This window comes from Rhineura floridana, chromosome 5 (assembly GCF_030035675.1).
Source record: "Rhineura floridana isolate rRhiFlo1 chromosome 5, rRhiFlo1.hap2, whole genome shotgun sequence".
In the NCBI taxonomy this organism is placed as follows: Eukaryota; Metazoa; Chordata; class Lepidosauria; order Squamata; family Rhineuridae; genus Rhineura; species Rhineura floridana.
In genome coordinates this window covers 42,692,859-42,942,629 of record NC_084484.1, presented here as the reverse complement: position 1 = coordinate 42,942,629, position 249,771 = coordinate 42,692,859, and the positions used below count along the sequence as shown (strand labels likewise).

At 40.9% G+C, this 249,771-nt stretch overlaps 1 protein-coding gene across 7 annotated transcripts; it reads left to right on the top strand.

Annotated features, from left to right (window-relative positions):
• Positions 1 to 52,537: 52,537 nt before the first annotated feature.
• Positions 52,538 to 248,734, top strand: DOCK9 (dedicator of cytokinesis 9). Of its 7 annotated transcripts, XM_061626572.1 has the most exons (54): positions 102,726 to 103,006; positions 114,235 to 114,271; positions 117,090 to 117,206; positions 129,624 to 129,713; positions 131,710 to 131,792; positions 135,917 to 135,986; positions 139,479 to 139,574; positions 139,934 to 140,068; positions 144,221 to 144,395; positions 145,266 to 145,333; positions 149,472 to 149,546; positions 149,643 to 149,783; positions 150,385 to 150,588; positions 150,682 to 150,804; positions 151,359 to 151,441; positions 151,966 to 152,088; positions 154,295 to 154,374; positions 154,451 to 154,638; positions 154,780 to 154,845; positions 157,447 to 157,539; positions 158,745 to 158,868; positions 159,253 to 159,374; positions 166,472 to 166,558; positions 167,646 to 167,735; positions 171,681 to 171,796; positions 171,940 to 172,009; positions 172,112 to 172,237; positions 173,136 to 173,207; positions 174,942 to 175,088; positions 178,340 to 178,423; positions 179,986 to 180,097; positions 182,977 to 183,155; positions 184,264 to 184,380; positions 184,510 to 184,630; positions 186,004 to 186,137; positions 188,439 to 188,553; positions 192,699 to 192,765; positions 195,324 to 195,371; positions 199,755 to 199,891; positions 205,678 to 205,793; positions 207,428 to 207,565; positions 208,493 to 208,675; positions 211,765 to 211,878; positions 212,344 to 212,559; positions 220,212 to 220,269; positions 222,827 to 222,933; positions 238,960 to 239,082; positions 239,913 to 240,026; positions 241,432 to 241,578; positions 241,884 to 242,094; positions 243,979 to 244,169; positions 244,650 to 244,750; positions 244,843 to 244,981; positions 247,544 to 248,734. In XM_061626572.1, exons 1-54 carry the CDS (start codon positions 102,960 to 102,962, stop codon positions 247,664 to 247,666), a joined length of 6,243 nt encoding a protein of 2,080 aa, XP_061482556.1. In that variant the 5' UTR covers positions 102,726 to 102,959; the 3' UTR covers positions 247,667 to 248,734. The 7 variants fall into 7 exon arrangements, with proteins under 7 accessions (XP_061482557.1, XP_061482553.1, XP_061482560.1 ...); XM_061626573.1 differs by lacking the exons at positions 102,726 to 103,006; positions 114,235 to 114,271; positions 199,755 to 199,891 and adding exons at positions 52,538 to 53,105; positions 200,385 to 200,428; XM_061626569.1 differs by lacking the exons at positions 102,726 to 103,006; positions 114,235 to 114,271 and adding an exon at positions 52,538 to 53,105.
• Positions 248,735 to 249,771: the final 1,037 nt, after the last annotated feature.

Here is a 249,771-nt window from a genome sequence, read left to right as displayed (position 1 = left end):
CTCAGATGGTCAGGTTTGTGGCTGCTGGATCATCAACTGAAAAACACAACCAAGTTCTTGATACTGAACCTGAGACTCTGGCTGTGGGCACACTAGTCACTTCAAAAGCAACCAGAATGGTTTCTCTGGCTGCATTTTGAAGTGACTCTGCCATCTGCTGGCCACACCTCCCTTCCCCACTGCTGACTTCAGACTTTTCAGGACCACCCAAAGCACAGCGTTGGGCCAGTCACTGTCTCTGCCTCAGCCTGCAGCAAAGTGTTTCTACTGGCCACACCTGAAAAACAAATGGGTTATCTACCAATCAGTTGCAAAATCTGCCTGAAGTTGAATTTTTTTAATAAGGCACTCAATCTGATCTGACCAGAGTTTTAGAGTAAAATGGGCAGAGTTTGACTAGCATTGTGTGCTCCCATTTTCAGAAAAGAGAGGTGGAGATGCACTGGAACCAGCACAGCAGTAAGTGTGTCTCTATCCTAACTGTCATGGGTCTGTGGTATCCTAAGACAGAAGGCTCATGGACACACACACCCCAAATCTAATTCACCCAAAAAGACAAGCATCCTCTGCTCCACAATGCCTGTCCAGCAACATAGGGAGCCTACTAGACAAGATGCCAGTGAGACTAAGCAGTGCACTTCTCCAAGCCAGGGAGCTGTCCCTTTAAGAAACCACAATCTTCAGGAGGAGCCTAGGAGGAGTTATATGGACTGAAGGAATTATGAAGCATCAGGCAACTTCCACCTTTGCTGGAGCTATGTGTGGTTAGATTCCAGCAGCCCTGTTTTCCTTGAAGTGCTACTATCTTACCCCATGGGTTCCTGCTCAGGACAGGACAGCTTGCTCCACCCAGCTGGTGCAGGATGGTGGATCTCCAGTAGTTCACCAGCAAGCAACGAAGAAAGCCTAACTGCAAGCGTGTCTGAAAGCCACTACCACACTGGGCAGAGCCACACCCTGCTGCTTCTATGGGGGAGGTGTCTGATAGATCAGCTGGACCAATTTGCTGGGGATCCAATACTTACCAGGGCTGTGGAGTTGGAGTCGGAAGCAATTTTGGGTGGAGTCAGAGTCGGTAGAAATGTACCGACTCCGGCTTCAAAATCAGTTTTGATTGACAATTTTAAAAAAATATAAATTCAAAATGTCAAAGAAGCTTCCCATGAAGTCAGTTGTAGTTGAGCATTTCAACATAACTCAAGATGGAAAACATTTTGTGTCAGTGTACGACACAGGACCCAGATGAAGACAAATGCTGTGATGCCAAGATCAGCACATATTCAGGCAGCGATAAAAATGCTCCTATGAGAGCTTCCAATTTAAAAAGACGTTTACAGCCCTTTCCAGGGCTGTGGAGCTGGAAGCAATTTTGGGTGGAGTCAGAGTTGGAGTCGGGCAGTAGAAAAATAGAGGAGTCGGAGTCAAAGGTTTGGCGTACCGACTCCACAGCCCTGCTACTTACTAGCTTCTTGGCCCAGTGCCAGATATCAGGGAGCTGCAGCCTGAGGGTTTCCCAATTATTGGGTGGAGGTGTGTTTTGTACTCAACAGCCAAAAGAAAAGGGACAGTGGAGAAGGAAGCTACTAACATTCATCAGCTGGAGAAGGGCCTGGAGTCAACACACCAGCTGCTACTGCTTTCTGAACTGGACTGAGCCTGCTCTAGCAGATTATGTTTGCCTTCTGTCCCAGGAAATGGTCCACTGGAGCAGGCTGTTTCCAGTGCTTCAGGATATCTGGAACACTTCTGTGTCTCAATGGCTTTTTGGCCTTTGTTACTGGGAAGGTATTGTAGAGCAGAAGGTTCATGGCTCCTCAGGCAAACTGAGCTTGGGAGTTGTGTGTATCCATGATAGTTCTGGCTCAGGGTCTATCTGTTCACAGCAGTCGGCCTCATGTTTGGTATAAACAGTCTGGTTCTGTTTTGCAGCTGGTAGTATAGCCTTGACTGACTCACCCCAGCCATCTCTGAGCCTTGGCTACTGCCTGAAGGAAGATTTAGCCAAAAGTCTACCTTTTTAATACTTTAGTTTTAGCTTATGCATATCTTGAATAGTGCGTTTCCAAATCTTGCAAGGAGACATTCTGAACAAGCTGATCTGGGTCAAGAACCCTGCACGTACTTATCAAATCAAGCTTTCAGATCAAGGGCAGAGCTTGGAAAAGTTACTTTTTTGAACTACAACTCCCATCAGCCCAATCCAGTGCCCATGCTGGCTGGGGCTGATGGGAATTGTAGTTCAAAAAAATAACTTTTCCAAGCTCTGATCAAGCGGTACCTGGAGTCACACTGTTTTGGGCACCCACAGAAGCCAGAACACCTTCACCTCTGTTTCAGCAATACTGGTTGCAGCCCCTCTAGTGGCAGCTGGGCCAGAGCCCATAGAAGCCTGGCCCCAACTGACAAATAAGGAAAAGAAATCACACTGGCCACAAGGACTATGCTTCTTCTTTACCAGTGCCTGCCCTGATAAAAGAGCAACCATGGGAACACTGACAAATACCTTGCCCTCACTTGCAGGACCCACAGTTGAGAGACCAGATGAAAAGGAAGCCCAAAAGCCCTCACTGGGGCTAGTCATGCTATTCCTTGTACCATCTTTTGGCAGGCATCAAGAACTTGAATAACAGCTGACATTCAACAAGGTAAAATCCCCATCTTTTCTTCTTGTACTGCTGGATCCCTAGAGTACAACCAATGATCCCAGTATCTCCTTAAAAGCCTGCTCCCTGGATTTATGGTCCAAACCCCTGTCACCAGGTCTGCCTGCAGAAGATCATTGACATGCGTGCAACTCCCCACATACCCCTGAAGGATGTACTTCCTAAATAAATAACAGGACTTTCATGAGTCTAGGGTTGCCAGGTTTAGGGCCTGAGACTGATCCTGTATCTTTAGGAGAAGAGAAAGTCAGCCAAGTGCAGGGGGAAGGGAGAATTCCACCTTGTGGTTTTTCCCATTACAGTGTTGCAAGAACACGTGCACTTGGCTGACTTTCTCTTCTCCTAAAGATACAGGATCAGTCTCAGGCCCTGAGCCTGGCAACCCTATTCATGACATATTTAGTCCTGTGGAAGCTAATACTTTGTCCCCAGAGCAGCAGGAGGATTATGCCACTGACCTGATTCCAGGGGGCAGCTAGGCATCTATAGTCAGTGTCAGAACCCAAACTGAATTTATAAATTAAAATCGTACAGCACAGTTTCATCTGCTCCTCCACATTGCCCGTTGGCCACAAATTGCTTTGTGAAGAAGTAATCAAGAGAACTTTGAATCTGTAGTCACTGTTGTGCCTTGAATGTAATTGCCTACAAGAACCCTTAACTACTGCTCCTGAGATCCATCACTTTCTACAACAAGCTGTGTCTGCAATGGTCTTATAATCTTGTTTCACCGGAGGAGGAGATTGTGATGTTCCTGTATTAATGTAAATATGGTAAGTGCTATTTGTATAGAAGATACATGGTAAGTGGAATGAAAGAGGAGGGGGGAGTAGATGAGCAGTAGAATGCTGGATGATTGGCTGAGCGTTTGAATGGCTGAGAGTATAAATGGAAGAATGACAGTTGAATCTGGGTGGGTTGTTTGAGAGGTGTTTGGTGGGTGTTAAGTGGTGGATGTCAGGAGAGTGTGGAGAAAGAGAGAGTGGGAGTTCTAGTTAATGATAAGTCAAGTGTCACAGGATTAGATGAAACCATATGCTTAAGTACCATTAGAAAAGTAATCTTGTTATTTCTGTTATTTAATAAATACTATTTTGGTTTACCGAAGGCCTGATCCTTGGCTGGGGTTTCACAGACCAGAAGGGAGGGTAAGGTAATTACCAAGGCTGAAGGGTAACAGTAACAAACAGTGGCAGCGGTGAAGAGGAGAATAATAACATTACAAGTATCCAGAGCAACCCCGAGTTACATGAGTTATCTACATTGATACAAGGGGGTTGGGAACAGCATAAGCACGCAGTCACAAAAGTAACCGGATAGAGACTCAGGCAAGGTCTCTGGGAACATTGGTTATAGAACGTGACTGGTGGTGCTGCCTAGCAGGGGGATCTAGTGAGATCTGTGCTAGAGCGGAGAGAGAAACCATAAAAAAGGACAGTCCGGACTGGTGGAGTCCCTGGTGGTGCCTAGTGAAAGGCAGTAGCCACAAGCAGGTAGGAACCTGACAGGGAGAGCCAGGGAAGGGCGTCACAGAGATGAATAAAAGACTGCCTTGAGAAAGCACTATGGCCATTCTGAGCATACTGTCATGCCCTCTGGCCTGTGCAATATCTCAGAGGCATTTCAATACTTGATGATGTGCCATGACATTCTGGGACAGTTCATAGTGGTCTGTTTAGATTATTTATTTACATGATTTATATTAACTAACTCTGTAGCCCTGCTGCAGCATATAAACCATGTCAAGGCAATCTTTCAACATTTCTGGAACCATTGCCTACATGCGAAGCTGGAGAAGTGCTAGTCTGAAAATCCCCTGCATTTGTCAGAGTTTGGTGCACAGACCTAATCCTTGCCTGCCATCCCTCAGGTGTCCAGCTTCAGGATCTGTGGCAGGCCTAAGAACTGTAGCACTTTTGATACCTTGACATCGCCACATCCTACTAACTTTTAACTAATTTAATTTTAACACTTAGTATCATGTACTTGGTTTTTAGTTATTTTATGTTTAATTATGTTTTGATTTTTTTTTTTGGTATAATGAACTCATTTTAAGTGTTTAACATATGGTTTTAATTGTATATTGATTGTTTGTCTGTTGTGAACCACCCAGAGAGTTTCGGCTATGGGGCGGTATATAAATTTAATTAATAAAATAAATAAATAAATAAGAACTTACAGCTGCTAAAAAAGGAGGAAAAGTCTGCTCAAACAGATTTGTCTCTGTAACTATTTGGTTTTATTTTTTAATTTTATCACATAGTCTCAGTGCATAGTGACTGCTAGCACCAACAGATGAGCATCTTGCTATGCAAAACTAATCAATGTTTTTTAATGAACAGCCAGAATCTCTGGCTGGAAAGGTAATGACCCAACCATGACAAGTGTTGTCTATACATACCTTATCAATAGAGCACCACTTCAAAGCCAAGGTGAAATATCAAATTCAAAGGGTGTTCCTGCAGATTGTACTCAAAACTATTTACAGAAAAAGAAAGTGAAAATAAAATAATCAGAAAGGGAAACCAAATTTAGTTACAATACAAATGACATTAAAGGCACTTACTTTTAAACTTGAACTGCTTAATGATAGCATGTTTTAGGGCCTGAGCCAGATGCTCACTTGATTTTAAGTCACATAGCTTTGAAATTAGAGGAATGCTAATTTAAACCAGCTGAAAAATCTGGGCTAGCTTCCACATTTAAACCTATAAATACTTGCCCCCTTTTTATAATAGTTCATTTAATTTCATAATATGTGTGAGTTTGCTGCTGTTGCGTTGAACTATATTTATCCTTCTTGGTTTGCAGAATAAATAATATGTACACATATAACCTATGTTAATAATTACACCTTACATTATGGCTATATTTCAAATTATTTCTCCATTGTCCATTGCACCAAGCATGCTGCTATTAATGTCACTCAATTTTTCTGCTGTTTTAGTTTGGCGGAATGAATGAGAGTCTTTCATGGAGCAATCTTTCAGGAATCCATGGACAGAAAGCTCCCCTGTGGACTCAGTTGTAAAACATAGCTAGTATATTATTAAAGTGACAAGACAAAACAGGCTGCAGAAAAAGATTTCTTGAAGAACTACATAACACTTTGACTACATTCCTGGGCCAGCTTAGCCTGTTGAATTCTACTTCTGAATAAACATACATGCATGCAACCACATGGGTTATATATTAACAATTATAGTATGGAAAAAAGCCACAAATCTTCTAAAAACCTGTAAGGTACACTTTTTAATATGAGTTATCAAATACTTGTTTAGCTAATATTTACTTAATAATTCTCAGAACAAAAATAAATGATCCAACAAACATAGGAAACTGCCTTATACCAACTCAAAGCATTGGTCCATCTAACTCAGATGGGGGTCTTTCCCAGCCCTACCCTGAAAAACTAGGAATTGGAGCTGGGACCTTTTGCATGCAAAGCATGTGCTCTGCTGCATGTGCTTCTGTCTGCCCCACCAAACCTAACATAAAAATGTAAAGGTCACTTTTTGGTCTCATGCGCCCGCCCCAGCTGCATACAATAAAATAAGATACAAGCTTAAAAACAACAATATGTTAAGCACTGTTAACAGCAGAAGGAAAAATACACAGTCAATCACAGAGCCAAATTTACCTGTGCTGCAGCCTGAAATCACAACTCTATTAAAGTTTATTTATTATTTATTTATTATTTGATTTATATCCCGCCCTTCCTCCCAGCAGGAGCCCAGGGCGGCAAACAAAAGCATCAACAACACTTTAAAACATCACAAAAGCAGACCTTAAAATACATTAAAACATTTCTTTAAAAAGCTTTAAAAACATCTTAAATAAGAAGGGTTAAAAACAACATACTGTTTAGGGGGGGAAAGTTTAAAAAACTATTAAAAAGCAATTCCAACACAGATGCAGACTGATATAGGAAAGAGGAAAGTCTTCAATAGGTGCCGAAAAGATAACAGAGATAGTGTCTGCCTAATATTTAAGAGGAGGGAATTCCACAAGGTAGGTGCTGCCACGCTAAAGGTCCGTTTCCTATATTGTGCAGAACGAACCTCCTGATAAGATGGTAACTGCAGGAGGCCCAGAAGGATATAATGGTCAGTGGTATCAAAAGCCACTGAGAGATTAAGTAAGAATAACAGGGTCGCACTCCCCCTGTCCTTCTCCCGATAAAGGTCATCCATCAGGGCGACCAAGGCCGATTCAGTCCCATAACCAGGCCTGAATCTAGACTGGAATGGGTCAAGATAATCTGTTTCATCTGAGTACTTGCAATAGCTGCACCTCAACCCTCTCAATCACCTTCCCTAAAAAGGGGGTATTTGCAACTGGTCAGTAGTTGTCACAAACCAATGGGTCCAGGGTGGGCTTTTTCAGGAGTGGTCGGATCACCGCCTCTTTCAAGGCAGTGGGAACCACTCCCTCCCGCAATAATGCGTTGACCACACCCTGGATCCACTCGATCAAACCCCCTCAGCAAGCTTTAATAAGCCAAGAAGGGCAAGGGTCGAGAGGACACATTGCTGGCCACATCATCGCAAGCACCTTGTCTACGTCATCAGGCTGCATCACCTGAAACCGTTCCCAAGAAGTTGCAGTAGACATTGCATTGAACACCTCATTGGGGACTACAGCGGTGTGGATGGGGCATCAAGACGGCTATGGAGGTGAGCAACTTTACTTTCAAAGTGCCTTGCAAACAATTCACAGTGGGCCTCCGAAGGGCCTAAAACTCCATTTCCTGGAGTTGATGTCAACAGACTCCTGACAATACGGAAAAGCTCCGTTTGAAGTTAACTTAATGCTATGCATTTGAAGTTAGTACTATGCATTTGAAGTTAACTTAATGCTATGCATGTTCCCCATTCCTCCTGGGTAGTGTCAGCCAATGCTGTGGACTAGGGGCATGGAAATGTATGTGACATAAGAAATAGGTATATTATATTTGATGCTACATAGGGAGATCTATATATGTGGCTAGTGGCAGCTGCATGGGGATCATATCATCTGTTTTCAGCCTAATATTTCTCTTCATTTACAAACCAATAGAAGGAAGAATAAAAATGCTGGGAAAATGTTTATAGGAGAACTAACTGAGCTTTATTATTGATGCTTTATTCCTTAGTATGACAGTTATAACCATAATTCCTTTTCCTTTTTTTGGTTTAAAGTACGAAATACAACATTAAGCAGTGCGATAAATCCCACATTCACCCACCTTTTATTTAAATTTATTGATTATGTTTATATCTCACCTTTGTGGTGTAGTGGTTAAGGTGTTGGACTATGACCAGGGTACGAATCCCCACATAGCCATGAAGCTCACTGGGTGACCTTGGGCCAGTCACTGCCTCTCAGCTTCATGAAAACCCTATTCATAGGGTCACCATAAGTCGGAATCGACTTGAAGGCAGTACATTTACATTTTCTTCCAAGAAGCTCAAAGTGCTCTAGATGGGTTCTACCACACACACACACCCATGTTATCCTCACAACAACCTTTTGAGTCAGATTAGGCCAAGAGAGAGTGAATGGCCCAGGGCACTCTCTGAGCTTTATGACTGATTGGGGGTTTGAACCCTAGTCTCCCAGGTATATGCCCTGACCAATGGGCATTCAGGTTTCCAAGGTACCAGAGAGATGGATAAGGCAGACTCAGCCGCAGGTTTACTTAAAAGGAGAAAGTTTATTGGGTAACTTTCAGCCCTCAGGTGCACCCAACGTGGAACAGACTGCACATCTTGCACACAGCGTGACCAGTTCTGAACTGAACTGGGCATCAGAGAACCCTTTTATAGGATACATGCTTACAGTACAGTAATGAGGTTACAGAAGCATTGATTATGAAGCATTAAATCATTGCATCTATTCTATTAATCTTTGGATTAACAAGGCAACTTCATTAATTGCTAGAAAAGGCTACATAATGCTACTAATTACTACAAAGGATTAGGTCACCACTTAGCCATCCAGTGATGGGGCACTTTCCCAGGATCATACAGCATAACAATAGCTGATAAGCTGTATGCCCCTAATTGCCTGGCAGGGAGTTAACTGCTCCAAGGCCTACACTAAGGGAATGCGGGGGCCCTTGGGCATTATCCTGCCCCGGGCCCCTTTGCTTCCCTTTCGCGATCTCGTGGATCGCAAGACGAGCTTCCGAACCATCAACCAAGATGGCGGCAGAGGCTTCAGTCCCTTACGGAAACCTCAGCCGTCATCTTTATTGATGGCAACCCTGCACGAACAGCAGAGAAAGGTAGGTGAAGCACGGGGGATGGTGGGCAGCTCGGAAGCTCATCTTGCAATCCACGGGATCGCGGAAGGGAGGGGCTCCTAGAGCTGCGGGGCCCTTGGGCCAGTGCCCACCCTGGCCGCCCTTTGGAACCGGCCCTGCCTACACTATCTGGTTAACAAGGCACCTTCCTAGCATCACACAGACACTCTTGGCAGAGCATCACACCACATGCTTGTTAGGAACCCCAGATTAGACTCCAGGTGGCTCTGAGCTCATTGACCATCCTTTGACCCATCTCCCTGCGTGCTTAGATGCTGAATGCTAAACTCTAAAGAGAACTAAGGCTGGGGGGGGATACAAGCCCCCCTTGCCTACAGGCAGCTATTCTGCTGATATAGCTGCTGAGCTTGCCCACGGGCTGATACACCAGGTCTTTAGAAATGGGTTTTAGGATGACTAAAAGGACAGCTGTTGTTTCAAGCTTAAATCAGGTAGCTCAGAAAAGATAAAAACAAAGGTGAGTGGATATAGGCTTGTAATGGGAGGGAGACTATATAGGCTGCACACAATAAACATGAGGTTCTGACTAACACAGGTTTGGACTAATGCAGAATTTGTATTCATTGAGAGATCTTGAAGCATCTGGTGCCACAACATTGCTGAAGCTTCGCAGAAGTGTATATGTTCAAAACTCTGGACAGGAGACTGCTGGGAGCCCCAAGATATAGCCTGGACACTGTGACACAAATGAAAAGAAATATATGTCTCCTGGTACCTACTTAGAAACAGTGGATGCTTTGAATGGAGAAAGAAGATAAAGACACCATAAGCAGTTCAGCTTTTCTTTTTCTTAAGGGCCTTGGCATTAGGCAACTACTTTGTATGAGCAATGCCCTATTGAAGTTCTGGCCCTGCCCCAGCCGTGCCTTGCAAAGCTCCAATTTATTTCCTGTGTTCATTTTCTGAAATGAATATGGATAATGCAATTTACTGGTGTAAGATCGCTGATATAGCCACTATAATTATTGAGGTGTGACTACATATAGTTGTGCAATTAGGAGGATGCCTGATCTGGAAGAATGTGCACAGAGCTGGGGAATCAGGAAATCCTGTGACACAAGCAAGGTTTTGCCAAATAGTCCTGTAACTCTATCCATAAATATAAATTGGTACACCTGAGCTTCAGTTTCCATCCTTGCACAAATAGGACTGCAATACTTCCCTTCTTTAAACAGGATGGTTGCTTTCTTAAATGTATGTACATGTAGTAACTAATACTTGCAACTTATTTTTCCAGTTTAACTCAAAATAAAAATATATTTACATACTGTTGACTATAGAAACTTACCAACTTTTATGAGTGTGTGATCCCATTGAGAAAACCAGGATTCTTCTGTTTGCATCAGGGTCTTGTGATTTTACAGTCTGGGGTGAGCCAGTTACAAAGTTAATCCAATGGGGCTTGAAGTAAGCAATGCAATCCAGTTCCTTAAGCACCATTTAACATAAGGATTTATACTGAGTGACTATTAACAATATATGGCCCAAACATTTTGAATTATAAGCTAGAAAGGTCATATTATTTCCATAGAATTCAAACCTTCTCATATAAAGGCTATGTGTTTTGCTTAATTTATTATGTGAATGATCAGCTAAAATTCCCAGATGCATTAAACTATCTCAGTAATTCAGCTAGTGGAATGAGGGTGATTTATGAGAAAGATACATTATTCCTTAGAGCCTGATGGGGTTGAGCTGCTGAAAAAGTTATTAACATTCCTGTGAATTTCACAATGGCATGTAATTTGATCTAGTTCATGTAACATTTGTCCTTGAAAGACTGAAGATTAAGGCTGCAATCCAATACATGTCTACTCAAAAGCAAGCTCCATTGGTTTCAGTGGAGTTTATTCCCAGGTAAGTGTGTACAGTATTCAGGATTGCAGCCTTAGTCTGAAATTTTATTTTTGTTGTTATGTGCCTCCAAGTCGACTACGACTTATGGCGACCCTAGGAATCAGTGACCTCCCAGAGCATCTGTCATGAACCACCCTGTTCAGATCTTGTAAGTTCAGGTCTGTGGAAGTTTATGGAATCAATCCGTCTCTTGTTTGGCCTTCCTCTTTTTCTACTCCCTTCTGTTTTCCCCAGCATTATTGTCTTTTCTAGTGAATCATGTCTTCTCATGATGTGTCCAAAGTATGATAACCTCGGTTTCATCATTTTAGCTTCTAGTGACAGCTCTGGTTTAATTTGTTCTAACACCCAATTATTGGTCTTTTTCGCAGTCCATGGTATGTGCAAAGCTCTCCTCCAGCACCACATTTCAAATGAGTTGATTTTTCTCTTATCTGCCTTTTTCACTGTCCAACTTTCACATCCATACACTGAGATCGGGAATACCATGGTCAAATGATCCTGACTTTGGTGTTCAGTGATACATCATTGCATTTGAAGTCTGAAATTACACCCCCCCCCCAAGAACAAAACATGTATACTTTTTTTCAATATGATACATTTAGGCTGCACAATACATATGCACTACATACTGTGCAGTACATAATTACAGGGGCATGGAATCTGTTTATCCACATGGACCAGAAGAAATTGAGGATACACACTCATGCAATGGAGGAATGTGACACGACAGAAGTATGTGGACCAGTAAAGTATGTTCCTTTTTCAATTTCCACTTTTATGTTATTTGCACTAGGTAAAAATAAGTGGAACACACCTAGCCATGAAGCCCACTGGGTGACCTTGGGCCAGTCACTGCCTCTCAGCCTCAGAGGAAGGCAATGGTAAACCTCCTCTGAATACCACTTACCATAAACACCCTATTCATAGGGTCGCCATAAGTCGGGATGGACTTGAAGGCAGTCCATTTCCATTTCAGTTGTGATATAATGGGACCTCTGCCCTGTCATGATGGAGTAAATATTTTATATAGTTGTGTATAAAACAGAATAGATGCTAATTTGTTTAAGCTGGCTGTAAAATATATCATTAGGAAGCTAGAAGGGAGGGTCCTGCATATTAGTTAGGCCTGCAACCCAACTGTAAGGGAGCTTAACCCAATGAAAGTAAGTTAAAATCTTTCCTTATGTTTGAGCTGTGGTAGATATAAGATTGGTCAGGCAGTCTTATGATTGGCCAAGGCCAATGATGGAAATCTCTAAAATGCAGGATGCTTCAGTAAACTATTAATTCTAATCACATCAGGATGCTCTAATGAACTATTAACCGTACCCTTATCACATGTTGACAGATATTTACTATAGCACGTAGGAGGGTGGAAGCAAAGAGCAGATGACACTGATATGACAAGGGGAAATCTTAAGAAAGATGAGTTATGAAACTCATAAAAGTCAATAGGAAGAAGGAATGCATAAATATGAAACCCCGGCTTTGTTTCGGGGCTGCTCACTCAAATAACCCCTTGTGTTGTTGGTGTATATGCCGCTATTGTAATAGCTAATAAAGAAGTTGTGGTTCAACCTTGTTGCTGAGTTTGGCTCCAGTTTTGACAGTCTCACCCGAGAGACGGACAGCGGGTTCGGGTAGTTTTCCCGTAACAGCCAAGTAGCCCTAATTACAGAGTTTGTAGTAAGAGGAGGAACAGGGAAGGTTTTAAGCCTTTTCCTGTCTTGGAAAGAACTCTAGACCCACCAGGAAAAGGTTTTGGTAGTGAATAAGGGAATGCCACTTAAGATATCCAGGCAACTACTACAAGGAAAGGTGTAGGAGTGGTGTGAATCAGCCCTTAAGGGGGGAATCATTCCTGGGTAGATGGTGGAGAACACAAGCAACAGCAGGCCACAACCAGAAGACCTGTGAGACTGAGCCCCAGGAAACAGAAATAACCTCTACCAGAAGGACTGGGCTCCTGCTGGGAGGAAGGGCAGGATATAAATCAAATAACAAATAAATAAATATATAATAAGGACTTTGGAATGTGGAGGAGGTACTCAGGAGAAGCACAACCTGATCCCTTTCCCCTTATCCCCATGTAAGAAAAAATGAAGCACATCTATCATTCTTCTTGATCCTAGGTAGGGTTGCCAGGTCTCTGGTTTGTGCCTGGACACTCTGGATTTTTGAAGTCCTCTTCAGGTCTCTGGGTGAGTCACCCCAATCTCTGGACTCTCAGCTTTCAGTTTTAAAAAAGTAAGTTTCTAGGTGGTCTGGTTCAAGAGATATACACTAAAATATCAGCTCCCACCCCCTCAACTTCTGTTAAATGAGCTCATAGCCCCACCTTTTAAGGTTTGTAGCCAATGAGTGAGGTCAGGATTGTGATTGACAAGGGATTTGTTGTCCTCCAGGCAATAGTTAGAACCCATTGCAAGTCCAGAAAACTGTTGTCTTTTCCTGCTTGTCTGAAAGTCTCATAAACTGAATAAGTTTATAGCTTTCAGTAGTAGTAAAAATCCCTTTCTCTGTGTGTGCAGGAGATGTGGAGCAAAAAAACACAACAGGATCTTGGTAAGCAATGGTTTACTGTAAATAATTTCACTTACAGTTATAATAAAAATGTAAATGCAGGGTGTTTTAAATCACTTGCAAAATAGCATATTATGCATTTTAATTTTTGAAATAATGTTTGAACAGAAATTTAAAAGAAGTGTACATGCAGCTTACGATGCCATTACAGTGTGTTATACTTTTTTAATTATGAGGAGTCAAACAAGTTTAGATTTTCCTGGGCTGTTGAAGAGGGCAGTTTATTTTTCTAATTCATAGCCTGTTTTGAAAACCTTCCCAATATGAAGCAACCTTATACTCACTTTTCTGGGAGTAAAGCTGTAATGCTAATCCCACACTGAATTCAATAGGACTTACTTTTGAGTAGACATGGTTAGGATTCTGCTGTAAATTAATGGGACTTTTGAGTGAACATAGCAAAGGATAGCATTTGTGTTGTAAATCTTTATCTCCCCCTCCAATCCTATGTTTTAAAGCAGTTAGGCAGGGCTTACTTAGGTGTCACTGCTTTTATTTTGTAGGAAACTAATACTGATTTTATTATTATTATTAAAAATGTTCTACAATGACCTACTGGTTTTGACTATAAACTATTATATGGGGTGTATGTATTTTATATCTCCAGTGTGTTTGTGTATATATGGAATCTTTCCAACAACCCTGTGAGGTAGGGTTGCTGATTGGAAACCAAGGCAGCTCACAAAAAATAATTCCATTTAAAATCCAATAACCATAAAACAAGTATAAAACAGTTGCAAACAGCTTAAAGTGGCATGATTCTGAATTTTGCATTAGGTGTGATGTTCCTTATCACTTGAGGTGGCAGTTCTTTGCATGCTTCCCTGTTTGAATAAGCCCCATTTAATACATTGGTTCTTGCTTCTGAGTGAACATACATAGGACTGCACTATAAATATGGGTTGTGTAAATAATAAACATCTTTGACAGTCATGCTCATATAAATATTTCTTCATACTATGTCCTGATGAGCCAGTGTGGTGTAGTGGTTAAGGTATTGGACTACAGGGTTCAAATCCCCACATAGCCATGAAGCTCACTGGGTGACCTTGGGCCAGTCACTGCCTCTCAGCCTCATAAAAACCCTATTCATAGGGTCGCCATTTTTATGTCCTGATAAGTATCTGATTTCACACTATGGTTTTACATTATTACTACCCTCTTCATTTTGTGTGCCCTTCTTCCTTGGGGTGGTCATGGTCCCCTCTGTTGTTTTCACTCTGAGGGGCAGATTAGGCTGAGAAATGGTGAGTAGCTCCTGATCACTCAGTAAACTTTGTAGCTGATTTCCATTTTAAAAAAAACTAATTGAAATGATTTACATGCAGGCAAAGTTTATGAAGTAGATCCACACAATACATTTAAAATACATCCAACTCACATTTAAAGCACATGACTTCCTCCAGAGAATCCTGGGAAGTGTAGCTTCCATTTCACAGTTATCGTTCCCACCACCCTTAACAAACTGCAGTTCCTATGATTCTGTGGTGGGATTCATGTGCTTCAAATGTATGTTGAATGTGCTTTAAATGAATGATGTGGCTCTGCCCCAGGTATGGTGTGCATTCTTTAGTGAATTGAAAAGAACAAATTTAAAAGATGCTTTTTTAAACAGGGGAAGGGCTGTAGCTCAGTGGTAGGGCACATGTTTTGTATGCAAAGGTCCAAAATCCAATCTCTGGAAAAGACTATTGCCTGGAATCCTGGAGAAGCAATGCTAGTCCATGTCATCAGTACTAGATCGTACCAGCTAGATGGTAGCAAATGGCTTGTGTTGGTATAAGGCAGATTCCTTTGTTCCTAAAAAAGGAAAGAGACCTAATGGCCACAGTGCCTCCAAAATTTATTTATGTATTTTAGTCTCTAATCTCCCCTTTCTGGGCAAGGTGATTGAGAGGGTAGTGGTTGCTCAGCTCCAAGTTTTCCTGGATGAATCAAACTATCTAGACTCTTTTCAATCAGGCTTCAGGCCTGGTTATGGGATAGATACTGCCTTGGTCACCCTGCTTGATGACCGATGCTGGGCATCAGACAGGGGGAGTGCATCCCTGTTGGTACTGCTGGACTTCTCGGCAGCCTTCGATATGATTGACCATGGTATCCTCCTGGGCCGTCTAGCTGGGATGGGATTGTGAGGCACTGTTTTACGGTGGCTCTGGTCCTACCTGACGGACAGGACCCAGAAAGTGGTGCTGGGAGACTACTGCTCGAGTCGATCCCCTGGCTGTTGGTCTGTGGGGTACCGCAAGGTTCCATTCTGTCTCCCATGCTCTTTAACATTTATATGAAACTGCTGGGAGAGGTCATCAGGAGATTTGGAGTACAATGTCATCAATATGCTGATGACACTCAGCTCTATCTCTCCCTACCACCTGATTGCAGGGAGGGAGTGCTCATCCTAAATTGGTGCCTGGAGGCTGTGAAGAGCTGGATGTGGGCTAACAAACTGAAACTTAATCCACACACTGCTGGTCAAGGGAAAAACTGCACCAGAGACGGGGTTGCAACCTGTTCTGGATGGGATTGCATTCCCCTTGAATGAGCAGGTGAGCAGTTTGGGAGTCCTCCTGGATCCTGCCCTGGTGATTGAATATCAGGTGGCTGCGGTAGCCAGGAGCGCTTTTGGCCAACTCAAACTGGTCTACCAGCTGCGTCCGTTCCTGGAGGCAGTTGACTTGGCCACAGTCACACATGCTTTGGTGACATCAAGGCTTGATTACTGTAATGCACTCTATGTGGGGCTGCCTTTGAAAACAGTTCGGAAATTGCAGTTGGTTCAAAATGCAGCAGACAGAATGTTAACTGGAGCACAGCGCAGGGAGCATATCACCCCTGTGCTTTATCGACTCCACTGGCTCCCAATTTGTTTCTGGGCCCAATTCAAAGTGCTGGTTCTGACCTTTAAAGCCCTAAATGGCCTTGGACGAATATATCTGAGGGACCACTTATGCCCATATGTACCTGCCCGGGATTTAAGATTATCTGTCTCTGGTCTCCTCTGCCTGGAATAAAAGATGTTGGACTGACAGGCACGCGGGAGAGAGCTTTTTCAGCTGTGGCCCCCAAGCTTTGGAATACCCTACCCCAAGAAGTCCGCTCTGCTCCCTCCCTGTTGGTTTTCCGGAGACATCTAAAAACGATCTTGTTCCGTAGAGCCTTTGATAGGGACTGAAGGTAGAGCCTGACACTGATTTTATGCCATCTATGTTAAATTTTACCTTTATAGTCCCTTTAATACCACACCTTGCAGTGGTGAGTGGGCTTGCGTGTTCCAGTGAACCCTGTGAGCGATGCTGTCGAGAGTCATGTACTCCCAGCAGGCTCACCCATGGCGGTAAGGTCAAGGGAGAGGAACCAGACAAAGAACGATCCAAGAAAGTCCTCAATGGCAGAACAGGTGGAGGATAACAATGTGTATGTTACAACAGCTGTGAAGGCGGATGAAGGCTGCAGCAGATAAAAGACTTCCAATTGTTGTGGTATCCATGCCATTGGATAATAATAATAATAATAATAATAATAATAAATTTAATTTTTGTGTCGTCTATCTGGCCGAAGCCACTCTAGGCGACGTACATATTAAAATTTACAGTACAATATAAATACATAATAAAATACAGTGCAGTCAACAATAATCATTTTAAAAAGCAGCAATACAGAACAATTTAGGGCCATCAATAGACAATTTTAAAACAATCATAGAGAAATTAGCCTGATCCCAAAGGCCTGTCCAAAGAGCCATGTTTTTAAGGCTCGGCGAAATGTATCCAGGGAGGGGGCATGGCGAAGATCGAACGGGAGGGAGTTCCAGAGAGTGGGGGCCGCCACTGAAAATGCCCTCTCAAAGCCTTTTTCTGTCAAGATTGTGTGTTGATCGTCGTGCACCGTTCTCCCCACATAAACAAATTCATGCACAGGCATCTTCCAACCAAACCAAACCAAACCAAACCATATATATGTATATATATGTGTGTATGTATATATATATTGTATGTTATGCATTTTAATTGTATTTTATGTATTTTAATTTATTTTAATTTTTTTGTGATTTTACTGTTTACAATTTTATTATGTACGTGTTTGATTTTATTTTTGTAAGCCGCCCTGAGTGCCCTATTATAGGGTAGAAGGGCGGGATAGAAATATTTTAAAATAAAAAAACATATTTACATTTATATACTCAAAGCGGTTTACAGAAGGAATTAAAACAATAAAAATATTGGCAAAAAGAGTTAGAGAAGTATTTAAAAACATTCAAAATGATAAAACCAACAATGAGCTTAAAACTAGATAAAAAATTTAATAGCTTCTACATGCCTAGGTAGTCTTGCCTAAACAAACATGTTTTTAGCAGGTGCCATGAAGGCGCCTGCCTAATGTCAGTAAGCGGGGAGTTCCAAAGTGTAGGTGCTGCCACACTAAATGATCGATTTCTTACAAGAACAGAACGAGTACCATGTGGCACCTGTAACATGGAAAGCACATCTTGAACTTGGCTTGGTAACAAATTGGCAACCAGTATAGATTTCAGAGCAGAGGTATTATGTGCTTATAGGGTCTCACTCATGTCAGCAATTGTGCCACAGCATTCTGCACTAACTGCAGCCACTGGGTCAGGTTACACTGGGTGGCATCCAAAGCAGTGCTTTTCACAAGGAGCATTATCCTCAGTTCTTTCTGCACCGTGAAACATCTCTCATGCATGTAACTTGCCTCCACTGATTTTCCCTGATTCCCTTCTCCAGTTGCTGCTCCTGCCCTGCAATTTAGGTATATATCCCGAGGGTCCCCCAACTCTTAGGAGAGTCGTCAGGGGACTGCAGTGGGGTAAAGCCGGAGAATTCCCCCTTGTGAATGCTTTGGATGTAGGAGTCCTGTTCTTTGCAGGCCCCCTACCCAGAGAACAACCTGGATGCTGAGTTGTGTGTGTCGGAATTCTATTGAGTTGCATAGCAGAGTCACGTAGTGCTGCGGAACAGAGAGTATTGAGCGAGCTTAGTGTGTGTGTGTTTGAATCTTTGCTAAGATTCTACCTTCCCTGCAAATTAGTCAGAGACTTTAAGCTTTAAAATAAGAAAGAACTACTTTATTCTGGAAGTACATGCTTGATAGGAAAGAGTTTTATATCTAGCTAACTAGCTACGTTGGAGCAGTCTGCACTGGTCCCAGTGCAGCTCTCATGCTGGTTGAGAGGGAGAGACAAAGGAAAGATGTCTGCTCCCCTCTCGAGAGAGAAGAAGAAGGAACTTGGGAAGGCAGGAAGGAACTGGGATCAACTTCCTTTGCATATGGGGAGAGACGGCAAGGATCAAAGGACAGGTATAGCCTGGCAACAAGGAGGTCTCCTCCCTAGCTACCCTTTTTAACACCATGCAGCCTCAACCCACTAAGTTGGAGTTGAACCTCATACATTCCAACAGTGTGGGCCTTGCTTCCCTCTGTATCTCCTGTTCCAAACCATGAAGGAACAAATGGATTTGAACCTCTGGGCCAAGCATGCATAGGATTCAGTGGTGTAACTCTGCCTCCAATGTAAGAAAGAGGAGTATAGGATTGCTCTACTTAACTCTGATCTCAGCACAAATATGTAAGTGAGGGGATGACTAACTGGTGGCCCTCCAGATGAACTTGGACTCTTTTAACTCGTATCAGCCCCAGCCAGTATGGCCTGTGATAAGAAATTATGGGAGGTGGAATCCAACAACATCTGGAATAGTACAAGTTCTCTAATTATACTATAAGTAGTCAAAGTAGGCTTGTAAATAGCAGGTTCTATGCAGAGTTCCTCTTCCCTCTGATGCAGCTTCTTTCTTCCTGGGGGCTGCTGAATAACATGAGTGCAACCATTGATCCTATACCATAAATATGGGCATGATATTTTATACTGTGAAAATGGAGATGCCTGCTTATCATGCACCCTTTCCTATATACAGGAAAACTGATTCTGTATTTTTCCCTAAAGGGCTACTTTTGTTATGAAAGAAAATGCCACAGTTTGTGCTGTCAGGCCCTTCTAGGCCTGCTGCTTTTTTTCTAGATAGCGATGTTATTGGGCATGCATGAAAAGCAGACTCTTCCCCTATGTAATATAATTTTATCCTTCATTGGTTTTAAATTGTTACCACATGCTGTGTATTTCCATTTCTCATGCCCTATTGGCCTTGGAAACAAGTTTAAATTGAATGCATTTTTTTCTTCTGAAATTGACAGCTTGTGCTATTTACCCATTATCCCAATAGATTTCTATTTTTGTATGACTGCATTCCTAATGATTTCCTCAGATAAATATTTCTAATTAGCATTCTATCCTCTGGAGGTAAGACAATGAATGTTGAGTCTTGAAGATTGTTAGGAGAGTAATTGTTTGCAAACAACAACAAATTATTATTAGTTTATTATTATTTTAAAATGCAAGAGAGAACATTTAGAAACTAGCATAGCCACAATACAATAAGAATAAAATAAATTAAGAAATAAGATACTGTATTTAAAATCCATGGTTCCCAAACACAATTGCACAGGCAATAATCTTTACATTTCTAATGGATCTTTATCTTCCTTGGCACTTAATATGAATTAAAACATTATTTGGGCTGGGATGAGTGGTACTTAAAGGCTTAAGTAGTATCTCATGATTTTCAGCACCTGCACTGATTGCCAGTTCAGTTGTGGTCCCACATTTAAAGGGCTGATTCATACAGTTAATGCAATAAAAGATTGGATCCTGAATTTCTCAGGAAATGCCTTATGTCTATGAACCCCCACGACACTTAAGATCGTCTGATGAGGCCCTGCTCTGAATTTTATCTTATGAGGTGACCAAGACTTCACTAGGAGCAGGGCCTTCTCTGTAGAAGCCCCAATGTTCTGGAACACTCTACCAAATGAGATCCACAGCAGTCCTCCCTTTTAACCTTATGAAAATTAGCCAAAATCTTTTCTTTTCCGTTATAACTGGTTTCTTTTCTGGCTCTTACACAGATTATGTTGCTGTTTCTTTCTGGGTTTTATTGTTTGGTTTACTTAGATATTTTTTAGTTTGTGAACTTTTTTATAATTAAAACGAAAAAGTTGTATATAAGCAGTTGTAATTAATTAAAAAAGCAGTAAACAACAGACACCTAGGAAGGAATGGAAACCAAACATACATTTTTCCAAGGATAATCCAGTTACCCTGGAGTAATACAATACATAAATATTAGGGTTGCAGGATATCTGGTTTTTGCCCAGACACTCTGGATTTTTAGGGTCCTTTCTGGGTCTCCGAGTCAGCTTAATTTCCAGACTCTCAGCTTTCATGTTTTTTTAAAAAAATGAAGTTTCTAGGTGGTCTGGTTCTCAAGATATATACTTAAATGTCAGCTCCCCCCACAACATCCATGAAATGATCTCTTAGCTGGCTGCTGTAACCCCGCCCTTTCAGGTTTGCAGCCAATAAGTGAAGTCAGGGTTGTGATTGATAAGGGATTTCTGCGCCTCCAGGCAGTACCTAGACTCCATTGCAAAGGTAGACAACTATTGTTTTTTCCTGTTTATCTGAAAATCTCATAAACTGAGTAAATATATAGCTTTCAGCAGTTCCAAAAGTTTATCTCTGTCTCTTGTGTTCACAAGTCAAACAAGGTTAAATTTCCTGCGCTTTTGAAGATGGCAGTGTTTTGAAAACCTTCCCGATATGAAACTTTAATCCAATACTTGCTTTTCTGGGAATAAAGCTGCAATGCTAATCCCACATACCCAGAGTAATCCCCATTGAATTCAATATGATTTACTTTTGAGTAGAGATGGTTAGGATTGTGCTGTAAATTAATGGGATTTTTGAGTGAACATGGCAAAGGATTGTGTTTGTGTTGTAAATCTTTCTGCTCTTCTCCAATCCTATTTTTAAAGCAATTAGTCAAGGGTTACACAGATATCACTGCTTTTAAACTGATACTGATTTTATTTTTTATTTTTTAAATGTTCTGCAATGACCAACTCATTTTGACAATAAACTATTATATGGGGTGTATGTGTTTTTACATCTCCAGTGTGTGTGTATATGGAGTCTTCCCAAGAAACCTGTTCGGTAGGATTGCTGATTGGAAACTAAGGTAGCTCACAAGAAGAAATAAATCCATTTAAAATTCAATACATAAAAAGTATAAACAGTTGCAAAACAGCTTAAAGTGGCATGATTTTGAATTTTGGGTTGAGTTCTGTGCAAGCATCCCTGTTTGAGTAAGCCCCACTGAATACATTGGGACTTGCTCCTGAGTAAACAATCATAGGAATGTACTACAAATATCTTTACAGGTTGTGTAAATAATAAACATCATTGACAGTCATGCTTATATGAATATTTCTTCATAGCAGGTCCCGATAAGTATTTGATTTCACACTATGCTTGTACATTATTACTTCATCTACATTTTAAGTGTACCCTTCTTCCTTGGAGTTGTCATGGTTCCCCTCTGTTGTTTTCATCCTGAGGAGCAGATTAGGCTGAGAGATGGTGAATAGCCCATGGTCACCTAGTAAACTTTATAGCTCATTTCCATTTTAAAAAATGAATTAAAATGATTTACATGCAAGCAAAGTTTATTAAGTAGATCCACACAATACATTTGAAGCAAGTCCAACTTGCATGACTTCCCCTAAAGAATCCTGCAAAGTGTTGTTTCCCCCTCAGTTATAGTTTCCACCACCTTTAACCAACTACAGTACCCATGATTCGATGGTGCTTCAAATGTGTGTTTAATGTGCTTTAAATGAATGATGTGGATCTGCCCTAGGTATGCTGCCCTGGGTATTTGTTAGTGAATTGAAAAGAACAATTTTAAAAGATACCTTTTCAAACATGTTAAGGGCTGTAGCTCAAGGGCAGGGCATATGCTTTGCATGCAAAGGTCCAAAATTCAATTTCTGGAAAAGACCATTGCCAGGAATCCTGGAGAGCCAATGCTAATCCATGTCATCAGTACTGAGCTAGATGGTACCAAATTGCCTGAGTCAATATAAGGTAGATTCCTTTGTTCCTAAAAGTGGAAAGAGACCCAAGGGCCACAGTGACTCCAGAATTTATTTATGTATTTTATTTACAACATTTATATACTGCTTCATTGTAAAAAAACATAAAAGGTGTTTACAGAAGGAATTAAAACAATAAAATTATTGGCAAAAATAGTTAAACACAGGCATTTAAAAACATTCAAAATAACAAAATCAACAATGAGTTAAAAACAGATTAAAAAACACAATAGCTTCTACATGCTTTGGTAGGCTTGCCTAAACAAGAATGTTTTTAGCAGGTGCTGAAAAGAGTACATTGAAGGTGTCTGCCTAATGTCAATAGGCAGGGAGTTCCAAAGTGTAGGTGCTGCCGCACGAAAGGATTGATTTCTTACAAGAGCAGAACAAGTACTATGTGGCACCCATAACATGGAAAGCACATCTTAAACTTGGCCTGGTAGCAAATTGGCAACCAGTGCAGATTTCAGAGCAGAGGTATGATGTGCTGATAGGATCTCACTCTTGTCAACATTCATGCCACAGCATTCTGCACTAACTGCAGCCCCTGGGTCAGGTTGTGTTGCATGGGGATTTCTGTGATCTTGACTGACTGACTGCCAGGATTTTTTTAGTTTTGGTTAGGAATCCTGACTGGCTATAGGATGCTGAGTTTTCTGCTTTACTCATAGGAATTTTGTTGTTGGTATAGTATTGCATTTAGGAAATCTTCAGTCTTTTTCTTTTTCTGATTGCATTTCATTTACCTTTAACCTCACTCCCTTGCATCCATAAAAGCCACAACAGTGGTTCCATGCACTCAGTTCATCCCCCTCCTATGCACCTTGTTGGTTGAATAACGGTTGCCCAATAGTGTTAAAACAAAATTCACATACTGGGAAGTGTGGCTGCAATTGTTGTTGTTCCCAAGCTGCTGTCTGTGAAGGTAGGTCAAACCATGTGTGTTTTCTCTCTGTCAGTTATTAGTCTGGAATTGGATTGGCTGTCTGAGTTTATAGCAGCCCACAAGGTAGACAGAAAGGGTAGAGAATCTTCTTACTCTGACTCATTTCTCAGACCTCTTTCAGAAGTGAAGGGTCAAAACTGTAAAGCAGTTTTGGAGCAGCCATGTTGAAAAGTAGGGGCAGGGCATTTCAGGTAGGGGGTTGCCAACCCTGTTTGGATATGGATATCTTTGCACAGGATCCCTAGCTTTATCAATGACACAATCCAAACCATATCTACTGAGAAGTAAGTCCTATTGAGTTCTATGGGGCTTAGTCCCTTAGTAAGTGTGTTTAAAATTGTAGCCTTCAGGGACATCCATCTTTACTCTTGAGTGCTCCTGTCTAACATCTCTACAAGACTAGGCTCCTTTCTTCCTACAATGGCCTTCTGGTGACTGGCCTGGCCTGAGGGCAGTTAGATCCTTCTTGCCAGAATCAAGTAGGCTAGAATAAATGTTCCCTACCCAGGCTTTAACTTTTAGTTAAGATTTCTATCTTAATTTCCAATCAGAGAAATGTTTTTGTTTGAATTGTATGCTCCAGTCAACTGTGGCTGATGCTTATGGGCCCGCCCCTGTGACTTCACTATGGCCCATCCCCATGACATCACTACAGCCTGGCCCGATTACATCACTAGGGCCTGCCCTTGAAATCTCAGGCTTTGAGATGCTTCTGACCTGGCAAGCCTAGTCAAAGCTATCTGAATGATATTTTGGTAACATTTTAGATAATAGAAATAAGTGAATCATAACATTAAAGCACAAAATTGCAGAAAGTGGCTCTCCCAAGTTACAACCCTCCTGATAAAATCAGAGGAACTGAAAAGTGAGGTAAACATAGCCTGTAGTTTTTGAAAAAAAATTGGCAATTGATTGCAAGTTCTCTGTCTTCATTTCATAGAACAGTAGAGTTGGAAGGGCCCTATAAGGCCATCAAGTCCAACCCCCTGCTCAATACAGGAATCCAAATAAAAGCATTCCCAACAGATGGCTGTCCAGCTGCCTCTTGAATGCCTCAAGTGTTGGAGAGCCCACTACCTCTCTAGGTAATTTATTCCATTGTCATATGGCTCTAACAGTTAGGAAGTTTTTCCTGATGTCCAGTCGAAATCTGGCTTCCTGCAACTTGAGCCCATTATTCCGTGTCCTGCACTCTAGGAAGACCAAGAAGAGATCCCATCCCTTCTCTATGTGACAACCTTTCATGTACTTGAAGAGTGCTATCATAACTCCCCTCAGTCTTCTCTTCTCCAGGCTAAACATGCCCAGTTCTTTCAGTCTCTCTTCATAGGGCTTGGTTTCCAGTCCCCTGATCATCCTTGGTGCCCTCCTCTGAACCTGTTCCAGTTTGTCTGCATCCTTCTTGAAGTGCGGAGACCAGAACTGGACACAGTATTCAAGATGAGGCCTAACCAGTGCTGAATAGAAGGGAACTAATACTTCACGCAATTTGGAAACTATACTTCTGTTAATGCAGCCTAATATAGCATTTGCCTTTTTTGTAGCCACATCACATTGTTGGCTCATATTCAGCCTGTGATCAACGACAATTCCAAGATCCTTCTCACACGCCATATTGCTGAGCCAAGTATCCCCCATCTTATAATTGTGGTAAGCGGCGGTAACGCAGCTGAAGCTCTGCTCACAACGGAAGGAGGAAGTCGAATCTCCGGTAAAAGGGGTCGAGGTCCACTCAGCCTTCCATCCATCCGTGGTCGGTAAAATGAGTACCCGGCATATGCTGGGGGGTAAAGAAAGGCCGGGGAAGGAACTGGCAATCCCACCCCATATATACGGTCTGCCTAGTAAACGTCGCAAGATGTCACCCTAAGAGTCGGAAACGACTCGCACTATAAGTGTAGGGACACCTTCACCTTTACCTTTAGAACTTTGTATTTATCCCTGTTGAATTTCATTCTGTTGTTTTCAGCCCAATGCTCCAGCCTATCAAGGTCCCTTTGAATTTTGTTTCTGTCTTCCATGGTATTAGCTATGCCCCCCAACTTTGTATCATCTGCAAATTTGATAAGCAGCTCTGTACCTCCTCATCCAAGTCGTTAATAAAAATATGGAAGCACTGGGCCCTGGACCGAGCCCTGTGGTACCCCGCTCGTTACTTCTGTGTGGTGTGAGAAGGAACCATTGATAAGCACTCTTTGAGTACAATTCTGGAGCCAACTGTGGATGCACCTGATAGTTGTTCCATCCAGCCCACATTTAGCTAGCTTGCTAATCAGAATATCATGGGGCACTTTGTCAAAAGCTTTGCTGAGGTCGAGGTATATTATGTCCACAACATTCCCACAGTCTACAAGGGAAGGTAACCGATCGAAAAATGAGATAAGATTGGTTTGGCAGGATTTGTTCTTCACAAGTCCATGTTGGCTCCTATTATTATTATTATTATTATCTTTATTTATACCCTGCCCTTTTTCCAAACTGGAACTCAAGGCAGCTTCCAGATAAAAACAAGTACACATCATTAAGAACCTATAAAAATATAAAACATATAAACATATAAAATCAGCATTAAAACAGGATTAAACTATTAAGATGTTAAAAGCAATTACTCTTAAAATACTGCAACCCAGTTTAGGAGCATACAGGCAAAACAATAACATACAGCATCCTCTTCAGTCACTACCCTTAAAACCCTCAGTTCCAAAGGCCTGCCGGAAGAAAAAAGTCTTTAGCTGTCAGTGGAAAGACTGCACAGAGGAGGCCATTCTTGCCTCCCTAGGGAGGGAGTTCCAGAGCCTAGGGGCAGCCACCGAAAAGGCCCTATCTCGTGTCCCCACCAGTCGCACTTGTGAAGGTGTTGGGATCGTGAGAAGGGTCTCTCCTGAAGATCTCAGGGCCCGGGCAGGTTCACTGCATTGTTTTCAAGGTGCTTACAGATTGACTGCTTTATAATCTGCTCCAGAGTTTTTCCAGGGATTGATGTTAAGCTGACTGGTCTGTAGTTCCCCGGTTCCTCCTTTTTGCCTTTTTTGAAGATAGGGACAGCATTAGGTCTCCTCTAGTCATCCGGCACTTCACCAGTCCTCCATGATTTCGCAAAGATAATAGACAGTGGTTCTGAGAGTTCTTCAGCCAGTTCCTTCAATACTCTAGATGCAGTTTATCGGGCCCTGCCGATTTGAACTTGTTCAAAGTTATTAGGTATTCCTTGACCATTTGTTGATCAATCTCAAGCGCCAATCCTGCCCCTTCTACTTCATGTTTCCCGGGAGGGTCACAGATCCTTTTTTGGAAGAAGACTGAGCCAAAGTAGGAATTGAGGACTTCTGCCTTTTCTTTGTCATCTGTTATCATTTTGCCATCCTCATTGAGTAGCTGTGCCACCGTTTCTTTTCTCTGTCTTTTACTATGGACATACCTGAAGAAAACTTTTTTTGCTTTTAGCATTCTTCGCTAACCTCAGCTCATTCTCAGCTTTAGCCTTGCTGACACCATCCCGGCAATTCCGTGATACCTGCCTGTACTCTTCCTTTGTGGCCTGGCCTTCTATCCACTTCCTGTGTCCTTTTTTTGTTTTCAGGTCATCTCTAAGCTTTTTGTGAAGCCACATTGGCTTCTTCTGTTGTTTCCCCCCCTTTTTCCTTGTTGGAATTGCTTGCCATTGCGCTTTTAGAATTTTATTTTTTAGAAACTCCCACCCATCTTGGACTCCTTTTCTCATTAGGGTGGCTTGCCATGGAACTGTACTTACAATTGTTCTGAGTTTATTAAAATCAGCTTTCCTGAAGTCCAGGGTGCGCGTATGGCTACTCTCAGTTTTTGCTTCTGTTAAAATCAAGAATACAAGTATGGTGTGGTCACTTTCCCCGAGAGTTCCCTTAACTGCCACTTCATCCACCAAATCATCTCTGTTGGTTAGAATCAAGTCCAGGATAGCTGATCCTCTGGTTGCTTCCTCCACTTTCTGTAGGAGAAAGTTATCTGTAACACAAGTCAAAAATTTCTTGGAGAGGCTGTGTTTGGCAGAATTTGTCTCCCAACAGATATTGGGATAACTGAAATCCCCCATTACTACTACATCATGCCTCCTCGAAACATTGGCAATTTGCTTTTCAAAAGTTACATTCTCGTCTTCTCCTTGATTGGGTGGTTGGTAATAGTCTCCAAGCACCACATTCCTTTTATTACTTGCCCCATTAATTTTAATCCATATACTGTCAGTGGAACTACCAAGCTCATCTTCCTGTATTTCTGTTCAGGGATATATATTTTTAACATATAGCGCAACTCCACCTCCCTTTTTATTCCTTCTTTTTGAACAAGTTATATCCTTCACTTGCTGTAATTCCAGTCACGAGAGTCATCCCACCAAGTTTCAGTCATACCTATCAAGTTGTAATTGCCCTCCTGTATTAAGAGTTCAAGTTCGTCCTGCTTGTTTCCCATGCTCTGCACATTAGTATACAGGCATCAAAGACCATGTGATTTATGGCTTGGCTTCCTTACTACATTTTTCTGAGGACTGTCACTGGTTCGTATTACAGCCAATCTCTCTGCTCCCGTTACTGTGCACAAGCCTTCATCAGTCGTTACCACCAAGTTTACGTCTCCCTCCCCCTTAGGATTCAGTTTAAAGCCCTCCTGATGAACTTCTCCATGCTGAGGCCAAACACATTCTTCCCAGTCCTTGTGAGATGCAACCCATCACTTGCCAGCAATCCATCTTCCAGGAAGCAACGCCCGTGGTCCCAGAATCCAAATCTCTCATGTCGGCACCACCTTCGTAGCCATTCATTCACATGGAGTATTCTTCTTTCCTTTTTTTCTACTCCTCTTCTAAGTACTGGAAGGATGGATGAAAATATTATCTGGGCCCCAAAGTCCTTGAGTTTCCTTCCCAGAGCTTCAAAGTCTGATGTGATTTCTTCATAGCTCCGTTGGGCAGTATCATTTGTTCCTACTTGGATGAGGGGAAAGGGATACCTGTTGGTGGGTTTGATGAGTGATAGCAACCCTTCCGTCACATCTCTAATCCATCCTCTTGGTAGACAGCATACCTGGCGAGTCCACGGATCTTTTCTGCATAGTTGGGTTTCGATCCCATGCAGTAGGGAGTCTCCTGCTACTAGTACTCTTCTCTTCTTGTTGTTGTGGGGCGAGGTTTCATTGGCCCTGCTTGATTGAGCTTCAGCCTCTTGCTCGTTGTTGCACGGGGTCTCCTGTAATTCTTCCACCAGAGGCTGTCCTTCAGTCTCATCCTCAAGTGGTTGAAAGCTGTTCCATAGTTCCACTGGTGAAGGGTGTCTTCTAGCTCTTCTGCTCCTGTCACCCTTTCCCACGGAGTTTCCTCCACTTCATTGTTCCTCTCCAAAGCAGTCTCCTCTCCTGCTACCACATGCTGTTGCTTTTCCACCTCCACTTCTCTTTGCTGCTGTTGTTTCAGCGTTCTGTCTAAGAACTCTTCATCTTCTCTTATAGTTCTCAGTGTGGCCACCTGCTGTTCCAGGCCTCTCACTTTTTCTTCCAACAGTGCCACAAGCTTGCACTTGTGGCACGTGCATGCCATGTTGTTCTCAGGCAAGAAAACAAACATGGCACACACCTTGCAGGTCACAACCACTGGAGTATCCTTCCCATTCATACTCTCTTCTATGTTTTGTTTCTTCTAACTACTTGTTTTGGAGTGGTCTGTGCTTTGTCCTGTCCTACTACAGGGTAAACTTGAGAGTCCCACTGGTATGCGATGATTGATATGAACACTCCTTAACAATGTCTCAGCTGCTAAGGTCTTGAGGAATGTTTAATGGGCATTCCAGCTCCTCAGAAGCTAACAAAACAAAAAACTGTCAGAACACGAAGCCTAAAGGTATTAATATCTCACACACAAATATACACTTACACAGATCTTCACTTGTATTCTACTATTGCAAAGCCAGCAGAATATGAACCGAAACTTTATTAGATAAAAACATTACAGATGACTAGTAATGTGTGTATTTATTTAGTACACATAAGTGTGTATTTGGCTTCCTGAAGCTGAAATATTAATACATTATAATTATGGAATGGCAATTTACACAGGAGTAGAGTCCCTGTGAACTTTGTCTGTTCTCACTTCATTATCTCAACAAGCACAAAATTCTTTCAGATAATTTGTTGGGACATTGAACAAACATACATATAAAGGAGCAAATATGCCAAGGACAAGACCTGTAAACAGATTTGGGGCTGGGCTGTGGTTTGTAGTCTCCATTAACGCTGGACATACCCCCCTGATGACCCCCCCATTTAAAAATAAGTCCCATTTATTTCAATGGGAATCACTTCCAAGTAAGCATGAATAGGATTGCAGTTTTGTAATTTATTTCTATATTGTTGCACTCTCCCCATTTCCCTGAGTAGTGAAAATTTTCAGGGGCAGAGCTTACCTAGCCTTGGTTATCTTTAGAAGGATTGACCACTGGAGGCTTATGGCAATTTATAATTTAAGTATATTTTCAGATATACATTGAGCATAGGTGAACCAGACAGCAAAACTCTACTACCTTTCCTGAACTGGGAGCTAGCTCTCTTCCTGCTTTTGTCAAAACTGCAGCTTCTATAGCTCTTTTTCACACTGAAATCTTACTCAGCCCTTTCCTTTGCAGAGAGGGGTGAATGGGAAGATAAGGTAATGAATCATCTTCACCAAAATGGTTCTGATCTTCCAGAGCTATCTCCAGCTATTTCCTAGCCATTCTAGGTCATTTATTTATCTGTAATTTTTATAACAGTTCTGTGGTTGCCAGCTTACCTGCTGCCTATTAAGGAACTTTAAGCAGTCTTTCTGACTCCCATTAACCCTGTCCTATCAAAACCCTCAAACAAGGATGGGACTTAAAGCATCACCACAAAATAGGAAACAAATCACCAAAACCACATATTTGTATAAAATATTGCATAACATTTTATTTAGAGATGCAAATTCAGAAATAAAAAAATTAATAGAAAGACAGTATGTCTCTCCATAGTGAGGAAAACCAACCAGGTGACTTGTGTGTCTTGTTGTTGTTATGTGCCTTCAAGTTGATTACGAATTATGGTGACCCTATGAATCAGTAACCTCCAAGAGCATTTGTCATGAACCACCCTGTTCAGATCTTCCTTTATGGACTCAATCCATCTCTTGTTTGGCCTTCCTCGTTTTCTACTCCCTGCTGTTTTCCCCAGCGTTATTGTTTTTTCTAGTGAATCATGTCTTCTCATGATGTGTCCTCAGTTTCATCATTTTAGCTTCTAGCGATAGTTCTGGTTTAATTTATTCTGACACCCAATTATTTGTCTTTTTCGCTGTCCATGGTATCCGCAAAGCTCTCCTCCAACACTACATTTCAAATGACTTGATTTTTCTCTTATCTGCTTTTTTCACTGTCCAACTTTCACATCCATACATAGAGATTTGGAATACCATGGTCTGAATGATCCTGACTTTAGTGTTCAGTGATACATCTTTGCATTTGAGGACCTTTTCTAGTTTTCTCATAGCTGCCCTCCCCAGTCCTAGGCTTCTCATTTCTTGACTATTGTCTCCATTTTGGTTAATGACTGTGCCAAGGTATTGATAATCCTTGACAAGTTCAATGTCCTCATTATCACCTTTAAAGTTACATAAATCTTCTGTTGTCATTACTTTAGTCTTCTTGACATTCAGCTGTAGTCCTGCTTTTGTGCTTTCCTCTTTAACTTTCATCAGCATTTGTTTCAAATCATTACTGGTTTCTGCTAGTAGTATGGTATCATCTGCATATCTTAAATTATTGATATTTCTCCCTCCAATTTTCACACCTCCTTCATCTTGGTCCAATCCCGCTTTCCATATGATACATTCTGCGTACAGATTAAACAAATAAGGTGATAAAATACACCCCTGTCTCACACCCTTTCCGATGGGGAACCAGTTGGTTTCTCCATATTCTGTCCTTACAGTAGCCTCTTGTCGAGAGTATAGGTTGCGCATTAGGACAATCAGATGCTGTGGCACCCCCATTTCTTTTAAAGCATTCCATAGTTTTTCATGATCTACACAGTCAAAGGCTTTGCTGTAATCTATAAAGCACAGGGTGATTTTCTTCTGAAATTCTTTGATCAATTCCATTATCCAGCGTATGTTTGCGATATGATCTCTGGTGCCTCTCCCCTTTCTGAATCCAGCTTGGACGTCTGGCATTTCTCGCTCCATATATGGTAAGAGCTTTTGTTGTAGAATCTTGAGCATTCCTTTACTTGCATGGGATATTAAGGCAATAGTTCAATAATTACTGCATTCCCTGGGATCCCCTTTCTTTGGAATTGGGATATATATTGAACGGTTCCACTCTGTGGGCCATTGTTTAGTTTTCCATATTTCTTGACAACTTTTTATCAACATTTGGACAGATTCAGTCTCAGTAGCTTGTAGCAATTCTAATGGTATGCCATCTGTTCCTGGTGATTTGTTTCTTCCAAGTATTTTAAGACCTCACATTCTAAAATTTCTGGTTCTTCATCATATGGTTCCTCCATGAATGAATCTGTCATCCTGTCATCTCTTTTATAGAGCTCTTCAGTGTATTGCTTCCATCTTCCTTTTATTTCATCTCGGTCAGTCAGTGTGTTCCCCTGTTGATTATTCATCCCTAGTCGTGGTTTAAATTTGCCTTTCATTTCTCTAATCTTTTGGAATAGGGCTCTTGTTCTTCCCTTTTTGTTGTCCTCTTCTATTTCTATACATTAACTATTGTAATAGTTCTCTTTGTCCCTATGTACTAGTTGCTGTATTGTTACATTTAGGGTTCTGACCGTGTTTCTATCTCCTTTTGCTTTTGCCTTCCTTCTCTCTTTAACCATTTTAAGAGTTTCTTCAGTCATCCATTGAGGTTTTTCTCTCTTTTTAACTAGAGATATAGTCTTTTTGCATTCTTCCCTGATAATGTCTCTTGCTTCACTCCGTAGCTCTTCTGGTTCTCTGTCAAATAAGTTTAAAGCCTCAAATCTGTTCCTTATTTGATCTTTCTGTTCTTCTGGGATGTTATTTAAATTGTATTTTGGCATTATGATTGCTTTGTTGTTCTTTAGCTTTTCTCTGATTTTCGATACAACCAGTTCATGATCTGTACTGCAGTCTGCTCCTGGTGTTGTTTTTGCAGAAAGTATGGAACTTCTCCATCTTCTGTTACCAATTATATAATCAATTTGATTCCTATATTGACCATCTGGTGATGTCCACGTGTACAGTTGTCTTTTTGGTTGCTCAGAAAATGTGTTCGCAAGAAACAAATTATTGGCTTCCCAGAATTCAATGTCTTTCTCCTGCTTCATTTCTGTCTCTTAAGCCCCATTTTCCCACAATTCCTAGTTTTTCCTCTGTTCCCTCCTTTCGCATTCCAGTCCCCCATGATTATCAGCACATCTTGTTTTGGTGTGTGATCAATTTCCTCCTGTACGTCTGCTTAAAATCTCTCCAATTCTTCTTCTTCTGCATTTGCCATTGGAGCATAGACTTGGATGATGGCTATGTTAATAGGTTTCCCATTTAATCTCATTGATATCACTTGCTTAGGCATTGCATTGTAGCTCCTTGTCCCGTCCAGAGCCAAAAGAATGAGGCTGGAGTGTGTGTGCAAGTAAATCTCGTTTTATTGGATCAGAGTAATGGATGTAATGGAGTAATGGATACATCAAAGGCATTGCGCTTCATAGGAAATCCTACGCTAACTCACTAGAGTCCCTAACTATACTCTAGACATGCTCTGCAGCGTGTGAAGGAAGTTGACTCAACGACCCCCCACTGGGAGCGGCAGGCTTATATAGGAAATGTTTTCGAACGTAATCTCTGACTCCTTCGTAATTCCTGTCTTTGCCCTGTCCGTTTCTCGTGGCAACAGGAACGAGGAGACAGGGGACGCGCATCCAACAGCTCATCTGAAGACACCTGCTCCCGAGCAACGGGCTCGAGGTCAGGGGGCGGTGCCACACTGGAATCCTCCTGGGAACTGCTTGGTAAAGGAGGAGCTGGCACTGACTCTGAAGCTTCCCCCCACAAGTCCTCTGCATCAACTGGGGGCGGTGCGCTCGGCTCCTCGGAAAGGGCGTTACTCGTGGGAACTGGCTGGAGAGCAGGCTGCCCCCCTCCCACACAATCCTGCTCAGACACAACAATCCCCAACTCTGCTTCTTCTGGCTGCGGAGGTGCCTGAAACTCATGCCTCCCCCCTTCCTGTCCCTTCTGAGTTGGCTGCAGCGCAACACTCCTAATTGCTTTTGCTACATCACTTCTCACTATTAAAGCAACCCCATTTCTTCTTGATTTCTCATTTCCTGCATAAAATATTTTGCAGTTGCGTGATTGAAAATGTCCCATTCCAGTCCATTTTAATTCACTCACGCCAAATATTGTAATGTTGATAGGTTCCATTTCTTGCTTGACAATTTCTAACTTTCCCTGGTTCATGCTTCTCATATTCCACGTTCCTATTGTGTGCGTCGTACAACTCCGGACTCTCCTTTTGCATCTGTGCGCATCAACCTTTGGGCTTCCTTTCAGCTTTGACCCAGCTGCATCATTAGTGAGAGTGCTACTTGTCCTTGTCCTTTGTAGCTCGTTGAATGCCTTCTGACCTGGGGGTCTCATCTTCCAGCACTATCTTGTGTTGTATTTTGGATACTCTGTTCATAGGGTTTTTGTGGTAAGAGGTTTACCATTGCCTTCCTGGATGCATCTTAGTCTGGTGTTTCAGCTTTGACCATTCTGCCTTGGGTGCCCTTGCTAGGAGTCTATCCTCTTGGTCTAGACACCTGACGGCTTTGCTCTCAGCTTCTTCAACACTCTCAAACCCCCTCACCACATTAAAGTGTGCATCCTAAAGGGGGACTTGTGTGTCTACCCACTGTTAACTGCCCAGATGCTAACTGCTGGATGGGCTACTTCAAAGCCTTCTTATAGTTCTTTATCTTTCAGCTGGAATTAAACCAGACATCCCTTCAAATAGAGGACTCTTTCAAATAGAGGGAATAGAAGAAGATGGTGAAGAAAAGCAATTATTATAACATTTTAGCGAAAGAAGAAACAAGAGTGGATATTTCTTTCTTCAGAAGCTTGATTCCGCTCATCATACAGACACTAAATCTGTTATTGGCTGAGATATTTTATCAACCACACACATTCCACCCCTACACAACATCAGTGTGGTGTAGTTAGAGTGCTGGACTAGGACCTGGGGGCCAGGGTGCAAATCTTCACTTAGCCATGAAGCTCACTGGGTGACCTTGGGCCAATCACCATCTCTCAGCCTAACCTACCTCACAGGGTGGTTGTGAGGAAAAATGGGAAGGAATACCACCTTGTACACCACCTTGAATGCCATCTTATAGGGAAAATGGTGTAAATCGGCTGAACAGCAGCAACTTTAATAAAGAATATTGCAAGAAATTCTAATTGCATGATGAAGAGTGTTGAAAACACTTTAGTCAAAGCTGCTGAAGGATCAACTCTTGAGGCCATGGCATTACAGGCTTGGAAGCTAAGGGGAAGTGAGGCCTGCTTGAACTAATCATCTAATTCTTTGTTACAAACATCTTGTACGCTCCAGTTCCAATCATTTTTCATGGGTTGATTAGTTTGCTCTTTTTATAAGCCTCAGAAATAAGTCTGGTACACATTTATTTTGGTTCACTGCAACTCTGTCATCTTAAAATGAAGCACAAAGGGATTAAACCTAGACTTCAAGGTTTGTTTGGCTGCAAAGTCAAATGTTTAGCTTACTGTTCTTGGCAGGATTTGTTTCTGTATATTTAGGTTGCCAGGAAACAAACTGCCATTACAAGAATTTCCCAAAGCTGGTTGTACATAAGGATTTCCTTGTGTAGCCTGAACTACATGTAATTGTAATTGTCTTCAACCCCACTGAAATATCCAATGCATATCACGAACGGCTTAAGACAGATTATTGGCATTTTAGCAGAATGGAATATTATGCAAATAATTTGTTCACAACTTCTTGATACTGTAGTAATTTTGTTGCCAAACCTCTTGTACCAAGCCTTCTAGATTAATTATCATTATTGTTATTAAAGTCACTTATACCCTACCATTTAGGCAAAAAAGGCTTCCAGAGAAAAATGAAAACGGAACTTTTGAATTTTCTTCCTCATTCAGAGGGGGGACTTGATGGAGTTGCCCTCCTTCCATGTGGATATTAGTGGCAATTCTGGCTGTCTTGGCAAAGAGTAACCCCAGAAGTGCTCTCCCCTTCACTGGTCAAATCTGTGAACAGAGCAGATAAAAATGTCCAGGCCAGGAGGGCCTCAGACCGCTCATTAATGGTTATGGAACTCCCTTCCATAAAGCCATTAAAGATATACTTACTAAAAATGTATTAGACCTTTAACTCTTCTGCATTCCTTTCAGGAATTCCCTTGTTTCAATGGCTGTAAGTACCATGAAATCAAAAAGATATCAACAAGACAGTGAAAGAGTATGGTCCTGGAAATAAAAGAAAGTACTTGCTCAACAGATTTTAGATGCTAAGAAGGATGAAAATTAAAATAGATGGATGGATTAAATCAGATGAAGCAGCAAGGCTTAGGCCACGTTAAACTATGTGTAATTAGAGGATATTAAGATAATGATCATCCAGGTTTGCCTACAGCATAATAAAAACTCTGGAATTGTAATTAACCCTTGATGGGTGTAATGGATAAAGTTAGGAAGTAACAGCTATATGATTGCCTTGTTTTTATTCATCTGATCACTGAAACTATGATTTCTGCACTTTAAGAAACTTAGGCTGCAATCCAATGCACTCTTGCCTGGGAGTAAGTTCAACTGAACCCACTGGAGCTTACTTCTGAGTATGTATTGGATTTCAGCCTTAGTGTGGTACTGTTGAGGTCTTCTTAAGAGGAATGTTCTGCTTTTAAGAGTCTATTACTTTCTTGATGCCAGAGAGCACCAGATCATTTCCATTTTTGGTCTGCAGACAATCAACTTGGCTCAGAAGTGTCCGTTTTCTCTGGAAATGTTGGATGGCAACTTGTAGCAAGTGCATTTGCAGTTTCCCATCGATTCACCATATTGTAGGAGTGGACAACCTTTTTTGTCTCAAGAACCACATTCCCTCATTGGTAGGGTTGCCATATTGCCCGGTTAGCCGGGTTTTACCCGGATTCTATGCATGCCACCCGGCGCCCGGCTAGCCCCTTAGGTGGCCCGGATTCTCAGCTTTAATTTAAAAAAAAATACGTTTCTAGGTGGTCCAGTTCTTGAGATATGCATAAAAACATCAGCTGCCCCCCGACTGTTAAATCTTTCTTTAAACAGTACTACAGCACTTCCTAGCTTTAACTCCGCCCATTCAGGATTGCAGCCAATCAGGGATAGTGTTTCAGTTTCATTGATCTGAGGCAGTGTCTAGAAAACAAAATGGTGGTTTCACCCCTGTTTATCTGAAAATCTCATAAATTGGGTAAGTATATACATTTCAGTTTTTTTTCCTCTTGTGTGCAGGAGTCAGATCTTGCACAGTGTTTTGAAAACCTTCCCAGTGCTTGCTTTTTGTAAAAGCAATGCTAATCCCATATGCCCAGAGTAAATCCCATTGAATTCAATACGACTTACTTTTGAGTAGACATGGTTATGAATGTGCTGAAAATCAATGGGACTTTGGAGTGAATGTAAAAAAGAATTGTGTTTGTGTTCTAACTCTTTCTGTCCCCTTCTCCAGTCCTATTTTAAAGCAAGTAGGCAGGGCTTACTTAGGTATTACAGTTTTTATTCTGTAGGAAAGTAATACTGATTTTTTTAAAACTAATACTGATTTTTCTGCAATGACCAACTGGTTTGACAATAAACTATTATATGGGCTGTATGTATTTATACATCTGCAGTGTGTGCGTGTGTATGGAGTCTTTCCAACACCCCTGTGAGGTAGGGTTGGAAACCAAGGCAGCTCACAAGAAGAAATAAAGCCATTTAAAATCCAATAACCATAAAAACAAGTATAAACAGTTGCAAAACAGTGTAAAGTGGCATGATTCGGAATTTTGGGTTGTGTGAATGAAGTTGCTTATCACTTGAGGTTGCATTTCTGTCCTTGTTTGAGTAAGCCCCACTGAATACACTGGGACTTGCTTCTGAATAAATAAACCTAGGATTGCACTATAAATATCTTTACAGTTTGTGTAAATAATAAATATATTTGATAGTCATGCTTATATAAATATTTCTTTTATCATATTTTTGGTTTTTGGTTAGGAATCCTGACTGGTTGTGAGATGCTTAGTTTTTTGCCTTACTCATAGGAATCTTGTTGTGGTTGGTATGGTATTACATTTAGGAAAGTGTTACTGCCTTCTGTGTTTTTTTTTCCTATTTGCATTTCACTTATCTTTAACCTCACTCCATTACAGCCATAGTAGCAACAGCAGCATATGCAAGATAATTAACTCCCATTAGTGATAAGAACAAGAATTTATAATTATTATTTCAATTAAAACAAGAGGCTTATCAGTACTTTGAAGAGGACCAGGTATTTATTTTGTTTCTGAGCCCAGGACTGGGTCTTTCATGATGCCCGAGGGGGGGGGGAGCAGTACAGTAGTCGATAAGACAGACACCCTGGCATTGATAATCTAATTAGCAAGGTATGTGTGGGGTTGTTGCACACTTCCAGACCCAGTTTCATTTTGAGTATGGAGGTGGAACCTGTGTAGATGTGGTTGCTCAAAGGGAGAAGAAATTTTGAGTTAAGCAAAGCTCTGCTTTTATAAAACCTAAGAAACATACAGATACTTTGAATGTCTGAGTGCCTGCACCAGTGGAATACTGGAGGAACTTGTAAAACTTGCTGCAACAGTATTTAGAACTGAGCATGTGGTGTGAAAGACTCCTTTTCCTAACATTGTGGCTTCTTGTTTTTCTCCACCCACCACATCTTTGAAATATATCGTATATGGTTAACCGTACAGCTGCCCTGACTTACTTTGTTTGTTGCTATTTTGTGTTTTTATTATGTTTTTATATTGATTGTGTATTTTTATTGTTTTTATTATATTTGTAAGCTGTGCTGAGCTCTGTTTTTAACAGCAAAAGGGCAGGATATAAATTCTCTTAATCAATCAATAAATACTCCATAGTGTTGGAAACTAGAGTCTAGGCATTTAAGGCTGAAAATGTTGCTTTTAAAAAAAAGATTTCTCACATCTTTCCCCAGCTTTTGGTGGTAATTCCTAGGCACAAAAACAAAACAACTGGACAATCCAAATATTAATATGCAGATATTTGCATAATATGCAAAATAATATGCAGATATTTGCATAAATATGCAAATACTTTACATAATATGCAAATTAGCCTGCCCGGATTTGTGTAACTGGAATATGGCAACCCTACTCATCGGTGACCTTCCATGCAGCTGCATGCAAGTGGTGGGCTGGGGCAGATGGAAAAGTGGGTTTGACCAGAATGCAAAAGTAAGCAGAGCAACAGATGTGACTCTTACCTTTGTACAGTATGCTACATTTCAGCCATGCCACCCTGAGTGCCCTACTGTAGGGAAGAAGGAAGGGATAGAAATATATTAAATAAATAAATACAAATGTCAGGTATTTTTACACACCCATCTGCCCATACATATCTCCATCCAGGCAGGCAAAGAGAGATTATCACAGTTCAAGGATGCATTCCAGCCAAGAAAAGCCCTCAAGAAGGGCATGGTGTACGAGCAGAGAGGTGTGGCCTGGGGAGAGTTCTGGGGGCCTGATAGAGAGGCCTGGAGGGCCTCATTCAGCCCCATGGACCTGAGATCCCTTACTCCAGCTCTATTGCAATAGACAAGGGAGTGTGCTACCACCTCTATACTGGTTTTAGACCTCATAGCTAATATTTAATCTCTGTCTTCTAATTCACTGTAAAATCAACATGTGAGTGGAGACAAGACCATACCAAGTAGCCCTTTCTCCAATTTCTCAGGTTCCATATTGTTTGGAAACCTTTGCATGTATAGCTATACATGTGAAGGGCCTCTCTCTACAGACATTCACACTATATTAATGGATGGTAGGGGCTACCTGGCCCATGTGATGTCAGGGGAGGAGCTACTTGGCAGGACTTCACTTACACGTTTGTGTTACATGAGAATACAATGCCTGAATAGGGCTTTTATCACTTCTCAATTAGCTAGGAAGAACCCTGATTTTTGGACTTTCCTCACAAGCGGTACTGGTACGCAACTACCTACCTCCTCCTTTTGTTAAGCAGAAAATACAATAATCTGTCTTTTATTCACCTGGACATCACCATTCAATAATTGTCTTAGAGCCCTGAACCCAGTGTGGCTTTCAGGAGACAGTGTTACTGTGATAAACTCAATCTGGCTGGCACCTGAACTCTCAGATCTAGCTGCCCATTCTTGCACCTCTGAAACCTTGAATTTTAGGTAATTCCAAAGTAAGTCCTAATGGGATAAGTGTAGCCCAACTCTGAACTCAGCTTTGGGTGTCCCTTTCAGGCATTCTCACAGAGGGTGGTCTCTGCCTGGTAAAGCTTTGCCACGCTCTTTCTACCTTCTTTTTGAATTTAACCAGATGCTCTTCCTCCCTTCCTATCATACACACCATATGAAATCTCTCTCCCTCTCTCTTTCTAGCTTTCCAAATTCCACATCTGTTACCCCCTCCTTTCACCCCAAATGCTGTCACCACTTCACTTCTCATCCCATCTCTATTCCTCCCTTCTCTGGGACAGCCTTTAACAGTTAATTCATAAAGTGCCCTTTGTTAACTCCTTTTTGGAAATCTTGTCTCTGTTGCTCCTTCCTGAGTACTTTATGAAGGTACTCAGCTACCTACACTACTTTCCTAAAGTTATGGATGGTGTGCTCCAGTATATTTTAGAAAACATGCTAGTTTCTGGCCAGCTTTGCCAGACTGATACCTACTAGCTTGTCTTCTGGCAGAATAGACCTAGGGAAAGAAAGAAGACAGAGTTTTCCCCACAGTCAAGCTAAGTCACCCCAGTCATTCATGTTCTGGAAAGACTTATTCCCCAAACATGGAGAAATAGTTTGCAGATACACATATCCTAAACAGTTGGTAACAACTGGAAACACATATCCTAAACAGTTGGTAACATCCCAACCCTTCCTCCAGGAGCTCAAAAATAGTGTTTTAGTCTCACAGCAATCTCATGAAATAGATTGGACTGATAGCCCAGGGGAACAAGCTGCTTCCTTAAAATGTCTGTTCCACTTCTACCTGGCCTAAGTCCTGAGATTTTGGTGATACAAAACACCATGCTATAACTCCCGTAAACTCTAATGCAATGGGATTTATTTATTTGTTTAAGGAATTTATACTCTGCTTTCCACTATATATCTCAAAGTGGCCTACAGTAAAACTAAAACATACGTTATGAACAATTTTAAGCCATAGAAACATTTGAAATAGAAACAACATTCATAGTGCAAAGGTCTCCTGAAATAAAACAATTTTAACCTGGCATCTGAAACTCAGAAGGGATAGTGTCTGCCTGATTTCTAATGGGAGAGAGTTCTATAGATTTGAGCTCTCTGTACTGAAGATGTGATTCTCCATTGAGATGAGTTGTGCTTCTGATCCATGGAGGAGTCCATCTTGGTGGTGTCACAACCTACTGCAGTCCATCTGGTAGCAACCAGAAAGTGGGGATTCTCCATGGTGGTGCCTACATTATGAAACAGTTTTTCTTCATAGATCTGGCAAGCATTTTCAGTGATATGTTTCCACCAACAATTTTATTTATGAAAGTTTAATGTGGTTGATTTTATAGATGTACTGTACTTGATACTTACATTAAAAACAGTATATAGGTCTTTAAATAAATAGGGCTCCTTTGGGAGGAAGGGTGTACCTCCTTTGGCTTTTGGTATTACGAGGGAGAATAACATATCCCCTTCCACTTTCACCACACTGTACATAATTTAATAAATCTTTATCATATTTACTAAACTTTTTGTGTAAACTAAAAAGCCCCACCCCTTGCTTCAAGAGATGAATAAGAAACAGTTCTGCCTGGAGGAAAAGCACAGCCTCCAGAAGTTTAGTGGAATTGTACATAATAAGCTGGCACCATCTGGTCAAAAGGGAGGAAGCTTGTCTTCCTGTTTCTCTGTGACATGGATAACTGACATGTTGATACAGAGGGATGCTTTTTACAACCTTCTGCAATTACACCATTGTGCTAGTCAGATTATGATTTTGTCTCAGTTTAAAACAATGCCTGCATGCAGGCCAAGTCATTTAAGCCTAGGATATTGCCCAATTGCTTTTAAAGATCACTGGAGAGTTTGGCATGAGTTTGGTGGAGGATGTTGTGGCAAAAATTAATGAAAAGCACTGGGCCACTGGATAACTGCATTGTTTCAGTGCCTTTACTCAATCATATATATAAAAAATGGACATTAGTTAAATAAGCAAGGATTTGTTAAATTAGTGTAGTGAGTTGGGTCTGTAGATTGCCATCACTGGAGATTAGGTCACTGCAAAGCTAAACACACACAGAGAAACACACAATTGCCTTAAATGAACTGATAAACTCTTAATCCTGCAAATTATCTGAGCAAATCCTATTGTTTCTGCAAAGAGATTTATTTGAGGGGGGTCCATTTCCATCAGGTAAATAACAACCTTTCAAAATAATATTTCCAATCTTCTTTCATCTATCTACCTTGAATAAAATGTTAGAGACTGAGTTTTAAACACCAAACTGAATTATGCACATGATGGCAAATAAAGAAAACTAATATATGTTCATCATTATAGTTTGAAAGTCTGTTTTAGCAGTTATTTTATGCGAGAATGGGGTCAGAGTTTTTGTAGGTCAGCCAGCTAGTAAAATCGACAACCAGCTAAATATGAATCTGAATTTAATCTTTGATTTATATATTTTTTAAAAAGGCAAACATGTACCTACAAACCAATGTTAATACTTTTAATTAACATCTCCATTATTTCTGTAATAGGTTATGAGTCAGCTGTGCTAGTTACTGCCAAGTGTCAGGATAATGCATGACAGCATGTGCTACCGCCTTAAAAAAGAAACAGGGTTTGGATTGAGAAGGTGAAAGAAAAATCTGCTTGCTGGTAGGGATTCAAGCATAGTCAGCTCTTCTGCCATGAAACACTTTTATGGAGATATATTTATGCTATACAAACTGCCAGGTTTTTACAGCTGAATACCACCCTAACTTGTTCCATCTTGTTTTTCCCCTAAGTCAACGCCACTGGCACACACAGACAAAAACACAACTGAATAAGGACAGGCGTAATATCAAGGAAGATGTAGATTTTGGGTACTTTCAGAATCAATATCATCTGTTCAGTTTAACTTGCCCAGCATTAAGCACTGGACTTGTCTAAGGTTATTTGTGTTGTCTAGAAACATTTGGCCTTGAAAAATATGCTAGGGACAGTTGACTGCTCCTGGGCAATTGCCTGCATAAGTTCCATAGCCAACCTCAGCATCATATAGAGCAGGGATAGAGAACCTTTTTCAGACCAAGGCTTATCAGTGGTGCATGAGACCAAAGGCTAAAATGTGCAGAGCTAAGAGACACTGATGGATCACAAGGGCAGTTGTTGTTGTTGTTATGTGCCTCCATGTTGACAACGACTTATGGAGATCCTATGAATCAGCGACCTCCAAGAGCATCTGTCATGAACCACCCTGTTCAGATCTTGTAAGTTCAGGTCCGTGGCTTCCTTTATGGAATCAATCCATCTCGTGTTTGGCCTTCCTCTTTTTCTACTCCCCTTTTCCCACCCAGGATTATTGTCTTTTCTAGTGAATCATGCCTTCTCATTATGTGTCCAAAGTACGTTAACCTCAGTTTCATCATTTTAGCTTCTAGTAATAGTGTTACGACACGTGCTCTTGGGAACCTGAGTGTGTGAATTTGCCACCCACATGTCCCATGACATCTCCTTGAGAGGAGGGGAGTCTTTTGCTAGGGATAAAACAAGCGCTTTGCCCTGAAGTGTGCCTAAATGGTATAACCCATGAAATGCAGGTCCAAACCAAACTAAAGCAAAGCTTGATTTTATTGAGAGAAAGAGAAGAATAGCATTACAAAATTACTGGGTGTGTGGCAGCTTAAGCAGTAATATCCTAACCCATCTTTAAACTAAAGAGATCAAAGGACCCTATTACTATAAAGAGTGACAGATAGGAGAGATTACCTATCCTAGGCCCGGAGTGAGAAGTTGGATACAGCTGGAGTAATGTGTAAGAGCTCTGAACAAAAGACAGGAAGGAATCTCTTAGTCTCAAGGTTGGCACCGAGACCCAGACTCTCTCCCTGGTTCTGTCCCTGCTGTCCCTGCTGTCCCTTGATGCGTTTGGAGCTCAGATCACCATCCACTCCCCTTCTTCTCCTTTTCTAGATTCAAGCCTCAGTTTTAAAAAAACTTTTTCTCTCTCTCCCCCCTGCAAAGGAGTGGTCTGGGCATCTGGTGATTGTGTGTGTGTGCGTGCGTGCATGTTCTTGCTAACCCTGAGAAAACTTAGGCTACTTCTAATGAACAATGGGATTATTCTGCTAGATGGGAGGGAACTCTGCCAAGGAGAATATAACATGTATTCAGTAGCTTTTAGTTAATTTTGTGTCTTAACAGCTGCCCTTGTCCTTTGCACAATACCTCAGAAATGCATATCCAGCCATACAAAAAGGCTGGGGGTGTAGAGTGGGAGTTATAGTTCCGGGCTTTGCACCTCCTGGGTTCCACATGAACCAAATTGGGGTTAGTCGTAACAATAGTTCTGGTTTAATTTGTTCTAATACCCAATTATTTGTCTTTTTTGCTGTCCATGGTACGCGCAAAGCTCTCTGCCAACACCACATTTCAAATGAGTTGATTTTTCTCTTATCCGCCTTTTCCACTGTCCAACTTTCACATCCATACGTAGAGATCGGGAATACCATGGTCTGAATGATCCTGACTTTAGTGTTGCATTTGAGAACCTTTTCTAGTTCTCTCATAACTGCCCTCCCCAGTCCTAGCCTTCTTCTCATTTCTTTTTTTTTATCATTAATTTTTATTCAAAGTTTCAAAAAACAAAACAGAACAAAACAAAAAAACAAAAAACCAAATTAATAACTAATACAATAAAATAAAATGTTGACTTCCGATTTGTCGCAGATCAGTTATAGATCTATAATATATAACAAACCTGTCTCTTAATATATTACAAAATCACTTTCCTCCAGTAGTTATCTTAATTAATCATCAAATCTCATTAACATTACTTTATTCTTTCCGCAAAAAGTCAAAGAGAGGCTTCCACTCCTTGAGAAATATATCCATCAATTTTTCTCCAAATAAACATGTCAATTAATCCATCTCATCAAGTCTCCTAGGTCCAGTAGTTTCAATAGCCATTCTCAGTGTTAATTCCATCTTCCATCTCCATCCTTGCACCCATAATAATCTTGCTGTCATAGTCATAGTCATATAATAAAAGTCTGATAGGAATTTCTTTCGTCACAAATATTTCCTTGCCATCAATTCCGAATGTACCACTAAAATGTTGTTGTAAAGCTGCATCTCTGCTCCTCCTTTCCACAGAATGCACCATCACATCTCCCGAGAGTTTTTCCATTGTCACACATCTGGAATTAATTCTGTAAACTTTCTCCATTTCAAGTTCCATCAAATCCTTCCAATCCAGGAATTTTTTTGAACCGTTGATATCTTTATCTCTAATCTCTTCACCAATTCCTTCAAGGACAGCGCTGAATTCCAAACAGTGATATTTGTCTCCAGGATCCATCACAGCCATAAAATCCAAATCTTTTTCCAAGTCCATATTTGATATATCTATTCCAATCTCCAGGGCTTGAACCTTTCCTTTAATTTTTCTTTCATCTTCTTTTATTTGTCCAGCCATATCTTTGGTCTCATCCACCTCCCCTCTCACAGAATCCTGAATTTCCTTCAGCTCCTGTCTCATTTTGCCAAATTCACTTTTCATCTCTTGTCTGCTCTGTCTCAGCTCCTGTCTCACCAGCTTAATCTCATTCATTATTTTCTGAAACATATCTAGATAGAGAACCCCTTCCTGTACATCCAGGGTCTCAGCCACCTTCTTGATTGTCATTCTTAACTATTCCCAAGCAAAGAACAGTTTATTTCTTTTTCCAGTCACAAAGGAGTTAATCCTCCAAGCCTGCTGACATCACCCTCTAGACAGCACAAACCGCCTTATCTCTTATGTGTCCAAAAGTGCAAAACAAATTTAGTTCACAGCATCCAAAAAATTAGTGGCATAAAAAGTAAGCAGATTTGTCAAAAAAAAAAAAAAAAGTAGACCAGAACAAATAGTCTCAAATGTCATAAAATCAGATTTCCTCTTTAGATTAGTTGCCCCTCATTGTCAGCTCTACACTGCATCAGCAGTGTCAGGGGGGGCTGGAAATTCCTGGGTCTTTGGCAGGGAAGGAAAGTCCTTAGCCAGCAGTTGGGTTGTAAATCTGCCAGGCCTATCCGAAGCGTACTTGCCGAGTCAGAAGTCCAGAAGCGAGGTCAGTGGAGGTCCGGGATCAATTGCCAAGGAGGTCAGTCAAAGAGATGCTGCAGGGAAACTAGGCCTACACAAAGCCACACCTGACGTTGCAGTCAGCAACAAGCTGCAGCCAAGGTGTGCCTTATAAAGAGCAGGATGGACAGCAGGTGTGAGCCCTCAGCGTTTGGGACTTAAGGAGACAGGCCTGCCTCTCTTCTGCCTGACCTTCTGCTGTCTACGTTCTGCAGGTGAGGGGGGAGTATCCTGTTCACTGTCTGTGTCTGGCTGCAGGGCCTCTGCTGTCCCTGGGGTGCTCTGCAGCTGAGGGGCAGAAGGAGCTGGATTCTCCGGAGGCTCCTCCGTGTCTCCTGCTGCTCCTGGGTCTGCTGCTGTTACTCCCGAGTCGTCCTCATCTGAGGAGTCCTCTGACGGGGCCATGACACTCATCCATTTATATCTTTAAAATGCTCAATTCCATGCCAGCTTTTTGCAATAAAAAACAAAGATAGGCTATTTCGATTTTCTTCCTCCTTAATTCCGTGTATATGAGAGAAAGTTATAACTCACCCAGGGATTCTTTGTTGCTGATCCTTTAACAAATCTCTTTTACTGTAACGATAACAAAATGATAAGAGTAGATAGAAGAATAAAGAAAAAAAAACATCTTGCTTAATCAGTTTGAGCTTGCTTGAAATTCCCTGGCTCCGTCTGACGTTGCTGGCAGGTCCTTCGTTCCTAATGAATTCAAGTCCCCCAACAAACACAACGAAGCTTGTGGATAATCTCTTCGTTTCTCCCTTGCCTGGGAGAAAGTTTTTACCAGTCAAAAACAAAACCTTTTGACTGGTTTTAAAACTGAAAAAGGTTCCTCTGAGACGAGAGCTCGTCTCAGAGGCAGGCACAAGCTAAGCAATCCTTCCCGGAAGTCCCTTCTTCTCATTTCTTGACTATTGTCTCCAGTTTGGTTAATGACTGTGCCAAGGTATTGATAATCCTTGACAAGTTCAATGTCCTCGTTGTCAACTTTAAAGTTACATAACTCTTCTGCTGTCATTACTTTAGTCTTCTTGATGTTCAGCTGTAGTCCTGTTTTTGTGAGGAAGCATATTAAGCTCAGTTATATTTTCTTCTAGGTACATACAGAGGATTTGGCTGCATATATTTGCTGTAGTGGTAACCCTTGGACTTCGGTACAGACAAGTAGCATATTTTTAGAAGATCTGAAAAAGAAATGGTGCTTAGTAACCCCTATAAACATTTTCCATACGATTCCAATGTATTTCTGTTCCCACACATAAATACCATGGGTTGGATTAGAATACCTGGTTTATCATAACAGCAAGGATATACAAGAGGTAAAAGAGATTCTCTACAAAGAGAATTAGTTTCATGTACATAACAGGATGATTTAGCTTCATCCTAAAATGTGCTCTCAGCTGGGCCTGTATCCAGGCAGGATGGAGGCTGAATGCTATTGTTTCTCCCTCTGATGGCCTCAGCAGTGTTAGGCAAGCAGTTATCTCTCCAATGCATATAGAAAAGTAAAAGTAATTTTCTTGGTCTGCAACAGCTCTTCATCCAATGAGTAGGAAAGGTTTTTGCTCTTTGAATTGTAAATAGCACTTTTGTTGTGAGATAGAGCATACAATATTATAAACTGAATTATTGAGAACTGGGTACAGGTTGAGATGTAATACTTATTCTGCCCTTGTGGATCTAAATCTTGCTGTGGTCCAACTTCACACTGTTTTCAGCACTATTTCTTCAGGTGTGAGATGGTCCAAAGGAGGTACCATTGACAGCTAGGGAAAGAGCATGTTCTGGTGCTTCCTTTCTATACAGAAGTCTCTTTTACGCTGACTCTGGCCTAGGGAAACTGGCTAGAAAGACTTCAATCACTTCTTCAAACACTTCCCTTCTCCAAGCTCAAATGATTCACTCCCTAGAGTGAAAAAGTTGTAGAAAACATTCTAATTAGTGGCCATATATTACTTTTAAGAATGGGAAGGACTCCTACATTTTTTCTTTGGACTGCTCATTGGGACAAACCACTGATACAAATAAATTAGCGTCAAAACTTTGGGTTGTCACTAGTAGTTTGATAAATCTGGCTAATGGGTAAGCAGACAGAAAACCACTTATATATAGATATCTATACCTTACCTTGATATAATGCACACTTAAATAAATGTAGTTTCCAAGCAAAAATATTCTTGCAGTTTAAACAAAATGGTTCAACTTTTAATCAAAACTCCCATGAGTGAATAACGGAAGTCCCATAAAAATCAGATGAAGCTAACAAGGTTCTTTGTTTGAATGCCAGGAAAAGAGCATAACTACTAAGAGACCTAAGAATACATGACTGGTGAAGTGTGATCCAGAAGTGTGGAATTTTTCCAGGAATACTGTACATTTCTGAAAGAAAGCACATGATACTTTTATTAATTAATTAATGGGAGGACTAGGAAAAAGTACTACTCCAGTTATGGAAGAATGGAATTTAGTCAGAGTGCAAAGATAAATGCCTTTACTATTGTGAGCAAGGCCATGCTTGCTTGCTTTCATAAATATTCCTGCAACAACGCTCATGACCCCTCTAGTATAGTGAGGCTCTACAAGTGTATACTGGTATGCATGTTGAGCTTCTTAAGAACATAAGACGAACCCTGCTAGATCAGGCCAATGGCCCATCTAGTCCAACATCCTATTCTCACAGCCCAACCAGATGCCTATGGGAAGCCTGTAAGCAGGACCTGAATGCAAGAGCACTCTCCTATACTGCAGTTTCCAGCACCTGGCCATTTGGAAGCATACTGCCTCCAACTATGGAGGCAAAGCATAGCCATCATGACTACTAGCCATTGATATCCCTATCCTCTGTGAATTTGTTTAATCATCTTTTAAAGTCATCCAAGTTAGTGGCCATCACTGCATCCTGTGGGAGCAAATTCCATTGTTTACCTATATGGCATGTGAAGAAGTGCTTTCTTTTGTCTGTCCTGAATCTTCCAACACTCAGATTCATTGGATGTTCATGAACTCCCATCATCCTATATCTTAGCATATACACTGAAGTGTGATGATTGCGGGGGATGTGGCTGATGTGCATGTCAGCAACAAGAAGCATGGCAACTTGGAAGAACCAACTCCCCTTCTCAGAGTGTTTTTGTAAGTACCCCATACGCATTATGAAGGGGAGTTGCTTCTGTCTCTTTGTCTTTTGATGATGATGATGATGATGTATATCCCACCTTTTCAGAAGAACTGGGACTCAAGGAGGCTTACAAAGTTAAAACAAATACAGTTAAAGACATATAAATAAAACACACACAAGTTATTATTAAATGTAATTAAACCATTTACAACATAGCGATTAAAAAAAACACAAAATACAAATAAGTAAAAACAGCACCCTATTTAATAGACCTTGCAGTCAGTTCCCAAAAGCCAATGGAGTCAGGGACCAGGAATCTTCTTCAGGTGATGAAGTGAGGACTCTGAAACATAAGGGGAAGGGCCCACAGGACATGTTCCAGAAGTGTTGCCAACCAACGAGCCTGCAAGCTCAGGGTGCCTCCAGCCAGAAGATGTGGCACTGCCATCCTCAGACTCTGAGGAACCATGGAAGACTCCCCTTCTGCCATCGGTCAGCAGTGGAGGCTGGTGGCTCTGATGTCAGTGGGGCAATGAATCCCCTCCAGGTTTTAGTCTGAATTTCAAGGTGCTGTCCAAGGTGCTTAGATCATCGGAGCCTACAGCCCACTGGCTGTAAGAGATTAATAGAGAGGATAGATCCCCTTTAAGCAAAGTAGCACCTTTCAGTGTGGGGGGGGGGACGACGACTCACAATTAGAAGGCAACTGCACACCTGCTACATAGGACTGACACTCAGTTTCTTACCTGCTGAAGCAACATTGGAATTTTGTGTTCACAGGGCAGAGCCAAATCCTTTTCTACTTAGTCTTGACTCAATCTGCTTGGTACTTAGCCTGCATTCCACCTCAGCAAAGAGCATGACAAAAGATAATTATAACAAAACAAAAACATAGCTTGTTCCCCAATCTATGACTCATACTTTGTGCTAGTGATTTTCATTTTATGTCTCTTACTATGGTTTATGAGGTCATCCAGTTCATCCTGCACACCCTTCCCAATATTAAAAAAATGTGTCCTAACTTATTTCCCTCCGCAACATTACTTATGATAACATCTCAGAGGATCCCAATGTTACTCATCTGAAATTAGGCTTGAGGTGTGGTGTCTAGGATTGTTTTGGTACATTATGCAATGCATTTTTCTTTTGACATTTTCTTGTTCTTGTGAATATTTTTTTAAAAATTTTAGAATCTAAAATAGATACAAATTCAAATCATACTAACGCCATATATCTCAGATATCAGAGTAGAAGGCCGCTTTTGCCTCCACACAAAGTTGCACCCACATGAAACACTTTATCCCATATGAATGAATGTCAGGGCTGGCACAAAGCTATCTGCTTTTTCTCCACTGCTCCATTCTCTTCCAGCTAGGGATTGGGTGAAGAACACACTCAGGCAGAAGCAATGAATTTCACACAAAAAAGGCAGGAGGCTGTGCCATTTTTCTCCCTTTTGAGGGAGCCCAATGCAAAGTGATCTGGTGTGGGCAGACAGTGGCAACAAGATGAGAAAGAAAACGAGTCCCTTTCAGTGTTCCGGCCATCTGGGAAGGATAGAGTGCCCAGCACAGCTTGTGTTCTTCAGTGTAATTATATGATTTTGCCCTTCTTCCATTGATTTCAGTAGAGCAGAAAGGGCCTCGGTGAAACAACAGATTTGCCATGACAGACTAGATCACCTAAGTGGTGGATGCATGACAGGGGGGAGTACAAGTACTTTTTCAATTCCAATCTGCTGCCTGAGGTGGGGGTTTCATCCTGTCTCACAGTAGGGGCTAGGCCTGATGACTGGAGAAGCAGGCAGTCCCCACCTCCTTTCCAGATTTCCAGCGTGTTCACTTTGTCCCATACAATTCAACAGAGCCACTGAGAACCACGTGCCTAGCCCTGGGTTCTGTTTCTCGATTATGCTAGCCAGCCTTTCCCAACCAGTGTGCCTCCAGATGTTGTTGGACCACAATTCCCATCTTTCCTGACCATTGGCAATGCTGGCTGAGGCTGATGGGAGTTGTGGTCCAACAACATCTAGAGGCACACTGGTTGGGAAAGGCTGTGCTAGACAATATCAGCAACAGGCAAATTACCAGACATGGCTTTTTAAAGGCCTGAGCATCCCCTTGCTGTAACACTCCAGTGTAGGAGCACTCATATAGTGCAAAAGATAAAAAACATTAAGAGAGTTATCCTTTATCCTTCAATTGTTCTTTGCATCATTGTACCATATATCTGACTTGATAAATTTAAAAAAATTAAACAAAAGTAGATATAGCTATAGCTCCCGATCCCCATAGAAAGGATAACTCTTCTGCTTCCATAAATGGAGACAGGATTTTAACTGTAGTTCAAATATAATAAAAAGGGGGGATTAAATCTGAAAGAGTGCTTATGGACATTCAGTGGAACATCATAAGTGTTGGTACTTACCTATAAAGCCTTATACGGCGCGGGACCACGATATCTGTCGGAATGCCTCTCCCGATATGAACCGGCCCATACACTACGGTCTACTACGAAGGCCCTCCTCCGGGTTCCGACTCATAGGGAAGCCCGGAGAGTGGTGACAAGATCTAGGGCCTTCTCAGTGGTGGCCCCCGAACTATGGAATGGTCTCCCTGAGGAGGTGCGCCTGGCGCCGACACTATCATCTTTTCGGCGCCAGGTTAAAACCTTTCTCTTCTCTGAGGCATTTTAATTCTTGTTAATTCTAAATTATTATATTTTGATTTTAGACTGTACAGTTTTGTGTACAGTTTTGTGTTATTTTTATTGTATTTTTAATGTTCACCGCCCAGAGAGCTGTTGCTAGTTGGGCGGTATATAAGCTTAAATAAATAAATAAATAAATAAATCACGAGAAGATGGTCTTTAATGTAAGTAGGGCCTGAGCCATTATGGATTAAAAGCAGCACCTGGCCTCCTCCCTAGAGCATTTTAAGAAGCTGGTGCAGATGTTTAGAGCTCTCTAGCAAGCTGCATGCTCATGGGAACACACTTCTTGTGAATCAGTCCTTTAAAGTTACATGGGGAAAAGGTAGTGCAAAGGTGCATGATACCTGAATACTTGTCAAAAAATACCAATTGTTCTAAAAACAGTAAATCTAATTCATGTAACATGCAAATTGTATTTCCCCCCCATTGGTTGAAGTCATATGTATGATGCTCCGAGGGGCAGGAAAAAGATCGATAGGCACTGCTCGCTGCCAACATAGATACACCGCTTCCATCATCCACTGAATGACCTGGTCACACTCATCCTACCTAGAGAGAATGAGAGCAAACGCCAGTCTAAGACTGAATTTCCGCTCTCTGTTGGCCACTCCTCCTTGTATCTCTAGGCAGAACCAATAAGGGAGTGGTTCCCAGGGTGGTGTAGGAGAGTAGCCGGGCAGGTAACTCAAGGCCCAATCAGGTGCGTCGTAAAGGGGAAAGGTTGGGAGGCGCCTGGGTACTTCTACAGCTGTACCTACGAGCACAGAAGACGAGGCACGCCCCTTCCACATCGCTCGCGCCAATCAGCTTAGGGGAGACGTCTCTCTGTTTGCCCCCCCACACCTTTTCCCACCCGCGTGCCAGTGTTTGGGGGCAGGAGCGAGGCGCGCGGGCGCGGGAGAGAGAGAGCGAACGCATACAGTGTGTTGCTCAAGGGAGGGGCCACATGACAGGAGTAAAGGCAGCAGCAGCGAGCCGAGCGGAGACGGCGCCAAGACCAGCTGCGACACTGGAGTGATCGCCCGGCCGGTGCCTGTGCGTGTGGGGGTGGGGAGGAATGGGACGCCGGAGCCACCGCTAGGCAGCGCCCTGAAAGGCGGCCGGGCCAGGCTCAGTGTAGTCTGCCGGGAGGGCCGCCAGGAGGGGCGGTTTCGGTTTGGCGACGAGGGATCAGACTGAGGGCGATGGCAGCGATGCCTTTCCAGTCCGCGCTGCTCCCACCGGAGACTCGGAAGTTCACGCGGGCGCTGAGCAAGCCCGGCACGGCCGCCGAGTTGCGACAAAGCGTCTCTGAGGTGGTGCGGGGCTCAGTTCTTGTGGTGAGTGACGGGAAAGAAGGGAAGGCGAAGGGGGAAGCGCCTGGGATAGAGTTGGGGGAACACACCTGACTGGGATATTCTGGCTCTTTCTCTTCTTGCCTCGCCATTGCTTGTCAGGTGGGCGCCGTTGTCACATTGCCGAACTCCCCCCTCAGCCCCGCTCCCGTCTCCGCCCGCATCCTTCCCGTGGGTGGACTTGGTAGTATTTAAGTTGCTGGAAACCGCAGGAGGGGAGAGTGCTGTTTGCACTTGGGTTATGCTTGTGGGCTTCCCACGGGCATTTGGTTGGCCACTGTGAGAACAGGATCCTGGATTCGATGGGCCAGTGGCCTGATCCAGCAGGGCTCTTCTTATGTTCTTTCTGTGGTCGGGTGTGTGTGAGTGGACACACCTGGAGCAGAGGCGCCTTCTCTTCCTCTGCATCTATTTCGCCATCTGTTTCGTCATCTCTGTATCCCACTTGAAGAAGGCATGCGGCCTGATCCTAGTAGGCGTGTCTACTCGGAAGCAGCTTGCATTTATTGTAATTGAATTTGTTTCCAGGCCTCTAGTGTCGCACCCCAAACAGCCTGATGCTAGGCTTGTTTCCTCGAAAGGAAGTCCCGCCAAGTTGAGCGCTCAACTTGGTGAGGATCACTCCCAGGTAACCATGCGTAGGATCGCTGTCCGAGACAGCGGGTGAAGAGAATCAAAAGATGTGAGAGCACTTGTAGGTTTCTCTTTTCTCCCTTGTAGGTTTCTCTTTTGTAATCCGTATGTTGGAAGTCGCCTGTCGGAATTTACGTGGCTTAGTTTAGCCTAATCAGAGGGAAAAAGGAGCGCTTGGGCGGGGGGGGGGGAGAGAGAGCTTTTTCCGGCTGGGCTTCCCCCCTCCTTTGGTTTTCATTCTAACTTGCCTGTGTACAGACCTATTTCCCGTAGCTTAAATCCTTCCCGTTCTCTGCATTGGGATACTGACTGCACAGGAAGAGGAAGAAGGGGGTGGTCCTTTCCATCTGCAGCGGCTGTCTCCAGACGTGCTCTTTCCCCCCCTTATCTGTAAAAACTTCCGTCCATTCACATTGAGTCCCGCCCTTGCTTCCTTTCCGGTGATATCTATGAATGAGTGAGTGACTGGAAAACTTTGGAGGGGATTTCAGATTGTTACACATGGGTAAAGGTAAAGCAGTGCAGGAAAAAATCCCCTCTAATCTGCTTAAATGTTTAAAACCATCCACATTGAACTCTAAAACTCAACAATATCAGACCCCTGACCAATGCTCTCATATTACTGAATTACAAATGGTACATTGTAATTTTATCTGTATGATATTTTATTTTGAAACACTGAAACTCAAAATCAATTACTGTAAGATGACTTTGACAGCTGGTATAGCACAGTGGGGAGGAGAGCCTGGCTGGGAGTCCAGAGTCTGTGAGTTTAAATTCCCACTTGTGTCTCCTGGGTGTAAAGGGCCAGCTAAAGATAAACCCCCTCCCCGTGAGTGGCTCAGGGATTACGTGCTCTGCCACCTGTGCAGCCATGGGCAAGCTGCATAGTCCCAAGGAGTCCAGTTGCCCCCCCCCCCCCAGCTGGCAGTTGCGGACAAGGAAGGGGCTGGCTTGTGTAGCTGTGGCAAGCTGAGCAGGCCTAGCCAGCTGGGGAGGACTAGCCTCCGAGGGAGGCAATGGTAAACCCCCTCTGGATACCGCTTACCCTGAAAACTCTATTCAAAGGGTAGCCATAAGTCGGGATCGACTTGAAGGCAGTCCATTTCCATTTCAAGGTGACATTAGTTTTATGTTGGGAAATGTTTTAAGAAACATAAAAAACTGAAACATGTTGCTTGCATAAGTATTCAACCCCCCCATTAATATTTGATAGGGTCACCTTTTGCTGCAATAACAGCTTTAAGTCTTTTGGAGTAAGTATGTACCAGCTTTGCCCACAGTGTCGGAGGGATTTTGGCCCATTCTTCTTGGCAGGTTTGTTCCAGGTCGTTCAGGTTGGTTGGACATCACTTGTGGACTGCAATTTTCAGAGTGCCACAGATTCTTAATGGGATTGAGATCAGGACTTTGACTGGGCTACTGTCGGACATTCACCTTATTTATTTGTTTATTGTACTTATATACCGCCCCATAGCCAAAGCTCTCTGGGCGGTTTACAGTAACTAAAAACATTAAAACAAATATACAAATTTAAAAACACATCTTTTAAAAATAATTTAAAACACAATTTAAAACAATTTATTTTTTGTTGTTGAACCACTCCAATATTGCTTTGGTCTTGCACTTGGGATCATTGTCCTGCTGAAAAGTGAATTTCCTCCTAAGCATCAGTTTTTTAGTGGATTGAAGCAGGTTGTTTTGCAGTATTTCCCTGTATTTTGCTCCACCCATTGTTCCTTCAATTTTTAACAAGTTGCCCAGTCGCTGCTGATGAGAAGCATCCCCACAGCATATTGCTGCTACCACCATACTTCACTGTAGGGATGGGGAGTTTTGGCCCAAAAGCTCTATCTTGGTCATATCTGACTACAAAACCTTTTCCCACATCACAACTGGGGCACTCTCATGCTCTCTGGCAAACTCCAGACATGCTTTCAGATGGTACTTTTTGAGTAACAGCTTCTTTCTTGCTACCTTACCATACAGGTCAATGTTAGCAGAGCTCTTGATATGGTTGGCTGGTATACCGTTACTCCAGTCGCAGCCACTGAACTCTGTAGCTCTTTCAGAGAGCTTGTTGGCCTCTCTGTGGCTTCTCTCACAAGTTTCCTTCTTGTTTGAACACTGAGTTTTGAAGAACAGCCTTTTCTTGGCAGTGCCTGGGTGGTGTGATGCAGCTTCAACTTCCTGATTATTGATCGAACTGTGCTCACTGGGATATCCAAACACTTGGGTGTTATTTTGTATACTTTCCCTAATCTATGCATTTGTATTATATTATCTCTCCCTTCTGTAGAATGCTCTTTGGTCTTCATTTTCCTTCAGATCCACAGCCTGACCAATGACCCTTCAACAGTGGGGGTTTTATGCTGACAATGTGATAGCAACTTTAATGGTTCACAGGTGGAGGCCAATGGTTAAGGTAACTGTGTCCTCAATAGGGCAATTTCTTTCATCTGTGTAAACTGGGAGGTTCCACAACACAGGGGTTGAATACTTATGCAAGCAATAGGTTTCAGTGTTTTACGTTTCCTACAAACATTTCTCAACATAAAGCCAATGTCACCTTACAATAATTGATTTTGAGTTTCAGTGTTTCAAAATAAAATGCCATACAGACTGAAATTGCAACGTACCATTTGTAATTCAGTAGTATCAGCGCATTGGTCAGGTGTCTGATTACTTTTGCAAGGCACTGTACTGACAGTTTGAGCTCTGCCTGCACATGTTGATATTACGGTGAATGTTTGATTTAATTTTTAAATAGTTAAATAGTATCCCATCCCCAGTATTGTTTGAAAGCTTGGACTGCATTCTTGTCATTTCCACAGCAGTCGTTTTGATGATTTTCCGTGCCCTGTATGTTGGTTGGAATAGCAGATGGGGCAAATTCAAATTCATTGTATTTCTATTTGTATTTAGTTTGACAGCTTAATTGTTGCTGTCCTGTCTCCCTTCAGATTGTGAATAGTAGCTGTATAGTAACCTAAGCTGAATGCTCACAGCAAGAATTGATAGAATTTGTTTCAAGCAAAATATTTCCTATAAAACCTTACATAAAGTACGCAGAATAGAATGCTTATTTATATTATTTTGGCAGTCTATTATCATCTAGCTCTTTCCTACAACAAATGTGTGTTCTCAGAATTTCCCACAACCTAATTCATACTGCTGTCTGCTCATTTATTCAGCAGATAAGTTACCTTTGCATAAATATTCACCTTGAATCTATTGCAATGTTTTAGTGTGATATTGTTAGTATTCTAGGGCATTTGTTGTTAACAATAACTTGGTGCATGCATTCATAATCACACTTTCAGACTTTGAAACTGGGGTCTAAGAATCTTGACATCTGTTTCTACCTTCACATAGGGCTGACATTTGAAATATTTTCGTGTCTTGGAATTTTTCAGATCCTTCTTGGTCCTGTCAGTATTTAATAATTTATAAAAACAAAATCCTGCACAGTAATAAAAATTAGATAGTTTTGCCTGCACATAGGTAAAAAGAGGGGGGGAAGCTTTGAATTGCATCCAGTTTCTTTTGATATGCATTCACTTTGCTAAGGTTTACATTGTTAACATGATTTCCACACTTAAACAGTTCTTTTGGTTGTCACAAGCAGAAAATGAACCTTTTTCTGCCACTGTTCAACCCATATTGAGAAGATTTGTTATCATTGTGCTAAGGTCACCATCTCACATGTGCTAACTGATTAACAAGTTGCAGAATCTTGCGATCAAAACATGGTACAGGTTCTGAAATAACACACTATGGGTTGCTAACTTGCATGAGCTGACAAACAAGTGCTGGCATGAACCTATGGCTTGCATGCTCCTCCTTCCCCAAGATATGCAAGGGGAAGAAAGGAGGCTTAAAGCTTCTGTCCTACTTAAGAAAAAAGCAGCGATTTGTTGCTTCTTCCAAACTTATGAGCAAACAGTGGTTTGTTCATACTAGTTCCCTCCCCTTTCTTAACAAGCTGGAATATCAACAATAAACAATATATTAGTGAGGAAAAACTCTCTGCTTTCAGTTATGATTCAGTGTGGTCTTTTATCCACTCACTAAGACTGTTTTTAGGTGATCTTTCCTATTAATACTTTCCCTTCCTGGTTCTTTCCTCCAAAGTAACAGCAACAACAGCAACAACAACAATTATTATTAACATTTATTATCTATCCTTCACTGAGAGGTTCCAGGGTGGGTTACAACAATTTTATAACATGGCATTAAAAACAATGAAAAACAACTTAAAATCACAAAATATGGTGGGTCCTAAAAATAAACATCTCAGGTGTCGAAGGCCAGGGTAAAGAGGCACAAAAATAATAATTTTGTATCTTGCCCTTGCTCCTAAAGGAGCCCAGGGTTTCAGATAAAGTGGCAAAACAATATAATTAACATTAAAAGCATTAAGAAAATCTAGAAACATTTAAAAAGAGTTATAGCTATGGATGTGGCTCACACATGTTTGCTTTATCCAGCAGTGGGCAACCACTGGTCCATGGGCCTAATTATGATTATTTATATATATATTTGTTACTACATTTATATCCCATTTTTCCTGCAAGGAGCTTAAGGTGTAACATACGTCTCGTCCTACCCATTTTATCCTCACAGTAGCCCTGTAAGAAAGGTCAGGCAGAGAGACTGTAACTGGCCCAAGGTCACCAGTGAGCTTTGTAACTGAGAGGGATTTGAACCCTAGTCAACCAGTACCAGTCTGCCACTTTTTAGAACTGCTATAACTCAGCAATTTTTCATTGAATTTTCCCAGATTATACCCTTCATGGAGGTAAATTCTCCACGCCAAATGTCATATTGATAGGATAAATCATCTTGCTTTTACACCCAGTTCTAAAAAGTTTGCTTTGAAGTACAGGGATTTCAACTGTTGACAGGTGTTTTCCTGTCCACTCAAAACATGCATTCACTTTCTTCTGTTTGCCTTTTAGCATATATATTCAAAGCTATTGTGGGAGTCTGCCCTTCAGTGAAAATACATTGTGTATTTCCAAAACTATCAAATTTCTAAGACCCCGTTTTAAATGGGAAGCAATTCATGTCAGAAATGCTTTGTGCACAAAGAAGAGAGGGAAGTTCTGGCAAATGCAGCACATGCTTGATTTGGCAGATGGAGTTTCCAGGGTGAGGCTGCACACCAGTTGTTGCCAAACCATGTAGATTTGTAGACACACTTTGTGTGTGTTTGTGAGAGTGTTACATGTGAGGGAATCTGCATTTATCACATCACTCAAGTCAGTTTTATCTGTAAAATGTTTTGTACATGATTAATTACTTGACTGTATATTGTGACATAAGTTGTACTGCATGGTTTGGCTCACTTGCTTGACTGATTTGTGTTGTTTGTGCTTTAAAATCTCTGTTACTATTTTACTCAATCTGCATTTTAAGATATGTCAGTCTATCTTTACTTTAATCTCTTGTGTATTAATATACTACATGAACTATTGAGCATTTTGTGAAGATTACAGTGATAATAAAATTAGCATATCTTGTAGGATCGTTGTAAAGTTTGCTGAGACAATATACGTGAAGAGTGTTCAGCATCCCAAAAGTACATGCTTGTGCTAACTACTATAAAGCTACAATGAAGTGAATTTTTTCTCCCCTTCCTACAATGGCTATGAGGGCTGAATGTAGGCAATGCATGTGACACATATACAGACCATACCCACCTACCCACACTGAGCCAATGTTTCAGAGAGACAGGGACAGCTTCCTTCTGCCTTTCTCCATAGCAGCACTTTGATGTGGAGGAGCGGAAATGCTGTCTTAACAGATCATTCTGTGAAGAATAAAAGTCAGTTTTAGAACATAAAAATGAAGCTCAGAACAAAATGGGAGAATTGTCCACATACCTGTACACTGATCCCCTGATTTTCCTATATGCTTTCATTTGGAATAGAGAATGGCATCAGAGAATAGTCAAAAACAATAAATAAATGAAAGAGCATAAGGATGATAGATTAAGGATGCACAGGACTGGGGACAAACAGGCACTGGGGCAAGTGTCTATTATTCAATGATGCACATGCAAAAGAAGAGCTGGTGAACCCAAAACTTATCAATTAAAATGCACAGGGCTGGGCTTTGCCACAGGCTGGTTCCAACTTTGAGGCGGCCCTTGGCAGAGTGTCCTCTGGTGGGCCCTGTCCTTTGTCACTTAGCCCTGCAAACCCTTATAGTGCAGATCTGGGTGGCTGAGTCTGGTCACTTAATTTCCATAAAAGGGAGGCTACTGCTCAGAGTGGTGGGCCAGAAGTGGAAATAGGGGTCGGGGCAGACAGGTGCTCAGACCCTGATATCTGCCCAAGGATGCCAGGTGCTGGCACCAGCCCTGGTTGGAAGCAAAAGGTACTATGCCAGCTTGTATGCTAGCAAACAGTTTCTGCTTCTATACATTGGAGCAGGGATGGGGAACCTCTGGTCAGATGTCTCTTCAGGGGGCTCCATTTGGCCCCCAAGACTTTCCCTCCCAAACCCACCTGCCAATGTCACTAGCTGATGGGTGGAAGGACAATGTAATCCTGCCAGCAGGGAACAAGATCGTGCAGTGAAAGCAGAAGGATATAATCCCTACTCACCAGCTGAGTGGGGATTAAAGCCCTGTGCAAAAGCGCCTTTTGAAGCAATTCCCGTGTGCAAACTATTTCAAATAACAGTTTTGCAAGAGCTTTAAGACAGTTCCTGCACTCCCATTTGATCAAACTGGAGATTGAGGGCTGTCTTAAAGCCTTTGAGAAAGCCTCTCCCCTTTCTCCATTAATTCCCCAACACTGGGGAAGAAGGGGGAGCAGGAAGACTTCGAAAAGCTTTTGCAAATCTCCTTCCCTCCTTCAAGTCCCTGATGTTGGAAATTTAATGGGGAAAAGGAAAAGCCTTTCTGTCTCTCCCTTTGGGCAGTGCAGAAAGGGAGAGAAGGAAGACAGCAGTATTGCGAAGCACCAGTGGCAAGTGGTGGCTTCCTTCTTTCTCTTTCAGTGGTGGGAAAGGAAAAGTAGGAAGCCAGTGCTTGCTGATGGCACTTGGGAACCCTCCAACATGCAAGGGATTTTGACAGGTGGACAGTGTCGCTGCCTGTCAATCACATGCTGTCATAATGACATGATGTGCGTGACAGGTGGCAGTTATATCCTATCAAATTTGGCTCATGACGCCGATCCTGATAAGGATCTGGCCCATAGCTGCATTGGTTAATGATTTCTTAATGATTTCTTCTGCAGTGATTATGAGCATTGCAGCTACTATTTCGTTGTTGCTCAGTGCTTGGGGTCACATGTACACACTGAAGTAGCTTCTACTGCATGACCAGTAAGAATGCGAGAAGAGCCCTGCTGGATCAGACCAAAGGCATATTTAGCCTAACATCCTGTTTCACACAGTGACCAAGAAGATGCTTCTGAAGGGCCCATTGTTTGTTCCTCAACAACTGCTATTCAGAGATGTACTGCCTTCATATAACCTTCTGTATCATTGTTTTGTACTTTGCTGGTAAATCTGTACCAGATTTTATTGTTTGAAAATCCCACCAGAGCCATGCCTGTTCTTATAGTAACTGTAGGAGTGCTCTGCTTCAAGTTTTTTACCCATATATCCACCAAACATTTTTCATTGTATCTTGGTGCCCACTTCAATGCTAAAATTTAAAGAGGAGTTCTGCATTCCTTATTCCAGTAGAAACTTGTTGAACATTTTTTCAAAAGTCAGCCATTGTTGGTTTTACTTAAATGCCTTTCGGCAAGATCAGCAGCAGAAAAAATTGAGAGAGTATGTCTGTAAATTTGAATTCCACCCCATTGATCTAAACCAGTTACACATTATTTGTCATGCACTGTCTTGCCATTAGTTGAGGATTAGTTAGAGCTCATGAAAATTCACAGAAGAGTGGGTAGGAATTTGGGCTTGGAGGAAGTGCATTGCTTCCCCCCCCCCAATATTTTGGCAGTAAAACGGTACTCCCTTCACTGGCAGAAGAATGGAAAAAGGAGGCATTGTGTTCTCAGAGCCCAATTACCCACTTTGATCCCCCTCTCCCAATCCAAGACTCAAGGGAAGCAACTCACATTAAGCTACCCTTCTAGGCCTAGTGGGTTGAGGGCTAGTTCCTGTCCAGTATTCTTTGCTTCCAATAATTCCTAGCAACTTGGGAGCAGTGTGCAGGGACTTATAAACTGGATGTAGGGCAGTAAATTTTGAGTTAAATATATTCCCAGGTATTTCTATATTGCCATCAAACCCTAGAACACAGATTGGTTGCAATGACAAAAACACCTTGCTTCTTTCACCTGCGGATTACATTTTCCCAAGTCTCTGAAGTTGTTTTATATAAATTGAGAATATGCTGTATTTGAATAATGTACTTCACCAGAAGCTAAAATGATGCAACTGAGGTTATCATACTTTGGACACATAATGAGAAGACATAATTCATTAGAAAAGATAACAATGCTGGGAAAAACAGAAGGGAGTGTAGAAAAAGAGGAAGGCCAAACAACAGATGGATTGATTCCATAAAGAAAGCCACAGACCTGAACTTACAAGATCTGAACAGGGTGGTTCATGACAAATGCTCTTGGAGGTCGCTGTTTCATAAGGTCGCCATAAGTCGTAGTCGACTTGGAGGCACATAACAACAACAAACTTCTTTAGTATGGTGGTAACCTGAAGCACTGAATATCTGTTTTGTCTTAGAACCTGTCTGAATTCACATCCATTTACATGATCAATATAAAAAATATTGCATTCCTTTAACTTTGGCTTTGGCTATGGGGCGGTATACAAATGCAATAAATAAATAAATAAATGAGTGCTGAAAACATGCTCCGATGGACTAAGCTCCACTGGGTACAGTGTGACATTTCTAAGTAACATGCATAAGATTGTAATGCACTTAAACTGCATATACTCCAACCACTAGATGGAGTAATACTAAAGCATTTTAAACAAGAAACCTCTAGAAAAGCAATCTGTGAAGACTTAACATTTGTATTCTTCTGGATTTAACATGTATGATTTGTTTAATCTTAGTGATAAACACATTTTTCAAATCATACTGTAATAAATTTAAGCTTTAATAAACCAAATTGTTTTTAGTAGTACATGGTACACAAATCAAGCTTCTCATCTCTGCTTTAAAATAAACTTTGTAAAAACATAGCATGCACATTATAGGTAAATAATGTTTTGTTTTCATCTACGTGGGTAAAGTGCTACTTTGTATTCAAACAAATATATACAGTCAAATTAAGATCAATCAGGTGTAAGCAGTTTTCTGTAGTGCTTGTTATAATGGCTAGAAAAATATTTCACAATTGTAGTCTGTATTAAGGAGCTAAAGAAGAAGAAATGCCTGTTTGGAGTGGTTGTAATAATTAATAGGCAAAGAAGGAAATGCAAGCTGGTATTTTGGATGGGTTTGCCCCGCCTCTGAAAGAACAGGTTTGTGGTTTGGTGGTGCTCATGGATCCATCTGTGTTGCTGGAGGCTCAGGTAGCCTCAGTGGCTAGGAGTGCCTTTTACCAGCTATGACTGGTATGCCAACTATGGTTGGACATGTCCTGATCATGGTGATTCATGAACTGGTAACCTAAAGGCTTGAATTTTGCGGTGTGCTCTATGTGTTGGGTTGCCATATTCCAGTACCACAAATCTGGATGGGCTAATTTGCATATTATGCAACTTATTTGCTAAATTATGCAAATTAAGCATATTAATGGTGGCATTGTCTAGTTGTTTTGTTTTTGTGCCCAATAATTACCACCAAAAACTGGGTAGTATGTGAAGTATCTTTTTTTTAAAAAAAAGTTACATTTTCAGCCTTAAATGCCTAGACTCTAGTTTCCAACACTATGGAATATGTATTTGTTTTTTTATTAATATGATTTATATCCTGCCCTTCCACTGTGAAAAACAGAGCTCAAGGCATCTTACAAACATAATAAAAACAATAAAAATACACAATCAGTATAAAAATATAATAAAAACACAAAATAGAAACAAACATAAAACAAGGCAGGGAAGCAGTATAAAAATCAAGCATAAAACAAAAAGCCAGCAAAACATCAATTAAAAGCAATATTTTGACTAATATTGTCTGTACCAACAATTAGGAAATGTGAAATGAACACTCCACTACAATCTGTAATGCAGATAGAAAACAAGAATTCAGTACTGTATTAGCTACCGGGCCAAGTTCAAGGTTCTGGTTTTCATGTACAAAGGCCTCTACAGCTTAGGACCAGGATAGCTGAAAGATCATCTTACCACTTATTTACCCAGTCAGTCACTACACTCTGCATGTGAGGGTCTCCTGCTGATACCACCTTATCTGCAGAACATAGGATACAGGATCATGGCACATTTGGAATTCTCCCTACTTAAATATTAGACAGGCACTGTCTCTGTTATCTTTTTGGTGCCTACTGAAGACCTTCCGCTTTCAAAAAGCCTTTTAAGTAGAGATCTTATCCCAATCTGCATCTGTGTTGGAATTGCTTGTTACTATGTTTTTAGAGCTTGTTAAAACAGATATTTTTAAAGATGTTTTGTTTTAATATATTTTAAGTCTGTTTTTAAGACTTTTCACAGTGTTTTTGTGTTTTTGTTTGCTGCCCTGGGCTCCTACTGGGAGAAAGGATGAGATATAAATTTAATAAATAACAAGTAATAAATATTATCAGTTCAGTCAATAATTGTATCTAATTAGCTTCAAAGCAAGCAGTGCTATCACAGACGTCTTTCCAACACTAGACTATACTCCTGCCTTCCCCAAGTTTGAAGTACCTAAAGATAGCCACACTTCTGTTTATGCTGAGCAGTAAAGTAGAGATCAGCAAATAAACAGGAATTATATATCTTTAGAATATTTAATATGCCACCAGAAAGAACAGAATCTTGGTGTGCGGCAAGGTTTGCCTGAACGTCAGAGTATTTTGAGTATACAGCATATATGGAATCCTGCCAAAAATATCAGGAATATTAAAATATACTTTGGATGTGATAAAATTGGCATGTCAACAGTTTTCAGTGCCTTTGTGTGTGTGTTTTTCTATTATTTTTAAATTTTTGTAAGTGTCATTCCAATAAAAATAATTTCCACATAAAGCTTAGAATTTGTTTGAATATAATGTTGAAACCACATTAAGTGCACCAGTTTAATTTTTTCCTAATCAAATATTTCGGTCCAAATACTTGTGGCTATTGGGACAGAATTTTCAAGATGTTTTTAAAGTTTTTTAAAAGATGTTTTGTTTTAATATGTTTTAAATTCTTTTGTTTTTAATATGTTTTAAGATGCTTTTAGTGTTTTTGTTTGCCACCCTGGGCTCCCTCTGGAAGGAAGGGCAGGATATGAATTTAATAAATAATTAGTAAAATAATAAATAAATAAATAAAATTAACATAGGGCACTTTTAAAGTGTTGTTTACTAAACATGAATCTAATAAACATGGTAAATCAGATCATGGTCTATTTAGGACATCAGATAATTTTCCTGAAATCCCACATCACTGCTTGAATGATAGAGAGCACTGAAGAGCTTATTTTGTCTAAAGCTCACCCAGAACCTCTCTCACTGCTGCTACGACACTACCCTGTATTGCACGAAATAATAGTGTCTGATAGGGATGGTTTTGTCAATTTTGGTTCTCTCAGTTTCTCATTTTTCCAATCTTAAAGGCAGTCCTCTACATTTCTGCAGCAATTCATGATTTTTTTTTGAAAAAAATCCTCATGAAAATTCTCCAGTATTTTAGTGCAAATTTCTTCTAATAGAAAATGCAGTCTTCTGTGATAATGATTTTTGTAGGCAGGTTTGACTTATGCATACATTTTTGCAAGCAGTTTCTCATCATATAATGCATTTTTGTTTATTTTCACTCATACTGTATGTTCATTTTATGCACATTTTCCCCTACCATATGCATTTTTGTAAACATTGTTTGTTCGGCAGAATGCATGGCAAAATTCAAATAAGTGCACGTTTTAAAGGATAGCTGTGTTTTGGTTTTCATATTGTTTCAGAAAATGTGAATTTGATAGATTCGGCTTAAAATGCAAAATGAATTGAATTTCTTGCCCAATGCTAGTCTCTGAGCATGTGAGAAGTGCTTTTAGTGCACTGATTTTCACATACTAGATCAGGAAAAGGAAAACGCAACCTTCTGTCATAAAAGGCTGGAACTTGATGGAGATTTGAGTGCTGGAACCTCTTTTAAAAATGCAGTGAATTCTAGAGACCTAGTAAGCTGTGCTAGCATTAGACAGGGCAGCTTATAGTGAGAAAGGAGGATGTACTTTACCCACTCAGTGATTTTCTGCCTTCCATGAATAATGGTGGTGTAGTGTGGTGTAGTGGTTAAGGTGCTGGACTACAACCTGGGAGACCCACCTAGCCATGAAGCCCACTGGGTGACCTTGGGCCAGTCACTGCCTCTCAGCCTCAGAGGGAGGCAATGGTAAACTTCATCTGAATACTGCTTACCATGAAAACCCTATTCATAGGGTTGCCATAAGTTGGGATTGACCTGAAGGCAGTCCATTTCCATTTTCCCCTGAAGGAGCTAAAGCCCCAGCCTGCATTTCCCGCCGGGAACCTGGGATAGCAGTGGGAATGACAAAGATCTTAGCCACTGCCAGGGGGCAGACATGTAGCACCAAGAGGAAAAACTATCACATAGTAACCAAATAGCTTTTCCCAGAGTGGTGAGTGTGGGGTGGATTGTTCCATTCCTATTAAACTTAAGGGGGGGGAAGGTTGCAGCCCCCAACTGCATTGAAATATATAGTCTGTGTGTACGTATATATAGGTACACACACACACCACACACCCATCCATCCATCTGTAGGGAGAAAATGAAGTAGGGTGATCTTTGATGAGGAGATGCATACCAGTCATTTTGAAGAAGGATATGTATTAAAAAATACTTTGTAGCCTATTCTGAATTGCTGAACAGAAGCTCTGCTGAGTCACAGGCTGAGCAAGGCTGCACAGGATGCTGGACTAGATGGGCCACTGGCCTGATCCAGCAGGCTCTTCTTATGTTCTTATGTTCTTATGTTTACTTTGGAGTAAGCACGATTTAACAGGATAGGGGCAGGGCTAAAAAATGCAAATGCTAATATCTCAGCATTTTCTACAAAGAAGTTTGCTTTTATATTTTGTATTTGTTCAAGGGAGGGAGCGTTTGGTGGATTCAAACTCCTTTATTCCATCCTCCTTGATGGCAGCACACACTCCCATTGCATTCACCACTTAAAACACATACCCTGAGAAAGAATTGAGATGAAGGCTGCTTTGCATTGTTTTCTCAACCAGAAAGTGAGCTAGAATCTCTGGATAAGGGGCAGAGCTGCACGTATTGCTCAAGTGAACATGTGCAGTTTTCTAAACTGCCTAGATTCTGCATATGCAGCAGACAGGCAGACTAAAATTCTTGATTTTCCCAGGGCAACTGTGGTATTCCTCATTGGTGAAGAATAATGGAATGCGGCAGTAGGCTGGTTTCTCACAAATGACTGGGCAGAAACCTGCATCCGCATTTTGCATTGTATCTCTGGATCTACAATGGCTAGAGACGTCTAAAAAAATGAAAGCTGGGAATCCGGACCACTTAATGAGCTAAGTGGACACCAGGTAGCATGGCTAGAATCTGGGTAAAACCCAGCTAACCGGGCAATATGGAAACCCTATCTATTTGGAGCTATCCTTGGGTCTGGTCTGGAAGCTTCAGCTGGTGCAAGATGCTGTGGCCAGACTGTAAGTGGGGCCAGACTTTTGCTAGTACATAACTCCAGTGTTTAAAAACTTGCACTGGCCATCGATACATTACTGGGCCAAGTCTGAGGTTCTTGTATTAATTTACAAGGCCCTTAACAAGTTGGGCCCAAAATATTTAAGGACTGCCTAATTCCTTATATCCCTGCCCAATCATTGAGATCTTTGGGGGGGAATCCCTGTTAGCAGTGCCCTATGGCTCAGATGCATGACTCCAGTCCACCACTTACTGTGCATTCAGTATTATGGGCCCAATTCTGTAAAACTCCCCACTAAGATGAGACAGCCCCCTCCTTGTTGGATTTCAGGCACTTGACAAAAACCTTTCTATTTCAGAAGGCATATTAAGTAAGTTTTCTCGTTTTATTATTGATTTTAATTATGATTAATTTTAATTGATTTTATCTAGAAGCATCCCAAACTATGTACCTGTTCTTTTAGAGAGAGTGCAACCCCACCCAAAACAGGAAAACTCTCCATATCCTGTACCTGAGAATCACCTGTCCCCAAAGTGCTGTATTAAACATAGCTTTAAAACAAATGTTCCATCAGTGCAAGGATTTGTCCTTGGGCAACAGAATGTTCTCCCCCTGCGTACCTCCTAAATCTGTTCTGGGTTTCCCCCTATCCTCCAAAGTAGATTTGGGTATATGATACAACGCATGCATCTAGAGGAGGGAGGAAAATCCCCTTGGGCTAGTTGAAGTTGTTCCACTAGTGCAAGAATTCAGTTAAATGCTGCTCTATTTTGCCAGGTTTCTGCTTCAGCTTATCGACCCTCATGCAGCCCACCTCTATGTCGAAGCACCAGTTAAGAACCAGCACGGCATCTCCTGACTGAGAACTAAGAGAAATAGAGCTGGATGTCATCAGTGTACTGATCATACAGGCGGGACCTGCTTTACGGCGTCTCGCTTTTCAGCGTTGCTCTAATGCGGCTGCTTTCAATTCTGGAAAGTCCCCACTTTAAGGCGCTTGTTCTCCTTTTACGGTGGTTTTTTAGTTGCATGTCATTTTTGAGCGATGCACGCCATTATTTTCAATGGGTTCTGCTTTTCGGCGGTTTCCGCTTTTCAGCAGCAGTCCAGAACGGAACCTGCCGTATAGGTGGGGCCTGCCTGTACTGTATTCTCCTAATGAGCACTTCCAACAGAGGTTGGAATAGCATTGGGCACAGAATAGTGGCATCCCACAGCACAGTTGCCACCGTGCCAACACATAATCATCCAATGTTACTAGTTGAACTCACCCTGTAAATAGGAGTCGAGCACACATAAAACAGTGCCCTCAACCACAGATATGGTCCAGGAGGATACCATAGTCAATAGTATATTGAAAAAATCCTGAAAGTAAGATCAACATGGGTGTACTCCCCTATTCCCTCTTCTGAAGAAGGTCATCTATTAGGGTGACAAAACTGACTCTGTCCCAAATTTGGGCCTGAACCCTGTCTGGAATGAGTCAAGATAATTGGTTTCCTTGAAAAGTGTACATAGCAAAAAAAGAAAAGAAAGAAAAAATTCTGTAGCTAACTGCCACCACCTCCATGAGCACTTTGCTGAGAAAATGGGTATTAGTGACTTAGGTGGTAGTTGTCAAATATCTCAGGAGAGCCTTTTTAAGGAGCAGATGCACTGCTCCCTTCTTCAAGGTGGCAGGCACTGCTCCATTGCATAAAGATGCATTAACCATATCATGAAGCCACCTGGTCTGCTCCCAACGATTAGCTCGAATAAGCCAGGATGGGCAAGACCTGCTGAACGGCTGCAAGTACGATGCCTGAACAGCTGCCAGTACAGTATCTTATTCTCAGGCCTCAATAACTGAAAGTGATTCCATAAACCTGTATAAGACAATTCATGAGACATCTCACCTGGTTCTGTAATAACATCAGCATGCAAGTCAGTATGGAGACCTAGCAAAGTGCCTAGCATAGAGTCATAGCAGGCCTCCAAGGGTTCAAACACATCATTAACTGGGGCACATGTCAATAGCTCTCTCACCAGTTTTAATTCACGAGTACATATGCAAACAAGTTTTAAAAGGCATCCCCCAAATACAAGGAAAAATGGGAACAGGAGGTTCAAGAATGATACCAGAAAATAAGCATAGTTGCAACATATGTGAATATAAGAATCAAAGGAAATATCTGATAGTTTTTCAATCAGGATGAGAAACCTCAGGCCTGGGGACTGAATGTGGCCTTCCAGGCTTCTTTGTCTGGCCCTTGGGATTCTTGTGAGGACACACCACCTCTCGCCAGGCTTTATCAGCCAGGCTTCATATCCTTGAGTGTTTTTGCCTGGCTGGATAATGCTTCCTGCTTGTCTGGATGGAGGATAGAGAGGAATGTGTGTGTGCGCGTAGAAACTAGCCTACAGTAGTAAAGTAACATTTATATGCATTGCTTCACCCACTTTCTGCCTCTGCACCTGCTCACTACTGACATGTGGCCCCTGGAAGGTTGCCCAGAAAGGAATATGGTCATTGGGCTGAAAAAGTTCCCACATCTCTGCTGTAAGGGAATATAGTGTGAAAGAGAGAGAGTGAGTTGTGAGAATTGTCTGCCAAACAGTGGAAACTGGGGGAAGGAGGAGTACTGTCCTTTACTAATTTCTAAGGCTTTGGGTTTGGGATGGGCATTATGTTATGGGCTTCGTTGTGGACTTTCCAATATCTAATGAAGACTGCTTTATTTTGGTCTTCTAATGCTGGTAAACTGTCCCCCTGATAGGTTTTGCTGCTGATTTTGGTTTTGTGTGTTCGGCTATTCTGGTGATGATGTTGTTTTTATGATGATGTGTTCATCATCATTATTGTATTTTTTACTGTTGTATATTGCTTTGGGTTGAGAAGTGGTTTATAAATGTCAGTATAAATCCACTTCCAGATTTCTCTTTGGCGTGCTTGGCTCTTTTTTTACAAACACAAAGCAACTTTTCTTCACTCCACTACCTTCACCAGTTTTGTTTGTAAATTAATTATTGGGTTGTATTCAACATAGCGCTAAACAGATCATTCATTAGCACAAGCATTTTTCCTTGCACAACGGAACATTTCTCCACTCTCTTCTCTCCTCTGTTTTAGGGGCTTCACCAACCCTCCAGAACAGATTTGGGGACGGTGCAGGGCCTGCACTGGAGGGGAGGGGGAAAGTCCTGTTGCACTAGTGCTAATCTTTGGACTAGTGCAAGAACTTAGTTGAATACCTTCCTTTAAATTTATTACCTGCTCTTCCTTCCCAAAGAGAGCCCAGGGGGGCTCACAATAATAAAATTACAGAAAAGCAAAGTGTGCTGATTAACTTCAAATGGTGTTCCCCATTCTGTCATATAGTGGCAAATTCAGAAGTGCAGGGTCTCTTCAAGTTAATCACAGCCATGCCCCCTCACCGTTTTTTTGCTGTGGGGTTGAGAATGTGATCCTTGTTAATGCCTAGGAACCAATAAGCATGAAAGACGAGAGTCTTCTAAGTGGCTGACTTGCTACCTTTCACTCTGATTGGCACCAGTCTGCAGGAGAGGACAAGGAAGCATGTTAGAAGACTCTTCTCAGTGTCTAACACATTTCCCTTTCATGCTGATTGGCTTGTAGGATGCTGGAGACACAGGGACCCTGCTCCCAAAAAAGTAAAGGGTCTAAGACCCCCCAAAACCTTGCACAACTACACCCCTTTCCTCATTTAGTCTGAAAAGTCTCCTGTCTAGTATTGTATGTTACACAACCTCAGTGAATTAGTATTAGGGTAAAAAAGGGTTACAAGTCTTGTCCTCTGCAACTGCTGCTTTGTTGTCTAGGTCTTGTTTGCTTTTGGTGACTTCTGTATGACTCTCTCATTACTCCATCTCCATGGACCTCTTTGTAATTAAGGCAACAATGATAACCTGGCAGTTTCAATCCTGCCCAAGTGAAGGAAGAAAGTATATCTACGGCTGCCCAGCACTTTGATAGGTAGCTTCAGGGCTGAGTAGATGGCACGATATGGGAGAGTCAGGCTAGATTATTTTGGTCTCTTCTGCCTTCAAAGTGAAGGTGTTGACTTCACTTTGGCTAGGTGTTTCCTTATATACAGAGTTGTGTTTTGCCCCAGGTATGGTAAACAAATTAGCTTGATGCTTCCATTACAGTAAATATAGATAAATCTGCTAGCAGTTTCAGAGTTGTAACTTTTAGCATTGGAATTTATTTCTCTCTTCAGTAGTAGTTGATTCGGATATTGGGTTGGGATAGTGGGTGGTTCCTCTGACTGTCTGAATGGTGTGCAACCTGCTCTAAACAGGGTCACACTCCTTCTGAAGGAGAAAGTTCCTAGTTTGAGGATTCTCCTGGATAGGTGTCACTTGAGGTACAGGTGGCCTTGGTGGCGCAGAGTGCCTTCCAACCAGTTAAGCTGATGGTCCAACTACCATCCTATCTGTACAGGGATAACTTGGCTCTAATGAACTATGCTCTGGGAACCTCAATATTGAACTATTGCAATGTACTTTACATGGGGCTGCCTTTGAAAATGGTTTGGAACCTTCAGTTAGTACAGAATGCAGCTGCCCAGCTGTTGACAGATTTGAGGTGAACAATTAAGTATAGTTCTGTTACAGTTACATTGTCTGTCTGCCTAAATATCTTCTGGAATGCCTCTCTCAATGTGAACTTACACAGAGGCTTTGATCTTCATCTGAGGCCCTTCTTTGGGTCACTTTTTTGATGGAGGCTTGGGGGATGATGACAAGGGAAGAGGGCCTTTTCAGTTGTGGCTCCCTGTCTGTGGAACACTCTTCCCAGTGAGGTACACCGGTGCCTTCGCTGACATCTTTTTGGCACCAGGGAAAAACTGGTCTGGGATGATGCTTTTGTTAGTGTCCTGCCAAAGCTTCCTGCTGATGTTATGGGGGTTATTTTGTATATTTTTCTGAACTGCATGTGTTTTTATATGAATATATTAATAACAGTGCTCATCCAAAAAGACAGATTAGGGATGCAATTGGTGTACCGCCCACCCTGCTGCCCAACAGGACGAAGTTTGATGCGGAGGAGTATTCTTTTTTTTTTTTTAATAATTTTTATTCAAATTTTCATAAAACATAGAAAACAAAATCATAAAACATTCAAAGACAAAAAACAAAACAAAACAAAAATGATTAAACAAAAAAATAAAATAAAATAAAATGTTGACTTCCCATTTGTCACATATCAAATCAGTTATAGGTCTACAATATATAACAATCCTGTCTCTTAAATCATATTATAAAATCACTTTCCTCCAGTAGTTATCTTAATTAATCATCAAATCTCATAAACATTACTTTATTCTTTCCACAAAAAGTCAAAGAGAGGTTTCAATTCTTTAAGAAATATATCTATCAATTTTTCTCCAAATAAACATGTCAATTAATCCATCTCGTTAATAATTATAATAATCTTATTGTCATAACCATAGTCCAAATAAACATTTCGATTAATCCATCTCATCAGAATCTGTTAGGTCCAATAATTTCAATAGCCATTATTCCATTATCCCTATTAGTTCCATCTTCCATCTTCAATAGTCCTGTTAAGTCCAGTAATTTCAGTGTCCAATCTTCCATTATCAGTATTCCATAATAATCTTGCTGTTGTAGCCATAGTCATATAATAAGAGTCTGATGGGAATTTCCTCTATCCCAAATATTTTCTTGCCATCCATTCTGAATAAGTTGCTGAAATACTGTTGTAAAGTCATATCTGTGTTCTTCTTTTTTACAAAATGCACTGGCTCATCTCTTAAGAGTTTTTCCATTGTCACATGGTTGCAGTTAATTCCATAGATTTTCTCTATATCAAGCTCCATCACATCATTCCAGTCCAGAAGATTACCCAAGCCATTGATAACTTTATCTCTAATATCTTCATTAATTTCTTCAGAGATAACGTTAAATTCCAAACAGTAGATTTTATTTCTAAAATCCATAAACTCCAGATCTTTTTCCAATTCCACATTTGTTCCAATCTCCAGGGCTTGTATCTTCCCTTTATTTTTTCTTTTCTCATCTCTGATCTCATTCTCCTCTCTCACAGGGTCCCCTATTTCTTTAAGCTCCTGCGTCATTTTGCTCAGTTCAATTTTCAGCTCCTTACTACCCTGTCGCAGGGTTTGTTTCGTTATCTCAATCTCATCCATTATTTTCTGAAACATAATTACTTCCAGATTCTCAGCCACTTTCTTGATTGCCATTTTTAAAACCACGAAAACAAAGCAAAACAAAAATAAAGAAGAACCACTTCTTATTTCAGCAACAATTGGGTTAATATTCCAGGCTTGATGACATCACAGTATAAACAGAGCAACCTGCCTTATCTCTCTTGTGCAAGAATGCAAAACAAATTTAGTTCCCAGCATCAAAACAGTTAGTGGCGTCGTGAAGAAGCAGATTCGTCAAAATAAAATAGACCAAAAAAAGAATAGTCCCAGACAATATAATATTCCTCGGAATAGAAATCAGGAATAGAAATCCCTCTTCTGTTTATTATCTTTAGAATGCACTTCCAGGACAGCTTTTTGTGACAGAAACAGAGATAAGCTGTTAATTTCGTGAATAACAGAGAAGAGCTATATCTCACCCAGAAGTTGTCCAAAGCCGATCAATCTGACAAATCTCCTTTTGCTGCAACAATTTAAACCAAGTAAAAAAAATAATAGAAAGAAGGGTGCTTGCCTGTTAGTCTGTTCTCTCTTTGAAGAAAAGATAAACGTATCGCTTAAGCAGATAGAGCTTGTTAGAAAGTCCGTCCGGCATTGTTGGCTGGACCTTATCTCATAAATTAATGAAATCCAGTCCTCCCAACAAAAACAGGCTTTGAGGTTGATCTCTACGTTTCTCCCTGCCCGGGAGAAATTTCATCAGTCAAAAAAAAAAATGTTCTGACTGATTTATATCTGAATAAGCTTCTTTTGAGGCGGGAGCCCGTCCCAAAAGCAGGCACAAGCGAAGTCACCCTTCCCGGAAGTGCGGAGGAGTATTCTTAATACCAGCTGCTAGTGTTGATGTTTGGGTGTATTTTAACTTGTTAGTTAGTTTGTTTGTTTGTTCGTGTGAATGAGATTGTGTGGATGTGTTTGTGTGCATTTATGTGTATTTTATGTGTTGTTGTGTGAATGTGCCTGTTGTGTTTTAGTATTTTTAAATATGTGCCTGGGAGAGCATATTTTGCATTTAACGGGGAGGCTTTCGGGGGCCCTAATTAGCGTAGTGACGGGTTATGGGAGGTATGGCGCTAGGAGGAGAACGTGCCAGGTAAGGGGAACTTGCCCCAGACAAGTTGTGTCTGTGCCTTGTTCCGGTTCTCCTCAAGGCCACAGAACTGCTGGTTGTTCTATCAGCCAGCCCTTAGATCTCCAGGTGCTGCTTTTGAATGCCAGGTCGGTATATAATAAAACCTCCCTTGTCCACGACTTAATTGTGGATGAGGGTGCCGACCTGGCATGTCTAACCGAGACCTGGGTGGGTGAGCAGGGAGGAGTTGCTCTCTCTCAGCTTCGTCCATCTGGGTATACGGTACAGCACTATGGTAGACCTGAGGGTCGGGGAGGCGGGGTCGCTGTGGTCTATAGGAGTACTTTCTCTCTCACGAGGCATCCTGTCCAGATGGCGACTGGTCTAGAGTGCCTCCACCTTGTGCTGGGTCAAGGAGTCAGACTGGGAATCCTGTTGGTGTACCGCCCACCTTGCTGCCCAACAGCTTCCCTAGCTGAGCTGACAGAGATAGTCTCGGAGGTATTGCTGAGGTCCCCCAAACTTGTGGTGTTGGGGGACATCAACATTCATGCCGAGACTGTTTTATCTGGGGCGGCTCAGGACTTCATGGCCTCCATGACAACCATGGGGCTGTCTCAATTTGTTACTGGCCCAACGCATGTATCGGGTCACACTCTTGATTTGATCTTCGCCACTGGTCATGGAAATGGTGATCTGGAGGTGGGGTGTTTTTCATCTACTCCATTGTCATGGACAGATCACCGCCTGCTGAGTTTTAGACTTACGACGACTCTTTCCCTCTGCAAGGGTGGGGGACCTATTAAGTTGGTCCGCTCTCGGAGGCTTATGGATCCTATTGGTTTTCAGATGGCTCTGGGAGTTTTTCCAGCTGATAGTACTGGCGCTCCTGTCGAGGCCTTGGTCGAACTGTGGAATACGGAGATGGCCCGGGCTATTGACACGATTGCTCCCGCGCGCCCTCTTCGATGCAGAGCTCATACAGCTCCGTGGTATACCCCGGAGCTGAGAGTGATGAAGCAAGAGAGAAGGAGGCTGGAGTGCAGATGGAGACGAACTCCAGACGGATGCAGTTATGCTTTGGTAAGTGCCTCTACTAAGTCGTATATAAAAGCGGTAAGGGCGGCGAAGAAGTTTCACTTCGCTGCCTCTGTCAGGACATCTCTCTGCCACCCTGCAGAGCTTTTTAGGGTTGTACGAGGACTCTTACATTCTGGTCCTCGAGATACTATTGAAACATCTGAAGCTCGCTGTAACGACATCGCAGGGCACTTCCAAAATAAAATCGCATGCATCTGTAGGGACCTAGACTCCGATGTTATGACAGACGAATCCACTGAAGTGTCCAGAACACGGTCTTGTCTTTCATTATTGGATGAGTTTCAGTTGGTGCAGCTTGAGGAAGTGGACAAGGTACTTGGATTGGTGCGGGCGACCACGTCTGCTCTAGATCCTTGTCCATCTTGGCTAGTGAAGGCTAGCAGGACTACTACCACTGGCTGGGCCAAGGAAGTGATAAATGCCTCCTTGAGTGAGGGAGTAGTCCCTAGTAGCCTCAAGGAGGCAGTAGTAAGACCTCTCTTAAAGAAACCTTCCTTAGACCCAGATGACCTGAACAACTATAGACCGGTGGCGAATGTCCCCTTTTTGGGCAAGGTTCTGGAGCGGGTGGTTGCCGGTCAGCTCCAGGTGCTCTTGGATGAGACCGATTATCTGGATCCGTTTCAATCCGGTTTTAGGCCTGGTTTTGGCACTGAAACAGCCTTGGTCGCCCTGTATGATGACCTTTGTCGGGAGAGGGACAGAGGGAGTGTGACTCTGTTGATTCTCCTTGATCTCTCAGCGGCGTTTGATACCATCGACCATGGTATCCTTCTGGGGAGACTCGCGGAGTTGGGAGTTGGAGGCACTGCTTGGCAGTGGTTCCGCTCCTACTTGGCGGATCGTCACCAGAAGGTAGTACTTGGGGAACATTGCTCAACTCCTTGGACTCTCCATTGTGGAGTCCCTCAGGGGTCGGTTTTGTCCCCCATGCTTTTTAACATCTACATGCAGCCTCTGGGTGCCGTCATCAGGAGTTTTGGAGTGCGTTGCCACCAGTACGCTGATGACACGCAGCTCTATTTCTCCTTTTCATCTTCTACAGGTGAGTCTGTGGATGTGCTGAATCACTGCCTGACCGCGATAATGGACTGGATGAGAGCTAATAAACTGAGACTCAATCCAGACAAGACTGAGACACTGTTGGTGAATGCCTTCCCTGCCCAGATGGTGGATGCTTACCCTGTTCTAGATGGGGTTACACTCCCCTTGAAGGAACAGGTTCGTAGTCTTGGGGTTCTTTTCGATCCTTCCTTGTCTCTGGAGGCGCAAGTGGCCACGGTGGCAAGGAATGCATTATACTACCTTCGGTTGGTAGCCCAGCTACGCCCCTATCTGGACAGGGATGACCTCGCCTCAGTTGTTCATGCTCTGGTAACTTCTAGGTTGGATTACTGTAATGCACTCTATGTAGGGCTGCCCTTGAAGACAGTTCGGAAGCTTCAGCTAGTGCAAAATGCAGCAGCCAGACTGCTGACGAGGACCAGCCGGTCAGCGCATATAACACCTGTTCTGGCCCGTTTGCACTGGCTACCTATTTGCTTCCGAGCCAGATTCAAGGTGCTGGTTTTGACCTATAAAGCCTTACACGGCGTGGGACCGCAGTATCTTGTGGAACGCCTCTCCCGCTATGAACCGACCCGGTCACTTCGCTCAGCGTCTAAGGCCCTCCTCCGGGTACGAACCCATCGGGAAGCCTGGAGGACAGTTACTCGATCTAGGGCCTTTTCTGTAGTGGCCCCCGAATTGTGGAATAGCCTCCCCAAAGAAATACGCCTGGCGCCGACGCTTCTATCTTTTCGGCGCCAGTTTAAGACCTGGCTATGCTCCCAGGCATTTTAAAGCGTTTAATGTTACAATTTTAAATCTTTGTTTCAGTTTATTTATTGTGATATTTTGTATTTCTGTACTTTTAATCTTTTGTACACCGCCCAGAGAGCTATTCGCTATGGGCGGTTTAAAAATGAAATAAAATGAAATGAAATGAAACAACCTTCCTGGCCAGAGTGGCTGAGGTGATCCTCTCTCTAGTGCTGAAGGAGCCTGTGGTGTGATCCTACGTGACCAACATCCATGCTAAGGATGCACTGGGTGTGGATCGGGATTTCATGGCCTTCATGGTGACCATGGGAATGTCTCAAATGGTCATTGGCCTGACACACAGAGCAGGACATGCCCTTGACTTGGTCATTGCTCCAGGTGGGTGATCTGGGATTAGACGGTTGGATGTTACCATGTTGTCATGGACAGACCACTTCCTGGTGGTCTTGTAGTGACTACACCTTCCTGCAGGGGTGGGAAACCAGCATGGATGGTTCGCCTTTGGAGTCAGATGGAGTTGTTGTTGTTGTTGTTGTTATGTGCCTTCAAGTTGATTACATCAGCTAGACTGGTGAGAACTAGGGAGAGGGCTTTTTCAGTTGTGGCCCCCACTTTGTGGAATTCCCTCCCAAATGATCTCCGCCATGTTCCCTCTATGATGAGCTTCCGCCAGGCCTTGAAGACCTGGCTCTTCAGGCAGGCTTTTGGGGTGGGTTAGGTTTTATTATTATTGATGAGATTTTTAATATTTTAATGTATTTGTATGTTTTTATTTTGTACGTCGCCCAGAGTGGCTGGACAGCCAGCCAGATGGGCAACTCAGGGCTGTGGAGTCGGAATCGGAGTTGTGGAGTCGGAGTTGGAAGCAATTTTGGGTGGAGTCGGAGTCGGTAGAAATGTACCGACTCCAACTCCGGCTTCAAAATAAATTTTGATTGACAATTTTTTAAAAATATAAATTCAAAATGTCAAAGCAGCTTCCCATGAAGTCAGCTGTAGTTGAGCATTTCACCATAACTCAAGATGGAAAACTTTTTGTGTGTCAGTGTATGACACAGGACCCAGATGAAGACAAATGCTGTGATGCCAAGATCAGCGCATATTCAGGCAGCGATAAAAATGCTCCTATGAGAGCTTCCAATTTAAAAAGACATTTACAGCCCTTTCCAGGGCTGTGGAGTTGGAAGCAATTTTGGGTGGAGTTGGAGTCAGAGTCGAACAGTAGAAAAATAGAGGAGTCAGAGTCGAAGGTTTGGCGTACTGACTCCACAGCCCTGGGGCGACTAATAAATTTAATAAAATAAATAAATAAAATAAATTATGGTGACCCTATGAATCAGTGACCTCCAAGAGCATCTGTCATGAACCACCCTGTTCAGATCTTGTAAGTTCAGGTCTGTGGTTTCCTTCACCCAATTATTTGTCTTTTTCGCACTCCATGGTATGTGCAAAGCTCTCCTCCAACACCACATTTCAAATGAGTTGATTTTTCTCTTATCCGCTTTTTTCACTGTCCAACTTTCACATCCATACATAGAGATCAGGAATACCATAGTCTGAATGATCCTGAGTTTAGTGTTCAGTGATACATCTTTGCATTTGAGGACTTTTTCTAGTTCTCTCATAGCTGCCCTCCCCAGTCCTAGCCTTTTTCTGATTTCTTTACTATTGTCTCCATTTTGGCTAAATACTATGCCGAGGTATAGATAATCCTTTGACAAGTTCAATGTCCTCATTGTCAGCGTTAAAGTTACATAAATCTTCTGTTGTCATTACTTTAGTCTTTTTGATGTACAGTTGTAGTCCTGCTTTTGTGCTTTCCTCTTTAACTTTCATCAGCATTTGTTTCAAATCATTACTGGTTTCTGCTAGTAGTATAGTATTGTCTACATATCTTAAATTATTGATATTTCTCCCTCCAATTTTCACACCTCCTTCATCTTGGTCCAATCCTGCTTTCAGATGGACTCTTATTTATTATTTATTTATTAAACATATATCCTGCCCTTCCTCCCAGAAGGAGCCCAGGGCAACAAACAAAAACACTAAAAGCACTGTAAAGCATATTGAAAACAAAACATCTTTAAAACATATTAACACAAAACATCTTAAAACATTTTTTTTTAAAACAGGCTTAAAAGCATCTTAAAAACCAATTCCAACATAGATGCAGACTGGGATAAGGTTTCTACTTAAAAAGCTTGTTGAAAGGGGAAGGTGTTCATTAGGTACCAAAAAGATAATGGAGATGCTGCCTGTCTAATATTTAAAGGGAGGGAATTCCAAAGCGTTGGTGTCATAACACTAAAGGTCTGTTTCCTATGTTGTGTGGAACAGACCTCCTAATAAAATGGTATCAGCAGGAGGCCCCCATCTGCAGAGCGCAGTGACGGGTACAGAAAGGGTAAGATAATCTTTCAGGTATCCTGGTCCCATGATGCATAACCTCTGAATGGATTTCTGATGGTTCTGGCTTTTTTCCCAATGGATAGAGCAAGTGATCTTGTTGAGGCTCTTGTTTTTCTGTGGAAGAGCAATATGACTAGCACCATCAACACAGTCACTCCCAAGGGTCCTGTGCTGTGGAAATTGCATTGTTCCCTGGTATTCTTGGGAGCTGCAGTTAAAGTGGGCTGGATGAGGACTCGAGTGCAAGTGGTGGAAATCTTGCTCTGAAGCTATTTGCATGTGTTGGGACAAATAATTGTGGCTACCACGTGGCGGTGAGGACAGCAAAGAGCTGGGCAAAATTCAAAGTGATGTTGATAGGCTGCAGCATTGGGCTGAAAACAACAGAGTGAACTTTAACAGGGGTTAAGTGCTAAGTTCTACACCTAGAAAAAAGAAACCAAATGCACAGTTATAAGACAGAGGATACTTAGCTCAGCAATACTACATGTGAGAAGGATCTTGGAATTGTTGGTTCATATTCAGCTTGTGATAAACAACAGTACAATGTGGCTGCAAAAAAGGCAAATGCTATTTTAGGCTACATTAACTGAAGTATAGCTTCCAAATCTCATGAAGACTTAGCTCCCCTGTATGGCACTGATTAAGCCTCATATTGAGTAATGCGTCCAGTTCTGGACACCACACTTTAAGATGGATGCAGACAAACTGGAATGGGTTCATACAAGGGCAACAGGGATGATCAGGAGACTGGAAACAAAGCCCTATGAGGAGAGACTGAAAGAACTGGGCATGTTTAGCCTTCAGAAGAGAAGATTGAGGGGAGATATGTTAGCACTCTTCAAGTACCTGAAAGATTGTCACATTGAGGAGAGCCAGGATCTTTTCTTGGTCATCCCAGAGTGCAGGACACGGAATAATGGGCTCAATTTACAGAAAGCCAGATTTCAGCTGAACATCAGGAAAAACTTCCTAACTATTAGAACGGTACAACAACGGAACTAATTCCCTAGGGAGGTGGCTGGCTCTCCACCACTGGAGGCATTCAAGAGGCAGCTGGATAGCCACCTGTTGGGTATTTTATTTATTTATTTATTATTTGATTTATATCCCCCCCTTCCTCCCAGCAGGAGCCCAGGGTGGCAAACAGAAGCTCTAAAACCACTTTAAAACATCATAAAAACAGACCTTAAAATACATTAAACAAAACGTTAAAAACATTAAAAAATGTTTTAAATTGGATTCCTGCAGGGGGTTGGTCTTGATGGCCTTATAGGCTGCTTCCAACTCTACTGTTCTATGATTCTATAATTCTGTGTGATCTGGAGAGTCATTATCCTGGACTTGGGGGATGGACTGCTGGAGCACAGTGAACAGTTGCGAGACACTCCAAGGATAAAGTTGTTTCTGCATAGTGACTCAGATGCTGATATCACAGCAAATCCGGTTGAGGTATCAATTGCTATGTCTGGCCAAGTGTTATGGGATAATTTCTGGTCAATGTGGTCGGATGTTGTAGACAGGATATTTCAGTGATGTGTTTGACCGCATGCCCTCTGGACCTTTGTGCTACCTGGCTGGTGGGATGTACAGGTGGGTCCAGGGTGTTGTAAACACATCGTTGTGTGATGGTGTGGTGCTAGTGACCTGTAAAGGGGTGGTTGTACAGCTGATCCTTAAAAAACCCAGTCTGGAACCAATGGTGTTATAAATATTTAAATAAAATAAATATTGACTCTCAAAAATAAGAAAAATGGGAGACCTGATCATCATAGATGTCTTACATCACATGAAGCTTAGCCCTTGTTATTCATGAAACCCTTGCTTGAAATGGATTTTGCTTGAATACAGCTCATTCCGTTAGTGATACAGTGTTTTAAATCTAAATTCAGACTTGGACCCTGATCTTAAAGATGTAGTTTTGTCTCATGTATTCACTGTGAGTTACTTTCAAATCATGTAGTTTTACTCAGAAGTAAGTCCCATAGAGTTTAACATGTTTATTCCATTCTCAGTGTGCATAGGATTGCAACTTTACAGCACAGCTTTACAGGACTGCAACTCTACAGCACAATCCTGTACATGTCTACTCGAAGTCTCATTGATTTCATTCTTTCATTCTCATTGATTTGATTGGGACTTTCTCCCATGTAAGAGGATATAGGATTGCAGCTTTAATATTTGTGTTTTTTCACCCCACTAAATTAAAAATTAAAAGGTCTTGCTCCAGCTGAAGAACAAAAATGATATAATCAAATTTTATACCCTCTGGTGGTTTTCTATTTGCAGTACATGTATGTATGATAATTTAAAATAGGCTTGCACAGTAAAGTGTTTCCATAGCAGCAGTAGGCGGGACATTTCTCCTGAATTTTGATTTTTGTGGAAGGGAGATGGTTCCTTGTCAGTTTCCCCCCAATGCAGTACTCCCCTCCCAATATTTAGGTCAAGCAAAGAAACGTCAGCTACTGGTACGAATTCTAAGCTAAGCATTCTGGAGAGCCTTTTATTTGCAGCAGATGAGACTTCTTTGTGCCTGACAGCAGAAGCCGCAGCAATATCTTTGTCTGCTTTAATAAGATTTGAAGATATTTGACCAGTGAGAATTAAGACAATTTCTTTAACAGTATTATGTTTCAAACTATTTGTATTAATAGCATTTGAGAGATCATTCTCTTTGAGAGAGGGTTATACTGTGAGGTGTGGCTCTTGCTGAAACCTTCATAGGATTTTTAGCAGTCAGTAAGCAAGCTTACAATACAGTGGTTGATGGAGTTTCATCAAAATAGATACTGGCTGCTGGACTTGGTGAAGAAGACAATGCTTGCGAAGCAAAGGAATATATTCTGTTAATAGATCAGTTAATGAGAAATGCAAGTTGCATTGTATTTGGAATGGGTTGCACTACTAGTGTGATTTTATTTAAAGGTATTCGTACAGTTATTGAGAGAAACTGTTCATATATTTGCAAATATCAAGGAGAAAATAATGCACTGGAATATACAGCACATCGTTTGATAAAAGAAGACTCTGGAATATTGATCCATTCATTACTGGTAAATGTTGGCTTGTTTTACTAAGATTTTTAAATTGTCCAACACATACTGAACACAATACTGTTATGCCTTTATTAGCACTCTCAATGTACTTTGGAATATATACATCATTTTAAATGCTACTATTCTTGTTTTGTTGAAAGTAATATTTGTAGAGCATTGAGTGGTATCTATGTACGTATCCTTATACATAATTATAGAAAGCTATCTGCTGTTGTACAAATGTCCAAAGCATATGTTTGGATATACTGGTATTACTAATTATGATTAGGAACAGAAGACATAAAGAGAATGAAAAAGGTATTCATCTTGACTGTATAGTATATTTAATGTGGGTTTCCTGGAAATATGAACTAAATGCATAGAAAAAGAAGACAGTAAGTCGGAGCTGGTTTTTAATTTATATCCAGGTGTTTTGTAGGTAGATGTTACTGATATTATTCAAAAAGCTGCTTAGTAAATAGGTGCCGCCCATCTAGTGGTGCTTTTTGGCATCAATGTCCTAGTACCCGATAGAGTGCTTAGCAGTCCATTTAGTAACTATATATGGTAAGCTTTCACTTGAACCGTTTTTTGGAATTCCTTCAAGCTGAATATAGTACTCTGATTCCTATTTGTGTATAGTATGGCTGTTGACAGTACCTGTATTTTAGACTGAAGAGGAGTATTGTTTAGTACAAGCTTTACCAGGGCCCTTCTAATTCAGAGAATGTGTTCTTCATTAAGGCTACAATCCTGTACATGCTTCCGTGGGTGAAAATCTCATTGAACTCAATAGGACGGACTTCTGAATAGATATGCAAATGGATTGCACTGCTAAGTTTTGTTGTAGTTAATGAGAGCCAGTTCTTTCATAATTTTTTGTAGAATTGAACTTTGTCCCACATGTTCTAATGAAATCAGAAATGATCAAGAGAATATGAGCAAGCAAATTTCCTGAAAAAAATCTGAAAATAAGATGATTAATGAACCTGACTCTTATATAACCATCAAATGTTAAAAGAAAAACTTTAATTGTAGAATCTTTCTAATCAGCCTTTTAAAAATATTATTGTGCTATTTATATATTAAAGTAGCTAGATGCCTTAGATAAATGGTAATCTTAAATCTGACATATTCAAAAATTTTAAGAAGGTGTGTTCATTTGACATGATTAAGCAGCGGAATAACTCATTGGCTTAATTATGAAGACACCTCACTTTGAAAATAGATTAAGCTACTGAATTTCTGTAATCATTACTACATCAGCAGATGTCATTTTTTATTTGTGTGAAAGCTTTGAAATGAAATATTGGCTACAAATACTTGCATATTTAAGCATGAAGATTATTGGGTGCTCTTCTGACTAAGGCCACTGTAATGAATTTTATTTATTATCACTTGAATGTAAGCAAATACAATATTTGTGTAGGATCAAGGACAGAAACTCCCTGCTGTTCTAGAGAATAAATTAGTAGGGGTGAATAGTAGAGCTGGTTTGTACTTATAAATTTATACTCAATGGTCTTGTGAACACTAGTTAGTTATTTTCAATGGGCCTGCAACAAAATGTAGCCATGTGTAATGTTCCTGTTTATGGTTCCAGCTATCTGTGTCTCCTTCCAGGCTATTCCCCTCCTACCCCCATATTTCTTTTCCCCCTTCCAGCAGCCACTCTATGAACATAAGAACATAAGAACATAAGAAGAGCCTGCTGGATCAGGCCAGTGGCCCATCTAGTCCAGCATCCTGTTCTCACAGTGGCCAACCAGGTGCCTGGGGGAAGCCCGCAAGCAGGACCCGAGTGCAAGAACACTCTCCCCTCCTGAGGCTTCCGGCAACTGGTTTTCAGAAGCATGCTGCCTCTGACTAGGGTGGCAGAGCACAGCCATCATGGCTAGTAGCCATTGATAGCCCTGTCCTCCATGAATTTGTCTAATCTTCTTTTAAAGCCATCCAAGCTGGTGGCCATTACTGCATCTTGTGGGAGCAAATTCCATAGTTTAACTATGCGCTGAGTAAAGAAGTACTTCCTTTTGTCTGTCCTGAATCTTCCAACATTCAGCTTCTTTGAATGTCCACGAGTTCTAGTATTATGAGAGAGGGAGAAGAACTTTTCTCTATCCACTTTCTCAATGCCATGCATAATTTTATACACTTCTATCATGTCTCCTCTGACCCGCCTTTTCTCTAAACTAAAAAGCCCCAAATGCTGCAACCTTTCCTCGTAAGGGAGTCGCTCCATCCCCTTGATCATTCTGGTTGCCCTCTTCTGAACCTTTTCCAACTCTATAATATCCTTTTTGAGATGAGGCGACCAGAACTGTACACAGTATTCCAAATGCGGCCGCACCATAGATTTATACAACGGCATTATGATATCGGCTGTTTTATTTTCAATACCTTTCCTAATTATCGCTAGCATGGAATTTGCCTTTTTCACAGCTGCCGCACACTGGGTTGACATTTTCATCGTGCTGTCCACTACAACCCCGAGGTCTCTCTCCTGGTCGGTCACCGCCAGTTCAGACCCCATGAGCGTATATGTGAAATTCAGATTTTTTGCTCCAATATGCATAATTTTACACTTGTTTATATTGAATTGCATTTGCCATTTTTCCGCCCATTCACCTAGTTTGGAGAGGTCTTTTTGGAGTTCTTCGCAATCCCTTTTTGTTTTAACAACCCTGAACAATTTAGTGTCGTCAGCAAACTTGACCACTTCACTGCTCACTCCTAATTCTAGGTCATTCATGAACAAGTTGAAAAGTACAGGTCCCAATACCGATCCTTGAGGGACTCCACTTTCTACAGCCCTCCATTGGAAGAACTGTCCGTTTATTCCTACTCTCTGCTTTCTGCTTCTTAACCAATTCCTTATCCACAAGAGGACCTCTCCTCTTATTCCATGACTGCTAAGCTTCCTCAGAAGCCTTTGGTGAGGTACCTTGTCAAATGCTTTTTGAAAGTCTAAGTACACTATGTCCACTGGATCACCTCTATCTATATGCTTGTTGACACTCTCAAAGAATTGTAATAGGTTACTGAGACAGGACTTTCCCTTGCAGAAGCCATGCTGGCTCTGCTTCAGCAAGGCTTGTTCTTCTATGTGCTTGGTTAATCTAGCTTTAATAATACTTTCTACCAGTTTTCCAGGGACAGAAGTTAAGCTAACTGGCCTGTAATTTCCGGGATCCCCTCTGGATCCCTTTTTGAAGATTGGCGTTACATTTGCCACTTTCCAGTCCTCAGGCACGGAGGAGGACCCGAGGGACAAGTTACATATTTTAGTTAGCAGATCAGCAATTTCACCTTTGAGTTCTTTGAGAACTCTCGGGTGGGTGCCTCTATGGCCACTGAGCATGCTAATGCCTCATTTATGTGTTTTGGGGATATCTGCCCACATGCTTCGTTCATTAGGAGAGGCCCTGTTACATGTCCTGCCCTATGAGATGGAGAGGACAGTGATGTGAGATTGGGTTTTCTCTGTAGCAGCACTTAGATGGTGTAATTCACTTGTTGGGTGTGTGCTAATCTTCACTTTGTGTGTCCAGGTGACAGGCTTACTTTTAGGAGACTTTTTAGGGTGCTCCTATTTTTTTAATATATCTTGGGGCTGAGCTTCATTTCTCTGCTACTGCTGTTGGATTTGTTGTTTGTTGCTGGCTTTGTTTAATATTTGATTTGTAAACTACTATGAGAATCTTCATAGTATGGCCATATGTATGTTTTTAGAACCCGCCTTATTCTTGTGAATTTAATTTGTTTTTAAAAAAATTAATACTGAATTTTAGAACTTCTGTAACCCACACTGGGACTTTCTGGTGAAGGGCGGACAGTGCTGATACAAGCAAAAGACACAAGATATAGATTATCCAATAAATGTTTTTTGTTGACCTTTATCCCATCTGTTGCTTTTTGGAACCCTACTACTCTACTTGGGCAATATCATCACTATACTGGTGACACCAAGCCCTATTGTTCCTGCTTCATGTATATATTAACTTATTTTGGATAATTACTTTCCCTGTCAATAGGAAGACTTGCCTGGAAACTAAAGCCCCATTCTGGCCACTGGCAACTTTTAGACATCCCTCTGGTTTCTGTAGTTTTCCCAAGTAATTTCGACTTATCTCCAAACCTGATAAGGGGTATCATTATTTTCCTCTCATTGCGCATCAGTGGAATTGTGTAATACACATGGTCTTAGCTGCGCTCTATACTGTGTCTGCAATTCTGAAGTTACTAGATTCCTCTTTGTGTAAAGTTTTTTTAAAATAATGGTTCACTTTCTCTTATATGCTCTTCTAAGATTTTGTGTCGTGAAGGAATAGAACGCCTGGCAATTTACCATATGCAAATACAAATGTGCCTAGTTCGGGGGGGGGAGGGCAGTCTTGCTTGTGACAGCTTTTGATGCCAGAGTGCACTTCAGTGTTCTGAGCTATTTCCTTCTTCAAAAATGTGAATTATCCTGGATCATTGTGCCTCAGCATTTGACACATCTTTGAGGATAGTATTGCTTAGATGTTGTTCCAAGGAGTCCAATTATTTTTCCAGTGTCTCGGGAAAGAGTGATGTAAAGATATCATTAGATAACTAAAGGTTTGGTTCCCCAGGGCATGGCACCAAGTAGCGTAGCTGTGAACCATCCCACTAGCTGATGGGATGAAGTATTGGTTTAAAGCAGCCTTCCCTCTTACTTCTGTAGAATGCTCTTTGGTCTTCATTTTCCTTCAGATCCACAGCCTGATCAATGGCCCTTCAATAGTGGGGGTTTTATCCTGACAATGTGACAGCAATTTTAATGGTTCACAGGTGGAGGCCAATGGTAAGGTAATTGTGTCCTCCATAGGACAATTTCCTTCATCTGTGTAAACTGGGAGCTTCTGCAGCACAGGGGATGAATACTTATGCAAGCAACAGGTTTCACTTTATGTTTCTTACAAACATTTCCCAACATAAAACCAATGACACCTTACAATAATTGATTTTGAGTTTCAGTGTTTCAAAATAACATATATAGAACAAAATTACAATGTACCATTTGTAATTCAGTAATATGAGCGCATTGGTCAGGTGTCTGATTACTTTTGCAAGGCATTGTATCTCTTGTCCTTATATTTGGGCAATATAAACTGTTGTCATTAAGTTCATAATTTCTACAGTGAAAGGTAGATTAATTAAATGTGTATATATTAATAAATGTCTGCATTTAATATTTTAATCATTATTCTATAAAACTTTCAAGATTGCCCAGAACTAGAAGCTTTTTTTAAAACATCACAACAGAAAATGTCTCTGTCGTGATTTATGGCTGAGCTATTTTGGTTATAAATAATAGTGTTCTTGTAGAGATTTTAGTAGGCAAATATGAACAAAGTCTGATTTATAGCTCTTCAGTACAATAAATGTGTTTCTGTATTTTAAACTGGGTTAATGCTAATTACATGTTCCCAATACAATACCAATACAAGTGGAGACTCCCAATACAAGTGGAGACTAGTGAAAATTCAGATTTTTTTGGTATATTTTACTATTTGTATCCATTCTCCATTTACAGTATTAGCACATAACATTCAAAAATGCACACACAGCATTCACTCGTTCACACATTGTCTAACAGTCAAATATCTATTGTGATACTGGTGTATGTCTCTTTTCTGCACACCTTGCCATCAAAGATAACATCTGTTTCTAGACATAGCATGCTGTAATGTGTGTGTAAATTGAATAGTAGGTATGTTCATAAGCAGTGTATAGCACCCTGACAGTTGAACCGGGCAGGACCTTCAGTATATCAAAGTCAGAACTCTTACAATGGTTTGGAAGTAGGGTTACCAGAAAAAGGTATTACAGAAAAGGGGTTACCTTTTTCATCTGGAGACTCCAGTTTTGGGGGTCCCCCTCTGGGTCTCCTGGTGAGTCACCTTAATCTCTGGACTTTCAGCTTTCACAATAAGAAATAAATCCCTTTAAAATCCAATAACCATAAAAACAAGTATAAACAGTTGCAAAACAGCTTAAAGCGGCATGATTGTGAATTTTGGGTTGCTTGAATATAGTTGGTTATCACTTGAGGTTGCAGTTCTGTTCCTGTTTGAGTAAGCCGCACTGAATACATTGGGCCTTGCTTCTGAATAAATAAATGTAGGATTGTACTATAAATATCTTTACAGGTTGTGTGAATAACAAATATATTTGATAGTCATGCTTATACAAATATTTCTTCATTTTTCATATTTTTGGTTTTTGGTTAGGAATCCTGACTGGTTGTGAGATGCTTAGTTTTCTGCCTTACTAATAGGAATCTTCTTGTGGTTGGTATGGTATTGCATTTAAGAAATCATCACTGTCTTTTGTTCTTCTTTTTCTATTTGCATTTCATTTACCTTTATCCTCATTCTCTTTTATCCATAGAAGCAACAACAGTAGTTTCATGCGCTCTGCTCAACCTTAAACCCACTGATGATGCACCTTGTTGTTTGCTTCTTGCCCAGTAGTGGTAAAAGAGAATTCACATATTTGGAAGTGGAGCTGCAATTGTTGTTCCCAAGCTGCTGCCTATGAAGGTAGACCAAATCATGTCTACTGAGATGCAAGTCCTATTGAGTTCTATGGGGCTTAGTCCCTTAGTAAGTGTGTTTAGAACTGTAGCTCTTCGGGCATCCATTTTTACTCCTGAGTGCTCTCATCTAACATCTCCACAACACTAGGCTCCTTTCTTCCTACAATGCCTTCTGGTGCCTGGCCTGGCCTGGCCTGGTGGCACTTGAACCCTTTTTGCCAGAAGCAAGTTGGCTAGATTAAATGTTCCCTACCCAGGTTCCATCTTTTAGCTAAGATTTCTATCTTAATTTCCAATCAGATAAATGTTTTCATATGAATTGTATGTGCCAAGCAATTGTGGTTGTTGCTTAAAATATTATGCTTAATGACATCACTTGGACCCGCCCCATGACATCACTTGGACCCACCCTGTGACATCACTTGGGCCTGCCCCCAAAATCTCAGGGTTTGGGATGCTTCTGACCTGGCAACCCTATTTGGAAGTCTACATATTATCTACATGAGATAGCAGGGAGCCATTGTTTGTTCAGTTCTCACCACAGTTGTAGCTAAGGTTTGTTCTTGCTCTTATACCTCTTGGTTTGTCTGGAGGATACAAAATCATGAGCTTGGGTACAAACAACATTTCTTTGCAATTACACTGTTCTCATGGCTCAGAGCAAAACCAAAATAGTTTTGGGGCATGTGCAAAGTTCCAGCAGAACGAAATCTCTTGGTATCATTTCCGCTTGTACAACCTGAGGTTGTGGACAAACTGTTTGGAGGATTGAGGCCTGCTCTCTTCTCCATGCCAGTGAGGCAGTAGTGAGGCCTCTCTTAAAGGAGCCAAGACCCATTGATTTGGGATAATTACCATCCAGTTTCCAGTATTTCACCTAGGACAAGGTAGTGGAGCATGTGATGGCTATTCAACTGTAGGCAGTGTTGGGGGAATACTAATTATTTAAATCCTTTCCAGTCTGGTTTTGGGCCTGGTTTTGGTCACCTTGGTGACCTTACACTGGGGAAATGGATACAGAAAATGCAAGCCAGTTGGTTTTCCTGGGCCTCTCAGCAGCTTTCAATACCACTGCCTATGGAACCCTTCTGGACTTCTTGTCAGGGTTTGGTCTGAGAGATACAATGTTATGTTAATTCTGGTCCTTCCTAGAAAATCCAGCTCTGGAGGTGGTGTGGAGTGACTTCTGTTCCACCCCATGACCATTGATTTAAAGAGTATCTTAAGGTTCTATGCTTTTTAACATCTACATGCAAGCACCGGGAGAAGTCATTCAGAGATTTTGGCTGATGTGATGACACTTGAGGTGGTGTCTAATTTTTATTTCACTGGGCCTAGTCTGAGTATGACTAACATTGGATGTCACCCTATGTATTTTATATACCCTCTGTATTTTTTTAATATTAGTTTGGTGTTGAGAATTACCTTGTAAGGATAGTTATTCAATAAATAAGCAATTTGTTGGCATTCTGTTGCTCCTGAATTTCCTAGTTTCAATAGGTTATTGCCTATTAATTCTGCTCACTGGGTTTTTGTTTTATAGATTTTTCTCTCCTAGTTATTATGCTTTATGTTTGTATGTTTATTTTAGCTGCCTTCATTGGTTCATATTTTGAATGGGAAAGTTAGGATATAAATGCTTTAAATAAATAACCCTGCAACTTTCTGTTTAAGGTTAAACATTGTTTCTAAGTCACTGTGGCTGCTTCTCGTAGAACTCACCACTGACAATAGCTTTAGACAGTGTGATTTCCTTTTATTATTCATCCAAATAATCCTTGTATAGAAATATGACATCACATTTTATCTTGGATTTTGCTCCCCATATTTTTTCTGCACCTTACTGTTAAATGATAAACATTAACCTGCTACTAAACGTTAAGTGATAAATGTAACCACTATCAGTCACTGATAAATGTAACCTGCTTCTGTGACTAAATACATTCGTCTTTGATGTTTTAAAACATAAATTTAGAAGCATACATTTTAGGTGGTGTTTAGTATTTAGTATTACCATAAAGAACTCCACGTAGTTTATAGGTTTGTGCTGAACTTTTCAGATGAAAATTAAGGCTGTTGCCCAGAACTTAATTCCTGATGACTGGTGTTTTTTAAACAAGTGGAAATTCTAACAGTTTGTGTAGATACATGTTTATACGAAGAAGTGGCTAACAGCCAAGTCTTAAAACAATCAGTAATGTTAGAATCTGAAAGCAAACTAATCCCCCCCCCCCATAAAACTCCTCAGTGTGGTGCAGAGGCCTTAAATTTGTAATGGAAAAATTGCTAGTTTACTAGTGAAGTACCTGTCAATTTAATGAACTGTGTCAGGGAAGCCAGACTTTCTCCATCCCCAAACACAGATCAGCTTGTTCCTTTCAGGCAGTTTTGGCATCAAAACTAAAAGGGAACCCACAGAGGATAGAGAAATTATCTGATGCTTTTTATTTTAAAATATTCCAGACCAGCGGTATTCCATGGAAAGCATCTTTTAAAACAAGCTAAAAAGGAAGTTCAGGAGGGTGTGGTGGACTGTGATGTTCATCATTACTGACATAACTAAGAATATTCAGCAAACGTTCCCCTCCCCACACCCACATGCAGAATAGCAATGGGAGTACTATTGGGGAGAACATATTACATTCAACAAGAATTGGTAGAATGGCGAAATAATGTTTTTGCCTGTTTAACTGCAGTCTAGAAAGAGATCTTATTTTTCAACCCTGGACTTTCTCCAAATCCAAGTGATCTAGTAATTTGTATATATTCTTTTTTTAGAAATGGTAATATTAAAGACATTTCTATAATACAAACTATTTTCAGATTTGGAAAAAGTGCATATGTCTGCAACTGACATTTCTTGTCAGTTTGAGAAATGAAATCTAGACATGAAAACTTTCCTAAGTAAATTTTGATTAGGCAGTTAGTAATAAATTGTATGGACTCTTTACTTGAAAAGTACTATTCACCTTTATTCTGTTTTGAAAATTAGTTCATAGGAAATGGGCTGCTACCTACTTCAAACTTAGATTTGTTTCTAAAGGAAGAAAGTGATTAAAAAGGGGAAGGGATTCTAAAGTATTATTTATATGTAAAATGAATGTGTCAAGAATCTTATTTTATTTAACAACATTTTTATACTGTTTTATTTATTTATTTTCTTATTTTATTTATATCCCACCCTTCCTTCCAGCAGGAACCCAGGGCGACAAACAGAAACACTAAAAACACTTTAAAACATCATAAAAAGACCTTAAAATACATTAAAACAATACAATGTTAAAAACATTTTTAAAAAAACTTTAAAAACATCTTTTTTAAAAAGGGTTAAAGATATTAAAAGACATATTAAAAGCAATTCTAACACACACAGACTGGGATAGGTCTCGACTCAAAAGGCTTGTTGGAAGAGGAAAGTCTTCAAAAGGCACCGAAAAGATAGCAGAGATGACGCCTGCCTAATATTTAAGGGGAGGGAATTCCACAGGGTAGGCGCCACCACACTAAAGGTCCATTTCCTATATTGTACAGAACAAACCTCCTGCTAAGATGGTATCTGCAGGAGGCCCTCACCTGCAGAGTGCAGTGATCGACTGGGTATATAAGGGGTAAGACGGTCTTTCAGGTATCCTGGTCCCGAGCTGTATAGGGCTTTGTACACCAAAACTAGAACCTTGAACTTGCCCCATTAACAAATGGGCAGCCAGTGCAGTTCTTTCAGCAGTGGGGTGACATGTTGGCGATACCCTGCCCCAGTGAGCAGTCCCGCCGCTGCATTTTGCACTAGCTGCAGCTTCTGGACCAACCTCAAGGGCAGCCCCACATAGAGCACATTACAGTGATCCAGCCTAGAGGTTACCAGTGTGTGGACAACAGTGGTCAGGCTATCCCGGTCCAGAAACTGCTGCAGCTATCTTATCAGCCAAAGCTGGTAAAAGGCACTCCTAGCCACTGAGGTCACCTGGGCCTCTAGTGACAAAGATGGATCCAGAAACACCCCAGACTACGGACCTGCTCTTTGAGAGGGAGTACAACCCCATCCAAAGCAGGCAACTGACCAATTATCCGAACTCGGGAACCACCAACCCACAGGACCTCCATCTTGCTGGATTCAGACTGAGTTCGTTGGCCCTCATCCAGCCCACCACCAAGTCCAAGCACCGGTCCAGGGCTTGCACAGCCTCTCCCGATTCAGATGTTATGGAGAAATAGAACTGGGTGTCATCAGCATACTGCTGACACCTCACCCCTAATCTCCTGATGACTGCTCCTAAGGGCTTCATATAGATGTTAAACAGCATGGAGGACAAGATGGTACCCTGCAGCACTCCACAGCACAACTGCTAGGAGGCCGAAAGACAATCACCCAATGCAATTCTTTGACAGCAACCCTGGAGATAGGATCGGAACCACTGTAAAACAGTTCATCCAATACCCAGCTCACCAAGTTGGCCCAGAAGGATACCATTGTCAATGGTATCAAAAGCCGCTGACAGATCAAGTAAGAATAACAGGGTCGCACTCCCCCTGTCCTCCCGATAAAGGTCATCCATCAGGGCAACCAAGGCCCATTCAGTCCCATAACCAGGCCTGAACCCAGACTGGGATGGGTCAAGATAATCTGTTTCATCCCAGAGTACTTGCAATTGCTGTGCCACAACCCCCTCAATCACCTTCCGTAAAAAGGGAGTATTTGCAACCGGTCGGTAGTTGTCATAAACCAATGGGTCCAGGGTGGGCTTTTTCAGGAGTGGTTGGATCACCGCCTCTTTCAAGGCGCCCAACGATGCATTGACCACACTCTGGATCCACTCGGTGAAACCCCCTAGGCAAGCTTTAATAAACCAAGAAGGGCAAGGGTCGAGAGGACATGTTGCAAGCACCTTGTCCACGTCATCAGGCCGCGTCAACTGAAACTGTTCCCAAGAAGTTGCAGCAAACTTTGCAGTGGACACCTCATTGGGGACTATAGTAGATATGAAGGGGGCATCAAGACTGCTACGGAGGCGAGCAACTTTACCCTCAAAGTGCCTTTGAAACAATTCACAGTGGGCCTCCGAAGGGTCTAAAACTCCATTTCCTGGAGTTGATGTCGACAGACTCCTGACAATATGGAAAAGCTCCACCAGACGGCTACTTGAGGATGCGATGGAGGCAGAGAAGTGGGCATTCTTCGCTGCCCTCACCGCCACACAGTAGGCACGGTTATGATGTTTTACTTGTGCCCGATCAGCCTCACAGCCCGTCTTTCGCCACTTGCGCTCTAGCCATCGTCCAGCCTCTTTCATTGCCCTTAGCTCACTGGTGTACCAAGGTGCAGACCGGGCTCCACAATGCCGGAGAGGGCACTTGGGGGCAACCGTGTCAAGAGCCTGACGCGCGTCACTGTTCCACAGCATGACAAGGGCTTCAACAGGGTCACCTGCTCTATCTACTGGAACTTTCCCAGGGCATTCAGGAATCCAGTGGATTCCATTAGGCTCTGAGGGCGGACCATCTTAATCTGTCCACCACCCCTGCAGGGAAGGATCGGAGCCATAAGTCTGAACTTCACCAGGAAGTGATCTGACCATGACAATGGGGTGACATCCACCTCCCCATCTCCAGACCACCCCTTCCTCCATCTGGAGCAAATACCAAGTCGAGGGTGTGCCCTGCCCTATGCGTCGGGCCAGAGACAACTTGAGACAACCCCATGGTTGTCATGGAGGCCATGAAGTCCTGAGCCAGAACACTAGAGGCAGCCTCAGCATGGACATTGAAATCACCCAGCACTATCGTTCTGGGCTCCTCCAACACCACAGCTGAGACGGCCTCCGCCAGCTCAGTCAGAGAAGCTGCCGGGCAGCAGGGTGGACGGTACACCAGCAGTAACCCTAGTTTACTGTCTTCTCGGGCCAACACCAGGTGCAGGCCCTCACAGCCAGCTCCAAGACAGAGTGGTTTCCTTGTGACAGAGATGGAAGTTCTGTAGACCGCAGCAACTCCTTCCCCCCGTCCCTGTAGCCTGTGCTGGTGTTGCACTGAGTATCCAGGTGGGCAAAGCTGGGTCAGATCAACTTCTCCCAGCTCACCCACCCAGGTCTCAGTAATGCACACCAAATTGGCGCCTTCATCCACAATCAAATCATGGATGAGAGTGGTCTTATTGTGTACCGATCTGATGTTAAACAACACACAGGCCAGTGGGCTTGATTGTAAAAAAAGTCTCTAAGCAGTTTACAAAAAATGTTAAAATTATTGACAAAACAGTTAAAAAGAAGAAATTAAATTTTTAAAACATTTTTAAAACAATTAAAATCAACAGACCTAAAACGATTAAAGCACATGAACATCTATGTGTCTGGATAGGCTTGCTCAGATCTTCTTTTGTGACTGTCCTCACTGGTATGGAGTACCATCACCTCTTTTTTTTGCTGCCCATAGGAGCCATTTTGTGCTTGCACCCATAGCACTTTTATCAAGATATGAGTACTGTCACTTCATTTTTTAACCAAAAATGACTGGGCTTGACTAAACAAAAAAAGTTTTAAGCGATTTTATAAGAGCTTATTTTTATCCATTGGCTGCTTTTTAACTGCTGGAGCTCTCAAAAGCAATTTACAATTAAAATACACAAATATAAAACAGCAGCAGCAGAAATTCGTCCTAATACTTCAAAGACCTAGCAAAACAAAATTGGCTGCTCTTTTAGAAATAGCAGTGGAGTAGGCATAGTGAATCTCCCTGCAGGTGGAATTCTGTGGTGATAAAAAGAAAAAGATTGCTTCTAACAGACAGTAATATTTCCTTTGATAATTGTTACACACAGGCTGCTTTCACATGCCACACTAAACCATAGTTTAGTGCAAGATGAACTATCAGGAAAGAGTTGCAGCAAGCTATGGACTTGCATGCTCTCTCCTCTCCTCCTACACAGCTGGAAGGAGAAGATTCTGCTTTTGATTAACCTCAGCTTGTCATGACATCTGGATCAGGAACTGTGATTAATCATAACAATGGTTTTAAATTGGCTTGTTTTAAAACTAATTATGGTAACTGTTTATCAGTCCAAACCACATGCAAAAATGGGACTAAATAGAATTGGAAGCCATGCAGGACATGTGGTGGGGACAGTGCACAAGCCTAAGTCTTGCTCCTGCTTTTTCACTTTTCATGGTTTAGAGTGACTTGCAAACGCAGTCATAAAATTTAACATCTCTCTATCAGGTCTGCTGCAAATAGAAATGCCTGTCTCAAAATATTTATGAAATTGCCACATAGGTGTGAGGTGGGTAACCTCAGTCATGGGGGCCAAATGCAGCCCCTCTAGCTTCTCTGTCTAGCCCTCAGGACTCTTTCTATACCACCACCCCTCTCTCCAGGCCATGCCCCTTCCCCAGCTCTGCTTCACACTGTCCTTGAATATTTTTCCTTGGCTGGAATGTGTCCTTGAATTCTGGCAGTGCCTTTTGCTTGCAGGATGGAGCATACTGGTATGTGAACATATATAGAAACTCACCCACCAGACCAGGAGCGTATGTAGAAAAATCATGCCCCATAGCAAAATTAGTGAAAAGAATGTGCAGTTGGGTTTTTCTTTTTTTAATAAATTTTATTTTCAAAATAAACAAAATATAAACATAACCAATAAAATAAACATAACCAATAAAATAAACTTTGCTTGTAAAGATTACATTTTGATTATCCATAGTGAATTATTAACGCAATTTTAATTAATGCATTAATACTGTTCCTTTTCCTTTCCTTTCCTGCAGGATTTTGAATATCATTCCTATCCTTTCATTTATTGGACCATTTAATAATCATGCCATATCCATGTGTATGCCATTGGCCGGGAGATCCTTATATCTTGTAAATTTATCTAATTGATAAAATCATACCATACTGAAATGAAATTAGTCCCTTTACTTTGTTCTCTTGCTCTCTTTAAATTGTCTGTTAATTTTTCGAGTACAGCTATATCCCAAACTATTTTATACCAAGAATCTGTATTTGCTCCTTTAAGATCTTTCAAAGATTGTACAGTAGTAATCCTTGCTGCTGTTAACAAAGAACTTACCAACTTCTTATTTTTAATATCAAGATCTTCATTTAGCAATAAATTCAATATTGCTAATTGTGGTGTCCATGTAATTTTTTGTTGGGTTATCTGTTCAATCTCCTTAATCACAGATACCCAACATCTGTGAATTTTTTACACTCCCACCACATATGTGTATACCTACCAATTCTTTGACCCCCCCTCCAGCATGTTGAAGATGTTCCTGAATTCATCAATGCTATTTTTGTAGGTGTCAGATACTACTGATATATGATTTTCAAAAACAATTCTCTGTGTTTAGCTGCTATTGTTCACTGTGGTGGTTTATTCCATTGTGTTACCCACTCTTCACTATATATTTCAATGCCAAGTTCCCTTTCCCACCACAATTTTAATTCTGATGTATTTCCGCCTATGTAATCAACCAAGATTTTATATGTATTGGATGTCAGGCCATTTGAATCCTCTGCCTATGCTAATATTAATTTCTCAAATCTGGTAAATCTGTGTGTTGCAGCTTCTTTTATTTCTGGATTATATATTTTTTTATTTGTTCCCATAATAACCACAGGAATGGGATTTCTTGCAGTTGATTTTTTAACTTACATTCTCCAATGGGCATTCCATTCTGATAAAAATCACAGAGATGATATAATCCCTTGGCACACCAGCCTTCAACATCATACGTGTGATTTTTATTGACAAACATAGGGTCAGGGCTGGCGTAACATCCTAAGCAAGGTAAGCATGGCAGAAGGGCGCAGTGCTTGAGGGGCACCAAAGGCGCCTGGCTGCTCCAATTTCCTTTGCCCGACTTGCACAGCGCGAGAGCGAAACTTCTCTGAAAGGGAGTGCACCCGCGAGCAGTGGCCAAGCTGCCCCAAAGGCTTGACAATAGGCTGCCTCCTTCCCCGGCAGGACTGGAAGGGCTCCACCAGAGCGGGCCGCCCGGCTCTCCCATGGCACCCAAAGGATGCCCCCATGGGGTGACTCCTTTCGCCTGCCGAGCCCCTGCCTTTGAACAAGCGCTCAAAGTGCGCTGGCAGCAGCCACACCGCCCGCTCCTTGCCATTGCCTGCCTCCCGCGCTCACGTGCCTTGAGGGGGCTATCAGAGAGGCTGCCCTGGCCCTCCCTCCACCCCTCGACAGCTCCAGGCAGAGTTGGCGGTGGCTCCACGAGGCCTGCTGTCCTTCTCCAGCAAGCGCTGTCGGCGAACAGGCAGGAAGGTACGCACCATGGGCCAGGGGGAGAGTGCTGGATTCTTGAGCAGGTAAGAAGACAGACGCTCCTGTCTCTCTATCCCGGAGGAAACCCCGGGGCACTTTACCTCAGAGAAACTACTTCAGAGTAAGAGTGAGAGGCAGCTCCGTGGTAGTTTGTTGTGCTTGGGGTTGTGTGCTCCGGGAGAAAACAACAGGCCGCCCCGCCCCAAGTCAGCTGCACTTTGCCATTCTCTGCCTCCCAGGAGGGTTTCTCTGAGAGGGGGGGAGATTTTTGTCGCTCAGTTGGAGAAATCCTGGCTTCTGTTCAGCATGACTATGAGCATGGACAGAGGGCATGAGCATGGACAGAGGGCCCCCACCTCAGTACTGACGGGCAGTAACTATATTAAGGTGGGATTAAAGAGGGATGAGTGGCTACAGCTCAGTGTGGGGCTGTCAGGTAGACATTCAGGAGGTGCAGCTTTACCCTGCCTGGCCATGCAGAGATGGGGAAGCCTGCTTCTGTTGGATTTCTGACAGCCCTGCAGGTGTGAAGAGCGCAGGAGCCCTCCCACCAATCTGATGCCCACATTCTGTGATCTTGCCTGCCACCTCAATGGTGGTTCCTGAGACCTCCCCCATGAATCTGCCAGCTCTAAGCAGGGCCCCCTCTCCCCACTGGCTGGAATGGGGTGAGCCCCGCACAGCAGGCAGGGTCGGATTATCCATTAGGCTTAGTAGGCTGAAGCCTAGGGGCCTGGAGCTGTGGGGGGCCCGCGATCCGCGGAAGCAGGACAGGAGCCGCGGATCGCGGGACAAGAGCTTCCAAACTGCCCACCATCCCCCCGGTTCACTTACCTTTTTCTCCGCTGTTTTTTGCAGTTTGCCATCAATCAAGATGGCGACCAAGGTTTCCCTAAGGGGCTGAAACCTCTGCCACCATCTTGGTTGATGGCACACATGCATGTTACATGCGAGCATTGCTGCCATCAACCAAGATGGTGGCAGAGGCTTCAGCCCCTTAGGGAAACCTCGGCTGCCATCTTGATTGATGGCAAACCTGTGCGCGCAGCCGCAAAAAAAGTGGAAAGGTAGGTGAAGCGGGGGGGATGGGATGGGACAGGACGGTGGGCGGCTCAGAATCAGCCTAGGGGCCCTCCTCAACTTAATCCGGCCCTGACCGCAGGTGGCTGCTTTGGGTTACCAACTTTCCTGGCTGGGCCATCCTCTTCTGCCTTCTAAATTAGCCAGCTGAAATAGACTGAATACAACCACGAAAACACTCTTCCTGTCTTTCTTTCCTTGTTAGGATAATCTTTGTCTGCTAGATTTTCGCCTGTTAGAGCCAAAAAGCTGGCATCTCATCTCTGTGCATGTGCCTGTTTGAGAGAGAAAAATCTTACAGGGGTGCAGACTTGGTAGTTGTGAAGTGCTGGAGGGACTCCTGTTAGAAAAAACATCTTTTTTAGAAGTCAGGCTATAAATGCATTAGAATAAATTGATAAAACCAATAAATTCACATGCACTCCCAGCAGCTTGGAAACTCAGCGGTTGGCATAGTTTCAACTGAAAAATGAACAGAAAAAATTATAAAAGGTAAGGGTGCTGATTGATAATTTGCAGGGGGGTGCCGAACACTCCAGCACCGGCCCTGCATAGGATGGTATGCCAAGGGAATTAGAGGATATATTGTAGGGAGTAAAACCTTTACCTTTTCCTTCCAGGCCTTTCATACTGGAAAGCATTCACTACAGTGACCAAAGATACCCTTCTTGCTTTAAACTCACTAGGAACACAAGACACAATCCCAGACATAGTATGTCATAAATTGGAAGCATTCATTTGCCAGGTCTATCAGCCAAGAACCGGGATAACTACTCTTGCAAAGTTACATTGGTCCATGTTTTCTAGGAAACAGACAAATTGGGAAAAATTACCACCTACACGAAGTGCTTTTATACCTGCAATGAAGAGGGTTAGCTACCAAGCTATGATTTGGAACTAAGATGACCAACCACGCCCAACAATTCCATCTCCTGTTGAACATGATATAACCCTTTTTTTTTACTAACCTGCTGCTGTCAAGTTTTAGGCTGAGGTCAAGAGACTAATACCTCCTGCTGACCCAGTATGAAACCATTGCTGTAGTACAGTGGTTCCCAAACTTCCTCCCTCCTTGGACTTCTTGAAAGTTGCTGTGGGTCTTGGTGGACCACTTCGTGGTTTTTCTGCCTGTTGTAGCAATTGCAATGCACTTTTGGTGCTGGATGATTTTTAAAAAGGATTTTTACAGACATATTGCAGATCATCTGACTGAAGCTCATGGACCGCTGATGTGGACCACAGTTTGGGAACCTCTGCTGTAGTAGCTTCATCAGAGGCTCGTTGACTGGTTTAACTTGTAGGAGGATTGTTCTGGGAGGAAGGGGAGGTGAAGTTGTCTACTATTTCTGTCTCTGGATGAGAAGAGAAGGTGTGAGAGGGAGAGAGCAAGTAGGTGGTGTGGTAGGGTTATTTGTGACTTCCCCTTCCCTCTTCCTGTTGTACACATGGTCTGCTTCTTGAGTGGGGATTTCTCTTATTGAAGTTAAGAAGCGAACTCGTAATTCTCCGTATCCTCTCTGGATCTGAATGTAGCATTCCTTTGTTGTAGCACTTCTTTGTTACTTATGTGAGAATAGCTTACTGTTTACATTTATAGGGTAGGCTGGGGATTGAACTGGAAGAATGCTCTTTCTTGCTAATGTTCTGTTTCAGTTGACTCTACAGTCACATGGCAATGCTTTCTTGAAAAACTGACTGGGCTCTACTGACCCAGGCTTACTGTGTATATTTATAGGGCCACTGTCAGATTCTCATTAAACAGTTCTACTCCCTATTGCTCCCTGCCTCCTGCTTGCTCAGGCTGATTTCTTGTATTTTTATATCACCTCAGTTTGTCTCACACTCTTCAACCTATTTGACTAGGTGTTCAGGCTATATTTGCTTTTGAATATCTTGCCATCCAGTCAGTGATGGCTCTTGAGTCGGGGAGACAGTGCTATTATCACACTGGTGATGTTTTGCTTGCTGGGAGGGGGTAGGGTGGGACAAAAATGGAAACGAGGTTGGAGGTGCTCCGAGTTGGTGATGGTGGCCCTGTGGGTGCACACATACTTGCAAAGCCATCCCAGAACTTTCCTGACCTCACCACTGTCTTGTCCCTCCCCATCCTGGTGAGCACAGTGCCATCAGTGGGAGGTCATCACTGTCTCCATGGCACCCCCCAGCCACTGCTGCATTCTATGGTAACCTTGTGGCTGCCCAGAGCCTTTTCTGAAAGGCATGTATTGCCCATATCCTGTTCAAAAGTTGGCCACTCCAAAGCTTCCATAAGACTTTATTCTGAAAAGTATTTTAGAGACATAAACATCTGTAGGTGCTACAGAGCTGCCACATTGAAGAATTATTTTTTCTTTTCATGGTATTGGGAAAACTTGTTAATTTCTTACCAAGATTAGTGTTCACTGAAACAGCACTGACTTGTAATTTAATTTTACTGTTGGAATTAAATATTTTGAAAATCTGCTGACCTGGAAGATTTTAAACTGCAAGATTTGCAAACTTTATTTTATGGGAAATATTGTTTTGTTTCCTAACACTGAAATGGATCCGCCTCCTCTTCTCCCACACTCTTATTCTTCCCCCTCCCAAGAGGTTGGCCTTCATCTGTCATGCATTCCCACCATAACTTGACTCAGACTGCTGCTAAGTAGTACAAGTACTTTGTTCTCTTTGTAGCTTGAGGGTGGAAGAAGCTTTCATTTCCCCTGGATCACCGGTATGCTCCTGCTGGAAGATAAAATTGCTGAAGTTTACATACAACAACAACGAAAACAACTGTGTTAAACCTTTTGTTTAAAAATGTTGGCAAGAACAAATAGTAAAAATATAAAAAAGGAACTTGTGATAGAGTCTCCACAAAAGTCCGTGGATGCAGCAGGTTCTGAGGCAGAAGTGGACAGTCCAGGTGAAGTTTTGGTAAGGTACTCCTGAAATGTTTCTAGTTAGGAATCCTTATTTGCTTGTAAAGTTTCTTAATTTTCATCAGAGTAGACAAGTACATCTTCTAATGTTCACTGTTCTTTTGCTATCTGCTACCGTGTGATTTTCAGTGGCTATATTCTGTAGGATCCATTTTTTCTCTGTTTATAGTTGGTAAAAATACTTCCCAGTTTCTCTTTTCTCTTTCTCTAAATACCTACCTAATATTTAATTAATAAAAGAAATCTAAACTGAAAACTCCTATTCCTTTGATATTTTAAATAATGTGATGAAGCAAATGTTCTGCTGTCTCCAGTTTATTTTTAATGTAAAGTACATTTCAAATACTTCAGTGTTTTGAAAGTACAGATATATAGCTACTTTTATTATCTTGCTGTGCTCTCCTTAAAATAAGTCCTTTTAATATGTTAAGACTGAGAAGTTTAGCTGTCTTTATGAGCTGAATATCTTCTGGTGCGAGGTGGGGGGGGGAGAAGAGAGACATACAATGCATTTTTCTGAGCAATGAAAATATTCTGCTCTTTGTGGCTGATGAGGTTCTGTGTTCAACAGGCAACCTGTATAATCCAAGCCGTTTGTACAAGAAGTTTCTGGGTGTACTCTTCCTGCAAAATCAATATGAATTTTGTCATGAATTGCTTTCATTTGTATTTTGTGGGGTGGAGAAGGGGGGATTTTTTTGCCTTAATAGCTCATGAGTCGACACCAAAGGAAGTACGATGAACTTTATTGTGTGTGAGGTCCACCAACACAGTGCACTCAGATATTAGTTCTTCCAGCTGTTTGGCGAGACATTGACTAGAACATTGTGTTAAAAGATCACAGCTGCAAGTGAGCAATTGTTACAATTGGCAGGCAGTCATCATTAGATCTAGGTATATCGCTTATAAATAGCTAATATCTTTTGGACAGTTTTGAAACAAGCATGTTCTCCATGGAGAAATAAAATAAACATGAAAAATATACTAGAAAGAGATTCAGATTGATTTATTGAAAACAATGAGCAGTATGGTAGATTTCTGTCTGCTTCTGTTTTGATTATCCTTCCTACAACATCCATGTGGATTATGCATTTGGATGCATTATATTTTTCTAAGTGTTTGGGAGGGGCAGTGGAGGATGAATGAGGGGGAATGTTATGTCTTAATAGCTCATGAGTTGATACCAAAGAAAGTGTGTACTGGTAACAAAACTGAATGGAGAAGCGAGCCACACCCCTTCTTTGGTGAAGCTACTAATCATTGGGTGTGTATTGTAAATAGTGCCCAAGTTTTCTTTGTCTCAGACCTTCTTTTGGAAAGCTCATTAACTTCCTTATTTAGATCTGTCTTATTTTATCAGCAAACAGAATGTTTAAACTTAACTTCTGCATGCTAATAATTGAAGCTGTTTTGTACATTTCAAACAACGAGGTGAGAGGTGAGATAAAGCACTCATTACTTCACATTTGTTGCGTAACAATGAAGTGGAAAGCCTGTAGAGTCTACAGTGTAGATAGATGCACCAGTTACATATGATGGTTGTGCATCTAGATCATGGGGGAGATGCCAGAGTTCCTGTTGTAAAAAGAAGTGCTTTTGGTTTTCTACCTGGTTCTGGAAAGACATAATATTTAGCATGGCTTGTCAAAGATTACATGTCATTTCAGAATGGTTTGCAGTGGTTAAAGGTTGACCACAAACCAGGATATGAAGCCATTGTTTGAAGTGTATTTCTATTAACCATGATTCAACATGATGTCCCTGTTCACACATAGTCATACACCATGATATTGTGTATTCAGGCTAGAATGAGCCTGAGCAAGCCTTGGGCTCATATACTCTACCATCCCTAACCATGCGGCTGAGAGAAAGACTCCTGCAGCATTGAATATCACCTTTTAAAAAAATCCTGTCTTGTTATGTATGAACAAAAAATTGTGATTTAATAGGCAGCTTCTGTTGTAAACTGGCAGTTTCTAATCTATAAAAATTGAACAAAATAAAATAATAAATAATAAAAATAAACAAACAAGTTTCAAAATGTGGGTTCATTCTAGCTTGCGCACATAGCATTGTAACTAATACTAGTCCTACTCAGAGTAGACCCATTGAAATGAATATATATGGCTAATTAAGATCTATTAATTTCAATGGGTCTACTCCGAATAGAGGTTAGTTGAATATGACCCATAGTGCTAAACCATGGGCTGGAGCAGTCCTTGTTTATAATATAAAAAGCCACTCCATTATAGTTGATATTAAAAAGTAATTGTGGGTTTAAGATGTAAAGTTGAGTAGTGTTCTTTCTCGGCGTTTTTCTAGAAAAAATATCATCTCTAACAATGATTTAGCAGGTTTTTTAAATTTTTGCCTTTTAGTAAGCATAAATGTAGTAAGACTATTTGGTGAAACAAGTAGTGTTTCATTTAAATATGACAATTTATTCTTAATTTTAACTTCCTCAGTATGCTTGTTTTTCTGTACACCTCTGGCTGCAATCCTTCAATCAGTTGTCTTTCCCTAAATTCTATCAAAATCATTTGGTAGAGCTGATGTTACCTGAGGTGTCATTGGTCAAGGGTTGAACCCATAGGTTAAAAAAACTTGTTTTAGTTCATGTTCAGTATTTTTTAAGTTCTTCATTCCCATTATTATTCAGACACAAACTTTAAAAAGGGAGGTTAGATAAGTGATTTGCAATGCTTGGAACTGATTCATGTGTATTTCAGGGCTACAGTGCTCAAAGTACTAACCCTTCCCCACATCATTTTTCCCCCAGTTTAAGGGCCCCTTCCAAGCTGCTGTTAGCTGCAGGGCGTGGGTGAAAGAGTTTCAGAGTACTTGTTTTCATTCCTCTGCAGCTAAAAGAAACTTGGAGGAGGACTTCTTTCCTTGTACTGTGGTGTGGTGCTATTTCAACTTGCTGCTCCTCATAATTGCTTTTAAATATATAATCCAATCATTGATCTTCTGTGTTGCATCTAATATGATTCTAAGTATCTCACATGACTGTGGCAGCATTTGGACTACTTCTACTGTTTTTAACCTGTTGCCTTATATTCATTGTGTTTCTGATTTCAGCTTCATATGCTGATTTTAGCAATCCAATCTGGTAGTAGAATAGTGACTTGTAAGCTTTATAGTTAAAGACAGAAATATTGTGGAGATAGTGGAGAACTAATTATTGCATCAGATATCACCTCTCAAAAGAAATAATGTTTTATAGTTTATTTCATATCTAATTCTTCCCAAATAAGAGTTTTTAAACTCATGATGGTGGGGTTGCACATTTTACACATCATTCCAGAACCCAAAGTAGGCTTGGATAAGTCATGTACCAAAATATTTCATTTTCTTCTACCTTTGCCTCATTTCACACTTTTCTTGAAGAAGGGAGAGGAGAATATTCCAGAAATGATGCGTGTAGCATCCAAGATTTTTGCAGCAGGGGTGATTTGTCTTTAATGCTGTAACTAAAAGGAATATTCACTAACAGGCAAAAAACCTCACGGTTTAAGAATGTATCTATGTAAATGTACTGCCTTCAAGTCGATTCCGACTTATGGCGACCCTCTGAACAGGGTTTTCATGAGGCTGAGAGGCAGTGACTGGCCCAAGGTCACCCAGTGAGCTTCATGGCTATGTGGAGATTCGAACCCTGGTCTCCCAGGTCATAGTCCAACACCTTAACCACTACACCACTATACCCAACAGATATTTCTGTCAAACTTTAAAAAGCAGGGAAATTGGGCAGCTATAGTGAATGCACCAGGGAAGCAGGAGACCTAACCTCCTCTCTGAGATATTGTATTGTATTTGTAAAAATGCAAACACAATTTGGGTTGGTCTTTCACAGAGAGGAGGCCAGGTCTCCTGCTCCCCTGGTGCATTCACTATAGCTGCCCAATTTCCCTGCTTGTTAAAGTTTGATAGAAATACCTGTTGGCTATTGGTACATTTTTAATCTGGAAGGTAAGAAATGGGATCCTGTGCAAGTTAGCTGAGAATGGATTGATCATTTGCATTCTTATTGAGTTCAATGGTATTTATTGTCCTGCAGTCATGCGTAGGCTAGGTGAAACTGACCACAGGGGATGGGGAGGGGGGAAGGAGGAAGAGCAGAGGGGAGGAGGGCAATGGAAGCGGGAAGGAGGAGGGCAGGTTTGATCATTTGCATGCTTACTGAGTTCAGTGGGATTTACTCCCATGCAATCATGCCTAGGATAGGTAAAACTGACCATGGGGGAGAGGAGGACATGAGGGAGGGAGGGCTGGAGTGGACTGGGGAGGAGGAAGAAGGAAGAGGGGAGGGGAAGAAGAAGGGGAAAGGAAGGGAGGGGAGAGGAGAAGGCAGGTCTGATCATTTGCATGCTTATTGAGTTCAGTGGGATTTACTCATGTGCAGTCATGCTTAAGATAGGTAACACTGACCATGGGGAGGAGGAGGGGGAGGGGAGGGGAAGGAGGATGGGGAAAAGAGGGGATTGGGAGGGGGAGGGGGAAGGAAGGGGCAAGAGGAAGGTGATAGGAGGGAGGAGGAGGGGAGGACAGGTTTGATTATTTGCATGCTTTTTCAGTTCAGTGGGATTTACTCCTATGCAATCATGTTCAGGATAGGTGAAATTGAACTGGGGCAGGGAGGGGGAGGGGAGGAGATTGGGTGTGTGGGCACAGAGCAGAGGGGAAGCCCCTTTCCTTTCCAAAAGGAAAACATTGTGAACAGTGTCATTCTTTTTCGGCGTTTTCCGCACCTTTTTATTCTACAGCAGACACATGTAGTCACCCACCCAAATTTAAACCAAAGCTGTCACCTGCCATATCCACACCAGACCTTTATTCCACTTTAGACAGTCATGGCTTCAAAGAATCCTTGGAAGTGTAGGTAGTGAAGGGTGCTGAGAGTTGCTAGGAGAGGCCCTATTCCCCTCACAGAGCTTCAAACAGAGTGGCTGACTGTTAAACCACACTGGCCACTGGAGCTCTGTCAGGGGAATAGGAGTCTCCTAACAACTCTCAGCACCCTTCACAAACTACACTTCCAAGGATTCTTTGGGGGAAGCCATGACTGTCTAAAGTGAAATAAAGGTCTGGTGTGGGTGTGACCCCCTGATTAGCCAAGCCAAGCAGCTGGGAGTCTGGCTTTTAGAACACTGACGGTTCTTACTGAGCATGCCCAGGCTTATCATTGACTTCAATGCTAAATTTCATAAATTAATTAAAGTTCAGCTAGGCATTTTTTTAACTTTTAAACTGCAGAAGATGAAGGTCAGAGTATGGGGGCAAGGTCAGTAATTGGATTCCAGGTACTCTGCGAACATGGCTGATTTTTAATTAATTTCAACAAATTATGAGAACTCTGACAGAAAAAAGTCCAAAAGGGGTCTGTTTTTTCCTCTCTTTTTATACTTTGAACTCTTGATTCTCTCTGACTCTTTTGTGTATCGCCATGAAAATTTAGAAGGTTGTTAAGCAAGCGTTTCTGAGTTCAGGGCTATATGTTTTCTAAGGTTTTGTTTTTAAATGAGCTTATGGGAAGCATCAGAATGGCATGTGGGTATTTTCAATTTAACATTGCGGAATGTGAAAAATCTATGCTGGCTATAGTATACAGCCACTTTTGTTGCTGTATAATATCTGCTTCTTTCTCACTTCTTGCTGTTCTCACTCCTTTCTCCAAGTTCCATACCTCATTCCCTGGATTACCTTTTTTTATTTAATCCACATTACAGTAGCAGTGCTAATGCTTTTGCCACATTCGACCCACACAATATATAAATTCTGTACTGTTTGTATGGAATAAAGTAGTAAGGAAGGAGCAGTAGTGTAGACTTTACTGAGACCTTTAGGACGTTACTTCACATGAAGGGATCCCAATTTCCCCAAAGAAGGTACATTTCAAGGTATTTGGTGAGCATTAACCTAGCTAAAAAAAGACTGTAAGAAAGTAGCACAGTGCAGAGTTAAGAACTGGATGTGGGGTTTTTTGTTTGTTTTTCTTCTGTTTCCTTATTTCCTTGGTTTGGGATGTTAATAATAATAATAATAAAAAAAATTTATTTTTGAGTCGCCTATCTGGCCGAATTACACCAACAGGATAAAATACAATATAAAACCAATACAACGCACTCAATAATTAAACCAACCACCACTCTTATATTTAATCAACAACATTAAAAGCTAACCCACCCCAGAGCTCCCGTAGGCCTGCCTGAACAGCCAGGTCTTCAAGGCTTGGCGGAAATCTATCAAGGATGGGGCATGGCGAAGATCGAAAGGAAGGGAATTCCAGAGGGTGTGGGCCACAATTGAAAATGCCCTCTCTCTGGTCTGCACCAGTCTAGCTGTTTTAACTGGTGGGACCGAGAGAAGGTCTTGTGTGGCTGATCTTGTCAGGCGGCATGATTGGTGATGCTGGAGGTGCTCCTTCAGATAAACTGGGCCGAAATCGTATAGGGCTTTAAAGGTCAACACCAGCACCTTGAATTGGGCCCGGTAAACAACTGGTAACCAGTGTAGATCCACTAACACCGGAGTGATATGATCATGGCGACGGCTGTTCTTAATCAAACGTGCCGCCGCATTCTGTATCAGCTGTAATTTCCGGACCGTTTCAAGGGCAACCCCACGTAGAGTGCATTACAGTAGTCTAAACGAGAGGAGACCAGGGCATGTATCACCCGTGGGAGAAGATGGGCAGGAAGGTAGGGTTGCAGCTTCTGCATCAGATGGAGTTGATACCAGGCTGCCCGGCTCACTGCTGAGACTTGAGCCACCATGGACAGCTGGGAGTCAAGAACAACCCCCAGGTTGCGGACCTGGTCCTTCAGGGGTAATCTTACCCCATTAAATACCAGGTCTATATCTCCCAACCTTCTCTTATCTCCCACGAGCAACACCTCGGTCTTGTCGGGATTTAGTTTCAGCCTATTCCTTCCCATCCATCCACTTACGGATTCCAGGCACTTGGACATGGTATCCACAGCCAACTCTGGTGAGGACTTAAACGAGAGATAGAGCTGAGTATCATCCGCATATTGGTGACACTGCAGCCCAAATCTCCTGATGATGGCCCCCAGCGGCTTTACATAGATGTTGAATAGCGTGGGGGAGAGGATAGAACCCTGTGGCACTCCACAATTGAGAGGCCAAGGGTCTGAAACCTCATCTCCCAATGCCACCCGTTGGTGCCTGTCTGAAAGATAGGAGCGGAGCCACCGTAAAACAGTGCCCCCTATTCCTAATCCCTCCAGGCGGTCTAAAAGGATCCCGTGGTTGACGGTATCGAAAGCCGCTGAGAGATCCAGGAGGACGAGGAAGGTGTATTCTCCCCTATCCAACGCCCTCCTCATATCATCCACCAGGGCGACCAAGGCTGTTTCAGTTCCATGTCCAGTCCTGAAACCCGATTGGAATGGGTCCAGATAATCTGCTTCATCCAAGTGTGTCTGTAACTGTACTATAGGCTAATTTTTGATGTTTTCTATGTCAAAAGTGGATGTAAGTTAAGTTTTCCCATAATTTATTCCCACTTCGTAAAGTGGCACAGGAAGAGATATGCAAGGGGAAGGCATGATAGTTTTTTGTTTTTTTAAAAAAATGTCAGTGGGGTAGCCTTTTTCAGCAAAAACCAAAACAACAAAAAGTCTTTTGGTACCTTAAAACGCTAACAACTATATTATGGTTTAACCTTAGGAGGACTCAAGTCTACTTCATTAGTTGTGTGAAATGTTACAATAAATTTTAGGTATTTGTATGCATGATTAGGGGATGGATTGTCAACAGTGACGTCAGAAGGAAGTGAAATACAGAAAAATACAGGTGGTGATCACTACCTTGTTAACAGTGGCCATACACAAAAAATTGTTGATATCACAGTCATCTTGAGATTGATAAGCCAATTAACACATGTAGTGTGATAGACATATCCATTGTGCTGATTCAATCCACAAGTGATAGTAGAAGTGCTGAACTGCTAGCATAACAGATGCAGAGGGAATGACACTTTCCAGGGGGGAATGTTTTCCCACCCTTGCTGTCTGGTTTATTAATTTTCAGTGGGCCCCTCTCCTGTGCTACAAATACATCTGTCCACCTTGTAGACAAAGATGTCACATGGTATTTATAGTTCTGAATACATTTAGAGAGGGAATTAACAGGAAAATTGTGTTTCAAAATTTGGTGGTTTAGAGGGAAGAAGTTATATCCTAGTATCTTGAGGCATAGTAAAATAGCAGAAATAATCAGTTTAGAGGTAGTATTGTCTGTAGTATTTCCCGTTAGATGAAGGTATATAGAATGGAAAATATCTGTAAGAGAACACAGGAGACTCTGCTTTCCTGGAAAGTTTGTCAGTGTAAATAATGCCAAAGTCAATATGTTGTCCTCGTATTCTTTTGTTAGGAATGATGAAATATCCTTCCTGTCACTGGGGATGTGAACTTCTATAAAACATATCTGAAAATTCTCTTAAATGAAATGAATGTTGTTAGGGCTATGCAAAGGTATCCAAAACATTAGTCTTGAGAGTAACATGCAATCTTAACAAGGGTCTTATAGAAATTCTTCAGCTCCTTCAAGGAAATATATGCCCAGCTCTGTTGCTGGGGTTGGTAGATTTTCATGTATTAGGAGTGGAATAGAGAAAATAGAATAATGTCATTTATAAGCAAATATTATCTGGATCCGGCCAAAAGACAATCTAGCCCAGAATCCTGTTCTTACACTGGCCAGCCAGATGCCTATGGAAAGCCCACAACCAGGACTTGAATGTATTAGCATTGTCCCCATACCAGCAACTGGTATTCAGGGACATAGTGTCTCAGACAGCGAAACTAGAACATAGCCATTATGGCTAGTAGGCACTATAGGATTGTTTTATTTATTTGTTTATTTAGAGTATTTGTAAACTGCTAAACATTACAAAACACCATAGTGGTGTACAACAACAATAAAAACACTACAGATAAAAATAGTTCTTCAAAGAGAATCAGATACTGCCCATAAGTCAACTCATCTTTCCTGGAATAGGAGAGTTTTGGCATTTGACAAAATGTGTACAGTGATGGAGCCTGTCTAATTTCATGTACAGTGTGTTCCTCAAAGCAGGTACTACTGTGCTGAAAGACTTAGTTCAAGCCATGAAATGAACCTCTGACACATGCAGCACCACAAGGAGAGCCCCTGTAGATGAATACAGTGAATGGGCAGGTATATGGGGTATGGTGATCTGTCATACTCCCAAGTTGTTTAAGGCTTTATATGCTAACAGTAAAGCCTTAAATTTGGCCCAGTAGCATATTGGCAGTTTTATAGCACAGGTGTTATCTGTGGATGGATGGCAACACTAGCCACAAATTGTGCCACCACATCCTGCCCCACATAGAGCACATTGCAATAATCCAGTCATGAGGTTATTAATGCATGGACTGCTGCAGCCAAACTTGCCATGCCCCAGGAATGGTTGTAGCTGGCACACTAGCTGAAAGTAAAAAAAAGCATTTGTAGCCCCTGAGGCCACTTGAGCCTCGAGTGATGATGATGGATCAAAGAGTACTCCTAGTCTATGTACCTGTTCCTTCAGAGGGAGTGTAACCCCATCCAGAAGAGATAACTGCCCTGTATCCAGGACAGTAGAACCATTCACCCACAGGGCCTCCTTTTTACCAGGATTCAACTTCAGTCTATTGATAGTTTAGTAACATTTTGGGAGAATACACTTTGAAATAGGTTGTTTTCTTATGCACCTATATGCAGCTGCAAGATGAAGAGAGGAAATAATCCTATTTTGTTGGAGCAACACATATCAATAAAAACATCAGAAAGTATGATTCATCATGAACCTTAGCTTTTGCTTCAATAGGCTAACATAACTACTCTGATAGAACATAGAAGTACATATGTATAATAGGGCTTAAGAAATTGTCATGGTTAGGAAGAATAATTTTACTTGTATTCAAAAGCAAGTTAAATATGAGGTCTAAAGTAAATGAGGAAGGCAGTTTAAAACTGGTGTGTATGTGTGGTGGGTGGAATAAAACTCCACTGAGGAAGGGAGTAGGATGTTGCACCTTTTTCCATACCTGTCTTAACTATATTTGCTTTGTTGTCCAATTGGGATATGCATGAATTGGGGCTTGAACCTTTGTACTTAACTAGTTCATGTTGTGTGCAAATACTTTGGTTGAACTTTACATGATGTTATTAGTTTTTTGTAACCTTACTAGATATTTTTTTAATATGAAACTTTCCATGTTATGTCTCATTTTGAAGCTTTCAGGAAATTGAATTTCAGGAAGCATATGTAAAAACAATAGTTTGAGAAATGTGCGTAGGAAATATTTCCACTTGACAACATGTAACTAGTGTTCTTTCTTAGTATTGTTAATAGATCTGGGCCCTAAGCCAGAGAATCACAAAAGCAGCAGAACATTACATACACAATGATTGGCTTGTGGAATCAAAGCAGTAGCCTCACACAGTGCTCATCCACTGTTGGAGGAGTATCAGCAGGGGAAAAGGTGTGTCTCTAGTTGTGTTTCTCCTTTTGCAGATTGGCATTATGATGCTTTAGAGTGAAGATTCTCACATGTTAACCTGTTGGGTGAAGAAAGCACAAACACTGCAAGTATGCACATACAAACAGCTTTGTCTGTTGCACACCACTAACTGGTTCACTCACTCACTCACGCATGCATGCATGCACGTGTGTGTGTGCGCGCACACACACACACACACACCCCCCATAGTTGGCTTTTGCACCTGTGGTATGGCTGATCGGGAAAATTCTTGCACATGTGAATTTTATTCTCTGAATGTAGGTGACTTGAGGCTGTTTCACCGGTTGCAAAAGAACTTCAGTATAGTTTTGCATCCCAGTGGCAATAAGTGGATATTTGATCATGGATCAGTAGGTCATTATTTTCCCCAAAACATCAGTAATTTGAACAGTAGTATGAAAATTACAGAATCTAGTTCTTCTATTTAAGTTTGTGTATATTTTCTTTTTTTTAAATTAACAGTGTTGTGGTTGTGGTAAGCAGTTTATTTCTACCTTTCCCTCATTCAGCTACTCTATTTTCCTTTTGAGATGAACTGAAGAATTGATATTTGTTAATGGCACCAAACTGAACGATTGGCATGTTGGGGTGTAATTGGATCTTAGTGTCCTAGAAGACAGAGATTAAAAATGTCTGACCTTTCTTCCCTCATTGTTTTTATTATTAGGCTCTGTGCATTGTCCCCTCCTTCTTCTCTGTGTATGGTAGGTTAATTATTTATAATAATAAAATTAGAAACAAATATAGCTGCAAGACTGTTGAACTGAATAAGTTTTGTTTTGCAAAAAAGATTCAGAATTGATCAGAAGTGAACAAAAAAGCCATAGTTTTGTTGGTTTTGCAGTTTAAGTCAAGGTAACTGTGTCCTAATACTAAAATGTTGTATTACCTCAGTTAACAAAGTATATGCGTTCCTGAACATTAATTACTTCTTTAACAGAAACTTTGGTACCCCAGGTACAGATAACATGGAGAGAACAGGGATAGGTTCCAATACCAGAAAAAGGTAGAGCAGTTCACAACTACATGTCTGAAATGAAACACCCAGGTCAGGTAAGCTTTGCATACAGACTACTGGAAGGCTTTGTACACGCAAGCAGAAAGGCAAGGGGCAGCCACCACCAACACCCTGTGCTTGGTCTCTCTCTCTCTCTCTGTGCCATCCTCCCCTATACTTGAGCAGACACGTCTGCAGTAAACAGTGCTTCTAGGGCACTCGAAACACTGTTCACTGTGGAGGTTCCTGCGCCACCTGGCAAGGAGCACCATTCCAGCCACAAGTGAGAGAGCTGCCTGCAGCAGCCACAATCCAGTAGACAAGGAGCCACATTCTGGTTATGTCACAGTGTGCACCCCCTCTCCCCCCCACCAAAAAAAAAAGACTTTGTTAAAAGGAGCTTCTTTCTTGGAAGATTTGTTAACTGGGGTATTACTGTACTCAAATGGCTTCCATTGTGTTTTACTCTTTTTGTGCCATGCTGTTGCATTTTCAAGCTGTGAGGAAAAGGGAAGATGCCCGCTAAGATTGTGCCAACAATTATCTTCACTTTGTGGCAAATAGGTCTATCTTAGATGCAAGGCAGAAAATTCACTACAATCGCTAACTATATACATAAACTTATTTAGCCTCATATCATGTAATAAAATATTTCTAATTTGCTATCAGTTACTGTTGTTTTCACCTACAGTTCCCTGAAACGTCAAGGCAATCTGTTTCTAACAGAACCTAAATAGAGAACTATTATCATGCGGGTTAAAGTTTTGAGAATCATCTACATTTTATTATTTATTCTACTGTATGCCTTTCAGCAAGATCAGTTGTATCACCTTTCATGTTCACTTTTTTAAAATGGGGCTTCCTTTATGAAGGGAATTTATCTTTCACATTTGTTGGCAGTGAGTTAACTGATTTTAACAAGTCTCATCCTGACTTGTTCATCTGCAAAAGTCATTTGATTTAACTGATGGTTTCTGAGAAAATAAATTTATATAGTTAAAGATATAATGATTCATTTATCATCTAGATGTTGAGTAAATTAATGTGCAACATGGTTAAGTTACCTTTCAACCAGAAAAAAAACAACTCTGTGTTTTCTGTCCTATTTTTTAGTGTTCAGTCTCTTTTATTATGTCAAGAACTGTTTCCACATTGGACTAGTCATTTGCTTTTGAAGTGAATAGTTTGCCTATTCTTTTGCATGTGGGTGTTCTTATTACTCTTTAAACTAAGCATGCTCTGCTATACAAACAAAGTATCCCTTTCCTTTCTGCAACAATGTATTGTGCTCTCTGTAAAAGAAGAAAAAGAAGAAAAGTTACTTGCAGACTCCTAGTTCTCTAGCCTCTCCTGTATAGTGTTTCTTTCCAAATGTAACATTTTGTTCTTCTGAACTCCTTCCAATAAAACATTTTATTTAACAGGAATGTTCCCATGTGGTAGATATTAGAAAATCTGAATTAACTTTTGACTAACCTATGTGCAGATCAATGTGCTTTCAAAAAAGTATTCTTTGAGGAAAATCCTGTCATAGGTATCTTTCTGTGCATCCTGGAATGGGGAAAAATGCATCTTTTGATTAAAAGCTCTTCCTATTTGCCTTAATTTACATGTTTTCCAATAAAAGGAGTAATAAGGAGGAAAAATACTGTATGAGAATTGAAGCAGAAAAGCAAATTTATAATTTTCTGCAAACTTACTTTCATGTATTTGTATGTTTACAGTCGTTAGCAATAAAAAACTTACCATTTGTAAAAGTATTGTGTCCTGTTATGGCATAATTCTTTTCACAGAAATTAGAGGTTTGCCTGGATTCATGGTCCAAAATTATTTTTTGTTCAGAGTTTCTGAACAAAACTGAAAAAAATTGCTCCCTTGGAGATGAAGGGTAATGGGCATTGTTTCTGTATCTATGTTATACTATAATGTAGTTTACAGTGTTAAAAACAATACAGTGGTTTTCCAGCGATTTCCACATCATTAGAATCAGACTGTTTATTTGCAGCTGAAGAAATCAGAGATGTTTACAAAGTGTTAAGAAGGGATCCCTAATATTCAGTGATCTACAATATTTGATTATTTATGTATGCATAAACCAGTAAAAAGTACTTGATAATTGTGCAGCTACCAGAGAAAAGCTAAATATGTCAACTTAATGACAACATAATACTGAACTGATTAAAAAGACTGAGTTGCTTTATAAAGACATGGCTAAATCTGCTTAATTTGTGTATGAATCTAGAATTTAAGTAAATCTTGACTTGTATTTCCATATTGTACAGCCATTTTTTAAAACAAATGTTGGCTATATTGCAAACACTTTTCCATCTATGGTTTAGTTGAAAACTGTCTCCACAGCATTAAAACTTCATTAAGGCTGCAATTCTACAGACACTTAAATTGAGCTTACTTCTGAGTAGATATGCATAGAGTTGTGCTGCGATAGGCCATGACTGTACATAAGTCCATATAAATATATGCATTATATATTCTCTATTAACTTAAATATTTCTGTTACATTTTAGGCAAAACCAAAGCTCATTGAACCAATAGACTATGAAAATGTCATTGTTCAAAAGAAAACTCAAATACTCAATGATGCCTTGCGTGAGATGCTACTTTTCCCATATGATGATTTCCAGGTAATGTTTTTAACTTTTCTAAATTTGTTAGTATTGGAATTAATGTGCAATAGATTGTTAATGGGACAACTTCAAATACTGTTTGTTTTTAAACCTAATTTTTAAGGCACTTGCTAACTGATCTCACTGGATTCCATTGCTTGTTTTCTCCCTTCATTTTATATACATTGCTTTGAACACTCTTAAGTTAAAAAGTGATTTAAATGTTATAAGAAAGAGGAAAAATATTTTAAATTAAAAAGCAAAAGTGTGAAATTCACTATTTATAATCATCAGTTGGATGGAGAACTTGAGGGTTTTTTTGAAACAGACTTCTCTTATTGAAAATATGAGTAAACAAATATGTTCGCAGTACTTTCTAGAGCTCACTCCAATAGACTGCATGTAGAGCAGGGGTGGGAAACCTCTTTTAGCCTAAGGGCCACATTCCCTTCCCGATGACTTTCCAGAGGGCTACATACACCGATGGTGGGCAGAGCCAAAGGCAAAAGTGAGTGGAGCAACAAATGTAAATTGTATTTATATAGTACGCTAGTTTCTATGCATGCTTACGTACCCCTCTCTATCCAGGCAATCTAGGCATTCAAGAAGTATTATCACAGTTCAAGGATACATTGCAGCCAGATAGGGTGCAAAGCAGGGGCAGTATGGGCATAACCTGGAGGGAAGAGATGTGACTTAGGAAGGGGTGTGGCGTGGCAAGAGTCACAAAAGCCACATAGAGAAACTTGGAGGATTGCATTTGGCTCTGGGGTCTGAGGTTTCTTCCATCCACTATTTAAAAGCTGGTCTTGCCACTTGTTGCATTACCTCCTCTCATATATTTGTTGGTGCAAGGGTTTGCTGGTGTCCGGTATTTGCCTGGAGACTCTGGATTTTTGGGGTCCTCTCCAGGTCTCTGGGTGAGTCAGCTTAATCTCTGGACTCTCAGCGTTCACGTAAAAAAAAATTAAGTTTCTAGGCGGTCTGATTCACAAGATATACACCAAAACTTCAGCCATCTCCTCTCCATCCCGGCAACTTCCATGAAATGATCTCTTAGCTGGCTGCTCTAACCCCTCCCTTTCAGGTTTGTTGCCAATAAATAAAGTCAGGGTTGTGATTGATAAGGGATTTCTGGGCCTTCAGGCAGCACCTGGACTCCATTGCAAAGGTAGAAAACTATTGTTTTTTCCTGTTAATCTGAAAATCTCATAAATTGAGTAATTATATAGCTTTCAGCAGTACCAAAAGTTTTTTCTCTCTCTTGTGCTCAGGAGTCAAACAAGTTTAAATGTTCCTGGGCTGTTGAAGATGGCAGTGTTTTGAAAACCTTCCCAATATGAAGCTTTAATCCAATACTTGCTTTTCTGGGAGTAAAGCTGCAATGCTAATCCCACATACCCGGAGTAAACCCCATTGAATTCAATATGACTTACTTTTGAGTAGAGATGGTTAGGATTGTGCTGTAAATTAATGGGATTTTTGACTGAACATAGCAAAGGATTATGTTTGCATTTTAAACCTTTCTCTCCCCCTGCAATCCTATTTTTAAAGCAATTAGGCAGGGCTTACATAGATATCACTGCTTTTATTATGCAGGAAACTAATACTGATTTTTTTAAAAAATGTTCTGCAATGACCAACTCATTTTGACAATAAACTATTATATGGGGCATATGTATTTATACATCTCCAGTGTGTGTGTATATATGGAGTCTTCCCAACAACTCTGTGAGGTAGGATTGTCGATTGGAAACCAAGGCAGCTCACAACAAGAAATAAATCCCCTTAAAATCCAATAACCATAAAAAGTATAAACAGTTGCAAACAGCTTAAAGTGGCATGATTCTGAATTTTGGGTTGGGTGGGTGTTCCTTATCACTTGAGGCTGCAGTTCTGTACACGTTTGAGTAAACCACACTGAATACATTGGGACTTGATTCTGAGGAAACAATCATAGGATTGCACTACAAATATTTTTACAGGTTGTGTAAATAATAAACATCTTTGACAGTGATGCTTATATAAATATTTCCTCATAGCAGGTCCCGATAAGTATTTGATTTCACACTATGCTTGTACATTATTACTTCCTCTACATTTTAAGTGTGCCCTTCTTCCTTGGGGTTGTCATGGTTCCCCTCTGTTGTTTTCATCCTGAGGGGCAGATTAGGCTGAGAGATGGTGAATAGCCCATGGTCACCTAGTAAACGTTATAGCTTATTTCCATTTTAAAAACCGAATTAAAACAATTTACATACAGACAAAGTTTATTAAGTAGATCCACACAATACATTTAAAGCACATCAACTTGCATTTAAAGTGCATGACTTCCCCTAAAGAATCCTGCAAAGTGTAGTTTCCCCCTCAGTTATAGTTCCCACCACCCTTAACAAATTACAGTTCCCATGATTCTGTGATGGGATTCATGTGCTTCAGATGTATGTTAATGTGCTTTAAATGAATTATGTGGATCTGCCCTAGGTATGATGTGCATTCATTAGTGAACTGAGAATAATAATTTTAAAAGATACCTTTTTAAACATGGGAACATGCAAAGGTCCAAAATTCAATTTCTGGAAAAGACTATTGCCCGGAATCCTGGAGAGCCAATGCTAAGCCATGTCATCACTACTGAGCTGGATGGTATCAAATGGCCTGAGTCGGTATAAGGTAGATTCCTTTGTTCCTAAAAGTGGAAATAGACCCAAGGGCCACAGTGACTCTAAAATTTATGTATTTTGTTTACAATATTTATATACGGCTTTATTGTAAAAAATCTCAAAGTAGTTTACAGAAGGAATTAAAACAATAAAATTATTGGCAAAAACCTGCTAAAGACAGGTATTTAAAAACATTCAAAATAATACAACCAACAATGAATTAAAAACAGATAAAAAACGCAATCACTTCTACATGCCTGGGTAGGCTTGCCTGAACAGAAATGTTTTTAGCAGGTGCTGAAAAGAGTACAATAAAGGTGTCTGCCTACTGTCAGTAGGCAGGGAGTTCCAAAACGTAGGTGCTGCCGCACGAAAGGACTGATTTCTTACAAGAGCAGAACAAGTACTATGTGGCACGCATAACATGGAAAGCACATCTTGAACTTGGCCTGGTAGCAAACTGGCAACCAGTGCAGATTTCAGAGCAGAGGTATGATTTATTTATTTATTTATTTATTTATTTCATTCCATTTCTATACCGCCCTTAGCCAATGGCTCTCTGGGCGGTTCACAGCAAGGAATAAAATACAATACAGTAAAAAACAGATAAAATCCCTAAAACAAACAACTTAAGCATTTAACAACGTAATATACAGTTAACTTAACATAAACATGTCAGAGCGTTTTGATCCTCCTCAAAGACTGTTTTCATATTCCTCCTGCCTTCAGAAGGTGAGGAAGGTGGTGACCAAGGATAGGGCCTTATGGTCACACTGTCTTGTTTATGTAATACTCTTCCCATGAAGATTTGCCTGGTGCCAAGTTTGATGCCTTTTGGTATCGGGTAAAGACATTTTTATTTGCCCAGACATTCTATATGGTCTGAGTTTTAAAACTAAGGATTTTTACTTATTCTATGCTGATGTTGTTGATACTGTTGGCTCTATTAATTTGTATTAATTTTAATAGTTTTAATGACTGTTCACCCGAATTGAAAAGCCGTGCAATAATTCTTGCAACAACAAAAAAGGTATTAACCATTGCACTGGGAAAGCAGTAACTGTTCACATAAAGGTTATTACCTCCTCTCTTTCCCCAACAGAGATCCCATCACAGTGGAAGATATAGGGCAGATCCCTGAACCTGAACTAACATTTGCAGGAAGGGATTCTGAGGAACTGAGACAAATAGTGGTAACGAGAGAGGAAGTTCTAAGCTTAATGAACAATATAAAAACTGACAAATCACCGGGCCCGGATGGCATCCACCCGAGAGTTCTCAAAGAACTCAAATGTGAAATTGCTGATCTGCTAACTAAAATATGTAACTTGTCCCTTGGGTCCTCCTCCGTGCCTGAGGACTGGAAAGTGGCAAATGTAACGCCAATCTTCAAAACGGGATCCAGAGGGGATCCCGGAAATTACAGGCCAGTTAGCTTAACTTCTATCCCTGGAAAACTGGTAGAAAGTATCATTAAAGCTAGATTAACTAAGCACATAGAAGAACAAGCCTTGCTGAAGCAGAGCCAGCATGGCTTCTGCAAGGGAAAGTCCTGTCTCAGTAACCTATTAGAATTCTTTGAGAGTGTCAACAAGCATATAGATAAAGGTGATCCAGTGGACATAGTGTACTTAGACTTTCAAAAAGCGTTTGACAAGGTACCTCACCAAAGGCTTCTGAGGAAGCTTAGCAGTCATGGAATAAGAGGAGAGGTCCTCTTGTGGATAAGAAATTGGTTAAGAAGCAGAAAGCAGAGAGTAGGAATAAACGGACAGTTCTTCCAATGGAGGGCTGTAGAAAGTGGAGTCCCTCAAGGATCGGTATTGGGACCTGTACTTTTCAACTTGTTCATTAATGACCTAGAATTAGGAGTGAGCAGTGAAGTGGCCAAGTTTGCTGATGACACTAAATTGTTCAGGGTTGTTAAAACAAAAAGGGATTGCGAAGAGCTCCAAAAAGACCTCTCCAAACTGAGTGAATGGGCAGAAAAATGGCAAATGCAATTCAATATAAACAAGTGTAAAATTATGCATATTGGAGCAAAAAATCTGAATTTCACATATACGCTCATGGGGTCTGAACTGGCGGTGACCGACCAGGAGAGAGACCTCGGGGTTGTAGTGGACAGCACGATGAAAATGTCAACCCAGTGTGCGGCAGCTGTGAAAAAGGCAAATTCCATGCTAGGGATAATTAGGAAAGGTATTGAAAATAAAACAGCCGATATCATAATGCCGTTGTATAAATCTATGGTGCGGCCGCATTTGGAATACTGTGTACAGTTCTGGTCGCCTCATCTCAAAAAGGATATTCTAGAGTTGGAAAAGGTTCAGAAGAGGGCAACCAGAATGATCAAGGGGATGGAGCGACTCCCTTATGAGGAAAGGTTGCAGCATTTGGGGCTTTTTAGTTTAGAGAAAAGGCGGGTCAGAGGAGACATGATAGAAGTGTATAAAATTATGCATGGCATTGAGAAAGTGGATAGAGAAAAGTTTTTCTCCCTCTCTCATAATACTAGAACTCGTGGACATTCAAAGAAGCTGAATGTTGGAAGATTCAGGACAGACAAAAGGAAGTACTTCTTTACTCAGCGCATAGTTAAACTATGGAACTTGCTCCCACAAGATGCAGTAATGGCCACCAGCTTGGACGGCTTTAAAAGAAGATTAGACAAATTCATGGAGGACAGGGCTATCAATGGCTACTAGCCATGATGGCTGTGCTCTGCCACCCTAGTCAGAGGCAGTATGCTTCTGAAAACCAGTTGCCGGAAGCCTCAGGAGGGGAGAGTGTTCTTGCACTCGGGTCCTGCTTGCGGGCTTCCCCCAGGCACCTGGTTGGCCACTGTGAGAACAGGATGCTGGACTGGATGGGCCACTGACCTGATCCAGCAGGCTCTTCTTATGTTCTTATGTTCTTATGTTCTTAATCTGATTATATTAAAAAAGATTAAAGATATACATCTTTATATATATTGAGTTAAATTGCATAAATTATAGGCATCTGGAATGCCTTTATGACTTTGCTGTTTGACACAATCAACCCTACTAATTCCAAATTAGAGAGACTACGGTAGCAAAGAAGCTTCTACAGAATTAGTAACAAATAAGCAATTTGTCAATGAAAAGTGCCTGAAAGGTGCAAATGGTGTTCCATTATCTTGGCTCAGGACCCAAATATCTACAGGAGGCCCTGATGTGCTGATAGGATCTCACTCTTGTCAACATTCGTGCCACAGCATTCTGCACTAACTGCAGCCCCTGGGTCAGGTTGTGTTGCATGGGGATTTCTGTGAGTTTGGCTGACTGGCTGCCAGGATTTTTTTGGTTTTTGGTTAGGAATCCTGTGAGGTTGTGGGATGCTGAGTTTTCTGCCTTACTGATAGGAATTTTGTTGTTGGTATGGTATTGCATTTAGGAAAGCATCACTGTCTTTTGTTTTTCTTTTTCTGTTTGCATTTCATTTACCTTTAACTTCACTCCCTTGCATCCATAGAAGCAACAACAGTGGTTCCATGTGCTCAGCTCAACCCCCTTAAACTCACTGATGATGCAACTTGTTGGTTGCATGACAGTTTGTTTCTTGCCCAACAGTGGTAAAAGAAAATTTACATACTGGGAAATGTGGCTGCAATTGTTGTTGTTCTGAAGCTGCTGTCTGTGGAGGTAGATCAAACCATGTGTGTTTTCTTTCTTTCTTTCTGTCAATTATTAATGGAATTGGATTGTCTGTCAAAGTGAGTTTATAGCAACCCAAAGGGTAGACAGAAACGGGTAGAGAATCTTCTTACTCTTATTCATTCATTAGACATCTTTCAGAAGTGAAGGGTCAAATCTGTAAAGAAGTTTGGAGCAACCATGTTGAAAGGTAGGGGCAGGGTATTCCAGGCAGGGGGTTGCTAACCCTGCTTAGATATGGATATATTTGTAGAAGATCCCTAGTCAGGCCTTATCAACAGCATAATCCTAACCATATCTACTCAGAAGTAAGTCTTATTGAGTTCTATGGGGCTTAGTAAGTGTTTTTAGAATTGCTGCCTTCAGGGGCATCCATCTTTATTCCTGAATACTCCTATCTAACATCTCCGCAACACTAGGCTCCTTTCTTCCTACAATGGCCTTCTGGTGACTGGTCTGGCCTGAGGGCACTTAAATCCTTCTTGCCAGAATCAAGTAGGCTAGACAGACTCTATCTTTTAGCTAAGATTTCTATCTTAATTTCCAATCAGAGAAATGTTTTTGTTTGAATTTTATGCTCCAATCAACTGTGGTTGATGCTTAAAGTATCATGCTTAATGACATCACTATGGCCTACCCTTGTGACATCACTATGACCTGTCCCTGTGACATCATTATGGCCCATCCCCATGACTTCACTACAACATGCCCCCGTGACATCACTAGGGCCCACCCATGGAATCTCAGGCTTTGGGATGCTTCTGACCTGGCAACCCTAGTTGAAGCTAGTATAAAAACACAACCAATGGTGTTAGTGTATCTCACAAGCAGACTTGGGTTGTTTACCACAGCAGCTTGAAAACTGTTTTCATTGCATTGGGATCGGCCACTATAACTGTTTGTGGCATGACAACATTTCAATGGTTTGTTTAAAAATGCTCACAGTTCTTGCTCTGTTTTAAGTTGTTCTACACTGCTGTTGTACAGTGTTGCCATACATGCTAGTGATAAAGCAAGGCATTTATCAGTGTTGAGGGAAGATGTTCAAGGAATATGCAGACTGTGTAAGGATTTTTTATTCAGGAAAAGTTAAAAAGCTTTCCCATAAACCGTAGCACTGGAGCAATAGAAGCACATCAACGCTCTGTGTGCATGTGTGTGTGCAGTATTCCAGTGCAATCTCAAGAAAAAAATAATTATATGGAAAAAAATATGAAGTGAAATTGGGAAGAGTGCATGGGCTTTATAGCTTTTGTAGAGAACACTAAATTGCTCAGAGAACGTGAGACTGGCTTGGCAAGATACATTTTTGACAGATGCCTGTAATTTCTGAAAAGTGGGAAATAGATTAGAGATTTTTCTGTTTCATGTTGAAGCCCAAAATATCTTATACACAGCAAAATGGGTGATATTCTGCTGATCTTTGCCCTTAACCCTTGATATAAATACTGGATTTAATTCATGGAATGCTAACTTTTTCTGGATATGAGTGTTTTATTCTTTTGTAAATGACTCTTGTTTTCAAGAAGGATGTCCTTTTTTGAAGGAGTTGAACTTTTTTTTGTATGTTTGGATAATGCTATTTTTACCAGAATAAGAAAGAAATATGTTGAACATCCATGGAAAGGTCAGCATTGAATGCAGGAAGCAGGTGTGATGGCAAACAATCGCAAATGTATATGTGGCTCAACGAAAGTTAAACATCTTAAGATTTGTTATCAGTCCAGTAAGACTTCAAATAAGGTTGTTATCTCAGAATATAGCTCTTAAGAGTAGGAGAATCTTCATGAGAATGATAGAAAAATACCACAGTTAATACCCTTTGTATGTATTACACTAAAAACAAATAGACCTAATGACGGGTCTGTGACCGTATAATAAAATTAATTAGTTCATTCAAATAGACCTACCAGTGAAAATGTAAGGGTTTGGTATTGATTTGACTGAAAAGGGGTTTTATAGAAAATAAAAATACCTGGAAATATTGGGGTACCTTATCTGTGTCTGGGAGAATATTCACAAATTGTTTGCTGTGACTGAACTGTCTCAACATACTTAATGTGTGGTATTCAATGCTAGTCCTGAACAGAATAGACCCATTGAAATTAATAGACTAACTTAGATTCATTAATTTCAGCGGGTGTACTCTCTGAATAGGACTTAGTTGAATATAACCCAATGTCTCTTAACTCTGCATCAAGCTCCATTTGTCTCTTTGTTTGCAGTTTAAACAAGGATGAATAAGTTTTGTATATATTTGGAAGTGACATTTGTATACATTTTACTATTTGTGTACAGACAGAGGCTCTGACCATTGCATAAAAATCTGTTGAAACAACTTTCTCAAGCAACACCCAGACTATTTTTTTGTTCATACCTTCCTTAGCTTGCTTCTGAGTGACTGAGATCTTTGAAAACGCCTAATTGAAAAAGAAGTCAAAACCCACTGATTACAAATGCCCCAGAAGTTCCCACTATTTTCTGTACATTACAAGTTCAGTCTAGAAATAGGAATGGCAAGAGCTTTACTGCATACTGAGGAATGTGGCCACTAACATAGAATATAGTAGCTTGATGGGAATAATCACAATAAGCTTTCATTTACGCATTTGAAAGTTTTGCAAGCACGCTTATCTTCAAAACTGCTTTGTGAGTCCATGATATTGTCCTAAACAAATATATGGAAGCTACTTGCAGTTTTCTGCTTCCTCCACAAGTACCTGTAAATGGGGATTTGGTGTACAGGCAGGGCTATGTGTATTGCTTCTTCCACAGAGAGAGAACTGGGCAAAACTGATTTCCTAGTGCAGAATTTGAGTTGTAATACTGCAGGATTTTGTTTTTGTTTTTGCTAATAGCCATGGAGAGAGGCATGGACATATGCAGAGCTTGAAGTTCCATTCACTTACCATCTCTGGCATTTTCACCTGTCACTACCCAAGTATTTTCAAAGCAACTCTGTAGACATATATAAAAATGAAAACCCAAGATTTTCAAAGTGCCATAGGCAATATCTTAACAGTTCCTTTATTACGTAATCTGATCATTTTAACAATAGCTTAAACTCTCCAATCACTGACAAGGGTCCAGTTAATATTTTCTAACTAGGAGGTACTGAGAACACTTTTTATTTCTGACTGTTGATATAACCTCGATTTGCATATTGATTAATACACTAGCAATAGTGAGCTCTTATTACTGGAGTAAGTAAATAAAGATTTAACTGCCCTGAGAGTGTGGTGAGTAGTGACAACGGTTCACAACCTGTATGCTTGTTGTTCTCTTGCTTCTGTTACCCATAACAATTTTGGCCACTGGTTGCCATGCAATGCTGACTGAAAGATGGCATCAGAAGAGACTAATCTCCAAAATATCACTTGTTTGACTGAAGCTGCATATACGAGGATTTGAGAAAGAAGGTTTACTGTGGAGTAGGTGGTTACGGGAGGGATGAGTCTCACATTTCAAGTGTACACTGATGAGAGGAAGGGAAATAAGATATGCCAGTATAAGGGAGGTTTAGTTTAAGTCAGGAAAGAATTATTTAGACTGAAAGTAGAGCTGAGCTGAAAAAATTCTCTTTCAGGTTGAATTTGGGGTAGGTGAAAGGACGGCTGAACCCCTCCCCTTACAAAATAGTGTGTGTGTGTGTGTATGTGTGGGAGAGAGAGAGAGAGAGAGCGCCCGGCAGTAGCAGATGGCCAGGTTGGCCCATAGCTGAGGACCTATGTGGGGCCCCTCTGTAGGGTAGGTGCGAGGAGCTCCTGCTCCATGATCTGTGGCAGTGTCAGGTTGTGGGACCCAGCAGATATAGCAGATCGCTAAGCGGGAACTTCCAGGCACACCCCTGATACAGGCAACACAGGGCTTAAATAAGCCCGCCTGCCCCATCTACCTGTCATGTCAGCAAGCACCCTCTGTATACTGCGATGCATGCCTGCCGTCATCCAAGATGGTGGTGGGGACGTTGCTAAGGGGTTGATGCCTCTGCCGCCATCCTGGATGATGGCAAGCATGCATGCACAGTGTGCAGGGCATGTGTCCTGATGCAACAGGTAGGTGGGATGGGCTTATTTAAGCGTCGTGCTGCCTGTATGGGGAGATGTTGTGGCATACGACGCTGCAGGCCTGGGCAGGCTGGTGCCCAAGGGCCCAACCCTGTGTGTGATGAAACTTACAAGCGGTGTCTGTAGAGTGTCTCTCTCTCTCTCTCTCTCTCTCTCAATTTCATATATGTCAGTTGCCGTTCGCTCTCCCCCAACAATACTCTGGCAGCAATGCTACGTCATAACAATAGGAGCTCCACCACACTTTGTGATGGCAAAATAGAGGTTTTTTTGTAAAAAAAAAAACCCAAACCACCACAACAAAACCCATTTCCAATACAACTTCCTGTCCTTCCCAGAGCCGAAGGATTCAGACTGAGGCGAGGTGATGTCTCTTTTTATTAAGGTTATGGTTACATCCAAAGTGGTGTGCTTCATATACCTAACTACTCTGACACACTACTTTTCCTAACTATCCAGCTAAGTAGTCTCTGCAGCATTGGGGGAAAGTTGACTCAGCACTTGTGCCTTGGACAACACTGGCTTAAGTAGGGAAGGCTTTTGCATGTAAATGGCGGCTCTGCCTGAGTTTCACCTTTTGAAAGTCTCTATTCTCGTTCCTCCTCACACGGGGTGAGGGGGGTGAGTCTCAAATGGCACATCAGTAAGGGGGGCTTCGCTAGGTGACAGCACAGGCTCTGGAAGCTGGACGCTGATTGGCTGGGAAGAGCTCGAAGTGTCGGGCCGGGGTTCCTGCACAGGCATGGAGGGTGTGTCCAGGGAGTCTCGCCCCAACAGCTCAGACGTCGGACTTGCAGAAGGGGCAGGAACTGCATCCACAGACATGCTGGGCATAGGAGTCTGGGGTCTGTCAGAACCCTCCCCGATATTCTCCCTTTCCCCAACTTCTGAAGGGATCTCGTCCTCATCTGACTCCTTCCCCGATGTACCTCTCCCCCAGTCTGGGGCACAACACTCCCCTGCAACATAACTATATATTATCTCCCCTGCCAAGAATATTGCGAAAATGCTTTCCCAAATTTGCTGCTTTTGGAGGGAGGGGTATTTTCCCTCTGGACTCATTGAAAGAAAAAGAAATGAAAATAGATGGGAAAAATTGAGGAGCTTCCTCTGTTTTCCCCAATAGACAAAATGTGTGTTTGTGGAAAATACAGGCTTGTGGAATTGAGGAGGAATGGGAAGAAAAACTGTTCTACACTCAATACACATTAGGCTGCATGACCATCCAGTCCATACTCTTATGTAAAACAGTTTTCAGCTTTATGAACTCTTAACACAACTTAACAACCTTAGAAGAAGGATAAATAAAACGTTGAATCTGAAATAAAAGAGATGGTATGGATGAGGTGAAGACAATGTAAAGCCAGGCTCTCTAGGCGGAGACAGAGTGGCAGAGAACAATATCAGACAGAGGTTATTCTCCTTCTTGACTAGATATGCTTCACAGGAATCAACCTATGGTAACAGATACTAAGGCTTGATCACTTGCTAACTGATCTGCAAAGGCAAACTAAAGCAGTTCTAAATATGGAGTCTAGGGGCAACATACCAAATATCACAATTCCCAGTTGGGGCAGAGCACAAACTGGGAGAATTCTGTCACATTTTAAAAGAGGGACTGTGAGCCGTAAGGGAAAGAGTTGTCTCTTAAAATGGTATGTGCGAATGCTGCCAACAAAATCCAGGCTACAGTAAAAATGTGTTGGTTATGAAAATTTATTTCCATCCTTTCCTTATATTTTACATACAAAATAATTCCATGTAGTTTTAAAACAATTTTTTTTAGTGAGGAACAGACCTTTCTTCTTGAGCCATTTGATTTTATTTCAACAATTATTTTAGGCAGGTTTTATATTCTTTATATTCGCTTAGGCTGCAATTCTATCCATATTTATTTGGGAGTAACCCCTAACTCAATGATGCGTAGTCTAAGTAGAGATCGATAGAATTGCATTGGAAGCTGTATTTAGCACTTATATATACAAGTGAACACTATTTGCAGTTAATCATATTTTTTTCTCGTTAAAGACTGCAATATTGAAGCGACAGTGTCGATATGTGTGCTCTACAATTCCTGATAATGCAGAAAAAGAAGCCCAGAGCTTATTTGTAACAGAGGTAATACTTCTAGTGTGTATGCTACTTGATTTCCATGCTTTCTGTCTTTAGTTTTTATTGTAATAAGAAGGACCTACAGCAGAATTTTGCTATGTAGCTATACTCCCTAAAAGGGATGGTTCTACTCAGGGCTCCAGCTGGCTGGAATACAGGAGTTTTAAGAAGGTGTATTTGGGAGGGGCAAGGGGAACCTTTTTTCCTTTTTTATTATCTAGCCCAAGGCCTTTCTTGTTGTGCTATATAGAGAGTTTAAATTTGGAGTTAGCTACCATCTCTGAACCTGACCTTTTTATTCTATATAGCAGGACAAAAGATTCTGAATAGTGGAAAAGGTAAACGGTTCATTTTCCCCCTTTCTCCCTGAAACAGGATAGGGAGGGGAGGGTTTTTGAAACCTCATCGCACACATCTACCCCAGCCGTAATTTTCCCACTGTCTAGGAGATTTAATATAATCAGTGAGGAGGTTGAGCAGGTCAGTTTCCACCCTCTCTCAGTCCACTCAGATGTTCTTCACTGATAGATTCAGTCTATACAACTTCTAGGTCTTTTCGACCCTTTTTTCATGGGATGAAAGTGAAAAATGCATGGATAGATCTAGGATTTTAATACAACTGTGGTTGACCAGCAGCGTGCCCCTACCTGCAGAAAAACAAAATAAGGTAGCAGCTCCTATCATTAGCATTCAGTGTGAACCTGGAAGTTCCATCTCCAGACAATAGGATGTTACGGTATTATAGGCTCAATTACCATTAACATTCCGTGTTATGTTTTGAAATATCACAGATATTTGTTAGGCTGTTTGGAGGGTAAGTTTTTGTTTTTATTTTTCACAAATCTTTAGTTCTGTGTATTTAGGGAGACCCCCAAGTGGGTAGGAACTACTACCTTATTTTGGGGTGGTGTATTTCACCTCCAAATTGATAGGCACCCAACCACCCAAGTTCACTATTAGAGGGAAAGATGGAACAGAAGGCCTTAACAAATACTTAACCATACTAAATATTTACTAGATATACCACGCTTTGAAAGGTGAGTATGGCCTCTCTTTTGGATCAAAAAACATATTTAAAAAATGAGGGAGAGCTTTTAGGGGATCATCTTTGCAATTGGATTGCAACCAAATCTTGCAGGCATGGTTTAAATATTCTTGTAGGGTGGTGCAAAGAGAATGTCCTGGCTTTGTTAGGAGTAAGGAAATTCTTCAAATTTGCCTTCCTCTTAAATCCTTGCTACTTTCAATATCTTTAATTCAGTATAATACTGTCAGCAGCTGTGATGTAAACTGATCAGAATTTAACCACATTTCTTTGATAGCTTTTACTTTGTCATTGATGAAAACATTCTGACTATACTGCTTAACAAATTACATATTCTAGTCTTCTCATACATGGAGTATTTTCACAATTTAAAAAACTGCTTTGTGGATTTCAGTACTTTTTACAAGCTGAGAATTTTATGGCTTATATTACTATATCATCTTGGTATAGGGTGACCAAGGGGAGCTACTAAATAAACTTTTATGAAAAATTAGTTGCTAACATGGCCCTATTTTTATAATGAGTTTGACCAACATACAAGATAAGCTAGTGCTGAAGCCAAAATATATGAGAATTGTTTTGCTAGTAGAGCATGGGTGGAGTAAAAATGTATTTCCTCTAATTGAGGGTTGAAAAGGGTTTGCTTCAAAAAGCTTTTATGTAGCCAGATTAAAAGCAGTACAATATAATCAAACTATGTCTTCAGTAACATTATTTGTGATGGAATTTTATAATGGGTGCAATTTTTATAAATGTTTATTGCTAGCCATGTTTAATGACAAGAAATGCTTTTTGGATAATAACAAAGAAAAACTGTCAACGTGTTTTTTTTAACTGTCACAGTTTTAAAACCACAGTTTCAATCAAAGGAAGTTCTCACTACTAAAAAAAATTCCACATGTTATATAAATAATTCAATTAAAGTTAATATATTGTATGGTTTCTCCTTATTTGAAGTGCATTAAAACCTATAACTCTGACTGGCATGTTGTCAATTACAAATATGAAGATTACTCAGGAGAGTTTCGACAGCTTCCAAAGTGAGTAAGATTTTCTAGGATTTATATAACTTCTATACTTGCTTGCAAAAAGATTTTTGTAAACTTTTAACATCTAATCTGAAAGCTGCTCTGAACATATGATGTGTAGGTGATGAGTGATTTGGTGAGTGATAATTGCTATTTTCGTGCCGCTTGTGTAACTTGTGAAATACAGATCTTCAAAGCTGCCTTGCAGAGCAGCCCCATTCAAGGGCTCCTTCAAGGAACACACAACAGCAGCATCATGGCAGCAGGCTCGATCCATTTTATGTCTGCAATGTTCCAGTGTGCATATAAATGTATGTTGGTCGGCAGCTCAGTCTGTGATTGTTTCCCCCCCCCCTGAATTTTCAGTCATGGGGAGAGGTGTAGGCCTGTTGCAGGACCTGTATGTCCTCTGCATGTTGTGTATACCTTCAGAGCATGTAAAAGTGGCTTCGGGTACCTGAGTTCGAGATATAAATACTCTTCTTCTCAATCATCCCAGAGTGTAGGACATGAAATGATGGGATCAAGTTACAGGAATGGTCAAAAAGAGAAGAGACTGGTTTGGTACTTTGTAGATTATTTATTAGTGCTCTGTGCGTTTCGGAGAATGTCTCTTCTCCTTCAGGAGCTAAAACAAACATTCACATAGACAAAATTAGTGTCTTAGAAACAACACCATGGCCATTACTGTGAACATACTGTAATAACAATGTTTAGACCACATATAATGTTAAAACTTTTAACTTCTTAAAAAACTTTTTAAAAATAAATAATGACATCTGTCAGGTATGTTTTAAGTTGGATTCCTGCACTGAACAGTGGGTTGGACTCAATGGCCTTATAGTCCCCTTCCAACTCTACTATTATATGATTCCATTGTACATATTTCAGTGGAAACAATGCAGGATTCCCTGCTTCAAATATCACACACAGTGTATGAAAACAAGAAGCATGGAGCACGTAGGCTGTTTGTCTGTACCATCATATGTTGTGATATCTGAAGTTGCTATGTGTTGCTATAAGGAATTATGATTTTAAATGTCTAAGTAGCATTTTTAGCTTCACAGTGTGATGCTGAAATTAGCAACATATTACTTGGAAGGTACTACAATATGAGAATGTTTGGGGAAACAACCATTTTTGGAAGATCAACACATTCTCCATATGGAGGATTTGATTATTATCTCTGTATCGTTAAAGAGCATAGAGTATGCCATATAATGCAAAAATCAAGTAAACATAGGATGGAACTGAATGTGATCAGTGTGTTTATACTGGCAGAATAGAGCAAGTATGCCCCAAATGCCTTGTCCTTTCTCTTATAAATAGGATTGATTTGGCTTTAATGTAATGGTTTTTTAATGGTTTAATGTAGTGGTAATTTTTAATGGTTTCTTGGCAAATTGAAACTTTCTCTTCTTTATTTTTAGATTAGAAATCTCATACTATTCTCTAAAAAGCTGCATTTGTATTAAGCATGAAAGGCTATTATCATTCGCAGAGTCTCCCCCACCCCTCCCCATAAAAGGCCCTACTTCCATTTAGGAAAATATATACTTGCTTTCTTTTTTTTCTTTCTTTTTTTTCCAATTAATTTTTATTCAAATTTTCAAAACCAAAATAATACAAAAAGAAAAAAACACAAATCAATAACTAATACAATAAAAAAAGAAAAAAATATATAAAAATATTGACTTCCGATTTATCATAATTCAGCTATAAATCTATAATATATAACAAACCTATCTCTTAATAGATTATAAAATCACCTTCCTCCAGCGGTTATCTTAGCTGGTTTCAAATCTCATTAACATCATATCATTTTAATCTTCCACAAAAAGTCAAAGAGAAGTTTCCAATCCTTGAGATATATGTCAATCATTTTTTTTTCTAAATAAACATGTCAAATAATCCAACTCATCAAGTCTACTAAGTCCAGTAATTTCAAATCGCTCTTCTGTCATTATCCTTATTGGGTCCATCTTCCATCTTTACGGACCCAAAAATCTTGCTGTCATAGTCATATAATAAAAGTCTGATAGGAATTTCCTCCGTCACAGATACTTTCTTGCCATCAATTCCGAACGTATCACTGAAGTATTGTTGCAAAGCCGCATCTCTGTTCCTCTTTTCCACATGATACACTAGTACATCTCTTGAAGATTTTTCCATAGACACAAAACAGGGATTAATTCTGTTAACTTTCTCCATTTCAAGTTCCATCAAATCCTTCCAGTCCAGGAATTTTTTTGAACCGATAATATCTTTATCTCCAATCTCTTCAATTCCTTCAGGGACAGCGCTGAGTTCCAAACTGTAATATTTGTCTCCAGACAAATCCAAATCTTTTTTCATGTCCATATTTAATCCAATCTCCATAATTTGAACCTTGCCTTTAATTTCTCTTTCATCCTTTTTTGGTTTTCCAGATCTATCTTTATTCTCCTTTCTCATAGAATCCTGAATTTCTTTCAGCTCCTGTCTCATTTCGTGAAATTCAGTTCTCCACGTTTGTCTATTATTTCTCAGTTCTTGTTTTATTGAGTTAATCCCATTCATTATTTTCTGAAACATGTCTAAAGATAAAGTCCCTTCTTGTACATCCATGATCTTCCTAATTGTCATTCTTAAAGCCAAAGGAACAAAACTCCTTCAATTTTCAATGTCCCAAGCAAAGAGCAGTTTATTTCTTTATCCAGTTACAAAGGAGTTAATCTTTCCAACCAACTGGCGTCACACGCTAGACAGCCCTTATCTCTTATATGCCCAGAAGTGCAAAAACAGCTTTAGTTCACAGCGTCCAAATAACTAGTAGCAGAGAGAATGAGCAGATTCGTCAAAAAAAAAGTAGATCAGGAAAAATAGTCCCAGACATATATTACACAAAAGTCTTATAAATCAAAAAGATTTTTCTTTTCTCTTCCAATCAGAAATCCCTCATCCGTGTAATCTTTAAAATGCTATTTTCCATGTCAGCTTTTTGCAATAAAAGAAAGATAGGCTATTTTTATTTTCTTCCCTCTTAGTTCCGTGAGTAAAAAAGGAAAGTCTTAACTCACCTAGGTTATCTTAATTGCTGTTACTTTGACAAATCTCTTTAGCTGTATAGATAAGAAAGTTATAAGCATAGACAGGAGGATGCTTGCCTGTTAATCCGTTATTCTTTAAAGAAAAAAAAATTGGTCACTTATTCAGCTGAGCTAGCATAGAAATCCTCGCTCAGTCTGAGCTGCTGGAAGACTGTCTTTCACAGACAATTCTGACGAATTCCAGACTCCAACAATCACAACAAAGCTATGTAGGAAATCTCACGTTTCTTCCTTATCCGGAAGAAATTATCCCCAGTCAGAAAAGACCCTTCTGACTGAATTTAAAACTGAAAAAGTTTCATCCAAGACGGGAGCCCGTCTCAGAGCTGCACAGGCGGAGGGATCCTCCTGGGAAGTCAAAATATATACTTGCTTTCAAGTATGAAGAGCTTCATGCATTTCGCAGGGAACACATCACTCCGGTGTTGAGAGACCTTCACTGGCTACCAGTGGTTTACCGGGCCCAATTCAAGGTGTTGGTATTGACCTTTAAAACCCTATACGGTTTCGGCCCGGTTTATCTAAAGGACCGCCTCCAGTATCACCAATTGAGCCACCTTACAAGATCAGCCACGCAGGATCTCCTCTTGGTCCCACCGGCCAAAACTGCTCGGCTGGTGCGGACCAGAGAGAGGGTGTTCTCAGTAGTGGCTCCCACCCTCTGGAATTCCCTCCCCTACGATCTTCGACATGCCTCCTCCCTGATGACTTTTCGACGAGCGTTAGACCTGGCTCTTCAGGCAGGCCTACAGGAACTCGAGCTAGATTAGTTGCAATGTTTTAACTGATGTCTTGATGTTAGTTTTAATTGATGAATATGGTTATTTATTGTATTGTGTAACGTATTTATTGTATTGTATATTGTAGTTGCTGCTGCTGTAAGTCGCCTAGAGTGTCCAAAATTGGACAGATAGGCGACTAACAAATTAAAGTTTATTATTATTATACGTTTTACTATACATGCATGTATTGGCAACCTGTGACCTGTCATTGCCCTGGTGATTCTGAACTGATTATTGTGAGTTATGGTATTTTTGTTTTCCTTAGCAAAGGGACCAAATTAGAGAAACTTCCTGTTCATGTTTATGAAGTTGATGAAGAAGCAGATAAGGATGAGGTGAGTGTATAATTTTTGCTTTTCATATTTGCAGTTCATATTTTTGCATTATAATAGTCATTCAGATATTCTAGTACAGAATAGTGCTACAACAGAAGAGCACTAAACAGAACTATTGTAGTACAAGGGGCAAAAAGAATAAGAAAGTCACCTTTAATAAGAATTAATTTGGTACTTTAAAATATATTAAAATGTGTTGTGCAGTGAATTCTCTTACTCCAACAATCTTTATCAGGTTTAGGACCTCACTTGCACTTGTAGAATTGTTCTTTTCTGATGACAATACACTGAAGTGTTCCCTAGAAGTGTTCACCTCAAACTGAGAAGGAAGAATGTTCATGAGCCCAGGAGTGTGTTGTGTTTTTTTATGATCAATGATGCAATTGCAGACAAGCCGGAAACCTTCATTATAGATAATGAAACTTTCATTATAGATAACTTGTCATCGTTGACCATAACCTTTTTTTAAAAATGCCAATATCACATTATGAGATCTGGAGGCTTGTTTGTTGAAGTGATACTACAGAGTTGGTATGGTTGACCTGCCATTTTTTCTTCTGGCTGGGCTCTTCTTCTTCCTTTAGCTGTATGACAGGCTGATACCTCCTAGTGTGGAGACGCAATAATGAGAAACATCTGTGAGTTGTATAGCTGTTAAAAGATAAAACAACAACAGAAAAATGTGAAGCCCTTTAGGTATGGGGCAGTGGAATTTTCTCATAGGAGTCTTCATGTTCAGCAAGGAATTTTCTTAAGGAAATCCTAATGTATGACATAGGATGGCTGTATATTACAAGTGTAACTAATCTGCAGTCTGCACTGTAACTCACATCAGTTCTTAAGTTGTCACTATTTTCCGGTGTAAGGTAGTGTCAACACTGAATGTCACTGCAACAGACTTCTGCTGATTTAAGATCTCCAGTGCATTGCTTGAGGTTTCCTGTTGCATTGGATCTGTAACTTTTGATGATGAAGCCAGAACTCTAATTTTTATACATTTGTATGGTAGAGTGCCAAATGGTTTTTAAACAGAGATGTGTGAAACCTCAGTTTAAACACCAGTTTTTAGTTTGTGATGCTTATCTGCTCGTAGAGTTAGAAAGATAATATTTTTTAACGCTGCTGCCAGTAACCAGTTTATCCTTCAATCCCTGTTGACTTCGCTGTAACTCTGGTGGAAGTTCTCTCAAACTATTTTTCTCTAATTTGGAGCCAAAACAAAAGGAAATGTAATCAAATCTCAATGGTTAAATGCAAAACAAACAAAATTTGAAATGATAATCAAATATGGTCATTAGCTCAATGATTAGGTCAACTTATAGGCATTCAGCAGTTTTTGCTTGATTTGGAACACATTGAAAACATGCCCTGTGTTCAACTGGGATGGGGAAATGACCTGAGCTGCAGAAGCCAGGAAGTTCCTTTCTGTTGTAGTTCTCTATTGATTTAACAGATGGTATAGCATGAAGTGCATTCAAAGTTCGTAATCAGTGCTTGATTCTCATATCCTGTCTTATTCCCTAAAGGAAACATATGTGAAACCAATGCAGTTTTGATCTACTACCATAGTAACATCAATCAGTTGACTACAGTTGGCAAACAAGTCAATAGGGCCTCAAATAATTGAAAGTATATATAGTGTTTTTATTTTCTTGTTTTTTGGCATACTCTGTTGTCCAGTTGAGTTTGGAGTTTTAACCATGGATGCCCACATTAATTTTGTGTCAGGCATTGCTCACCAATATTGCTGGCAGAACTTGGTTCTTCTTACTTAGTTTCTGACACATCAAAAATAGACCTCATCTAGAGCTGAGACAAACAGTTTTTCAGTTCCACTTTCATTTTTATTATGGTCAAAGAGCTGTCCTCTACATTGACTTTTATGAGTTACCCAGTTCAAGGTATCCCCCTTTTTTATTGTATGGCCTGCTAAAACTCCGGAAAGGGTTATTTTGGTGTTAGCATATACCTCATGGAACTTCGTCCCATGAGAGATCCCATTCAGCCTCTTCCCTCACTTTTTTTTTTACTCTCAGGTTACCCTCAGTTTTTTTTCAGATGGCAGAAATCTCTGAGCAGAACTTTTCAGAACAAAGTGGGAAGTGGCATAGGGGACTGGACTGAAGGGGAAATTGCAAAAATGACTTTCCCTTTTTCTGTTTGTAGCTTCTTTTGGATTGCAACCTCTTCCACAAATGGAAGGACATCTTTGGATCCAACCCACAGGGTTTTAGACTACATTTATTGCTACTATTTGCTATCTCTGATCAGCTGAGTGGTGTGAGGCCTGCTCTAGAAGGAGTCACACTCCCTATGAAGGAGCAGGTTCATAGTTTGGGGTTCTCCTGGATCCGTTGCTGTCACTTGAGGCATAGGTGGTCTCGGTAGCTTGGAGTGCCTTCCGTCAGCTGAGGCTGGTGGCCCATCTACAACCCTTTCTGGACAGGGATAATCTGTCTACAGTTATCTATGCTCTGGTAGCCTCAAGGTTGGATTGTTGCTATATGCTTTATAAGGGGCTGCCTTTGAAAATGGTTCGGAAGCTTCAATTAGTGCAGAATGTGGCTGCCTGACCTTTGATGGGTTTGAGGTGAACAGATCATATAACACCAATTCTGTTCCAATTATACTGCTGCCTATATGCTTATGAGCCCAATTCAAAGTGCTGGTTTTCACCTATACACCTCTTTATGGATCTGGACCCCAATATCTTCTGGAACACCTCTCCCAATATGAATCTACCCAAACCCTTAAATCTTCTTCTGATGCCCTTCTGCAGCCCCCCCCTCTGAGGGAGGCTCAGAGGGTGGTGACAAGGAAGAGGACTTTTTATTGTGCCTCCCTATCTGTGGAATGTGCGCCCCAGTGAAGTCTGCCTGGTGCTTTCATTGACATCTTTTCGGCGCCAAGTAGAGACATTTCCCCATGCTTTTGATAAACTAGGATGATACTGTTTTTTATTAGTGTGCTCCCAAAGCTTTCTGTGGCTGTATAGGGGTGGTTTTGGTTGCTGTTTTATTGTTTTGTCTTTTTATGGAATGATGTATTTGTTTTTTGTTTTAGCAGTGTTGTAAGTAGCTTGAAAACCTTTGGATAGCAAGTGACTAAAAATCTAATAAATAATTAAATAATAATAATCTTTTGCAGCTAACTGGTAGAGCAGATGCACTGTATACTGAAGGTCCCAGGTTCAATCCCCAGGATCAATCCCCAGGATCTCATGGTAGGGCTGGGAAGGATCCCTGTCTGATACCCTAAAGAGCAGCAGCCAGTCAGTTGCTCAATAGTCTGTCTCTGTATAAGACAGCTTCCTTTTTTCTTACATAAAAATGTGTTAAATAAGTTGCCTGTTTCAGTTGTTGCTTTTTTGTACATGGCTTTGAATAATAATTTTTAGAAGAGCAGCTCATGAATATATATAGAATTGCTCATGATAAAGGACCAAAACGTTCATCACTGTCTTATTGTAGCCTTTTCTTTTCTAAAAAATAGGATGCAGCCTCTCTGGGATCACAGAAGGGAGGAATTACAAAACAAGGATGGCTATACAAAGGGAACATGAACAGTGCTATCAGTGTTACTATGAGGGTACGTTCAATTTCTTCTGCTAAACTTTCAACTGTTTGTAGCATTGCATACAGTATATTATCGGTATTACTGATTTCAACAGCAGTTCGGAGTGCATAATTCATTGTAGCATTTTGGTTGAAATCCAAAGAAGTCCTTTAGATCTGTGAATAGGGCATTTTCACTTTTCCCCCTGGCAGCCACTCTTGTTACAAGATGTTTCTGAAGCTGCTTTTGGGGCAGGCAATATGACAAGCCATGGTTGGGGCACACAAGCCCTTGCATATTCGTACTGGGGTCTTTGAATTCTGGTGTATGGAATTTTTGTGTGTGTGTATTTAGGTTCATATTTTTAATGTAACTTAATTTTTTATAAATAGTCATTCAAAAGAAGATTTTTTCACCTACTCCAACTTGGTGATGGATCGTATAACCTCAATTTCTACAAAGATGAAAAAATATCTAAAGAACCAAAAGGATCAATATTTTTGGATTCCTGCATGGGGGTGGTCCAGGTAAGTAGAGAACTATACTGTTTAATATGCTTAGGTCTTGTACAAACATAAACCTGTATGTTCCTTTTGTTTCTGTCCAGTACTTTAAGAGCAGATAAATAGGTTTAGTCTGGAATCCTAAATACATTTTCTAGCAAATATGCCCCATTGAACACATTGACTTACTTTTGAATATACATGCATAAGATTGCTCTGTCAGTGCATTTTGAATTATAGAAGTGGTTTAGATAAGTATAGTGACTTTATTGAGCAAACTGTGTAAAATAAAATAATGTATTTTCAGAAAAATTCAATAATGGCTGCACAGTTCAGGCATGAGTACTGAGTCACCAACACATCAAGATTTTTCAAGAGTGGTTTTGGATAAGAAACAATAAGGAAATATTGTCACTAATTGTTATGTTAGTTGCTGCTGTGAATCGATTATTTGTGTCTGCTGATTTAGGTTTTATGCCTATGGAGTTAAGAACTGAATAAATAAGTAAATCACCAAAGGGAATTTAAGAGATCTAACAGATCTAAAAGATCTAACAGAAGCATAAACAGTTCTGTAATATAACTGTAAAATGTTTTGCATAACTTCTTGTGTGGGATTTCAGTTGTGGGAGCTGCATCACATTCATAGCTGTACTCCCAAATGTTTTCAGTTGACCTTTATAATATTAACCTTAAAAAAAAAACACGTTTGAAGCAAAATGTAGACTCTGAGTCTAAATCTTGCCAGCAGCAAGTGCCAAGAAGGGGGTTGTTTGTGTCTCGGTAGTACTTATGCAGTTTGTTCAAAGAACATTATGGACTTGTTCTGATGTAACTAACTTGGAAACAATTTGGCTTCTTACATCTCTGCTAGTGATTATTGCATTTTATGTTCATAGAATCTTATAAATTGCTTTGCAAAAATAAAAACCTTTTGTTTATCTTTTGTATTCTAGTTCATAGATTTTTGTACAGCTGCTTCAGTATGTGTGAATTTTAATTTTTTTATTTTTAAAAATGGTCCCCAGAATCCCTCCGCAAATGATGGATACTAGTTCCTAGTTTCTTACTCACACAAAAGTTCAAAATGGTGCTCAATCACAAAACTTTAAAAAGAGAGTTTATATGTTCCTGAATCCAAAAATAAGCTTTGGCCTATTCCCAGGGGTAGTCATTGTGGTGTCCTCCAGGTGCTGCTGAACTACATCTCCCATCATTCCTGATGACTTGGGAGTTCAACAATATCTGGAGGGCCCTTCCAACTCTATGATTCTATGGTGCTAGCATCAACCCTTTTTTCCAGGGATTGGCACTGTAAGGCAGCTGCTAAGATCTCACTGCCTCAGGTAAACTCACAGACACTACTTGGGAGCAGCAGCTCCTTGGAGTTACAAGCCCCATTGCGTGGGTGGGTGGTTGTCTGCTATACCTCCCCCCCACTTTGTGCCATGCACAGCAACACCTTCTCAGAAGTCCGGTGGCACAGGGCAATTGCTGCTCTCGCGCCTCAGAAAGTGAGTAGTGTTGCAAGGAGCAGTTGCCACTGCCTCCAGTGCCTCGTCTGCCCTCATGCTCTAGGCCTGGCTGTGTAACAGCAAGGATGAGGAGCACTGAACTGCCACGGGAGACAATGCAAATGAGGAAGAGGAGGTGGCAACTGCTCTTGCCTCTGCCCCCCCCTCTAGTTGGCATGGCAAAGAGAACTTGGAACAAAGGGGCATCTAGAGAGAAAGGAGGCAGGGGAAAAGAGTATAACCCCAGACAGCACATGCTGAGGACTAGGCCCTATGCTGCTGCCAGAGATCAGCCTCTGCCTGTTCACTTGTTTTCCCTTGTACGTTTTGTCTCAGGTTCTACAAATGCTAGAAACGTACTATTTTTTTTTTAAATGAAAGCTGGGAGCATTATTCACCCAGGAAGGAACAAGTGCCCCCTTGGCCTCTCCGTTGGGGACGCCCATGGCTCACGACCTGCTTGCGAGCTTCCCATACTGGGCATTTGGTTGGCCATTTTGAGAACAGAGCCCTGGACTAGGTAGGCCTCTGGCCTGATCCAGCAGGGCTCCTGTTATACCCACTCTGTCACCCTGGATGGCGCCTCTGCCACTCTCTACTTTTCGGGGCCCCCAAAGGGAGGGGCAAGGCAAGCGAGCGATCAAAAGCAGTGGCGGCTCCTGCTCAGAATCGTTCTTTGCCCCAACGCTCCAGGCCGCACCGCTCTTCCCCCTCGTTTGGGGCTCAGCCCCCAACTGCCGCACCACCCAGAGGTAGCAATGAAGATCGGGCTGAGTAAAGAACCCTTCCCCGCATCCCACAGCCCCTGGACTCTGCATTGCGGCGCCCGCCTGCCCCAGAATCAGCACAATACAGACCACGTTTTCCCGGCCAGCACCAGGCCTCTCTAGGAATATCTCGTCGAGCAGCAGAAGAGGAAGGTGGAAGGGGCGGCTGGACTCAAATAGTCCTATAGACCCCGCCCCTTACGCTGCACGTCGCGCTGACGTCACGGGCACGACGTGCGACGTTGCCCCATTAACAGATGGGGGCAGCGTCTTCACCCCCAACTGCAATCATGCCCTGCTCGTCAGCTGCGCGGCGAGCGGAGCTTCGTTTCTTACTCACACAAAAGTTCAAAACGGTGCTCAATCACAAAACTTTAAAAAGAGAGTTTATATGTTCCTGAATCCAAAAATAAGCTTTGGCCTATTCCCAGGGGTAGTCATTGTGGTGTCCTCCAGGTGCTGCTGAACTACATCTCCCATCATTCCTGATGACTTGGGAGTTCAACAATATCTGGAGGGCACCATGTTGGCTGCCCCATATAATAAATCTCTAAGACTGGGGGACTGTCCCCTTTGGGATCCACAATAAATTTCTCCGCTCAAAACAATTGTATTCATGGGCATTGTGCAAAAACACATGATGACCCCAACTGATAACAACAAATAAGGAATTGGGGGTGTGTACTTGACAATGCGCTTTGGGCTACTCCAGTTCATATGTATACACTTACAAAAGAGTGTGCTCTGCAAGATGACATTGAATAAGTCTGGCCCAGCAAATCTTCTGGGCTCAAGTTAATTTTGAGGACTTGTGTGCACACCAGTAACAGCAAATAGAAGAAAGTGTTTGGCCAGACACAATTCATGTTCCTCTTGTTAAAAGGTCTGCATATGTGCAGAGCCATGAGCTTGGCCCAGTTTGAGGAGAGCCAAGGAAATCTATTCTTCATCATGCAAGTTGCCTACCTACTTCATCCCCTACCCCCCATTTGAATCTTGTAAAGGCTCCATTCATTTCTATTTGATATCTTGGAAGTAAACATCAGCTGCTATTTAGTTGGTTCCCTCATTGCTTACACAGTTGATTGATAATCCTTAGTTTCAGTTGGTTCATAATCCCTGGCATCAGATCTTCTGATTTATCTCTTTTGGTATTCTAGATTATCTCCCCTCTACCTTTCAGGTCCCTTCTCCACAGTACAAAATGGAATAGGAATAGACCTTCCGGCAGCATATTTGGGAAATGCTGTCACTGGCCCACAATGCAGTAACTTTTCTCCATTCATGAGGCCCACGCTAATTTTTCTTGAATTATGAGAACTAGAAAAACTTTTCTCAAGTGAAGTCTTCCACTTGCTTGATGGAGATGGATTTGTTGTTGCCATTGCCATCTTGGGTCATCACACATGTAAAAGTATTATACAAACACAACTGTTTTGAATGGAGAAACGTTTTGTGGATAAATGTTTTCAACATAAATCCTAGAACTTTCAAAGCTTGTTAACTTTTTGTGGCTCTTTTTTATTGCTTTGGCAAATGTGAGGGGGAGTCCAACTTCACATTTGAGGAACTGAATCGGTTTTAGGCAGGTTGCAATTGTTGGTGTGTAGCTCAAAACTTAGTACAATCAAAACTAATATAAACATGAAATATTTACATATTGCTTCTGCTATATCTATGTAGATTAAGTAGTGTGATATAGAGCCAAGATAAGAATTGTTTTTAGGTTAAATTATTATATGGATTTTCTTATAAGATAAATAACTGAAGCTGCATCTAATATCTGTGTGTGTGCAGTGTCTACACTCTGAAAAAAATGGAGGGCATGGGAGAGAAAAGAAAAAGAAAAAAGCTACTGTGTAGATAAGATGTTAATATCCTTTATTATATTACAGAACAACAAAGTCCGCCGTTTTGCCTTTGAGCTTAAGATGCAAGACAAAAGTAGCTATCTTCTTGCAGCAGACAGTGAAGTAGAAATGGAAGAATGGATTACAACTCTAAACAAAATTCTCCAATTAAATTTTGAAGCTGCAATGCAAGAAAAAAGAAATGGAGAATCTCATGAGGGTAAACGCGAGTTACTTTTGCTCATTAATTTATACAAAGTGATACAGTAAAATAAAGCTTCATAAGGTTTTGTGACTAGTAACTAACTCCATTGTATTCAGCCACGTCATGACATATTTGTTCTTTTGTGCAGCTGCTAGCAGATATCAGTGTTGTTGAAGGGACTACCCCTTACAGTAAAGCCGCAGTTACCTACTTGCATTTGCAGAGGTGGCAGTTTTCTTAGGCTGGACCATTTTTCTCTTAGGTTTGGGTTCATATTGTCAACTATGTCTTATAAGGAGAAGGGGAAGTGATCAGACCAAATATGCATCTAGTCCAGCATTCACGTTTTAACAATGGCCAGCCTAATGCCTATAGCAAGCTTATGATTGGCACATGAAAGCAACAGCCCTCCTTCGTTGCTTCTCCTCAATATTTGGTATTTAGGATTGTACTGTGTCTGAACATGGAGGCTTAATCTGCCTATGATGACTAATAGCTGTTGATACATTTATCTGCCATGAATTTATCTAGTCCTTTTTGAAAGTCACCCACTAACTGGAAAGATTTGAATAGTGATATAGTTGGGATATAAACTGTTGAAATAAATCTATATGAATTTGATTAGGCTGTATTAGATTAATGTTTGTCTTCTTCAGAGGTGTTGAGTCATTTTCATTAGGAGTGCTAGAGTACCTTGGTAAGAACCAGTTGGTCCATCAAATGGTACCTAGGACAGAAAAAAATATGTTGAGAAGTGTCTCACTTGGGTTGGATCCTGACTTCAGTAAAAAGAATTAGGATTTAGTCTTCTCCATGTTTTCAAGTCAATAATTATAACATTTTGGTAACAGCCTTTTTATATTTTCCTTTTTTAAAAATTTCCAGATGATGAACAAAGTAAGATGGACAGCTCCTCATCTGGTTTAGATAGCTATCTTTCTGAAACTGCCAAGGTAATGCTGTGCTTTTTTTATTTTAAAGTATGGTATGTCAGTGAAGGAATTACAAGGTCTAATCCTTATTATGGGAGAACTGTTGATTGTTGCAATTCGATTTATAGTACTTTTGCACCATAAATTTCATTTTGCTGAATGTTTATCAGACAAATATTTCTGAAATACAGTTGTTCAGTAGTCCTTAAATCTGTTAATAAGAACAACAAACCCTAGCATGAAGGTATCTTTTTGCAAAATTCTTCTTTATAGAACTTACACTGAAGAATGTAACGGGTGGACCAGTCTGTCTAATTTAACTAAAGTAATCTATGGAGGCTCAAACTGTAAGACAGTTTATAGATTCCATTATCAAAGCTGTGGTTCATCAACAAAGCCTCTATGTTCCGCCACCTTCATTTTCTGCTGATTCAAATTATACACTGATCTTTATATGTAGCATTCCCTGCTCAAAAATGGAATTCTTATTCTATCTAAGTAATGGAAAGAAGCACCTTTTAAGATAAGGTTCTCCATATCGTCATGAGTGTGCCTAGATAAAGATATACTAGCCTTGAACTTACTGAAATAATTAAGACAAATAGAAGTTACTTATCGAACAGTGCATGGTGAACCCAGACACTGGTAGTAAAATCACTGAGAAAGGGAGGGAGTAGGGCCACATTTGTAGCATTCCTTGTAGAATTCTGCTTCCTTGGAGTTCCTCCACCACCACCACCAAAAAATTGCTCCCTTTCATCCAGTATCCACAGATAACTACCCAGCTATCTGTGATGCATCTCTGATATTCCCTATAATGAGCCCTGCTTTTTTTTCTACAGAAATACTCTGTGGAGACCATAATGGCACCTGGATTTTTGCATTGTTTACAGATATATGGCTTAGAAGTAGCTATGTGGGATGCTGCCAATACAGTTGAACAGTAGGATATAAATACTGAAAAAAACATACAAATAAATAGGAAGGAGCAGCCTTAAGAGATCTTGAGGGCTAAGCTCTTCCATATTTCTTCTGTGATTGGAAGAGAAATAAGTCGTTCTCCTGTAGAATGAAAGGTTAACTTCAACCAGGTTGTAGCCTGCTTTCATCCCAGCTATGTATTGCCTCTCCCTCTCTCCTCTGTCACTACAGCCACAAACAAGGCAAGTGTGATTCTTCAATGTTACAGGGAGTACTGGGTTTGCTCAGCATATAGATGTATCAGGCTCATTTCTGTAGTGTGATGAGCCCTAACTGGGATCAGGATGATGGGAGAAGTAGATCTGGGTTGGCTTCATGATCTGTTTGGACACAAGATGTGCTCTGAACATGATGCATTATACAATGTAACATAACTTTTAAAAATAAAAAAAAAATAAATGAAAGCTTTAACATTTTGAATAGCTGCTTCCTTTCTCAGATGCGTTGGACTGCATTTTGTTAATTTATGCAAGTTAAGCTGCCTATAAAACTTAAAATGTGAAGAACTCTAACATCTGTACTTTTTAAAATGCATACACTGTAAAATAGGAAATGTTTAGGTTTATAGACAATAATTGGGTTTTGGCTGCTCCTTGAGAGTCTGAACACCTGCTTATTATATCTAAACTTGGTGCTGCAAATGCTGCTTCCTGTTTCCGTGAACTCTAGAATCTATTTTGGCATCTATGTTTTTCTTGTATGCTGTGTGCCCCTGCGTTCCAGGGCTGTGTACTTGTTGCTTTCTACAATCAGCTTAGTTTTGTTCTCTGAACCGCTCCAGAAAACTCCTGATTGCTTGTGAACTATGCTCAAATGTTTGCTATCAATCTGTTATGTATCTTTTTCTGTACAGAAGCAAATCTTCATTTTAAATCAGGAATGGAGAACCTGTAACACTCCAGATGTTGTTGGGCTCTAACTCCTAAAATCTTTTACCATTGGCCATGCAGGCTGGGACTTTGGAGTCCAACAACATCTGGAGGACCACAGGTTCTCCATCCCTGCTCTAAATTTTCTCAAAAGTGGCATAGTGTGTGCCTTATGCATTGTAGATGCTTTATTATTATTATCATTATTATCATTATTATTATTATTATCATCATCATAATTAATTAATTAATTAATAATTTGTATCCCGCCCTTCCTCCCAGCAGGAGCCCAGGGCAGCAAACAAAGCGCTGAAAACACTTTAAAACATCATAAAAACAGATCTTAAAATACATTAAAACAAAACAGCATTAAAAACATTAAAAAAACAACTTTAAAAAAGAGTTAAAAACATTATTAAAAACATATTATTATTATTATTCCATTTATAGACTGCTTACTATCTAAAAGATCTGAAAGCGGTTTACAATAGAATACACAAGGTACAATAAAAACATATCAAATTAATTTACAAAGCAAAATAAATAAACAATATCCATATTCATAAACATATAGTCAGAATTCACCAAGGGAATTTTACTCTCCTATAGGAATTAATAAAAGTCAGACATGCTTAACTTTGGCCATATTGTGCCCTTATTTTCCATCTCATTGAGAAACATTGTTCTGCCCAATAACTACCAGCCCCTCTGGAAATACTAGACATTCAATATTTTGGGCAAGCAATCTTGTTCCTTCCATGAGTACAGAGCCTAACCATTGTATTTTGTGCATTTGACTCTTACCAATTTGTCAGTATTTTCTTCATAAATACACTCTTAATATCAGAACTTCCAATGGTAAATTGCTACTTCTGATATGTTCTTCTATTCGTTTTCACAAGCAAATGAGTGAAGAGTTCTTTGCAGAGTTCATTGTACCATCCTAATTCCTGGTGGTGCTAAAGTCTCTTGTCACAGTCTTATTTTTTTATTTTTGAACCAAAATAATTCTAGACAGGATGTATGTTGGTCAGGAAGGTTGTGTTTTAGTACAAAAATAACTAAAAAGCAGTTCTTACAAAAATAGCTTCTATTCCTGGATGAGTGTGCAGAACTGTATATTCTGGCAAATGGGAAAGTTTGTCACATTCTTATACTACAGGCTTGGTCTCAATGACTGCATACTTCATTTTATTATTTTTTTCTTCTCATAAGAACAGACAATCTTTTACACTACTTCCTTAACCTTGTCACCTGTTTCAGTGATCCCTTCTCACCTTTTTTTTCCCAACTACTCACACTCTTGATATTCACCCACTTTCAATATTTTACAATGTAAGCAAGTATGTATGCCTCAGGGTTACAAAAAGTGTGGAGCTGTGCACTGACTTGGATTGAGACATGTTTCCTAGGAAGTTTATTGGAAAGGGGTAAATAAAAAAGGGAAAATAAAAAAGGGAAAAGGCTAAAAATGAGGGAGAAAGAAATGGAAAAGAACATATTGAGGTGAGAGAGGGATTTGAATTAAAGGAGGATGTGTAAAAGAACTAAAAAAGAAATCGAATTTCCTGTAGTATAGCCGAAGAGGGTGGAAGTGGAGCATGAACAAAGTGTGAGATGAAAGGGCAGACTGGAAGATTCAGAGGAAGAGGTAAGAATAAATCAAGTAAAATAGAAAGTGCGAGGAAAAGAAAAAAAATTAAACAGAGAGCAGAGTTGATATTAAAGAATTTATCTTTACAGTCCTGTCAATTGTGTAGCTGTTTTTTCTTGAAAAACCCTACTATTAAAACCCACTTTTTGTCATTTCATAAACAGGTTGCACAGAGTGTAGGGCCTGCAATTATAGGAGAGGGTCTGCTTATTCATATACATATTTTAGAGGGGACAAATGGGAAGGAAGGTAACTCTCAGAGGAGGATATCCAACATGGTTCCCTCCTGATGCAACTCCCATCAGCTTCAGCTAGCATGGCCAATAGTAAGGGAGTGTAGTGCTCTCCTGATGTTATTGAACTGCATCAGCCTCTGATCGAAGGTGCAGAGATTTGCTTGAAAAGCACTATCGTATTTGTGAGAACTCTATGAAGTGGTACCGAAGGCTCACTTTGTTCTAGAAATATTTAGTATGTAAACTATTGTTTACAGCAAAGAAAAATGGGAACATGTACTTATTTTATTTATTTATTAGATTTATATCCTGCCTTTTCTCCCAGTAGGAGCCCAGGGCAGCACTTATGGTTAAAGAATGTGCATTTTGTGTCTGCAGTAAAGATATTGATTTAAAATGTTTATTTCATTATTTTGCAGAGTTCCAGAGATTCTGAGATCAAATTCAAAAGTGAAAGCAGGGTTAAACTCTTTGCATTGGATCCAGATGCACAGGTTAGATTAATGGGGGGAAAGGAGAAAAAATAAAGTGTTTTGTAAAGTGAGACATTGCTTTCACTGTTCTGTTTTTTTTTTGTTTTGTTTTTAAAGAAACTTGACTTCTCTGGTATCGAGCCAGAAATAAAGCCATTTGAAGAGAAGTTTGGGAAGAAAATTCTGGTGAAGTGCAATGATTTATCATTTAATCTACAGAGCTGTGTTGCAGAAAATGAGGAGGGTCCAACAACAAATGTAAATACTTGTGAGAGCTCTAGTACTCTGATGTTAGAATGATAAATTCCTATCATTCCTTTTTTTCAAAAAAAATCTTGATATATTAATGGATGTTTGGAAAATACAAAAATGATTAGAAATGTAATTGCATGTAGAGATATTTATTAGAGTTTTGTGACCCAGTCCAGGAGCAAAATGAATAATAATATGCTTATTTGCCAGAAGAGAAGGAGAGAAGAGGAAGGACATAAGCTGTGTGTAACTTCATAAGTAGCAGTTAATTGATTACATAAGATACCTGATAGCATTATATAACATTGTGTAGATGTGGTTGTTGAATAAAATGCAGTTTTTTTAAAAAGAGAGCATATACATATACATATACAGAGAGAGAGCTGGTATAAAATACTTCGCTTTAAATAGCCCTCTAATTCATAAATGTTCTAACGCATTGCCTTCATAAAGTAAAAGTCAATGTATAATAAAATAACTGCTCTTTCTATGTGCCAGTTATTAAGTACCCATTATTTCTTTGTCTTCCAATATCTGTAGATGTTTGCAGATAACAGTACTTCCTACTATGATTGTCATGTTTATTGCTTTTTTAAAAAATGCCCAGGTAGAGCCGTTTTTCATCTCATTATCACTGTTTGACATAAGAGATAACCGGAAGATTTCATCAGACTTCCATGTGGATTTGAATCAGATGACAGTGAGGCACATGTTAGGTAATACATCAAAACAAGTGTCGAATGACAGCAATGATTCCTTACATCGGATTCAAGATATTATTCCAGATATTATGTTACAATATCCCAAACAGGTAAGGATAAAGAAGTCACTGCTTTCACTTTCTTTGCAGAGCAAAGACCACTATTTTCCTTTCAGTGTCAATAAACTAAACATTTGTTTTCAGGGAATATTCTCAGTGACTTGTCCACATCCTGATATATTTCTAGTGGCCAGAATAGAAAAAGTCCTACAAGGGAGCATTACCCACTGTGCTGAACCATATATGAAAAGTTCTGATTCTTCTAAGGTATAGTCTTGTACTAAATATGGTGAGGCTTCTCAAACGTTACTATTTAAGATCTGTTTTAAAATTGAAAAGCTTATTTGTATCAAAAGCTGAAGAAACATGATTGACCTCTTGGGTAAGTCTTGGGCAGCAGGATTGACTTGGATGTTTGTGGTGCTAACACCACTGTTTCTAAACTTGCAGATGTTTATATTTTTTAACTGTCAATCAATTAAGTAAAGTAACAAAAGGGGGGGGAAAGGAAGAAGAGAACCCTGATACCTAGTGAGAATAATTATTGCAGAGGGGTATGTGAGTATGGCTGTATAAATGTGTATGTAACTTGCTGTGAGAGAGCCAGTGTGGTGTAGTGGTTAAGGTGTTGGACTGCGACCTGGGAGACCAGAGTTCGAATCCCCACATAGCCATGAAGCTCACTGGGTGACCTTGGGCCAGTCACTGCCTCTCAGCCTCATGAAAATCCTATTCAGAGTGTCGCCATAGTAGGAATCGACTTGAAGGCAGTACGTTTACATTACTTGCTGTGACTTATGTATTTCTATGGTTACTTACAGGTTGCTCAGAAAGTTCTGAAAAATGCAAAGCAGTCATGTCAGCGGCTTGGACAATACAGAATGCCATTTGCATGGGCAGCTAGGTAATAAATAAAACTCTTAACCCATTCCTTTTTCAAAGTGGATTTTTCTAAGAATACACATTTATTTTAGTCACAACTCAGATTAGTATTTCGGACAGAATTTCTTACATATAATGGGAACAAAGCTAAATTTACTCTCATTTTATTGCATTCCAGTCAAAAGCCTTGGAAAAGGTCAAAGATACTATTTTAGGCATTATTGTGTAGGTCACTGTTCCTCAGCCTTGGGTCTCCAGATGTTGTCAGACTACAACTCTCATCAACCTCAGCCAGTTTAGTCAGTGGCCAAGGATTATGGGAATTGTAGTCCAACAACATCTGGGGGCCCAAGGGTGAAGAACAGTGGTATAGGTGATTATGTGTATTGTTAAACAATAAAGTTTGCCTTCCTTTCTTGCAACCATTTATGCATACTTCAGTGGGTCAGAATTTGCCAGACTGGCTTCAAGAAGGCAAGCATTCATTTTTATTTTTTCACTGTTTCATTTTGTATTGAGGTTCTTACATAAGAATGTGTGTTTCAGGACACTGTTCAAGGATGCATCTGGGACACTGGACAAAAATGCACGATTTTCAGCACTCTACAAACAAGACAGTAACAAGCTGTCAAATGAAGACATGCTTAAATTGTTAGCTGACTTCAGAAAGTGAGTGTCTTAATTTGTTTTGCTTTACAGAAGTCAAATTTATTAACATGCATTCAGATCTATTTATGTACTTATTTAGAATATTTATATCTTTCTGTATAGCCATGAGGGACTGTTAAAGTAGCCTACAGAATATTCTCAAAATATAAGCACACTCAAAATCCATACCAGCAACAGAAGTTACGTGATGCCTGTCTGGAACCAGGATTTTTCAGGCAGCATCTCCTGTCCTTGTTCTTCCCTGGCATCATACCAGACATCAGCTCCTACCAAAATGTTCTGATGCAAGGGGTTGACCATCTGCATCTCACTTATATGATATTCACTAATAGGCAAAAAAAGTGCGGTTTAAGAACGTATCTATAGCCCACAAATATTTCTATCAAACTTTAACAAGCAGGGAAATTGGGCACCTTTAGTGAATGCACCAGGGGATCAGGAGACCTGACCTCCTTTCTGAGATATTGTACAGCCCTACAAATTTGTCAAAATGCAAACACAATTTGGGTTGGTCTTTCACAGCCCAATCCACTTGCTGTGTAGCTTAGAAGAATTTGGTAACATGTGCCTCTGAGGATATGGTAAGTGGTGGCAACACATGCAATCAGCCCAAATGATAGAAAGAAGACATGTGCTGTGCTGATCTAGTTTAATTAAATAATTAAACTGTCTATTCCATGTGTTACATTTCCATTCAAAGCTAAGGGCCCTGTTGTGTGGAGTCATGTGGTTGCTACTTCACCACCACCCCACAGGATGTCTGCTCCTGTGCTCATGTAATTAGAACTGATCATGTACTTACTGCAGTAACAACATGCCTTCAGATCGGGCAGATGTCACTGACATGGTACCTAATCACATGGGTGGGCTGTATAGATGTTGCCTGGAGCAACATGGGGCTGTAATGTATAAATGGAGCCTACTTATATAAATTTAGCTTAATTTCTTATAATTGCTGCTAATATTGGAGCCTATACTGAGAGAGTGCCATATATTTAGAATAGGATTTTTCTGAAGATGTGACTTTTTTTCTTTCATTTATTTATAAAAGTTGTTGTTATTAATTGAATCTCCCACCCTTCCTCCTGAAGGAGTCCAGGGTGGCAGACATAAACAAAATTATTTAACAAGAAAATAGAAAAACATATGAAAACAGTTTAAAACATTTCAAAATGCAATTACAATTAAAATTTTTGTAAAACACAGTTAAAATATTCTATATAAGTAAAGGTTAAGGTGTCCCCGCACTTATAGTGCGAGTCGTTTCCGACTCTTAGGGTGACTTCTTGCGACGTTTACTAGGCAGACCGTTTATATGGGGTGGGATTGCCAGTTCCTTCCCCAGCCTTTCTTTACCCCCCAGCATATGCCGGGTACTCATTTTACCGACCACGGATGGATGGAAGGCTGAGTGGACCTCGACCCCTTTTACCGGAGATTCAACTTCCTCCTTCCGTTGGAATCGAACTCTGGCCGTGGTCAGAGCTTCGGCTGCATTACCGCTGCTTACCACTCTGCGCCACGGAGGATCTAAAATATTCTGTAGCACAGTTAAAAACATTTGTTCATCAGAGATCTTCAAGTTTCCAGGAAAAGTCCCTTTTAGCCATCAAATGCCTGGGTAAACAGTTTTTAAATTCTTCCTGAAAGTCAATACCGACGGAAACAGACACACCTCACTGGGGAGGGCATCCCACAAACAGGGAGCCACTACTGAAAGGCCCTGTTACAATCAGTGTGAACCAGGCAGTGCTCAGTGGTGGCACCATCAAGTCCTCACCTGCTAGTTATAGGATCCGAGATGGTTGATACTGGGGTTAATGATTTATATACCTCCCACTCACAAAACATCAACACAGTGTACAGCAACATAAAACCTATAAAAGCAATATGAAACAATCATTAAAATGACTGGCTACTCAAGAGACATTTTAAACAACTACATAGGCCTATTACCATAAAGTCTTCAAGAGACACCTGAAAGTCAAAAGAGAGGACGCCTGCTAAATCTTTCCTGGAAGAGTGTTCTACAGCAAGGGACCAGCCACTCTAACTGCCCCACTTCTGGTTGAGGCCAGTTGGGCCTCTGTAACATGGGGGATAACTGTTCAATTCTGAAACATATACATTTGTAAATTGTCATCAACTCTAACAGTATTACTTTTTATAACCTGAATGCTGAGTCAGCTTGTTTTTTTTTTCATAGACCTGAAAAGATGGCCAAGCTACCAGTTATTTTAGGAAATCTAGACATAACAATTGATAATGTTTCTCAAGACATCCCAAGTAAGTATAGAAAAGTATTTTTAACTGAAAAGCCTTTTCCCTTCAATTTTTTAATTGATCTTTAATATATTTTCAGATTTTGTTAACTCATCATACATTCCCATGAAACAGTTTGAAAACAGTACCAAGACAATGGTAACTTTTGAAGTAGAGGAGTTTGTTCCCTGTATACCAAAACACATTCAGCCTTTCACCATCTACAACAATCACCTTTATGTTTATCCAAAGCACTTGAAATATGACAGTCAAAAGTCATTTGCAAAGGTGAGTTTATGTGCCCACTAATAACATTCAGATTCAAGACCAAATTGAATCTGAATTGAATCAGGTGTTCCTTCTTGAAGTTTTAGTTGTTTGCCTGGCACTTCTTGAAAACAAACAAATCTCTGTCTGTGCTCCTTTTAGGCAAGAAATATTGCAGTGTGCATAGAATTCAGGGATTCAGATGATGAAGATTCCTTACCTCTAAAGGTTTGTCGATCTGACTTATAGCTATTAGAAACATTTCAGTCAAATGATTACTGTCTATTTACAGCCAACATGGCAATGCATGTGGTTCATAGTCAAGCCTTCTTTCATTTGAATAACATTGCCTTCAAGTAGGGCTTGTACTTGTAGACTGTACTGAAAATGTGAGCCTTCTGAGTGTCCTGCCCAGAGTCCGAGAGATGAGGCGGAGGTGAGACTGGAATTAATTCTTGTTTTATTAGAGTAACGGTTACATCAAAAGCAGTGTGCTTCATAGACCTCTCTATGCTGACTCACTACTGACCCTAACTAGACTAAGCAGGTCTACTCAAATTTCGAATTTTGAATTCTAATTCCAATTTGAAATTTGATACTTGGAATGTTGAAATTTGGAATTCAAAATTTGAGATTTGAATTTCAAAATTCTAAATTTGAAATTCAAATTTTGAATTTCAAATCTGGAATTTTGAATTTCAAAATTCAAACTCCAAATTCAAATTTCAAATTTTGAATTTCAAATCCCAAATCCCAAATATAATTAGATTTATATCCCACCCTCCGAATCATATTGGATCCTTCCCTCCCCAGCCCTGGGACAAAGCATGAGATCTCTTTAATGCAAAGCAAAGGCACAGGCTATTGCTAGCAAAGCAGACACAGACTGATCAGTTTCACTTTAAAGCAGGTTTGTTTGGATTAAAACAAGCTTCTATACCCTTGTGCATGTCATAGCCCAAAACATTTCAATTTTTCAGGGAGAAAAGGCTTGGGTGAAAATGTGTGTGTGGGGGTTCCAGATTTTTTCCAGACCTTCACATTTCCAGCTGGGGCTGATGGGAGCTGGAGTCCAGCAACATCTGAAGGACACCACATGGGCTACCCCTCTTCTAGATAATGAGTCACTGTCTCACTGATAATGAGACACTCCTTCCTCCCCCTCCCAAGAAAAGGACCCATCCCAACCAATAACCCCAGATCTATACTGTGGTGACCACTAACCCTGGTCTCCTGGGTCGCAGTCCAACACCCTAACCACTACACTAAACCACCTTTTCTCCCACAATCTGCCCTGGGCTAAGGGTGTGTGTGTGGTTTTAAATGCCCAAAGGCCTAGGCAGCAAGGGGGTGCCAAATACATATATAGCATGTTTATTAACTTGATATGTTTATTGTATTTTACTTTATTTATAAATGTGTTTCTTTCTTTTACCATTATCAGCCCAGACGCTTCCTGCCCTCTAGGCCCTTTTAACGAGGCCTGCTGGCTAGGCACATGCCCCTTTTGGCCCAACTCTCTCCTTCTTAGGAGGCATTGGGCTCATATCTATTTATCATTAATTATTTCATATTTAATGTAAATGTTCAATATATCTAAGTGGTACTCTTATATTACCTTCACCCCTTTCCCCTTTTATGGGGGGGGGGGAGAAATCAGCAACCCACAGGGATGCATCTCTCTCTCTCTCTCTCTCTCTCTCCATCTATCTATCTATCCCTTTAACTGCCTAAATATACTTGCGTAATATTTAAATGTATGTGGTTGTAATCTTTGTTTAACATCCACTCCCTCCTCCCTGTATAGGGGGGAGGATGTTTGTGTAATCTTGCTTAACTTGGCCAGGCCTCACCACCAGGCCACCTGCAGCCACGCAGCAGCATTAACAGTCGTTGCCCTCATGGCTGCCACCTTAAATGGGCTGATCAGGCCCAAGCATCGACCATGCGGCCAGAAAATGGCCACCGCTCTCTGTCCCTCGCTGTTCAGTAGCTCCGTCTGTCCCACGCCGTCATTCTTCCTCTCTTCGTCGTCGCAAGCCAAGAGGAAGTCGGAGGGGGCTGAGCGGGCTTAAATAGGCCCGTAGCTCCGCCCCCTCCGTGCGGAACGTCGCGCGTCATCCCAATGCGACGCGCGACGTTCCCTTCTTCAAAATGGCTACTGCGACTTCACCCTCGGCCGCAACTGTGCTACCGCTCCCCAGAGCTTCGCGCAGGTAAGCGAAGCTGCATTTAGTTAATGCGAAAGAAAGACAAAAAGAATGTGGGCTGCAATCCTAGACATGTCTACTGAGAAGTAAGCTCCGTTGGGCATTATGTGTCTGGGATTGCAGCCTTACCTGGGAGTAAATCCCACTGAACTCAACAGAGCTTACTTCCGAGTAGGCATGTCTTGGATTGCAGCCTTAGTCAAGGGGAACGAAAGAGGGAAAGTGATCAAAACAAACACAGACGAAAAACAAGCAAACCTCATTTAAAGCACAATCCACTACATGTCTACTCAGAAGTAAGTCCAATTGTGTTCAGTAGGGCTTACGCCCAGGTAAGTGAGTTTAGGACTCTTCCCTGACGCCGCCAAGGCCGCCTAAGCGGAGAGAGAGAGGCAGGCAGAGTGAGAGAGAATGTGGTTGAACGTAAGAGCGCCAAAGTTTGAATTTTCTGTGGCTGTAATGGGGTTTCTCGCCGCTGCTTGTATGTGCGATATTATGCAAAAACGAATTTGAAATGTTTAAAACAGCAGATCGAAAATATGTTCACTCATGTTCTTGACATAAATGCAAGGAGGCTGAATATGTTGGTCTCTCTGCCTTTCTTTATTGTTATTTTTAGTGCATCTATGGCCGACCAGGTGGATCAATATTTACAAGACAAGCATATGCTACAGTTCTGCATCACCACCAAAACCCAGAATTTTATGATGAGGTAACCAATTTCATACTTGCCAATTTTAATTGTTTTTCAAAAACATAATGAGATGAGAGTAGAAATGGTGCTTTGAATTAGAGCTCTTGATCAATTTATCAGGTAGTCCAAGGAAAGCCAGTATCTTTCTGCCTCAGTTTCCACCTGTAATCATACTAGCCCATTTTACAGTATTGTTGTAAGCATACCTGGAATAATATATTTTAAGTGCTTGAGCATTTAGAAAAGTGTAGAAAAATAGTAACTAGTTATAAATAAATACAATATTGGATGCAATAGGGTACATATTAGGATGGTTCACCTTTAAGAACATAGAAAGCTGCCTTATACTGAGTCAGACCATTGAGCCATCTTGCTCAGTTTTGCCTACGCTGACTGGCAGCGGCTCTCCAGGGTTTCAGACTAGGTTGTCTCCCAGCCCTATCTGGAGATGCCGGGGATTGAACCTGGACCTTCTGCATGCAGGGCAGATGCTCTGTGCTATGGCCCTTTAGAGACTTGTGGTTCTGAATGGTTTCCTGACTGCTCTGAAGAAATTTCTTGCTGCCTTAAATGACAGCCCTGGCTGATTTCTGGAACAGAGAAATGAACAGAGAAACATTGGTGGGGGTGAGATAATATCTCCCAAATTACCTTCTGCCTGCAAGAGCCTAAGCACCTTCATTTTCTGAGTAATTGGAGAAATGAGACAACTGGGTAGATGGCTAAACTTGCAAGAAGTCTGTCCAAGCAAAGGGACTATTCTATAGCAGGAAGGATGGGAAAGAGGTCTTACTTCTCTACCACCATTATGTCAGTTATGTGTTGGCTAGTGAAGCTTTTCCACATAGTAAGGAGGCTGTTGCATCTAAACCTTTTAGGAGAAGAGGAGAACGCCTCTGTGGTCTGTTATGATTAATTTGCAGAATGCTCTGCTGATAAAATTGCTTGCATCAATTCTGACTTGGACTACACATTTAAAGAAGATGATTGATTTTGCCCATGGCATCTGCTTGAGGCTGATTACTTCTTGAGGCCTATTTTATTTGATGAAAGCTGCCAAAGGAGGCCTGTCCAGTTGGGCAGCAAAGTTAATGCCTCTCCAGGAGAAAACATAGTAATTGAAAACAAGCTGAACTACTGTTGCATATATGTACATCTCGAGAGCCATACCACTGCACTATTAAAATATTTTTCTGATGCCAAACTTGTATTTTTCTCCTTAGATAAAAATAGAATTGCCCACACAGCTACATGAAAAACACCACTTGTTGTTTACCTTCTACCACGTCAGCTGTGATAATTCCACTAAAGGGACTACCAAAAAGAAGGACATCATTGAAACACAAGGTATAATTGATTTAGCTTTTCGTTTATGAATTCAAAGTCAAACATTTATTTCATAGATTCTGAAAGTTCAGCATTAAATCTATCATTTTCTGGATGCTTGATTATTATAAAAAAGAATCCAATGCTATTCTTTTTACTGATTTCAGTAGCACTTTCAAAGAAATGTACTGACTATCACTTTCTCTTTTAAACTGAAATTGCAGTCTAACTGTTGTAAATAAAAAATCTGTGTTTTGTTCGACTGAGTAGAGCCCTTCTTAAATGTTAGTATTTTGGATCTTTTTTGATAAAGACACATCAAGACTCTAGCTGAATTTGTGTTAAGTTGTATTATATACTTGAGGTGTGAATACTAAAAATGTTTTTTCTTTGTATTCCTTGTAGTTGGATATTCTTGGCTTCAGCTGTTAAAAGATGGCAGAGTAGTGACAAATGAACAACATATCCCAGTATCCGCATACCTTCCATCTGGATATCTCAACAGTCAAGAACCTGGCATGAGCAAAGTAAAAAAGCAAACAAAATAGATTATTGTAAAAAAATACCTCTTGACAAGGCGGAATTGTTAAAAACACACCACCCACAAGATAGGAAACATTTTTCTTTTTGCATCTAGAATGTGCAAGACATTTAAACGGCTCTGCTGAGTTTGTGTGTAGCCCCCAAATTTAAAAAATGTTGAGCCTGCTGACTTTGTTTACTGTTGTGTGTCAGTCTGACATTGAAATACTTTTTCCATGCAAAGACATAAAAGCACCAATACTTTATTCTTGTTCTTGCTATAGAAAGTACACCATACATTCAGGATCCATGGTTTGCTAAACAAACCATGGCTTAGTGTTATGTGTGAACCAGGCCATTATGTCCATATTTGGCATCTGTTAACTCAAGAGTAGATGGGAAATCTTCCAGTAGTGCTAAAATTAAAATATTTGCTACACAGTTACTATTGGCACAAAACTGCTAACTGTAGTTTTATTCATCTCATTTAACTTCCAGCATTTAGAGGAGGGCTATGTGGGTATTTATTTCTGTCAATTAGAGGACATATACAATAATAAAGAATTTCTGGAAGTGTATCTGCACTTTTATTTTCCTTAGAAAGATTCACTAATGGTTATCCATTGGTTTGTACTGGACTATAAGCCATGTAGTCCTTTAAAATGATAGTTTTACTTTACTGCTTTTAAAATAGCATTGCCTTTTAAATGGCCATTTGTGAATTTTATTTCTTTGTTCTTTTTCCATTTTTATATCACTTAGTTTTACCAAGCATTCTAATGACTTGGTTCGCCCATAATGCTAAATCATGGTTTAGCATGTGTGAACCCTGCTCAGTAGCTTAAAAGTGGTTTGTTTATTCCCAACAAACCATATTCTCCTGTGCATGTAAAAGATATCAGGTGGGTATCTAGCTCCACCTAGCAGTTGAAGGCAAAAGAGCACTGTTGAATTTTTGCAGGCACTTCCTGATCTAGTCCTGTTCCTGCCTCAGTTCTCTTTTGCCTTCATCAAGCTTGGTGGGGTCCTCTATGCTCCTTGGTTTCAGGCCTGTATTCTTTGTTCTGATTGTTTGTGTGTGCTTTCCTATATTGGTGTTTTTTCCTTGTTGACTGTTATTCCCAAGTTTCTTTCCCCAGTTTTTTTTAAAAAAGGTTTTTTGTTTTACCCCCGGCATCCCCCGGCATGGAGCTTCCACAAAGGGGCTTTCCCACCCCTCAGTCACCAGCAGTTTTTTGGCTTCCCCCCCACCAGCCTCACAGCCCCTTCAGCTCCTTAGAGCGGTAGTGACCTTCTCATTTGCAGTGGCCGCCCTGTGAACGGCTGCAGTGCCGAAATCACACTGTGGCCTTACAGGCTTTCTGCCTGCAGCCAGCCTCTTCCCGTGCATCCAGCGAAGAGATGCGCGATGGGCAGCTGCCAATGGTCACTACAGCTTTTAGCCTCCCCCTCTCTGCCACCAACCTAGCGCCAAGTGTGGAGATTGCATTGGACCTCCCCTGACGGGCCAGGACTCAAGCAGGGCAGTGGCACTTTTTGCCCAACGTGAGGGTGTTCTTCACCCCCCCGTCTCCCAGAAACAACCTCTGAGGCTCGTTTGCCCCTGTAAGGCCTGCATCGTGTTGCGCCCATGGGGAAAACAACTGCAAATTGGAAAACCCCTTGTAAGAGGATGAAACTGCTTTCTCCCCCCAGCAACAGATACAGCGTTGAAGCCTTTAACTGGCTTCCTTCACATCCTTTGGTGGCAGAGGGGCAGCGATAGCCCACCTCTCTACTGCCAGGCATGAGGTGGCTGAGACACAGGCTATGGCGGGCAGGATGGCTCTGGAAGGCAGGATGCTGGTTTCCAGCAAAACAGCTGGAACAGGCAGGCAGGGCCCTGATCAGCAGTCAGGATCAGCAGGGAATGCCTTGCACAGTGCCATCTGCAGAACACAGAGGGACCAGGAACCCCTATCTGATGAGGAAAGCAATCTACCTCACCCCTCCTTGAGCTCCATTTTTTCTACCAGCTCCTCCCCTGAACCCTTTACAGGTTTTTTGGAGGAACCAATCCTTCTTCAACAGACCCAAGAGGTGGGGGGGGGGGCAAAGGCTCCAATTCTCTGATTCTCAAACTCAGCCCATTCAGCGGCAGCTTTCAGCTCAATTGCTTCAGCAGTTAAAGGAACAACTCAGGGACTCTCTCTTAATGGATCTGGCTAGAGATCTATTGGCATCATCAGCCCATTCACAGGCCCTACCACAGGAAGCTTCAGCTCCCTCACCCACTCAGGCATCACCTAGAAGACAGGAGATGCAGGGCCCCTCTATAGGCCGCTCAGCTAAAAATGTGTGTCCACCACGGAACTGAGCATCTCCAGATCCTTGTGCTATGGCCCAGGGCAGACACCCAGACACTGATTTAATGATCCTGGATGCGGAAGAATGGAGTGGGGATTCAGAACCTGAAGAGATTGCAACCACTAGAATTTTCCAGGAGCCACACTTCCTCCTCCTCCTGTGCAAGGCGATGGAAGCCCTGACTCTAACTTCTGCAGAGGATCCTCCTGCCCTTCGACCTATAGGGTTTCAGTAGTGTGTCCAGACCCTAAACCCAAGTCTAGAGTCCTGAAGCTCCCTTCCTTACTCCCCAAAGTACTCAAGTCAGAGTTCAACATTCCATCACAATGCAAGAAGTCAGTCTCAATAGCAAACAAATATACACTGGAGCAACACATCATGGACCAGCTGAAGGTCCCGCTGATAGATGCCCCCATTGTGAATTTGCTGAATACATCTTTGAACCCAAAGGACTCAGATGCTCATCTGAAAGACACCACTGAGTACAAAATGGATCAGGGTCTCCGAAGGATCCACGATGCTAATGCACTATCGATCCGAGCTGAAGCAGCCTCCTTGGTATTTGCTCGAGCTTCCCTTCTCTGGTTAGATGATCTGCTGGATGGTCCACAGGAGGACGCGCCCGAATACGCAAATCCTTATTCAAGGTCTCTTGGGCAGTAACCTTCATGGCAAATGTGTCCATGGATGCTATGCAGTTTGCAGCAAGATCCTTGGTGGCATGCGTCTTCACTAGAAGAATCCTATGACTGTGACATTGGAAGGCAAACCCCGCGGCCTGCTCCAATCTCACCTCAGAACTGTATGTGGGTGGCACGTTATTTGTAGATGACGCCCTAGCAAATGTTTTCGAATCTAAGGAGAAGAGAAAGTCTATGCCATCCTCCAGGAAAAGGGATGACAGAAGGTACTTTGAGAGTTCATTCCACCCTTACCTGTCATCTCAGCCCTTTCTTGGCTCCAGAACATCCAGCAGAAGGAAGGACGCCCACTCAAGCTGCCCATTCGGGAACAGACAGCGCAATCAACCTATGGCGCAACAACATTTTCCCAACTTTTTGGGATTTGGTTCCCAGTCACAGGGAAATAAGCATCAGTTCTGATGCCAACATTCCACCAGTGGGGGGCCATCTCCAATGCTTTGCATACCAGTGGAAGGACACATCATCAGATCAATGGATACTACACACCCTCTGATACAGCCTAAGGTTGGAGCTCACCTTCACCCCGCCGGCAAAATTCATTCCATCTCCCCTGTCCGCTTCTCCACACAAGAGGGAAAGGGTCCTGCAGGCGATTTCCCATCTGATACAGATTGTGGCTATAGAAACTGCAGGGGAGAGATTTTTGGGAAACTACTCTCTTCTTCACTGTTGAGAAAAAAGACAGATTGCTCAGGGCGGTACTCGATCTAAAGAACCTGAATGGTTTCATAAAGTACCGCAAGTTTCGCATGGACACCTTACTCTCAATCAAAGAGGCCCTGAGAAAGGGGGACTTTCTCTCCTCAATCGACCTAAAGGAAGCCTACCTCCATGTTCCCATCTTTCCTCCCCACAGGTGCTACCTCAGGTTTGCAGTGGGTCAAGACCACTTTCAGTACAGGACTATGCCATTTGGCCTGTCATCTGCCCCCAGGGTATTCACAAAAATTGTGTTTGCCTTAGTGGCACACCTCAGGACACAAGGGGTTCATGTCTTCCCCTACCTGGACAACTTTCTGATTCGCTCCCCATCATTACACAGGCCTGGAAGGACCTCCATGTCATCTTGGCGTGCCTGAAGGACCACGACTTCCTGATCAATGAACCCAAGAGTCAGCTATTTCTGTCTCACTGCAAAAGTCATCTGGGAGCCACCATAGACGCGCAAAAGGGAACTTTGCAGTTGTCCCAGAAACGAGTAAACAAGATACGCAGGGCGTCATCAAAAGTCCTGTCAGCCGAATCAGCAGATATGATGCAACTGGCGGCACTCCTGGGGTTGATGGTGTCTACATTCCAAATTATGCCTTGGGTACATTATCATTCTCGGACACTCCAATGGGCACTTCTGCCATTCCAAAGCAACATAGCATCAAGTCACCACCGCAGAGTGGCACTGTCACCACAGGTACATCAGTCGTTGCTATGGTGGGTTCACGAACCCAACCTGTTGAGAGGAGTGCCATTTCAGGATCTCCCTCGAACCCTGATCACATCATACACCAGCCTATCAGGCTGGGGAGCCATCTGCAATGGTCAGATGATACAGGGCACATGGTTACCACAGGAATCCACTCTGCCAATCAGTCTCCTGGAACTTCGAGCTGTCTGTCTGGCCCTCAGACATTTCACAGAGTTCAGACGGTTGGGGCGGTGCTGGTAAGAACAGACAACGTGTTGGCCAAATCTTATTTAAACCATCAAGGGGGCACATGCTCCCACCACCTCCAGGAGGAAGCCTTTCTCCTCTTCCAGTGGGCGGAAAAGAATGTGGACTTGATATTTGCAGAAAATCTCAAGGGGGAGGACAACGACCAAGCAGACTGGCTCAGTTGAGAGAAACTGGATCAGGGAGAATGCATGCTTCACCCAGGCACCTGTCAATAGATAGTGACATGCTTCGGCAGGGTTCAAGTGGACCTGTTTGCCACCAGGCACAGCAGACAAGTGAGGAGGTTCTTCTCCAGGTACGTGATGGCAGAAGTAGAGGGGATAGATGCCTTGTCATCCCAGTGGCCTCCAGGTAGACTGTACTCTTTCCCTCCACTTCTGATTATTCCAAGGGTAATCCACAAGATCCGAACTGAACGGGCATCAGTTCTCCTAGTAGCTCCCTGGTGGCCAAGGAGACAGTGGTTCCCGGATCTCCTCGACCTGGTGGTGGAACCCCCATGGCAAATTCCCCTAAGGGAGGACCTGCTCTCTCAAGGGCAGCTTCTTCATCCAGATCCGGGGTGGTTGGCGATTCATGTATGGAATTTGAACCGAAGCAACTCTTGAAGAAAGGCATCCTTCCCCAAGCACTGGAAACCATGATGGCTTCTAGACCCCCCTCCATAGTCAGAATATATGAGGACACATGGAAGACCTTCTCAGCCTGGTCACAAAAGAAAGGAATTCTTCCATGGAAAATGGGAATCAACGAGATACTCTCTTTCATTCAAGACAGCTTATACATGGGCCTCAGACCAAACACCCTGAGGCGCCAGGCTTCATCATTATCATCTATACTCTCCAGAACCCCAGACAATCCACTGGGCTCTCATCCTTTTATCAAACATTTTCTTAGGGCGGCAACTTTATCAGCGCCACCTATGGTCCACCACTACCCTACCTGGGACCTGCACAAAATGTTAATGGCCCTTCAAAAACCTCCATTTGAACCTTTAAGTCAAATTCATCTTTGTCTTGTGTCCTTTAAGGTTTTGTTTCTTGTGGCCATTACTTCGGCCCATAGAGTGTCTAAGCTGAATGCCCTGTCCGTGCATAAGTGTTTGTGTGTGTTTCATAAGGATAGAGTAGTCCTCTGCATAGTCCCTTCCTTTCGTCCCAAGGTTCTGTCTACCTTCCACTGCCAACAGGAACTGGTACTGCTGTCCTTCTGTCTTAATCCGGTTCACTCCACGGAGAAGGCATGACACTCACTTGATGTGAGGAGAGCCCTTTAAGTGTATATTTCTAAGACAAAGTCATTTAGGAAAACAGATGATTTGTGTGTATCTTTTCACCCAGTGTCTTTGGGAAACAAGGTTTCCACTTCCATGTTAGCTAGATGGATCAAAGCATTCATTTCCTTGGCATATGCCTCGCTGAGACTGGCCTGGCCGGCCGGCATAGTAATTCACTCCACGAGAGTGGTGGCCACATCAGCAGCATTTTCCTGCAGTGCCCATCTAATAGAGATTTGTAGGGCAGCTACATGGACCACTCCTAATACCTTCATTAAACATTACAAGATAGACGCATACGCATCAGCTGAGGCAGCCTTTGGGGGAGAGTGCTATAGCATATCCTCTCAGATCACTAGAATTGCAGCCCAGCAATATTCCCACCCTACATGGGTCAGCTTTGGTATGTCCCACCTGATATCATCTTTTGCATGCACAGGAGAAGAGACACTTGGTCTAACCATGAAATCAGTCTTCTCTGTGCGTGTCAAAAGATGATATCAGGGCTAGGAGGGCTGGGCTGTCATTACAAGCACAAATAGGCCTTTAGCAGAGAGTGTATGAGTACTGTTGTCTTCCTCTGTTTGTGTGTTCTTCCTATCCTTTTTCCTCGTTTATGGGCTTGTCATGGAGAACTGAGGCAGGAACAGGACTAGACCAGGAAGTCCCTGCAAAAATTCAGCAGTGCTCTTTTGCCTTCAACCGCTAGGTGGAGCTAGCTACCCACCTGATATCATCTTTTGACATGCACAGAGAAGACCTATTTCACGGTAAGACCACATGTCTCATCTGAAGTCATTGTTTATTATTGGCTTATGAACCTTGGTTTGTTTTTGCTATAGCTTGGCATTGTATTTTAACCCAGCAACCACACTCACCAAGCTACAAAGGCACAAGCAGCTGAAAAACAAGCCAAATTTGGAGAAACAAGCTGTAGTCTGTTTGATCATAGTTTGGACAATTCATGGTTAATTCATGATTTGCTAAACCAGATGATGCCTTAGCCTTATATGCATACCAGGCCAGTATGTCCCTATCTGGCACATTGTGTCATTCATAAACATGTAATATCTATAGCATTTTAACTTTTTTCTCTCTATACAGCATTCTGGTCCTGAAATTAAATGGGTAGATGGAGGCAAACCACTGCTAAAGATTTCAACCCATCTAGTTTCCACTGTATACACACAGGTAGATTGTTTGTTCCACTCTGGCTTTTTACAAGATTTGTTAATTTGATTGTATTCTCAGATGACTTATGTAACATGAGGTCTGGGACAACACCCTTCCCCTTGATGGATGGGGATCCTAGTGACAAGACAATTTTGGTTGGCCAGTAAGGCCAGCCACAATTTGTTGTACATTGTCTGCAGCTGAGTCCATGTTTTTTTAACGATTGTGAATTTTATCTAATGGTGGCTTTGTACCTTTAGAAAGCACTCCCACTCATTCAAGGCTGAGATTTAATTTTTGCCGGTCTTCCCTATTCATTGTGCACCCCCCAACCCTGAAAAGCTGTTCCTGAAGGTTAGTGGACCATCCAAAACAATATGACTATGGTAGGGAAGGATGCATGTTGTGGGAGATTGGTAAAAATAAGTTGCATTGCCTTGCACAAGTGGAACCACTTTCTGCTATAGCAAAAATATTAGCACAAAGGCATCATTGGATACAGCCAAGTATAAACATGTCCCCACTGGATAAAAGCAAAAACTGCAGACAATTAAAAATGTTCAGACATTTAGCTTTGCATAGTCTGTGCCAAAGGCCCAGCAGGTAGTGCAGCAGATCTACCATGGTGATTTGTTGCAAAAATTTGGAGAGAAGCTCTATATAGTTTCTTCTGGCAATCCAGTCTTCTCCAACAGAGAGAGCCTGCTAGTAAGTAATGGGAGGCAGGAGGACAAAAGTCCATGTTCAGCAATGGTAGGGTGGAGTGGGGGGGAGAGAGAAAAATAATTGTTTTGGGGGTGCTTATTTTATTGCTATTAAAGCACACAAAGCAAGCAAAAGTGCTCTAAAACCAGTTATGCAAAATTTAAATTAATTCCTTACAAGAATAGAGCTATGAGACCTTATGGATGGCAACGAGGGCTCATTTGCTTTGTTCTTCTGAAAATTAACTTTGATGGGTGCTCGAAAGGAATTACATTTTAGTTAAATTTACAGTGCTTTTCTTTTATCTGGAGATTTGGTACATTGTAATGGCATATTTGATCAAATCAAATTTAAATTGTGTGTTAATTGACTTAATCTGTGTTTGCTTTGCTTTTCCTAGGACCAGCACTTAAACAATTTCTTCCATTATTGTCAAAAAACTGAGTCTGGAGCTGAAGCCTTAGGAGCTGATCTTGTTAAGTATCTTAAGGTATAAAATTGTAATGAGATGGGCACAGATTAATGGCCGTCAGGGTATGAACTGTTAATTAAAATGCATTGGTATTAATTGCATTTAACCTAGAATTTTTAGACTTAGGCTGCAATCCAGTACATGTCTACTCAGAAGTAATAAGCTCCATTGGGTTCAATGGGACTTATTCCCTGGTAAGTGGTATTAGATTGCAGCCTTACTTCTCTCTTTCCAAGGTCACTTGATTGTCAAGCAGTAAGGAGGATTTTGCCATACATAGGTGCAAGTATGTGGTAAAGTATGTCCAATTTGTATATGAACATGCATGCACATATGAGTATGGGAGCCACTGTCCTATGGTGTGATTCCATGCTACTGGAGAAAGTATATGAATATTATAATCAGATAGGCACAGCCAAATGGAAACCACATTTTTCTACCATTAACTTGAATAGTTCCGACCTGGGACGTACTTCTGACTTCTCCTTTTGCAGGAAGATGAGGTGGCAGTAGTATCTAAATGGTCCCATAAGAGATGCTAAATGTTTTTCTGCATTAGGTATTAGTACATTGCCAAGTGGGATTGTGTTCCTCCTCCTGCTCAAAACCATGAAACACTGTCACTCCTGACAGGGCCGGCTCCAGGCATGCAGGGGCCCTTGGACATCAGCTTGCCCTGGCCCCCTGGTGGGTGGATGGGTGTGCACATGCACGTGCATGCACGCATGCCCCCCGTGCGCCCCCCCACGACCCCCCTACCTGTCTAGTCTTTACAATTGCCCTTAATGAAGATGGCAGCCACGGTTTCGCTAAGGGGAATGAAGCCTCCGCCGCCATCTTTGTTGATGGCACATGTGTGTGCTACGCGCGCACATCTCTGCCATCAACTAAGATGGCGGCAGCGGCTTCAGTACCTTAGGGAAGCTGCGGCTGCCATCTTCATTAAGGGCAATGCTAAAAAGCCGGCTGAAAGGTAAGTAGGGGGCATGGGGGTGCGGATTACGGAAGGGGAGCGGAGGGCCCCTCAGGAGCTCCTGTAGCTCTGGGGCCCTCGGGCCAGTGCCCAACCTGGTCGCCCTTTAGAACCGGCCCTGAATCCTGAGGAAGTTGTTGAGTCTCTCACCCTTGGAGTCTCAGTTCATTTCCTGTCTTCACTCAAAGCAAACCATTCCAGCAACTATCCTTGTTCTTCTGGCTTGTCTCAGACATTGTGTTTTAAATGTGGGTGTGACTATATGTGTGTTTTCTGAGTTAGGAAGTAGGAGTTGGTGTGTGATTTTTCCCCTTTCCCTGTTGGTTTCTAGTGCTATTTTCTCCCCAGTCCTTATTTTCCTCAGTGTCCTGGCTGTTTGAGCAGTATCTTATTCTCTTCAGTGCCTCTTCAAGTCATTAGTCCACCTCTCTTGTTGACCCTTGTGTAAACTATTATCCATCAATTTCCTACCCATTATTCTTATATGTATACAAAAGAGGGGGGAAAGCCGTTTGTCTTTGTCTCTTCCTTGCTTCCCTGAGTCAGTGACTTCTACTTCCAGGGGAGCTTCTGTATTGTCAGACCTCAAGACCTTTGGGAAAATAGTCACAGTTCCACCTCTCTTTAAAAAGTTAGTGACGATGGAGTAGGATGTGTTGCTGCAATCAAAAAAAGGCTGTCTCCTATGTTAATAGATTTTATTTTAGACTCCAGTATAATGCATCAGCTGAAACTGTCAGTTATAGATGGGCCTATTTTGGCACCAATGTCACAAAACCTGCTTTCAAAGGATGGGAATCAACTAACAGACCCTATGGAGCTTAAGTTAGATGTGGCTTTAAAGAAGTTACAAAAGTCTTCAACATTAGCCATGAGGGCTGCACATGCGATGTTTGCTTTTTCTAAGGTGACACTGCTTTGGTCTAATGACATATTGGATGACATGATTCGGGACCCTGACAGGCTTCAAAAGGCAGTATTGAAAATTTCAAGGGTCACCACCATGAATGCTTGCCCAGTTTGCTACAAAATATATTGCAGTGGAGGTGGTGGCAAGGCATACCCTATGGCTCCAACATTGGGACCCTAACCTAAATTCCCATCTTGTTCCCACAGTGAAGCCATTTGTGGGCCACAAGTTCAGTGCTTGAGATGAATAGAAGTGAAAGGCCATACACGTGGATTGGTGCTCATTTTGTTGTTTTCATCCATACCATTCCTTTTATAGTGCCCCATTTGGAGATGGGGCAGAGACTTTTGCCCCAGTCATCCCACCTGAAGTAGGCCAGAGTTTCCACCAACAGTACTACAGCAGTCCAGTGCAAGATTTACCACTTCATCCCAGCCCAGAAGGGCAACCAATATCAGTTATAATGTCATGACCCCAGTGGAAGGCAGATTCCTTCCTTTCACATCTGCATAGGAAGCCTACCTAATAGAGCTCCAGTCTAGTCTTCCAGATAAGTTTCTTCCATCACCAGAGTCTTCAATCCAGAAAAGCAGAGGATAGTGCAAGCAACCGTCAACAATCTCTTAGAAATAGCTTCAAAAGAGTCAGTACTGACAGGTCAGTCCTTCTCTGGCGTCCCTGCAAGGAATTCATTGTACCTTTACATCATGATCTTGTCTTCGTTTCTCCATCTGGTGTACTGGGACATTCATATTTTGTTGGCCTCTGAAGGATCATGGCTTTCTAGTGAACGGAGCAAAGAGTCATCTTATTCCATCCATTCATCTTCAGTTTTTGGGAGCAACAATCAACACCGGCAGTGGCTCTCTGGGAAGACAGAATGATCAAGATCAAGACAGCAGTGTCTCTTCTCCTCAGAGCAAAGTTGGTGGATATCATGCTGCTCACCATTGTCTTCAACATGATGATCTTGGCAATCTAAGTGACCCCATGGGCCAGATTCCATTCCTGTCCTCTCCAATGGGCATAGCTGCCTCACCAGATGGCTATTGTGAAAGTCACCACAAGCAGATTCTGCTGACCAGATAAGTCTGATCCTCTCTTTGGTGGTTAGACAGCAATCTTTGCAAGGGGATGCCTGTGAAGGATCCATCATGGGTCATGTTGTCAACAGACACAGGCCTGATGGACCGGGTGCTAATTGTAAGGGTGCAGGGCTCCTGGTCTGCAACAGAAGCAAAACATAGCATCAGCTGGTTGGAAGTCAGGGTGGCATGTCTGGCCTGCAACACTTTGTTCTCATGAAAAGTCTCTTGTCACATGAATCTGAGAACCGATAATACCACCTGCTGGGTGAAAAACAATATTGATTCCTTGGTGATCGTGTATATGGTGGATTGGCTCAGTCACCAGGCTAAGTGCATGCTACACAAGAAAAACTTTGGTAAGCTGCAAATGAGGTTCAGACAGCTGAGTGTGGCCTTGGATTGCAACCACCAGCTCTGTTGTTACTACTTCTGCTTTCCATTCCTGATAGCAGAAGGGGCAAATGCTATGAACGTGCTGTGTGCTTTCCCTCTGATGCCAATATTGGCCTGCATATTGAAGAAAGTCTGAGAAGAAGAGAGCATTGATGGTGGTATTGGTGCCTTTCTGGCTGATGAGGTTTTTGGAAATAGTGTGCCTGACAGTAACAGCACTGCAGCACCTTCTGGCCACACCTTCTGTCACAGTGTCCTCTTCTCCATCCAGGTACTGGTTGGCTGAAACTATCCACTTGGAGGCTAAGCGGAAACAACTCTTAAGTTTGCTCTAGTAGGTCCTCACCAAGAAGATACTCAACCTTATGAAGTTGGCTTGAAATGTGGTAGGCTATGAAACAGCATCAGGTGTAATGTAGGAAACAATTTACATATCTGCTAAGATTTGCACATTTTGTCCTAAAATGATTTCAGTAAAATGCTTCCAAGCAAAGGCTTTGAAGATTGCAGCTTTAAACTATTGATTTATTTTTTAAACAAGTACCTTAAAAATGTTTTGTGTCACATAGAATTCTGATTTTATTTTATTTTTATCCCAGAGTCTTCATGCTATGGAGGGCCATGTGATGATAGCTTTCCTGCCTACTATTTTAAACCAATTGTTTAGAGTCCTTACTAGAGCAACTCAGGAAGAAGTTGCAGTGAATGTGACAAGGTAAACATTTTGATGCAACAGCCCCAGGGCATTTTATCACTTAAATATTAGATAGTAGTTTGGGGTATTCATTTGCCAAATGTGTTCTAATCTTTGTCAAAGTACTTTGCAGTGATGCTTTATGGTCACTTCATTTCATTTAGGGTTATTATCCATGTAGTTGCACAGTGTCATGAAGAGGAGCTGGATAGCTACTTGAGGTCCTATGTTAAGGTAGGATTCATACAAATTTACTTTCTTAAAAGCGATGTCATTAACACCTCTAATAATTGCTTCTGCATTATACAAAGCTAATTGCACTTTTTTCTTGCAAAGTATGCTTACAAAGCAGAGCCTTTCATTGCTTCTGAATATAAGACCGTACATGAAGAACTTGCCAAATCCATGACAACAATCTTGAAGCCGTCTGCTGACTTCCTCACAAGCAACAAGCTGCTAAAGGTATAAATTGAAAAAAAAAGATTGCTGCTTTTCTTGGTATTGCCAATTTAAGTGTGCAGGGTTAGTTCTGAACCCACATTAGAATCATTTAGTGCTGCTGAGACCCTGGTTTTCCATAAAGTGAAATTTAAATGGAGGTTTTACTTAGTAATATACAGCTATTTTATCTGGGATATGCTCTTCCTCATGAACCTTCTATAAAGTTTACTCACAAATAAATTCTGTTCAGCAAAATTCCTTCTCAGTGTTAGAAATTAATTGTTTGTAGGACCTACCTCTTTTTTCCCTTTCTTATGATTATGGCTGGGCAATTAGCAATGAATAGTTAATTGCCCCTTGAATCTTGCAGTCTATCAGTTGCCCCAGTGTTGGTTTCTTTTCCTGCAAGGAAGGTCTTTAATGATCCATTTCTTTGCATTGCTTTTTTACTTTTCATCTAATTTAAGTGAAACTTTTTGAGAAGCAATTAAGTGGCTATTTGTTACTATTCTCTCAGCCACATTTGACAGGAAAGGCCTGCAAAGAGGAAACCTTTAATTAAAAGCACAAGAGACCTGAAAAATCTCAATACTACTTTGGCTGTACTAGACAAAACAATGGTGCAACAGTATTCATTTGCAAAATATAAAAATGGTGGTGAATCAAGTATAAAAAAACATAGGGAGACGATACAGAAAACGCTGGACTACAAGCATTTCACAAAGTTTTATTTTAAAAATGAGTGAACAAGGGGTGGTAATTCCAGAGACAACCCTTTTAAAGGAATAGAACAGCTTTTTAATTGTAAAATGTATTTAACTGTGATATACAAAGATTATCATTAACAATAAACATTTTAGAAGGAATAGATATAAATAGATGGCTTGTATAATGTGTTCATTATGTTTTGTTTTAATAGTATTCCTGGTTTTTCTTTGAAATTCTAATCAAGTCAATGGCCCAACACTTGGTAGAAAATGCTAAAGTCAAGGTAGGTATAATATTTTGTAAGAGACTTAGTAAACTGCTGGAGCCTCTTAGGTTCCAGTACTCTGGGAGCTTCCTTGTTCCAATTTTTTGCTATATAAAAATTGAGCAATACATAAGTATAGTTAATTCTTCAGCACAGTCTTCCCCAGCCTTGGACTACGTCCCATCAGCCCCAGCCAGCATGGCCAATGGTCAGAGATTATGGGAGTTACAGTCTAAAACATCTAGAAGGCACCAAGTTGGGGAAGGCTGTATCAGGCTCAGCACCAGAGGTTGGGCAGGTCAGAGACTGATCTGAGGGCCCAGGAGCTCACCGGGGCGCCTCACCACTGGACCTGGTTACTTCCTCCTGTCTCTGTTGCTGCAGGGGCCCGCTAGTGCCACTACCACCACCTCCTCAGCGTGTGCCCATGCCTTTGGTGGCTAGAGGCTCCAGATACTCTGCTGTGAGCCTTCTGCAGTTACTGCTGTCAGAAGCACATAGGGCCCCCTCCCTCAGAAGCAGCCTCCATGGGGCAGGAAACTTCACCTAGTGGAGACTGCTGTGGCTACAGTGTCTGTGAGGTGAAGTTTCCCTGCCATGGAGGCCCAACGTGCTTCTGGCGACAGTGACTGTGGAACAGCTCATGCTGGAGCAGCTGGAACCTCCAGCTGCTGACGGGATGGGTGAGCGCCAAAGAGGAGGTAGTGGCACCAACAGGCCCCTGCTGCAGTGAAGATGAGTGATGGGATGAGGTCAGCAGGCCCGGTGGACCTGGAACCGGCCCTGCTGTTTATGTTTACAAGACATATGGAGGAGGTGTAGTGGAGGGTAGAAGAGATCAGAAGACATTTGGAGTGATAATGTTGAAAGAACTATAAATCAATCTACATTCTTAAGTTCATTTTTAGATTTTTGGTTACATATGAAAGAGTATCAAACTTAATTACATGAAATATGTTCCTCCTTTAAATAATCGGACATGTTTTTTATTACAAATGTCTGTAATAGAACCAGTGTGGAGTAGTGGTGTCAGGCTAGAGCAGCCTTTCCCAACCGGTGTGCCTCCAGATGTTGTTGGACCACAACTCCCATCAGCCTCAGCCATTGGCATGCTGGCTGAGGCTGATGGGAGTTGTGGTTCAACAACATCTGGAGGCACACTGGTTGGGAAAGGCTGGGCTAGAGAGACACAAGTTCAGTTTCCCACTCACCCATGAAGCTCACTGTGCGACCTTGGACCAGTCACTGTCTCTCAGCCTAACGTTACACACAGGAATGTTGAGAGGGTAAAATGGGAGGGGAGAAGAGAACTATGTAAACTGATGGGAAAACAGGATATAAATGTAATTAATAATAAATAAATGCCAATTATATTCAAAATCTTTTCAGCCTTTTTCTCTAGGAATATAATAAAATTAATTGGTTTGCATTTTTTAACCACCAGTTCGCCAACAATGGTTGCTTGTGCCAAATGAAACACAAGGCAGTTACTCTTGTTTTCCTTATAGAAAGGACTATTACTTCTGCCAATAGGTACTCAATCTGCTACTTGAACAATTTTTTTATATTGATCTTTCCTCTGAGTGATCAAGAAGGTTCCAAATTTCTTTGTGCTATGTTTTCTAGGCAAGACAAAGAGTTCTAAATGGGCAATAAATTTCATCAAGTTGGTCTCTTTTACATACTAAGAGTAAAAAAAATAATTTTGTCATACTCCTGTTTGAAAATTCTGTTCGTTCATTTTGTTTCTAGTTGTTACGAAATCAGAGATTTCCAGCATCTTATCATCATGCTGTAGAAACTGTTGTCAACATGCTGATGCCACACATTACTCAGAAATATAAAGATAATCCAGAAGCGTCAAAAAATGCAAACCATAGCCTTGCTGTCTTCATAAAAGTGAGTATGCTTCTTTGTTGGCCTTTTACAGAGGAGGCTTCACTTAGTCACCACAACAGTGCTTAAAGTCTTGTGTATATCTCTGTAACAGGTGCTGGTGCAGAACCCAAACTGCACTTTAGCTTAAAAAACAACAACAGAACGTGGTGGTCCATTTCATGGTAAATATGATGCAGCAGGTTTAGAAGCAAAGATATGGTGGTCTTTTCCCCCATAAACTGGAGTTTGAAATAAGCCAGGAAGATAGATAATCATCATCAGATCAGATTTTAAGAACATAAGAACAGCCCGCTGGATCAGGCCAGTGGCCCATCTAGTCCAGCATCCTGTTCTTACAGTGGCCAACCAGGTGCCTGGGGGAAGCCCGCAAGCAGGACCTGAGTGCAAGAACAGATTTTATTGCTTGTTGACCACTCAGGCCGTATGCATACACAGATATAATAATATCAACAACACAAAACAATAGTAAAACATCAAAATTAATACTCATGGAATGTATTACCATAATAAAAGCTGGTTACAAGCATTCTCTGTGTCTTACACAAAGTTAGGGTATGTGGTAATTACAATTACAATTTATACAAGATTTTTAAAGGTTTTTTAATACAAACAATAACACTAATTCATACATATGAAATTTTTAAAAAACAAAATTGTCTCCTGAATCAAAAGGGCCTAAGTCTTTAGTCCATACTAATGAATGAATACACACTTCTACTATAGTGCTTTTGTGTGTCTTTATCAATGGCCTTTCAAACACATATTAACAAATTTTCACTTGGATAAAGAGTAATAGGTACAGGATGGATGCATTTCCATTAATTCATTTTTTATCCAGTTCCATGTTAAAGCCCCCTTGAAATCAATGAAAGGCCATTGATAAAGACACACAAGTTGAAACGCGTCTGGCCACAATATACGCATCTTGCTCCATTGAGGCACAGATTATAATCTACAAGCAAGATAACCAGCAGCTTTTACAAAAGCACTATAGTAGAAGTGTGTATTCATTCATTAGTATGGTCTAAAGACTTAGGCCCTTTTGATTCAGGAGACAATTTTGTTTTTTAAAAATTTCATATGTATGAATTAGTGTTTGTTATTGTTTGTATTAAAAAACCTTTAAAAATCTTGTATAAATTGTAATTGTAATGACCACATATCCTAACTTTGTGTAAGACACATTTGCATCTGTTACGGTTGATTTTGAACTTTAGATCTTTACAAGCATTCTCTTACAGAGTCTGGATGATGTATATTAGTATGTATAATCTTCCCTGTCTTCATCTTTCCCAGGGCCGGTTTGACAAATTTGGCAGTTCTGTGTGATTTATAGTAGTCTGTGCCAGCCAGTAAAAATTAGTCACACTTAAAGGGGAGTTGTTGATAATCTCTGCTAATAAGAGCTCAAGATACCGAGTCCTCAAATCAGAGTACAAGGTACATTCCATTAAGAAATGTACCATGTCCTGTACCTTAAGGCAATTAGCTGGCCAATATCTGTTCACACTGTACTGAACGCCATAGCATCTGCTCATCTCCATTAACGGCAAGGAGTTCAATCTATATTTAGTTCAGAGCCATTTCAGCTCATGTGATCAGATAAGGGACAGGTACTGGGGCACCATTCCAGGAAGTATAGCAAAACCTTAATATAACAAGTTGGAGTGGCATCCAGCTGCAAGTGCCATCATAGTCTGAATATTAATGTCATATAGTTGTCCTGAGATCTCTCTTGGGCACCACCATGGCCCCTTGCAGACAAATGGGCCAGTGAAAAGCCTAGCTTAGAAATAAGTGAGCACATCATAGCTGTCTAAGAGTCCCTCCCCATGTCCTCGTATACCAATAGCACTAAAGGTGAAGCCAGCTCAAAGGCTATCTTAAGCTAAAAGAAGATGGCTGCTTTCTGAACAAGTATTCCCACTGAGTGGAAAGCTATCTCTATGACCTTAGAGCAGCCTTTCCCAACGTTTGATTCCCCACGTGTTGCTGGACTACAGTTCCCATCATTCCTGATCATTGGTCATGCTGGCTGGGGCTGATAGGAATTGTAGTCCAGCAGCACCTGGGAACCCAAAGGTTGGGAAAGGCTGCCTTAAAGGTAGATCTAGGGACTTCTCTAGTACTTGGGATAGAAACTTGTGCTGTGCTGATTTGAATGCTGCAATATTGGAGTGGGCCAATACTGGTGCTCCATATACAGTAGGGCCCCTGCTTTACGGCACTTCGCTTTACAGCGCTTTGCTAATGCAGCAGTCTCAATTAGACACAATTAGACTAAAGCCCCACTCATACAGCGCTTGTTCTGCTTTTATGGAGGTTTCTGGGCATCGCGCACCATTCTGTTCAATGAGTTTCGCTTTTCAGCGGGGGTCCGGAATGTAACCCACTGTATGAGTGGGGCCCTACTGTAACATCTGGGGAAGAAATTTACCTTTCTAAAGCTCTTTTAAAGGGACCATCATCTTCCCACGTGGACCAGCTGAAAAACAGAGGGTAGCATTTTCAGTTACATTGGCTTCTGGAGCTGTAACTTTCAGGTGTGCAGACCAGGATCCTAAGCTTTTTAAATGTCACACCCAATTACTTACACATTTTGACCTGATCAGGTGGCTGGTTATCTAATCAGTAGTTCCTCCTCCTCTTCCCAAAAACTAAAATTTTAGTTTTAAAATCAAAATTTTAGATTTAGCATAGTTGACCTGTAGAGGTTCCCTGGCATAATATAAGCCTAAAGCCCTTAGGAGCTTCACATTTTGAAAATAGATAATGAAAATTAATGTTTGCTGTCAAAACTGATTCTGAATATTCTATTTTTAATTATAGATGGCACTAAGATAATAAAAAGTGCAGTGCTTTTGGAATACAACGCCTATGGTTCTGACATATTTTGCCAGTTATCATTGTCCCTGAATTGATAGTAAAAATTATGAATCTATTGTTTTTAAAAAAGTGCCTTGTGACAAATAAGATTCTGATTATGCTCATCTTATGTGGTGATTAACAAAAACCTGTTTAGAATGTGGTTCACAATAAGTAATTCAGATTAGAACATCATTAAATCTTTGTTTTAATTTATAAATGCACAATTTATGAGGCATGTTTTGTTAAGAATCTGATATTTGGCATCTGTATGCTACTAAGCTAATTTAGTTTTTATAGAATGTTTCTTGGAAATAGCTATTAAAATATAATTTACTAGCTACTCTGCCTTTAGAATGCTCTTGAGACTTTTTACCCTTTTGCAGAGATGTTTCACCTTTATGGACAGAGGATTTGTGTTCAAGCAAATTAATAACTATATCAGCTTCTTTGCTCCAGCAGATCCAAAGGTACCATATTACAGAAGTAGTTCTGTTGTAAGAAATAACGTAGTCACTGTTTTGGTTTTTCATGTTTAGTCCAGGGTCTTGAGCTTACTTGAAGAACTCCATTTGCATCCCTGTGTGACTGGAGTGGATGGGGCAGGCTCGTCCTCTACATACTTCCTTCTGTAGTTCTGGCACACAGTTGTGCATTGCACAAGCGAGTCTTCCCCAGGAAGCCATTGGGGGGGAGTGCCTGGGGCAGACCAGACAGAAGACATCCCTTTGTCTGGTCCGCTCACCCTTCTTCTCACTAAGGGGGCCCTCTTAAGGGAACTTGGACTGCTTTCTTCTACCTAAAACCTCAGCTCAGGGGGCCACTGGGTGGCAGCAATCCATGTTTGCTTGAGGGTCCCACTGGGCTGGTCCACACCAAGTTCAACTCTTTGTTTATGGTCCTGGCACTGGGCTGGGACCCAGGCATGAAACAACATATGGGCTACACGATGACTATATCCTTACCCCATACCACTCTAAACCTAGGTTTCTGTGAACTTGTGGCTTTGTTATACCATGAAAGCCTCTGTCATTTACTGCTCCTGCACCTTCTGCCTGCATCAGCAAGCAAGTAGTATTCTGATACATGTTTTTTTCAGCAAGTAATCCTTATTTCCTAGTTATATTTAATATGTCTAGTAACTAGCTTTCTTTGAAGAGCCAGTGTGGCATAGTGGTTAGAGTGTTGGACTATGACCTGGAAGACCAAGGTTCAAATCCCCACATAGCCGTGAAGCTCACTGGGTGACCTTGGGCCAGTCACTTCCTCTCAGCCTCAGAGGAAGGCAATGGCTTAAACCACCTCTGAATACCGCTTACCATGCAAACCCTATTCATAGGGACGCCAAAAGTCAGAATCGACTTGAAGGCAGTCCATTTCCATTCTTCAGCTTGCTTTTATTTCCAAGAAAATCATTAGTTATCTCAAAAAGCAGGCAAAATTTCACCATGTGTAAGCTGGAAATTGATTACATCAAAAGCTGCTGTGTTTCACAAATTAAATTTTCAAATCATATTAGGAAGATAAAAGAAAAATCATGTGTGCTGTTTCTTATGGGGTCTCAATCATCCTTTCTAAGCACTGGAGCAAAATGTTAGAAATAGTTTTCTTTCGTTAGTTCATGTTTTACGTTTTTATATATATATTTCATTTGTGTTATATTGTGTGTTTTAAAATCTGTTTTATATTGTATGTTTTTAAATAGTCCCAGGCTATGATCTGAAGGCACATACGGCCAGCTCCCTGCTGAACCTAAGCAGGGTCAGGTCTGGTCAGTGCCTGGATGGGAGACCGCCTGGGAACCATGTGTAAGCCGCCTTGGGTTTCATGAAAAAAGAAAGGCAGGGTATAAATGTAATAAATAAATAATAATAATAATAAATCTGTTGTAAGTCACCTAGAGACAGATGGGTGGGAGGTGACCAACCAATGACATAAATAGTAAATAAATAATATTTTGTCTTGCTTATTTCCTTAAAATATGCTAATTTTGTTAAACAATAGTTCTTATAACTTCAAAATATTTTTGCAGACCCTGTTTGAATTCAAATTTGAATTTCTCCGGGTAATATGTAATCATGAACACTACATTCCTTTGAATCTACCTATGCCATTTGGAAAAGGCAGGATTCAGAGATATCAAGGTAAATTTACATTTGAAAAGTTAAATTGACATTGATGGAACATTAAACATATTGGAAATACATAGCTCAAGTCATATAAGATTTGAAGGTTTAATTGTGGAATGGAGTTTTTATCTCTTTTCCTTCTCTGATTCTCACTAGTTTGTTTAATAAAGTGATACGGTGAAAATAGGTAGGTAAGTAATTTAGTCCTGGTTTAAAAGGGAGAGAGAGAACTTTATGCCAAAAGAATGTCTCATTAGTGTACTTTCTTTTCACTTGCTCAGAACAAAAAAAACTGTTTACTGCTTTACTTATTGGTTTTGTCCTGCTTTGCTTCTTTTTTCCTTTGAATTAGCTTTTCTTTCACCAACAGTGGAATCCCATGACACTCCTATAGGTAGGTGTGGAGTGTGCTGTTTGATCCTAGGCTGATTTTCTAATTTAAAAACCATGGTGATTTGTGCAAAAATGAAGAATGTGTAGTAATTCCATTTGTGAGTCAAGCTACACTGCTGCATATAAAAAATAATGTTTCAAGTCAATTTGACATAACAAGCTTATTTGGAAACAAACTGAAAATACACGAACATCTCACTATAAATTGATAGAAAACATTCCAAAGTGTTCATCTTTCTAGCCTTAGCCAGAGAATCAAGAAGCATGTCCTACTTTTTTTTATTGTAGCCATCTCCAGCAGTTCTGTGCTTGCAACAGATGCTTGTGTTTCTTGAACTACAGTTTCCCTACACTGCATTTCAGAATCCTTTTGAGTCTTAAAGGGATTCTCAAAAGCATTTTATGACATGACCTGCTGTTCAAAGGGAAAAAGGCCCTCTGGGCATGACTGAGCTCTCTTTGGCCTTCCTATTGTAGGTCAGCCAACTGATGCTAATTGTGGGGCAGCAGGGGCAAAATTAGTTGTGAACCCTTTTTGGAATGGCTGAGGACTTGCCCACATTTGAACATTATTTAGCTGGTACTCACCTTTTCCCCACTCACATTAGATTGTAGTGGTCCATACCCACAAGTATTTGAATTTGTATATGAGGAGCAACTTTGGTCTTTGCTGTTCATACCAGTAGGCATTCCCTTTTGTGTTTGCCCCACCTTCTAATGGGATACATGGAGATAGCTGCGCTCACGACTTGTTTGTTAAAAGTTTTCCCTGCTCAGGGATTGCACAAAAGCACACAGGCAAATGTAAATTTACTTATGCAGTGTTCTGGTTTTGTGACAATCTGAGGGATCAAAAGAATTATGTATGTATGTATGTGGCTGTGCTCCTCAGGAGTGCACATGAAATAGTTAGGACCACTGCAAAATACATCTAGTGTAGAAATTTTCAGGTAAAAAAGGCTGGGCTCTGTTTAGGAGGGTGCAGGAAATAGTTATGAGCAGTGCTAGAAAGGAAATGAAAGCATGGAAAGGGGAGTAGCAGAAAAGTGATGATTGACCAACCAACCCCAAAACATGGAAACAAACAATCTGCAACCTTGACCGGAGCAGTTTGGAGCCTGATTTTCCCCAACTTATCAGATTTTCCCTGTATCAGGTAAACCTGAATTTACAGGGGGAAAACATTGAGACTGGTATTGTTTGAGGGCAATATCATGTGGACTACCCAAATTAAATGGGAATGCAAATAGCTGTAAACACACAGTAAACTCCAGTGTGGACAAGCCCTCAGATTCACTGAAGACTCTTGTGGATTTGGCAATGAATTGTTTATCTAATGTTCTCCACCAGTTATAAATATTAAATTATCTTTAAAAGAGAAAGTTCAGGTTTTCAGAATTTAAAAGGACTCATGCTATCTTGCTACATGTTCATCATATTATATACACATTTGCACCCTAATAGTGTTATTGGCCAATGGAATGAAATGTTTATGCATGAAGTGAGGCATTCAGAGATAATAGCCCAGGATTCTAAGGAAACATTAGTTCCGGGGTCCCCAAAAGGTGTATCATCAGCCTCCCACTGTACCCAAAATGCAGACACAGATGGTAGATGCTCACTCCAGCTAAAGTGCTAGAGTTGTGGGGAATGTTTTCTTCCTGCTTCTCTTCTGCATTACAGTGTCTAAGGAAAAGCCATTAAAGCCTTTTTAGCCAGTCTTCCAGTGCTATTTACATCTCATTAAATGCTTTCCTAGAAACTTCTGTTGCTAACATTAGTGAAACTACTGTGAGATTAGTTCCTTATTTGATAGCATTTCTTTTAACACGTATTGTGAAGGATTTTCTGTTTGAAGAAGCACAAAATCATGGTGCAAATCCCTTAAACGTTAGAGGAAACTGGATTGGTCCTATCTTAATAAATGGGAGCTAGCATCACATTCTAGGGGGCCTGATGCTTACATTTTTTCCAACCAAGAAATTAAAAGTTAAAGGTTGGGCTAGATAGGAAAGCTGATGTTAGAAAGCAGACGTTTGATACTAAAAGTGCCACTGAATTTCTAGGTGTACCAGTGACCTTTTAATCTGCATGTTCTATTTTGTCACAAATTCCTGGTCTTTTGCTTGGGTCACCCACACTTCCTTGATTTTATCGGAGCATACTTGTGTGGAAGTGTGGCCATTTGAACTGTTTTACAAAATACGCAAATGTTGCTCTGTAGCCACATAAAGCATGAAAGATATTGACTTAAACAACAGCATGTACTCCAAGTAAATATAAGAACAGAATTACTGAATTTATTTTTTATTTGAGCATAAATATTTTTATTTTGGGGTATGGCTCAGATTACAAAAAGCAGAATCATGTTTAGATACACTGTTTGATTATCTGACAAATGACATAGAATGTAATGAACATTTTGGTGCTTACAAATGGCATTGGATTGCACCTTTCTGTATTAGAATATACCCTTTCTTAACTATGGTGTTTACTTTCAGACCTTCAGCTTGACTATTCATTATCTGATGAGTTCTGCAAGAATCACTTCTTGGTAGGGCTGCTACTCAGGGAAGTGGGAAATGCACTGCAAGAGTTCAGAGACATCCGTCAAATTGCAATCAGTGTTTTGAAGAATTTGATGATAAAGCATTCTTTTGATGACAGATATCCTAGCAGGGTGAGCATATTTCCAGAAATTTTGTTTGGTTAATTATATAAACTTTTTGTGGTTGGATCCTAAGATAAATTAACTTAAGGAAGTTAACTGAACAAAAGTTTTTTATCCCTTCCTCCCTATTGCAGCCCCCTGAAAATCATCTTTGGATTGTTGAGGGGACCCTCCAAAACAATGTGGGATGTGGTACGTGGGATTGTTACTAGAAGGAAGTATCACCCCAAATAAATTAAGTTTCAATCTTTAGATAAATTAACTTAAATTCACAGGAGGAAAGTTTCCCTTCCCATCTTCCTTCAAACAGTCTCCATGCCCTATCCCCACATTGTTAAAGAGGAATCACTGACCTTCTGGAGAGCTTTTTGAAAGTTACAGGTGACAGCAGGAGAGGAGGATATGGAAATTTTTCCCTCTGTGAACTTCCTTAAGTTGACTTTTAATATCTAAGTCTGTGTGTGTTAGAACATAACTGTAATGAGTATATGCTGAAGTAAATTCTATCTAATCCCAGAGCTCCCCCACTCATGCTCTAATGGTAATTGCAGATCTCATAGCCAATACAGGCTTCTCCACTTACTGCACTGCTCTGCATTCAGTGGGAATGTTTTCCAACTCTGCAGTGAATAGAAGAAGCCTATGTGTGCAGCACAGCTGTTTTTTTTAATAAGTAAGGAGCCTGTGAGCTGAGCCTTGAGAACATTGGCAGAGTTGATCAAAGAGCTTTTCCTTGTGTTATCAGCTCATGCCAGAGTGAGTCATTGGGCAGAGATAGGCTTACTAACCCATCAATTCAAAATATGCTTCTTGCTCTAAATATATACATTGCTGCTCACAGACATTGTAATTCTCACTTTGCCATTCTTGTGAAGTCTTTTCTAAATCACTAACATCATGGTTGTTTTCTATATGCTGAAACAGTAAACAGACTCAATAAACTTGTAAACTATAGTGATTGCCACCAAACTACAAAAAAAGATATATTTGAGGGCTTTTCTTAAATATGCAAGAAACAGAAACCAAATTAGAACATTGTCTCCACAATAGTGAATGTCCAAAAGGTGAGTGCTTGTTGTTTCCATTAATTAATGAGAAATAAAATGTTTTGGTACAGAGCCATCAAGCGAGAATTGCTACATTATATTTGCCAGCATTTGGGCTGCTGGTAGAAAACGTCCATCGAATTGATGTCAAGGATATTTCCCCTTTTCCTATTAATGCTTCTAGCAGTGTGAGTAAATATTTTTGTTGCTGAAACCTTAAAGCTTCAAACAATAATTTCTAATGTACAAATGTACAATTTTAACATGAAAGTTAAGCTTATCAAAGGAAGTGAAATAATTCATTTGTGTTTTAACAGAGTACAAAAGATGATTCGCTTAGCTTACCCGCTACAAACCCACTGGTGACTCCTCAAAAATCTGTGAATACACTTGATAACAACCTTCACAAGGATGTGTTTGGTGCAATATCAGGCATTGGTAACCATTTAAGAAAAATTACATTAGTTTTAGTTAAAGCTTTTAATGACTCATTGTGAACATCAAAATACTGTATATCATAAGAAGTAAAATCTGATATTTTGATTGTAGATTTTCTGTTGGTGAAATAAAAAAGGTATTTTGGGGGGTGTAAATACTGATATGGTGTAGTGGATGGAGTTTGAACTTAGGCCTTGGAGACTTGGTTTCAAATTTCCAAACAGTTATAAAGCTTGCTCCAGTGATCCTCTCTCAGCCTAATAGCCTACTTTACCAGTTGGTTATAAGGAAAAATGGGATAGCCCCCACATATACCACTATTAGTTCCTTGGAGGAAAGAAGGAACTAATGAAGATATAAAATAATGAAGTCTAAAAGATATAAACAGTGTTAAATCATATAACTGAAATGGATCAGTATTTCCATGCAGTCTGATATTTTATACTGTTGTCCAGTTTTAACACATGCATCCAACAGTCAAGCCCTTTGCAAGCCAAGTTTCTGCCTAGTGCATATATACTGGAAGGGTCAGTTGAACGAGAGAGGGGCAGATGAATGTGGGTTGAATCTCACTACTGGAGACCAGGGGTGTAGTTGTCCAGGGTCTCATGGGGTCTTAGACCCTTTACTTTTTTGGGAGCAGGCTCCCAGCAGGGTCCTTGTGTCCCCAGCATCCTGTGAGCCAAACAGCATGATAGGGGAGTGTCTTAGCCACTGAGAAGAATCTTGTAATGTGCTTCCTTGACCTTTCTTGCTGATTGGAGCTAATCAGAGTGAAAGGAGATGAGTCAACCACTGAGAAGTGTCTTCTCAGTAGTTAACACTCTCTCCTTTCATGCTTATTGGCTCCTAGGGATGTCTTTTGTGGGAGAAGGCATTAACAAGGATCTCATTCTCAACCCCGCAGCAAAAAAAGGGGGAGGGACATGGCTGAAGGGACCCTGCACTTCTGAATTTGTCACTATACTACTTCTGGAGACTCCCTGTCAGAGAGGATCAGAGGGTGGTGACAAGGGAGAGGGCCTTTTCAGTTGTTGCTCCCAATCTGTGCTCCCCAGTGAGGTCCAGCTGGCACCTTTATTGACAACATTTTGGTGCTAGGTCAAGACATATCTTTTCCCCAGGCTTTTGATCATCTAAGATGATATTGTTTGTTAGTAGTGTGTTGCCAAAACTGTTATGGGAGTTGTTTTTGTTCTATTTTATGGTATAACATTTTTTGTGTGTTTCTAACAGTGTTATAATTCTCTTGGAGGCCTTTGGGTAACAAGCGGCTAACAAATCTAATTAGTAGTAATAGTAGTAGTAGTAGTGGTCGTCATCATCATCATAATAAATACAATGTGCCCCTTTTCTACCATCTTATTATTCAGCATCCCCATATACCTCTTCCACACCAAATGTTAATTGTGTGAGAAATGCAGACTCAAGAGGCTCTCTTATAAGTACAGATTCAGGAAACAGTCTTCCCGAAAGACATAGTGAAAAGAGCAATTCCCTTGAAAAGGTAAGAACACTTTTGTACATTTGTTCCCATGACAGAAGCCTCTACATACATCTTGCTTTCTTGCTACATGTAACTGATTCCACTGAAGGAAAATGAGTAGCCATTTCTAGTTCTTCTCTTATACCACATTGAATAAACTGTGTCTGGTTATTAGAGGAGGCCACTGTTAACTTAAATGAACATGTAGCTATAGAGGAAACAATGCCACCATCTGAATATATTGTAGCACGATATTATTTATTTATTATTTGATTTATATCCCACCCTTCCTCCCAGCAGGAGCTCTTTGATATATATATATAGGCTATTTTTCAGTGCATAAATGCCCTTTTTACAGGAAAAAAATTATATGTTCTAATAGCATTTATTCCTTGAAGGACACTCTAATTCACTAAGGGCTGTATCCAACACTAGTCATACTCAGAGCAGATCCATTGAAATTAAAGGGCATAACTTAGGTCCATTAATTTCAGTGGGTCTACTCAGAGTATGACTATCGTTGGCTACAACCCTATGTATTTTAGCTCACTGGTATAAACCCATTAACAAAATATTCTCCATAGTGGTGTTCGGTGAACTAATTCTAATAGTCAAGCATATTTGGCCTCTTTAATTGGTGTTCAGTTGTATTTGCATTTTGCCTGGCATATTTCTATCATTTAGAGGCTGGATCTTGTGGCAGTCACAACATGGTTTAATGTTTTCTTCTTAACTCTAACATGCCGCCTTGTGGCAGAGGGAGAAACTTCTCAGAAGGCATTCTGCTCATGCATTATGTACTAGTGGAGAGGAAGAAGAACACTACCAGTCATCAAAGAAAAAACGTGTTACAGTGGATTTATCACTATTGACAGTTCCATCTTCACCAGAGAGAAATTTTAATACTATTGTCTCTCTTCCGTTACAAGAAGTATTTCTTTTTTTGTGGTTTATTGAGTGAACGTTTTGAGTGCAGTTTGTTGCCAGTTTTGCCAAACCATTAAGGAAGCTTATACTGCAGAGAAAACAGTAGCTCAAGTGGCTGAAAATATCATAGCATACTGAAACGTAAAGAAACATCAAATTTGTTGATGATCTGTATATTATAAGTCGACTTCTAACTGGCAAAACTGTCATCTGGTTATTTTTTTCTTCATGTTAATGGCTTGATTTGCAGTGTGAAGCAATTGACTGTAGTGCAGACTTTTTAAAACTTTCTGTAGCCTTTCTGAAAGTCATATGTTCAAGTTATATTGGTTTCTTGATATGTCTGCTACTTTAATATATATTTCATGATACTTTAATACATATTTTATGATCAGCTTAGCTTTGCTGATTTACTTCTAAGCCTTTCTCATGGCTGATAAGATTTTGAACTTCTGCTGATTCGTTTCAAGCCAACTTCCCCTGTGGGCCTGCAGTCATGAAGGGTAGGGCTTTCCTACAGTAACAAGCATGGCAAAAAGTGTTTACAACTCAGAAACTGAAGTCAGAAGACATGAGTAGATCTTAATAGTGTTGAAAGACTACAGTGCATGCGTATTGGGGTTTTTTTTAAATCTCAAAAGTAGAAAGTATTGTGGGGGGAGGCTTGGAACAACTTTAAGGCTTATTCATGCATGTATAAACATTGACTGTCTTTGTCTTTTGTGTGATATTATGCTTCCTGTGTGTCAAATAAGAGTACTGTGGAAGATATCTGATCATGCATGCATATCAGATATTCTAAACCTTCCATACATTTATACTTTGTAGTTCCTATACAATTTTGATCAGTCATGAAGGTGTATTCTTTGTTTTAGCTCTGTTTATTGTTAAAGTATATACCATTATACTTCATTCCATGTTCATCGTCTTCTCTAATTCCACACTGGTTTATACTGTGTGTATGTATGTGCTTGTTTCCAGTGTGGTACTTTAGCTATTGTAGTTTGGGACTCAAAAGTAACAGCTGTTTATGGTTCAGCATTTAAGCATACAAATAACATAAAAAGCAGCACATATTGAGACATGGCTGTACCACACATCTTTAGATAATTCCCAGTTGCCCCGAAGAAGATACACATTTCCCTACATCAACTCTTATCATTATGTAGTTTTTTTTATTTACAAATAGCAGGTTTGAGAGAGGTAGCAGTGAAATATGTGTGAAAAAGGAATTGTGTGTAGGTAAAGCTTATCCTGATGTGTCTTACTAACCTACCCATATATGAGTTTTGATATAGATATAGATATATTTGTGTCTCAGTTTTGAGATGCAGGATTTGTGCCTTTGTGCATTAAGACAAGCCTATTACCTAAGGGTATTCCTGTATTTTTCAGAACCAACATACTTGCCCTTTGGGAAGTTCTATAGTTCGATGTGACAAACTTGATCAAACTGAGATCAGGAGTCTACTGATGTGTTTCCTTCATATTTTAAAAAGCATGTCAGATGGTAAGCAAAATGTTTTATGTCTTAAATTCTGAAGATGAGCTAATACAAGAACTTGGTCTTTTAAACCCGTTGTGTAGTGGCTGTAATATGCCATGCTATGCTTCATGTGTAATTTGGAATGTAAGAACATCTGGTGGATTCTCTCGTTATTTGTATAGTATTCAAAATCTATCTTTGAATAACTGAAGCTGCAAGACTTTATATTCTCTGCACTAAAAATAAATCAAAATGTTGTGCCAAGGTAAGCTAAATTGTGACACTTCCATAAATTATGGGCTCCTACTGGGAGGAAGGGTGGGATATAAATCTAATAAATAAATAAATAAAATAATACTCATCTTAAACCTTTGACTTTGGCATTATTCCAACCAGATATTTGCTAGGGAAGTTAAACCAACATAAATGATAGCAAAAAATACCCATAAGATGACTGCTCATTTCCTTTGAGTGAAGAGGTTATCAGGTGGAATGTGAGTGCCTTCTAGTGCTTGAAGTCAGGAATGCAGCTGATTCGTAGGGCTTTGCTGGTATCCGGCCCTTTTGAACCAGTTTACTCCTGCCTTCACTCTAGGGCAGTTGTGTTCCCACACTCATCTGCTAATGATCGCGCAGGCCTGTTGGTCTCATTTTGTTACTACTCATCTGTCTTTCTGTGTTTTTGACATTGAAAAGTGGGGTTTTGTTTGGTTATTAATGTTTGGAGCTGTGTGTGTACTTTTTAGAGTCGCTTTTTATCTTGGCATGGATTGGGTATTATTGCTATTTTTTGTGGAGCCATTAGGCTTTGGGGTCTTCTTTCTTCTGCTTCCTCGGTAACCCTTCCTTCCCACCACAACTGCACTCGTGTTTGTCTGTCCCTTTTCTTGGCAGACACTCAACCCTCCTATTTCAAGTGGCTGTTTTGCAACAGCTCTGTGAGTTCATATTGTTGCCTGGTAGAAGCTCTGAGCCAACAGCTTTACCTTCCTACCACCATTGCTGCTTCATACCAGAGCTCCAGACCAGTGCCATAGCAGCTCTGTGTGTTCATATCGCCACTTGGCAGCAGCTCTTGGCCATCGGCCACAGCAGCTTTGCCTTCCTACTCCTGAGGCTTTCATTTGGATCCCTGCATTGAGCAGGGGGTTGGACTCAGTGGCCTTATAGCCCGTTTCAACTCTACTATTCTTTGATTCTATGAGGGATCCCCATTTGCTCCAGGCCAATGCTGCAGCAACTATTGGGGAAACTATAGCACTGAATAAAAAGCATGTTTAGATCTAAAGCTTTCAAGGGCTTGTCATAAGCCACACGCTTGCCCAAGTGCTGTTGCTATGATGGATCACTTTTTGTTACCAGGGTTATTTAACATCCCAGCTACAGTTAATTCAAAAATGGCTAAGTAACTAAGAGGGCTCAAGCTTATTAGAGCATGTTGACAGTGCTTGTCTCTGGTGAGGCCATTGCCTTCAGTTCTAAATCCATAATGGCAGCTGAGGGGAGTTGCTTTTTTCACAGAGAAAAAGAGGCAGTAAAAAGGTGGGACAGAAGAGGGAGTTGGGTTCTCTTTCCTGCTCTTTACAGCAAAGAGGAGGGGGTGGTTTATGCCCATTCAGAAGGCCCTATGGGACTCCACTTTTGAGGGGGGATTTTGGGGCTTGGAAGATTCTCCTTCTTAGCCTCCACTATACTCTCTCAGTCTTTTTGTCATAATGGTTTCTGTAGCTATCATCAGTTTTCTCAAGACATCATTCTAGGCCACTGGAGTGCATCCACAGCCTAACCTACTCACAGAGGATAAATTTGGGAGAGGGGAATCATGTTTGTATGCCACCTTGAGCTTGTTGGAGGAAAGGTGGGATATAAACTAAATAAATAAATAAATGGTTGTGGCCAGGGACCACCTTAATCAATCCACCAGTACAACATACATTTTGAGATGGGACCTACATAGGATGCTACAGGCTCTTTTCTCACATCAGTAACTCTGGGCCAGTAGCCCTGAGCATTAGATAATTACCCCATTAGCTCTGAGCCACTAGTTATAGCATCTATGGGGGAAATGTCAGCTACAAGCAAAAGAAAAAAATCCAAGAGAAGAACCACCACTCACTTTTCAAAGACACTTGTTCTCCTGGGGGAGGAGCCTCCAGTCCAGCACATATGTCCAACATGGGGCTTTTACAAAGTATTGTTGGCTAGCCACAGTAGCCTTCTGCATTGCTGTGCCTTCCTGCCAGTAGCTCTGGGCCACAAGCCACAGCCTGAGTGTTAATCAATTCCCATTGGCTCCATTCCATTAGGGTGTGTATCATACTGGCTTATGTGGCCTTGCACCTGCCAATTCCCACAAAATTGACAGCATGCCCAGCAAGGTCTGCACAAGCTGACTCTGTCTTTAAATGCTTCTCTACTTGAAGTGTGCCACTCTGGAACTAGGACTAGCCCTAGCACCTTTACAAAGCATTATAAGATTGACACATACTCCTCAGCTGACGTATGTGCTGCTGGATCCATAGGCAGCCTAGACCGCCTAGATATTTTTCTTGTTTTGGGTCTGCTTCCAATTACTTTTGATGGCCACGTGTGTCCAGAATGTTGGCCATAGAAGCTTTGATAGTTGTAAACTGGTTCAGAAGAGCTGGAAACAAAGTCCTCTTAATCACCTGCATTCCTGCCTTCAAGCACTAGAGGGAGCTCACATCCCACCTGACAACATCTTTTCACTTAAAGAAAAGTACCCTCCAGGTAAGACCAACAGTTCTATCCAGTTGAGACAGAGGTACTGTGGGTGGGTAGTTCATCCCTCTAGGGAAGTAGGAACCCTCTTTTGGATGGGGTTCCTGTCTCCCTCAAGTATCAAGTTTGCAGCTTGGGAGAGTACCTTAAACTCACTTGTTATCACTGGGGACCCAACTTGTGTTAGTGGCACAGAGTATCTTTCACCAGCTAAAGCTCCTACTGGACAGAGAGGGAAAACCTGCTCAGTTATCCATGTTCTGCTAAATCCCACCATTGCTATGTATTTTATGTGGAACTACTTTTGATGACTGTCCAGAAACTACAGCTAGCTCTTGGCATTTTCCAAGCACAATTCCAAGCTCTGGTGCATACCTAAAAGCCCTACATGGTTTGGTACCTTGGTACCTAAAGGAAGGCTGCCCTTCATATCATCCTGCACACACACTTAGGTAATGTGCAAAGACCCTTCTCCTGGTTCCCCTGCTTTTTAAGATAAGGTGGGTGGGGACTAAAGAAAGAGCCTTCTTGGTTGTGGCATTCTATTTATAGAATGCTGTCCCCAGGAAATCTCACCTAGTGCCTGTTCTGCTGTTTCTTTGGTCCCAGGCAACGTTTATTGTTTTTCAAAGCTCTTTAACTGGTGAGATTGCTATACTGCTGTTGATTTTTATTTGCTATTTTATCTTTTGTACTATTTTATTATAGTCCAGTGATTTTGTGTTATCATCATAGTGTGAACTACCCTAGAAGCAGTCATTTTGAAGGGCAGCATATAAATTCTGAATACAATTGGTCTTGTTCAAGCTAGGGATAGGGGAGGAGTTCTGTTTGGTTCTCTTTAATGCAAACCTGCAAAATTTATACTTCTTAAAGCATATCTGTCTTTCAGATTTCACACTTCATCAAATTTTGTGATGCAGTTCTCCCACCAAAAATGCCTTATACAGAATATAAGAGTAAAAATACAGAAATGCTTCTTATTAGGGGACATTGCTTGCAACAATGCGTATATTAGAAGAAATGCTGAACAATTTTCATTAGGTGGTTTTTTTTAGAAAAAAACCACAAATTTGTGGAATCTGGTGAACAACCTGAGACTGTAAAAATTAGAGAGAAATTGACAGAATGGTCTCTACTTCATGCAACTGTGAATTCCATGTAATTATAAATAGAATAGAAAGCCTGTATAGAAGCTGAATTAGTTCTTAGAAATTTGGTTTGTGGTGTTGGCTGTTATATAAGGCACTAATAGGCTGTGCAATTGCATCACAAATACATATTTGGAAGACTGTATAGATGTATAGCTTCAAACCTGGTTTTACTTTGTGTAGCATATGAACTGTTTCCTGCCTTTTGGGTCCTTAAAACTAAACAGCAGTAATATTTATGTTTTATTAATGGCTTTATTATCCTATACATTGTAGATGCTCTTTTCACATACTGGAACAAGGCCTCAACATCAGAACTTATGGATTTTTTCACAATTGCAGAGTGAGTTTATTTGGCTGTTATTATAATACATTGGACAGTTACTGTTTTTCAGGCAAAACATAAAACATAAGGTTTAAAGTCCACGGTAAATATTGTATATAACATTGTAGCTTTTCAAAATTTTCAATTTAGAAACATCAGGTCATGGTGATGGGGAAATCTGTAATGCATTTTCTTACAAGCTGCCAAGGTGACATGCACACATCTCCACAAATTCACAGTTTTAATACCATGTCACAGAAGGCAATTGGAAGTAAACTAGCTTTAACCCGGGCACTGAAGGGTTTTTTTTTTCAGAAACAAATATTTCAAGTTTTTCAAACAGGATGGAAGTAACCCTGTTTGTGTATTCTGTGTCCTTATTGATCACATATCAAGTATAGCTCTTTGAGAAGATGCTCAAAGTAGTGAACTTTCATGGAAAGGTACTTCTACAAGGCAGCAACAAGAATACTTCTCTATGGTGCCCCCGTCATAGAGGGGTGGGCTCAAGAGTTCCTTCTATACATAAAGGCTCCTACTGTGACCTGTCTAGCATAAGTAGACCCGAAGGCAGATCCTGATAGAGTGCATTTGTTTGTTGTCTTGACCCTAAAGAGGACCCACATGCTTTTAGGCTTTCCATAGAATTGGCAGGGGAAAAAACTGTGAAGAATAAGGTGTGCACTTACCTTTTTGGTCAGATCATCTTCCTCAATATTGACACTTACATCTTTGTCACGGTGTTTTATTCAGTTTCAGTTCAGTTTATTGTTTACTGCCTGGCCATAGGCCTTAGCAGGAGATGCCGGTACAGAAGGCAATTTAAATAAGCATATAATTTATACAAATTTATAAATACAAAACGCGCTATCGTTACCCACCAAAAGCAGGGATTAAAACATGTACAGCAGCTGTCAGGCCGACTGCTTGTCGGCTAGATACTTTACCCGAAGCTTCGAGGCCGCTAGGGCAAAGAGAGCCACGCGGTACGAAATCTCCGGGTCAGTATCTGACAGAAGAAACACAATAGAAGGAACTAACTGCTCTGGGCCCCCACAAGGCAAAAGCCCATCCAGAAATTTGGCCCGAGGGTGTTTGTAAAGTGGACATTTTAACAAATAATGAGAAAGGTCTTCCACCTCGGGGGCTCCACAGATACATAACCGCTGGATCCATGGATTATATCGGCCAGACAAAGATGCAGTTGGCATTGTCTGGAACCTGAGAGCTGTTGTAATTTCAAAACTGAGATCTGGTCCAGATAGTTTGCTCTGCAATGATCATATTTGAAAAGGCCATACCACTTGGAGAACTTAGAATTCATTATTGTCAGTCTATCAAGCCAAGCACTATGATGAAAAATGGCCTCCTTGAGGCTTAACTTACTGGTTTGGTCTAATAGAATCTGTTGAGGAATATGGTATAACTGACAGATCTTAGCCAGTTGAGAAGACCAAAACTTGTCCAGCAAAGCGGTTTCAACGCCTATTTTTAGGATTGACTTGGAAGAGGGAGGATGTGAGCTGGCCCTCCAGTAGTTTAGTAGGGCCAGATGAATTCTGGCTCTAATGGAAGGAAAGCCCACCTCTGATCTTAAAAGGGCCGCTGGGGTGCTTGATGGTAAGAATAGGAGGTTTTTTTTTTTAATTTATTTTGAATTGACTCTAATATATCTAAATATGAGTCCTCCCATCCCCAAACCGGGGGCTCATACAGTATCTGTGCAAGTACCTTACTCTGGTAGATTTTCAGTGCTGGGGTGATCACATTGCTAAGAACATAAAAACCAACAACAAAAAATTCTATAAATACATTCTGGTCTGTATCTATGTATATTATTTCAAGACTTTATGTGATTTCTGTACCCCATTTTGGATATATACTGTTTGTTGTTCCCTGGTTCTATGTTCCTGATTACTGTAATTTTATTTTACTGTGTTTTATTGTATTTTGCAAAATTCAATTAAATGATAATTAAAAAGAAGAAGACGGTGCAGAACTCAGGACCTTACTGTGTCACATCTTGCTAAGATTTGCTCTGAACTATTTCTTCACTTTAAGTACATATTGAAGACTAAGGCTGCAATCCAATGCACACTTACTTACCTAGGAGTAAGTCCCATTGAATCCAATGGAGTGTACTTCTGAGTAAACATTTATTGGATTGCAGCCTAAGGCTGCAATTGTAACCTCAATTACCTGAAAGTAAGCCTATTGAAATCAGTAGTACTTACTTCTGAATAGAAATGATTTGGATTGCACTATAATGGTAAAGAAAAAGATTTATCAGTGAAAATTGCTATACTGTTTTAATAAGCAGGACCAGCATTTCTAGCAGCTAACACATCTTGGATTCACTTTGCATGAGAGAAGAGACAATTGCCCTTAACTTTCTTGACAGAAAGGTGGCAGCTATAACATAGGTCTGTAGTGTTGGAGAACATATGCAAGAGCTTGTTTGGTAATGGGAATTAAAAATACAGACTAATTCATTTTTTTTTATGCCCTGAGCCCAGACAAGTTCTTACAAAATGACGCCTAAAGTTAAAAACTAACTCATACTATGTTCTTTGCAGAGTGTGCTTGCATCAATTTCAATACATGGGAAAACGATACATAGCCAGGTACTGTGTATAACTTAATGATGTAACTTTATTGCATCAGAATGTCTTAAATTCTTGTCAGTTGAGTAATGTTCAGTTAACACTGGAATGTGATGTATTTGTATTGGAAGTTAAGTAACTGGACTTAGTAGTCCTTCACATGTTGTCTGTTATGCCTTACTGACACTGAAACCTCATCCCAAGTTGCTGCACTACATTTCCATAGACCTTTGTATTGATTATTAAAACTGGGGAGGTTACAGACTGATTTGCCTAAACTGCCTTGTGGCCAACAAAGAAGAAACCTAGCATTCGCAAAACTATGCATGATACCTGAATGATTTGCTAGCCTGTGAATGATTCTTGCCATCTTGTGCCCACTCCAGGCAGACTTAAACAAGGTTTGATGACACCACATTTGTCTCTCTATCCTATCCAATGCTGGCCACACTGGTCTTAGTTCATTAGCTGCCTGTATTGCCAACTACCTCAATTTCCGCAGCATTTAATGTTAGAAAAAGTCTCCACAAGCACTTTAGCATACACCTGTTATCTCAACTGGAGTGCATACCGCAGATCAGAAAAGGTACCGCCAGGGCCAAGAAGATGCCAGCATGGTTAACGAGCAAAGTCAAGGAAGCTCTTAGAGGCAAAAAGTCTTCCTTCAGAAAATGGAAGTCTTGTCCAAATGAAGAAAATAAAAAAGAACACAAACTCTGGCAAAAGAAATGCAAGAAGACAATAAGGGATGCTAAAAAAGAATTTGAGGAGCACATTGCTAAGAACATAAAAACCAACAACAAAAAATTCTGTAAATACATTCAAAGCAGGAGACCATCTAGGGAGGCGATTGGACCCTTGGATGATAAGGGAGTCAAAGGTGTACTAATGAACAATAAGGAGATTGCAGAGAAGCTAAATGAATTCTTTGCATCTGTCTTCACAGTGGAAGATATAGGGCAGATCCCTGAACCTGAACTAACATTTGCAGGAAGGGATTCTGAGGAACTGAGACAAATAGTGGTAACGAGAGAGGAAGTTCTAAGCTTAATGGACAATATAAAAACTGACAAATCACCGGACCTGGACGGCATCCACCCGAGAGTTCTCAAAGAAGTCAAATGTGAAATTGCTGATCTGCTAACTAAAATATATAACTTGTCCCTCGGGTCCTCTTCCATGCCTGAGGACTGGAAAGTGGCAAATGTAATGCCAATCTTCAAAAAGGGATCCAGGGGGAATCCCGGAAATTACAGGCCAGTTAGCTTAACTTCTGTCCCTGGAAAACTGGTAGAAAGTATTATTAAAGCTAGATTAACTAAGCACATAGAAGAACAAGCCTTGCTGAAGCAGAGCCAGCATGGCTTCTGCAAGGGAAAGTCCTGTCTCAGTAACCTATTAGAATTCTTTGAGAGTGTCAACAAGCATATAGATAGAGGTGATCCAGTGGACATAGTGTACTTAGACTTTCAAAAAGCGTTTGACAAGGTACCTCACCAAAGACTTCTGAGGAAGCTTAGCAGTCATGGAATAAGAGGAGAGGTCCTCTTGTTGATAAGGAATTGGTTAAGATGCAGAAAGCAGAGAGTAGGAGTAAACGGACAGTTCTCCCAATGGAGGGCTGTAGAAAGTGGAGTCGCTCAAGGATTGGTATTGGGACCTGTACTTTTCAACTTGTTCATTAATGACCTAGAATTAGGAGGGAGCAGTGAAGTGGCCAAGTTTGCTGATGACACTAAATTGTTCAGGGTTGTTAAAACAAAAAGGGATTGCGAAGAGCTCCAAAAAGACATCTCCAAACTGAGTGAATGGGCGGAAAAATGGCAAATGCAATTCAATATATACAAGTGTAAAATTCTGCATATTGGAGCAAAAAATCTTGATTTCACATAAACGTTCATGGGGTCTGAACTGGCGGTGATCGACCAGGAGAGAGACCTCGGGGTTGTAGTGGACAGCACGATGAAAATGTCTACCCAGTGTGCGGCAGCTGTGAAAAAGGCAAATTCCATACTAGGGATAATTAGGAAAGGTATTGAAAATAAAACAGCCAATATCATAATGCCATTGTATAAATCTATGGTGCGGACGCATTTGGAATACTGTGTATAGTTCTGGTCGCCTCATCTCAAAAAGGATATAGAGTTGGAAAAGGTTCAGAAGAGGGCAACCAGAATGATCAAGGGGATGGAGCGACTCCAGTACTTCTTTACTCAGTGCATAGTTAAACTATGGAATTTGCTCCCACAAGATGCAGTAATGGCCACCAGCTTGGATGGCTTTAAAAGAAGATTAGACAAATTCATGGAGGACAGGACTATCAATGGCTACTAGCCGTGATGGCTGTGCTCTGCCACCCTAGTCAGAGGCAGCATGCTTCTGAAAACCAGTTGCTGGAAGCCTCGGGAGGGGAGAGTGTTCTTGCACTCAGGTCCTGCTTGTGGGCTTCCCCCGGCACCTGGTTGGCCACTGTGAGAACAGGATGCTCGACTAGATGGGCCACTGGACTGATCCAGCAGGCTCTTCTTATGTTCTTAGTAGTTATTATTGTGGCTTATACAAGATACAAATACAGGAAATCACAACTTACTTACATTGAAGAGAAAAATAGCACATATATTGTTTTTTTCCTGCTTCCACAAGAAGATTATCATACTTGACTTTGTTGCTTCTGCCTCTACTCTTTTTAATGGCAACATCTTGTAATTACCTGTGGAAAAATCAAAATATGGGAAAGCATGCTGTTCTATGAACCAAGCTGAATTTATATTCTGAACTCACCTTAAATTGTTGCAACATTTGTATTACAATTTATTTCCCATCTCCGCAATCTACTGCTAAAGGAACTGGCTACTGGGGTTCTATGAACCTTGGTTGTCTTGTTTTAGCTATAGATTTGTTCTGTCTGCTTCATAACGTTTGGCCTGGCTCTCTGAGCAGCTGAGGTGGCAAAGCAGTGTCTGAGTTGTATCACCTCAGACAGCACACGAGGCTCAGCTAGGGAGAAGGATTCCAGCTTAGCTTTCTCCTTCACCTTCTGATTTCTAGGGATTGCCAAATTGGTGCTTTCCCAATGTTGTTGGACTACAACTCCCATCATCCCTGATCAATGGCTATGCTGGCCAACCACATCTGAAGGATATCATAGTGAGCCCTCACTTACAAACTGAAGTGATATAGTCCAGATATGAGTTTGTCATCTGGGCTGCTATTTGTGAGAATTAAGCCTCTAATGCGGCAATGATGCTCGTGTTATTTCTTGGGGACAGGGACAGGGGGAAGATGGCCTTAAATGTTGCACATTCTTAATGTACTACATGATGATTAAAAAATTTTTTAAGCATAATACATGTTATAGTTCCTAAAATTACAATTTGAGCTTTTGTCCACTTGATATGGTTGTATAACTCAGAATATTTATAATACAAGAAAATGTATTAAGTAGCTCTTGATGAATTTGTCAGCCTATTGATATTATACTGCATGTGAAAACACTGAACTGAAACTATGCATGTTTCTGATGTTTATGGGATTATTGATCCACAAAGAAATATTAACTTTTCACATTGAGATGCACCAAAGGAATGCGTTAGCAAAAAACAAAAATGCATGCAATCTTTACACACACTATGGTTGGTTGAAGAAACAGGGATGTGTGTAATTCTGGTATTGGTTTTCATTTCTTGTCAGCTCTGGTGGTGGTACACACTAGGAGGTTAGTCTGTACTGATTGCTAACACAGATCACTTTTCTATTTCCTTCATTTGATTGCTGGCAAGTTTAACAAAGTATATGGCTCTACTCCCTTCCTGTCTCGGTAAGATACAAGTGTTCGTATCTTGCAGAATTTTGCTCTTACTGCATGTGTGCTTACTAAATACTCTCTTGTCTCTTTGACTTTCTTTGACAAATTAATATCACACAAAAGCTCTTTTTAGCTTTCAAATATAATCTGTATACACGGTATCACCTATACTACTCTGAATCCACTGTTTCTAGAGCCAAGCTGTGCGCCGCTGCTTTCAAGCATTTTAGAAGTTTTTGAATTGAAAAGTTAATTGCTGTGGAATGCTGGCTATTTTGTTAAAGCTAATGTAAAATCACCAAAGTACAGTGGTCAAGTAGTTAGTCTCTTTGAATGAGTCTGTCTTTTTAAGACTCTGGCTGTGGCTGGCTACCTCCAGTCCATCCAACTGAAAATATCCATTTTGGTTGGGAAGTAAATAGATAATTGCCTTGGCTGGCTGGATAACTTGACCAGAATTTTAACTGAAATAGATAATAGGCTGCATTGTATTTTCATCTTCTAGTTTTTGCTTGACCTGCTTAACTAACTCTCTCCATCTCTTGCTGCAGTGCAACATGTTTAACTTTTGCTTCTGTCCCATTTCACCCATGTTGCAGGAACCAGGAGGGGTTGGGACCCATAGTTCATGATCGAAAATCTCAGACATTGCCTGTTTCCCGTAACAGAACAGGGATGATGCATGCCAGATTACAGCAGCTGAGCAGCCTGGATAACTGTCTCACATTTAGCCACAGTAAGTTTCATGACATAACACCTGCAATCTCATCTAGTACCACAACACCAGAGGCAGATCAAAACCTACACCAGAGCATGTAATGGACTTTATTTTTCTAGGTCACACACCAGTGTGAATTCTGTTCACTGCTGAGTGGCAGTATTAAATGATGGCACGATGTGGAACATGATTAACTACAGCATTTTAACGTGTTATGGTCAAAATATTGTATACATTAGTATTTTATGTACTTCAGAATTATGCATTCTGTTGTGGTCGTCTTGAACATAATTGTTTTAAATGCCAGTGAGAACTATTTCATTAACTACTCTTTCTCCAGAACCATTTTAAAATGGTGAAATGTGCTTGGTTGATCATGTGACCATGTTTTGGCATAAAGTTTAAGGGGGAATACTTTGAAGTAGTATAACTATGAAAAATGTAAAGTCCATGATTTAGTTTGGATGTGAAAAAGCACCCAGTAATGAAGTGACTTTTTCTGTGTTTTCAGTGTGAGAAAAATATCAAGTTTGCTTGGAATTTCTGTAGACAATGGTAAGATAATCAGGTTGAAGTCAGCTTCTGTTGGAATTGCTTGGAATGAAATCTAGTTTTAAGTTGACTCTGGAAATATTTAAGCTGCATCATTAAGAATATATACTGACTTTGGGGAAGCTTCAAAAGTCAAGAACAGGCAGCTTGCTGAAAGAGTAAAACCCATATTAACTGTATACTGTCCAGATCATTATGAATACAGATTACTATTTTACCACCTTCACACTGTAAAATTTTCCTTGTCACTTGACAAAATGATGCTGCCAAATGGTTTAACAAGTAACTACAAATGCTCAGATGTTTCAGCTCCACCCTTTGATTTCACACCCAAACGTTATTTTTTATGCCCCAGGGGGTTAAATTTGGAAGATGGATGCTGAAGCCCCCCCCCCACACACACACATAGGTTGATCATAGAGAGTGATGGGGATTTCGTCATCCCTCCTGTCAGTACACTCTGTTTCTGCTGGTCACTCAGGAGGAGAAGAGCCTTCCTGACCAGCAAATATAATTTGAATTGGGCACCCTCAAGTGGCGGATCAAATATAGGAACATCAATCCCCATCAGCAGATCTGATGTTTGAAATTGCTGTTTGAGTGGACCTAATTTTTTTTTTGTTGAGCACCCTGCTGTGCCATCCTTAAAATGGTACCTACCATGTATCTAACATACATAATATATACCGTACAAATTTAAAGTTGGGAAGTTACAAAAACTCTACTTCAGATTTAGTTATTGCAGAGGGAAAACCTTCATGCGCTAGATGCTACTTCTTAATAGATATAGGCTAGGTATAGATATAAAAGCTTAGGTTTCTTGAACAAATGAACTGAAAATTCTGATTGAAAAGCAGAGCCAAGTCTCACCAGTGTGATCCCTAATTCATGTATTCTGATATTTGAATAATTAATGTTTCCCTTGATGCCTTTAAATTGACTGGTTAGTTAATGTAAATATGAAAAATAATACAGCTTGAGAAAAAGTATACATTTTCTTAAATATAAATATTTTATCTCTGTGGAATGAATCGCTAATAAAGGTACAGAGATAAATTTGATGGGTTTTTTATCAGTTTTTTTAAATTTTAAGGTAAGTGTGCTTTACATTTTGGTGCTGCAGGTTGGTGATCCAAGCATATAATAAACCATCCCAAAATCTTGAGCTAGTACATTTTTTTTAATTTTTTTTTTTACAATAATTTTTATTCAAATTTTCATAAAACATAGAAAACAAAATCATAAAACATTCAAAGACAAAAAACAAAACAAAACAAAAATGATTAAACAAAAAAATAAAATAAAATAAAATGTTGACTTCCCATTTGTCACATATCAAATCAGTTATAGGTCTACAATATATAACAATCCTGTCTCTTAAATCATATTATAAAATCACTTTCCTCCAGTAGTTATCTTAATTAATCATCAAATCTCATAAACATTACTTTATTCTTTCCACAAAAAGTCAAAGAGAGGTTTCAATTCTTTAAGAAATATATCTATCAATTTTTCTCCAAATAAACATGTCAATTAATCCATCTCGTTAATAATTATAATAATCTTATTGTCATAACCATAGTCCAAATAAACATTTCGATTAATCCATCTCATCAGAATCTGTTAGGTCCAATAATTTCAATAGCCATTATTCCATTATCCCTATTAGTTCCATCTTCCATCTTCAATAGTCCTGTTAAGTCCAGTAATTTCAGTGTCCAATCTTCCATTATCAGTATTCCATAATAATCTTGCTGTTGTAGCCATAGTCATATAATAAGAGTCTGATGGGAATTTCCTCTATCCCAAATATTTTCTTGCCATCCATTCTGAATAAGTTGCTGAAATACTGTTGTAAAGTCATATCTGTGTTCTTCTTTTTTACAAAATGCACTGGCTCATCTCTTAAGAGTTTTTCCATTGTCACATGGCTGCAGTTAATTCCATAGATTTTCTCTATATCAAGCTCCATCACATCATTCCAGTCCAGAAGATTATCCAAGCCATTGATAACTTTATCTCTAATATCTTCATTAATTTCTTCAGAGATAACGTTAAATTCCAAACAGTAGATTTTATTTCTAAAATCCATAAACTCCAGATCTTTTTCCAATTCCACATTTGTTCCAATCTCCAGGGCTTGTATCTTCCCTTTATTTTTTCTTTTCTCATCTCTGATCTCATTCTCCTCTCTCACAGGGTCCCCTATTTCTTTAAGCTCCTGCGTCATTTTGCTCAGTTCAATTTTCAGCTCCTTACTACCCTGTCGCAGGGTTTGTTTCGTTATCTCAATCTCATCCATTATTTTCTGAAACATAATTACTTCCAGATTCTCAGCCACTTTCTTGATTGCCATTTTTAAAACCACGAAAACAAAGCAAAACAAAAATAAAGAAGAACCACTTCTTATTTCAGCAACAATTGGGTTAATATTCCAGGCTTGATGACATCACAGTATAAACAGAGCAACCTGCCTTATCTCTCTTGTGCAAGAATGCAAAACAAATTTAGTTCCCAGCATCAAAACAGTTAGTGGCGTCGTGAAGAAGCAGATTCGTCAAAATAAAATAGACCAAAAAGAGAATAGTCCCAGACAATATAATATTCCTCGGAATAGAAATCAGGAATAGAAATCCCTCTTCTGTTTATTATCTTTAGAATGCACTTCCAGGACAGCTTTTTGCGACAGAAACAGAGATAAGCTGTTAATTTCGTGAATAACAGAGAAGAGCTATATCTCACCCAGAAGTTGTCCAAAGCCGATCAATCTGACAAATCTCCTTTTGCTGCAACAATTTAAACCAAGTAAAAAAAATAATAGAAAGAAGGGTGCTTGCCTGTTAGTCCGTTCTCTCTTTGAAGAAAAGATAAACGTATCGCTTAAGCAGATAGAGCTTGTTAGAAAGTCCGTCCGGCATTGTTGGCTGGACCTTATCTCATAAATTAATCAGTCCTCCCAACAAAAACAGGCTTTGAGGTTGATCTCTACGTTTCTCCCTGCCCGGGAGAAATTTCATCAGTCAAAAAAAAAAAAATGTTCTGACTGATTTATATCTGAATAAGCTTCTTTTGAGGCGGGAGCCTGTCCCAAAAGCAGGCACAAGCGAAGTCACCCTTCCCGGAAGTCCGCTAGTACATTTTTTTTAAGTAGCTTGCATGAAAATTAAAAATGTACTTTTAAAAAAGACATTTGTTTTTAAGGTAACCAAAGTGCCTTTGCTACAATTCTGGAAATTATTATATAGTGAGACTTCTTCCTCATTCTAGCATGTCTTTAAGGCCATAATCCGTAAGTGCATGTTTTCCCTGTTTCCTACATTTCCCTCTCAGACAGTACCTTGCAGAATCCCCAAAATTACTTTCTAGAAGACTTCTTCCCAAGAGTTCAGAAAAAAGAACCTGGAGACTTTCCAAGAGACATCTTAAATATGGACATGGAACCATGCACACACATTGGTTTGATCCAACAGTGCTTCTGATTCATGAAATCAGGAGGCATTTCCACTCAAGCAAAGAGCCTCCCCTGATTTCCCCCTCCAACTGGAATTTCCACACCGCCTGCTCTGGAGAGTCCCAAGAGTGGCTTTTGAGGAAGGGGAGTTCAGGGAGCTGGAGCAGAAAGGATGAGGTGCAAAAACCCGCTTGGAACTCTGTTTGTGGTTAGGATCCAACAATTATTTTCTCTTTTAAAATCCCCTTTTGAACTGTTTTTTAAACAGTTTACGAGTTTGGTAGGTGCAATTTTTGAGAAGGAAATCAAAGATGAAAATTGAATACATGCAAATCCTGCTGCATCTCTGCCTGACCCTTATGATAACCATACTTTTCTTCTGTTTGGTAGTCTGGGAGCTATATTTCACATATTGCAAAAAATTCCTTTGCCATTCACCCGCTATTTCAATTATAGTTTTTCTCTGCTGCTTCATATAATAAAGAGTCACCTTATTCCTGAGTGTAGCTTTATTAATGCTTCATATTTCTAGGAAGAAATATTGGTTTTGAATTCTGTATATTGGTATTTTTATCCTTTTGAAATGAGGATATTTCTTAACACCTTAACTGAAATTGTGTTGTCTAAGAGCAAGGTGGTCTTTAATCTTTATATAATTCTTTTCAATAATGTTCTTGAGAAGAAACAATGATATGCAGTTAGTGAAATGGAATATATAAACATTTCTAATGGATATAGTATGGCTTTTTATTGCTTTTGCAATACAATGGCAATGCAAAATCAATTAACTGTATAAGACCAAAAAACATCCAGAAATGCATTGATCTAACATGGTTGAGATACAGAAGTGCAAGATAGTTAACCTAAACGAGTGTTAACTCCGCTAATGTTGACAATATGAAAGGCAATCACAGTTTGATCATAGGTTTGTAGTTCTGATGGATTAAAAGTGTCTTTCACAGTCTGTAATCTCCCCAACTTTGTGCTGAGTTGCATTAGTGTACAGTAAAAGAACTGCTAGTGTGCCACAAGATAAAAATGAAAGTAAATGCACTTGTGAGCCCAATGTATACAACCATGAAGGAGATTGACCACTACATCTCTCAAATATTCATCCTGTGGACTTCCTTCTCTCCTTCTGTCTGCATTGGGAATGGTTAGAGCATTTAAAGACTCCTGATGCAGCACAATTATATGCCCTTAGAGGAGGCTATCTGTTCTCTCTGTGTATGAGTTTCTGCTCAGGACTTGCCACCCTCCAACAAACAGGCATATCCAAAAGTGAGGGCTCCTTAAGAAACACTGGGATTGTGTTCCTTTGAAGGTGGTTAATTCTTATTCTTACATTCTTAGTACAAGAGTAAAGCTTTCCTGGATATGAGTGAAGCATGCCTCCAATTTTATTTCATGAAAAAGTGTGCTTCAGCTTTCAGAAGTTTGGAAAAAAAACTGTCCAAGGTCAAACAGAATGTGTTGCAGGATTTTTGAAAATATTTTCTAGTTGTCATATATGTAGGTTAATTCCATCTATGTGTAGGCTACAGATCTGGGGTATAGTTGGAAGACTACTGTAATTTTATTTTGACACTACCTGGAAAATAAAGTCATTTACATAATCAAAGGTTGCAGATATGTGCAAATGTTAAATGTGTTATCTATATCAGCAACTGTAGCATTTCTCAAAGATGCATAAAAATTTCACCTTTGCTACTGTTTGATTAGTAGTATTAGTCTTAAAATGTTGTAGTCTGTAAAAGTCTAGTACAGAGTCAAAAGTAACAGCTGTTTCAAACTTCCACAGGTTATGGTCATTCAGAAGCAGATGTCCTTCACCAATCTTTACTTGAAGCCAACATTGCCACAGAAGTTTCCCTTACAATTCTGGATACTTTATCTTTATTCACAGTGGCATTTAAGGTATGTGTTTAGTTATGTATAGCTAGATATTGCCATTGGCTTTATCTAGGGCAGCCTTTCCCAACCAGTGTGCCTCCAGATGTTGTTGGACCAAAACCCATCAGCCTCAGCCAGCATTGCCAGTGGTCAGGAAAGATGGGAATTGTGGTCCAACAACATCTGGAGGCACACTGGTTGGGAAAGGCTGATCTAGGGGTAGTCACGATGGTGCCCTGCAGATGTTTTTGGACTCAAACTCCCATCAGCCCCAGCCAGCATGACTAATGGCCAGGGATGCTTGTTGTCATTTTAACAACATCAGGAAAACATCCAGTTGACCACCCCTTGTTGTGAAATTATGAAAAGAGTGTCTCGTTTAGATGTTGTTGTGTCCTTTTTGTAGGCTGTTTTTTAGGCATAGCCCATGCAAGATGGCTTACATTATTTTGAAATAAAATTCATCTTGGGGGAAGGGGGAAGAAAAACATAATTAAACAGTACAAAAATTTTAAACACATAGGTCAGTTAATTAAAACATAAACTTAATTCTAATATATTTTGTCATCTCTGCAATGTTCTTAAAACATACATAGCAGTAATCCTATGAAGCCCCTTTACATACATTTATACGGTTCTTTGTTCTCAAACTTCAGATTCCTATACTATATCATATATCTCCTCATATATCATACAGTATATCTCTCCATATAACTAGTAACTAGTAAAAATTTTCTAGTAACTAGTAAAAGTACATATTGTGCATCTATGAATTGAGGCAAATGTTAGCAGTTAACACAGTAATAAAAACTCTGTTGAATAACAGCAGCCTCAAGTGCTATTCCCAATATCTAAAAGAACACCTCCTTCCCTACAGACCCTCTCGGGTGTTGAGATCAGCAGTGGGGACCCTTTTGGTAGTTCTACCACCCTCAGAAGCTCAGGGTGGTGGTGGCCCAGGAGAGGGCATTCTCTGTGGCAGCTCCTAAGTTGTGGAACTACCTCCCCACCAAGGCATGTCTGGCAACCTCACTGGACAGCTTTAGCAGCATCCTGAAGACGCATCTCTTTACTCTGGTCTTTGACACCTGAAATGTAAATTTTTAGGACCTCCCTTTTTGTGACTGTAGTGGATTTTAATTGTTTTTAATACTGTATCTTAAAGTTGCTGTAACTGTCCCTGGGTCCTCTAGGGTGAAGGACAGGCAATAAATGCCAATAAATAATAAAAATAATCATATTATTCTACTGCTTTGAAAACTCTCATTATTTTAATTTCTTTTCCATGTGGCACTTGGGACAGCAAGTGGAGCTGTTGTTAGAGGAACAGAAGTTCTAACATTCCTTGGGCACACGAATGGTTCATAAACAAATTACAACTTAGGACACTTTTCATAACGCTTATAAAATCCACCTTGGACACTTTCTATATAAAGGCAAGATATAGATCTTGTTAATTAATAATAAATACAATAACAATATCAAAAAATTACTTTTTATATTCCCCATTATAAGGACTTTGTCAGTTTGCTGTGTGACACCAATGCTCTCAGATGCTAGGTTGTATGCAGATAGCCACCAGAGAAACATTCCATTAACATGTCTATAATATTGCCAGGGGCTTTTGAGACCTTAATATAAATTCTCTTAATTTTCAGAATCAACTACTGACAGATCATGGGCATAATCCTCTGATGAAAAAGGTGTTTGATGTATATCTTTGCTTTCTGCAAAAAAATCAGTCGGAAACAGCATTAAAAAATGTCTTCAATGCTTTAAGATCACTAATTTTTAAGGTAAGTAGCCTTAAAGTTTTAATTCCTTGACTGTGTATGTTATGTTGCTGGGGGTGATGGTTCTGTTTTGTTATCTATAGGCTACCTTTAAATATAAAGAGCCCAGGGCAGGATGTTATTTTTTCCATGACAGCAGATGTCCATGTTCAGTCAGAAGCAGATGCTAAATTCTAGGCAGTTTTGAGATTGGACAAGCACTTGACTCATGGAGTAGACTGACACTGCAATCTGGTAAGAGTGGTCAGTGCAGAGAAGCATATTCCTTGATGGATTGGGTGGACCCAGTAACCTAGCAAGTCGCATGTGCTGAACCAAGAACTGCATTACCAACACCTGGCAGTCAGGAAGGTACAGTGCCAAACACATAATACTTGCCCATTTAATTTTACAGTGGTAATCTCAGAGGGCCATGGGAGAGACCAGAATCTAGGGCACACGGCCTCCTACCTTTCCCCCTTTAAAACAGGTGGCAAACAAAGTCAACATTGTTTTCCTGTTTGGAAGATGGAATCACAGACCTGAAATCTGTCCTGAGGGCTCTCAAATACTGAAGCTTTGGTTTTGTTTGAAAAAACAACTATTTTCCACTTTCAGGTTGAACTTTTACAAAGCTGCAACTTTTCATACAGGTCACAAATTACTTGCCTAGATTTGTTAGATGAACAAGCTAGCAAGAGTTTTGTACATTTAATTGCAAGGATGATTTTGGGGCTCCCAGCCACTCTGAATTCTCCTTTTTGTTTTGAAGCAATAAAATGTTTTTAGAGACACTTTCTAATGTGTTACAGATTAAAAGGCCAGCTTCATGTGATAATTTTTTTGGTGTACTTTACTTCAATTATTTGATATTTGTTACTTGATAACTTCATTTTATCCTACTTTTTTAAGGACCGTAGTCTTAACAGAGTAAATGTTTTTGTTCTGCAGTTTCCTTCTACATTTTACGAAGGAAGGGCTGACATGTGTTCTTCACTGTGCTATGAAATTTTGAAGTGCTGCAACTCTAAACTGAGTTCAATACGGACAGAAGCATCACACCTCCTTTATTTCTTGATGAGGAATAATTTTGATTACACAGGAAAGAGATCGTTTGTAAGGACACACCTACAAGTCAGTACAGTTTATTTTTATGTGTTTTGAGGGTTTTAAAGAGATAGAATAGTGACCTTTACTGCTAGCATGTCTTAAGTACTGGGTTGTATACTTAACTGAAGCTACACAGTGCATCAAGCAATGCACACAGAGACACACACAAAAACAATTATATGCTTTGTGGGCATAAATGCTGCCTGTCGAGCAGTTGTGTGAAGGGGTCACTTTTGCTGCTGCACCCTGTATACATACTTCCTATCTGCATGCTTCCTGTCTGGAAATTTTGGAACAGGTTGCTGATGTTTCTAGCTATTCAAACTGTAAACTTCATGTTACGTTATACCGCTGTAGTTTTAATCTGCCTATTCATACACAAGTTTGCATCCTATTTCTCCCTTTTTCCCCTGCAAGACTTTGTAAATCTGAAAGTCTTTGTATTTGTTTATTTACAGTTATTTATAGGCTAGGTAATATTTAGAAAAAAATCCAAAACTTTAACATACAATATAAAATCCCAATAAAACAACATAAAATATAATATCAGGAATCTGCTTTGACCAAAAAATAAATAAAACAAGGCTAAATATAAGTACTCTGGGAATACTTTTGTAAACAGACATGCACCAAAACTTGAACCTCATCAGCATATATCTAATATCAGGAGAAAGGATGTTTCACATAATGGGTGGCACCATGCTAAATGCTGTGCTCCGAATAACTATGAAGCAGACCTCAAGAGTATGTGGTGCCACCAGGAGGTGTCTTCAGTGACTGGGCAAAACCCTAAAGTGGGGAATGGGCAGCCAGTGCAATTCTTTTAAAAGTGGTGTTATAGATTGCTGTACTCAGCCCTACTCTGTTCTGCACCAGCATAGCTTCCAAACCAACCTCAAGGGCAGTCCCACATACAGCACATTGCAGTAGTGCAACCTTGAGATTACCAGTGCTTGGACCACCATATCATTGTCCAGGGACAGTTGTAGCTAGTGTATCAGCCAAACCTGGCAAAAGGCACTCTGAGCCATTGAGGTCACTTGGGCTTCCAGTGACAAAGATGGATCCAGGAGTACCCCCAAACTGTGTACCTGATCCTCTAGAGGGAGTGCATCGCTGCCCAGAACAGATAACTAACCTTATCTTCTAGACTTGGGAAGCACCCACTCACCAGGCTTCCATTTTGCCAGAATACACTCTCAGTTTATTGGCCTTCATCCAGCCCATCATTGCATCCTGGCATTGATCCTAGGACCCACATGGCCACACCTGATTCAGATGTCACAGAGAAATAGAGCTGGATGTCATCCCTGTATTGATGACATCTTCTTGTAATGACTACTCTCAGTGGTTTCATATGGATTTTAAATAGCACTGGGGATAAGATGATACCTTGTAGTGTCCCACAGCATAATTGCCAGGAGGCTGAAGTATAGTCCAGCAGTGCTACTCTCTGAAACTTTCCCCATAGGTAGGAGCAGAACCACTGAAGTACAGTACCCTCAACATCGATCCCTGCAGGATACCATGGTTGAAGTTATCAAAAGTGGCTTAAAGATCAAGCAAGAGCACACACCCCATCTCTCTCTGATAAAGGTCATGTTTCAGGGTGACCAAGGCCAATTTGATCCCAAACTCAGAGCAGAAACCCAGAATGGGGTTTTCTCATTGAAAGGAAGGCTGTCCATGTCAAGCTGATATCTGAGGGGAGAAGTCTCAACTTCTAGATTAAGGCCATTCATGGTTTAAGACCAAACATGTTGAGGAGAGCAGGAACTTACTTGATTTTCATTTAAGCATTTTTTTAAAAAAAAATTGCATCTCATTTGGAGAGCCCGTCTATCTTTCACATAATAACATAGGAAGAGCCTGCTGGATCACGCCAGTAGCCAACTAGATGCCCATGGAAGCCTGCAAGCTGGACGTGAGTGCAAGAGCACTCTGTCCCTCTGTGGTTTCCAGCAACTGGTATTCAGAAGCATAGCCATCAAATTAGCCTTTGATAGCCTTACCCTCCGTGAATTAGTCTAATCCTCTTTTAAAGCTGTCCAAGTTGGTGGCCGTTACTGTCTCCTCTGACAGCAGGATCCATAGTTTAACTATGTTCTGTGTGGAGTACTTTGATTTGTCCTCAGTCTTCCAGCATTCAGCTTCATTGGATCTCCACAAGTTCTAGTGTTATGAGAGAGGAAGAAAAACTATCCTCTCTCTCCATGCCATGCATAATTTTATACATTGCTATCATGTCACCTCTTACTCGCCTTTTCTTTAAACTAAAAAGCTCCAAATGCCGCAACCTTTCTTCATAGGAAAGTTGCTCCATCCCTTTGATCATTTTGGTTGCTGTTTTTTGAACCTTTTCCAACTCTACAATATCCTTTTTGAGGTGAGGTGACCAGAACTGTACACAGTGTTCCAAATGTAGCCGCACCATAGATTTGTATAACAGCATCATATCATCAGCAGTTTTATTTTCAATATCTTCCCTAATGATCCCTAGCATGGAATTTGCCTTTTTCACAGCTGCCACACAGTGGGTCGACATCTTCATTGAGAAATCTGCTATGACCCCAAGGTCTCATTCCTGGTCATTCATCGCCAGTTCAGACCCCATGAACATATATATGAAATTAAGATTTTTTGCCCTGACTTGGCATCACTTTACTCTTGCTCGCATTAAATTACATTTGCCATATTACCACCCATTTGCTCAGTTTGGAGAAGTCCTTTTGGAGCTCTTCACAATCTTTTTGTTTTGTTCTCCCCACTCTTTGATCTCCTTCAAGTAATGTAAGAGTAATTTAAAGACATTAAGAGGCAAATTATCCAGCAAGTAAATTTGATTACACATGGGCAATGTGATAACTACCTTTTCAAAATGCAGGCCTAAGCAGCAGGGAAAAAGCAGATTTTGAACGCAGGTTCATTATTTAAAGTTCATTTGTAATATTAATTATATACTGTATCATGTATCAATGGAAGTTGAAGAAGGGAATGAAACTTCTATAATGCAGAATGGTATTAAAAGTCCAAGTGTTTAATTTCTAGTGCAGATATACTTCCAAGCTGAAATCTTTGAACAGTTGAAAATTATGTTTCTGCTTGTTTACAAGGTTATCATTTCTGTGAGTCAGTTGATTGCAGACGTTGTTGGAATTGGAGGAACCAGATTTCAGCAGTCTCTTTCCATCATCAATAACTATGCTAACAGTGATAGACTTACTAAGGTTTGTAGTAGCTTTTTCCCATTTTGCTATGAAATTATAAAGAAGGGTCCTGATCATCAGCTTCATTCCCATGGCCACAACACAAAAATAGCCCTTACAGATCAACCAACAGAAGGCTACAGTACTATACAAGCAGAGAACAAATTGTACAAAAAAGGCCTATAGGATAAGAAATATATAAGATTCCATAAAAGGAATCTTGATGAAGTCTTATTGAAAATGTCAAATGTGTGATGTTCAACATTAACAGGAAAGGACGCAACTAATAGACAAGGACACATTCCTGTGGGTAGGATTCTAAGGAGTAGTCCACACAACTTGAATCCTCTTTCAAACTTCTTGATTATTCATGAAGGGAATGTGAAGCAGCAGCTCATGGACCGGATGGATACAGTTTAGTTTCCCACTGCTTTGTCCCCCTTGTGGAGCTCACTGTGCATTTCCTACCACTCTTTCACATTACAGCACACTACATTCCCTTCTGATGTAAAGGATTTGACAAAACGCATCCGTACAGTCCTGATGGCTACAGCACAAATGAAGGAGCATGAGAATGATCCAGAAATGCTTGTGGATCTTCAATACAGTTTGGCAAAGTCTTATGCCAGTACACCTGAACTGAGGAAGACATGGTTGGATAGCATGGCAAGAATTCATGTTAAAAATGGAGATCTTTCAGAGGTAAGCAAAACACAAAATAATCTACTTTTAAAAGTGACTGTGCAAGTGTGTGCTACTATTGTACTAAACATTTGAAAAGTTTTAATAAAGACCCATACACTTAATTATTTCCTTTTTTAAACAACAAAAAAATGTGCAGGTGGCAAATCTCACAATGTTTGGATTTGCTATGTCCTATTTCCTTTGGAAACAGTAAACTGTAGTGTGCTAGGATAGCTATCAATTTTTTTGTGACGTTTATTTTAAAACATTCTTCCAGTGTAGTAACTTTTAGCACTGAGGTGAAACTAGTGCTTAAACTCATTGTGCTCATTTTTGTGAGTTTTGAAAGTTCCCAGTTGTTAGCACATTCAAATTATTTGTATGCTGTTCTTCTCAGCACCTTGTTTTCTTTTGTCTTTGCTCTTACTCTCCTTGACTCTATTTGCCTATACTATTCAATTTTATTGGCTGTGACAGCCTGCATGAGTTTGAGGTTATGTCGCTACTGCTGATGCAATGACATTACAGAACTTGAACAAAATCACGTGTTACTATCTCCAATTGTATTAAATTGAAATAGGGGCAAATGAGGAAAAGGAGGGCACTACATTTAAAAGGAGCAAAAGCCAGGAAAGCAAAAGGGATGCAGCATGACTAATCCAAGGTAAGGGCAGCATTAGGAGATGGCCCAGAGAGCCCAAACATCAAGTCTTCTGTGGAAGGCTCCAGTTCTCCTGCCCCTGCCCTCCCTTTTTAAACTTAAAAAATATTTGAGATATTGTCATTACAATAATTATTTGGGAGAAAAATCAACTTGATCAGTTGTAACACAAAGATGCATTCAGCTATAACAGTGATTTGGTGGTTTAATTCATACATCATGTTGCTTGATCTCCAAACCTTGATTTGAATATTGGGAACAGAACTGCAGATTTGTTTCCTCTTAAGCACAGGTTTCCCCACAGTTCTGTGGTTTACTATAGTTTTTGGATCTCATCAAATCAGAATCGACTCTATCTTTCATTGCTGCCAGATTTGAATTGCTGTTCGCCTGTGCATGGAAAAGCTGATCCAGGTGGGTAGCTAGCTCCACCTATTGGTTGAAGGCAGAAGAGTACTAATAGATTTTTTTCTTCTTACGAGGACTTCCTCCTCTGCACAGCTCCTTACTTCAGTTCTCTTCTGCCTTCCACCAAGATCGGTTGTTTTCTCTCTGCTCTGTGGTTCAGGCCTGTATAGTTTTGTGTCTTTCAGTTGTTTGTCTCTGTTTTTCCTTTCCCACTGTATTTCTTGCTTAGGCACTTTATTTAAAAAAAAGAGGGGGCTTAGGGTTTTTTACTTTCAGTTTCCACGAAGCAGGCACCCCACTCCTCCTGTTTGAGACCAGCCTGTCTCCTTCATGGGATCCAGCACCCCCCCACAAGCCTCGTTATCTTAGTCGCGGCTTAGCAACCTTGGCGGTAAATGCCTGAATGGCCTTCCAAATCCCTGGAAGGAACAAGGAAGCCTATTTGTCACGCTCACTCAGGGCGCCGAAGGAGGCCTCCCGTGGAAGGCCTCAGTGGGGCCCGCTAGACGTGCGGAAGCGCGATTGGCCCTTCCTCCCCCCATGGCACCCAAGCATAACGCACAGCTACTGTTGAAGCACTCAGCCCCCATAAGACCCGCAGCGTGGTTTGCTCCCATGGGGAAAGCAACATGCAAATTGGAAAATACTTCAAAAAAGCATAAGCCACTCCTGCCTCTGCTCAGAATGGAAGTTGAGCCGCCGCCATTACCTGAACAGGCCATAGAGGCAGCCCAAACCCTCCCCTCTACCTACAGGCATGGCTGAGGCGTGTATTGTAGCGGGCAGGGTGGCTTCATAAGGACTGGTTCTTAAGAAGAATAGAGGAACCAGTCACGACAGACAAAGGCTTGAATATCCACAGGGGGCTGCAGAAATGGATGCTCACAGCGTCATATGCAAGGCACACAGGGACCAAGAATCCCTATCTGAGGAGGAAGGCATCCAGCTCCAGCCCACATTAGATACATTTTTTTCTGCAACATCTTATCCTGGGGACTTCACAGGCTTTATTGAGGCACCTGAGTCTCACAAAGCACTACAGGAGGCTAGGGGAGAAGCATCCAAGCTTTCCTCCTCTTCGCGTCCAGCATCTGAAATACGGGGGGGGGGTGCACATCCCACATTTTTCTCATGCTCAGCCTCTGCAGTTGCAACTGTCAGCGCACATGCTGCAACAATTGAAGGAACAACTGAAGGATTCCCTGCTAATGAATCTTGCTAGGGATCTCTGCATCAGGAGTTCCTGTGCAACAGCCTTCACAGGACACTGCCACAGCTGCACCTGCTCTGCCATCGTCAACATCGCAAAGGGTGCAGGGCCAAGCCACAGTCCGCTCTCCTTCACACACACGCCATCCACAGGACAGTGCGTCACCTGACCCTTATGCCACCTCTCAAGGCAGACATACTCACCTGCTGGATGAGGCAACTGTTGACCCTGACAACAAGTTGATTGTCCTCGATGAGGGAGAATGGAGTGGAGATTAGGAGTCTGAGGAGGTAGTAACCAATAGGATTTACCAGGAGGCTCATTTCCTTCCATTCCTGTGCAAGGCAATGGAAGCTCTCAGTCTAAATTCTCCGGAGGATCCCCCAGCTCCCCCAACATCCAGAATTTTGGTGTTGTGTCCAGACCCGCAACCCAAGTCAAGGGTGCTAAAACTTCCATCACTACTTCCTAAAGTGATCAAGTCTGAATATGATGTCCCGCTGCAGTTCAAGAAATCTGTAGCAACTGCCAACAAATACTATATGTTGGAACAGCACATCATGGACCAATTCAAGGTCCCAATAGTAGATGCTCCCATCGTCAATTTACTAAATCCATCCTTGAACCCGAAAGATTTGGATGCTCACCTCAAGAATGCATCAGAACGCAAGCTGGATTTAGGCCTTAGGAGAATTCATGAGGCCAGTGAGCTCTCCATCAGAGACCCTCCTCTGTCTTCGCAAGAGCGCCCCTGCTATGGCTGGAGGACCCTTTGGATGGCCCACAGCAGGATCTGGCTCGAACCCAGAAGTCTCTTCTAAAAATTTCAAGAGCAGTGACCTTTATGGTAGATGCATCGATGGATGCCATGCAGTTTTCGGCAAGGTCTTTAGCAGCGAGTGTTTTCACTCGAAGGACCTTGTGGTTGCAACATTGGGAGGTGGATACTGCAGCCCGCTCTAATCTCTCATCTGAGCCTTATGTGGGTGGCAAACTATTTGGTGATGACGCTCTAGCTGGAGTCTTGGAATCGAAGGAAAAGAAGAAAGCTATGCCTTCTGCCAAGAAACGAGATCCTAAGAAATTCTTTATGAGACCTTTCCGTACTTATTTGCCTTCTCAGATTCCAGGGCATTTGGAAGAGCAATGGATACCCATGCTAGCCATCCCTTCTGGAATAGGCAATGTACCCAGACTAAAGACAAACAACCTTTCCCCAACAGATCAGGTTTTGGATCTCAGTCTCGAGGGAATAAGCATCAGTTCTGATGCCAGGGCCCCGCAGGTGGGAGGAAACCTTCAACACTTTGCCCACTGATGGAGGGAAACGTCTTCCAACCAATGGGTTCTGCACACTGTCCAATACGGTCTGAGACTGGAATTCATCTCCCTTCCTCCATCCAACTTCATCCCCTCCCCTCTCTCAATGTCTCCAGACAAATAGGAAAGGACTCTACCAGCAATTGCCCACCTTTTGCAGATTGCAGCAATAGAACCTGTCCCAATAAGCGAGAGGTTTTCAGGAAACTACTCTATATTCTTCACCGTCATGAAAACAGGCGGATCCTTCAGGGCGATACTTGATTTAAAGAACTTAAATCAGTTCATAACATACTGCAGGTTCTGCATGGAGACTTTGCTATCAATCAAGGAGGCATTGAGAAAGGGAGATTTTCTCTCATCCATCGATCTGAAGGAAGCCTATTTACATATTCCTATTTTTCCACCCCACAGACATTTGCTTTGCGGTGGGGGAGGATCATTTCCAGTTCAGGGCCATGCCCTTTGGTCTGGCGTCTGCCCCCAGGGTATTCACAAAGATCGTGGTTCCTCTGGTGGCACACCTCAGGATGCAGGGGGTCCATGTCTTTCCTTACCTAGATGACTTTCTACTCTGGTCTCCTTCCCTCCACAAGGCTTGGGAAGATCTGCACCTCACCCTAGCATGCCTCAAGGACCACGGTTTCCTCGTCAACCAATCCAAGAGCCAGCTTTTTCCAACACACCGTATAATACATTTGGGGGCCACCATAGACTCGCAGCAAGGACTCATAATATTAGCACAGGACAGAGTGCACAAGATAATTACAGCTGTCACTCTGCTCTTATCTTCACCATCAGCAGATCTTATGCATCGGGCAGGTGTCTTGGGGTTGATGGTCTCAACCTACTCAACTACCCCATGGACCCGTCAGCACTCCCGACCACTCCAGTGGGCACTTCTACCTTTTCAGAATAACATTGCAGCCAGGCGTCACTGGAAGGTGGCACTATCACCAGCTGTCTGTCGCTCTCTCCTCTGGTGGACTCACGAACCAAACCTACTAAAGGCAGGGCCATTCCAGGACCCACCACTGACCCTGTTCACCTCAGATGCCAGCCTGACCAGCTAGGGAGCCATTTGCAACAGCCAGATGGTACAAGGGACATGGTCTCCACAGGAGTTGGCACTTCCAATCAATCTCCTGGAACTCCATGCAGTTCGACTGGCACTGGGGCACTTTGCGAACAGCAGAAGGTTAGGGGCAGTGCTGGTCAGGACAGACAACGTATCAGCCAAATGTCATTTGAATCATCAGGGAGGCACTCGCTCCCCACAACTACAGAAGGAAGCTGCCTTACTATTTCAGTGGGCGGAGACACATGTGGACTCAATCCTTGCGGAATACCTCAAGGGGGAGGACAACTGCCAAGCGGATTGGCTCAGCAGACAGAAGGTACATCAGGGAGAATGGAAGCTTCATCCAATAATCTTCCAGGAAATTGTGAGACACTTTGGCAGAGTCGACGTGGACCTATTTTTCACTCACCTCAGCCACCAGGTAAAAAGATTTTTCTCCAGATACGTGACACCAGAGGCGGAAGGCATAGATGGTCTGACATCCCAGTGGCCTCAAGGACAACTCTACACCTTCCCACCAATTCCAATCATACCCAGGGTACTTCAAAAGATCCAGGCTGAAAGGGCAACAGTTCTACTAATAGCTCCTTGGTGGCCCAGGAGACCCTGGTTCCCGGAACTACTCAAACTGTTGATCGATCCCCCGTAACAAGTTCCCCTCTGGGAAGACCTGTTGTTGCAGGGAAAGCTTCACCACCCAGACCCAGGGTGGTTGGTGCTTCATGTCTGGAGACTGAGAGGTGACGTCTCTTAAAAAGAGGCATCCCACCTCAGGTAATGGCCACCAGCTTGGATGGCTTTAAAAGAAGATTAGACAAATTCATGGAGGACAGGGCTATCAATGGCTACTAGCCATGATGGCTGTGCTGTGCCACCCTAGTCGGAGGCAGCATGCTTCTGGAAACCAGTTGCCGGAAGCCTCAGGAGGGGAGAGTGTTCTTGCACTCGGGTCCTGCTTGCGGGCTTCCCCCAGGCACCTGGTTGGCCACTGTGAGAACAGGATGCTGGACTAGATGGGCCACTGGCCTGATCCAGCAGGCTCTTCTTATGTTCTTAGGTGGTGGAAAGTATTATGGCCTCAAGACGCCCTTCCACAATTAGAATATATGAGACTACATGGAAAGCCTTCTCATCATGGTCTCAAAAGAAGGGTTTGATCCCAAGGAAAGCAGGTACCAATGAGATCCCCTGCTTCCTACAAGATGGCTTATCCTTAGGTCTTAGGTCAAACACTCTTAGACATCAGGCTTCAGCCCTTTCAGCAGTTCTGTCCACATCTGAGAAACCGCTTGGATCTCACCCATTACTCAAGCGCTTTCTTCGTGGGGCAACAGCATTAGCACCTCCTACAATCCATCGTTACCCAACTTGGGACCTACACAAGGTGTTAATAGCCCTACAGAAGCCCGCGTTTGAACTCCTAAGTCAAATTTCTATACGCTTCCTATCCTTTAAGCTATTGTTTGTTGTGGCCATTACTTCGGCCCGTAGAGTGTCTGAGCTGAATGCCCTGTCTGTCGATAGGAATTTCTGTGTGTTTCATAAAGATAGAGTGGTTCTGCGTACTCTTCCTTCCTTTCATCCTAAAGTACTGTCTTCCTTTCACTGTCAGCAAAAGCTAGTGCTGCCTTCTTTTTGTCCTAACCCTGTCCACCCCACAGAGAAAGCTTGGCATTCGCTGGATGTGCGTAGAGCCCTGAAAGTATTCATCTCTAAAACAAAACACCTACGTCAGACAGATAGTTTGTGTCCTTTCACCCAGTCTCATTAGGAAAGATGATGTCTTCATCCACGCTCACTAGGTGAATCAAGGCATGTATCACACTGGCCTACTCACTAAAGTTGGCCCTGCCGGTTAAGATAGTGGCACGCTCAACGAGGGCAGCAGCCACATCAGTGGCATTTTCACGCAATGCATCGCTCACAGCGATTTGTAGAGCAGCCACTTGGGCCACACCTAATATGTTTATTAAGCAGTATAAGATTAACACGTATGCCTCAGCAGAGGCAGTCTTTGGGAGAAGAGTGCTACAGCACATCCTTTCAGACCACTAGTATACTCAGCCCAGCGAGGTTCCCACCCTACATGGGTCAGCTTTGGTATGTCCCACCTGAGATCAGCTTTTCCATGGTTCACAGACCTACCTTTAAAACAAGTTTCACATAAGACATTTGGTCTTACTGTAAAACAGTTTTCTCTGTGCATGTCAAAAGCTGATCTCAGGGCCACTCCCACTATATTTCATCCTAGGCCTACAGCACAGAGCGGATGAGTGCTGTTGTCTCCTGTTTCATTTTCTGTGGTTTCTATTCCTTTTTCTACATGTTGGTTGGCTTGTTATTAAGAACTGAAGTAAGGAACTGTGCAGAGGAGGAAGTCCTCATAATAAGAAAAAAATCTATTAGCTCTCTTCTGCCTTCAACTGATAGGTGGAGCTAGCTACCCACCTGAGATCAGCTTTTGACTTGCACATAGAAAACCGTTTTACAGTAAGACCAAATGTCTTATGTGAAACTTGTTTTAAAGGTAGGTCTGTGAACCATAGTTTTGGGCAGTTCTGGTTAGCATTAGTTTGCCATTATTTCTGAATCAGGACTAAAAATGGTAATAGCAAATCATGACAGGGAACAGCAAATTTGTATGGGAGAAAGCGAAAGGAAGTACCATGCTAAGTCTGTAGCACATTTTATAGCAAATGTGGCATCTGAATTGAACTGTTTGTAACCTTACTTGTTTAACTACTGCATCTGCTATAGTAGTATTCATGCACATGTATAATTTCATATTCATTGTAAATTCAGGAACATACTGCTTTTTATGTTCTTGCCTGTTCTTAAAACGGGAGATAATTGCATAAATCGATCACACACGTATTAAAGAGGTTGAAGAAAGTGTGCCAACAGAAATTAGAAATTGTTGCTTAAGGTATATGCAGAACTTTGTCACAACAAGAAGTGTATAGTAATGGTTGCTTTTGTTCATATTTTAGGCAGCAATGTGTTATGTCCATGTAACAGCTCTAGTAGCAGAGTATCTTCTACGAAAAGGTATGTATCACACAGCTATTCTATTATTGTTGAGGCATTTTATTCTGCTATTTTAAGTGGCTGTCCACTAGTCTGCTTTATTTTTTTTTTGTATTTGTGCTTGGTGTAGTTAATCTTAATCACGCATGTTGCATATCACCCTGGCATCCATGTGGATGAAGGTACAAAAATATTTTAATAAATATGAATTAAATTAATAAATTATTGTTTCTGGAAAATTTAGCAGTAAAATCTTTACAGAAATATAATAAGAAATAAGTAAAACACAGAAAGGAAGATATAAAGCATTCTCATCACACTCCATCCTTTAAACTGTCACTCAGAATGTTTGTTATCATTTTATCCTAGCCTTAGGGCAGTACTTATGGTTCTGTTCTTGTACCTCCTTCTTTTAATTTTCACTATAATTTTGGCTATTCAGTGATTGCATGGTAAGAGCTGTACAATTGGCCTGTCTGTCATGCTGGTGAGTCTTTTAAGTATATCAGCATCACGGGATGAACCCTCAGAAAAGCAGCTTCTATAACACTGTTATGACATTTAAGGAGCTCCCATACAATTTGCTCTGAAGGCCCCTCACAGGTTCCTAGAGATAATTCCCTCGAATGCCAACCTGAGCAGTAATTATAAATTAGTAATCATATGTAAGAGACTCTCCCATTCTCCAGTGTTTCGTCTCAGGCTTTGAAAACACCAAGTTTGTGAGAATAGACATGCTTGCTGTTAAGCTGCAAAACTCCTTGTAATTAGTAGACCTGTCCTGTGGTTCAGAAATCCAGGAATATGGTTCCTGATTAGAGGTGGGATCCACTTCTGCTTCCCAAGCTTGAACCAGTTCCTGCGGACCAGCAGACCATTCCATCCTGTGCCTGCTTGTTTCTGCCAACTTACTCATTAATCCGATCCAATTCAATCCCACACACATACACATGCACACTGCCCATCTGAAGCAAACCCCATCCGTCAAGGGAGGTGCTGGAGCAAGCCGAAGGGCTGCGGAGAAGCCTTGAGCCTGCTTTCCAAGTCAACTGGTAAAGGGAAGAAGCCGCATGTTGTCAACACGACTCCTGAGAAGAGGAGAAGAAAAATCACTGGCTTGCCCACAGAAGGAACAAGGCTGCCTCCTCCTCCACCCGAGAAATCTCTCCGTCTCTCTTTGGGAGGGTCTGTCTGAGAACTTGAATCCAGGTTGGTGTGAAGTGCCTCACAACCCTTTTTCCTCCTGGACTTTTCTGGGGATGCTGCCAGGAACAGCAGCCACCACCACCACTGCCGCCCTTTCTGCCCATCTCTGACAGGGCTTTGCGCAACCTCAGTTTCTGTTTTCACTGCAGACTTTCTCCGATTGGGGAGTGAAGCAAAGGAGCCCTGCCTGGTTGTGCCTTTCGTCTGCCCAGAAAGGGACGAAGCAGAGGAAGAGAGAAACCTTGCTATTGGGCAAAGCAGCTCTGCTGCGAGGGGGGAGGGAAAGGGTGGGTGCCTTCTGGACTGAATCGCCACACACCCCTTTTTGGCTCTGGCTGCAAGCTGCCAGTCTGCCTGCCGCTGCACATCTCACCAGGACTTGAAGAAAGGAAATGATGGGGCTGCTGCTGCTGAAGGTAGCACATCAGGTGTTGGTTACAGGAAAAACAAATGTGCATCCGTTGTCAAAAAATCTGGTGCTGGGGAAAATCCACTGTGGTCTCAGCCACCATGCTTGCTTCGCAATGCAGAATGAGCATACAATCTATTCAAAATTCCAGTTTCAGTTCTGAAATAAATGGAAATCTCTGCCATCTCTATTTCTGATTAGTCAGATCTTTACCTAAAATACTGTACTGTTTAAGATTGTAGTCCCAGCCTACTGCTGCTGAGGCTCTGCAGAGCATCAGAGCTACATCCTGGGCACTCAATCTGGCAAGCAGTTTGGGACCAATCCCTGCTCCAGCTTTAGTCTGGTGCAGCATTTGGGCCTGGTCAAGCCTGAAGTTGCCCAGAACTATCTGTTAGAGCAGCTTGGGATCCCCTGGATCCCAGGCTGTCTTAGCCCCACGCTTGGAACACCCAGTTTTGGGACTCTCTTCTAACAAGGATACTGCTGGCAGGCCTTCCACCCACACATTCATCAGGTGGAAGGGGAAGGTCTGTGCTGGCAGAATGACAGAAGCATCACTCCATTGGCAGTGGGAGGCTGGCTGAGCCAACAGAAGTGAGTGAAGTGATACTTCTGTGCAATCCAAACCTCCCACAGCCCAGCATATTGGGGGGGGGGTGGATTGTAGCCTAAATCTCCTTGCTAGCATATCTATTCTTGTTACTACAGAATCATTCCAGCTTTTCTCCGATAAATATGTTTTGTAGTATAGTAGTCAGTTGGACTGCTTAGTTTACGGGAAGCTGGTTTTTGTGCTGCCACTGCCTGAAGTAATATTGGTTTATTAATGTGGTCATGTAATTATACAAAGGTCTCTTGAAATGAGATCAGTTTATCTGAAATGAGATCAATTTACCCATCCCTCCAGTTGATTGACTTCTTCAAGAGTGATGTCTGCATTTTCCCCTCCCATATAAATAGGAATGTTTAAACAAGGCTGTATAAGCTTCAGAGTAATTACTCCAAATATTGATGAAGAGGCGTCAATGATGGAAGACGTGGGGATGCAAGACGTTCACTTTAATGAAGTATGTAAGCTCAGTTCATACTTTATTGTATATAATTATAATACTAACTTATTTTCTATTACATTCTAATATGTCTTTCATGCTGTTTAACTGGAAGGTTTCTTAACCATCTCATAACCCACTAAAATATTTTAACCCACCAAAACACAAAATATGAACAATAAGTAGCATACAACATTAGAGTATGTCAAGACAAAGATGGCATAATGGAGATGGCATTAAGGCAAGTTCAAGGTTTAGGGAACGAGCATTACCTAATGTGGAGTTGGGGAAAATGTGGCCCTCCAGTCCTCTCTATCCAGCCCTCAGGATGCTGCCTAGGCTATACATCCTGATGACCAATGTTCTGGGGCCTGCATGCCTGGGGTAGGTGAGGCCAGAGGCAAAAAAGGGGTGGAGCCACAGATGTGACTCTTGCATTTGCAGAGTAGGCTACATTGTAGTCACACATATGTTGGATTTACTTAAACACACATGCACACTCTCTTTCATCTTGGCAAGGAAGAGGTATTATCACAGTTTAAGGACACATTTCAGCCAGGCAAAAGCACTCAAGGAAGGTATGGAACAGGGCTGGTGAGTATAGTCTTAGGAAGAGTTGAGGCCTGGAGAGCATCATGAGGGCCAAATAGAGATTCGTGGAGGGCCTAAGGTTGCCCGCACCTATCACTGTACTTAGTACTTTAGCATCAACTCACTCTGACCACCTAATCTATAACCCTAAATATTTTATTTATTTATTTATTTATTAGATTTATATTCTGCCTTTCCTCCCAGTAAGAGCCCAGAGTGGCAAACAAAAGCACTAAAAACTCTCTAAAACATCATAAAAACAGACTTTAAAATATATTACAAGAAAACATCCTTAAAAACATATTAAAACAAAACATCTTTTAAAACATCTTTTTAAAAAAAAATGCTTTAAAGAAGCTTTAAAAACCTATTAAAGAGCAATTCCAACATAGACACAGACTGGGATAAGGTCTCCATTTAAAAGGCTTAAATATCAAAGAGAATTTCTTTTTCATCTTTGCATTTGAAAATGTGATGTGTTGTACATGTGCCTTTGAAAACAGTTCAGAGACTTCAGTTGGTATGAAATATGCCTGTAAGGCAAATAATTAGAGTTGATAGTTGCAAATATATGCCAATACATCATCATCCATATCCTATCCCAATTCAAAGTGCTAGGTGACCTTTATGCCTTGGGTTGGCATCATGGAACCCGATGGATTGCCTCTTCTCATACCAGCCTATGCCTTGAGGTCATAATCCAATGTGATGGGTGATTTGCGATATGCCTTCTCTAAGTGCTCCCACCAAATGAACTACAATGGATTGCAACACAAAAAAGGCTTTTCAAATATGCCCTGCTGTTAGGGTTATCAGGTCTCCGGTTTTTGCCCAGAGACTCAGGATTTTTGGGGTCCTCTCTGAATCTCCGGGTGACTCACCTTAATCTCCAGACTCTCAACTTTGAGTTAAAAAAAATTAAGTTTCCAGGTGGTCTGGTTCACGAAATATACACTAAAACATCTGTAGCAACTTCTCTTAAATGAGGTCGTAACTGGCTGCTCGAACCCCACCTTTTCAGGTTTGTAGCCAATAAGTGAAGTCAGGGTTGTGCTTGATAAGGGATTTGTGACCTCCAGGCAGACCCAATGCAAGGCCAGAAAACTCCCCCCCTCCGCTTATCTGAAAAATCTCATAAATTGAGTAAGTATATAGCTTTCAGCAGTATCAAAAGTCTTTTTCTCTCTTGTGTACAGGAGTCAAACAAGTTTAAATTTTCCTGGGCTCTTGAAGAGGGCAGTGTTTTGAAAGCCTTCCCAATATGAAGCTTTAATCCAGTACTCGCTTTTCTGGGAGTAAAGCTGCAATGCTAATCCCACATACCTGGAGTAAACCCAACTGAATTCAATAGGACTTTTAAGTAGACATGGTTAGGATTGTGCTGTAAATTAATGGGACTTTTGAGTAAACTTAGCAAGGAATTGTGTTTGTGTTGTAAATCTTTCTCTCCCCCTCCAATCCTATTTTTAAAGCAATTAGGCAGGGCTTACTTAGGTATGACTGCTCTTAGTATGTAGGAAACTAATACTGATTTCATTTTAAAAAATGTTCTGCAATGACCAACTGGCTTTGATAATAAACTATTATATGGGGTATATGTATTTTTACATCTCCAGTGTGTCTGTGTGTGCGTGGAGTCTTTCCAACAACCCTGTGAGGTAGGGTTGGTAGTTGGAAAGCAAGGCAGCTCACAACAAGAAATAAATCCCTTCGAAATCCAATAACAATAAAAACAAGTAGAAACAGTTGCAAAACAGCTTCAAGTGACATGATTCTGAATTTTGGGTTGGATGAGTAAAGTTCCTTATCACTTGAGGTTGCAGTTCTGTGCACACTTCCATGTTTGAGTGAGCCCCATTGAAAACATTGGGACTTGCTTCTGAGTAAACAAACATAGGATTGCACTATAAATATCTTTACAGGTTGTATAAATAATAAACATCTTTGACAGTCATGCTTATAATTTTTTCATACTATGTCCCGATAAGCATCTGATTTCACACTATGGTTGTAGATTATTATTTCCTCTCTATTTTAACTATACCCTTCTTCCTTGGGGTGGTCATGGTTCCCCTCTGTTGTTTTCATCTTGAGGGGCAGATTAGATAGAGAGATGGTGAGTAGCCCATGGTCACCCAGTATACTTTATAGCTCATTTCCATTTAAAAAAATTAATTAAAACAATTTACATGCAGGCAAAGTTTATGAAGTAGATCCACACAATACTTGTAAAGCACATGACTTCCCCTAAAGAATCCTGAGAAGTGTAGTTTCCCCCTCACAGTTACAGTAGGGCCCCCTTTTTGGCACCCCACTTATTGGTGTTCTGCTAATACGGCGGTGCCAGTGGGGCAGTCAGCTGTACTGCAGGGAGCTCGCACGCTACAGCTGATCACTGTCAGGTGGAGCGCGGTGGCTGGAATATAGTAGGGCCCCACTTTCCGGCAGTTTTTGCTTTTTAGTGGGGGCCTGGAATGTAACCTGCCATATGAATGGGGCCCTACTATATAGTTCCCACCACTCTTAACAAACTACATGATTCTGTGGTATGATTCATGTGCTTCAAATGTGTGTTGAATGTGTTTTAAATGAATGATGTGGATCTGCCCCTAGGTATGATGTGTATTGATTAGTGAATTGAAATGAACAGTTTTAAAAAATACTTTAAATGGGAAGGGCTATAGCTCAGTGGTAGGGCATATGCTTTACATGCAAAGGTCCAAAATTCAATTTCTGGAAAAGACTATTGCCTGGAATCCTGAAGAACTAATGCTAGTCATGTCCTCAGTACTGAGCTAGATGGTACCAAATGGTCTGAGTCGACATAAGGCAGATTCCTTTCTTCCTAAAAGTGGAAAGAGACACAAGGGCCACAGTGAGTCCAGAATATATTTATTTCCCCCTCAACATTTATATACTGCTATATTGTAAAAAAACTCAAAGTGGTTTACAGAAGGAATTAAAACAATAAACAGACAGGTATTTAAAATCATTCAAAATAATAAAACCAACATTGAGTTAAAAACAGATGAAAAACACAATAGCTTCTAAATGCCTGGGTAGTGTTGCCTAAACAAATATGTTTTTAGCAGCTGCTGAAAAGAGTACAATGAAGTTGTTCTGCCTAATATCATTGGACAGAGAATTCCAAAGTGTAGGTGCTGCCACACTAAAGGATTGATTTCTTACAAGAGCAGAACAAGTTCTGTGTGGCACCCGTAACATGGAAAGCACACCTTGAACTTGGCATGGTAGCAAATTGACAACTAGTGCAGATTTCAGAGCAGAGGTATTATGAGCTGATAGGATCTCACTCATGTCAGCAATCATGCCACAGCATTCTGCACTAACTGCAGCCCCCAGCTCAGGTTGTGCTGCATGGGGATTTCTGTGAACTTGGCTGACTGGCTGCCAGGATTTTTTTTTGGTTAGGAATTCTGACTGGTTGTTGGATGCTGAGTTTTCTGCCTTACTCATGGGAATCCTGTTGTGGTTGATATGGCATTGCATTTAGGAAATTATTACTATCTTTTGGTTTTCTTTTTCTATTTGCATTTCATTTGCCTTTAACCTCACTCCCTTACATCCATAGAAGCAACAACAGTGGTTCCATGCGCTCGCCTCAATCCTCTTAAACCCACTGATGATGCACCTTGTTGGTTGCATGATGGTTTGTTTCTTACCCAATAGTGATAAAAGAGAATTCACATACTGGGAAGTGTGGCTGCAACTGTTGTTGTTCCCAGGCTCCTGCCTGTGAAGGTAGACCAAACCATGTGTGTTTTCTCTCTGTCAATTATTACTCACTGGAATTGGGTTGGCTGTCAAAATGAATTTATAGCAGCCCACAGAATAGACAGAGAAGGGTAGAGAATCTTTTTACTCTGACTCATTTCTCAGACCTCTTTCTGAAGCAAAGGATCAAATCTGTAAAGAAATTTGGAGCAGCCATGTTAAAAGGTAGTGGCAGGACATTCCAAGCAAGGGGATGCCAGCCCTGCTTTGATATGGATATCTTTGCAGAGGATCCCTAGTCAAGCTTTACCAACAGCACAATCCAAACCATATCTACTCAGACGTACGTACTGTTGAGTTCTATGGGGCTTAGTCCCTTAGTAAGTGTAGTTAGAATTGCAGCCTTCATGAGCATCCATCTTTACTCCTGCGTGCTCCCATCTAACATCTCCACAACACTAGGCTTTCTTCCTACAATGGCCTTCTGGTGACTGGCCTGGCCTGAGGGCAAAACCCTTCATGCTAGAATCAAGTAGGCTAGATTAAATGTTTCCGACCCGTGCTCCATCTTTTAGCTAAGTTTTCTGTCTTCATTTCCAAACAGAGAAATGTTTTTATTTGAATTGTATGCTCCAAGCAACTGTAGTTGATGCCTAATGTATCATGCTTAATGACATGACTAGGGCCTGCCCCTTTGACATGACTAGGGCCTGCCCCTTTGACATGACTAGGGCCCACCCCTGAAACCCCAGGTTTTGGGATGCTTCTGCAATAGAATGCCCTCCTCAGAAAGGTCCACCTGGCATTTTAATACCTTCCCAGTGCCAGGCAAGGATTTTTGTTTTGTTTCCAAGCCTTTTTAATTTATGTGGTGTATTTACTACCATTTTAACTGTGATTTTCTGTTCTTCTCTGTGTTTTAATTTTAGTTTATGCTACATAGATGTGATCCTTTAATATACTTTGATTTTAATTTTTTTTTTACCATATAGCCTTTTTCTTAGCTTCATTTTCTGTGTTTCTGTTGAATTGTAATGATTAACTACTAGTATTTTTTATCCTGTAAGCCTTTTGTTATAGGACATATAAATAGCATAAATATATAAACATGCCACGGCTTAGCTCAGGGATTGGGATCTCTTTTCAGTCTAATGGCTCCATTACGTCATGGACAGGCTTCCTGGGTCTGTATGACAGTGGTGATCCGGGCTAGAAGCAAAAGTAGGTGAAGCAACAGTTGTGACTTTAACCATTAGACAGGCAGCTGTATTTTGGCCACATAAAAGTCAGAGGTTTGTGTATACATACACACATGCATCTCTCTCTATCCAGGCAAGCAAAAGGCATTATCACTGTTCAAGGACACACTCCAGCCAGGCAAAAACACTCAAGGCTGGTTCAGAGCAGAGCTAATGAAGGATGCAGCCTCGTGAGTGGGTGTGGCTTGGGGAGAGTCTTGAGGGCTGAACCAATAGTGCCTGGTTTGTTTCTTACCCAGTAGTGGTAAAAGAGAATTCACATACTGGGAAGTGTGGCTGCAACTGTTGTTGTTCCAAGGCTTTCTTCCTACAATGGCCTTCTGGTGACTGGCCTGGTCTGAGGGCAAAACCCTTCATGCCAGAATCAGGTAGGCTAGATTAAATGTTCCCTACCCAGACTAGATTGGTTGGTGGAGAAAAAAAATATCTATTCCTTTTATAAAATTGCATTAGTTTGGTTAAAGGAAGCAAAATTTGATGCCTGTGATAGAAGCATTACGCCCCGTTTGCAGGCATTTTACACCTCCTTCTACGTTTTCACAACAAGCCTGTGAGAGGTGGGCCCAAGGGCACCAAATGAGCTTCATGGCTGAGTGAGGATTTCAAATAAAATAGTGTAGTGGTAAATTTAGAAGTACAGGGTCCCTTCATGACAGTCAAACCACACCCCCTCACACCCCTCACAGCTACATCCTCTTCTAAACTTATGCATCCTTCTAAGAAGATTGATTGATTGATTGATTGATTGATTGAATTTATATCCTGCCCTTACTCCCACAGGAGCCCAGGGCAGCAATACAATAAAATTGTATTTTATTCAGTAAAAATAAGCTTTCATTCTGCGATTGATAAGTGAGTTGTTTGGACACCAGGAATCCTTAGGGTTCTAAAGAGCTGTTGTTTTCCCATCCCCTGCACTTAGCTGGTGGCTTCTGTCTCCTTGTAATCTCCATTTGAGATCAGGTAAAAAGGTAAAGGTGTCCCCGCACTTGTAGTGCGAGTTGTTTCAACTCTTAGGGTGACGTCTTGCGACGTTTACTAGGCAGACCGTATATATGGGGTGGGATTGCCAGTTCCTTCCCCGGCCTTTCTTTACCCCCCCCCCAGCATATGTCGGGTACTCATTTTACCGACCACGGATGCATGGAAGGCTGAGTGGACCTTGACCCCTTTTACCGGAGATTCGACTTCCTCCTTCCATTGGAGTCGAACTCCGGCCGTGAGCAGAGCTTTCGGCTGCATTACCGCCGCTTACCACTCTGCGCCACGGAGGATCTTTGAGATCAGGTACTCCTTATAAATTATTTTCTGCAGATTCTAGTATACAGTAATGTGGGTGGATGTGAAAAAAATCCTATGTTATACATGTGTACTCAGAGAGCAAGTTTCTTTGTTGTTGCTGTTACTTAATTTATATCCCGCCTTTCCTCCCAGAAGGAACCCAGGGTGGCAACAAAATACTAAAAGCACTCTAAAACATCTTAAAAACAGACTTTAAAATATATTAAAACAAAACATCTTTAAAAACATATTAAAAAGCAATTCCAATACAGACGCAGAGTGGGATAAGGTCTCTACTTAAAAGGCTTGTTGAAAGAGGAAGGTCTTCAGTAGGCGCCGCAAAGATAACACAGATGATGCCGAAAAGATAACACAGATGGCTTATTCCCAGGTAAGTTGGGTACAGGATTATATCCTAGACTTTCTTGTGTGGAAGGTGCAGAGAAGGGTTCACAGTGAGAGGGCCCCTTGTGCACACCACCCTGGGGGGTAAGCACACTTGAATACAATTGGGACTTATGCATGCACCTAAACACACAATCATCATGCTAGATTGGTTGGTGGAGAAAACACCATATCTGTTCCTTTTATAAAAGTGCATTATTTTGGTTAAAGGAAGCAAAATTTGATGCCTATGATAGAAGCATTATGCCCCGTTTGCAGGCGTTTTACACCTCCTTCTATGTCTTCACAACAAGCCTATGAGAGGTGGGCCCAAGGGCACCAATTGAGCTTCATGGCTGAGTGAGGATTTCAAAGAAAAAGAAAAAATGCTGTAGTTATTTGAAGTATTAATAACCACAAGAAATAAATTAGTGCTTGATTTTTAACTATTTAAATCTTGAATTTATCCCGTCATGAGCATCTGAATAGAATTGCTATAAATCTTAAATCACTTTCAACCCCATCCATCTTAAATATAATGCCTGATCATGCACTGAATGTAGCATTGCCAGCCTGAGATCAGCAGGTGAAAGACCTACAGTAACATTTACACACACACACACACACACACATCTCCCCCAACATATTTTGTTCCTCTCTTTGCCTCCCTAACTCCTGGCTTTGGGCTGGAACAAAACCACACTTGTTGTTACGTGCCATCAATTACAACTTATGGCGACCCTATGTCGTGTCCAGGACTGGACTCAGGAACCAGACCAGTGGGTGAAAGCAATTCAGTCTTTATTAAAGTAATATCCAAACAGAAACTACGTCTTCTCATGAAGCAACACAATAACACGTGTCCAGCGACATGCAAGAGAGTTGACAGAACAAGGAATCTCTGCTCCCCCTGACCCTTATAAAGGGGGCTTTCTGGTGCGAATTCGCTCACTCCGCCTCAAGGTGCTCTCTTCCACACCCCTCCTCTCTCTCACCCTTGCTCTCTTTTGTTTTCTCCAGGTTCGTGGTGAAGGGGGAAGCGCTGCCCACTCCCCTTCTGAGGATTCTATCTCTGGTATTGGGGAAAGAGGGGGGTGGAGGCCATGCCCATCAGGCGGGCTTTTCTCTGGCTGAGGAGGGAGTTGAATTCCCCCTCCTTCCGTTTCTAACTGCTCTGATCCGGGAAGGGGGGTGAGCGTGGGAAGTTCCTGGGAAGAGTCTGTGTCTGTGTCGGCTAGAGTTTCAAGGTCTCTACCGCTGGGCAACACCAACTCTGGGAAAATGATCTCCTCCCCCTCCTCATCCTCTGAAGTGCCAGGACCCCAATCCTGCATCCTGACACCCTATGAATCAGTGACCTCCAAGAGGATCCGTCAGGATCTTGTAAGTTCAGGTCTGTGGTTTCCTTTATAGAATCAATCCATCTTTTGTTTGGCCTTTCTCTTTTTCTACTCCCTTCTGTTTTTCCCAGCATTATGGTCTTTTCTAGTGAATCATGTCTTCTCATGATGTGTCCAAAGTATGATAACCTCAGTTTCATCATTTTAGCTTCCAGTGACAGTTCTGGTTTAATTTGTTCTAACACCCAATTATTTCTCTTTTTCGCACTCCATGGTATGCGCAAAGCTCTCCTCCAACACTACATTTCAAATGAGCTGATTTTCCCTTATTCGCTTTTTTCACTGTCCAACTTTCACATCCATACATAGAGATGGGGAATACCATGGTCTGAATGATCCTGACTTTGGTGTTTAGTGATACATCTTTGCATTTGAGGACCTTTTCTAGTTCTCTCATAGCTGCCCTCCCCAGTCCTAGCCTTTTTCTGATTTCTTGACTATGGTCTCCATTTTAGTTAATGACTGTGCCGAGGTATTGATAATCCTTGACAAGTTCAATGTCCTCATTGTCAACTTTAAAGTTACATAACTCTTCTGTTGTCATTACTTTAGTCTTCTTGATGTTCAGCTGTAGTCCTGCTTTTATGCTTTCCTCTTTAACTTTCATCAGCATTCGTTTCAAATCATTACTTGTTTCTGCTAATAATATGGTATTGTCTTCATATCTTAAATTATTGATATTTCTCCCTCCAGTTTTCACACCTCCTTCTTCTTGGTCCAATCCCGCTTTATGTATGATATGTTCTGCGTACAGATTAAACAAATAAGGTGATAAAACACACCCCTGTCTCACACCTTTTCCTATTGGGAACCAATCAGTTTCTCCATATTCTGTCCTTACAGTAGCCTCTTGTCCAGAGTATAGGTTGCGCATCAGGACAATCAGATGCTGTGGCACCCCTATTCTTTTTAAAGTATTCCATAGTTTTTCATGCTCTACGCAGCCAAAGGGTTTGCTGTAATTTGTAAAACCCAGGGTGATTTTCTTCTGAAATTCCTTGCTCCGTTCCATTATCCAACATATGTTTGCGATATGATCTCTGGTGCCTCTTCCCTTTCTAAATCCAGCTTGGACGTCTGGCATTTCTCGCTACATATTTGGTAGGAGCCTTTGTTGTAGAATCTTGAGCATTACTTTACTTGCATGGGATATTAAGGCAATAGTGTGATAATTACTGCATTCCCTGGGATCTCCTCTCTTTGGAATTGGGATGTATATTGAACGCTTCCAGTCTGTGGGCCATTGTTTAGTTTTCCATATTTCTTGACAGATTTTACTCAAAATTTGGACGGATTCAGTCTCAATATCTTGTAGCAACTCTATTGGTATGCCATCTGTTCTTGTTGATTTGTTTCTTCCAAGTATTTTAAGAGCAGCTTTTACCTCACATTCTAAAATGTCTGGTTCTTCATCATATGGTTCCTCCGTGAATGAATCTGTCATCCTTGCATCTCTTTTATAGAGTTCTTCAGTGTATTGCTTCCATCTTCCTTTTATTTCATCTTGGTCAGTCAGTGTGTTCCCTGTTGATTATTCAACATCCCTACTCTTGGTTTAAATTTCCCTTTCATTTCTCTAATATTTTGGAATAGGGCTCTCATTCTTCCCTTTTTGTTGTCCTCTTCTATTTCTATACAATAACTATTGTAATAGTTCTCTTTGTCCCTACGTACTAGTCTCTGTATTGTTGCATTTAGGGTTCTCACTGTGTTTCTATCTCCTTTTGCTTTCCTTCTCCCTTTAACCATTTTAAGAGTTTCTTCAGTCATCCATTGAGGTCTTTATCTTTTAACGAGAGGTATTGTCTTTTTGCATTTTTCCCTAATAATGTTTCTTGCTTCACTCCATAGTTCTTCTGGCTCTCTGTCAACTAAGTTTAAAGCCTCAAATCTGTTTATTATTTGATCTTTCTATTCTTCTGGGATGTTATTTAAATTGTATTTTGTCATTATGATTGCTTTGTATTTTTCTTTAGCTTTACTCTGGTTTTCGATATGACCAGTTCATGATCTGTACCACAATCTGCTCCTGGTCTTGTTTTTGCAGAAAGTATGGAACTTCTCAATCTTCTGTTACCAATTATATAATCAATTTGATTCCTATATTGACCATCTGGTGATGTCCACATGTACAGTCATCTTTTCGGTTGCTCAAAAAATGTGTTTGCAATAACAAATTATTGGTTTCCTAGAATTCAATAAGTCTTTCTCCTCCTTCATTTCTGTCTCCTAAGCTACATTTCCCCACAATTCCTAGTTTTTCTCTGTTCCCTACTTTTGCATTCCAGTCCCCCATGATTATCATCATATCTTGTTTTCGTGTGTGATCAATTTCCTCCTGAACTTCTGCGTAAAATCTCTCCAATATCTCTCCAATTCTTCTTCTGCATTTGCCGTTGGAGCATAGACTTAGATGACGGTTTATGTTAATAGGTTTCCCATTTAATCTCATTGATATCACTTGCTCAGACCTTGCGTTGTAGCTCCTAACTGCTTTTGCTACATCACTTCTTGCTATTAAAGCAACCCTTTTCTTCTTGATTTCTCATTTCTTGCATAAAATATTTTGTAGTTGCCTGATTGAAAATGTCCCATTCCCATCCATTTTAATTCACTCACGCCAAGTATTGTAATGTTGGTACATTCCATTTCTTGCTTGACAATTTCTAACTTTCTCTGGTTTATGCTTCTCACATTCCATGTTCCTATTGTATGCATTGTACAACTCCGTACTTTCGCATCTGTGCGCATCAGCCTCTAGGCTTCCTTTCGGCTTTGACCCAGCTGCATCATTAATCACAGCTCTACTTGTCTGTTGTTATTCCCCAGTAGCTCGATGAGTGCCTTCTGACCTGGGGGTCTCATCCTCCAGCACTATCTCGTGTTGCATTTTGGATACTCTGTTAATAAGGTTTTCGTGGTAAGAGGTATTCAGAGGTGATTTACCATTGCCTTCCTCTGAGTTTGGATGCATCTTAGTCTGGTGACTCAGCTTTGACCATTCCGCCTTGGGTGCCCCTGCTAGGAGTCTAGCCTCTTGGTCTAGACTCCTGATGGCATTGCTCTCAGCTTCTTCAACACTCTCAAACCCCCTCACCACGTTAAGGTGTGCATCCTAAAGGGAGACAAAACAACACATCCCTCCCTTTTTTGCTTTTTTTTTTAATAACAAGAGAGAGGGTTAGCAATACACTTTAATTTCTCTCTGCTCCAAAAGAGTAAGGTACCAATATAAGAAGGTTTCTAGTTACCACTTTAGGGTGGAGTTCTGTCTCCCCCACAAAAAATCAGTTGCGTGGGATTCATTTGCATTGTCAGAGTTTTCTGATGAACTTCCTGGTGAAGTTTAGACTTAGGGCTTCGATCCTTCCCTGCAGGTGTGGTGGAGAGATTAAGATGGTCCACCCCCAGAGACTAATAGAGATTACAGGATTCCTGAATGCCCTGGAGGAGTTCCCAGTAGATAGAGCAGGTGACCCTGTTGAAGCCCTTGTCAAGCTGTGGAACAGCAAGGCGTGTTGGGCTCTTGACACAGTTGCCCTCAAGCGCCCTCCCTGGCATTGTTGAGCCCAGCTTGCACCATGGTACACCAGTGAGCTAAGGGTAATGAAACAGGCTGGACGACGGCTAGAGCGCAAGTGGTGAAAGACGTGCTGTGAGGCTGATCAGGCACGAATAAATAATCATAACCATGCCTACTATGTGGCAGTGAGGGTGGCGAAGAAGGCCCACTTCTCTGCCTCCATCGCATCCTCAAGTAACTGTCCGGTGGAGCTTTTCCATATTTTCAGGGGTCTTTTGACATCAACTCCAGGAAATGGAGCTTTAGACCCTTCGAAGGCCCACTGTGAATTGTTTGCAAGGCACTTTGAGGGTAACGTTGCTCGCTTCCATAGCAGTCTTGATGCTCCATCCACATCTACTGTAGTCCCCAATGAGGTGTCCAGTGCAACGTCTGCTGCAACTTCTTGGGAACGGTTTCAGTTGATGCGGCCTGATGACGTAGACAAGGTGCTTGCGTTGATGCAGCTAGCAATGTGTCCTCTCGACCCTTGCCCTTCTTGGCTTATTAAAGCTTGTCGAGGGGGGTTGACTGAGTGGATCCAGGGTGTGGTCAACGCATCATTGCGGGAGGGAGTGGTTCCAGCCACCTTGAAAGAGGTGGTGATCTGACCGCTCCTGAAAAAGCCCACCCTGGACCCATTGGTTTGTGACAACTACCACCTGGTTGCAAATACCTCCTTCTTAGGGAAGGTAATTGAGAGGGTTGTAGTGTAGCAACTGCAAATACTCTTGGATGAACTAGATTATCTTGATCCATCCCAGTCTGGGTTCAAGCCTGGTTATGGGACTGAATCGGCCTTGGTCGCCCTGATGGATGACCTTTATCGGGAGAAGGACAGGGAGAGTGCGACCCTGTTGTTTTTACTTGATCTGTCAGCGGCTTTTGATACCATTGACCATGGTATCCTTCTGGGCCAACTTCGTGAGATGGGTATTGGAGGCACTGTTTTACAGTGGTTCTGATCCTATCTCTAAGGTCATTCTCAGAGAATAGCATTGGGTGACTGTCTTTCGGCCCCCTGGCAGTTGTGCTGTGGGGTGCCGCATCTTGTCCCCCATACTATTTAACATCTATATGAAGCCCTTGGGAACAGTCATCAGGAGATTTGGGGCAAGGTGTCAACAGTATGCTGACGATAGCCAGCTCTATTTCTCTGTAACATCTGAATCGGGAGAGGCTGTGCAAGCCCTGGACCGTTGCCTGGACTCGATGGTGGGCTGGATGAGGGCCAATAAATTCAGTCTAAATCCTAGCAAGATGGAGGTCCTGTGGGTTGGTGGTTCCTGAGTTCAGATAATTGGTCAGTTGCCTGCTTTGGATGGGGTTGTATTCCTTCTGAAAGAGCAGGTTCATAGTCTGGGGGTGCTCCTGGATCCATCTTTGTTGCTAGAGGCCCAGGTGACTTCAGTGGCTAAGAGTGCCTTTTACCAGCTTCGGCTGGTAAGACACCTGTGGCCATTTCTGGACCAGGATAGCCTGACCACTGTTGTCCACGTATCGGTAACCTCCAGGCAGGATTACTGTAATGCACTCTATGTGGGGCTGCCCTTGAGGTTGGTCCGGAAGTTACAGCTGGTGCCAAATGTGGCGGCGAGACTGCTCACTGGGGTAGGGTATCGTCAACATGTCACCCAGCTGCTGAAAGAATTGCACTGACTGCCCATTTGCTACCGGGCCAAGTTCAAGGTTCTTGTTTTGGTGTACAAAGCCTTATACAGCTTAGGACCAGGATAACTGAAAGACCGTCTTATCACTTATATACCCAGTCGATCACTGCGCTCTGCAGGTGAGGGCCTCCTAGAGATACCACCTTATCAGGAGGTCTGTTCTGCACAACATAGGAAATGGACCTTTAGTGTGCCGGCACCTACCCTGTGGAATTCCCTCCCCTTAAATATTAGGCAGGCGCCATCTCTGTTATCTTTTCGGCACCTGTTGAAGACCTTCTTCTTTCAACAGGCCTTTTAAGTTGAGACCTATCCCAGTCTGCGTCTGTGTTGGAATTGCTTTCTAATACGTTCTTAAACCTTCTCTTTAAAAATGTTTTTAATCTTGGATGATATTTTGAAAGCTTTTTTAAAGAAACTTTTTAAAAGATGTTTTGTTTTAATGTGTTTTAAAGTTTGTTTTTATGATGTTTTAAAGTTTTTACTGGTTTTGTTTGCCGCTCTGGACTCCTGCTGGGAGGAAGGGCGAGATATAAATCAATCCTTCAATCAATCAGTCAGTCAATCAATAAGCAAGGTTCCTACAGTTGTTATTGAGATACACTTATCTGGTAGTAAGTCCCATTGCATTCAGTGGGACTTTCGTCTGGGTAAGCATGCATAGGAATGGGCTGAAAGGCTGCTACCCAAGGCACATATGCTTAGGAGTAAGTCCCCATTGAACAAAAGCGCTCTTGCACACGCACACACGCATGCTATCCCCACTCCAGAAAACCCCTCTCTGGGGCAAAGTAAAGGAAACACTCACTGGCAGAGTATCTTCAGCATGCAGGGGCCTATCCATTGCTCCATACTTCCCTTCATAACTTTTTTTAAAAGCAAGCCCCAGTGTCTCCCTCAAAGCTTGCTGCTGGCTGGCAGCCTGAGCTTGCAGTGATCATAAGAAAGTAAGTACCTGGGCTTGGCTGTCCACCCTCCTCTCTCTGTAAACTTCTATCTCTCTGATCCTCCTGACTCTCCCCCGTAACAAAAAATGGTGGGAGCCAATCATCTCACTAGATTCAAGGCCCATCTCTCGCAAGGCAATCAGGAAATGGGGTAGCTTTTAAAAGCGTATGCACTCAGCACTTGGGAATTGCACAACTTGATTGGCTGTAGAGATAGAGGGACTGTAGGAAGGGGCCGTCTACAAAAAAAAGGTAATGGGATTGCGTCCCGAGGCATCCCGCTGTGAATACACACCTGGGCTGAACAGAGAAGCCTGGAGTATCACATTGGATTAGAAAAGCATAATAGAATTAGCAACTGCTGTAGACATATTCTAGGATTTCATCTTTCTGTAAAACTGTTGCTTATAATTTGGGGGTTATTCTAAAACTTTGTATTTACAGCTTCTGGAGAATCTGGTTTTGTTCTGTTGACACGTACTGCACACTCTAACTGAAAGGCTTTATCTTGTGATAATTGTATGAACTCTAGACTCTGTTAAACATATACGTATGTTCGAGGAATAAAGAGGGCAAGACCAGGTTTGATTATAAACTAATGAAAAATGCACTTTTATGTTGAAACTACGCAGTTAAACATATATAAAGATAACTATGATTCTGCTTTGTGTTCTAAAAAAGTCATGGTAATTGGCTGGTACTATCCTTTGTTTAAATTTGCTTTAAGCTCAGCGGAAAATTTGTTGGAGTTATTTTACTCTGTACAATAATACATGTATTCATGAGAATCTGTATAACACTTTTTATCTGTATTGGAATGTTTTCAGTGTGCTAATAAGCTTGAAGATTATTTCTCTGTGTATAAATTTTATGGCTGCTGGTGGAATTGTGGGGAGGTGATTTTAGCAGATTCCCTCTTCTTCTTGTAGCTCCCTATGCCCCCTACCAAATCAAAACTGGTCTGGAGAGTTGTGGGACCCTCTGAAACAGCGTTGGAGGTAGCACTGGAGATTATAGGGAAAAGGGGGAATTGGTGAACGTTGTTTCTCCCCTTCCACTGACAGGAATTTTCACTGTATCAGAAACATATACTGCCCTGAAATTGTTTTTTTTTTTTTAATTTCTCTTGAGAAAAACAAAACTAGATTGTTCTAGATTAGTCTCTATCCTGGTTAAACACACACCATATTTGCTCTCTTTTCTTTCTATAACTAGGATGTACTGATGGAGTTGTTAGAACAGTGTGCAGATGGGCTGTGGAAGGCTGAACGTTATGAACTGATTGCTGACATCTATAAACTTATAATTCCTATTTATGAAAAGAGGAGAGATTTTGAGGTATTTGATACAAATCTGTCAATACTATAATGATTTCCTTTATTGCCAGTTAATGCTGTGGGATGTTGAAACAGATAATATTGACCCCAATTCAGCTAAGTTACTTACAGTGAAGTCTCATTGAAAGTTCATTTGGTTGCAATTAACTTCAAAGCTTGGTTTTTACCAATAAAGCAGTAGTAATAATAGTAATTATCATCATAATCATCCACCCATCACGCAGATTGTGGGTCCCCTATGGCTTGGGACCCCATTACTTTTATGGAGTGTCTTTCCCTGTATTAATCTGGCCAGCTCCTAAGGTCATCTTCAGAGGCCCTTCTCAAAGTACCTTCTCCAAGAGGTGCAGAGAGTGGCTACATGTAAAAGGGCCTCTTTTGAAGTAGCTCCCCATCTTTGGAATGCTCTCCCCAGGGAAGTGCTCCTGCCCCAACTCTAACATCTTTTTGGCACCAGGCTAAAATGTGTGTATTTTGGGGGCCTGTTTAGTGTGATTACTTTTAGTTATTATTCTTGTATGTTTTTAATATTTATTTGTTCTCTACATAAGTCACCTTGAAATCTTCAGTTATAAGAAGACTCATAAATAAAGTAATAACTTTTTCCATTGCTTTCCACAGTATTTAGTAATCCCTAATTTTAGCTAAATTGGGGCTATTGGGTTTTCTAAGCAGTTGCATAATGTTATTAAATGGGTAATGGCAATTATGTTGATACAGCATGGCAGTATATAAAAGCTCCTTTTTTGTTGATCTATTTCTTGTTGTTCAAAAACTACTAAATATCTTAGTACCACCATTTACAGAAAAATGTTTTGCCTTTATTTTTAGAGGCTAGCTCATCTGTATGACACGTTGCACCGGGCATACAGCAAAGTTACAGAAGTTATGCATACAGGGAAGAGATTGCTGGGAACCTATTTCAGAGTTGCATTTTTTGGACAGGTAAGCTTTGTCCAGTGTGTTTCCTCAACTCTAACTTGGCATCTGAAGGAATGGAATTTGTTGCATTGTATCATTTTAACAGCATGCATTAATTGCATTGTATATTTCCGCTTGCATATATTTGAAAGTAATGAACTATATATTGAACTTATAATTGTATTCTGAATGAGAAGCCTCTTCATCAGTAAACTTTCTGCTTTTTTCTTTTTTCTTTTACTATTACTGTCTTAAGGCAGCGGTAAGTTTTTCAATAATAGCCATTCATAGCTGTTCATTAAATACTGTATTTGGTGTGGTATGTCGGTTCACTTTCTGATCTGTATTATCTTTCTAAAGATTAATATATTTAGTTCTACTTGCAGAAGCAAACTGCACATGTTCTGCTTTTTACTGCATGCTTACACGAAGGAATAAAACTTTTTCGCCTTTAAATGTTGTACCACTGTAGCAAATAAAATGACTGAATGGTGTGTGTGTGTGTGGCAGGTGTATTCAGTGGAGGAAAATAATTTTTACATTGTACAGAAATTTGATCAGCTATTTAGAGAGCACTCAATTGTACAGTTTGAGTAATGTAACATTCCACTTATTCTGTTGTCTCTTATGACTGTAGCAATACCAGTTTACAGACAGTGAAACAGATGTGGAGGTAATTACAGAAACTGCTTTCCAAAGCAAGCAAAGCAGTAAAAACTATTGTATATAAGCTTAGTCTGATGTGGGTATTTTTGTCAGTCTCGTCTGCATTTATACATGCTACGTTGTGATCCTTGCACTACATTGTCCATTTCATCTTCAGATAGGAATACTTATTTTTGCAACTTAAAACATTAACTCAGATCTGGCTTTCTCTGTGAAACCAGACACCTGTTTCACCTTCCATGGGACCTATTTTGATTGTATTCTGGGCGCCAAAGTAAATGAGTCAGATGGCATGTAAACCCTGATATATGTATACTTTTCTAAAAAAAATAAAATAGGATTATATTAACATTTATCTAGATCAGGTTTGGTTTGTATTGTAGCATATGATGTATTTGTATAGAACATTTTACCATATTTTATTCAAAATAACAAGGCTTTTTGCGAAGACTAGCATACTGGCATGTGAAACAGGCATATGAACAATAAGTATGGAAATAGAGAGCTCAACCCTCAAAACATGAATGTTGACATCTCATGTAATTTACAGAATTTCCTAAATAATCTCATATGCTTCCATTTCCAGTGCATCCATATTATAGTAACTGTTCTGATCTACTCTTCTTGATTATTCAATAGCATTTTTTCTTTCCTTTTTTTTCTTTTTGTTTTGTTTCAACCTTGGCATTATACATTGACCTTGATTAGGAGTCATTAATATTGGTCCTTCTGTTCAGAACTTAATGGCTATAATTTTTTAAAGGGATTTTTTGAAGATGAAGATGGAAAGGAATATATTTACAAAGAGCCTAAACTCACACCTCTTTCAGAGATTTCCCAGAGGCTACAAAAACTCTACTCAGATAAATTTGGATCTGAAAATGTCAGGATGATCCAGGATTCTGGCAAAGTAAGATTTAATTTATATATAAATCAATTGTACATTATTAGATGGCATGAGCACAACCTGAAATTATTTCTCTAGCCTGCCAAGTACTTAGCAGAGTAAAATGTGGTTGCTCAAATAATGATCACCAGTTGAGCAGTGCAAAGAGAACTATAATGTACAAAGAATGCTATATAAAGGAGCAAGAAGGAAGCAAGAAGGACCTTTTATTAGAGAATGTCAGTTCTACAAGTTCAAGCCTCAAATTGATCTTTAAATAATTGTACATATCCAGAGTTGAGATTTTAATTGTTTCCAATTCTTTTAAGGTAAATCCTAAGGATTTGGATTCAAAATATGCCTATATTCAAGTTACACATGTAGTTCCATACTTCGAGGAAAAGGAACTGCAAGAGAGAAAAACAGAATTTGAAAGAAATCACAACATCCGCCGCTTTATGTTTGAGATGCCTTTTACCCAGTTGGGTAAAAGAAGAGGAGGAGTGGAGGAACAATGTAAACGGCGCACCATCCTTACAGGTACTAGATAGACATTTCAATACCATAAAACAGAGAAAGAGAGAAGCCACTTGACAATTCACATTAAATTCTATGATGTTTGTCTATTGTACCTATAGCATGCTTTCTTTTAATCCCCCAAATCCACAGATAAATCTGTGTCTTTGTTATATGCCACATTTACCTTTTCAACCTATGTATATATAAAACAAAACATTTTCATACTTGTTTTCTTTAACCAGATTCCAGAATACTAGCCAAGTTAGATCCTTCATGCATTACATTTACATTTTAAAAATATACTTGTGAAATGTTATAAACAATTAATTAAGCAATGACAGGCTTTCTTTTTCTTAATTTTTTTCAAACACCTGAATTATTGTGACCTGCCCTGGGACCTTTGGGTGAAGGGTGGCTAATAAGTTGCTGTTGTTGTTGTTGTTACACAGTTATACTTGCTAGAGAGTTGGGATTTGCAACAGCTCCCCAATACAGGTATACTCTGCTAAACATGGGTTGCCACTGTGTATGTGTGAAGCAAAACCCCAAAATTGATGCTCTACCACTACCTTGGATGTTATTTATACTATCTGACAGCAAGGCCCAGTTGCAAAAACACTTGCAACTTTGTTCCAACTCAGTGAGAAAGTTCTCCCTTTTAGTGTATTTTAAAACCCAAATTTGAAGTAGCTAGTATGCGAACCCTTTCTATGTTCAGGTCAGGGCCATCTTGTACCATTAGGCAGAGTGAGGCAATCTCCTCACTGAGCAGATGCTCAGGAACTGGAGCCTTCCCAGCCGTTCTTGAGTCCCCAGTGGCAATTCCCTTCTGTTGAAAATCAGAGCTGTGTGTGCCACAGGCTTCTCATAGACCCCCTCAGCCTATCTACTACCTTCAGGCTTGCTGGAGTATGCTATCCCATTGCCACTTCTAAAGTAATAAGATTCAACTGCTGGTCCAGTCAAATTCTGTCTATATATGACATGGAGGGAGGGGAATACACATGATTGTCCCTTGCCTCAGGCAGCAAAATGTTTTGGGCCAGCCCTTCTTCATGGTCAATCTGGATGGTTTGACTGTTATGGCCCAGTGAAGAATCAATTTATATATAAGCTTTATTTAAGCATTTATTGCCTCTCTATTGCCATGTGTTTATTCACAAATATGTCAAGGCCAGGGTACAATTATTTTACATGCTGACTCATGACTAATCTTTGCACAGGGATTAGTGGTAGTTTAAAGACAGATACTGCATGCAAACAACCATTATTGCTAACAGCTAACACTGTTATAGTTGTCCTCTACCAGCAAGGAAGTAAGTGGAAACAATAGTGCCAAGTCATCCTCCTCCTTTAGATAGGAAAATATGAATTACATGAACTAAAGTAAACTAAAGGAAGGAATAGAAAGCAATATTTCTGCATGTTTACCCACTAATTGGTTTACCCAGCTGATACTTACTCATTAATTCTTTCTGCATATAAAATTATGTAACTTTGATTTGGCTAGCACTCTGTGCATAGTACCTATCCTTATTCCCACATAATGAAAAGATTCATCCCCCTTTTAATATTTTAAACAAATATTTTTCCAGAGGCATGCATGCCATACACTGGACAAAAGAAGCACACAGCCTCCAGAGCAAGTGTAGTGCCCTCTAGATATTTTGGACTATAGTTCTCATGCTGCTGGGGCTGATGGGAGCTGTAGTCGAAATCATATGGATGCACTACATTGGCTACCCTTGTTCTAGAGAATTGTGCAACTAAAAATGATGACTGCTTATTGTGGGACAAGGTTACTTGTTCCCCATATAAAAAGCATTAAATTATAAGTTTCTTAATTTTGCAAAATGTCATGATTATAACTAACCATGTGATTGGAATGTTGTTTTCTTTCCCTAGCTATACATTGTTTTCCTTATGTAAAAAAACGGATTCCCATAATGTATCAACACCATACAGATTTAAACCCAATTGAAGTAGCCATTGATGAAATGAGTAAGAAAGTTGCAGAGCTCCGGCAACTTTGTTCATCAGCTGAAGTAGATATGATCAAACTTCAGTTAAAACTGCAGGGTAGTGTTAGTGTGCAGGTAAGTTGATTGAATTGGTTACAGTGGAGATTTCCTTTAAACCACCTAATAACCTTCTCCCTTCTTTGAGAATTCTTTTTTTTTTTTGTCTGGCAGTAATTAAATAATATGCAGAGCCAACAGCGACTAGTGAATAAGAGTGGTGGATTTTGAAACTTCCATTCAATACTCCACTCACTTGCATGTCCTAGAACAACTTGTTAACTCTCAGCCATATTTTACAGGAAGCCCCTTCATTATTTGGCTATTCTCCCTCATGAGATTAATGCTCATGGTTATAAATCCCAGGAAACAGAGCTATGCTTGTTAAGCAGGTGCTCTGCTGCAGAGGCACCCTTCCCCACAGGGCTGGTTGGGATAGGGGGCAGAGTAGTGCACTTACACCAGAAGAAAAAGATATAAATGTTTTAATAAATGAATATAAATAAATAAATCAAATCTTTCAGAAATGTCCTTGAATAACTGTTTAAATTCTTTTAGGTTAATGCTGGGCCATTGGCGTATGCCAGAGCTTTTCTGGATGATACAAACACCAAAAGATATCCAGACAATAAAGTTAAGTTACTGAAGGAAGTTTTCAGGTAAACAGCTTGAAAGTTGATTAAGTTTCTTTTTGGAAGCTTGAGATTAGCACTGTTCTTAGACAGTTTGTTTTATTTTATTACAATTTCAGACAATTTGTTGAAGCTTGTGGGCAGGCCCTAGAAGTAAATGAACGACTTATAAAAGAAGATCAGATAGAATATCAAGAAGAAATGAAGGCTAACTACAGAGAAATGGCAAAAGAACTCTCTGAAATCATGCATGAACAAGTATGTACTGAATGTTAAGTATTTCATTCAGGTTATTCTACATGGTAATAAGGCTGAGAAGAACCAGCTATTTTTCTTGAGAATACTATATTGTTTGAATATTTAATTCAGAGGAGCCAGTTCTTTAGTGTGTTCTTAAAAGATTCCTTCTCTAGTTAATATATAACTAGAGAAAGAATATTTTAAGAACACACTGAAGATATCTTTTAAGATGGCATAACTAATCAAGAGAACCTCACTAATTTTTCATTGCTACTTACAATTATCACATCATTTATTTATTTATTTATTTATTTGGGAGAGTTTCAATACTACTCTTCACCTCATCAAAAAAGGGGAGTATGTTTTACTTACATTTTCATATGTAGCCACAGTTCTGTATTTTGTTGTTGTTGTTCTGGAAACAAAACTGCAAGATAAGAATAGAACCACCATATCAGTGTGCCCTTGACTCCCAAATCACAGAGCTGATTCAGAAGTCAACGGTCAATGGTATCAAAAGCTACTAAGACATTGAAGAGAGTCAGCAGGGTCACAGTCATCTGCCTCTCTCCTCTTATGGTCATCTTTCATGATGTACCAAAACCAACCCTGAAACCTAATTGAAATGGGTCCAGATAATCTGTTTATACTAACACAAGAATAATAGTGGTCTTATAATGTTACCTTAGGTAGAATTATTTAAAATATTTGCTGCAAATTGCCAATAACATAAGGATAAAGAAAATGTTTAAGACTTCAGTCCTGGATTGTTTTATCCAAAGTTAATATTTGTAATAGATGTTCTTGAATAATGTGCTTAAAGCATATGTTATGCTTTAAGTAACACAGTTGCCTACCAATAAGTCCTCTTTCACCACCAGAAAGAAAGATGTGAAAGTGTCTGCCACTGTACCAAATTCATTTGTATAAGATGACTTTAAAAGAACAGAATTACAAAGAGAATCAAATCAGAGAGTCAGACCTAAATGCAGCAGCCTGTCTTGTCTTATGTCGGATAATTTTAGCATCATGACAATATAGCACCAGAACCTGTCTTTTCTCTCACTGTCCCCACTCTTGTCCCACTAAGAAATAAGACAGTTTAATTGAACATTATATTGTGCTTAGGGATGTAGCACTAGAAATGGTTGGTCGGTACATATTATATAAGTTGCTTGGCTAAAAGAATGACTTCTGCCACAACTGTGTTCCAACAATTCATGATATGAGTGGATGTTCAAGAATTAGTATATATTTCATCATTTCTCTGTAGCAGGAGTGAGGAACCTCTGGCTCTGGAGTCAAATGTGGTCCTCCAGGTGTCTCTGTGTTGACCCTTAGAACTTTCCCCAGGCCACACACCTCACTAACCCTGCTTCACAACCCAAATATTTTTGCCTGACTGGAATGTGACCTTGAACTCTGATAATGCCTCTTGCTTGTCAGGATGGAGAATAGAGAGGGGTGTGTGAGTGTGTGTAAAAATTAGTCTACTGTACAAAGGTAAAATTTACATCCATTGTTCCACCCACATTTGCCTCTGACCCCGCCCACCACTGGCATATAACCCTTGAATGATTGACCAGAAAGCCCTGGGGCTGAAAAAGGTTCCCCACTCCTGTTCTTCAGGTTTAATTTGTATTTGAAGATCTGGTATTTTTCCATTGGAAAATACTATTATAATGGGAAGCAGCTCTTAAACACCTTGTGAAACATATGGAAATTCATTTTATTGAACTATTGAAGTGTACGTCTTATATTTTTAAGCATGTAAATTTGGTTGAACTATTCTGCAAACATTGAAATGTCCATTTTGCTTTCTTAAATAAATGTTTCAGAGATTAAACATTTTTTGTTTGTTAGAAAAAGTTTAAATGTATTTTGTAGAAATCTTAATGGGCATCTCTCTTTCTTCCTTCCCTTTGCCCCTATGCTGCTTTGAAAATGTGATCAGCTGGGATGGTAATACATTTTTAGTTTCTCTTTCAAGTTCTTTGTTCTTTTTTACTTCCTTGGCACAAGAGATAATGTGGAATTCATAGTGCAGAACTGAGAGCAGACTTAGACTTTCTTTGGTTCTAATGTTGAGTCATTGGTCATTCTGCATATCATTGTTGTTTAACAGAATGTTCATCAGTCAAAGAACAATATTTTGCTACGCTCCGTCTTACAAAAAAATAATAGGGCAGTCACATTTTTAGAGAAGGGAGGGGATCTATTTTCTTGAAGGAAATAGTTCGCAAAGAGGCCTATACTCCAGTACCGGAATTAATTTTACTTAAACATCTTTCTTTACCATTTGAACCAGTCACACAGTTAAACATATATTTATCAATAAGGTCATCCAGTTACCTTGGAAATCCATTTAAATCATTAGAATGTTGCTTCCAAGTAAATGTTTTTGGGCTGGTTTCTTAAATACCTATAAGAATGATTTGCCGCTCTCATCTGAAGTTAGATCCCTATTCACATTTTGGCTGGTAGCCAAATCATAGACCCATGGTTATCCCACACTTTCCCAAGAAACCTTTCCCAACCTCAGCTATGTATAAGATGTGGTTTTTCCCCCTTCTCTTTAAGATTGCTGCTGTGGAAGAAAAGGCCAATGTAATGCCTAACTCATTACACATTTTCAATGCCATTAGTGGGACACCGACAAGCACAACAGTTCATGGGATGCCCAGCTCTTCTTCAGTTGCATAAGTGTTTTGTAATGGAAAAGTACCTTTGCTGTGGAACACAAGTGGATCTTTGATCATTTGCAAACTCAGGATGAAGTCCAAAACTGAAAGACAACTGTACAGATACTAACAACTGAGCATGCTTAAATTTTTGGATCAGTCAAGGATAAGGAAAAAGTAGGAAGCAGATTTCTAAAATATATACTGATGGTGCACATATTTTTTATATTCTTCTGGCAATATTACAAGTTCTCAAGTCTCCACAATAGGTGAACACCAACACACAATTATTTTGGGAACTTAACTGGTTCTTCTGTTGTTATAATGGTATTCTAAAATAAATGGCACATTAAAGACAGGTATTGCAGAATATAGGTTTGCAGATATAAACCATAAAACTGTTCTTCAATGTATGCACATACGAACTGATGCAAAGTACAAACACTATTGGGCTAAATAGGCACTAATTTGAGGGGTTAATATAAGTAGAAGTAGTTTTTTGTACTGTTGACTAACAGTTATGTTCTATTTTATATCCTGTGGGCATATTGGAGAGCCTATAAGCTTAAAATTGATCAGACAGTTGAATCCAAAGGTCACCAACCATATGATACTAATTATATATTAAGCAAGACATGTACATATTTGTTAATACAGCTCATAAAGTCTGTACATAAATGTAATGCATTTATAAACAGTTTTAATATTAATACCAGCTTTCAACCTTCTACAGTTGTGACAAATTCATGTTCATTCCAAGTAAATGCTCTATTTTCTTTTTACAGTTATTGTATATAAATAAGTGCAATATGAGGTTGTATACAGTTTCTGTAACATTATGCACTGTTTTTAAATGAATACATCATTTTTGCCAAAGTGATGGAGTATATAAGTGGTGATAAACTACTGTGGTAAATGGTGATGTAATTTAAAGCTTTTGCTATATTGTTTTAAGACATGAATTAGTAATTTTATATTTGAGAAAGATAAAGAGTTTTAATTTTATTTAACTGGAATCACTGTCCTGCTGTAATTAAACATTATGTACTACATCTATATTAAAAAAAAAATAATTTATGTGGAGTGTGATTGGATCATTTTATTTTGCTGTTTCAGAAGAATACTATCCATTAAAATAAAATATTTTCATATATTACACTAATTTTTGAAGTTTCTTTCTGGACATAAATATTTGGTTCAGTTTTGTTCTGCTATGTATTAAGATTTCCAATAAATGTCAACTATGCAAATACAATTTAGAAAAAGGTTCTCTTACATAGAAAGGATTTCCCCCCATAGAAATTATATTCAGCAACATTGATCACTTGGGGTTCAAACTACCAAGTATCCTGGTGTGTTTAAACTGTTCCACGCATGCTCTAGCACCTTACCCAAGGACTTCAGCCCTTGCATTCTGGATAAGTTTAATTGTACAAAACTGTGTCTTACGTAGTGACCATCACTGAAATACTGACTGCACAAGCAAAGCTTAAAATAACTATGAGAAACATATGCCCAATCTGTTGAACATGAGTGATGAGTTGCCCCCTTCCCATGACTTATTGTATTCCTAGCCCCTTTTCACCTCATATACCGAAGTGAGCATCCTCCACCAACATTCTCGTCCTGAAGTATTTAGAGACCAGGACTGAGAGACGTACGGAGAGGCATTGCAGGATGAGGGTTCTGTATTCTTTGCCAAATGCCTCTTATTTAAATAGGACCCATTCCCTTCCCCTTTTCCAATATAGCTGATGCCCAATCAGGGTTTTAACATACTTGCACCATTGCATGTATTTTGAGCCTTATTCGCACTGGCACACAACACGGGGGCCATGGGACGGGCATGGGCATGGGTAGACAAATACTCAAGTGTCCCTAGGAACCAGCCCATCCACTCAGCAATAACATTTAATACATAGGGAGCTGCCTTGTACCAGGTCAGACCACTTGTCCATATAGCCCAATGTTGTCTATTCTGACTAGAAGCAGTAACCTATGGTCTCGGACAGAGGTGTTCACACAACACTTGCTGGAGCCATGCTAGTTTCTGATGTCACTGGAAGTAGCCTACCCACACCCTTCCATTGACACTGAAGTCACAGCCATGTTGTGTACCCTCCATAT

Excerpts from the sequence above, each read along its gene's own strand:
- DOCK9 (XM_061626569.1), top strand. The coding sequence starts at position 52,971 with ATGGCAGCGATGCCTTTCCAGTCCGCGCTGCTCCCACCGGAGACTCGG. Across the intron at positions 135,987-139,478 it reads AAGAAGCAGATAAGGATGAG|GATGCAGCCTCTCTGGGATC; the intron begins GTGAGTGTATAA and ends TCTAAAAAATAG. Across the intron at positions 239,083-239,912 it reads AAAAGAGGAGAGATTTTGAG|AGGCTAGCTCATCTGTATGA; the intron begins GTATTTGATACA and ends CTTTATTTTTAG.